The sequence below is a fragment of the Nuphar pumila genome, chromosome 10 (genome assembly GCF_984573655.1).
Source record: "Nuphar pumila chromosome 10, dmNupPumi1.hap1.1, whole genome shotgun sequence".
Classification (NCBI taxonomy): Eukaryota; Viridiplantae; Streptophyta; class Magnoliopsida; order Nymphaeales; family Nymphaeaceae; genus Nuphar; species Nuphar pumila.
The window spans coordinates 93,185,695-93,448,240 of record NC_143258.1 but is presented as its reverse complement, the minus strand read 5'-3'; the positions used below and the strand labels follow the sequence as shown (position 1 = coordinate 93,448,240).

At 37.9% G+C, this 262,546-nt stretch overlaps 4 protein-coding genes across 7 annotated transcripts; 2 read left to right on the top strand and 2 right to left on the bottom strand.

The window, feature by feature from the left end:
- The first annotated feature begins 59,419 nt into the window (after positions 1-59,419).
- ATSYTF (C2 domain-containing protein) lies at positions 59,420-150,392 on the top strand. Of its 4 annotated transcripts, none has more exons than XM_090019333.1 (14): positions 59,420-59,999; positions 64,309-64,383; positions 103,030-103,137; positions 105,490-105,519; positions 105,663-105,752; positions 116,797-116,922; positions 121,512-121,655; positions 122,829-123,248; positions 123,346-123,480; positions 136,579-136,797; positions 136,926-137,201; positions 137,424-137,561; positions 138,201-138,506; positions 149,998-150,392. In XM_090019333.1, the coding sequence occupies exons 1-14, from the start codon at positions 59,748-59,750 to the stop codon at positions 150,205-150,207; spliced, it is 2,529 nt and encodes an 842-aa protein (XP_089875459.1). In that variant the 5' UTR covers positions 59,420-59,747; the 3' UTR covers positions 150,208-150,392. The 4 variants fall into 4 exon arrangements, with proteins under 4 accessions (XP_089875459.1, XP_089875458.1, XP_089875460.1 ...); XM_090019332.1 differs by having other exon boundaries at positions 138,201-138,530; XM_090019334.1 differs by lacking the exon at positions 103,030-103,137 and having other exon boundaries at positions 138,201-138,530.
- Positions 150,393-152,611: 2,219 nt separating this feature from the next.
- On the top strand, positions 152,612-190,364 carry LOC149827391 (caffeoylshikimate esterase-like). The gene is made up of 8 exons (XM_090018502.1): positions 152,612-152,833; positions 155,102-155,131; positions 156,023-156,155; positions 165,224-165,370; positions 166,156-166,286; positions 188,500-188,637; positions 188,877-188,975; positions 190,053-190,364. Exons 1-8 carry the CDS (start codon positions 152,612-152,614, stop codon positions 190,275-190,277), a joined length of 1,125 nt encoding a protein of 374 aa, XP_089874628.1. The 3' UTR covers positions 190,278-190,364.
- Positions 190,365-211,561: 21,197 nt separating this feature from the next.
- LOC149827390 (zinc finger protein STAMENLESS 1-like) lies at positions 211,562-213,528 on the bottom strand. Its single transcript, XM_090018501.1, has 4 exons — positions 213,476-213,528; positions 212,239-212,366; positions 211,805-211,936; positions 211,562-211,650 (listed from the first exon to the last, which is right to left on the bottom strand). The coding sequence occupies exons 1-4, from the start codon at positions 213,526-213,528 to the stop codon at positions 211,562-211,564; spliced, it is 402 nt and encodes a 133-aa protein (XP_089874627.1).
- Positions 213,529-247,040: 33,512 nt separating this feature from the next.
- LOC149827389 (uncharacterized) lies at positions 247,041-248,458 on the bottom strand. Its single transcript, XM_090020302.1, has 2 exons — positions 248,228-248,458; positions 247,041-247,405 (listed from the first exon to the last, which is right to left on the bottom strand). Exons 1-2 carry the CDS (start codon positions 248,447-248,449, stop codon positions 247,319-247,321), a joined length of 309 nt encoding a protein of 102 aa, XP_089876428.1. The 5' UTR covers positions 248,450-248,458; the 3' UTR covers positions 247,041-247,318.
- Between the last annotated feature and the right edge of the window lie 14,088 nt (positions 248,459-262,546).

Genomic DNA, 262,546 nt, shown 5'->3' with positions numbered 1-262,546 from the left:
ACTAACAACAACAACAACAGTCTTCTTGAACTACCACCTGCTCCCCCGTACACAGGTGACACTCAATTGGAAGCTGCAACTCTAAATAATACTTAACATAAACCAAACATTAACTATCTGCAAACTGAATCCCACCTAATCTATGCTTCCATATACAAATCCAAACGTCAGTTGCAGCCTCAATGGCATAGAAAACAAACTCATTATGGAAATCATCACCCGCGGGCATGAAGAAAGTGTGAACCATTAAACATGATTGTGGAATTAAGCATGCATATACATGTTTCACGACCAATTGTGAATCCACCGACAAACACACTTGGAAAAGAACCCTCCTGATAGATAGACAACAAGCTATCCCATAAATCTGGTAGTTTCTACTCGCAGAAACTAGAATTCAAGATAAGCATTGCTTGATCTAGAGATAGGAACTTTGAAACGATCACATAGACGATAAGCGTTTACACGCATAAACAACAAAAAAAAACTAAAAATTGAACAAATGTAAACAATTAAGAAACTTGATTTCTACGATCTAAAAGCGTCAAACCGATCAGACCATTAGATTCAAATTTTTCACATAGCAAAGAGGACGAGATCATCAACACAAAACGTCTACGAGAGAGAGAGAGAGGGGAGGTGGCCAATTCGGTGACGTCGGCTGAGGCAGTAGTGGCCGGAGGGTTAATCTCACCGGAGCGACGATGGAGTGAAAAAGATGAAGAAATTAACCCACAAATTTAATCAAAGTCGTTGGACCAACGACTTTGAGCAAATTTGCGGGTTAATTTCTTCACTGTTTCCCCACTTCTTTTTTGAATTATCCTCGAAACCAAGCGGGTGAATCCCTGACAATTCCCAACGGGATATCATCTTCGCGAAAGGATTTGGCGAGAGAAAGGTGCAGGAAACCCCCGATCCCCGTAGGAATCGTTCGGGTGTTCAGGTTTGCGTCGAATTATCGAAAAACATACCGGAAATATGGCCGGAGAGCTCCTTGCCTCCGGAGAAACGATATCTTCACCGGATTTCCCTCGGAGGATCGTGTAAACCCGCCGCTCCCAAACGTGTATTTTCCCCGTCCCAAGGGGTTTGGACAGAGTGCACTGAGAAAGTCTTGCAGTCGAGCCAAAGACCAGGCAAAGAAACTCTGACAATAACATTTAAAAAAAAATGCTTTCGGAAAAATATTTGTTTAACGTGATATTATTGCGATAAAATTTTGATATCTTTAAACAAAAGATATTTTGAAAATATCTCATTTTCGGGAATTGTATCGGAAATCTTGCAATAAAAACATGAAAATATCGTATTTTCTGGGGTGTTTGATTGCGCGCCGTGCGGGACATGCTTTCAATAAAACACTGGACACGGCAGATGCGTGTCTTGCACTTCCCAAGAACGTAACAAAAATTGCAACATCGATACAACCCTGAATCAATTAGGGTTTGATTAGGATTTTTGAATTAGGTTTGATTGATTAGGGCTTTTGGATTAAGGTTTAATTGATTGGGGTTTTTGAATTAGGGTTTGGTTTATTAGGGTTGTTGAATTAGGGTTTGATTTGATTAAGGTTTTTATATTTAAAAAATTTTAAGATTTTATTGATAAATTATTTATTATTTATTTTCTCATAATTTTGCAAAAAATCTAAGAAAAATAAAAAAGGTTGAAAATCTCATGAGAAATCATTTAATGTGTTTGACCGATGGGGGGCTCCGCTTGTTTGGCAACACGTTACCTTGTGTTGGGACATTGCAAGTTCGAATCCCAATGGTATATGGTTGTATAACCTGTAGGGGTCTGTCTAACAACAGCTTTTCTGTCAAAAAGAAATCATTTAATGTGTTTGGATGCACATTGCTTGAATTTTCATTTTATGTATAAATTACAAAATGTTAAGTGTTTTGGGGCATTTAGATCCACTAGAGACTATATTCAGAGCTAAAATACACAATTTTTTTATATATTTTTTATAATTGGATCCAATATAATATCCATTTTTTATATAAAAAAGATGAATTTTTATTTATTTTTTTCTCAAATTACCTGCATTGTAAACATTTTTTGGTATTTGAATCCAATTCAAGATCCATATCTAAGGCAAAACTTCAATTCAAACATGTCCAAACACTGAAATGGTGGGGCAGATCAGGTCATATGATCCAAAATAAAGCTACCAGACCCATTTTTCATGTGTTTGAGCTGTCCGTACAGTACAAATCAAAGACACAAGGAACACATGTCTTTGTCCAGTCAAAGCAAACACTGAACAAATACAGTTCTTTTTCTGGACAGAACATGTGTTCTGTCCAAGCTAGGACAAGCAATCAAACAGTCCCTAAGGGAACATTCTTGAATATCGTAAGTGCAAAGCTTCCAAAATGTCATTGAGAGAGTGTTTGACACGCAAGACACCTCCAGCCCATGGACAAAGCGGCTCGCCTGTATGTTTGGGCGGCATTCGTCTTGTGTGTCAAACATGCGCTAATGTACGGAAGCAGATCAGGTCATGCTGAACATGAGCGTTTTTGCTCATGCCGACATCGTGGCCATCCGATTTGCATTTTAAAAAGCTCAAAAGTCAACAAAACCACGTGGCATTCATCCAAAATGCAAACAGACGACACTATGTCGGCATGAGCAAAAACACTCATGTTCAGCATGACCTGATCTGCATCCCTAATGTACTGATTACGATGGAGGGATTATCGCTGCATATTGTTTTGTCATCAGCTTTTGTTCATAGTTAAATAGGTTAACCCTGCAAAGATGTGCATAGGTCAAGAAGAAATACTTGTTGCACCTAGGGTTGGGCATGGGGCCGGCCTGGCCTGGGCCTGCCTGGGCCGGCCCGGTTAAGGCTTGGCAAGGGAAAAGCGGGTTCTACCCGTATCTCGGCCTCAGCCTAGCTTGACAAAGTTATACTCAGGCTCGGGCTAGACTCCTTAGAATCTACCCTGTTAACGGGCCTTGTGTAAATTACACAAGGACCTGATCTGATTCGGGTATGATTATCTAATCAGGCAGGGCTCAGCCCAACTTGGATAAGGCCTAGGCTGTGTTTTGCAGCCTGAGTCCATAGCATTATGGGCTGGGTACCGAACAACCTGTTGGGCACTCGGCAAATCGCCATCCCTAGCTGCACTTGCTTGTGTATGGTCAAAGGATAATTCACATATACACACCTAACCTAAAAATTTTAACTTACATCTTAATTTTAAAATATTTAAGATAATGACTATTTTTTAAGAAATTACTTATTGTTGACTCAATTAGTTTTTATTCAAAAGTTACCTTATGATACAATATATAAAAGCAAAGGAAGGGGTAATAGGTGCCAAAATTTGGATTCTTTATAAAAAAAATTTAAATGACATTGTTGACATGTGATTTGAGAATGCCATTTTGGATTTTTTAGTTATTTATGTATTATTTCTCAATAAGCAAAGAGTTACGTACATGGCACTTTGTATTTTTTTTCAAAAGCTAACAGCTACCTTAACAGTAAAAAATGGATTAACACCCCCTCCCTCTTTCCAAAAATCTTGCTCTTTCTCATAGATGGAACGTATAAAATTCCTTTTAATGCATGAAGAATTGGAAAATTTTAACTATTTTTTAATTAAGTGTATGATTAAAAAGTTGAAAGCAATATTAAGAAATGTTTCAAGCAACTTACGTGAAAAACTGATGCGCTGGCAACATTGATGTGATCCTTTTCACAATGAATGAAACAAACTTCAGAAAAGCCATGCGCCATGCGAAACAAGTGAGCTCTCATTTTTTTCTACCACCTATCACTTTTTATATGTAATAGATAAAGGGAGAGAGGCCCGACCTTTCCGGGCATGTATGAGAGAGAAAGGAGTATAAGGGTATGTACCCTCGAGTTGTTGGCGTGCGGTGTCACCGGCTCACCATCGATCTCTTCCTTCCTACCCGCTGCCCCGACTTCTCATTCAGAGAGAGATCCAGTGAAAATGAAAGAGAAACAAAGGAGGTTGTTCACCTCCCTCCAAAGGCGTAGCTGAAGGGGGGCAGGACTGGGCTGTAGCCCGGTCCTGCCTCCTGAAACAGTTAAAAAAAAAAAAAATTAAAAGCCCATTCCATATGAAATAGATTTTTATCCATTTTTGTAGCCCAGTCCTAGCCCAGCCCTGACTGCAGCAAATAGTTTGATTCATCCATATGAAATAGATTTTTATTAATAATTGCAGCCATTTTTTATTTTATCTCAAAAAAAAAAAAATCGGGGGCACCCTCCCTCCCAAGAAAACAAGTTTGTTGGAATGGAAAGGAAGGAGGACAGGAAGGTTGAGGGAGGCTGTTCACCTCCCAAGAAGGGAGAAACTCCCTCTCCTGTCACATTACATTAGCTGGTATGTAGTAAGTTTTGGATGTAAAAGGCTGAAGTGAAAGGCACAAGTGTCACTAGGTTAGGCCAGCTCTTTGGATATTTTTTTTTTTGAAATTTGAGTGGGATGTAACTCATAGTCATAGGCTTTTGACTTATAATGTATTTATGTTTTTTCGAGCCCGGCCCAACTTTATTTGGGTGAGTTCTTCAAACTTGGGCTGGAGCCCAACCCGAGTCTGGTCGGCGTCGGATACCTGACCGGATATCCAACCCTACTCATTCCCATGTAAAGCCTTTCCTTTACATGGGAATGAAACAAAGGAGGCCTTAGTTTTTTGTTGATAAAAAACTATCATTCTCAACTATGGGTTTAGTTAATTTGTAGTTTTTAGATAGCGTATTGTTCCATTTTGAGAAAACATATCGGAAACCTTTTCGTTAGAAACAAAAACCTCTTCTTATTGAGTGTTTCTTTGATTTTTTATCAGCTATGATTAGAGAATTTATTTTGGGACCTCTTTTGGTGTGAGTGACGAAGTGCTGGATATAAGAAGGGGCAGGGTGGTTTTATACCTTTTGCTCGTGTGGTGGTTCTACCGCCTGACTGGTTTTGAGAGGAACCTGGCCATGTTTTAGGCCTTTTTGTGAGGTTGGTAGTTTCGTCATTTTTCATAGTGTGTTAAGATTTTTTATGTATTATTGGTTTGTTTTTCATTTCATTTTGATGAGATGGTCCGAAGAGATTGCATTTGAAGTCCTCATCGTTTTATCTTCTTCCTTTTTTTTAACTTGAAAGAAGGATAATGAAATTAAAAATAAGAGGAATTAGTAGAGAACAGAGTTGCATGATTATGAGATATCATCACACAGAAAATGGGATCCAACAAAAACACAGCCAACACTGACAATGAAGAGATTACATAAGGGAATAGAATGTGGCGATTTGCACTCAGTCTCATGTAACGATTTACGAGGCAATACCTATGTGACGATTTGCACAAAGTCTCATGTAACGATTTGTAGAGTCGCTGTGAAGGAAAATGGTTGGAATCCACAACCGTGAAAATGAGATATTTTATATATCATTCATCTTGCATATACAGCCCCTTTTATATACAATCGAGTGACAACATTGTAAAACAATAAAGTTACAATGAAAATATACACGCTTATGATAAGATACAGCTAAGCTTATCTTGAGAAAATGAGAAAACAGAATAAGACGTGATCCTCCATCAAATGAGGAAACAAATGTGAATGAGAAAACAAATCGTAACACCCTCCCTCAATCTGAAGCATGAAGATCACGAAGGCCTAGATTGGAAGTCAATCTCACAAATAGATCTTGTCGAAGAAGCTTGGTAAACAAATCAGCGAGCTGACTGGAAGTGTGGACATAAGCAGTACTAATGAGTCCTATACATAGTTTCTCGCAAATGATATGACAGTCAAAGTCGATATGTTTTGTACGTTCATGATACACTAGGTTTGCCGCAATATGAAGCGCAGCTTGATTGTCACAATAGACCTTTGCGGGTGAATCATGAGAAATCTCGAGAGATAGAAGCAGAAGACGAAGCCAAGTAATCTCATAAACCGTATTTGCCATAGTGTGATACTCTGCCTCCGTAGAGGATCTGGACTCAGTTGGTTGCTTATTGGTCTTCCATGACACTAGTGTAGATCCTAATAAAATACAGTAGCTAGTCACCAAATGTCTAGTTTCTGGACACGCAGCCCAATCAAAGTCTCAGTAAGCATGAATCTAAAGAGAAGAGGAGGAAGATAAGAATAATCCTTGATCCAAATGGCTCTTCAAGTATCTAATGACTCGAAGGGATGCATCCATGTGAGGTTGTCGAGGAGTATGCATGAACCGACTTAAGATGTGTACTGAGTATAGAATGTCTGGTCGAGTTATGGTCAAATAGATGAGACGCCCAACAAGCTGTCGATATGGAGTTAGATAATGCAACACTTTGCCCTCAGTACTTGTGAGATGTTGGCGTTGTTCCATAGGGACATTAACAAGTTTAGCTCCTAATAAACCAGTTTCATCAAGTAATTCCAAAGCATATTTCCTTTGGAAAAGAATAATACCTTCTTTTGAGCGAGCCACCTCGATGCCTAAAAAATATTTTAAAGTGCCCGGGTCCTTCATATGAAACTAATTGTGAAGTTATTGCTTAACGGTCTGAATGACACATGCCTTGTTCCCAGTAAGTATGAGGTCATCAACATACACAAATAATGCAAGGAAAGCATCACCTTGTTGAAAAGTAAATAGAGAATAGTTCGCCAAAGATTGACGAAAACCAAAAGTGAGGAGTGCAGCAAAGAATTTGGCAAACCAGTTTCAAGGTGCTTGTTTAAGCCTGTACAAGGACTTGTGAAGTTTGCATACTCGATGATGCTCCCTCTGTCGAGCAAATCCAGGTGGTAGAGCCATATAAACATTTTCTTCCAGATCGCAGCGAAGGAAGGCATTATGCACGTCCATTTGTTAAAGAATCCAGTTTTGTGTTGCTGCTATTAAGAGAAGACATCAAACAGTTGTCAATTTTGCCACAGGGGCAAAAGTTTCATGATAGTAGAGGCCCTCTTATTGGGAATATATACCCCTTAGCAACCAACTAAGCCTTATAGTGTTCAATGGTCCCGTCAGATTTGTACTTAATCTTGTAGATCCACTTGCTTTCAATGGGTTTGACCCCTGGTGGTAATTCAGTCATAGTTCAAGTATGGTTGGCTTCAAGAACCCGAATTTCAACAACCATAGCCTCTCTCCAGCAAGAATGCTTCATAGCTTGGGTGAATTTTGTGGGTTCAACTTCATGAGATATGGTAATGAGGAAGGCTTTATGGGACGAAGAGAATTTGGCAAACGAAACAAAATTTGACAAAGGGAATTGCGTACCTTCAATCGATTTTGATGAAGGTTGAGGCAAGGACTGAATCGATGCACAGTAAAAATTCTTCAATCGAGTAGAAGGTTGACGATCTCTAGTGGACCGTTGTAAGTGGGTTGATAAGGAGGTATCAGACATAGACAGAGAACTAGGGATTGTGTCAGAAGGGCGTTCACTTGATGGATGTGAATCAGACGCTGAAGGAAATTGCTCTAAGTGAGAGTTTAGAGATGTCATTGGGGCAGGATAAGAGGAGTCCTGCTGATCCAAAAAAGGTAAAGGCAACACTGATTCAGGTGGTATCGCTTTACTCGTATGAAATAAAAAAAATTGTTCATGAAAAACAACGGTGTGACTAAAAATATTTTAGTTTTTTTCAAATCAAAAACTATATATGCTTTTTGTCCATGAGCATAGCCAAGAAAAACACACTTTGAGGCACGCTGATCAAATTTTGTCTTGGTTTCACTACTATTAATAGCATAACACAAATATCCTCAGATTTGTGTGGCTAGGTTTTTCTGAAAAAGTTTCTCAAACAGAGGTTTGTCACCCAATTTGGAAGAGGTTGTGCGATTGATAAGATACGTGGCTGTTAAAATGCATTCACCCCAAAATTTTAAAGGAAGATTGCCTTGGAAACGTAAAGCCTTGGCTACTTCGAGAAGATGACGATGCTTTCTTTCAACAACATCATTCTGTTGAGGAGTTGCAACACATGAATGTTGATGAACCACTCCTTGAGAGGAGAAAAACTCTTGCATTTCATGTGAAAAAAATTCAGAACCATTATCAATTCTGACGATTTTGATTTTGTTTTTTGTTGAGTTTCAATTAAACAGAAATAAGATTTCAATAGACTCTGAGTTTCATACTTATATCTCATTAGATATACCCAGGTGCATCTAGAAAAGCCAACAACAATGCTTAGAAAATAGTGAGCACCATTTAAAGAAGCTTGAGAATAAGGTCCCCAAATATCACAATGAATAAATCAAATGGTTTTTTTGTAACACTTTCACTCAACGAAAAAGCAAGTCTTGATTGTTTTGCTCTAGGACAAATTTCACAATGACAAGTTATTCATCTGAATACTAGCATCATAGTCATTAAAAAATTTCATATGAGAAGAAGATGGATGTCCGAGGCACCAATGCCAGAGATGTGTTATGGTTTGGTGAGACGATAAAAATGATGGAATAGGTAGAGAACGATTAAAGTAATACAGTCTCTCTTTTTCCTCACCCGCTCTAATCGTCGGTCTCGATTGTAGGTCCTAAATAAGACAAGAGTTTAAAAAAAATGTTACTGAACAATTAAGCTGCCTAGTCAATTTACTAACTAAAAGTAAATTGAATCTAACAGAGGGAATGAGCAATACATACATCCTGGACGTTCATATTGGTGTTCAAAGTGGCTGAACCAATGTGAGACACCTGAATGAGATTACCATTTGGTAATTTGACTGGAGGGACTGAAGTATTTTGAAAGGAGTGCGATAAGAATTCTGGAGAAGCAACCATGTGATCACTTGCTACGGAATGAGGCTCTGATACCATGTGACAATTTGCACTCAGCCTCATGTAATGATTTATGAGGCAATACCTATGTGACGATTTGCATAAAGTCTCGTGTAACAATTTGTAGAGTCGCTGTAAAGGAAAATGGTTGGAATCCTCAATCGTGAAAATGAGATATTTTATATATCATTCATCTTGTATATACAACCCCATTTATATACAATCGAGTGACAGCATGGTAAAACAATAAAGTCAAAATGAGAAATATACATGCTTATGATAAGATACAACTAAGCTTATCTTGAGGAAATGAGGAAACATAATCAGACCTGATCCTTTGTCAAATGAGGAAACAAATTGTAACAAGGAAACAAATCATAACATAGAAGAATCGTGTTGAACAGAGTTTCAGGTCCATTTGAAGAGTAAAAAATCCCGTGAACCAACTAAATTTGATGGAATTTCATGACCTCCATTCAATTGGTCTTTTTCTTTTTAGCTTTTTTGTTAATGAAGTAGCCATGGTTGCCTGACGTCATCTCCCAAAACATAGCTAGGAAGGTCATCTTGGAAACTTTATTAAAAAGATCTTGTAACTCCATATTAGATTTTATTCATTGGCGTAATAGATGAATACATCAATTCAATAATCATAACTAATAGTTTATCAAGCTTGAACTGTCCTTATCACTCATATTGAGCATTCTTCTGTTGTGAACTGCTAATATTTTTTTATTGACTGCACTTCAATCAGCAACTCCCTGACAAGTATGACGGTTAATTCTTAAGCAACAAAAGCATTGTCAATGACCTAGATTGAACCAATCAATCAAATGTTGATTCATACATAATCTGTAAACATTGCTTGAAAATGGAATTGAATCAATGTTATCGGTTCTTTAAAAAAAATCAGTCATCAGAATTGATCAAGCAACATTATCCTAGAAACAATTAGCAGAAATGTGAAACTTTAAAAAAAAAAAAAGGTCATGCTCCCCAGAAAGATAAGGGCAAATTTCTTAAGTGCATATGGCACCAAAGCACCTTAAGCAATCGACTGAGGGCAGTTTTCTTTTGAGCAGTTGGAACAAGAGCATTCGTCAAAGACGGTGCAACCTTATTAAACTAGCAACTTGTACAAATACAGTAAAGCAAATTGCAGTATGTAGAGAGAACAAAATACTTGAATCAATAAACCACATGCCTCGTATTTTTTTGACTAATGAAAACCGATCCATTCATAAAAATGTTGCACAATCATCAAATGAGCGAGCATTGCTAGTGAAAACCCGTGAACAGTAAAAGAGCATATTATACCGAGCACATTGTTGATCATTCATGACCATAGTGGCTTACTCAGAAATATATATGCAAACTGAGAGAGCAGACCCCCCCCCTCCAAAAGAAGGCATGTTACGACCTTACTTCTTTGTTATTCTTTCCTTCATTTGCGCACATCAGGTTACGAGGTCTCTTCACACCCTTGGGGTAAGACTTCTCACAGATAAGAAAGGCATGTCTAACCAAGGTTGCCAGACTGGGAAGCGAAAGCGATATGGGAAGCGGAAGTGAAAAGCAATGCATTTTAAAATATATAGGAAGCGGGAAGCGAGGAATAAATGAAAAGAAATATAAGAATCGAATGAGAATCAAAATAAAAACTAAAATAAAAGTGACTAATATTAAATTTCATGATTTTTTAGTGTAAGAATTAAATTTTTGACAAAATCTAAAAATGATAACTATCAATTTAGCGAAAGCACATGAAGGTGAGTGAGAAGGGTCAGAGAAAACACATAAAAGCATGCAAATTTGAGTAAGAGAACATATAATAAGAATAAATGAAGCGTGTGGAAAGCATAGGAGAAGCGTGGGGGAATCGAGGTTCTCATCAAGTTTCGGAAGCGAGGAGTATCGCGCTTCCGAAGCGAGTTTCCGAGAAGCGAGCTTCCCACCTATCTAAGAAGCTTATGGTAACTCTGAGTCTAACCACCGCTGTCTTTCTCTTAAAGACAGCTACATAGCATGCTTTTCAAGTTCAGGAGCAAAGAAATCCCCAAAATGGTCACCCGAAAAGAGAAATTGCAGGCACACAGATGTGGTATAAGTTCAAATATTGTAGCAAACACTTGTCACTGCTGAATATCTTCACAACAGAAAACAAAAAAGAAAGTCAGAAAAATGGTAAAAACTATAAAGTATATTCCTTTAAGATTATCTTCTGATTTCTGATGGTTTGGCATTCAGTTCTAAGACAACCAAAGGTCATTGATCTGAGTCCGACTGGAACGGGCCCTTTTGAACAAGGATACTCCCAAGGACCAAAAAGTGCAATTACTATTTTGACTTGCTTGTATCGTACGACCAAAAGGTTCTTGTTCAAATAAAGTCAATTATCATCATCCTATGGCTGATATCACTTCAGACCACCAAAGATATTTCAAACTGTTTGAATCAAAAGCTTTGGTCAAAGCTTTACCATCCATTCAAAACTACTTTTAGTTTATTTTCCGGCTGTCCAGGGATTTTATTCAGCTTATGAATGGTGTTCCAAAGATGTGACGTAGACCAGGATCATGCTATGGGGTGTTTGGCTGCAACCATTCTCTCAAAAAGTCAGATAAATTTGGAAATAATAGTGGGAATCATAACATTTTTTTTCCAAGCCTGTTTCAATATTCAATATTCAATATTCAATACATTTACAAAGACTTTTTAGTATGATTGACCATTTACAAAGACTTTTTAGTATGATTGACCTCCATTTGCCTATGCTTAACCTTTAAGGGGTTGATTCCCGCAAAGGCTCTACACACCTGACTAGGTTCAAGTTAAAAGAGGTTGCAGGTTTGAGATATGGGGTGTTGATGCGCACTGATATCATTTGATGCATTTTAGTTGACCTAAGTTCAAGTTTTAGAGTTTAGGCGGTTGAAATAGTCAAAATCGGGTAAACAGTGTCTGAGCTTTCTGATTTTTCTCCCAAGTCTGACAGAAAGTTCAGACCCTGTTTACCCGATTTTGATTATTTGACCCAAACTCTAACCGAACTCAGCCCACCTAAGCTCTAAAACTTGAACCTAGGTCCACTGTCGGTGATGGCAAAATAAAACTATCTCTGGTGGGAAAGAGAGAGAGTATTTGTAAAAAATTTATACTACAGACATCAAAACAGGGGCACAATCAGCGTCGCACCTCTTAACCTATAACTGAACGTCAAAACCATAACAATGGTTTCTTCCAAAAATTTGAAAAAGGAAAAAACCTGAAGTGGTTGGTCTCAAGCACCTGTTTGATACAGATAGGCAAACTTGAGGAAGTCATGTAATTTCTCAAATGGTAATCATGTATTTTGTAAATTATGTGAAAAAAAAATGTGTATTTTGCAAATTATTTGTTAATTATTGTTTCTGACAAAGACGTATATGACATTGCACCATTTTGTGTTTTGGCTGTGACTGAAAAAATATGAGAAACGTAATTCACTACTCAAAATATGACAAATCTGGTCAATTGATTTTTTCTTGACAGTTTTATTTTTTTGTCTTCCGAAAAATTAGGTGCCTGGATCATACCACTTGTTTAACTTGTTGCCCAGAAATAATCAAGCACCGCATAAGTTATCACCTAAAAAATTAAAGCATCATGATTTGGACCAAACAAAATAACAAAACTGTCAAGAAAAAATAATAAATTAGTTATGTTTGTTGGTATTTGAGTTAAAAATTAGTACCATCTAGGTTATTGTTTGTTATTATTTTTTTTGGAAGGAAGTCCTTTAAGGTTAGTTGATTGCAATTAGGGATGGCAGTCGACCGGGGTGCAGATGGGGGGACAAGGTCTCCTCCACCCCCACCCCCTCTCAAAATTCAGCCTTCTATCCCCCCATGGGTTTTGATTTTAATCTTCATCCCCGGTTCAAACGGGGCGAGGCGGGGCCCCGTTTTCTTCACGGTCCACTGTCATCCCTAAAGGTATTTTAGTTAGTTTACTAATGGGGTGGGGGCACCGCCGGGAAAGCATGTCCATTTCAACTTCCACTGGTTTTGATTTTAACCTTCATTCCTCTTTCATGTCCTCTATCCCCTGTCCAAACGAAACGAGGCAGGGCAGGACCTAGTTTTCCCCTGTCCACTGCCATCCTAATTGCCATCGGACACTTGAAAAAACAAACGACTTTTTACCATCAATCGCAACTGAGTTGTCCTATTCCATACTTAAACGCAGTAAGTCGGATTTAGTCATCACTCAGCTTACTTGGAATCCTTGAATTCCACTTTGACAAAGCTAGACTACTTGGCTTATACAAACACTTGTTTTGTTCAAAATATAATATAGTTAGCTCCAAGCTCTCGAGAAACTAACTGAAGGCCGAAAATTTTCTTTGCAACGACAGCCCACATTTTTCAACTCTTTTGAAAGTCATGGCCGCAAGGAGGACTCATGAAACGTGAAGTAAAGAGCAAAAGTGAAAAACTTGTCCTCTTCTCGTTTGCTTTGCTGGGATTAATATTAATAATAAAAGAAGTCCCAATCAAGAACACGGTTTAATAAACTTCACGACTGTTTATTTGTTTATTTGGAGGAAAAAAATAGAAAATGAGACCCAACTAAACTATGGGGACCGAGATTTAACTCGCTCTGGTCCTGCATCAAGGGCAAGTACAAGTTGTAACAAAGCAGGCCCAAGTATTGTGCCCATTTTTTGTGTTGGACCTAAATTGTTAGGGTTAGGTCAGATCAAAGTCCAACCAAGGTGATTATGGGACCCATCTAAGTGAGCCGAAGTAGGCTGGCCCTTTGGATGTGTAGGCTTGGACGGAAGGATTTTCTGGTGAATTCCAGCCAGACCCAAGTTGGAATCCAGACTTGGATAGTCTCCCAGGTGGTTCGGAAGAGCGTCAATGTCAGAGCCAAAGTTGAGCCTAGCTGGTTACAGGAAGATGCATGGAGAGAGAGCGAGAGAGGCCTAAACCGTTGCTAGATTGCTCTCAAAGTTGTTTTAAGTGGATAAAGCTTAAAGAATGCTTTTAAGAAATTGTCTTTTTAATCAACCACAAAATGTTGCTACTGATTTCGTTGACTATCTATAGATTGAAAAGCAAACATCGGGTTCATGACAAAATATGTGCATTTCCACTAATTGGTCTTATAAGTACCTCATTAGTGGAGCTGCATCAGAGAGTTGTTTATAAATTATATCTTAATTGTTATTCAAATGGGAGATACAAGTAAGAGTTTAGAGATTAATACCACGAAAACATTATAGCACTAAAAATGATAATCCAAATTCCTTGCTTGCATTAACGACCACGAACTCCGTATTTTTCATTATTAAAAGTATATATCACTTTTTATTTTCTATTGATGCCCACAAAATTGATAGTTCACATCCACACCATCATCAATATTTTAGCCGTCAAAGTCGGCAACCAAGTAGACTAATAACAAAACAAATAGGAGAGAAAGCAAAGAGAGAGAGAGGCGAGGTGTGATAGCCTACAAGCCAAGCAAACGAAAGGAAAACCGCGTTAAACTAACGTTCGCCAGCCCCGCCGTCGTGGCAAGCGAGTTTCCCGCCTACATTAACATCACATCCAACTACTCACCGTCAAACCCTACAATTCCTACACCACATTCCCCCTCGTCAACGGTCATAAGTGTTGGCTGCCTGTATTTAGGCTGCCACCCAACCTCTCTTCCCCTTGCATACCATCCCCACAGACCCACAACACCGTAAACAACAGCAGTCAGTCTCTCTCTCTCTCTCTCTCTCTCTCTCAAGATGAGCCCACAATCTCATGATGACCACCATCACAGCAAGAGAGAGCTCCAAGGACCAAGGCCTTCTGCACTCAAGGTGAGCAGGGTATCCCATCAAGTCCACAAGGCATCCTCCTCATCCTCGGCATCCTTAACACAACAACACCATCCCATCATAATCTATACACATTCACCAAAGGTATTCCACACGCAGGCTCATGATTTCATGGCTTTGGTTCAGAAGCTCACTGGGATTTCGAGCTCTGACGATCATTCGGTACCTCTGCAATCTTCTCCATCAACACCACCATCACCACCTTTTCGATTGCCGTGCGGTGCACTTGAAGGAATGGACACAAAGAACTCTAGAAGCAGCCAGGAAAATAATACATCTTTGTCTGTCATAACAGAGGATAATTTTGTTGATATTCCTGTTAGTTCCTCCAAGGTATCTCATATATTCGATGCATGCAATCCTTTCTTCTGGGATATCCCTTTCTTTTCGCCGAGCGCTTCTGAATACTACTGCTCGCCACACCATTTATATAGATTCCCAGATTCAGTTTTCTCACCTACAAATCTTGGAAATTCTCTCTCTCCCAATGTTTTGGAAGTGCTCAAGGCATTTCCTGAATACTGATCAGGGAACCTGCAGCCCAACGGAAGTTAAATGGTTCTTTCTCCAGGATTTTAGCTGTGACAGTTTTTGTTAGAGATTATATATATATTGATATTCTTACTATAGATAACATAAATTTGTGAATCATATGAGTTGATTCATCTTTTTTTCCTCTTAAGTGTTGCCTCTATGCAGTTCAAATGTTTATTTTTGTCCTTATGAAAGCAAGGAATCCAAATGTATCTTATTTAAACACTTTGTCTTCATATTATACATGCATGCATTATTGGGCCTGATGATGGATTTAGAACTTTGCCGCAAAGTCAGATGATGAAGGGGAAAGAAATTGTGACATGAGACATGGTTCGTTTCTTTGAAATTTATCATATTCAAATTATTTTAGATGATCATGTGACCATGTGTATTGCGTGTTCATCCTTCTTGGATTGAAACTGTTGGAAATTCAACAATAAAGGAAATTTTATGGCAAGCAGCTTTCTTTAACAGTCCAGTTGTATATCTTAATCAAAATTTTGGGCATGTATGTGGTATTAAGGGTATTTATGAACAGAGTGAACAAACCATGTGATCTCTCTCTCTCTCTCTCTCTCTCTCTCTCTCTCTCTCTCTCTCTCTCTCTCTCTCTCTCTCTCTGTTGCTTGCTTGACTGTAGGACTGATAAATGAACTGAGCTATTTGTGGCTGGGCTCGGTTGGCTTATATGAAACTCGTACATGCTTATCAAGCAAACTCAATCAACAAGCCTAACTATGAGCACTGTTGGAAAAAATTGGCTTTCCCACAAGTGTGAATCGATGGAGGCAATACAACAATGACAGTGAAAGAAAGGTAAACCAACAGCGAAAATAAAAACAACACACAAAGATTTACATGATTTCCTCTCAAACTGAGGTACGTTCACGGCGACCAATAGGTCAACACCTTCCACTATTTTCAAACAGAGATTACAAAGTGGCTAAAAAGCATAAGCCTTACAAACACACACGGTGTAACGAAAATAACAAAGATGATATACCTCACTGAAGAACAAAGAACGAATGTTCTAAAGATCCAGCCTTACGAAGCTGTCCTGAAAGAAGTGTAGTAGCACTTCTTGCTTTGTTCTCTTCACACCCTTTCGGTGCCCTAAAAGTGTTTCTCACACTTTCTTTCTGCCTTTTTCAGCTCTCTCTTTCTCTCTCTCATCCATCCCTTAAGTAGAGGATGAGACCCGTATTTAATGCGGAAGACTAAAGGTCTTGCACAACTTACAATGCGCTTGAATCGCCTTATCACAAATCACTATCCAGTGAATACTGAAACAAATCGTTATCCAGCGAATACTACAAACTATTATCCAGTGAGTACTGAAATAAATCGCTATCGACAAATTATTGATCCTCAAAACTCTGAACAGTTGAATCGGCATTCAGCTGTGAGGACTTCTACAAATCGCTATCCAGCGAATACACCAAATCGTCCTCGAGAAGATCAATCATCATGCTTGGGAATTCTGTCGTGATAATGATTATGCATCAAACTACTGATGATGCCAAAAATGATCAGTTATCAGACGGTCCATTTCCAAGATAGATGGGTCCCATAAGGAGAAAAACCCAACAATTCTCCCCCTTCTCGACTTATGAGGAGGCTTCTACCATTCCTGCTAGTAATCGACACTTCTCAAGCTTGTCCTTGGGCAATGCCTTAGTCAACATATCTGATGTATTATCATAAGTGTAAACTTTCTCAAGTTGCAACAATTTATCATTCAAGACATCTCGAATTCAGTGGTATCGAACATCAATATGTTTTGATCTTGAATGAAATGAGAAATTCTTACTCAAGTGAATTTCACTATGGCTATCACAGTGAAGAACATACCTTTCTTGCTTCAAGCCCAACTCTTGCAAGAATTTCTTCAACCATAATAATTCCTTACTTGCTTCTGTAATGACGATGAACTCAACTTCTGTAGTGGAGAGAGCTACACATTTTTGTAATTTCGACTGCCATGCAACTGCTTCCCCTACAAAAGTAATCAAATACCCAGAAGTAGATTTTCTACTATCGACATCACCAACCATATCAGAATCTGTGAACCCATCGAGAATAGGTTCACCATTTTCAAAACACAGACTCATCTTCGAAGTACCCTGAAGATACCTTAGAATCTCTTTCACTGTTGCCTAGTGTTCTTTCCCTAGATTTGATAGAAATCGACTAACAACTCCAACAGCATAAGCAATATCCGGTCAAGTACAGACCATAACATACATTAAAGAACCTACTGCCGAAGTATAGGAAATTTTTTGCATCTTGATTTTATCTTCATTATTTGTAGGACATTAACTTGAGCTAAGTTTAGAATGCTCTGCAAGAGGATAATTAACAGGCTTTGCTTTATCCATGTTGAACCTCTCAAGAACCTTTTTGATATAATTCTTTTGAGATAATCAGATCAGCCCATGTATTATGTCATGAACGATTCTCATCCCAAGAATCTACTTTGCTGGACCTAAATCCTTCATGACAAAAGTATCACTCAGCTCCAACTTCAGCTTGCTTATCCTGCTGATGTCTTAGTCCACAATCATCATATCATCCACATAAAGCAAGAGAATAGTAAAATTTTTATCTGAAAATTTTTTCACAAACATACAATAGTCTGTGGAGGTTTTTGAATATCCATGCTCAGTCATAAAAGAATAAAACTTCTTATACCACTGCCTTGGTGCTTACTTCAATCCATACAAGCCCTTCTTTAGCTTACAGACAAGGTGTTCTTTGCCCTTGTCAATGAAGCCTTCAGGTTGCTTCATATAAATTTTTTCTTCCAAGTCACCATGTAGAAATGCAGTCTTCATATCAAGCTGCTCAACTTCTAAGTTCATGCTTACTGCTATACCGAGCACAGTTTGGATAAAGGACATCTTCACAACTGGTGAGAAGATCTCATCAAAGTCAACTCTCATTTTCTGACCAAAACCTTTCACAACAAGTCGTGCCTTGAATCTAGGTTGAGAGTTGTTCTCATCAGTCTTTTGCCTGAAGACCCACTTGTTCTTCAACACCTTCTTTCCTTTAGGTGGCTTTACCAGATCAAAGGTGTGATTCTCATGCAATGAATTCATTTTCTCTTTCATTGCCTTGAGCCACTCAGACTTGTTTTCATTCTTCAAAACTTCTTTAAAATTTTTTGACTCTCCTTGATTTGTAATCATCACATACTCATTTGATGAGTATTTTCTGGACGGTTGTTTCTCTCCAGTGAACCTCCTTACCAGAGTCTGAGGAAGCGGCTCTTGGGGTGTTGACTCCCCTTCAATTTCTGTCTCAGCACTTCCTTCCTCTGCATCATTATGAGGAGGTGGTATCTCCTCTACGAAATCATGAACAACCGGTGTATCAAGGGGATCTAAGTCAACAAGATCACCTTTATTGGACTCTGATGGCTTAGATTTACCAATGTCTTCAATGGTTTGATATTCCAAGAAGACAACATCTGACCACCTTCTTATCAACAGGGTCATACAGTCTGTAGCCAAATTCTTCATGGCCATAGCCAAGAAATATGCACTGCTTGGACGTTGAATCAAACTTGGACCTCTCTTCCTTTGGAACATGAACAAAATTTCTACACCCAAACACTCTTAAGTGATCATAGAAAGCTTCTTTTCCAGTCCAAACTTTCTCTGAAATATCTCCTTTCAAGAAAATAGGAGACAAGTTAATAAGATCAATTGTTGTCCTCATTGCCTCACCCCAGAAAGATCTTGGTAATTTAGAGTGTGACAATAAACATCTGACTCTCTCAAAAATGGTGTGATTCATTCTCTCAACAACCCTATTCTGTTGAGGCATCATCCTCACAGTCCTTTCATGCTTGATTCCATGATTGATGCAATACTGATCAAATGGCCCAATGTATTTGCCACCATTATCCGAGCGAACATATTTCAACTGTCTGCCAGTTTTTTTTCAGCCATGGCCTAAAAATGCTTGAATTCATCTAGAATTTAGTCTTTAGTTTTCAGTGTATAAGCCCAAACTTTTCTAGAATGATCATCAATGAAAGTCACAAAATACAATACACCACCAAGTGTCTTGACCTTTAAAGGTCTACATACATCAGAATATACAAGATCTAAAATATGAGATTTTTTAGATGCAATGCTTCTATAGAAAGAAACCCTATTCTGTTTACCATGGAAGCAATGAACACATAGTTCCAAAGATATATTTTTTGTCACTGCTAGGAGTTATTTCTTGACCAAGACTTGCAGCCCCTTCTCGCTCATATGCCTGAGCCTTTTATGTCATAACTATGTGGATGAGTCATTCTCTACAACATTCACAACTCTTGCAAATTTTTGCTTGCAAAGTGTAGAGGGAGCAGGTCTTCGTTCCTCTTGCTACTACCAAAGCACCTTTGGTTAGCTTTCACCTTTCGTCACTAAAGTTGTTGTTGTAGCCTTTATCATCCAACTTTCTGATAGAGATTAGATTTAGTAAGATGTCTGGTACATGCCTAACATCTTTGAGCAATAATTTGCAGCCAACGTTTGTTTCCAAGCAAATGTCGCCTATGCCAACAATCTTTGACGCATCTTCATTTCCTATTTGGACATTCTCAAAATCACCTTGGGAATAGGAAGTGAAGAAATCAACCTGCGAGGTAACATGAAATGAAGCTCCAAAATCAATTACTCAATCAATCTCTTGACCGATCAAATTGATGCCAGTACCATCACAGATAACCATGAGCTCTCCATCTATGACTGCGGCTGTGGCACTTTGCTTTTCTTTTGAGCTTTTCTCTTTGTTCTGCTCCTTGAACTTGAGCTTCCTACACTCCCGTTTTATGTGCTCTTTCTTGTGGCAATAATAACACTCGACATTTTCTTTAAACTCGAGTATGAGTGACCACTAGATTTATCACGACAGTGCAGAGTCTTGCTCTTACTCCTTCTTCTCCCCCAATTTTTAATCATAAGTACCTCAGAGAGGGAAGGACCTGATGATTTTCTTCTAATTTATTCATTCAGCAGACTGTTGGTAACTTGGCTCATCGTTACCATTCCATCAAGTGCGGAGTTACTAACTGTGACCACCATGGTTTCTCAACTCTCAAGAAGGGAACTAAGGAGCAACAAGGCTTGCAACTCATCATCAAAAGTGATTTTCATTGTAGCCAACTGATTTATAAAGCTTTTGATCTCATTTAGATGCACTGTAATAGAGCTGTCCTCTTTATATTTGAGATTCACAAGCTTTCGAAATAGAAAGGCCTTATTCACTGCCGTCTTTCTATTATAAAGACTTTCCAGTTTGGTCCAAAGACCATGCGCAGAAGTTTATGTGGATACATGATAAAAAACACTATCATCGATTTATTGCTGAATGAAACCGACAACTTTCCTGTATAGCTTTTTCCACTCATCATCTTTCATCTCTTCTGATTTGTCGTTATCACCATCTATATGTCCATCCAAATCTTTATAAACTAAGAGGTCTTCCATTTTTGTTTTCCAGGTCATCCAGTTTGTGCCATTCAAACAAATCATACGACCGACGTTGTTCTTCATGACTTCACAGACAAATATAACGAACTGAGACTAGAGAAATCAAGACTCTGATACCAGATGTTGAGAAAAATTGGCTTTCCCGCAAGTGTGAATCGATGGAGGCAATACAACGATGACAGTGGAAGAAAGGTAAACCAACAGCGAAAATAAAAACAACACACAAAGATTTATGTGGTTCCCTCTCAAACTAAGGTACGTCCATAATGACCAATAGGTCAGCACCTTCCACTATTTTCAAACAGAGATTACAAAGTGGCCAAAAGGCATAAGCCTTACAAACACACACGGTGTAACGAAAATAACAAAGAAGATATACCTCACTGAAGAACAAAGAATGAATGTTCTGAAGATCCAGCCTCATGAAGTTGTCCAGAAAGAAGTGTAGCAACACTTCTTGCTTTGTTCTCTTCACACCCTTTCGGTGTCCTAAAAGTGTTTCTCACACTTTCTTTCTACCTTTTTCAGCTCTCTCTTTCTCTCTATCATCCATCCCTTAAATAGAGGATGAGATCCGCATTTAATGCAGAAGACTAAACGTCTTCCATAACTTATAATGCGCCTGAATCGCCTTATCACAAATCACTATCCAGCGAATACTGAAGCAAATCGCTATTCAGCGAATACTGCAAATCGCTATCCAGCGAGTACTGAAACAAATCGCTATCGACAAATCGTTGATCCTCAAAACTCTGAAAAGTTGAATCGTCATTCAACTGTGAGGACTTCTACAAATCGCTATCCAGTGAATAGACCAAATTGTCCTTGAAAAGATCAAACATCGTGCTTGAGAATTCTGCCACGATAATAAATATGCATCGAACTACTGATGATGCCAAAAATGATCAGTTATCAGATGATCCATTTCCAAGATAGATTGGTCCCATAAGGAGAGAAACCCAACAAGCACATCATGTAGTAAGAGCGATCCTCACACAAACAATGTGTATTGAGCCAATCTAGGCTTGTTTTGATGGACTTAATCAGTATTTAAGTATCATATATGTTAAAGAGATGTGGTAGCTCAACTAATTCCATGAGTATGTTGTAACCAACAGGACAAGGGGTTCTATTCGGTTTGTTCATTTAGGCTCATACAAGTTCAAGTCCATGGTCATGACATTCATATGTGAAACATACCGCACTTTCATGCGAAATAATAAATACAATTAACATCCCATGTATTTTGCAAAGTTCAATAAAGATACCTCAATCTTTTTATTCATAAATGATAAAATTTGCAACTTATGCAAAGATATACTCATGTACACATTTTTACATAACATAAACCAAACTTACCATAAAAAAATTTTTACGAGTTTCAAACACAAACAACTTAAAAATGAATACGATTAAATCTTGGGGATCCAAAATGAAATCCTCAGCTATGTGAAATGAGCACAACCATGCACTGAACTCTTTTCAAGTTTTTATGAGTATCTTTACTCTAATATAATGTAAGCAACGACATATGCATCAATATATGACCAAGCATACCATATGCTCATAAGTCATGATCGAACTTGTAAGTATAATGGAGTAAGATAATTCAATAGCATGAGAATTTGATGACCACTTACATAAAAATGGGTGTGTTGTTACCAAGTGGGTGCATGTGAGCATGGTGCCTGTAATATATCAAATTCCTTTCTAGATTAGGATTATGATAGTGTTCTCAAGGAACTGATAGTCGTTCGTATTTTTATAATTTTAATTTGAAAATTGGATAACGAGGCTCAGGTTGAATTTGGATACTGGATCCGGATCCGAAATTGAGTCAGATATAGAAAAGTGGATTTGATTCCAATAAATCCGAGAAGTAAACTGGAATTTTGATTTAAAACTGACTCAATTATTCCGAAAATGGTGGCCAGGGGCAAAAGGGAAATATTTATGAACTTTTGAAAAAATTGGGGTGTTCACAGTGCCCAAGCATGCATGTCATTCTTGTGTATCAAGAGTGAAAGAATGGTCATTATTCATAAAATCAAGCATATAATCATTATATATATAATATATATTTTGGACTGCAACTAGGTTGTAACAGACCTTTGGTAGGCTTGCAGCATGTTGCAGTCAACCTATGGTGCACCAGCAAGGTGCACTTTGCTGGTCACAATGGTTCATGGCAGACATTAGGTTAGATATTTATGTTTTTATTGACTATTTATCATAAAAAAATCACCTATTTTTATTTAAAGTGCTCATAAATTTATGTTTTTTATTGGCCATTTGAATCAGCTTTTCTTTTCAATTCACATTGTATTTGTGCCCACCCTGAGTTAAATTCTTGGCTCCGCCACTACCCAATAGGAAGCAATAATAAAGTGCATAATCAAAATGCCAATTCTGTCAGGAGTACTCTACTTATAATAATAATAATAATAATAATAATAATAATAATAATAATAATAATAAAGTAAGCTTGGGTTTCAAGTTTGACAAATTTTGGCTTGGAATAGCTTATCTACTAACAAGAATATCTAATACGTTCCTTTTTCTTTTCTGGATTCACACCTTGGTCCTTCTGGTTTTGCAAATGCATTTTCTTTTATTGTTACCGCAATTCTGATAAAAAATTTGATCTTCTTTCCCATTGATGATTGAAGGAACAAAAAAGAATGCAAGACATAGATTTATGTGGTTCGGCTTAGCCTACTCCACGGAAGAAGAGAGGGAGAGATTAATTTATTTTACAATAGAGATCATGTACATAAAGATACAACAAAGATCTTTTTTTAGTAACTACTATTTTCTAAATTGCTCTAAGTAGTAATTACTAAAAAACGTGATTCATCAAATCACCCACAAACAACAACAAATTCCCAAAATCTCTCTTCTCCACTAACACTCCTCCTCAAGTTGGTGTGAAAGTATCGATAGAGCCCAACTTGGACAATATCTCTTGAAACTTGGCAGAAGGCAATCCTTTAGCGAAGATATCTACTAATTGTTGATCACTATGAACAAAAGGGGTACAAATAACATTAGCTTGAATATTCTCTCGAACGAAGTGACAGTCCACCTCAATATGTTTAGTTCTCTCGTGATAAACTGGATTTGAAGCAATGTGAATTGCAGCTTGATTATCACAAAACATTCTTTTTGGTTGAGATGAACCAAAACCCAAATCCTGCAATAAGGCTCGCAGCCAAATAACTTCACTAGTGGTTGATGCCATTGCTCGATACTCAGCTTCTGCACTTGATCGAGCAATAATATTTTGTTTTTTACTTTTCCATGTTACCAAGTTACCTCGAACAAATGTACAATATCCTGTGGTAGACCTTCGATCAACTGGACATTCGGCCCAATCAGCATCAGTATAGGCAGTAATGAAATTGTGTCCATTCTTACACATCCAAATACCTCTTCCTGGTGATTCCTTCAAATATTGCAGAATTCAGTTGACTGCATTCATGTGATTCACTCTTAGAGCATGCATAAATCTACTGATCAAACTAACAGAATAAGATATATCTGGTCGAGTAATGGTCAAATAGATTAGTCTGCCAACTAATCTTTAGAACTGACCAACATCATTCAATAATTCACCATCATTACTAAGCTTAGCTCCGCTATCAGTAGAAGTGTCTGAAGGTTTTACTCCTAATTTTCCAATTTCATGTAATAGATTTAACACATATTTTTGTTGATTAAGAAATATGCCCTTTTTTTAGTAGGCAATTTCTAATCCAAGAAAATATTTTAAAGTTCCCAAGTCTTTGATAGCAAACTGCTTATGTAGAAGAGTCTTGAGCTTTAATATCTCACCTTGATCATTACCAGTGATCACAATGTCATCAACATAAACCAGAACAATATTAGTGCCATAAATACCTTGCTTAACAAATAGATAAGGGTCTGAAGCACTCCTTTTTAGCCCATTAATTATGAGAACATAACTAAGTTTAGCATACCAGGCTCGTGGTAATTGCTTGAGTCCATAAATTGCCTTTTTTAGTTTGCACACTAAGCCGGGTTTGGCTTCTTATGGGTGACCGGGTGGTACACTCATATAGACTTCTTCTTCTAGATCACCATGCAGAAATGCATTTTACATCTGAAATAATTTTCAGTCCTGATTTACTGCTAGAGATATAAGGACTCGGAAAGTATTCATCTTCGCGACAGGAGCAAATGTCTCTTTATAGTCTTCTCCACAAGTTTGAGTAAAACCTCTAGCAACAAGTCTTGCCTTATGTCGTTCCACAGTTTCATCACTTTTATATTTTATTTTGTATACCCAACGACACCCAACTATTTTTTTTTCCTGGAGGCAATCGAACAATGTCCCGTGTTTTATTCTCATCAAGAGCCTGCAATTCATCTTTCATAGCATTTTTCCAAATAGTGTTGGAATTAGCTTCTCGAAAAGTCTTTGGTTCTTGATCACTAGATACTGCACTCAGAAAAGCATGATAAGATTGAGCAACATTGTCATAGGTCAGATATGATTGTATAGGGTAAGAGACAGTATGATACATGACAAAATCTTTCAGTCTTTCCGGAGGACAAGTTTCTCTACTTGATTTTCATTGAACTGGAAGTGCTTCAGTTTGATCAACTGTAGGAGTCACTTCCTCCTCTGGAGATATAACATTCACTTCATTCTCTAGAGGTATAACATCTATATGTGGGGTAATGGCATCAGACGTTATTGTTGGAAGTGGTACCAAATCTGACAAGTACTCCCCCTGGAACTGATTCTCACAATCGTTCTGTGATGAGAAATATGGTTCAGTTTCAGCAAACCGTACGTCACGAGAAATGATAATTTTTTTGAATGTCACATCATAACAAATGTACCCCTTCTTTGTAGAAGATACCTAAAAAAATACACACCAATTTGATCTAGCATCCAACTTATCACGATGGATTGCTTGTTGGTGCACGTAACACACACAACCAAACACCCGCAAATGAGACATGGCAGACGTCTGATTCTTCAAAATTTCCAGAGGAGCTTTAAAATTGATTACCCGACTATGAAGTCGACTAATCAAATATATTGCCGTTAAAACTCCATGAGACCAATAACGTTTTGGGACATTCATTTGAAACATAAGAGCTCTTGTGACTTCAAGGATGTGCCAATTTTTTCTCTATGCCATCACATTTTGTTGCGGTGTTTCAACACAACTAGTTTGGTGAATAATCCCTTGGCTCTAAAGAAATTCAACAAATGAGCCGTTGGTGTATTCCAAACCATTGTTAGTCCTGAAAGTCTTAACTTTGGCATTGAATTGAGTACATATCATAGTATGAAAGTCTTTGAAAGCAAATAACACCTCAATTTTTTATTTTAACAAGTATAACCATGTAGCATGAGACCGATCATCAATAAATAACACAAAGTATGTATATCCATCATATGAATCAATTGGAGCAGGCCTCCATAAAGCAAAATGAATGAGTTCAAAAGGTTCAACAGACATAGACATTGAATTAATGAATGGTAAGCATGTTTGTTCAGCAAATTGACAAACATCACATACACTAGACTCAATTGATGCAGAAGGAAAAAGACTCAAAAAAACACGGTTGGATGGATATCCAAGCCGTTTGTGTAAGATGTGACTGTCCACACAACTGCTAGTATGACACACCTTATTAGTGGGTTTGAGCAAATACAGTCCATGGGAATAAATTCCTTCACCAATCGTCTGCTTCGACTTTCGATCCTGAAAGATGACAGAATTAGGAGAGAAAATAACATCACAGTTTAAGGAATTAGTAATTTTTCCAATAGAAAGAAGTTGAGTTGGAAAGGATGGAATAACCAAAGCATTAGAGGTAACACTACAACAACAACAACAACAACTACGCCTTCATCCCAAAACAATTGGGGTCAGCGATATGAACCAAAAAAGAAATTCATTTTGGGTCTTCCACATGAATCCTTTTCCTCCAATCATTTCTATCCAACGCCATGTCCTCGGTGAGGTTCAAAGCATTCATATCCAAAGCATTAGAGGTAACACTATTTGAAAAAAAATTTATTTTGCCACTTCCTAACACAGGAATAGTAACTCCATTGGCAACTGAAACATTAGGTTTATCAGACCTAGAGGTAAATTCATACACAGAGAATGGACTATTGGCCATGTGATCAGTGGCTCCCGAATCAATAATCCAAAAATTATCTTTAGAAGACAGAGTAGGGCAAGTTTGTAAATTACCTGAAGCACGGGTAGAGGCAGAAGAGCTTTGTTCAGAAGACATGGACTTACTAATTTGTTGAAGGAGGTGACTCAATTGACTCATTGAGATGGATGTATCGACTATTGCAGCATGATCTTTCTTGTTCTTGTCAAAATTTAATTTGAGGTGAGGATGTAATTCCCAGTATTGATTCTTGGTATGTCCATTTTTACCACAATGATCACAATGATAAGTCTCCTTTTTTCCTTTAATTCGATAAGTATTCCTTCCTTTTTCAGTACCAAAAAAAAAAATTTAATCATCTTTCTCTGCCAAACGAGCATTTGATTCAACTTTCTCAATTTTTTGCTCAATCTTCATAGTCTTCTTTCGAGTTTCTTCTCGTTGAATAATGGCACAAATACTAGAAAAAGAAGAAAGGATAGCATCCATAAGAATATTACTCCTGATGTTTTCATATTCAAGTTTCAGGCTACTAAGTAATGAAAAGATTTTATCTTCCTCCACCCTTTGCAAGAGTATCTTGGTATTAATAGTATGTGGACGATACATGTTTAATTCATCCCACATTCTTTTCATATTTCCAAGATGTTCACTGAATATTTTTTCACCTTGTTGTGCCACTGCAATCTCAAGCTTGTGTTCAAATATGCGGGCAGCATTATTCTAATTACCGTACAACTCTGCTATAGAATCCCACAATTCCTTTGCAGATTCAGAGAAGGTAAAAATTCCAGAAATTTGAGGTTCCATAGAATTAAGAATCCATGATCGAACAAGTTGATCACTAGAGATCCAATCTTCATACTCATTTTCAGTGGATATAGGACAAGTTTTTGTTCCATAAATAAAACCCAATTTTTTCTTACCGCCAAGAGATAAGATCACTGCTCTTGACCAAGGAACATAATTAATACCATTTAGGAGAAGAGAGGAAAGCTTCTAACCAGGGTTACTATCTGATTCACCCATTGAGAAAGAAAGCAAACACAAAAAACAGGATCTGCGGTATTTGAAAAACAAATTTTTTTTTTGCAGAGCCTTGCAAAACGTCAACACCTTGTCTTCTTTATCAAACAAAAATTTTTATGTTGTTGTTCAAGAAGTACTTGAGATAAATGAAGTAAATAACTTATTTTGAAGATAGCAACTCTGATGATGATCAGACAGATAATGAGAGCAACAATCCAGCACAAGTTCAAGTCGCAGCAGTAGCCGCAAAGGAAGCTAGCAGCGTCCAAGAGTCTTAGTTATAAAAAAAAGACAGAAATCTGCAGCTCTTCTGGAGTACGGAAATCAGAGATCCCAGCGTGCTATGAGATTCAGCCGGTAAGACGATAACTTTTCTATTCTTCCAAGGTTCGAGGATAAGCCTCTGTCACAAGAACACAACAAAAAAAGATCATGAAGCAACAGGAATCCGATCCTGAGTCACTCAGCACCACACGATCAGGGAAACAGAAAGCTCACGCTCATCAGATGATCAAGCCACAAGGATCAGCATCCTTGCTCTGATACCATGAAGGAACAAAAAAGAATGCACGGCACAGATTTATGTGGTTTGGCTTAGCCTACTCCACGGGAGAAGAGAGGGAGAAATTGATTTATTTTACAATGGAGATCACGTACATAAAGATACAACAAAAATCTTTTTTTAATAACTACCATTTTCTAAATTACTCTAAGTAGTAATTACTAAAAAACGTGATTCATCAAATCACCCACAAACAACAACAAATTCCCAAAATATCTCTTCTCCACCAACAATAATCCTTTATCTGACATTTTCAGTAGTTATTTTCTGCTTTTGTGGACCACAACAAGAGACTAGGATCACACATTGGATTGTCTCTTTTCGATATAAAAATATGGGTTTTTGAGTCCTGAAATTTTGGTATATTGTGGGCCATTGATTTTGAAGCCCTTCAAAAACTAACTAATATATTGTGAAAATATGAATGGATACCAGTTTTCTACTAAAAAATTATATAGATCACAACTCCAAGGATAAATTTATAAAAAATTGAAGGAATTGCTAAAAAAATTAGTGTTTCCTATTGCATGTACAAATGACAGTTTCATGATGCTTAAACAATCCCATTTTTCTGTTAAATCTGCTTTCCTGATCCTGTTTAACTGGGACTTTGCTTTTCAAAACTCATTGCATCAAGTACGTCTTGGATAATACTTGGCCAATCAAAAACTTGGAAAACAACTTTTTATTAGAAATTTGGTTCAGAGAACTCGGTTTTTCAATTTTTTGTTCCATTTGATGTCCCTTACCTCTCTATAGGAGAATTCAAAGACGCACTTGCAAGTTAGGTCCACGTGACCAACGGGGAATCCGCTTGTCTGGCAGGAGCAGTTAGTGCACGTCACCTTGTGTTGGGACGTTGCAAGTTCGAACCCCAAATGGTATGGTTGCATAACTGGTAGGGGTCTGCCTAACCCCAGCTTTCTCTGTCCCCAAAAAAAAGTTAGGTCCACGTGTTAAAAATCTTATACTTAGATAAAGTACTTTTCATGTTATATTCACATCTAAAACTGTATATCTTAACAAATTTGGAAATTGAAGGACCATTGACTCTAATTTGAGTCAAGAGGACATTGTCCCTTTGTCCTCTACTTGGATCCTCTGATCCACTAGCTAAGCGTTCTTTGATCCATATTGCACCCTATTGCTAGCGGTGTCAACGGGTCAGGTTTGGTTTGGACCCAGGTGGAATCTGACTTGGACCAGATTTTCAGGTATGGTATCGGGTTTGGATCCGGGTCTAAATGGGTCTATTATAAGAAAAAAACATACCCAGTCCCGATAAGAACTACATGAACCAAACCTGAACCATACCCCATAAAACCATATTTTTTTATCATTTTTACATTGAAAATGTGCGGGTCTTAATCGGAACTGAGGTTTGGTCCTGGTCAGGTATAAAATTTCATAAACTATACCCGAGTCCATGTATTAATCGGACCTTCAGGTCCGGACCCGGGTCTTAATCGGGTCTTCTTATTTATCACCATACCTGGACCCTATAGGGTTTGGTTCGGGTTGGTTCCCGGTAAACCAGGTCCGTTGATACCCCTACCTATAGCTAAATTTGGAAAGTATCTTCTACTCATATGATTTTAAAAGGGCGTTTATTTGATTTTATGGGTCATAGCCTATTACTTTTCTATATATGTGATTGCTCAATTTGTCTAACGGCCTTGGCCTGCACCGAAACAACAGCCAACCTGGAAATTTATACTCCACGCAAGAAATTCAAGAAGGGCATTCACTTCACATTAACATCAATTAATTGAAAATGAATACATGATTGAAAATGTTTTACTATAAAAAAGACATAAAAAAAACGGCAACAAAAATGCTGTGAAAATAACAGTAAATGGTATGGTATATGCAAGTTTAATTCGTTTTTTTTTAACTTTACAAAATAAGATAAAACGGTAATACATGTCAGATATTTCAATGAAAACCAAGTTTGGGTGCATGAATTACAAGTTTCAAATTCAAGATTTGAAGGGTAGTTTAAGTGGTTAGAGTTTGTCCACCTTGGCAAAGCCCCCAGTCGGCGTGGAGGCCTGAGTCAACAACCCTGGTCTGGGCTTCCTTCACCGGAGGGCCTCGGTCCCAAATGACCAAGTATATATGTGCGACCCACTTTTAATTCATAGGATGCCTATTATAACGCTCGTCTTTGTCTGAAAATGTGGAAATCTCTCTCTCTCTCTCTCTCTCTCTCTCTCTCTCTCTCATCTTTTTTCTGAGTACGTATTGGCCAACTAGCCACTATCTGTTAGCTCTTCTCATTGCCTGAGTTGCCGAGTACCCGTCCATGCACCTCTAAGAGCAGGGGAGGAAGGAGGAAGGTCCAAAACATCCTCTAAGAGTTCCCTTTACCCGATTCTTACACATCCTTCCTCACTGTAAGTAATTGTTTGAATCACTTGACTCTTTTCTTTTAAAATTTTCTTCTTTTTTTCTTTTAAATTTCCTTCTTCTTGACCGAAAACTTCCTTTAAACTTCTTAAGTTGTCGAGTTTTTTACTTTTGCTTTGCTTTGTTGGAATTCCATGGTTTTGCTGTTGATTTTAATGGTAAGGCCATTCGATTGAGCCCCAAAGAATGAAAAAATGCAAGAATGAACGTGTACTGTCAGATCTTATTGGTAGCTGCCTACCCCTTTTGGGACGCGTGCATTTGTTGTTCGCCCAAGTAGGGATTTGGCAGTGAACTAGGTATTTTTGGCATTTTGTTTTTTGAAAATCCTATCATAGGTGTGTTCAGCATGGGGATTGTTTTTAGATTCTTGAATATTTATAAAAAATTTAACCTGTTGTTTTTTTGCCTTAAAAAATCCTACTTATGCATCAAAATCGGTTGATTGAAGAATTGGTTTTTAATAATTTAAGCATGTAGATCACATTGGTGAAGTCAGATTTAAGTGAAAAGAATAGAAAACCCATGAAAATCTCAGTTCACACAGTAGTTATCATATGCTAGTGGGTATATATATATATATATATATATATATATATATATATATATATATATATATATATATATATATATATATATATATATATATATATATATATATATATGTTTTTTTTTAAGCAAGCTGGGGTTAGGCTGACCCTACCAGTTACGCAACATACCATTGGGTTTTGAACTTGTAACATCCCAACACACATCTGCGGATTCGAATTAAGTAAAAACTACCTCTAACAATATTGAAAACTAAGACGGTCTATTCCTTATCCACTCCATAAGATACATTCTTCAAAAGAATAAGATACTAAAGCCCATCTTACTCTTCCATTGAAGATCTGTGCTTCCCCTCTGTGGATAAGATACTAAAGCCATCTTCCTTCTCCGTCGTGGACTACGAGAGTCTGCTCCTGATTCACTTTGCTTCCCTCTCTGGCTAGCAGTCCTACTATTCCCAACAAGGCTGCCTCTGATTAACCCTGACCTTTCCCACAAGCTTAATTCCCCCAATTACTCCCTCTCCTTTCTGAAGAGTTCCGTTCCACTAGCATACAGCTCAAGCTAGTAAACAGTTTTCCGTGTATACCCTATCATGATATCAGATCTATGGTTGATTGTTCATTGTGAATCAATCCTACAAGTTTATATGCATGTAACAGTGTGGTCACACCAACCGGGGGCTCCGCTTGTGTGGTAAGTGCAGCTAGTGCACGTCACCTTGTGTTGAGACGTTGCAGGTTCAAAATCCAATGGTATAGTTGTATAACTGGTAGGGGTCTGCCTAACCCCAGCTTGCCTTTCAAAAAACTGTGGTCTCAAGTTTTTATAGAGTTTGTTCTACCTAAGTATATTAGTTGGACAACCTGTATGTTATAAAAAAAGGATTCCATCCGTATGCCAAACCTGGCCATGCAGCTGATGCATCTGGATGGTTAGGATTAGTCCACATCCATGTGTGAATGTGGACCAATCCTAACGGTTGGTTGGACGGCTATGATTAAATGTAGGATGTAACACATTCTATGTCAAATGATAGGATCCACACTCATATTTGATTGCTCCATGGTTGTTATGTTGCACATCTTTGTTGCACCTTCATAAAATACCAAAATAATTTATAATGTGTCAAAGCCCAATACATCACTAAACATGTATTCTAGTTCACTAACTCACCGCATATTCACTTGTTTTGTTACTTGATGTCAATTTGAGTTACTGTTTTTGGTTCTGTATTTTGCTAGCGAGAGGATGATTTTAGTGAAAGGAATTAATGATGCTCTCTCTCTCTCTCTCTCTCTCTCTCTCTCTCTCTCTCTCTCTCTCTCTCTCTCTCTCTCTCTCTCTCTCTCTCTCTCTCTCTTTTCATTGTGTTGCGCAGATCCAATGGCGCCGCCTCCAACTACTCCATGTGCGGCCTGCAAGTTCCTGAGGAGGAAATGCACTGAGCAATGCACCTTCGCCCCCTACTTCCCATCCCTCTTCCCTGAGAGGTTCACCAACATCCACAAGGTGTTCGGTGCTAGCAATGTGGCCAGGCTGCTAAGTGAGCTCCACCCTAGCCAACACCAGGATGCCGTTGATTCCCTTGTCTACGAGGCCGAAGCCCGCCTCCGAGATCCGATCTATGCATGTGTCCCCTATATCTCTCAACTGCAGACTGAGCTTACGCATCTGCAGACCTCCCTCTTCACCGCCCGCACCGAGCTCACCCACTACATGAGAATGGCCAGCATCCCCACCCCACTTTCGCAGTCCTTCCTCCCTGCGCGGACATCCAGCCTGCACGATGACCACCATTATCAGTGGCAGCTGCAGCCGCCATCAGCCGGCATCCAAATTGGGAACCGAGTGGCACCGAGAGTGCCGCAGCAAGTTACGATGAGCCAAGGAGGTGGTGCAACTGATGCTGGACATGATGAAGCTGCAATGAAGTTAAGTTATTCGGGGTTGCCGGAGACAGAGACGGATCTGATGGAGGTCATGGAGGCGTTTCAGGAAGAACAGCAGCAAGAGAAACAGAGGCAGAGTTCGGGGAAGGTGCTGGAAACCGGCAGTGCTGTTGATGCTGTTACTGTTGGTGGTGCTGCTACTGCTGCAGCAATTGCTGCTGGTAGTGAAAGCTCCGAGCCATCTTATCCAAGACATTTGGATCAGCACTAGTTGATCCTCTCCATTGGTGCAAGGAGAAACGAGTCGGTCTCTCTCTCAAGAAACAAAGAAATTGATTTGATTACTCGTCGATCTTCTCCATTAGTGTAAGGAGAAACGACTGTGTGTGTGGGCGCGCGTGCGTGTGAAGAAACAAAGAAATTGATTTGATTTTTTCGTTGCTGATGTGAGTTTGAAAGGTTATGATTAGGGGTGTAATGGTTCGGATTCAGAGCAGAAGTGGGCCCGTACCAAATCTGAGTATTTGGATATTGGCCAATTGGAGTCAGATTTGAACTCAGATACGGATGGAGAAAAGTTCATACTAATCTAATCTTTTACATGTAACCAATTCAGATATCAATCCGATTCAGTAGCAAAACTAAAACTGAATCCAAATCCAATTTTATTAGGATTCAATTTAGCTTACCTGCTTACTGAATCCGACTAATTGGAGCCAGATTTATCAGATAAAATCTGATCCATTGACATCCCCACTTATGGGATTGTTTTTATCTAAAATGTGACCAGACTTACAAAATCCTCATTTCCTTCTTCACTAAATCCAAATTATCCGACTTTGTGTATTATGGAAAGTAGTTGCTTCGTTTTATATCCCAATTCCTTGCGTTCAACACACTTGGAAGTCTGTATCAACTTTAATTTGTGCTGCAATTTTCTCAAAATTGCAAGATTAGGATTTTAATTTTCACTTTTTTATTCTTTAGAAACTCAAATTGCAAGTACTCAACCAGGATACATGCGGATTTGGGTCCAGCTAAGGAAGTTTAAACCAGAATCACTGTTGTGTAAAGGGTGGGATAGATATAGTCTAACTAAACCATTTTAATTTTTTTTTTGTGATACAACAAAGGTCATGCTAGTTAAAATCAAAACAGGTAAAATTAAACTCACCAATTATACTGCAAATACTTAGCAAGTAGGGGTGTTGCTGAGGCTTGGTCTATATTAGAGGTTGAACTCTTATAAAGTGTTTCTCCTCTTTTAAGAGGAGAGGCAATTAGCTCTAGGAAACAAGATGAGCAATTTGCCGTTCAGCTCGTGAGAAGCTATTCTCAGTTCAAAAATTGAGCTTGGCAAGCCAAGCTATGAGCTAGCTCGTTTAGGTAAATGAACTGAGCATGAACATGGCAAGTTCGTCTTGGCTCGTATACACTACAAGAAAAATTGTAATTAGCGACAGAAATTGGCGACAGATTAGCTAGAGAAAACTATCTGTCACTAACATTTGATTTATTTGGGTCTTAACAACGGAAAAAATTTCGTCACGAATTAGCGACGACAAAATTCTGTCGCAACTTCATGACGGCTCAACATCAGAAATTTTTTGTCGCATATTTGTGATGGCGTTTGCGATGAAATTTTGTTGTCGCTAATTAGTCACTAAATTTTTCGTAAATCCCTAATGCGAGCCCCTTTTTCCTTTTTGTTTCGTCAATCGCCTAACCTTCGCTCGTCTGCCTCCCATCGCCCGGCATCCTGCCGTCGCCCACCCGCCGCCAGGCGACCTCCTGTCGCCCGCCTGACTGGAGGCCTCCTGTCGCCTGCTCGACCGACACCCGACGACTTCCGTTGGTCCACCCGCCTGTCTGCCTCCCATCGTCCGCCCGCCACCCATCGTCCTGACGTTGCTCACCCACCGCTAGGCGACCTTCCGTCGCCTGCCCGACCGCCGACTTCCCGTCGCCCACCCGACCGCCGCCCGTCGACCTCTCTTGCCCCTTCTCATTCTCTCTCTCGTTGCTCCTTCTCTGGATTTTCCAGTGAGCCCCGAACGCAGGTAAACATTCCCCTTTCCCGTATGGTGTAGTTGTCCCCTTCCACCTACGGTTGCTGGAGGGCCAACAGAGGCCTGACAACCTCTGTCAGCCCCTCCCCACCCCTGTGTAGTCAGCGGGGGGCTGGCATAGGCCCCGGTCACCTCTTTTTCTCTGGCATGACAGAGGCTTTGCCCCTGTCCTTTTGAATGACGACAGAGGGGCCCTTGTCGTCTTGACTTTGCCGACAGGGGCCCCTTTGTTTTCTTGACTTTACCGATAGGGCTCCCCCTTTGTCCACTGTCGGAGAATGATCGGCAGGGGGAGAATCCCCCTGCCTTTTTGTTTTCCCTGGTAGGGGGTGGTTCGCCCCCCTCTCCTCGATAATTTTGGTAGGGAGGTGAAGCCCCCCTACCCCTTGTCTGTTTTGCCCGGTAGGGGGCGAATCCTACTGCCATTTTGCCAGCCAAGGAACGGATCCCCCTGCCGGTAAATTTAGCCTCTACAGGGGGCGAGACCCCCCTGCCTCATAATTGATATAGGAGGGGGCGAGACCTCCCTGCCTTGACCTTACTGCCGGTAGGGGCAGCGCCCCTATCTATCTCGCTTTCACCAGAGGGTTGTGTCTCCCTATCCGAGCTCGTTTCTAACAGAGGGCGTCACCCTCCTTGTTATCGAGAAATAAACTTCATTTTAACACAGTGTCTCTTGCAGATTTCTCAATGAATCCCACTTGTGCCTCGCCACCCGTGGTAAGTTAGTGACAAAAGCAATGCAAATCGGGTAAATACCCGTGGTGAGTAAGTGATTCATATGCATCACAGGTTATTTAATTTCTTTGATGCAACACTTTTATGTTCACACACTCACTTAGTTGTGAATATCTAAGACTGCTTTGATGGAGTTCGGAGATCATGTTAAGCATGATTTTAATGTATGAGAATAGAAGTGTTCTTATTTTTGGAGTTTGGATTCTATGCTAATCATGGTAGTAATTAGCGGGATATTAGAGTGTATTTGTTGCAGGTATATGTTTGACATTGTTTTGATATGAATGATTTGAATGTATTGCAATGTTTGATGTGATTGTATCTATGTTTGCATGAAGTTACTTTCAATTTGATTATGACTTCCATGTGAAATTGTATCATGAAAACATGATTCAAATGAATATATCGTGTTATGAATAGTTTGCTTATGAAAATATTAAGTTATCAATGCATGCATCATAGTTCTTATGATGGTATGACATTTTATATATATATATATATATATGTGTGTGTGTGTGTGTGTGATATCAAATCATTACATCTATCATAAATGCAAGATAAATTTAATATTTTCTTCATCATAGCATTCTGATGATTCTCTTTTAATTGGTCAGGATACTATTGGTAACATCATACGACAAAATGACTGCAAACCGTGAATTGATGTACCGTAGAATAGTTGACAATGAGGTATCGCTTGAATATATGGATGGTGTTGAAAGTTTTATTGAATTTGCAATGGCAAGTGTCAGTACAGTGGATCCGACAGGTCGGATTAGGGGTCTCTGCAAGATTTGCAAGAACAATCGATTTGCAGAACCTTATGGCGTTAGACATCACCTATACAGAAAGGGTTTTGTGAGTGATTATCAGAATTAGATGTTTCATGGTGAAGAATTTAGAAACAATTTTGACGCACGGGTGGATATGGTGCACGATAATCCTTATATAGATTTAATATTTGATGTCATAGAGCCAGAACTGGGTTCTGCTATGGGTCCTAATGATGTAACAACTGGGGTAGAGGAAGAAGCACAAAATGATACAGCTAGCAGATTTTATGATTTACTTAGAGATGCTGATGAGCCACTTTGGAATGGTTGCGAGAGTCACACTATCTTGTTTGCATTTCTTTAACTACTGAATTTGAAGTCTGAGTTTAATTTGAGTCAATCATGTTTTGAACATATGTGCTCTATTGTGAAGAGTATGTTGCCCAAAGATAAGAAATTGCCATAAATTTTTTATCGTGCGAAGGTTATGGTCAACGCTCTAGGTATGGGGTATCAAAAGATAGATGCTTGTCCAAATCACTGCATGTTGTATTAAAAGATTAGGAAAATAGCACATCATGTCTGTCATGTGGGCATCATTGATTCAAGCCAAAGACAAGAGGCAATGGTAGCACGATGTCAAAAGAAGTGTCATACAAGTCGCTCTGTTACTTGCCTCTCACCCCTAGATTGCAACGATTGTATATGTCTTCGAGGACAGCTAAACACATGAGATGACATGCAAATAAAGTTTGACGTGATGAAGACAAGTTCACGCATCCTGTTGACGCAAAAGCTTAGAAACACTTTGATCGTACTCATCAGAACTTCGCAATGGAAGTAAGAAATGTTAGGCTCGGTCTATGTACAGATGGATTTAATCCATTTTGGGGTAGATTAACTTCATACTCGTGTTGGCCAGTATTTGTAACTCCATACAACATTCCTCCAAGCTTGTGTATGAAGCATCAAATTTTTTTCTTGTCTCTAATGATCCCTGGTTCGACCTCTCTGGGTCAAAATCTTGATGCATATTTAAGGCCATTGATTGATGAACTGAAAGTACTATGGGATGACGATGTTCTCACGTATGATGCCCACAAAAAATAAAATTTTAATATGAAGGTTGTTGTTCTATGGACAATCAGTGACTTTCCTGCATATGGTATGTTATCCGGTTGAAGCACACATGAGAGGTTGGCCCCTCCGTACTGCATGGAAGATACAAAATCATTTAGATTGACGCATGGAAGAAAGTCGTGTTGGTTTAAGTGTCAGCATCGATTTCTACCCAGCGACCATCTATTCTGACGACAAAGGAATGCGTTTCGAGCAGGCACAAAACTGAAATGGAAGGTTCACCCATAAGATTGTCTGGCATAGAGATTTTAAGAAGATTGTGATACTTTTCATATGGACTGACAGATGCCCGTAGTCCGACGCCCTTCCTTAAATTTGGGAAGGATCACATGGACAAAGAAATCTATATTTTGGGAACTACCATATTGGTCGACCTTATTGATACAACATAATTTGGATGTGATGCATATGAAGAAAATGTGTTTGATAATGTGTTCATTACAGTAATGAATGTAAAAGAAAAAATGAAGGATAATCTGAAGGCCCATATGGATTTAAAAATAATATATAAATGACAAGAATTGGAACTCAAAGAGTACATTGGCAAAGTAATAAAACCAAAGGCAAGGTACATGCTTGGACTAGATCAAATAAAGTAGGTTTATCAATGGTTGAGACAGTTGAGATTTCCAGATGGATACGTCTCTAACATTGCTCGGGTTGTGAAGATAGACGAGAGGCAATTATATGGGTTGAAGAGCCATGATTGTCATGTCTTTATGCAACGATTGATGCCCCTAGCATTCCATGATATGTTAGACAAACCTATATGAGGGTATTATCTGAGTTGAGTAGATTTTTTAGAACATTATGCGCATCGAAAGTCATAGTGTCTGAGGTAAAGAATCTCGAGGATTCTATCGTCACTACTATTTGTCAGCTAGAGAAGATATTTATGCCAACATTTTTTGATATTATGGAATATTTGATCATACATTTACCACATGAACTAAAGGTTGGTAGTCCTGTTCAATATCAGTAGATGTACCCATTTGAAAGGTATATGTTTTCTTTTAGTTTTTGCTTCAATGCTATTGAGAAATGTATTGTAATTCGAGATGTATATTTTTGACAGATACATGTTTGACCTCAAAAAAAAGGTTCAAAATAAAGCAAAAGTAGAGGGCTTTATTTGTAAGGCATACACTTTAGAAGGGATTTGAAATTTCTCATCTATGTACTTTGAACCTCACATTCCAACATGTTACACATGCCCACCTCGTAACGATGATGAAGAAGAATTTACTGTAGCTGACAACCTGTCGATATTTCAACCACTTGGGCATGCCTTTGGCAATTGTCGGTCAAGACTCTTGGAAGATCGAGAGCAAGATGCAGTACAATTCTATATCCTTTTTAATTGCTCAGTGATTGACCCATACATCAAGTAAGTATATATAGACGCAGCACAAATCTATATCCTTTTATGTTCTATACGTGCATATATGGTTCAGTAATATAAGTATTTGATAAGTGCAGACGATTTGATCTGGAGTTGCAAAGAGAACTTTCATATCTTACTGATGCAGAAGTACAAAAAGAACGTGAAACTAAGTTTGTGGCATGGTTGAAAGAGTTGGTAAGGACGATGACATAAATTATCTCCGTGTAAACAACAATAACTTACTTAATTGATCGTGATCACAATCATTATTTATATTTGTAGGTCCGCCATGGTGATGTTAAAGATCAAGGAATATGTGATTTACAAAATGGTCTGACCAAAGTTATGCAATGTTACAACGGGTACATCGTAAATGGTTATTGATTCCATACAAAAGCTACGGTATAAACAAATCAATGATGAATAGTGGCATGTGTGTCAAGGGTAGCAACTATGGTAAAAATGAACATAATTACTACGGTGTTATAGAAGAAATAATGGAGTTGACTTAGGCATAAATAATAGGGTAACTTTATTCAAGTGTCATTGGTTTGATCCAACTACAACAAGAGTCAACAAAGCCTCTGACATTGTGGAAGTGAATCATAAATCAAGGTTTGGAACATATAAACCATTCATATTAGCCTCGCAAGCTCAACAAGTTTACTGTAGTTCATATTTGAGTACAAAGAAGTCAGATAGAAATAAATGATTGGCAGTTTGTAAGGTGAAGTCCAAACTATACCCCCAATATGATCAGTTATAAGAAGACAAATTAACTGAAGATAGTGATTACTACCATTCAGATGATATGTATGACTTTTCTTATGGTCACGAGGTCGCGCATGGTACACATGTCATATCTCCATTGGTCAATGGAACATTCATGAAAGAATGTGATCCAAATGATATACCAAGTGGATGGGCGAACAAAGAAGATGAAGAAGAGGAGGAGGAAGAAGAAGAATATGAAAGTCAAACAAGTGATGAGGAAGAATTCTCGAGCTAGTGAAATAAATCTTGTAATACAAACATCTATTTGATGTGAATGATTTAAATTATTTGAATGTATTGCAGTGATTCGAATGATTTGAAGGTATTGCAATGTTTGAATATATTACATGACATTTTTTATTCTTTGATTATGTATCTTCAATACGTATAGAGTTATGATTTGAATGTATTGTAATGTGTTTGAATGATTTGAATGTATTGCAATATTTGATGTGAATGATTTGAATTATTTGAATGTATTGAAATGTATTGCAATGATTTGAAGGTATTGCAATATTTAAATGTATTGGATGACACTTTTTATTTGTTAGAATGTATCTTCGATACGTTTAGAGTTATGATTTGAATATATTGTAGCGTGTTTGAATGATTTGAATGTATTGCAATATTTGATATAAATTATTTGAATGTATTAAAATGTATTGCAATGATTTGAATGATTTGAAGGTATTGCAATGTTTGAATGTATTGCATGATATTTTTTATTCTTTGATTATGTATCTTTGATACGTATAGAGTTATGATTTCAATGTAATGTAATGTGTTTGAATGATTTGAATATATTACAATATTTGATGTGAATGATTTGAATTATTTGAATGTATTGCAATGATTTGAATGATTTGAAGGTATTGCAATGTTTGAATGTATTGCATGACATTTTTTATTTGTTACAATGTATTTTCGATACGTATAGAGTTATGATTTGAATGTATTGTAACATGTTTGAATAATTTGAATGTATTGCAATATTTGATGTGAATGATTTGAATTATTTGAATGTATTGAAATATATTACAATGATTTAAAGGTATTGAAATGCTTGAATGTATTGGATGACATTTTTTATTTGTTAGAATGTATCTTCGATACGTATAGAGTTATTATTTGAATGTATTGTAATGTGTTTGAATGATTTGAATGTATTGTAATATTTGATGTGAATGATTTGAATTATTTGAATGTATTGAAATGTATTGCAATGATTTGAATGATTTGAAGCTATTTCAATGTTTGAATGTATTGCATGATGTTTTTTATTCTTTGATTATGTATCTTTGACACGTATAGAGTTATGATTTGAATGTATTATAACGTGTTTGAATGTATTACAATATTTGATGTGAATGATTTGAATTATTTGAATGTATTGAAATGTATTGTAATGACTTGAATGATTTGAAGGTATTGCAATGTTTGAATGTATTTCATGACATTTTTTATTTGTTAGAATATGGTTCATGAAGGTTACAGTGGTTGATCACCCAGTGATAACCAGTCTCAACCTTCATCTTCATGGGCTGCTTCGATAGGTATATCATTTAATAAATTATATACTTGATTAGTTTAAATGCGCGTTGTGTGAATTTCTAACTCATTTTTCTACAGATGATGTTTCATCTGCACATGACCCACCTATAACAGTTGTTTATACAAGTCACGAGACAACGCTGGATGCGGGGTCTTCTCAGTCTAACACAAGAAGACTCATTCAAATAGTATATATCGATAATAAACCGTAAGTATTTCATTTTCACTTATCCTATACTTATCTTATAAATATTATATATTGATAGTTAATGTGTACCAATTCATATGCAGTGCGAGGTTCGAGTCACAAGAAGTAATAGGAGAGATTAGAAATTCACTAGTTCAACATCTATCAGGACCGATCGCTCAATGGAAAGAGTACCCGAAGGAAGTGTTGGACAGATTGTGGTCCTCATTTATGGTATACAATCATTTCTCATAGTTAATGTGTTTCATATTTAAATTTTTTTTATAGTCATGTTTACTAACTTTCTGAAAATATTTGTAAGCTTCGAATCACTTCGTGACTACGATGGAGGAGCAGGATGCGAGGAAGGTGTGGCATAAGGTGGCTGCCAATCAATTTGTAGACATGTTGCACAATATGAAGACTGCAACAAGAAAAGCATCTGACAGGATAGATGATCCACTGCAGTAGAAGGGTCATGGACCTCCTACTATCAGGTCAGATGTTTGGGATGCAATGTGCGACAAGTGGACAGGGTATGAATTTCGAAATTGCTCAGCGAAGGTTACACAAAACCAAGCGAGAATACCTGATGCCCATCTACACACAGATGGATCTAGAACTTTTGAGAGCCACCTGAAGAAAATGGTAACTCATCAATCTATATATTATTAATTTTATAAGTATTGTTGCAAACATGTTAAATAAATTTTTTATTATTTAACTTCGCAAAAAGCAGAAAAAGGAGGCATTGTATCATACAAGGATGTGTTTGTTGAAACACATAAATGTAAGATCACGGGAGAGTTTGTATTAGAGAAGATGAGAACGACAATGATATGTATTTATTGTATTAATAAACATTGTAACATACAAGTTATCATAAACATTGTAATTCTTAATTATTAAATCATATTGTAATCATTACTTTGTAGGAGTCATATAAGCAACAGATGGTAGAGCGATATGGCGATGACTCCACTCAGCATCCACCTTTTGATCATGCAGCATGGGTGACTGCAACAGGTGAACCCCAAAAAGGGTCGTGTGTTCGGGTTTGAGAGTAATATGAATACCTCATTAGTCGTTGCTTCCTCCAGTCACGGCTCACAGAGTTCTCCCGTCAGCATCAGCTCCAAGCATCTGACTGACCCGCCTAATTCTTAAGATGGTGTACGCCAGCTCGTTAAGGACACAATGCATGATTATTTACATGAAGCAATTTTCGACGTTGTCCGTAATGAGTAGTGTAGTTTTTTTCGGGACAAGGAAACTTCGTCTGCAGGTGCCTCTCAGGTATGAAAGTTTCATGTGATGTATTGCATGTCGTTAGATTTCATGTTACTTTGATTGCCTTAATTTAGATGCATTGCATATAATTTATTTCATTATATTTTATTTATCAATACTAACCTTTTTTTTCTCTTATAGGTTGTCGGAGATAATCAGCGTAGAGAAGCTGAAGGGGCAGATCGAGACAATGAAGAAGATGACGCACAAAATCTTGGCGATGATTAGATTCGTGTGTTGAATTTATTGTACCTTCTTTTTTTTTCAAAAATGTAAATGTTCACTTGTAAATAATTAGAACTTGACCAAAATTATAGTGGATCGATAAATTATTTTAGTTGTTTTTTATATGTTTTTTATATGTTTTTTATATGTTTTTTTTATGTGTACTTTATTTTTTATACATAAAAAATATAAATTGTATCACGAGAATTTTTTCTCGATATTTATGTTTTAAACAATTTTTAAATTTTTTTTTTCTTGTTTGTGATTGATATTTTTCGTCGCTATTTACTACCGGCATTCAATTTAGCGACAGATTAGGGACGAATATTAATTTGTCGTAAATGTGAATCGACCAATGTTTTTGCAATGAATTTTAATTCGTCGCTAAGTCCGTCGCTACAATAGCGACGTAATTAGCGATGAATTTTAATCCATCGCAAAACCAAAATCTACGTATATGCGACGAATCATGACATTCGCTAATTCATCGCAAATTAGTGATGGAATATGCGACAGATAGTTTCCGTCACTAATTAGCGACTATAATTTTATGATGGAAGTTATCCATCGCTAAGCCAACGCTAATCCGTCGCTAAACAGTTTAGCTATAGATTGGCGATGAATTAGCGACGGATTCAGGTCATCCCTAATCCACAGATTTCTTGTAGTGATAGACTTATTTTACATATTATATATTTATATATTATATATTTTATACATATGTTATATATATTATATATGTATTATATGTGTTTTATATATTTATTATATGTATTATATATATATATATTATCAAACTTAAAAACACTTAAAAATAAATTTTTACAGAAAATGAGCCAACTCGTAACGAGCTTGAGTTGAGGTTTAACTTAACGAGCCGAGCCGGCAGTACACTAGATCCACCATCTTTAATAGGGGCTCCCCCTTTTTATATGTTCGGATGAAGACCATTTATGTAAGTGTTCTGCCCCGAACATAGGGCTTGCATTGATTGTTACCGTTTTATCATGCTATTTTGACTGGAAAACATATTATGTTGAGAGTTTGTTAGTCAATTAGAAGAATTGTCCAACTCTTAACCAGGTGGACCTACAAGGAACATAACTTCTTGAATCTAAGAGGGATAAAAGCCCTGTAGCATTAAAATTGTCCAGGAAATTCCATTTAACTCTACTACAAGCCTTCGAGAGGTCTATCTTCAAGCAAAGAGTCAGATCTCTAAGCTTATCTATAATGTCATAAGCCAATAATACACTTTCTCTTATATCTTTCCACTTTAAAAAGGTGTCTTGGTTAAAAGATGTGATTCTAGTTAAAATATTTCTCATACGATTTAGCATAATTTTTATAATAATTTTATAAAATAATCATGCAAAAACTATATATGCCTATAATTTGAAATAACCTCACCACCTTTATTCTTTGGAATCAAGACAACGTTTATTGTGTTGAAATTATGAGTAATCCTACTTTCTGTGAAAAAGCCACCACCATAGTGACAAAAGTTTAAAACGACAAAATCTAGGGAGTAAAAAAGTCAGGTGATTTGGAAAATTTTTATAAATCTCGCATTTTTCGGTAAAATCTCATCAATAAAAATAAATAAATAAATAAATTTATAAGAAAATATAAATAAAACACATTTAAAATAAAAAACTCAGGGGGTTTCACGATAAATATCTGCTAAAACCATAAATATCATGATATTTGTCAAGGTTTGAAATTCTCGCAAGAAATTGCCGTTTTAAACTTTCAGGCAATTTCTCATGATATTATCATGAGGTTTTTATAAATCTTGTGATATTTGTCACAGAGGCCACCGACAACAACATTCCAAAATTCTTAATAAAAAAAACCTAGGAACCTGCCGAGACTAAGAGCCTTCCCCCAACAGGGAGGATCAGGTGCAATGTGATTGCCTGATTGGGCTCCACAACTGACAGGCCATATCCTCAAGATGGACGGTGAGCAGATACAGCGGCACAGTAAAAGTGTGCAGTCACATTGCACCACTTTTGTCGTGTGTGGTTAGACCAAGTCAAGCACATCTCCTAATTTCATAAAATTAAGTTCAAATTTGAATAATTTTGAGCAGTGTTGTGAAAAGCGTTGAGGCGTAGCGAGGCGCTCCACCAAAATCTGAGGCGAGGCATAAGCCTCGAGGCGTAAAGCGTAAGCCTCAAAGTTTTTTTTTTAAAAAAACTTAAAAAAACTATAAAAATAACTAAAATTATAAAAAAATCTTTATTGATGAAGCAACAACCAACAGGAAATAAAAAATCTCAAAAAATAGTGAGTTCATAAAAAATAATAGTGAGTGAGTTCATCAAAAATAAAACTTTAAGCCTTAGGATTTTTCTTCATAAGCTTGAAAATACAGCACGCATATCTCCAATATTTTCAAACTATCACAATGTTTTAGCAGTATTTTCATGAAACATTATTAAAGTATTTTGTCATCATTTTTTCAAAACAATGAAAATTTGAAGCATGCAATGATATTATCATGAAACATTGTGATATTTCCCCTTCCTAGATTTCTAATTTAACATCTTTTTCTCAATTTCATATTATTTCTATCTATTATCTTTTTTCTATTTTCCATAGTTTGGCATAAAAGACAGCCTATTTCTATTCTGTTTCCTGACTTTTCCATTTTTTCTCTCTATCCACAATTGCTAAGCTTTTCTCATGGAAAGATAGTGATATCATGACTAGCTCAAAAATTATATCTTAGTTAGTAGGTTATGTATCCCCTTAACTTGAATGTTAAAGTTTAGCATAAACATGCTACAAGATCAACAATAGCACCTCAACCAAGGTGACTGCAGTCAATCATGTCAAAAGGCTCATAAGAAGAAGAAGAGTTGTGGCACTCCACAATCATCATCATGACTGATTGGTGACTATGCCCTTAAGTAGCAGAGGCTCTAAAATGAACAAAGTCCTTCACACTGTTAAAAGCTGATAATCCAAAAGCCATTGAAGGAAGGCAAAATGTCAGCCAGCCCTTTCTTTTTAATTTTCCTTTTTTTTATGACATGCAGGCTGGGGTTAGCATCTCAGGTCTTGAACATGAGACTCTTTGTTGTGACAGTGCTACTTTACAATCCAGCTATCTTATTCTTTTAGGCCTGTCAACATGTCACCTAGCCCATGATCATCTATGTCACATAGGTGTGGGTGCGTGGTTGCGACACTTTAAAAAAATTGGGGTGCGTGGTTGCGGGAGGGTATAAATTTGTGAGATGCAGCACCTTTACTAAGGGGCTTATGGTTTTCCACATTAACTGAAAACAAAAAGAATAAATTAGAATAGTTGAATGCATTTTCTGTGTATGAACTACAGCAAAAAGAGGCGTGTACGCCTCAGTCCGAGGCGCACCTCGCCTCAAGGCGTGCGCCTCAAGGCCTATGAGGCGCACGCCTCATGGGTGTTGCGCTTTATACCTGCGCCTCAAGGCACAAAGGCCCCCTCGCCTTGAGGCGAGGCGCGCTTTTTGCGCCTTGAGGCGCGTTTTTAATAACACTGATTTTGAGTGTTTTGGACAGATAGCTCTCCCTCTATTCCAAGTTTTGCGTACTCATATCGACATGCACCTTTTTCCACAAGGCAAAGCAAGAGGCTGTCTGGTGGCAGCAGGGCTTGGAGTATTCACAGGCGGTACTGCTGAACATGTACGAGCTCTATATAATGGAAAAATAAAATTCAATGAGGATTTGGTTCATCACTACATGCATGAAATTTTATGCAGTCGTGGCATAGTTTCTTTGTATAATAAATGAATAAAAAAACTCAAATTTGAATGATAAATATTACAAGTCACAAAGGTCACAATTAAATCCAATATGCTTTAAGCCATGGATGTTACCCGACGAGAGGTGGAGCTAGGAATTTAAACTAAGGTAGCCACGGATGTTACCCGACCAAAGGTGGAGCCAGGAATTTAAACTAGGGTGAGTACAAATGTACAATAAAAAGAAAAAGAAGTAATTACTAATAAACCATACTAATAATATGTTTAAAAAAATCAAATAGTTATTCTAAAACATTCTTTTTACAATTGACATCGTCAAATTTTCATATTTTGAAAACGATTCATAATTGATTCATTGCTAATTGATAAAAAAAATTTAGCAATTGATAAAAATTATGGATTGATCTCTCATCTATGCCAATTGATAAAAAAACAAAATCCCTAATATTCTAACAAAAATAAAGCATTCATTATTTATGGATTCATGTTTATGCTAATTGAAAAAGAAAAACACACAAACCCTTAAAACCATAATTAAAAGCGTTCAAGCCAATTAAAAAAAATAAATCATAACCCTAGTTCTTACAAACATTATAAATTATGCCTTTTTTGAAAATTAATAAAAACAAAACCCCTAAGTTATAAAGCTCTTTTTTCCCAAACTCCATTTACCATCCTACAAACCTCTAAAAATCATAAAAATTTCCAAGCAAGAAAAGAAAAGAAAGAGTACACAAGTACAATAACAAAAAAAAAAAGATTTATTACATACAATCAGACTGAATGAATTCATCACTTGTTTCATGCCCAACAACCTCAAATGTAGCTACCAGCGTCGATAAAAAGTCGTAGATGGCACTGGTCAGAACACTACAAATCTTACTTGCTAATCAAAGAACCAGCAGAACAGTAATGAAGAGGCACACAATCTTCAGAACTGGTTCTAGCAGTTTGCTTCTGTATTAATAGAAATAACCAAAGTTATATATGCTTTCATTCCTTCCATCTTCGTTTCTGTATTAATAGAAAAAACTTGGTCAAACTACCTTTGGTAGTTGTTTGAAAACTGGTAGCTGGGATGGGTATTTATGCATTTGGGATGGGAAGTGAGGTCCTCTCACCTTTGTATTTATACTAAAGAATGAAATCCATAGCTACCACCTCCAAGATGGGGGTAGCTGTCAAATTTGGCAGTTCCCACTTTCTCAAATGACACTTCCTATCTCAGCTACTAATTTCCAAACAGGAATAAGTGTAGAAAAGTGAAAGGGAATAAGTGGAGACTACGAATGCATTGGGCTAGCAAAGTTGGATCAACGAGAGAGAGAGAGAGAGAGAGAGAGAGAGAGAGAGAGAGAGAGAGAGAGTAGGGGGGGCGGTACCAAGAAGAGGTCAGGTCGAGTGGTGCCCACTCTGACCCCTATCATTGGGTGGGCAGTCGGGTGAGGGTGGGCACGTTAAGGTCAGGGCCCACCCTGGCCTCAATGTGGCTCCGTCACTGTACCCAACCCAACCTGGTGCTTATATTGGACCCACTACCTGAGTTTGTGTATGTTCCTATATGCGGTGGAATTTCGTCGGAAAATAATCCATTGACCTTCTCATTCAAATGCACCATCCAATGCTATTTGTACATTTCTATGCATCCATGATCAACCAAAACCAGGCAAAACCATGCATTGGTAACATAACCCCATTCATATTCTATATGGCACGGAGGTATTATTCACAGCAATGCCAGCATTATCCAAACCCAATCTTCAATGAGTGCACCTTTTCACGTAACCGTACGTCCAATACACACATGCATACATGTTGGAATGTGGGCTTGCAACACTAAACCTAGAGTCCAATTCCAAACCATATTGGGACCACCCTTGAGAGCTCATCCAATAGCTGAGCTTGCAAGTCATCATAAAACAAAGCTTGTTCAGACCCAGGCTTTGCACTCAATGACGCTTCTGTCAAAACTTCAACAAAGTTCGAGTACCAGTGTTTCTTGGCTCTTAGTGCAAAGGAGTGGACACAATTGTGCAAGTTCCCCCAAACTTAATCGGGCTTTCTTGATTTTCCCTTTTTGATTTTCCTGGGTAATTAACTTTCTTAGTTTTTGTACTTCACATGGTTGATGCTATCACATCCGTGCAGATACCATACAATCTAACAGATCGAACGTTGCACACATTTATCCAGCAACTTTTAACGAGCAATCTTGATCAGTGTGGTTAGGTGATTGGGCTTGAGTAACACAAACAATCAGTGTGTGTGCAGCAATTTTACACAAACACATAGTCATTGCGTGTGACGGAGAAAATTACTATATAGAAAATCGTTACACCTACAATATTTTTTTTTTTTTTTTTTGGGGGGGGGGGGGGGGGGGATGTGGCTTTGTCTTGACACATAAGGCATGAGACCACTTAGAGTTCACCTCGTGTGTTACTAAAGAAAACCTCAAATAGAGTCCTTTTCTTATGTTACCAAGGAAACCTCATTGAGGGTGGTTTCTCTTTGTTTTAGAAACAGTGTGAAACCTCTATATAAAGAGGTATAGAGGGTGGTTCTAAGTGAGTGAACTTCAAGAGAGTTTTTTTAGGGTTCTTATTCACAAGTGTGAAGGACTTGCAATAAGGGAGGAGAAAGAAGGTGGTGCAGATTTCGGTTTCGACTGTAGGGTCGAGGTAATCCGTATTGGCTGCATATTAGTATATTTCTTCTTGTTTTTTAGAGCCTTATAATATCGCATACTTATCGGTTTCAATAAAGATATTTTTCGTACTCTTTACGTAGATGTAGACATAGACAGTTTTGCCAAACCATGTAAATGTCTTGTGTGCTTGATTACTTTTTTGTTCTTTCATTGTATCATGTGTTTGCATGCTTACCGTGCTCTCAAAGTGGCATTTGAGCAAGGCTTAATCTTAGGGCTTATTCATGATGACAATGAAAGGATCAAATGTGAAGTACATGATTGAAAAGTTTAATGAGAAGATAAACTTTGTGTTATAGCAATGCAGAGTAAAAGATCTTTTGACCCAACAAAGAGCTGGTTAAAGCCCCCTATGAGAAAAATAAGAAACCCAAGGATATGTCTAATGATGATTGGGATAGCATATTTAAAAGTGCGGTTAGCGTTATTTGGTTTAATCTTTTAAATGATGTCCTTTATAATGTCATGAATATAGACTTTGCCCCAGACCTATGGTTGAAATTAGAGAGTTTATACATGATAAAATAATTGAATAATAAGCTTTATTTGAAAAGGTAAATATATGTTCTTCAGATGGTGGAAGGCTAGAATTTGTAGGATCACTTGAATGTCTTTAACAGAATCTTGACTCAGTTGCTGAGTCTTGAAGTAAAGATTGAGCTTTGTTACTTTTGGCCTCTCTTCCTCCATCCTATGTTCACTTGACAACCACTCACTTATTCAGAATGGAGACTTTTGAGTTGGATGAGGTTACTATGGCTCTTTTATTGAATGAGATATGAAAAATCCCAATACCGACTGACCTCAAGGAGAGGAGCTTTTGAAAAGAAATAATTTGGGTCAAAAAAAAGGTAGATCAAAGTCATAGGATCCTGAAAATAAGAACCCGTCAAAGTCAAGAGAAAATAGCACTCTTGCTATTACCAAGAAAGACCACAGGAAGCGCAAAGAGGACATCGGGAAGAAAGAGAAAAATGGCAAGAGCCTAAAATAGACAAGTGTGGCAACCGACTTAAATGAAGGTGATTTTTAAATCTTCTTTCAGTTTTTGTAGGTATGAATCAATTCTCATATCACTGGATTTTAGATTCTGAATGCTCATACCATATGCATATGCATAAAGATTAGATTGATACCTATCAAGATTATGATAATAGTTTTGTACATTCTTATGAGTAATGATGTTGTGTGTAAGATCACAAGAATAAGAACAATAAAAAACAAGATGTTTGATGGGGTGATAAGAACCTTAACTGATATAGGATATGTGCTGAACTTAAGAAAAAGTTAATCTTTTTGGGTGCTTTAGATGTAAGTGATTGCAGGTTTGCAGAATTCTTAAGGTAACTAAAGGAGCTTCGATAGTCATGAATGTCAGTTGACAAGAAACTTATACAGGTTGATATGGAACACAGTTTCAGGTGGAGCAACTGTAACCATCAATGAAAAGGCCAATGCAAATCAGACCACTCTTTAGCATATGCATCTAGGGCATATGAGTGAGAGGTATGTTGAAACTTCATAAAAGAAACTTGTTGAATAGTGTTAAGTCATACAAACTAGATTATTGCAAATATTGTGTATTGAGAAAGCAATGCAGGGTAGCTTTCAAAACTGCAATGCATATGAGCCATGACATTGTAGACTATGTGCACACATATGTATGGGGCATGCACTGATTAAATCTAACGATGGGGATGTATATTTCATTACCTTTGTAGATGGCTAATCAAGAAAAGTTTTAGTCTACTTCATAAAGAATAAAGAAGAGTCATTCTTGAAATTCAAGCAATAAAAGGCACAGGTAGAGACATAGACATAAATAAAAGATAAAATACTTGAGGTCAAATAATGGAGGAAGCTATAAATCTAATGAGTTTATAGAGTTTTGTAGAAACAAGAGAATCACTTGTCACTTTACCACACTAGAGACACCTTAATGGAATGGTTTGACAGAAAGGATGAACAAGACTCTTATGGAAAAGGGCTTGCAGTATGAGATTGAATGCAGGATTGAAAAAAGCTTTTGGGTTGAGGCAGTTAATATGACTTGCTTTATTATCAATAAGTCATCATTTAAAGAAATTGATTACAAGACTTCAAAGGAGATATGGACTGGTAAGCCAAATGATTATTTTATTTTAAAAGTCTTTTGATGTTTTGCTTATGTTCATGTGCATAGTGAACAACGTTCCAAGTTAGATGCTAAATTTAAACCATACATCTTTCTCAGATATGAGAAGGGGGGTAAAGGCAATGCAAGGATGCAAGTCAATAGCAGTGTTTTTTCTCATTGCTATTGCTCTATTTCTCGCAGTTAACAATGATATTTCTTGTTGATAAGTCATTGTAAAGAAATGGCTTTTATTGACCAATAATGGTAGCATTTATAGGTCGTTGTTAAAGGTGACCCAACACCAGCCAGATTACTCGCTAGAACTAGGAACACTAATAACGATGAGGTAGCTTATAATAGCGAGGTTATTTTAACAACGAGATACACTATAGCGTCGAGATATATGGCTCGCCGTTATAGGCTACTTCTAGGTTAAAACATTCATGTCTCATCGTTATAGCCTATAATGATGAACATTAACTCACCATTGTAGGCTACAAAAGGGATAATTAACTCACTGCTATAGACTAGCTATAATGGTGAGACAAGTTTATAATCTACAATGGCGAGATGGGAATGTCATCGTTATATGCTATAAACATGCAAATTGAAAACTAAAAATTAGTTTTAAAAATTATTTTTACGTTAAAAAACTTGCAACTGAAACATGCATTCAACAAAAACTTCAAATACACTTCAAACATACATCCTCAAACATTCAATTTCAAACATACATCCTTAAATTGGGACTGAATAATATTCAACTTCAAACATACATCCTCAAACATTCAACACACTTTAAACTATTGACATATACTTCAAATATATATTCAACAAAAACTTGAAATACACTTTAAATATATAGTTCAAAAAATAAACATACACTTTAAAACTACAACCCTCTACATCCTCTTCAAGCCTGCAACAAACACACTTCAAATATAAACCCTTTACACTTTCTACATCCTCTCTAAGCCTGAAACAAACATATACACTTCTAATATTCACATAAATCAAAAATTAATTATAGCAATTGTAGAAAAAAATTTAGAAATCAAAACATATACACTTCTCATATAAGCAAAGAGTTTAAAAATTTTAGATCTAAAATGAGGGGTTATGTTTGTATGCATCCATGAAGGCTTGCATTTCTTCTCTGAGCTTTCTAGTTGTTTCTTTCTCTCGCTCCATTTTCTGTCTAGTTGCATATCTCTCTCGCTCTATTTCCTCTCTTATTTGTTGGAGCTTCGTCTGTGTTGCTTTCAGTTGATAAAATAGCTATGAAATTAAGGTCTGACTAAAGTAGGATGGTTTAGATGAAGAAAAAAAATTATACATCCCCCTCACATATCCATACTGCTCCCCGAAAACCATGGCAAAGACGTCTCGTTACGTCATCGATGGGCCTCCTTGTAAAGAAGATACATCATTTTCAATATTCATAGATTGTAGCTTCATATGCACGTCGTTAATAATTGGTTATCAGTAACTAATGATAATAAACAAAATAAAATAAATGAATATAGCATTATAAAGTGGGAGTTACTTATAAAGGTGTCTTCTGCTTCGCTAAATATTATTGTTGTGCGATTTGAATGAGTGTGTTTCTCTTTGTAAAACACACTTATTGTCGGTTCCAGCCCATCTATTTCAGTTTACAAATAACAAATTCAGAATTTATTAGATCAAACATATTTAGCACTATACTATATAAAAAAAAACTTAGAGAATAAAAAACTTACCCTCGTATGATACCTCTGAAAGTACAAAGAAGATCCACTGATATGTTGAACCATTTATTTTACTCTATTCATCAATTTTTTCTCTAACACCCGTTGTTAACTAAAGAAAGATCAATTAGTAGACAAAAATCTAAATGTGTAAACATTTATTTACTTATAAATACATATCCAATATTTATCATCCAATAGTCTTTGGTGAAAAACTTGCAAATCTCTTTTCATATTTCATAGTTGACTCCTTCAAGAAGATATTTTTCTACTAAGTCATGGTTTTGAAACTTCTAATAATGCTTGTGGAAACCTTCTTGCACTCTTCAGTATGATAGTTGAACCTGCTTCTCTACACACCACTAATGTTCAAGTATATTTTGGTCTAAAACTAACTCTTCCTACTCCAAATGATCAAAATATAGTTAGTAACACTCTTTTTATGGATTAATCTGTTTATCAAAATATAGTTAGGCAATATACTTATATAAATTATTTCATGCAACACTATCTTTTCGTTGTCTATGACCTTCTTTCATGAGTTGTGAGTGAGTATGGTATACTCTCTGATGAAGCACAAATGCTTCCTAGAGAATACGGAGGAGTCCTCACTCATGACTCTTTGAGTCTCAGGTTTGATAGTTATAGAAGCCTTTCGTTGCTTGATTTATTTATGTGGGCTACATATTTGTTCTTTCCATGTTTGCGCTAAGAAGATTCTGTAATTACTAATTTGTAGTAAAAAATAAATATTAATAGGAATGACAGTAATAAAATACTAAAAAAATACTGAATTAATATTTACTTGAGATCGCAAGGGACGGCTCTGGAGATGCAATGCCCTATGGTGTATATGGGGTCACATCTTCCTCCCTTGAAGTATCACTCACCTGTGATCTGAAGTTTATCTCGTCTAGGTGTTCACCTTGGTTGGCAGGTGGTGAACTGATCTACGGGGAGGAAGAATGTCCACGTCCTCATCGTGTTTGATATATCAACATATGATATTTTATACAAACAATATTAGATCAAACTACACTGTACATAATTAAATCATATAATCATATTTATTATCATACAAGAACAACATTAAATTTGGTATATATTACAAAGAACCAATTCACAAATTACAAATATATTGAATAACAATTGCAAGATTATAGAGTTGAGATAACACACAATTATGAAATATAAACAAGGGTCATATGCATTTTTAAACTCGTTTTCAAGAGAGAAAAAGAACACAAAGGCATAAAACAAAACAATAACACATGCACTTACATTACACTTCCTTTGTGACCCTAGATATTTGTCAGTTCTTCAATAGGTAGATGTTCAATTGTACTTATATCAATTTTTGAGTTTAGCCATGAGTCCTTCAATTAATTAGGACTTTCTAACAACAAAGGGCTTTTCTTTTAAGCTTGTGATGGAGATATGTTGCGAAATCTGATTGATGAATTAGTATGTTCTCATTGCTTACACGTCGGGTCTTGTACCACCTCATATTTAATATTCATGTCATTTATAAATAAATAAATATAAAACATGTGACCATTAAATATTGGCATTACAGTATGAATTAGAATGATCCCGATCTCATTGTTATTGATCTATAACAATGAGATTTTGTGCCTGTTAAATATTGCTATTAAAGTATTTTAATGGCATATAATCTCATTGTTATACATATGTCTTTAACAACGATATAACTCTCGTCGTTATAGAGTAAAACCCTATAACATTGTGATTCAGATATCGTCGTTATTGATCTATAACAACAAGATCTTCTGCCCATTAAATATAGTAGTTAAAATGTTTTAACAATAATATTTAACAACCAAATAATATTGCCATTATAAACATATCTTTAACAGTGACATCCAGATGTCATCGTTATAGATATGTCTTTAACGGCGAGATGTGTGCAAGGGCAATGCATTCAAGTCTCGATCCAGCTCACCGTTATTGATAAAATAATAACTATGAAATTCATGGTCATAGTAGAGTAATAATGATACAATATTTACATCATTATTAATACCTATCAATTAGCGAGGACAAAACGCTTATTGCTATTGCTTAATCAATAGCGATGGATTTTGTTATTGCCATTAAAGAGTCGTTGCTATTGACCTTCATCTTTGTAGTGAGGGGTACAAGTTATAAGATCCTAATTTTCATAAGGTCATCATAAGTAGGGACATTGTGTTTGATGATGAGCATATGCTGAAAGCAAGTAAGAAGGATTACATGCAAAAGAAAGCAAAAAAAGATTGTGAAAAGAAACTAGTAGTTGAGGTGGCGGTGGATGAGACTGATCCACTAACAAGGGAAGATGTGATTTCTTCTCAAGAAACTCCTAACACTGTTCAAGAGCAAGAACAACCTTATAGCTTTGTACGAGACAAGGAAAGAAAGACTCATAAAGCTTCAGTAAAATATGGTTTTGAAGATATGATATTCTTTATTCTAACTGTTGGTGTAGGTAATCCATCAAGCTATAAAGATGATATCAACTCAAATAATAGCAATAAGTGGATGCTAACTATAACAAAAGAGATATAGTCACTCTATAAGAATACAACTTGAGACTTGGTGACTATAAGGTATAAGTGGTGTCTAGGAAGAAAGATGTTGCATCAAAAAAAGATGGTGATAAGTTCAGGCATTGTCTAAACTTGGTTAATGTTTTATGTTAGAAGCATGGGCTCAAAAAAAGGGGCATTAAATGTGAGAGATTTTTTTTAACATGTGCGATGGCAAGCCAAACCCAAGATGGAGATTGTTGAGGTGATGTGGCTTTGTCATGCAACATAAGACATAACCACTTAGAGTCTCTCTCCTATATTATTAAGAAAACCTCAAATAGAGTCTTTCTTCTGTGTGTCTTTCTCATATGTTACCATGAAAACCTCATTGAGGGTTTCTCTCTTTGTTTTGGAAACTCAGCATGAAACTTTTATATAAAAGAGGTATAGAGGGTGGTTTCATGTGGGTGAACTTCAAGAGAGTTTTTTTAGGATTCCGACCACTTGTTCATATTGCAATAAGGAAAAAGAAGGTGGCGCAAATTTCAGTTTTGACTTGTAAGGTCGAGATAATTCGTATTGACTTTATATTAATGTATTTCTTCTTATTCTCGAGAGTCATACAACATCACATACTTGTCAGTTTCAATAAAGATTTCTTTCATACACTTCTCGTAAATGTATTGTCGAACCATGTAAATTTAGTGTCTTGTGTACTTCATTACTTTCTTGCTCTTTCATTATTTTGTAAAGTACTGGGATATGATAATTGGGTCTTCTCTGCTTCAAAGTGAGTTTGATTGGCTTCAAATACAAGATTTGAGGCAGCTCAGATACACATATGAGAGATCTGTGTATTTGTAGGTAATCTTAGATTTCTTTTTGATAAGCAAGTTGGGGTTAGGCAGACCACCCACCAGTTATACAACCGTACCACTGGATTTTGAACTTGCACCGTCACAACACAAGATAATGTGCACTAACTGCTCCTACCAAATGAGCAAAGCCCTCGGTTGGCAGCTCAAATACAGGGATGCTGTATCCCATGTATTTGTTGTAGCCCATGGATTTCAATTTGTATAACTTCTTAATTGAACTATCATTTTTTATTTAAGCCCCCTTATGCTTTTTAAACACTTCATGCTTTAAATACTAATAACTCATTTATTAAATGATTGCTTCTTGCTTTATTATGCGATATGCCAAATCACACTTTATTCATGTTCAAACATAATCACCATCTATCATGGCCTTCAACGCCAACTTGCTGTTGATGACATCATAAGCATATTACATGTTACGGTAAACCCTACTGTAAAAATAAACAGTGGAGCGGGAGTTACCAGCGGTGGTGATGCCAAAACACAAATGAAACGTGATTTTGCATATTACATGACCCACTTTGTACTCATTACTCCCTAACATTCTACTGGAGTTAGAGTATGCCTCTCAACTCCCTACATTTAGGGAATGTTTGATCGTGCATCCCACGCATTGTGCGGGACGCTGCGACCGCTCCTCTTCCATTTTTGGGCGTAATTTTCATTTGACCCCCTGTTACGAAAAGAACAAAGACGGGGCAAACACGTTGTATCAGACAACTTGGCTCCTTGTAATGGGATCTTTTTTGGAAGGCTCCAATTCTACTTGAGCATTAAAAAAATAAAAATAAACGGGCGTCAGGGTACCCCCCGATGCCCTTTCATTTTCTCCCCCTCTTGTCTATGCTCTTGCCCCTCTCATCCCCGACTCTCCCTCTCTCTCTCTCTCTCTCTCTCTCTCTCTCCTATTCAGCCATCAGACAATGAGAGCCCGACGGTGAAACCCTCCTTCTTACTCTTCTTCTTTGGCTCTGGCCTCTCTTGCGAGTCTGGCATTGTCTGCCTCCCTCTCTCTCTCCTATGCAATCGCCGATAGAGTTGCTATTCTTGCACGTTTTCAGCCTGGCAGAGTTGCTCTTCTTGCACGTCTCCACCCCGATGTTGTCTGCCTCTCTCTCTCCTCAGTATGTCACCCTCGAACTCTTCGGTCTCCGGCACCGCGTGCTCCTCCAACAAGAGTGTCTTTAAAGGAGGCCTAGGCGAAGCAGAGGAACATGAAGAATCCAATGGTTCCAGTGAGATGGGTATCATCGAAAATGGTGTAGCTGCACTAGGACTGGGTAAGGAAGGCAGGGGGGAAGTGGAGGAGGAAGGATGCCCCCTTTCTTCTTTCTTTGGTTCTTTGATTTTTTTGGGGTTTTTTCTTCTTTGATTTTTATTGATTAGTTTTCAAAAATTAGGTTAATTTAATTTAGTTTTCAAAAATTAGGTTTTCAAAATTAGTTTTATTGATTAATTTTTATAAATTAGTTTTCTAAAATTAGGTTAATTTAATTTAGTTTTCAGAAACTAGTTTTTTCATAAATTGTCTTTAGAATTTATTTTAGGTTATTTTCCTTTGATTCCCATTGATTAGTTTTCAGAAATAGGTTAATTTAATTTAGTTTTCAGAAATTAGGTTTTCAAAAATTGTTTTCAATTTTTTTTTTTAGGTTTTGGTTTTTGGTTTGTTCAACCTTAAAATCCATAATAAACATGTTAAAACGGTTGGACGGATCGTGATCTGACCCATTATCCATGACTGTCCAAGCTGTCCGAACATCGTCATTAAACAACGAACATTTGAAACACATCTGAAACAGTTTAAACAAACATCGGACTTCGAATAGTTGTTACGGAACAAACAAAGCCAGTGTTATGTCCATTTTGTTTTTCTGTTCCATTATTTCAATGGACAAGTCATCAAACATGCCCTTATGAGGCGTTTGTTACACTCATACCCAAAGGAAGCTTCTTTTCTTTGAAAATACCATTTTAAAGAGTAAGTGCTCTCCTGTAGAAAAGCTGATTTTTTTTTTCATTTATTATGTGGGTCTCCCCACATGTTTCCGTGAACATGTTTGTTTCATCTTTTTTAACAAAGAGGCTCTATTTCCTAAAAAAAGAGCCTCTTTCATAGGAAAGGGCCGGGCCTGAAACAAACGCCCCCTTATTAAACGGTAGCAATATGATCCGGTAATTCGTGTGTTGACTTGGGTGAGTGATGTCAAACTTCAGCACCAAAAGCGTGTGCTGGTCTTGCACCTTACCCAAAACCAACAGCAGAATCTCAAATCTGCAAAAGCCTTCCCTTTTCTGCTCTGCTCTGTCCTCGTTTCTTGTTCTTCATTTTTCTGTTGATTCCCATACCACTACAGTCCCCTCTTCCTTCCTTTCCTTCTGCGCGTACCAATGCCCACCAACCATCATGCAGATTTACAGCAACACTGAATTGGGTTCACCATCTTGAGAGTTCTTTTATTCCTCAGTGAGAGAGAGATAGAGATAGAGAGATCACAAGATCATACAGATTCACAGAAAACATTGAATTGGGTTAGCCCTGTTGAAAATTTTTGGTTAATTCAGAGAGAGAGAGAGAGAGAGAGATGTCTCGTATGCCTCACGGAAACGGGTTTGCTATTGAAAGGAGGAGCTCGGTTTTCAGCAGAACTGCTCAATGTGCAAGGGGACTTCACCACCGGCTGCGCCTTCGAGAGTCTCTGAGGTTCTTCGAGCACGTCAAGCCCTCCCTGCCGTTTCTCGTGACTCTACTTCTTCTCGTGTGGGCGATCGAACGATGGATTCTTCCGTCTTCCAGTTTGGTGCCCGTGATCTTCGCGGTGTGGGCGACGCTTCAGGTGTACCAATTTTCTCAATTTGGATTCCTGCAATTCTTTTTTTTTTCTGTAGGATTTTTTATTGTTTTTACTTTTCTATGCGTTTGGAATGCAACCCTTTTGCTCTATCGATGAAATGAATGTGCATTCTTGATGAACATTGACAGAAAAAGATTCATGACTTCCGGTTGTGAGTCTAGAAATTGAAATGATGGCTACTTTGTATCTTGACCCGTTTAATGTGATCTTTCTAAGTATATATAAACCCATCATTTGTGAACTCATCGATCCTTTTTCTATTTTCTTTATCTTTTTTGGGTTGAGTAGAGGTGGTTTTTGTACAATGACATGGACGCATGGAGAAATGAATGTGCATTCTTAATGAACATATACAGAAACAGATTCATGACTTTCGGATGTGGCTCTAGAAATTCAAATGATGCCCAATTTGTATCTTGACATGTTCACTGTGATCTTTCTAAGTATATATATATATATATATAAACCTATCATTCGTGAAATCGTAGATCATTTTTCTGTTTTCTTTATATTTTTTGGGTTGAGTGGAGGTGGCTTTTGTACAAGGACATGGAAGCATGAAGAAATGTAGAACTCAAACTTGAGGTGGGTAACTCGGACAAGATGGTTCAAAGGTTAAAGCTGGCATGGTTTGGACCTGCGCATTCCTTTTTAAATTTTTTGCCAGTTTTGAGTTCGAGGCTGTCAGTCAAATTCATGTAAGGATTTGGATTCCTCTTCCACCTCCTCTCATAGTGGCATCATGGCAAAAAACAAGAAGAGAACCATGGAAGGAATTTATCCAAGAGGTTATCTTGTTATTCAAAGAATGAAACCACTTGAAAAGTGAAAACTTCTTGCAGGTGGGATAAATGGTACTTGGGGCACAAAATTTGGCTAACGTGAAGCATATTATACAGGCCTAATGCGGGGAAGGTTTTTTCAGCTTTTGGTTTTGCTATGACAGAACCTATTGAATTGAATCTGTACGTTGAAGTATAACCACCTCATTTTTCCGATTTCCTTTTGATAGTCAAGGTGGGGGACGACCCCTAGTTGGATTTCTATAGAGGCCATCAGGAAGATTGCAAAACAACAGTCTGCTATCCCATACTGTTGTGAAATTAATGGAATCAGTGAATTGATAAAGGACGACATGGAATCAATGAATTGGTAAAGAATGGTAGAGTACACTTGAGTGTCTGAGTTCTGAATATTAGGTCTGGACAATGGGCGGGCAGGGCCATCCCGACCCATTTAGTGGACGGGCTTGACAGGGCCGTTGACAGGGATGGGCATGGTCAAGCCCAACCCATTGACCAACCTTATCGGGCCTAGGCCTGGTTTGGGTCGGGCCCGGATCTAATAAAAAACCCATGACCTGTCCGTTAGGCTTATGGGCCTAATTCAGACCGGGTCGGGCCAGGTTGCAAGCCATCATATATTCATAGCATTTTTTATTTGTTTCCTTGAATTCATAGGCTCTTTTAGCAAAAATTTAAAAAATGCAAAAGAATAGATGGGATCCAAGATGGATCCATTTTTGGAATCACATGACTTGATTTGAATATATATATAATAATAATAATAATAATAATAATAAAGCCCATGGGCTGGCCCTACCCGATCCCTAATTTTATCGTGTCAGGTTTAAGCCTGGTTCGGTTGGGTCTTCTTCCAAAAACTAGTCCCAAGCCTGACCTGTTCGGGCATGGGCCGCCCGACCCGCTGTTTAGGCCTACTGAATATCAGCCTGCTGTATGTTAATTTGTTGTTTCGGTATCTTGTTTAACTCCTAAAATGACAAATAACACTTAGCAATTCAGAAGAGCGAAACCATTAGATTGGAATCATTTGATTGATATGAGATGCCTTCATGGCATCTTTTATTGGATAGACTAAAGATATGAGAAGTTCCTGTGACATCCTTGTTATATTTGAATATTGGAAATATATAAGCCAAAACTCTTATTCTTTTTGAGGCGTGGATAATAGAAATTGGATATGGAAATAGCAATTTAATTTAGTGATATGATGCCCAACTGCTGGATATTAATTGATTACAACAACAACAACAACAACAACTACGCCTTCATCCCAAAACAATTGGGGTCAGCGATATGAACCAAAAAAGAAATTCATTTTGGGTCTTCCACATGAATCCTTTTCCTCCAATCATTTCTATCCAACGCCATGTCCTCGGTGAGGTTCAAAGCATTCATATCCTTTCCTATCATCTCCATCCAAGTCTTCCTAGGCCTACCCCGACCTCTTTTAACTAATATATTTTCCCATTTCTCCAACCTTCTAACTGGAGCATCATTAGGCCTTCGCCGAATATGTCCAAACCACCGTAAACGATTCTCTCGCATCTTATTTTCAATGGGTGCAACACCTACCTTCTTACGTATCTCTTCGTTCCGAATCTTATCTTTTATTGTATTTCCACACATCCATCTAAGCATCCGCATCTCAGCTACACTCATTTTTTGAATATGATGTCTCTTGGCAGCCCAACATTCCGTACCATATAGTAAAGCGGGTCTAATAGTCGTCCTATAAAACTTTCCCTTCAACCGCAATGGCATTCTACGATCGCACAACACTCCAGTAGCACTTTTCCATTTCATCCACCCAACCTTTATCCTATGATTTACATCTCCATCAATTTCTCCATACATTTGAATGATGGATCCCAAATATTTGAAATAATCATTCACCGGTATATCTTGCTCACCAAGCTTCACTACACTCCCATCACTACTTCGTTGCTTACTAAACCGACATTCCATATATTCAGTCTTACTCTTACTCAACTTAAAACCTCTAGCTTCCAATGTCTGTCTCCATAATTCTAACTTAGCATTAACCCCAGCTCTAGACTCATCAATCAAAACAATATCATCAGCAAACAACAAACAACATGGATATTAATTGATTAGCCACCTTAAATCCCGAATGCAGTTCTGATTGATTCCAAATGCTTCAGAAATTTTAGCCATTGTCATCCTTCGTGACCATTCTCTGGAATATGGCATGTTTCTTTCAATATGGTAAAGCATTAGAACATCTCTATTGTTATTGAGCCACATACGTTAAACCTACCAAAGCCAAGATGTGAATTAAAGCCAAATTTGATTCCTAAGGCTGCTTTTGACACCCAGGACAATTCATCCAGGACAACTCATCCTGGATGAATTTGTCCCCCCAAAATGCGACGCAAGCCATGCTGCTTCCCATTTTGGTAGGGTCAATTTTGTCAGGTGTTTGATGGTAGCCATGGGCCCCATGCAAAGGACCCCTAAGGTGATGCTTTTATTATAGGGGCATTGGCTTTGTGAAGCTGGGGAACTTAAGCAGATGCAACGCTTAGGAGCAATGACTACTGCAAAAAGAAAGACATTGGTGCAAATATAAAAGAAGATAAGGAAAAAAAACAACTGATAAATGAAATGAAAAGCTGATTTAGGCTCAGAAGCATAAAAAAGTGTTCAGTTGATGAAACTGTCAAGACAAATATATCGTAGTTAATGTTCAGGCTATTCATAATATGCACACACATTCAAGGAAGCAAGCTTTACGCTTTTTCTTGTTGTTATCTTTAAAAATGCAAAATAGGTTGAAACCATATTGATGAATTATGTAAAATTTGCAAACGAGTTAAGGGTGTTTGTTTTCATTCTGTTAAACATGAGATCTGTAAGGCCATGGAGGTCCTGATTGGTCAGATGGAGAATATATTTCAAATGTTGGCAGTCTGATTTCAGATGAATAGACAGCTCATGGGCATAATCCATCTGCTCTGATGCACTCCTTGAAGCATAAGAATAGAGTAATAAATTTCCAAAATTGAAGCTTTCTTCACATTCTAAATGGGGACAGAGTATTGAAATATAAATGATTCTTCAAGAATTCGGTAGTTGAACAATCAATATTAATATCGGGAAAAGAATGTCAAGACATAAAGATGGTCAAGAATGAAGCAAATTGTGCGACATGCAGAAAGGAACATAAAAGGGGCATAAAATACTGTCAATCAATTTTAGACCATTTTATCAGCTGGAGGATCCTATAAAGGCAATTAATCCATGAATAAGCGTTAATTTACTTTACTAACTCTTTTCTTGATTCTGTTTTTAAACTTCTCATTCTCGAAGATGGGCATTTTGCAATTACCTGTGAATTATGGAAGTTTTAGATCTGCTATATATATATATATTTTATTGAGTGAAGTTTTAGACCTGATATCATTTGCAAATCATATAATAAAGTTATAAACACATGAGTGATATACCTACATTCTAATCTGCAGTATGGGAACTTTCAACAGCAGATACTTGCTGGAGAACTTAGGAAAAAGTGGATGCACCTTTTGTTAAGCACATCGGTATGTCCTTGACATTTATTTCTTAGTTTCTGGTTTTCCTTTTCCCCATAATTTACTCCTTTTTTTCTTTTGAAAATTTGCCATATTTGATAAACCGAGAAGTGCCACAGTGAATCTTATAGTTATTATCACTATGAGTGCATGTTAAAAAGGCATCCTAGCTATATCTTCACAAGCCTTTAGAAAACCTGTCTTTTGAGGCTCAAAGATCTGAGAAAAGAAAAACAATGACATAACTTGTTTGGATTATTTTTGCTATTTTACTTACTTTTTCCTATAACCTTACAATACCTACTTGTATGTGTAGGTTGTTCTTTATGAATGCTATTTATGATAGGTGTTAACATTCTCACCAAACTTCCTTTCCCCTAATAAAATTTGACATTTTAAGGGAATGCTTGGTATTGTTGGTCTTGACATGCACCTCCATATGTATCTTCGCAGTACATGCAAATTTTTTTTGGAGCAACACATGCAATTGTTGTTATTGATTTTAAAAGTTCCCCTATTTATTAAAATATGGTCAAGTGAACACAATTACATTTTCATAGTCTCCAAAATGCCCATAGTATATCAAGATAAAGTGCTATTATAGAATCTTGACATTCATTAGTGGTGCCAATAGTTGGTGACCTCGTCAATCCTTGCACATTAACCATCCATCCATCCACACTTCCCTACACATACATACATACATACATACATACATACATACATACATACATACATACATACATACATACATACATACATACATACATACATACATACATACATACATACTCACACACATACTCACATACATACATACATATATACATACATACATACATACATACATACATACATACATACATACATACATACATACATACATACATATGTGTGTATCTACTTTTTGTAATGAAAATACAAAAAGAGTACAAGTGGGTGCCTCTTATGGGCATACAAGAACACAAGAACATATGCAATCAAGACCACTTATGGGTTAAGACAAGAGCACAACCACACAAGCCACTTAGGGGCTAAAACACAAGTAAAAAATATAGGAATATTATTAAGAGAATGCTTGTGAACAAGCTTAACATACAAGAGGGGTTACACCCCCTATTTATACAAAAAAAAGCAAAGAAGAGTCATTGGGAGCACTTCCCAACAATTAAAAATATAGCTATTGGGAGCACTTCCCAACAACTCTATTCCAAGGGCATTATAAGGACTATAATGCCCTTGAGGAAAAGAATAAAATACATTAAAAAGGAAAACCCTAAAGTGCCCTCTAGGAACAACACTAATTACATAATATGTAATAACCAAAATACCACTAATGAGTTTCACTTATTACATAAAGAATATATATACATATTAATGTATATATATATACATACTCAAACAATAAGTATATATATATATATATATATATATATATATATATATATATATATATATATATATATATATATATATATCCGTCAAACTTACGATGTAATCACTGAAAGTTTGTCAAGCAAAAAATGAAACCGGGGAGAAGGAAGAGCTTTTCTTAAAGAAGTTGACCAATTGAAATTCCCATGCTACATGAGGCAGGATGATGATCTTCTTCAGATACTCTTCACAAACATAGTGACAGTCCATTTCAATATGTTTGGTGCACTCATGAAACGTGTGATTGCCGACTATGTAGATGACGCTTTTATTATCACAACACAAACTTGAGGGTGAGAGCATATGCACCCCAATGTCTTCCAATAATCTTCTCAACCACACGATTTCAGATGTTGTGGTGGTCATGGCACGATACTCACCTTCAGTGGACGACGACGATACCTTGTGCTGCTTCTTGCATTTCCAAGACACCAATGAGTCACCTATAAACACACAGAAACCTATAGTTGTGCGTCTATTATTAGGATCTCCTACACAATCAGAGTCAGTATAAGCAATTAATTTGAGTGGGGAGGAGGAAGACAAAACAATCTCCTTAGAAACATCAATTTATAAATATCTAATGATACATATAACGACACTCATGTGCACAGTGGTAGGGAAATGCTGGAATTGAATGGCAGTATGGATTGCATTTGAGATATCAGGTCTGGTAATGATCAAGTATTTGAGGGCCCCAATCATTTGGCTGTAAGGAGTAGGATCATCCAGTCAGTATAAGCAATTAATTTGAGTGGGGTGGAGGAAGACAAAACAATCTCCTTAGAAACATAATTTTATAAATATCTAATGATACACATAACGACACTCATGTGCACAGTGGTAGGGAAATGCTGGAATTAAATGGCAGTATGGATTGGCTATTAATCTATGCCATACTCTTGAGAGGAACCCTTGGCTATTAATCTAGCCTTATATCTCTCTAAAGTTCCATCACTTTTGGTTTTAATTTTAAACACCATCTACAACCTATCGTCTTCTTTCCATGACGTAGATCTTTTATATCTCAAGTTTTGGACTTCTCTAACGCTAGTATTTCATCATTCATAGCATTCATCCATTCAGGATAATTCTTGGCCTATTTCTATGAGTAGGGTTTAAAGTAAGAGAAAATTTTGGCTAGGCAAACTCTATATTCAGGAGTAAAGTTTTAGTAGGATACAAACCTATCTAGAGGCCTATGTATTCTTTCTGATTTCCGAAAAGTGTTTTGTTCGAGATTTTATATTGTTCTAAGGCAGTGGAATGTCTATTATCAATTCTTCTTCTGTATTGGATAACTAAAGGTACATCATTAATATCATGGAACTCACCACACTAGATGTCATATTGAGGTTCATCATTAACATCATTGTTGTTTATGTTAAATTATGTAATCAACCATGTAATCTAATATATATATATATATATATATATAATACATATACATATATTATATATATGTATATGTATCTACTTATTATATATATAAAATATACATATTTTCCTATTGATTAGCCATAGGGGTAGTTTAGTCTTTTTACAACATATTCTTTTTTTAATATATTTTGTAATTATTTTTCTTTTTCTTTTCATTTTCTTTTATTCTTTTTTTTGGTAAAAGGTAGTGTGTACCTTGGAGGGGCCCACCATCTAGTCGTTGGGCCCCTTCCAACGATCACATTTGTGACCATTGGAGGGGCTCCAACGACTAGAAATGGAGCCCCTCCAAGGCCTCCACTTTCTCTATTTAAAGGAGCTCTCCCCTTGTGTATTTTTATGGCTTTGGGTCAAAGCCTAAGCATTCAATAAAGCCTTTTATTCTTTTAGTGCATTTGTGAGATTGATTTGTGCTTTTATACACAAGTGTTGTAAGTGTTCTTATTGTGCACATATTTGTTATCAAGAATATTAAGGTCTTGATCTTAGTATCTTGTTGAAGATACTTTCACATTGTAACGACCCCAACTCATACACCTTGAAAATGCGGATTTTTTTTAAGAGTTGCGGAAAACTTCCCAAAGACCCGGGGTCCTTACAGTTCCAATTTCAGTTGGATAACCACACACCACAGACGAACTTACATTTATCATCCATAATCAACCAACTAAACTCTTTTATTGATGAATTCATAATAGTTTCATACTCAAGTCAAACGTGAAGTAACAACTGCAGAAAATAAAAAGAACTAAAAGAAACAAAAGTAAAGCTACTCTTTCCGTAAGTGAAGCAGTATGCAACAAATGTGACTCTCGTATCCCCTCAGAAGCGAGTCGACTTCACTGATCACCTATGTCTACGGCGAAAAACTAATAAAGTAGGGTGTCAGAATCCGACGAATTCTGCGTACAGGTACTTCTAATAAAACAAGTGAGCTAAAGAATACAAATAAGACCTCACGCAATATTTTAGAGAAATGCAATGATGACAAGTACATAATTCGATTTAAGCATTCATACAATATGGAACAATTTCAAGGATCATTTAAGCAATAGTAGAGATCACAATTTAGATAGGCGAGACATTAGAGATTAAACATCATGCATCCACCAACATGTAACAATTAAGAGAACAGGTAAAACATGCATCTTCTAATGCATAGCAGGATTATGCATGATTTATGTGCAATGCATGAATACTTTATTATTTTTCATTAGAGTTTTACCTTTCCATATGCATGCCCTATTAAATGCATATAATTTAAGTTTCTCTTTTTTTAAATAAATTATTATTGCTCGCGGATACACCAAACGGTTAAAATCTCCGAGGTTAAGTTAGGTTCCTAAGGTAGCTTAACACACAATTTGTATTTTATTACTGGGTTCTGAACTTAGCCCTCGACCGATATCAGGAAACAACACCATCCATCGGAACATTGGAAAACAACATCTAATGTCGGGGACACCATGAAAAACAACATTCACTAACGCCACTTTCTTGGTATACCAAAACAACAACAACCGTGTCAAACATACCACTCCCAGGCAAAGTGGTGGACTCTCCCTAAAACCGTGGCTAGGAGAAGAACTTCAATATCGGGTTCAGGGGCAACAATGCACACAAAGTTTTTGTATTCTCACGGTTTTCCCAAAACCGCAATATCCAAGATTCCCACATTAGAGAAGGGACATCAAGGAAACATAAATTACAATGTTCTTTACTTTCTTGTTATTAATTCATCTCTTTTACGTTTGCAAATCGGCATGCAAAATTAATAACAATAGCTTGCAAATCAGCATGCCAAGCTCTTCACAGGACCACAGCCCATGGCAACAGAGAACTGTGCATCTCTTTTACATTTGCAAATTAACATGCAAGGTTAATAACATAGACTCACAAATCAACATGCAACCATAAGCTTGCAAATCAGCATGCGCAACTTTTCATGGTCTACCACCCGTGGCACCAATAGAACAGTGCAATTAAAACCATAATATAAATATGATTTTTTTTGTGTGATGCATTTAAACAATTAATAAAGGAGCAAACCACAACTCAAGGCCCACCCGGCCCACGATGATTCGTTTCAATCATCGATGACCATATGCAAAAACCATAACAGTGTGCAATATGCGCAATGATATTAACACGATTCCAAATGCACAGTCATTCATACAAATTTAATAATGTGCATGATCCACCATGCTCATATGCATGTGTTCACCATCTTAGGTGCAAGTACTTCCATAAAGCAGAAGATTGGAAAAGTACAACAATGTATAAGCATCAATTACAAGTAGGCTTATTCAATGTAATGTCATATTCAGCTAGTGCTACTCTTAATATGCTACAACATATTGAACAACATAGTGCAATCTCCACTATGCATGAGTTAACCAATGAATATGCACAAGACCTAATCAAGCATTTTCTTCAGATAATAAAAAAAACTATCGCTAAACAAAAGAGACTCAAGCATTGCAATATGTTCTATTTAGATTTATTCGAACTCTATGAAGAATTCCTGCTACTTGTTTTCGTTCGGAAGTGCTAAGACTTACAATTGTTATTCATAGTACGTGTGTCTTACGTTCCGTTGCAAGGAGTAAGGTGCAAAGGTGAAAATCAGGTATAATAACATGATGATGTCCCAAGGAAAACACCAACTCATTTTCAGTATAGTACACAGGGTCCATGCGACAGCCTAACAACTCACATTTGACATTGATAACGTGCATATGAACACCCCTTCCCTACAATTTCAAGTTATATAAACGCACCATAAGAACCACCACCAATCCTATATAGAATCACAACATTAATTGTTCATATTTATTTGTACTAGTGAAACATGGCACATGCAGCTTACTTGCTTTTACAAAAGCTGAAACTGAGAGTTACGATTACAAATCATTCCTATGGTACTAAACTAATATATTGTTTTTTTTTCCTTTCACATTCATATGATTGATCTTTAATATCAAAATTGCCGATTTTCAAGCTGAGCACATAGTTGGGTTGATAATATAAATACGCAACACATACTGTGGTATTTTTACATTGCACAAAATGCACAGTTTCATGTGTCAAGATGCAGAAAATCCACAGATTAGAGTTTTGACATGGACCTTAACAAACAAAAATGTAATTTCTATAATGGATCTTCACAAAAATTTAATTTCTATTAACAAACTTATTACCTATGATCATTCAGCCATTGCATTTAACAATTCACAAAGTATGCAGCTTAATTGAATTCACACCCTGTATATCCTGTACATGTTTATACACTGTCATGTGAAAACCCAAAATCTCTCTTTTTTTTTCTTTTTTTTTTACACCTACTCGGTCGACTTTTGCTATAGGTCAGCCCCGAACTCGACGTGGACTCGGCTTGGACTAGTCAAGGGTTCAGTCCATACCTATCAAGACACCCAAACCCAAGCAATCCAATGATCCAATCCTTGTCCCTCATAAACAACTTAAATGCAGAATTTAATAGGATTGCCACAATCTTGTTAGCATGATCAATTTAGGCTATCAATTTCTACAACAACAACAACAACGCCTTCATCCCAAACAATTGGGGTCAGCGATATGAACCAAAAGGAAAATCATTTTGGGTCCTCCACATGAATCCTTCTCCTCCACTTATTTCTATCCAATGTCATGTCCTCGGTGAGGTTCAAAGCATTCATATCCTTTCTTATCATCTCCATCCAAGTCTTTTTAGGCCTACCCCGACCTCTTTTAGCTAATATATTTCCCCATTTCTCCATCCTTCTAACCGGAGCATCATTAGGCCTTCGCCGAATATGCCCAAACCATCGTAAACGATTCTCACTCATCTTATTTTCATTGGATGCAACGCCTACCTTCTTACGTATTTCCTCGTTCCGAATCTTATCTTTTAGTGTCTTTCCACACATCCATCGAAGCATACGCATCTCAGTTACACTCATTTTTTGAAAATGATGTCTCTTGGCAGCTCAACATTCCGTACCATATAGTAAAGTGGGTCTAATTGTCGTCTTATAAAACTTCCCCTTCAACCGTAATGGCATTCTACGATCGCACAACACTCCAGTTCAGGCTATCAATTTTTGATCGAAAAAAACCCCCAGCTCAAGCTACTCCAAATTCCTAATTGCAACCATTCAAGGTATTAAATATCCCACACCCATACAGTCCATGCTAACAGTTTTATTCTAAAGTCATACCCAATTTAGATTATAAAAACCCATACACGGCTTACATGGTCAGATCATTACCCAATTTGGACAGAGTATTGGGTTTAAGGAAAAGACCCCTAGATCTATGAAATCAGATTAATAAAAATTCTGGACAGGCTATTAAATTCTAAGCAAGACAAAGATATATTCCTCTTTTGGCATACAAAGAAACATGGACAAAATTCTCTTTTTTGAAAAGGTGGATAAAAAGAATGACCCCATAGAAAAGGATCCTTAAATCCTCTTTCATAAATTTTTGGGGCAGACATCTGGATCTACCCTTTTTCATGGATTTTTTTTTATCTAAATCGTGCATGAAAACACCACCCACAGCCAATACCTCACTCAAATCAAGATAGGAAACCCGTACCTCGGACTGGCATTTTTTTTTTCGGTGATCGGAGACTGGTGTCGCGATTTGGATGCAGTTACGCTCCCTTCGCCACTGCAAGAGGAGGCCGACGTCATCAGCACTGCCGCACACAGAGAAGAGGTCAAAGGGGAGGAGGCGGTGGCGTACGAGAGAGAGAGAGAGAGAGAGAGAGAGAGAGAGAGAGAGAGAGAGAGAGAGAGAGACGGTGTCGCCACTGCCGAGCTCAGGCTGAGAGGGACAGGGAGATAGAGAGGAGGAACAGGGAGGCCCCTTTTATAGAAGGGGGGTCTCCCGAAAAGGAAGGAGCTCCCCTTCCATCATCCGACGACTGCGCTCCAGCGACCCTCCCCCTTTGCAGTTTTCGCCTTGCGGGGGTTAAGGTTCACTCCGAACCCTACCCCTGTCGTTTTTATCGGGCAACCCGTATCGGGTTGCCTTATATGTTTGTTTCTTTGTTTTTTTTCGTTACTTACCTGCTACGGGGGACGTGGCTCGGGTCCGAGACCGAGACCCAGGATCTAGATACATTCTGGATCCGCGACACCCCATTGCGGTGTGGATCCGTGTCTTACCAACAATGTGGATCCACAAGTTGGATCCAAATGGATCCAATTGTGGCTCCCTGCACTAAATTTTTATATTTATTATGTCTTATATATATACACAATATTAATTATATATATATGCCCCCTTATGGGTCCTGGATCCGAAATACGGATCCTACGCCCATTTGCACATTTTGCATTATTTTATAAAGGAAAATACACGATTTTTTTTTTGGTTATTACACACATGGTATCAGAGCCATGCTGAAGAAGGAGGATAGTGCATTTCTTTATTTTTTTGAGTGCCTCAAAAAATGTGCCTTCAAGCTATTGGAGTTTGAAGTGGATCATCTTCTTTGGGCAATATTTTAGAAACCTCTTTTGTCAAGAAAGACTTGAAAATCTTTTGGGGTATGTATTATTTTTCAACTTCTATCCTCTCTAATGAGCGAAAAGGACTCCCACTTCTCCCTTGGGTTCAAACTTAATGGTTCAAATTATCATGTTTGGGCCGGTAATATGAAAGCCCATATTAAAGGAAATAGGCTTTGGAGTTATGTTCAAGGTTCGATACCGGAACCCGAACAAAAAATTACAATCGTTGAAAAGAGGGATATTACGATCCTTGAAGGAGAAGAAAGACAAAGGGCTCTTGAAGAGTATTCAAGAAAGCATGACGAATGGGAGATGAAAAACTTCAAGATCTTGTCTTGGATTTTTTCATCCGTTGAAACCAAGATAAACGCCAACATCATTAAGTTCAAAAAAGCTTCCGAAGCTTGGTTATATCTCTAGAAAATGTATACTTTAAGAGATTTGTCACACAAGTACTATCTCCAAAAAAGGGCATTGACCCTCCAACAAAATGAAATGACTATTCGGGAATACTTTGCCGAATTATCTTCTATTTGGAACGAGCTAGCTATGCTTGAACCAAAATGGATTGGAGAAGCGATCAAATTAAGATACAAACAACTAGAGGAAGATCAGTTCTTCAATTTTCTAAATGGACTTAGACCCGAATTTGAACAAATTCGGTCCTCCCTTCTCTACGCCTTCACATCTCCCTCAATTGAAGATGTAATCACTAAGTTAAGTGGTGCGGAAACCCGTATGGGGATTAGTAAGCGTAATCCTAACATTCTTGCTACCTCTTCTACTCAAGAAGATTGTGAAGGGGTAAATGCTGTGTCAAGACCGGGGAATAATGTGAAGGCCTATAAACCTCCTCACTTTAAGAATCAAGGTCAAGGAGAAAATGATCGATATGACAAAAGAGACTATAGCAAATTAAATTGTCATTTTTGTAAAGAACCGGTGCATATCAAATCCATTTGCCCTAAATGGAAAAAATTAATTGCGATGGCTATGACATCCCAACCGATGGAACGACCATCAACATCAAATGAGTCTCTTTCTCTTCAACAAATAATGAAAGCTTTACAACCTCTTCTCAAGGGAGGCATTTTCGGAGCCGCTATGTCAACTTCTTCTCCTCCCGATAAGACATCTTGGTTTTTAAATTCCGGTGCATCTTTCCACATGACCCAAAGTGTTTGTTCTCTTTTCGATTTTTCTAAAAATACTCTTCCATCTTTTGTCTCAACGGCAGATGGAACACCTCTTGAAATTAAAGGAATAGACAATTTTGAAAAACAAGATTTCTTTGTTCTAAAAATTCGTCTTATACCAAAATTAAATTTAAACTTACTTTCAGTCTATCAACTCTCGGACCATGGTTGCGATATAAAATTCTTGTCTAATAAATGTTGGATACAGGATCGCCGGTCCGGGAGGTTGATTGGGGAAGGCTCTAGGAGAGGAGACCTCTACTACGTTGATTTTCTCCAAGTTCCCAAGAATCAATTTTGTAATGTTGTTCAAAACAAAGATATTCATGTATGGCATAAGAGATTGGGACATCCCAACATTGTTAAAATCTCTTACTTGCCTTTTATTAAACATCTTTGTAAAGGAGATTTTTTATGTAATGAATGTATTCTTGGGAAGATGAAGTCTACCTTTTACTCAAAGATTCATATTTACGACAAAATCCTTTGAAATTGTTTATTCCGATGTATGGGGTCCGACTCCTGTGGTATCTAAAGGAGGATTCTCATATTATGTGATTTTTTTGGACGATTACACTAGGTTTTGTTGGATGTACTTTCTTAAACATAAACATGAAGTTTTTTCAACATTTAAAACTTTTCATATGATGGTTTTAAATCAATTCAATAGAAGTTTAAAAAATTTTCGGTCTGACTCTGGAGATGAATACCTTTCAAACGAATTCAAGAGTTATCTTGAAAGTTTTAGTATTCTTCATCAAAAATCTTGTCTAAAAACTCCTCAACAAAATGGGTTAGCTGAACGAAAGCATAGGCATATCATTGAAACAACTAGAACCTTGCTCATTTCGCAAAATATTCTTAAGAAACTCTGGGCTGAGGCAGCTCTTACTTCAGTCTATCTCATAAATAGACTTCCATCAAAAAATATAAACAAGATTTTCCCTTTTGAAAATTTATACGAAAAAGAACCTGATTATAGCAGGTTAAGGGTTTTTGGATGTAAATGTTTTGTCCTTACTGATAAAAATGACAAACTTTCTCCACAGGCCATTCCTTGTGCCTTTTTTGGTTATTCTGAAACACAAAAGGGTTTTCGTTGTTATGATGTTACGAATGACATTGTATGTTTTCAGAAATGTGAGTTTTTTAGAAAATCTTAGTGGCTTCGATGAGAATGTAGATTATTCCTTTCTATTTGATCTACTAGCTAAAGACGATGATACTAGTAATGATGAGTAAAATCAAAATGACTCAAGTGATATTGAAATCGAGGAAATCATTCATCTGATCTCCCCATCTCATCAACATATTGATGAAGAACCATCTAGAGATCCCATCACCTATATTCATAGAGATAGAAATTGTTAAATTGTAATTTATATGACAATGTATTTTCTATATATATTTTTTATATATAAAAGAAGATATATATATATATATATATATATATATATATATATATATTTCATATATATGTACATGTTGAAAAAGGTGAATAGTGTTTCGGGTCTGGATCTTGTACCAGACCCGAATTCACTCATGTATTAGCCCAGACCCGAGTTCATTCATGTATAAGCCTGTTTTTTATTTGTATCCGGGTTCGGATATTACACCAGACCCGACCCGACCCACTGTGTACACTTAAGTGTATTAATACAGACATTAGGTCACGATTTCTGTATGAAGAAATCGTGACAGCCGCAATCAATCTTTTGGTTTCTCTCTCTCTCTCTCTCTCTCTCTCTTTCTCAATACAGGTACAAATTTAAAACTTTCATGGTATCAGAGCGTAGATCCTCTAAAGGCTGAAAAGGAATTTCAGCAGAGTCGACGATCTGAAAATCCAAGGTTCTTCGTTCCTCTCTTACTCCCCTTCTTTGTCTACCTTTTCTTTTCCCCCTTTTTCTGAAGTCCCCTGCGTTCTCACATCTCGCATGGGACTACTTTTGTCAATCTGTGATTCACGTGAAAACCATTCACGAGAACCCAGATCGTGAAAAAGGGGGGCTACAGGATTCCAAGTGTATAAATTCACGTGAAAGGGATTCCAGGTGAACCGATTCACGTGAACCCATTCACGAGAACCACTATTATCCATTGTTCGATCATCTTTTGCTTGTTGCCCTATCTTTCAAAATCTATATCTATATATTCGAATGCTACAGTTTGCAGTTTTCCCATGATTTCATATTCGAATGCTACAGTTTTCAGTTTTCCCATGATTTCTCCTTGCTTCCTTGTGCAATCTATCCTTTGATTACTCGTTTCTACATTTGTCAAAAAGGGAGAGGTATATTTAACATGTGAAGGTGTTTTTCACACGTCGTTGAATATCAATTTTCATAAGTTGAGCATCAGTTCCTGCATCCTCCGATTCTGACAATTTACGACCCTCTGTTCCAAAAAAAAAAAAGAGAAAAAAGGGGGGATTAAATTTTTTGGGATTAAATTTTTTCGTGGATATCCTGTTGATTCTTATTCTTAATGGATTCTTATCACACTCAATCAAACCTTTCTTCAAGTTTTCTCAACCAACTTGTTTCTAAAAAGTTAAACACTTCAAATTCCTTGATTTGGAAGAGACAAATTATTCCTTTCATAAGGAGTCAAGGCCTCTTAGGTCACCTGGATGGAACCACTTCAGTCCCACCAAAATTTGTCCCGAGAGAAGAAAAAGATGATAAAGGGGCGAGTTCAATCGTGTATGTCAAAAAAATGTTGAATTTCTCAATTGGGAAAGGAAAGATCAATCAGTTGTTGCATACATCACATCAACTTTGTCTAAAGAGATTCTCGTTGCTATTCCTGACAACTTGACAACACTACAACTCTGGGAACGACTGGTTCAAACGTATTCGCAGGTTTCTCAAGCAAGGGTTGTTTTTCTGAAAAGGGAATTTCAGTTGCTAAGAAAAGATTCTATGACCATCATGGAATATTTGAACAAGATAAAGATCATCACAGACCAGCTTGCAGTTATAGGGTGTGCCGTTAGTGATAATGACATGGTGCAACAAACTCTGAGTGGATTGGGATCTGACTACAATATGATAGTTACTTCACTATTGTGCCTTCCTGTTCTTCCTACCTTCGTTGAGCTATGAGCCAAATTGATCCAGTATGAAATGTCTCTGAAGGGATTCTCTGAACAAATTCATAATCATCCAAATACTCAAGAAGTTTTGACCACAGGAGTGACTTATGGTAGAGGACGGGGACGAGGAGGACAAGGGCGTAGTTTGCTTCCCACTCCAAACATGTTAACTCATGCGCAGGGACCAAGACCCATTCCTACTTGCTTCCTTTGTAACAAGAAGGGGCATATCAAAGCGAATTGTTGGCATAATCCAGAGAATAAAGGAAAGGGTCCACAGACAGAAACCAAAAGAAAGTTCTCAAATACCAGAGACAGTGGAGAGATTAAAGAATTGTTGATATTTGCCTTGTCAGAGTTAAAATTGAAGCAGAGTGATGAAGGCACCTGGTTTGTCGATTCAGGGGCAGCAACTCATATAACCGGCGATGCAGGTAAAATTTCTAACCCTATTCCTTCGGAAAAAGTAAGATTGTCATTGGAGACGAATCCCACCATCCTGTTTCTCATGTTGGAAAGACTATCATTACCATGTCACATTCCACTCTTAATCTTTCTGACGTTCTTCATGCTCCTGACATTAAGAAAAATATTGTCTCCGATGATAATAATGCTTCAGTTGAATTCACTCCCTTCTCTGTGCAGGTCAAGGACCTACACACGAGGGAAACATTCGCTGAAGGAAAGAGACGAGGCAACATGTATGTCTTTGAAGAAGCTCCATGCCATGATGTTCGCCCTTCTCACCTGATTTCGAAGCCTTCATCAGAGTTGTGTTCATCCTCTTTTGCCAGTGTTTTTAGTATCTCTGAATGTAATAAGCCATTCTTATGGAATAGTTGGTTAGGACATTGTGAGAGTCATTTTATTGAGAAACTTGTTTCTAATAATCTCATTCCAAAAGAAAGTCTTAATGAGGATGAGAGCAGTCATAAATGTTCCAATTGTCTTTTATGCAAGAGTCATGTATTGCCTTTCCATTCCATTAATAAGAGAACTTCAAAACCTTTTGAGATTATTTGTTCTGATATGTGGGGACCCGCCCCAATTGTCTCTGGGTCTGGAAGCAGATATTATCTAATCTTTGTTGATAGTTATTCTCGATACACTTGGATATATTTCATAAAAAATAAGTCAGAAGTCTTCTCTTTGTTTCAAAATTTCCTTTCCTTGGTCAAAAACCAATTTTCTGAGTTCATTCAATTTTTCCAATGTGACGGAGGTGGAGAATTTTCATCCCGTGATTTTATTTATTTTCTTCGAAATAACGGAATAGGAAGAAGGGTGTCCTACCCTCACACTTCTCAACAAAATGGGATTGCTGAACAAAAACATAGACATATCGTTGAAAGTGCCATGAGTATGCTTCATGACAACAATCTTCCCATCAACCTATGGACAGAAGCTTTTCATTCTGCCGTACATGTGATAAATAGATTGTCGATGGTCGTTCTGGAAAATAAGTCTCCTTATCACTGTCTCTTTGGAGCTCATCCTAGTTATCATGATCTGCGTGTTTTTGGATGTGTTTGCTATGTGCATATTGATCGGTCCCTGAGAAACAAGCTTCAAGACAAGGCCCAAAAGTGTAGGTTTGTGGGATACATAGATGACTACAAAGGATATAGGTGTTATGATCCCACCAATAAACGTATCAGAATCTCAAGAAATGTTGTCTTTGATGAACAAAATTTTGATGACAAAGCTGATGCAACGAATATACCAACTGAAGTTTACTATCCTTGGTTGAGTTCAGAACTTTTTGCTGGCTCCAGTGAAGCATGTTCATCAGATTGCGTGCAACAAGAAGAAGAGATGTCTGAAAACACTGAGACGTCAGGGCCACAAAATTCAGAAAAAGTACCGGGCAGATACAAAGGCATTGTCTATTCTAGACAGAAACTGACAACATCAAGCCATTCAAATCATGTCTCAGTCAGCAATCCGACTCCTCACACTCTTGAGGTCAGAAAATCGAGCCGCATACGACATCCCATTGACAGGTGGGTTAGCTATAACAACTTCTCCTTGGATCTTCAACTTTTTTTAACTGCTCTCAATAAGGAAGATGAACCCACTATGTACTACCAGACAACCACTTCTACCAAGTCGATAGAAGCCATGAATTATGAAATGTAAGCTTTGCATGAATGTGGAACTTGGGAAGTTGTTCCCAGACCGCCTGACAAAAATGTTGTCGGATGTAAATGAGTCTACAAGATAAAGTACAAGCCAGATGGAACCATTGAACGATACAAGGCAAGGCTCGTGGCGAAAGGATTCACTCAAGAACCAGGGCAAGACTATGATGAGACTTTTTGTCCGGTTGTAAGAATGAGAACAATTCAGATTATTATCTCTCTGGCTGTTGAACATTGATGAAAGTTGAGTCAGCTTGATGTAAAAAATGCTTTCTTGCACGGGGACTTGAAGGAGAAAGTGTACATAGAGCAACCCCCTAGATATCAAGAACAAAATTGTAAAACTCATGTGTGTAGGTTAAAGAGAGCTATCTATGGTCTGAAGCAAGCATCTCGCTCTTGGTTTGATAGCTTCTCACTAGAGATTCAGAAACATGGATTTTCACGTTCCATGCTGGACCACTCATTGTTTATTTTCAGAAGTCAGACTATGACCACTCTGTTATTAATTTATGTCGATGATATTGTTATCACAGGAAACTCTGCGGCCCACATCCAAGAAGTAAAAGACTTACTAGGTCAGAGGTTCAAAATGAAAGATCTTGGACCTCTGCGCTATTTTCTTGGTGTAGAAGTTGATAATCACGCTCATGGCTTGACACTCACTCAGCACAAGTACATCGTAGATGTTCTCAGCAAGGCAGGCATGAAAGACTGCAAACCTCTGGGAACTCCGAGTGTGCTTCATAAAAAACTTAGCGTTCATGATGGAGATCTGTGTGATGACCCCACCAAGTATCGAAGCATAATAGGAATGTTACAGTACCTCACATTTACTAGACCTGATATTGTTTATTCAGTCAATCAAGTGTCTCAATTTATGCATGCGCCACGTACTGGACATATGGAAGCTGTCAATAGGATCCTTAGATATCCTTAGATATCTGAAAGGGACTATTGGGGATGGATTGACACTCACCACAGCCATATGGCAAAGATGAGCATAGACTCATTGTATATTGTGATGCAGACTGGACAGGAGATCCTGATGAACGAAGATCTACATCAGGATATTGTGCCTTCATTGGAAGAAATTTAGTCTCTTGGAACAGTAGAAAATAAAAGGCTATCGCTAGATCAAGTACTGAGGCTGAGTATAGATCTATGGCTGCTGCTACTGCCGAAGTCACATGGATCAAACATCTACTGACTGAAGTAGGAGAAAAGATCTCCCACACTATCTTGCTATGTGACAACCAAAGTACTATAAACATGTCATTCAATCCAGTACATCACAGTCGTGCTAAGCACATTGAGATTGACCAACACTTTGTGTAAAGACCTTAAAAAAAAAAAAATCCGTGTCGGACATGTGTCAGACACATGCCCTGCACGTGTCGGACACGTGTCACGGTCGGTCCGCCGTTTCGGACCCGGATCCGAGTTGGACCCGAGCTCGAACTCGGACTCGGCTTTTCGATCGTTCGAGAAGCCTGTGACTTTAAAAGTCACAGGCATCTCGGGCGAGGGGCAAAACCCCTCGCCCCTTCTCTCTCTTCTGCACCGCCCCCATCACGCTCCCGCCGGCGATCGGAGACGTCGGCGAGCGATTCCGATCGGTGATCCTCCCTGCGGCCACCTCTCTGTCCGGTTGGCTTCCCTGCGACGAAAGCTCCCGCGATCCCCCGCCGACGACCACGTTCTCCCCCCTCTTTTTGCTGTGAGGGTGGTAACCTCCGACGACCTTCTCGACGCCGACGACTCGCCGTCAGCCACGACCGCTGTCCTAGGTGTTGCAGCCGTCGGCGATCGTCGCCTCCCCCCCCCCCCCCCCCTTGCTGTCTCCTCTTCGCCTCTCACCCTTCGAGCGAGGGTTCTTTGCCATCGGCCTCCCCTCTTAGTCCGGCGACTTTCGAGCATCGCCACCACCCTCCGTCCGAGTGGCCTCAGTCGACAGTGGCCTCGTCCTTCCGGCCCTGACGATGTGAGCTCTTTTCCACCCAGCATCGGAGTACCCCCGTGCGAGCAACCCCTCCGACGGTCCCGTGGCTTCGGTCCTCAGAGGTAAAACCCCTTCTCCCGTTCTCTTCTTTCTTTCCTAGCTCCGGCAGGGAGCTTCGCTCCCTGTGTTGGCTTAGCTCTTCGGTAGGGGGGCTCCGCTCCCCTGCCTCTAGCAGGTTTTTTCGGCAGGGCTCGATCGAGCCCTGTGACCCTCCTCTTCTTCCTTTTGAGGAGCTGTTCGACAGGGGGCTGAGCCCCTGTCGGCAGGGGGTTAACCCCCCCTGCCTTCCTCTTTGTATGGGTCGACAGGGGGACTTTGCCCCTGTCATCGTGCTTGCCGGCAGGTGGCTCGGCCCCCCCTGCCATTTCGCCTTGCCGGCAGGGGGCTCTGCCCCCTGCCTGCCTTTGTTTCATTTACGGTAGGGGACAAGCTCCCTACCTTCTTTCTTTTCTCGGCAGGGGGCGAGCCCCCCTGTCGTTGCTCTTGTGTTCGGCAGGGGGCTTCGCACCCTGCCTTATGTTGTTGATTCCGGCAGGGGGCTGAACCCCCCTGCTCACTTGTTGTTTTTCGGTAGGGGGCGGGGTCCCCCTGCCTTTGTGTTGCTTCTCGGCAGGGGGCTTCGTCCCCCTGCCTTTTGTTTGCCGGCAGGGGGCTAGGCCCCTGTGCCTTCTGTTGTTTCTCCTGCAGGGGGTGGAGCCCCCTGCACCCTCTGTTGTTCCCGGCGGGGGGAGAGGCCCCCTGCCTCCTGCGTTGTGCCAGCAGGGGGCGAAGCCCCCCCTGCTTTTTTTGTTTTCGAGCAGGGGCTTGCCCCCTGCATCTCCGTGTTCTCTGGCAAGGGGCTCTGCACCCTTGCCTTGTTCTTGCTGCCGGCAGGGGGCTGCGCCCCTGTCTCGTGTTCTGACAGGGGGTGCTTCCCCCCCTGCCTTGTTGTGGCAGGTGTGGCAGGGAGCTTCTGCTCCCTCCCCTGCTTTTCCTTGTGCTAGCAGACAGGGAGCTCCTGCTCCCTGCCTCTGCTGTTGTTGCCAAGCAGGGCTGAGGCCCCTGCCTCTGGCACCCTTGTCTGTAGGATGCAGAGCTCCTGCCTCTGCTTCCTGCAGGCAAGAGGCCTGGTTGCCTTGTTGCTTCTTGTTTACCTTCGGCATATGCTAACGCTCTTAGATCTCCAGGTTGAACGGTGGATCCAGCTCGCCCTCTGTTGCTCGAGCTCTTCTTTGCCTACGCTGCATGCGTACGAGGACCCGCAACCCCTTAAGGTAGGGGATTCTTGCGTGAAAGGACAATGAACTGATAAATGCTAAAATAAGAAAGATAACTAAAAGAGGACGATATATGTATACGTATAATATATATACGTATGTCTTTACCTTCAAGGACGCGGTTTCGCGCTCCTTGTCCTCTTTACTTTCCTGCACTTTCCTTTTTGTCGCCGCCGCGCTATATGTGCCTAGGCTTTCCATTCCTGTCTTTACATTCCATGTCTTTTAACTCAAGGACGCGGTTTCGCGATCCTTGTCCTCTTTACTTTTCCGCACTTTACTTTCATGCTGCCCCGCGCTTTGCGCCTTGGCATTTACTTGCTTATGTCTGCCTTGTTCTTCAGGATGTAGATCCTGGTCCTTCTTTACGTTCTTGCACTTTACTTCCTGCATTTATTTGTTGCCCCGCGCTTTATGCGCCACGGCCTTGCTGCTGCTTTACTTCTCGTGCTTTACCTTCCTGAACTGTCGTGCTTGCTTTTACCCTTATCTCTTGTATGTGTTCGTCTTTTCCTTGTTGCCGCACTTCGTGCATATGCCTTGCTCATCCATGTATTCTATTGTTGTCGTATGCTTCTTTAGTGGTTTACGCTTATTGATCTATCAAGGTGCAACCCCTTGCCTCGTGAGTCGTCCTTTTCACTTGCGTAGTCAGTATAGGATCTCCTATCTCACGAGTCGCTTGCGTAGTTGCCTGCTTGTGCGTTACGATGATCGAGGTATGATCTCATACCTCGTGTGGAGCTTTAGCGTTCTACCCTCGCGGTGCGGCTTCGCCCCCCGAGTCTTGTCCCTCGTCGTACCTTTGTATTAGTATGTGCATGAGTTTGCCTCTTGTCAGCTTGTACTCCCTGAGTGCAGCTTCGAATGTATAGTGTATATCGTCTCACTTGACTTACAAGCCAGGACACACACTTATGCACTTCAGTTCTCAAAAGACATCGTCTTAGGTGCGATCCTATTTTCAGGAATGTATAGCTTATAAAGTGATAGCGGCCAGATCTCCCAAATCGATGCATTCGGGATAGGTGTGTTACAACCTTAGTTCACCTATTTGATATGACTCAGATAGCCTGGTTTAGAAGCCTGTGCACGAGTAGGGACGGGAATCCTGGCGAGGTACTTGCGCTATCACTAGATCGGCGTTACCTCACCTCTGATACGAGACCTAGTTTCTAGGCTTTCTGGTTCAACCATGATTGTAGTGCCTTCCTTCGTGAAGGTATTATTGGATCTCTTACGAGGGATCCATATTCCTCCTCTAGTAGTTGTACCCTTAGTCACGTACGATATTTTAGACTACGAGAGCAGAACGAGAGGTCTATAGTAACCTCTAAGCGTGTATTGACACATTAAGCTAATTCTGTTATATTGATTTCGCCTAATAGGCAGATTGCTCGCGATTGTCTAAAGGACCCGAGCACGATCAGTTGGAACTGGAATGAGTTCACTGTGGGCTTCTATAAAGCAGAAGCATTGGGGATTTCCTGCGAAAGATCCATACCTCTCTTATCGTGGTTGTACTTTTGAACAGGTACGTTGCGTACTACGATGAGTAGGATGAGAGGTTTATGTCTGCCTCGAACATGCAATGGCATGTGTTTGAGATCACAAGAGTGATGTTTCTACCCCACTATGGATTTGACCCCTTTCATCATTTGAATAGGTACGTTGCGTACTGCGGTGAGTAAGATGAGAAATGTGTGGTTGCCTCGAACGCGCAATGGCGCGTATAACTCACTTAAATAATAATCATGCGCCTTCACAGGCAAGATGCTCGAATGGGTCGAAAGACCAGAGCATGAGAATGGGACGACGGTTAAGAAACCCTCCGTCGTGCTCATTCGGAACAGTTCATCAAGATAGAGGATAGATGGTACAAAACTCCGAGGGACAGTCATATATGGCAATCTCGGGCAAAGATCCGACCTTCTCTAGTCATCGGAGGTTAGGGGAAATCCTTCGGGCCACTTCTGCAGAAGTACGGATGCGCATCCATTGGGCCTTTTGTTTACCTTTGGAGATTTACTCTCTTGGTCACAGACCGTCCCCTTAGGAAGCAGACTCAGTCAGTCATTCGGGGTATAATAAAATACATAGCATAATGGACCCCCGAATCGATCTCGGCTGTTTCTACGTTTTGCCTTGTGCGTACCCACAACGGCCTGCTCAGTAATGAGACAAGATATAACTTATGCACATGATCTTGAGATATGCATATTGTGACGTGCATTGTTTGCTTGCTTGTTAGCTCGGTAGTTAGGTATGCTACTCGTTGAGCTAGGTACGCCTGTCGAGGCGTTACCCTTGTTGGTTAAACTGCTTACGCAGTTCTGTGCTTGGTGATAACTAGCTTCTCATACTTGTTGATTGCTTATCCTGTGTAGCTTACAAATTGTTTGTGATGCAATAGCTTGTGCCTCACGATTAATGTAGCTGCTGGCCGATAGGCTGAACCATATAATGGTACTTGTATTTATTACGAATGTGGTTATGAATACCTGTCTTTTGCAATTGCTTTTGCTTGGCTGGTGGATAGAGTTAGTTACTCTTCACCTATTATATTTGTGAGATTGCTATAGTGGTCTGTTCAAGCACTCTGATCCTTTCTGCTCTTTTACGTAGCTGTCTGCTTTACTAGAGCTTTGCTTACTACACAGCACATTTGGTTAGATCTGCTAGTCTTGCTTGTTTCTGCTTGGGCTAGCGTTTATCTTACTTATTTGCAGCTTCTGTTCTTTCTTGTCCTTTGCACCCCTACTAGTCTGTTATGTGACTGACCCATTTTCATGGGCAGGTGGTGAACAGGTTGAGACAGCTTGCGATGGCATGATGACGCGATGCACTCAAGGCAATGCCCTTTCCCGACGTTGCGCTCCTTGGGATACTTTTGATGGATGTGGTATAAGGTTTCTTTGAAAGCATCTCTTTTGATTATAACTCTGCATTTCTAAAACTGTATTACCAAAATGTAGTTCTTCTTTCATTTCAATAAAATATATATTTGAACTGCAAATCGGTTTGTAAGGGGGAATCTGCTTTTGGTTGTAATGTGCTCAAGGTCTAGGGACTTGTTGTTTTGAACCTGATCTTCCGCTGAACTTCTGTTTTAAACTCTGATAAATGATTGATTTCAAAGCTTTCAACCTTTTTTATAAAAGGTTTCAAGTCAATGATTTTGGGGCGTTACAACTTTTGGTATCAGAGCAACTGGGAAAGTGGTAATCCTTGATCATCTGCCATCTACATCGCACTGTGAGTATCTACTTCTCTTAGATTGTTTTGTAGTTATTTTAATTAAAGAATGTGTTTTTGCTAAGATGTCGTTCAATAAACTGATCAAATCTATAAACGCATTAACCGGAGCAGTTGAGCAGCTCCAAGCGATGGTCCAGAACCTGGATCATAAGGTTGATAGGTTGGTTTGCACGAGCACCAATCTAGAGCGAGGTGTCAGCCCTCATGTTTTGTCTGATCCGATGTGCCTTCGGAACCCCGTTGATTGTCACTTTTGCGGAAAGGTGGGGTATTCTGCTGCAGAATTAAACCTATCATTCCTGTCTTTACATTCCATGTCTTTCAATCTTTTTTATAAAAGGTTTCAAGTCAATGATTTTGGGGCGTTACACTTTGTGAGATAGAAAGTTGAAGAAAAAGAGATTGAGCCTGAGTTCGTCAATACTGAAAGACAAGTTGCGGACCTATTTACGAAAGGGTTAACAAAGGATCATTTTTGGACGCTTAAAGGCAAGTTGTGCATGGTCCATAACCATCAAGGGCGTAGCTAGGGGGGGGGGGGGGGGGAGGACTGGGCTGTAGCCCAGTCCTGCCTCCCGAAACAGTTAATTTTTTTTGTTTTTTTTTTTAAAGCCCAGTCCTGATTCCATATGAAATAGATTTTTATCCATTTTTGTAGCCCAATCAAGTCCTAGCTCTGCAACAAATAGTTTGATTTGTCCATATGAAATAGATTTTTATTAATAATTGTAGCCATTTTTTATTTTATCTCAAAAAAATTTTTTTTGGGGGCACTGCCCTCGAACCCCCGACTATCGCACAAATAAATTTTTTTTCGCTACACCCCTGTTTGCCCCCCCCCCCTCACATGAATCCTAGCTACGCCCCTGATAACCATGATCAACTTGAGGGGGGGTGAAAAAGGTAAATAGTGTTTCGGGTCTGGATCCTGTACCAGACCCGAATTCACTCATGTATTAGCCCATACCCGAGTTCATTCATGTATAAGCCTGTTTTTTATTTGTATCCGGGTTCAGATATTACACCAGACCCGACCCACTGTGTACACTTAAGTGTATTAATACAGGCATTAGGTCATGATTTCTGTATAAAGAAATCGTGACAGCCGCAATCGATCTTTTGGTCTCTCTCTCTCTCTCTTCTCTTTCTCAATACAAGTACAGATGAAAAACTTTCACATGTATCTATCTACTTAAAAAAAATATATATTTCTTTCTTGTATTGGTTGTAGGGGTATTTTAGTCATTTTTATATTTTACGCATATTCATGTTTTTGAATATGATTGTAATTCCTTTTTATTTTTTCTTATTTTTGTAATTTTTTCCATTTCTTATTTTTGCTTTTTTTATATAATGTTTTTGTATTGTACAACAATCAGCACTGACTGTGTACACAATTTTAAAAAGATAGACGTTGGGCTTAAGAGCCGTTGGGAATAGCCCAACGTCTCTTAAGTATGCTTATAAATAAGGGCTATGTGAGCCCATTGTATGAATGTATTACAGTAAAGAGTTGTCTCCTTAAGCTTATAAACACTGTGCATTTATTGCACTTCTTTTGTGGTGTAAAACTTATAAACACTGTGCATTTATTTTGTGTATTGAGTATTTGAAGTATCAAGTTATTTGCAAACTTGATTGTTTGCAAGGATTCTTCACATGGTATCAGAGCAAGGTTGGAGAAAAAAAAAGATCATGTGGATTCTCACTTTTTCGGGTGCCTCGAAAAGCGTGCCCTCAATTTTTCTGGTGATTGAAGTGGATTCGCTAGTTCATCCAATATTTTAGAAGACTCTTTTATCAAGAAAGGTCTAAAAATCCTTTGTGGTACGTATTCTTTTTAATCATCTATCCTCTCTAATGGGTGAAAAAGACTCATTTTTCTTTCGGCTTCAAACTCAATGGGTCCAACTATCACGTCTGGGCCGGAAACATGGAGGCTCATATTAAAGGAAAATGGCTTTGGGGTTATGTTTAAGGCTCGATTCCCGAACCGGAGCCAAAGATAACCTTGATGGAGAAATGAGAAATAAAAATCCTTGAAGGCGAAGAAAGAGACAAGGCTCTTGAAGACTACACCAAAAAGCATAAAGAATGGGAGATAAGAATTTTTAAAATTCTCTCATGGTTTTTTTCATCCGTAGAAACAAGAATTAACGCCAATATTATCAAGTTTAAGAAGGCTTCTCAAGCGTGGGAGTACCTTGAGAAGATGTACACCTCTAGGGACTTGTCTCATAAATATTATCTCCAAAAGAGAGCTCTAACTCTTTATCAAGGAGAGATGACTATAAGGGAATATTTTGCCGAACTCTTTTCTATTTGGGATGAGCTTGCTATGCTCGAACCCAAGTGGAGTGGAGAAACCATAGAGCTTCGTCATAAACAATTGGAAGAAGATAGATTTTTTAATTTTTTGAATGGGCTTAGGCCTGAATTCGAACAAATCCGATCTTCTCTTTTATCCGCCTTCACTTCCCCCTCTCTTGAAGATGTAATTACTAAACTAAGTGGGGAAGAGACTCGTATGGGTATAAGCAAGAACAATCCAAGTATTCTAGCTACACCTTCCTATAATGAAGAAAATGAAGAAGTTAATGCCGTCTCAAGACCGGGGAACAACTTAAGGACCTACAAGCCTCCTCACTTCAAGAATCAAAACTCAAGTGGTCAATGAGGGAAGAAGGATTATAGCAAGCTTTTATGCCATTTTTGTAAGGAACCGGGGCATATCAAGCCTATTTGCCTAAAGTGAAAAAAATTACTTGTCATGGCTACTACATCCTAACCTCACAAGGAAGAGTGTTTGTCATATTCAAATGGAGCTCTTTCATTGCAACAAATTGTGGGTGCACTTCAACCTCTTCTAAAAAGGGCTATTTCTGGAGCTGCCATGTCAACCTCTTCTCCTCCCGGTAAGACCTCTTGGCTTTTAGATTCAGGTGCTTCTTTTCACATGACCCCAAGTTTTAGTTCTTTTTCCGATTACTCAAAAAATCCCTCTTCATCTTTTGTTTCAACCGCGGATGAAACATCTCTTGAAATAAAAGGAATAAGAAATTTTGAAAAACAAGGGTTCTTTATTCCAAAAATTAGATTTATACCCAAATTAAACCTAAATTTCTTTTTTGTTTCTCAACTCTCAGATCATGGGTGTGATATAAAGTTCTCATCTAACAAATGTTGGATACAGGATCGCTAGTCCGGGAGATTGATTGGGGAAGGCTCTAGGAAGGGCGATCTATACTATGTCGATTCCCTTCAAATTCCAAAGAACCCGTTTTGTAATGTTGTCCAACAAAAGGATATTAATGTATGACACAAGAGACTTCGACATCCAAATATTGCAAAAATTTCTCATTTACCTTTTGTTAAAAGTCTATGTAAAAGTGATTTCACTTGTAATGACTGTATTCTTGGGAAAATGAAAAAATTGTCTTTTTGTCAATGATCTATGTTTACAACAAGACCTTTTGAAATTATCCATTCGGATGTATGGGGACCGACACCCGTCCTATCAAAAGGAGGTTTTGTATATTATGTCATTTTTGTTGACGACTACACGAGATATTGTTGGATTTATTTTCTTAAACACAAATATGAAGTTTTTTCGATTTTTAAAACCTATCATATGATGATTAAAAATCAATTTAATGAAAATCTAAAAATTTTTAGAACTGACTTTGGTGGAGAATACCTTTCAAGTGAATTAAAAATTTTTCTTGAAAGTCATGCTATTCTTCACCAAAGATCTTGTCCGAAAACCCCTCAACAAAATGGATTAGCCAAAAGGAATCATAGACATATAATAGAGACAACTCGAACATTACTTGTTTCTCAAGACATGTCAAAAGGTTTTTGGGCTGAAGCGACTTTAGCATCTGTCTATCTGATAAATCGGCTACCTTATAAAAACTTGAGCAATATCTCGCCTTTTAAAAAATTGTATACCAAAGAACCCGACTATAGTTGGTTGAGAATTTTGGTTGCAAATGTTTCATTCTTACTGATAAGAACGACAAGCTTTCACCAAAAGCCATTGCCTGCGCTTTTCTTGGATATTCTGAAACTCCAAAAAAGTTTCGTTGTTATGATATTAAGAATGACAAGCTATATGTTTCCAGAAATGTGAGTTTTTTGGAAAATGTTAATGGTTTTGAAAGGAGTGAACCCTTTGAAGAAAACATGGATTACTCCTTTTTATTTGAAATGTTAGCACATGATGATGATAGTGATGACGATTTCATTCATAATGACGTCAATGATAAAAGAAGATGGCTCTTCCCATCCACCTATCTCCCAACATAGAAATGAAGGAGCATTGAGAGATCCTATAACATATACCCATAGAGATAAAAACAGTTTTAGGAGTGCAATTGAAAAATTCAGTGAACCTACTGGGTCCAATTCAACAAATAATGAAAACCTACGAAGAACTGAGAGAAGTACAAAGATGCCTTTTAGGTTTATTTCATATGATTCGTTTACTCCTAAACACAGAGTCTGCCTTAGCGCCATTCATTCTTATATAGAACCAAAAAACTTTGAAGAAGCCAAAAAAAATGATGAATGGCTGAAAGCAATGAAATGTGAGCTTTCAGCTCTCAACAGGGCAAATACTTGGGAGTTCCAAGATCTTCCTAAGGGTAAGAAAGTAATAGGGTGTAGATGGGTATTTAAGGTAAAAACTAAGAGCGATGGATCTCTTGGGAGATATAAGACTCGATTAGTTGCAAAGGGATATAGTCAAGAATACGAGATTGACTATAAAGAAACTTTTGCCCCTGTGGCTCGAATGGTCACTGTTCGATGTCTCATTACCGTTGCCTCAATCAACAAATGGAACATCTATCAAATGGATGTTAAAAACGCCTTCCTAAATGGTGATCTGAATGAAGAGGTATATATGGATGCTTCACCAGGAATAGAGACTCCCAAAGGAAAAATGCTTCGTCTTTGAAAAACACTTTATGGTTTAAAACAAGCCCCCAAGGCTTGGTATGATAGATTTAACTCCGTAATGTTAGAAAATGATTTTTCTTCCTGTTTCACTGACACTGTCTTATTTGTTAGAAAAACCAATGCAGGGATTGTCATTCTACTATTATATGTGGATGATATGCTTATAACCGGAAGTGATTCTAAAGGGGTTAAAAGCATAAAATCAATTTTGAAAGATAGGTTTGAAATGTCTGATTTGGGATTTCTAACTTATTTTTTGGGTATTGAAGTAACATACTCTCATAGAGGGTATTTTTTATCTCAAACTAAGCTTGCCTTTGAGATTATTGACTGGTCAGGTATTACAGATGATAAGGTTTGTGAAACTTTTGCTATAGTAGGAGTCAAAATGAAGATTGATGATGGTATTCCTCTTTCCGATCCCACCCCCTACAGACAGCTTGTTGGATCTTTGATGTATCTGAGTATTACTAGACCAGATGTCTCTCATGCAATTCATACTGTAAGTCAGTTCCAACATGCACCAACATCAGTTCACATGAGTGTCATCTTGCGGATTATGAGATACATAAAAGGCATACTAAACAAGGGAGTATTCTTATCCTCTTTTTCTGAATTAAAATTAATTGCTTATACTGACTCTGACTGGGGAGGTGACCCAAAAAGTGTCTCTATCCTCAACAGAAGCTGAATATCGTGCCATGACAACTACTACCATAGAAATTGTATGGATTCATCAGCTATTAGAAGACATGAGGATCTCAATAGAAGGGCCCACCAAGTTATGCTGTGATAACAAGAGTGCAATATACATTGCCAAAAATCATATTTTTCATGAGCGGACTAAACACATTGAGATGGACTGTCACTATATTCGGGAAGCGTATCTGAAAGGAGTTATAGATCTTCCATATGTAACTTCAGAATATCAGTTGACAGATTTCTTCACCAAAGCTTTGTGTGCTCCGTGGTTCAATTTCCTCCTTGGCAAACTTTCAGTCATCTTGCCCTAAGTTTGAGGGGGGGGGTGTTAAATTGTAATTTATAAGACAATGTATTTTCTATATATATTTTCTATATATAAAAGAAGATACATATACATATATATATTTCATATATATGTACATGTATCCATCTACTTGTATATATAAAATATATATTTCTTTCTTGTATTGGTTGTAGGGGTATTTTAGTCATTTCTATATTTTGCGCATATTCATGTTTTTGAATATGATTATAATTCCTCCTTTTTATTTTTTCTTATTTTTGTAATTTTTTCCATTTCTTATTTTTGTTTTTTATGTAATGTTTTTGTACACAGTCAGTGGTTGACTGTGTACAGTGTACAACAGTCAACACTGACTCTGTACACAGTTTTAAAAAGATAGTCGTTGGGCTGATTCTCAACGTATCTAATAAGAGCCGTTGGGAATAGCCCAACGTCTCTTAAGTATGCTTATAAATAAGGGCTTTGTGAGCCCATTGTATGAATGTATTACAGTAAGGAGTTGTCTCCTTCAACTTATAAACACTGTGCATTTATTACACTTCTTTTGTGGTGTAAAGCTTATAAACACTGTGCATTCATTTTGTGTATTGAGTATTTGAAGTATCAAGTTATTTGAAAACTTGATTGTTTGCAAGGATTCTTCACAGAAACATCTTTGAAGTGCTCTTGAAAGATATGATGATGCTAGTAGGATTGTTCCTCAAAGTGAGAACCTTCGTAAAATCGAAAGAAGTAGAAAAGCTCCCTCTAGGTTTATCTCATATGACTCTTTTTCACCGAAACATAGAGCCTATCTTAGTGCCATTCATTCTTACATAGAACCTAGAAACTTTGAAGAAGCACGTAAGTGCCCTGAATGGATAGTAGCAATGAAAAATGAACTCAGAGCTTTGAGAAGAGCCAAAACGTGGGAATTTCAAGACCTTCCTAAAGGTAAGAAAACAATAGGGTGTAGATGGGTATTTAAGGTTAAGACTAAGAGTGATGGATCTCTTGAGAGATATAAAGCTCGATTGGTTGCAAAGGGATATAGTCAAGAATATGGGATTGACTATGAAGAAACCTTTGCTCCTGTACTTCGAATGGTCACTATCCGATGTCTTATAACTGTTGCATGCATCAATCAACAAGTGAAACATCTAACAAATTGATGTTGAAAATGCCTTTCTAAATGAAGATCTAAACGAAGAAGTTTAGATGGATGCTCCATCAAGAATGGAGACTCCCAAAGGGAAAGCGCTTCATTTTCGAAAATGACTTTATGGTTTAAAACAAGCTCCCAAGCCTTGGTATGATAGGTTTAATTCTGTAATGATAGAAAATGACTTTTCTTCCTGTTTTACTAACACTGCTTTGTTTGTTAGAAAATCCAATGCAGGGATTGTGATCTTACTGTTGTATGTGGATGATATGCTTATCACTAGTAGTGATTCTAACGGGGTTAAGAGTATAAAATCAATTTTGAAAGATAAATTTGAAATGTCTGATTTGGGTTTTCTAACTTATTTTTTGGGTATTGAAGGAGCATACTCTCATAGAGGGTATTTCTTATCTCAAACTAAGCTTACTTCTGAGATCATTGACAGGTCAGGTATTATAGATGAAAAGGTTTGTGAAACTCCTACTATAATAGGAGCTAAAACGAAGATTGATGATGGTGTTCTTCTTTCGGATCTTACTCCCTGCAGACAACTTGTAGGATCATTGATGTATCTAAGTATTACTAGACCATATATCTCTCATGCAGTCCATACTGCAAGCCAGTTTCAGCATGCACCAACATCAGTCCACATGAGTACTATCTTGCGAGTCGTAAGATACATAAAGGGTATTCTAAATAAAGGAGTTTTTCTTTCATCTTCTGATTTAAAATTAATTGCTTATACTGACTCTGATTGGGGAGGTGACCCAAATAACCGTCACTCTACTGGTTTTTGTGTGTTCTTAGGAGACTCACTGATTTCATGAAGATGTAAGAAGCAACAAAAAGTTTCTCTATCCTCGACTAAAACCGAATATCGTTCCATGACGACCACTACCATAAAAATTGTATGGATCCATCAATTGCTAGAAGACATGGGGATCACAATAGAAGGACTCACCAATCTGTGCTATAACAACAAAAGTGCAATTTATATTGCGAAAAATTATACTTTTCATGAGTAGACTAAACACATAGAGATGGACTACCACTATGTTCGTGAGGCGTATCTCAAAGGAGTCATTGACCTTTCATATGCCACGTCAGAATATCAGTTGGCAGATTTCTTCACTAAAGCTTTGTGTGCTCTGCGCTTCAACTTCCTCCTTAGCAAACTCTCAGTCATCCTGCTCTAAGTTTGAGGGGGGGAGGTGGTGTTAAATTATGTAATCAATCATGTAATCTAATATATATATATTTTATATATATAAGGTAATACATATACATATATTATATATATTTATATGTATCTACTTATTATATATATAAAATATATATATTTTCCTATTGATTAGCCATAAGGGTAGTTTAGTCTTTTTATGGCTTTGGGTCAAAGCCCAAGCATTCAATAAAGCCTTTTATTCTTTAGTGCATTTGTGAGATTGATTTGTGCTTTTGTGCACAAGTGTTCTAAGTGTTCTTATTGTGCATGTGTGCACGTATTTGTTATTAAGAATATTAAGGTCTTGATTTTAGTATCTTGTTGAAGATACTTTCACAGTTTAACACTTCATCATTACATTTAGGAGATGATTCCAAAAAGAGTAATCATTTTTTTCTTTAATAGGCACATTTAAATCAAAGAAACTTTTTTTTCTATAAAGATAGCATTCCTTGATATATAAAGTTTATCATGCTTAAAATCATACCATCTAAATCCTTTTTTAGTTTCCCCGTAACCAAGAAAGACACAAGGAATGACTCTTGGAGAAAGTTTGTCATTTTTATTGGTAAGAATAAAACATTTACATCCAAAAGTTCTTAGTCTGAAATAGTCGGGGGTAATTTTATAAAGTTTCTCATAAGGAGAAATATTTTGAAGTTTGGACGAAGGAAGTCTATTTATAAGGTATACCGATGTAAGTGCAACTTCAACCCAAATTTTTTTGAACATGTTTGGAAATAAACAATGTTCTAGTGGTTTCTATTATATGTCTGTGTTTCCTTTCGATTAAACCATTTTGTTGAGGCATGTTTGCACAAGATCGTTGACGAAAGATGCCATGATTTTTTAAATAATTTTTAAAGTCATTTGACATGCATTCTTCCCCTGAATTAGAACGAAATATAAAAATATTGGTTTTAAGCAAATTTCTAACAAGGTTATGAAAAGTTTTGAAAGTTTCAAAAACTTCATATTTGTGCCTAAGAAAATAAATCCACGTGAATCATGAATAATTATCTACAAAAATTACATAATAAGTAAATCCTCCTTTAGAGGCAATAGGAGCAGGACCCCAAACATCCGAATGTATTAATTCAAGTGGTTTGAAAGCAAAAAAAGTTCTCTCTTAATAAGGAATTGCTTTCATTTTCTAAAGAATACAATCCGTATATTGTATTTTTTCATTACAATTTTTTTTCAAATGTGATATATTGGATAATTTAGAGATGCTAGGATGACCTAGTTTGTGATGCCACAAAAACATATCTAATTTTTGTATATTTAAACAAAAAGTATCTTTGGGAATTATCAAATTGGTTCATGTAGTAGAGGTCTCCTTTACTATGACCTTCCTCAATCTGCTTGTTGGACTAAAGATCTTGTATAAAACATCGGTCAGAAGTGAAGGAGATACTACAACCATGGTCAATAATTTGAGAAACTAAAAGAAGATTTAAATTAAGTTTTGGCACAATTCTGACTTTTGGAATAGAAAATTTTGAAGAATTTATAAAATTTTCATTTCCTTTAATTTCAAGGTAGGATCCATTCGCAATAAAAACATTAGATCTACTTGAATTAATATTATAGTCAGAAAGTATAGTTTCATTAAGGGTCATATGAAATGAAGCACAATAATTTAAGTGCCAAGAGGTCTTACCGAGAGGTGAGGAAGAGGAGATTGCGATACTGGTTAAGGAGGATGATCCTTTGAGGAGCGGTTGTAGAGCCTTTGTGAGTTGAGACAAAGACATGTTTTTGTAACCGGAGTTGTTGGTGGCGTTGTCTTCTTGAGGAGCTTCTAAGGTAGCTACATTTTTCTCATCTTTTTTTAATTCCGGGCAAAAAGGTTTGATGTGCCCCGGTTCTCCACAGTTATGACAAAAGTTTTTTCTTTTTCTATTATCATTTTTTCAATCATATCTCCCATCATTGTTCCTTGGCTTCCAATTTTTTTTATTGAAATGATGAAGCTTATAAGGACAAGTGTTGGCACCTGGTCTAGAAACCACCAATACATTATCCTTGGACTCCTTAGATTCGGTCATGGATTTTGGCCTTGTTTCTTCCATTCAAACTTGGGATAAAATCTCATTTAAAGGTGGAAGATCCTCTTGATTTTTATTTCGGTGGATGATAGATACTCGATCATGTTCAAACTCGGGCCTAAGCTCTCTCATAAATTTAAAAAATTTCTCACCAAGAATTTATTTTTTTCTATGGCGAGCATCAATGGTATTCCAAACTGGATCCATTTTGGCCATTTGATCCCAAAATCTTTTAAGAGTACCATACTACTCTCTAACACTTTTTTCACCTTTCTTGCAATTGTGAATCTTATCTAGCAAGTCCCATTTATGGGCACCATCATATTGGGTGTAGGTTTGTTTGATATAAACCCATGCTTCTTTGGCCCTATCAAATTCCAATATATTTTCATAAGGTTCTTCACATATACTCCCCATAAATAGGGATAGAACCCTGACATGACCAACATCCCATGCTTTAATAGTTTTTTTGTATTCTAAGAGAGCTTTTTATCTCTCTCTGTCTTTAAGAGTTTTCTCTTTGATTTCACCATCTTCCCCACAAATAGCTGTTGGGAGCACTTCCCAATAGCTAGAAATATAGTTATTTCCAACAACTCTATTGCTAGTCAAGTCTTAACTAAGACATGACTAGTTATGTCATTCTAGTTCAAATTGAACTAGATGACAACAAACAAAAAAAAAACAGAAAAATAAAAATACAGAAAAGAAAAGAAAAAGTATTATTTATATATATATAATAATATTATATATATGTTTACAAATTTACATTTTAACACTCTCCCTTAAACTTACAGTACAATGAGCGAAAGTTTGTCTAAGAGAAAGTGAAATCGGAGAGCAGCGAGAGACTTTGTAAAGAAGTCTGCTAACTGATATTCTGAAGTAACATATGGCAGATCAATTGTCCAATATAGATATTCCCCTCTGACGTAGTGACAATCCATTTCAATCTATTTGGTGCGTTCGTGGAATGTTCTGTTACTTGCATTGTAGATCACACTTTTGTTGTCACAATACATCCGTGAGACTTTTGTTGCTTCAGTTCCCATGTCAGCAAACAGTCGTCAGAGCCAAACTACTTTTATGGTCGTGGTTGCCATGGCTCTGTATTCAGCTTCGGTGGATGATAAAGATACCTTCTGCTGCTTTTTGCACCTCCACGAGATTAATGATTCACCTAAAAAGACACAAAAACCAGTGGTTGAGTGTCTGTTATTGGGATCACCTCCCAAATCGGCATCAGTATATGCAAGTAAATCAAGAGAGGAGGAAGAAGACAAGAAAAGTCCTCGTGAAAGGGAGGACTGGATGTATCTGATAATACGTATGACCGCTCCCATATGAACAGAAGTAGGAGCATGTTGAAACTGACTTGCTGTGTGAACAACATGTGCTATATCTGGTCTGGTAATGGATAGATAGGAAAGTGCCCCGACAAGCTGTCTATAAGGAGTATGATCAAGAAGAAGTTCTTCATCACCCATTTTCATTTTAACATTAACAACTTCTAGAGTGTCTACTTTCTTACCATCAATAATACCATACCTGAAAACAATGTCAAAAGCAAATTTAGTCTGAGATAATAAATATCCTTTAGGAAAATAAGCAATTTCAATGCCTAAAAAATATCTCAATAAGCCTAAATCAGTCATTTCAAAATGAGATTTAAGAAGTGTTTTGATCCTTTTAACTCTCTGTTTATCGCTTCCAGTGATGATCATATCATCCACATAAAGAAGAAGGACAATGTTTCCTGCATCAGAATTCTTAACAAACAAAGCAGTGTCAGTTAAACAGAATTGAAAATCAATATCAATCATAACACGACTAAACCTATCATACCAAGCTTTTGGTGCTTGTTTAAGTCCATAAAGAGCTTTTTCTAAGCGAAGGGCTTTACCCTTAGGAATACTTAGACCAGGAGGGGGTTCCATGTATACTTATTCAACTAGATTTCCATTTAGCAAAGCATTTTTGACATTCATTTGAAAAATGAACCATTTCTTGATAGAGGCTAAGGCAATTAAGGTTCTGACAATTGTCATACGAGTCACAAGAGCAAAGGTTTTTTCATAATCAATGTCATATTCTTGGGCATAACCTTTGGCTACTAATCGGGCTTTATATCTTTCAAGAGTATCATCACTCTTGGTTTTAATTTTATAAATCCATCGACATCCTATAGTTTTCTTCCCTAGAGGAAAATCTTGAATAGTCCATGTAGAAGCTTTTTTTAGTGCATCTAATTCAGCTTTCATGGCTTCTATCCATTTGACAACATTTTTTGCTTGGAGATATGTAGATGGTTCTTCATGTGAGTGAATTAATGTAATGACTACCCTATATGTAGGAGAGAAGGACTCGTATGACACAAACTTTCCTGAAGGCCTCGAGACTCTGGATGACCGTCTAGTTGGAATGTCAGAATATTTTTCAAGTGCACATGGAGGATTAGACCCTTGTCGCATGAAATATTGGATACTAGTGTCTCTATAAACTTCTTCATTGTCAATATTATGATCAAGATCAATAATTCCTTGATCCTTATCAAAGTTATAATCAAGATCATATTCATCAGATTTTGAGAAAGGAAACATTTCTAGACACATATAATCTATTATTTTTGAGGTCAAAACACCTATAACCTTTCTGATTTTCAACATATCCTAGAAAAGCACATGGAATTGCACGAGGAAAAAGTTTATCATTTTTGTCAGTAAATATGAAACATTTGCACCCAAATATTCTCAGTCTAGAGTAGTTTGGAGAAATGTTCATAAGTTTTTCAATGGGAGTGATATTTTGTAAAAAAGAGGATGGCATCATATTAATCAGATAGGTAGCAGTTAAGGCAACTTCTGCCCAAAAGTCTTTTGGGACATGATTTGCTATTAATAAAGTCCTAGTGGTTTTCATAATATGGCGATGTTTACGTTCTGCCCGCCCATTTTGTTGAGGTGTATAAGGACAAGATCTTTGATGTGTGATGCCATGTGACCTAAGATAATTTTTAAAATCTGTGGATAAAAACTCTCCCCCTGAATCTATGCGAAAAATGATAATATCATTTTGAAACTTGTTTTTAACCATTTTATGAAATGTTTGAAAGTATCAAAATACTTCAGACTTATCTTTAAGAAAGTAAATCCATGTATGTCGAAAGAAATCATCAACAAAAATAACATAGTAAGCAAATCCTCCTTTAGAAATTACTGGTGCAGGACCCCAAACATCCGAGTGTACTAATTCAAGTGGTCTTGAAGAAAAAAATGTTCTGTTCTGAAATGATAATCTTTTCATTTTGCCAAGAATACAATCTTTACAGTCAAATGATTCAGAGTTACAAAATTTTCCTAGATTTGGAAAAAGTTGGATTTTGGCTATATGTGGATGACCAAGTCTCTTACGCCACAGTTCAACTCATTTTTCTGAATATTATAGCAAAAAGCATTCTTCGACATTTTCAAAAAATTCATGTAATAGAGTCCTCCTTCTCTATGCCCTTCCCCAATCAGCTTGCCTGACTGACGATCCTGTATCCAACAACCATGAGAAAAAAGGAAATATTATACCAATAGTCAGAAATTTGAGATACAGATAAAAGATTTAAATTCAATTTGGGAACATATCTAATTTTTGAAATAAAAAATTTCTTTGTTTTATAGATTTTTTCAAAATTTCCTATTTCTTCTATTTCAAGAGAAGTCTCATCGACTGTAAAGACCTTTGACACACTTGTTTTGTTTTTAACACATTTGGATAGACTTTGATTATTTTGAGTCATATGAAAAGATGTACCAACGTTAAGGAGCCAAGAAATTTTACCTGGATCGAAAAAATATGAGGTTGTTGCGTTGGTTAAAGCTTCAGATGAAGAAGATGCACTTTTGATGAGAGGCTGAAAAATCTCCATTAGTTGGGCCATGGAAACTGGTGCATCTTGATCTTTGGGCTCCGATCCAGCAATTGCAACTCTTTTATCTCTCAGCTCCTTAAGTTTGGGACATTGTGGCCTGTAGTGTCCCGGCTCATGACAATGATGTCAAATAACTTTCTTCTTGTCATAGTCACCATTTTGACGATTGAAGTGAGGAGGTCTATAAGATCGAACATGATTCCCTGGTCTAGACACAACTAGAACAAAATCTTCAGTTTTAAAAGAACCTTTCCGGAGACGATTTTCTTCCACTGTTAATTCTTCAATAGTTTTAACAATAGAAGAATTTTTTTCCTGGTGAAGGAGGGCCGATTTAGTGGTTTTAAATTCCGCCCTCAAACCAGTTATAAACTGGTAAAAATGTTCAACATCGAGTTGTTTCTGACGAAGCTCGATGTCTTCGGCACAATGCCACTTAGGTTCTAAGAGAGAAAGTTCTTCCCAAAGTTCGGACAAACCATTGTAATATTCATGAATAGTTTTGTCTCCTTGGGTCATCATTCAAACTTTTTCTTGGAGATTGCACACGTGTGCAATGTCTTTAAGGGAATACATATTATTAAGATATTCCCATGCCTTATCGGCATGATCAAACTTGGCAAGACTTGAGCTTTTTTTAATGTCAACGCTATTAATAAGCCATGACATTATCTTCACATGAGATATTCTCCACTCTTTCCATTTTTTCTCGTAAGAGGCTAGAGTCTTGATTTTCTCTTCTTCTGATAAAGGAACCTCTTTATCTCCCTCCTTTTTAGTAAGTGATAGCTTAGGTTCTGAATCGGAACCATCCACAATCTCCCATAAGCCTTTTCCCCATATATGGTGCTTCATAATTGAAGTCCATGTTACATAGTTTGTATCGCTCAATTTCATAGGCATGATGGTTACTTTATCATTGTCATCCATCGATTACAAGGAGAGAGAAAAAATAAGGATAGAAGAGAAACAAGAAGAAAAGTGAGAAAAAGAAAGAGATACAATGCAACAAGACGTGGAATCTTTCCCAACGAAGTGATAAAACACTTCTTCAAGTGGCGAACACTTATGCAAGCGGCCACGGAAACCGAGGCAGCAAGATGTAGAATCTTTCCCAACGAAGTAATAAAACACTTCTTCTTCAAGTGACGAACACTTTTGCAAGTGGGCACGGAAACCGAGGCAGTTTTTCTTCAAGGACTAATACTTTCCTGGCTCTGATACCATGAAATGAGATGATGATCTTTCAAACACGAGCTGAGATTCGAAATGATGTCTTAACAAGACATTTAAGCATAACCCTTAAGAAGGGTATAAAGGGAACAAAAGGAAAAAAATATTCTTTTATTGAACAAAGAGAATGCAATGCTTAAGAAGCATTTTACAATATAATACAAGAGGGGCTGAACCCCTATATATACACAGTATGAGCGACTCAATAGAGTCGTTAGACTCATTCCAACGGCTCTAAATAGAGCTGTTGGACCGGAGTCCAACAACTCTATTGCTAGTCAAGTCTTAATTAAGACTTGACTAGTTATGTCATTCTAGTTCAAATTGAACTAGATGACAAAAAACAAAAAAAAACAGAAAAATAAAAATACAGGAAAAAAAAGGAAAAATATTATTTATATATATATAATAATATTATTATATATTTATGTTTACAAATTTACATTTTAACAGGGAGCACTCCTAACAGCTCTATTCCAAGGGCATTATAAGGATTATAATGCCCTTGAGGAAAAGAATAAAATACACCACTAATTACATAATATGTAATGACCAAAATACCCCTAATGGGTTTCACTTATTACATAAAGAAATATATATATATATATATATATATATATATATATATATATATATATATATATATATATATATATATATATATATATATATATATATATATATATATATATATATGATGGCATATATATATATACTTTAACACATTTGTATCTATTTTAGAATTCCTCTTTTAAAGCAAGTGGTTCTGTTGGAAAAAAATCTTAGGAAACCCTCTAGTTAAAAATAATAAATTTGGAAAATGGAAAATTAATTATAAATGACCCTTTTAGGAAAATGTAGTGATGATTTTGAGACACATTTAGTTTGGCATTTTCAAAATTTATCACCATATTTTAAGTACTTTTTATTTTCCAAAGAATCTTTTATAAAGAGCATCTCTCTCTCTCTCTCTCTATATATATATATATATCTTTCTGATGCTGGCATGAAGTACCCTCCCTCCCCGTCTCTCTTTATCTATCCACTCCCGACATTTCTAGCTTGAGTGGCTGAAGGTGATTTGTGTGGTGAACACAAGTAGGATGCTACCAGCCCAACCACTTTTCTGCCACATAACAATTGGCGAGAAGGGAAAACTCTCTCTCTCTCTCTCTTTTATTCGTGGAGCCATTGGAAAGTATAGGTCCATTGACACTAGAAAAAGGTAGAAAACTTTTGTGAAAAAGGGAAATAGTTTTTCTATCCTTTCTTCCTTTTTGTTGGCTATGGTCCACTTTCTGGCTATTGCATGGTCAAAAACCCAAGTTCTTGCTTTGTCATTTAGAGGCCGTTTGTTACACCGCCCTGCAGGAACCCACTTTCCTTCCAAAGTGGTGCACCCGTTTTCATACAAACACAGGGCACCCATAATTTATTACGTGGGACACACACTCCTTTCCTGTTGGGATTTCAGGCCCTGTAGGAAAGTGCCCTCTTTCAATCAAAAGAGGGCCCATTCGTATGGAAGGGGGCTGAATCAAATTCCCCCTTAAGTTTTCCAGGTTTAGGGGTGATGCAAAAGTAATATTGCTGGTATTGTTCACTAATCCACAGTTGTCTTTGCACTAAAAACTGTTTCAAAGAGAGATGGATTTCACTGGACATAAAGAATGGCTGTTAAAAGTTTGGTGATGATAAGATAATCTCATTTGTTATATGTAGAGATGCACACAAAAGTGATAGATCTTATGTTTAGAGTTACCTTGCAGCCTACTACACCATTGGAGCCATGTCAGTGGTTGAATAAACTTCTTATTCAAGTTTGGCCAAATTTTGTTGCTCCCAAGCTGTCAAAGCATTTTTCTTCTGTATTGGAGGTGAGCTTCCTAAAGCTATAGTTGTTGAGATCTATTTTCAATTGTGCTTTTCTGAACTTCCCATCATAACTGCTTTGTATTGGCATGTACTTGTGATTGTACCCTTTAAGTGCCACTACTTTTCAATGTCTCACAAATTAGTTTTGAACTTCTGCATAGATATTGCTTTGTGTGCTTATCTGCATAGCATGTTTTGTTGAATAAACATGTAATAATAAGTAATTTTGTGGTACATTCTACAAATTAATTGTTTTCTGTTCAAGCTTGCTAGATTTATTTTTTTTGTGTTTGCAGAATCCTTTTGAAAATTGAAAATGTTTGCCTTGTTCATTTGTTTAACTTTATGGGGATCATTTTTAAATATAATTAGCTTTAACAAGATGCTATGGGATGACTAATGTGTGAAATACCTACTATTGATCTTAACGAGAACATATGGTACTGCTATGCATGTTTTGTTATATTTCACATTTCTTGTAAAATACAATCTCACATTGTTACATGTACACCTTTTGGACAATTTGGGCAAATTGGGTTTTGCAACAAGGGTGATGTGAGGCTTTATACAGATCACTTTAGATCAAATCTGAAATCCTTTTTGATGTCAAATAATTGATGCTTACATTTGCTATATATATATATATATATATATATATATATATATATATATATATATATATATATATATATATATATAGCAAATGTAAGGCCAATCTAAAGATCTAGGATTTTTTCAAAAAGAAAGCATCAATTATTTGACATCAAAAAGGATTTCAGATTTGATCTAAAGTGATCTGACCAAGGTCAAATGGAAGTTGTTCCGTAGCTTCTCGATGACTTCTCTTGCATTGCCAGGAATGAGTGGTTTCTTTGCAGAATTAGTGGTATTTTTGGGAATAATTACTAGCCCAAAATACCTTATAATATCAAAATATTATGTACTTTTGTAATGGTAATTGGAATTATGTTGACTCCTAGTTATTCATTATCTATGTCATGCCAAATGTTCAGTGGATACAGGTTATTCAACTAGGTCAATGTAGAAGAAAGGAGAAAAACAAGAAAAGATGAAAATAAAAGAAAATAAGATATAAAGGAATATGAAAGAAATAAGAAAAGAGAATGATAGAGGAAGAAAAATAGGATAAAGGAAGAAATACAGACATTACAATAGTTTTGACTTGATTAGGGTCTTATCTCTCGCCCTAGCTTTGATATCATATTAAATCTATGCCTTGGGATGTGTGTGCTGCTAAGAAAGTTGAGAAAAAAGCAACAGAAAGGAGAAGGATGATGAAATTAAGGGGTCATCCTCTATTGCCATGAGGAGATGTCTGATGTTGTATTTATATAGGAAAGATGGGTAAATTTACAAAGATGACCAGATTCGCATGTTACAAATAACAAACCATTCCTTTAATTGAAAGACTAAAATACCCTTCTATTTGATGTCACCTTATTCTCAACATATGTACTTTTGGAGGTAGTTCTTTTTTGCTTTCTGTATTCCATCGGATTTTGTCCATGAAGTCAGGATGTTGTTATTAACACCTGATCATTATCTTAAAGTGCCCATGCTGCTCATTCTAGCCCTTGACAAAAACTAAAGGTGACCTTGGGTGACAGTTTTACTTCACCTAATCAACAATTCAGACAAATCCAAATTTGGAAGATGCAATGTAGAAAATATCTTGTGCAGAGTTGGTGCAATAGATAGTCCTCTAGGATATTTCATTGCTTGTACAAGGATGTGCTGTGTCGGATATCAACCTTGCACTTGTTATTTGAACCAAGCCAGATGGCATGTTTGATCCAATCATATAAAAGCTTAACAAATAAGATCATTACCTTTTGAAACTTGGCTCTCCATTATGGAAAACAATCTTTTGTTAAATTCAGTAGAATTTGCTATCTAGAGACCAAAAGTGTTAGGGATCAAATGGGAGAAGAGGTGGAATAAGAAGAGAAAATGAGAAAAAGTGGAATTAAGGTGAGAAACAGAAACAGAAACAGAAACAGAAACAGGAAGAAAACAAAAATTGGAAGAGCCTCCAATTCCTTACGAAAGTTGCATGAATGATCAAAATACTGTTACAAATCAATTATGCTGTTGCATATCTGATTTATATTCGGTTGGCATGTCTATTAGCTGCAGTATGTCATCATTGCATTCTTTTCACATATCCAACAGGCTTTAGAATATTGAAATTATTTAAAATATTTATAGAATTCTAGATGAAATTTTTATAACTCCTTGATGAAAATTTATATAAGTTTTATGAAATCTATTCCCTTTTCTCTGAGGTTATAAAATATGCAAGTTTCTCTAATCCAAAGATTGTGCTATTGCAGAAACACTTAAGACGAAAGCCAATGCTTATTGTGAGTCATTCATTTCAGCCTAATTCTACAACTCAAATCCTTCATTTTCCTTTTCTCTGTTCAAACAAGTCATCTAACTATTTTTGTTCTTGTTATTTTTAATGGTTGATTTTATTCTTTTCCTTTTTCAATCTTATTTCCAGCGAAGAATCAAACTCCAGGAATTTTCTCTTGGTTCATGCCCGCCCAAAATAGGACTGCATCGAACACACTGGTCAACTGCAGGAGAGCAGGTGATTTCTGGCTTTTGAGCATTGTCTGTATTCAATTCCTCAGTTAATTGGGTTTTCCATGTTTTCTGCTAGATATTTTTGTTGTATTGTCTGGTTCATTTCATGTACATATTGGATGGAATACATTTGTTCATTAATTACAAAACTGTATTTTATACTAATCTTTAAGGGTATTGTTGTCATATCTGTATATATCACTTATAGTTAGGGCAAACAAGCCCTAATTGATGCTTGAACAACAAGAACCGAGTAGTTTCTTGTTCCCATCTTGTTTGGGATGGTATCATTGCCGAAATGCTGATAAAGTCAAATCTATGTCATCGATAGAAGACAACTGAACCTTTACTGGGATTTGAGGGAGATTGATCTCTAACAGAGGGACTGCAGCATCATTCCCTGTCAAAGCTGTCTGCTGCCATTGACATCATTCTCCATGTGCATCCCCTGAAGTTTAGTGGAACTCATCAGGTTTGGGTTGCAAGTACCCATTTCAGGGATTTTTTTTTTAAATTGTTGCTAGTTTTTTTTGGAAGTATACAAGTGAATTATAGATTTTTTATCTATTTGCGATTGACCAATCTGAGGGTTTTTTTTGGATAATAGCATAGAACCACAGATAAAACTCTGTTGAACAGTTTTCTTTTGGTGTATTTTGAACCTAAAAGATAATCTGGAGAGTTGAAACTGCTTGTATCACACTAATCAATCTACTCAAGTCTCCTCGTGGAATGCCAGATTGTGCAGGTCTTGAATTCTCATGACCTGTAACTGTAAGCTGTTTAGTGATAAAAAAAAAGCTGTCTCCTTGATAGGAAGAGTACCAAGAGGCTTTATCTTAGTAGCTTCTACTATGAGCTCTGCCAATGTCTATGCGAGATAGGTAATGTTGCCCTATGAAGTATTGTACTCATGTTATCAAACTCTAATCCTAGAGCTTTGAGAAACTCAGTGGTATGTGCCTCATCCCATACCTTGTTCTTTGCCTCCATATAGGTTTTACATTCCTTACACTCGGTGCATTTTCAAGTGGATTCCGTTAATGCAAGAGCATCCCATGATTATTGCTTCTTATATAAATGCTTTCAGTGGTCTTATTCTTTTTTCTGGGAGCTCTAAGATCCTGCATCAATTGGTATTTCCTTGCCAATTTCCTTGGTACACTGGTTTAAAGAAGCGTCAAGCATCTTTAACTTGAAAATTTGCAAGATCAATCATAATACCTTGCTCTACTGAACCAAGTGACCATGATTTGCCTTTGCATTATTCATCTTCTACTCTTTCATCTGGTTACCTTTTGTAAGAAGATGGGTTCTTGAATCTTCACCAAACGAAGCTTCAAATAGCTTCAACCAAAATACCGAAATGGATCATACACAAGAACCACAAGGGTTCATACAACATCTTCTACTCTTTCATCTGGTTACCTTTTGTAAGAAGATGAGTTCTTGAATCTTCACCAAACGAAGCTTCAAATAGCTTCAACCAAAATACCGAAATGGATCATACACAAGAACCACAAGGGTTCATACAACAATACCCGAAAAAGGGTATACACAAGAGTGAAGAAAAAATATATTTATTGAATGGGCAACACACCCTTACAAAAGCTTAAAATACAAGGGGGTAACACCCCGCATTTATAATGCATGGAATAGGAAGAACGAGGGAGTCGTTGGGTTCCCAACGACTCTAAATAGAGCCTTTGGGAGTCCAACGACTCTCTCCTTTATGCTTTTTGACTTTAGTAAAAAAAAACATAAAGTCTACAAAGGTCCAAAAAATGAACTAAAAACTAAAGAAAAACCTAACTACACTAAGAAACTAACTTAATCCTAACTAAACTATAAAAGTATACTAAAAACTATAAGATTACATATTATGTTACATTATTTAACACTCTCCTTCAAACTTACGATTGAACAACCGAAAGTTTGTCCAAGAGAAAGTGAAACCAAGGAGCAACAAGAGGTTTGGTAAAGAAATCTGCCAATTAATATTTCGAGAAGACATATGAGAGATCAATGGTGTTGTGTAGAAATTCCTCTCGTACGTAGTGGCAATCCATCTCGATATGCTTGATCCGTTTATGAAATGTCCGGTTAATGACAATGTAAATAGGGCTTTTGTTGTCGCAACACAACTATGATGCTTTTGTACTCTGAACACCCATGTCATGAAGCAATCGCCTTAGTCAAACTACTTCCATGGTGGTTGTAGCCATTGCTCTGTACTCAGCTTCAGTTGATGAAAGAGAGACTTTTTGTTGTTTCTTGCACCTCCAAGAGACCAATGATTCTCCTAAAAATACAAAAAAACCAGTAGTTGAGTGTCGATCATTGGGATCACCTCCCCAATCTACATCAGTATAAATAGTTAAATCTAGAGAGGAAGAATCAGATAAAAAAAGTCCTCAAAAAAATAAAGGTTTTGATATATCTAATAATGCGTAAAACAACTCCCATATGGACAGTGGTAGGAGCATGCTGAAATTGGCTTGTTGTGTGAACGACATGCGCAATGTCAGGTCTTGTAATGGAAAGATAAGATAGTGCCTCAACAAGTTGTCTGTAAGGTGTTGGATTTTCAAGTGATTCTCCATCATCAATCTTCATTTTGACATTTACAACTTCGGGAGTGTCAACCTGTCGTTCATCTGAGATACCAGACCTGTCAACAATATCTAGAGCAAATTTAGATTGAGTTAGTAAATAGCCTTTAGGAGAATAAACAACTTCTATTCCAAGAAAGAATTTTAGAAAACCCAAATCACTCATTTCGAAGTGTGTTTTGAGAAACTTTTTAATATTGTCAACTCCCTATTTATCACTTCCAGTGATAATCATGTCATCTACAGAGAGGAGAAGGATGATAATATCTGCATCAGAATTCTTAACAAACAAAACTGTGTCAGTAAGACAAGATTGAAAGCCAAAATCAATCATAACTTGACTAAACTTATCATACCAAGCCTTTGGAGCTTGCTTAAGTCCATACAAAGCCTTATTTAGACGAAGAGTTTTTCCTTCAGGAATGATGATGGTAGGGGGTGGGTCCATGTATACTTCTTCGGCTAAGCTTCCATTTAGAAATGCATTTTTGACATCCATTTGGTATATATGTCATTTCTTTACAGAGGCAAGGGCTATTAGGATCCTTACTGTAGTCATTCTAGCCACTGGGGCAAAAGTCTCTTCATAGTCTTCTTCCATATTCTTGGGAATAGCTTTTGACAACTAATTGAGATTTAAACCACTTAAGAGTGCCATCAATCTTGGTTTTAATTTTGTATATCCATCGGCATCCTATAGGCTTTTTGCCTGGTGGAATATCTTGAATGGTCCAGGTATTTGTTTTTTCTAAGGCTTTTAGTTCTACTGTCATAGCTTTGGCCCATTCAGGCACACCTTTTGCTTCATTATATTTGGAGGGCTCTTTGTAGGAGTGAATCAAGACAATGCAGGCTTGATATTTTGGTGTAAATGACTCATATGACATAATTTTTTCTGAAACTTTTGACACTCTAGATGACTTTCTAGTTGATATATGTTCCTGTTCTTTAGTATATTTTTCTAAAGCACGTGGTTTCTCTAAATTTTTGCCTGGAATATTGAATACAACTTTGATCATTATTAACTGGTTCTGTACTTATCAGATCATTTTGATTGTCGTGACTTTCATCAATATCACCTTCATTAATCTTTAGGACTAAGTCCAACAAAAAAGAGTACTCATCTATTCCCGTAGGTTTTTCACTAAAAAAAACTTTCTTTTTCTAGAAAAGACACATTTTTTGATACATATAATTTTTCAGATTTGAGGTCAAAACATTTATAACCTTTTTGATGACTTGCATATCGTAAAAAGGCACAAGGAATTGCACGAGAAAAGAATTTATCATTTTTATCTAAAAAAACAGATCATTTACACCAAAAAATCCTCAACCTAGAGTAATCTGAATTTTGTTTAAAAAGTTTTTCCACAGGAGAGATGTTGTTTAGCGAAGAGGATGGCATTCTGTTAATGAGATAAATTGCTGTTAAAGTGGCTTCACCCAAAAAAGTTTTTGGTACTTCATGTGTAATAAGTAAAGTTCTTGTTGTTTATATAATATGTCTATGCTTTCTTTCAGCTAAACCATTTTGTTGAGCAATATAAGGACATAATCTTTGATGTATAATACCGTGTATGTTTAAATAATCTTTAAATTCTTTTGATAAAAACTCTCCTCCCGAATCAGTGCGAAAAATTGAGATATCATTTTTAAATTAGTTTTTGACCATATTATGAAATATTTGAAAATGTGAGAAAACTTCGGATTTATGTTTAAGAAAATAAATCCAAGTATGTCTTGTACAATCATCTACGAAGATTACATAATATATAAAATCTTCTTTTGATATAACAGGTGCGGGTCCCTATACATCCGAATGTATTAACTCAAATTGTAAAACCCACGTTTTTCGAACAAAAAAAAATATAAATATTTTTTTTTGAAAGAAATCAGAGCCGGGTCGAACCCGGATCCGACCCAGACCCGCTAAGGTTATCGGGGGCGAGGGTTTCATTAAACCTTTCTTCCCTCCCGTGCGTCGCACTCTGTCGCGCCACTGCATACCCCCTTCCTCCCTCTGCCAAAAGGGGAAACCCCCTTTGGAGTTTCCCAATTCGAGCCCTCCCGTGCTTTTAAAAGCACGTAAGGGTGAGGGGGAAACCCTCACCCCTGCGCCTCCTTCCTCCTCCCCTCCCTCTCGGCTCTGCCCTCTCTGTGTGCGACGCCGGTCGACGACAGCGCCGCCTCCCTCACGTCCCGCTCGTCGTCGCTGTCACTACCACCGACCTCGCAGGTACGTCTCCACCTCTCCTCCTTTTTCCTTGCGGTCGTTGACGACCAAAGATGCAGGCGACCGCGCCGACGACATCCTCGTCACTGTCTACCTCCTTGTCTCTCCCTGCTAACCCGTTACCCTCCTTGCATCATCTCTCCCTCTGTGCTCTCTTTGTATTGCCAGGAGGCCGACGACCATCTGCAGTGTCTCCCTTTTTCCCTCTCTCTGTGTTCGTTGGGAGGTCGGCAAGAGGCTGGAGGCCTCTGCTGTGCCTTCCCCCTTTCCCCTTTTTCTATTTGGGGCTTGCCGAGGGTCGGTAGGTGGCCGACGACACCCTTGCCGCCCTTGCCACCTTTCTTGTGACCGTCAGGGGGGCGGCAGATGGTTGATGGCCCTCCCCTGCCAACCTTTTCCCCTCTGTCTCGGCCAACAGGCAGGTGCGATACCCCTGCCTGATTTCTTTTTTTTTCGGTGAAGCCAATGGGGGGGACCATAGTTTTTGATTGATCCTCGTGGCATGCGGTGCGCTACAGCTGCAGCATCCCGTGCGTCGCTGCGACACATGGTTCGCGCGACTGCGGTACTTGTGGTTGCAGTTGCGTGCACTTGATGCACACAGCTGCGGCACAATGCACAATAGTGGCTGCGGTGACACATGTTGCTCTCTGTGATGGCAAATGGGGGCTCCGTTAGTCCGGCAGGAGTAATGGGTGCTCGCCACCCTGTTCTGGGGCGTTGCAAGTTCAAAACCCAATGGTGGGGTTGGATAGCAGGTCCGGGCTCGCCTGGTGACCGAACCCGCACACGTAGCCTCCCTGTTCTCCTCTCTTCCTTTCTTTTAGTCTTTTCCCTGCTGTGATTTTCTCCCTATGTTCTTTTCTGTTCTTGAATTGGGTTCATGCTGAATATAGTTTGAATGACTTGATCAATGCTTATAAAATTGATTTTTTTAAGCACAGTTAAGATGATGGATAGGTTTGCAAAATTGTTTTCAAGTGCATTGACGCAGCAAATTGCATATGGCTATATACAAATTCTCATATGAAAAGTGTTCATGTTATCCCCTGGTTTACATGTGTTAAATATTTAGTTTTTTTTTTCTATGCATGTGAATGTATGGACATGTGCATGTATTGAAAACATGGATCATGAAAGTTTATTGTTATTGCACTCGCATGCTTATATACTTGTATGCATGTTTTCCTAGAGGTGAATCAAGGAAAGAATGATATTTCTCTTGTGCTTAGAATCAACATGTTATGCTTGATTAAGACATTAGTGCAAGGTTGCTTGCATATGCATGTGTATACATGGAATTAATGTATTTTGGCACGTACCGCATGGCGTGCGTGTTCACATATTTTAATTGGAACTGGTTCATGAATAAAAGTATGCATATGACTTGAGTATGCATCCGAATTGAACAAAGACATGCTTAATAATATTTTGTGGCTTACACATGATATATGTTTGCATTTCTGAATATGCATATAAATTTTCAGAAGGTGTGGTATGCATGCATTTTTTGTTCTCGAGACATGTCAAGATTTGGAATTATTTATATGCTTTGACTTGATGTGACGTTCTTAAACATCATACTATATGAAGTTTGTTTCAAATGCTTGTGTATACATGCATTGATGTGTGTTTCGCATGTACATAAATGCATGAGTTGTTCACTTGTCCCAATTGAGATGATTCATGAGTGAATGCATGTATGTGGAATGATTTCGTAAAGACATGCACATGAATGGCGAACACATGCATATGAATGTGACATATCATGCACATGGTTAAATTGACATATATAAATATGCATTTGGAAGCGTGTTGACCTCGTTGTATATATTGCAGGTTATGGTTTTTGCGTATGATGCATCAATAGCCTAAATGAATCATCACAGGCCTGGAGAGCCTTGAGCTTTGGTTGCTCTTTTTTTAATTGTTTAAATGCATCACAAAAATCACATTTATATTATGCTTTTAATTGCGTTATTCTATGTGTTTTCACGGGCGGGAGTTCTGTAATGGTTCTCGCACGAGTAGATGCAAGCTTTTGCCTTTACTTTTGCATACTGAATTGCAAACCTCAAATAATGGCTTTTAATAAGAGATAATTATTAAGAACAGTGTAATTTACGTTTTGGGATTTCCCATCGAAAGAACGAGGATCTTAGAAGTCCGGTCTTGGGGAGACTGTGAGGATACAAAAACTCTATGGGCTTTATTTTATCTTCTGAACTCGATATTGAGGTTCCTTCTCTTGGCCACGGTTTTAGGGACAGTCCGCCACTTGACCTGGGGGTGGTGTGTTTTGACATAATTGTTGTTTTGGTACTAAGAAAGTGACACTTGTGGGCGTAGGGTGTCCCCGACATTAGATGTGGAGGTCTAATGTTCTGATGGATGGTGTTGTTTCTTGATATCGGTCCAGGGCTAAGTTTGAAACCCAGTTATAAAATACAAATTGTGTGATAAGCTATCCTGGGATTTTACCCGTTTGGTGTATCTGCGGGTAACGATAATTAAAAAAAATAACTTAAATTGTATGCATTTAATAGGGCATGCATATGAAAAAGAGAAACTTTAATGAAAGATAATGAAATGTTCACGCATTGTATATAAATCATGCATATTCCTGCTATGCATTAGAATATGCATATTGTACTGTTCCTTTAATTATTACATGATGGTGAATGCATGATGTTTAATTTCTAATACATGCTAAATGTCTTGCTTACTTAAATTGTGATCCCTGATATTGCTTAATGTTCTCTCATGCTTAGAAATTATTCTCTGTTGCATGAAGGCTTAATTAAAATTATGAAGTTGTCATAATTGCTTTCCTCTAAATGATTGCATGAAATCTTATTTGTATTCGTTATGTTCACTTGTTTCATTAGAAGTACTTGTGCTCAGGATTTCGGTTCTGACACCCTACTTCTATGTTTTTTCGTAGCCGCAGATGATCAGTGAAGTTGACTAATTTCTGAGAGTATACGAGGGTCATACTTACTTTTTGTTTCTTTTAGTTCTTTTTATTTTTTGCAGTTGTTACTTCACTCTTGACTTGAGTATGAGACTCTTATTGATTCATTAATAAAGAGATTGGTTTGTTTGGTTATGAATGATAAATGTAAGTTCGTTTGTGGTGTGTGGTTATCCAGCTGAACATAAAACTGTAAGGACCCCAAATCTCTGGGAAGATTTCCACACTTGTTTTAAATTTTTTTTTTCGCATTTTCAAGGGGTATGAGTTGGGGTCGTTACACAAATGGTCGTGAAGAGACAAAATTTCTTTCTTGAAAAGGTAATCTTTTCATTTTTCCAAGAATACATTTTTCACATGTAAAGGTTTCAAAATTACAAAAAATTTCCATCTTTGGAAAAAACTGGAGCTTGGATACACTAGGATGTCTAAGTCTCTTGTGCCATAGATCTAAGTCAACCTTTTGAACATTACAACACAATGTCTTCTTGGGTATTTTTAAAAAATTCATATAGTACAGGCCTCCTTCTCTATGACCTTCTCCAATCAGCTTCCCTGACTGGTGATCCTGCATTCAACATACACAAGAGGAGAAGGAAACATTACATCCATGGTCAGACAATTGTGAAACAGATAAAAGATTTAGGTTGAGCTTAGGTATATATCTAATTTGTGGAATGCAAAATCTTTTTGAGTTTGGAAAACCTTTTTCAAAATTTTCTACTCCCTTGATTTCAAGGGATGTTCCATCAGCAGTAAAAACATTTGATCCATTTGAGTTATAGCATTCAGATAACATATCAATGTTTGGTATCATATGAAATGAAACACCTTAATCAAGGAGCCAAAGAGATTTACCAAGATCAGAGAAGCCCACGGAGGATACGTCGACTCCAGTGGATGAAGATGCTTCTTTGAGCAAAGGTTGTAGTGCTTCCACCAGTTGAGTCAAGGACATGCTTTCGATGGATGGTTCACTTGATTCTTGAGAAGATCCAACAGAGGCAACCTTCTTTTCATACGGTTTATTCAATTTCGGACAAAAAGTTTTTACATGTCCTGGTTCTCGACAATAGTAACAAATCACTTTCCTTTTCTCAAATTCATTTCCATTTCTCTCATCATTTGTCCTCCCATAATTTAGAGGTTTGTATGTACGAATATGATATCCCGATCTAGACACGGCTAGAACCGAGTTGTCATCACTCTTGATGATTCTATTCTTGAGCCTGTTCTCCACCACGGATATTGAGTACGGGTGCTCCTCCAAACTTTTGCAAGAACACAACTTTAAAGAATGTCACTTTTCTTCTCAACCTTTGAATGGCATGCCTCCCGATGCACCGATAAGAGTTGCTTGATCACAACCACGCTCTGATATCATGTAAGAAGATGAATTCTTGAATCTTCACCAAACGAAGCTTCAAATCGCTTCAACCAAAATACCGAAATGGATCATACACAAGAACCACAAGGGTTCATACAACAATACCCGAAAAAAGGTATACACAAGAGTGAAGAAAAAATATATTTATTGAATGGGCAACACACCCTTACAAAAGCTTAAAATACAAGGGGATAACATCCCATATTTATAATGCATGGAATAGGAGGAATGAGGGAGTCAGTTGGGCTTCCAACGGCTCTAAATAGAGCCGTTGGGAGTCCAACGACTCTCTCCTTTATGCTTTTTGACTTTAGTCAAAAAAGCATAAAGTCTACAAAGGTCCAAAAAATGAACTAAAAACTAAAGAAAACCCGAACTACACTGAGAAACTAACCTAATCCTAACTAAACTATAAAAGTATACTAAAAATTATAAGATTACATACTATGTTACATTATTTAACACCTTCAAGTAGCTTCCAGAGCCATGACCCTGTACCATGGTCCTCATAAACTCAGCCCAAAAACTGCAATTGGTTTCTTCAAGTTTAACCAGAATTAGTTTAATCAAGTCTGTTTTATCCATTTCCTAACTGATTTTCAATGCACACCATTCTAAAATTCAATTGTCAAAGTATGTATTGACTCAAAGTTTATACCAAATGGTCAAACTCTGAGAACACCACATCAACACACATGAAAATTAGGTATAATGTAATCAGTCCCCTGCTTCTGGCAGCAAAATAGGACCAAACAAAGCTGTTGCCAGCTAGTACTAGGAATAATGATATTAAACCTCACAAATATAACTCATCTAACCACCAAACTTGATTTCTTAGCTTCCCTTCACAAAAATGACTAATGAACTTATCAAAAGTATCTCCACGTTTTCAAAGCATCATTTCTTCCTAGTAAGTGTTAAACAAAAGAATCCCAAAGAACATTCTTCTATTTTTCAACAAATAATGCGAATCAAATTTATCATAACATGTCATGCTATATTGCCTATACGTTAAGATTTTTTTTTTAAAGTTCCATTACTATTATTTTTCCTAAAAATTTTACGCAAGAATTCCTTTTCATTTGAAGGAGAGGAACCTTATGAAAATTCTGCCACAATATTGGCCTGTCAAGAAGCTCTTGAAGAATCCATTTTTTCATAGGTTCATAATTAAATTTCTCATATGTTAATATATTTTGATGAAGATTTTAGGATTAATGATTTCAATTTTTTCATTCTGTTGGGGGGGGGGGTTAGGTACAATGGTATCAAAGTGAATTTTATTAATGGAAGTGTAATTTCAAAGCTATGCATTAAATTTCCTAATGAGGCTAGTTATTTGAGTTTGTAAAAGAGGTTTAACCTTGAAATGGGATTCTTTGGTTGCATTTTTTGCCGTGAAACTAGACCGTTGGATTGTCTAGGCATTTGAACACTTGTTAGAGCTCCAAACCAGTGCTTGTTCATATTACTTTATACAGGTTTAAGTCAAGGTGGTGAAGGACTGGCTTAGTGTCTTAAGAAATCTATACATGTTTATTTTCAGGGAGAGACTATTTCTTTTATAAATTTTCTGACCTTTACCTACACCATATTAAACTAAATGAATTGAGACAATATCTTGTGACATTTTATAAGTGGTTCCATATTTCTGCAGCCTTTTAGATGACTTTCTAAATTTATTTCTGATATCCTCTGTGTATCAGTTTTATGTAATCCATAGGAGGTTTTTGGTCTTATGACATGTTATATCGTTAGTTGTTTGGCTGTCCCTATTTTTTTTATTTTAGAGATTGTACTTTTGTTAGCTGACAGGAAATTGTGGATTCTTGTAATTTTCAGCAAATCTTGCATATGGATTTTGATTGGAATACAAATGACATTAGTATAATTCTGGACGCAAAATTGGCAATGCCATTGCTAGGAACAGCACAGATTCTAATCAACAGGATTCATATCAAGGGTGATGTATGTGAAATGGCATTCTGCCAAATTATACTTTTCCAACGAGTTTTCTAGTTGATCTAAGATTACAAGTTTTTCTTTGTTCTATTAGCATGCTATTTTCAAATATGAATGTGATGATGGAGCTGTAATTTGTTTAAGATTTATGTTCGTGCTGGTAGTAGAGTCCATGTCTAATTTGCTGTTTCATGATTTACTCTGATGCTTTTTATAATATCATTGCATGTTTTTCTTTTGAATTATTGTGGCCCAGACTTTTCAGCTAAGCTCTGAAATCAGATATTTAGGATTTCTGGTTTTGCTTTTGATAAAAGGTTTTGGATCTGTAATTTCTTCCCTCAATGATGCACATCTCTTAAAAAATCATAACACCCATTGTCTGTTGCTGAATAAAGTCTTCTGATTAGAAAAAGCTGCCAGTTTTTTATAGTAGCATTCAAAGATTCATACTAATTTACTTGGTAACAGAAGGGAGACACTGCCTAGAGCTGGCACGGTTCTCATTAGCATTCAAGAAAAATGGTATTAAAGCAAGAAAAGCAGTCCAGTTCTATTGCGCTTGGATTGACTTGTCTACGGTATCCATCAACCAAATAATAAATTCTTGTTTTATAACACATTTGGCAGGTTGAGTATGGTAAATTTGATACAGAATACTTAAAAGCTTCATGGTAAGCTAGTTGAATTGAACCACAATATTGAAGCTATGAAGAAATTCAAATGTATATGCGTGTATGTATGCATAAAATTGTGTAAATATTACTTTTCTGAATAAGAGGAGAAAATTCAGTGGAACAGATTAAAGTAATGGAGACCTTACATAATGAAGATGATGATAGATGTGTAACGTAGCTGACTTAACTAATGATTGCAATGGGGTTGTTCAATGTTGGGTGAATAATATGGGAGCTGAATGAGTGCTTCTAGACATTGACATAGTTTCTATCATGCATTTATCCTTTATGACATTTGCAAAAGTATTCTTTTCTCTTCTTAGTTATGTTTATGTCATATCTGTGGTGGCATCAAGTTGCATTGGTATAGCTGCATGGATAAATGAACTCACTTTGTTTCATATGTAGCCAGGTGGAGGCTTCACATTTGCTTGAAGGCTTTCATGATTAAATACATTCTTCATGCATTTATGATAAAGCTACCGACAGTGAATGGAAGCAACTGCTGCGAAAATATAATTATAACCATCTAAGCTACTTGTGTGAGTATCTTATGTTTTAAACCACAATCTTAACCAGACAATCTTGATAACAACCAAAATAACCACTTTCTTATATCAACTGAAACCATGATAATTTGTTCCTTGCCTTCTTATATGATTCTAGCTCAAAGAATTGTGTAGTAGAGCATTATGAAAAAGTAAAAAGAACTGTATTGAAAAATTGTGTGGATGGAATAGTGTTTGTAAATGAACAATGTTGCTGAATTAGATCTTACAAATTTCAATCCTAATCATGATAAGTAGGGACAATTTAAGATTCATTTCAGTGAAGATAAGTGTGGACAACAAATCTTAGTTGGTCAGATTTCCCACATTTAAATGGGCACTTACGAGACATGACAAGGACACACTTGGTAGAACATGAGAGTTTTGTTAAACTAGGTCAGAGGGACACTGCTGTACATCACACATACACATACACATACACACACACACATGTAAATATATGTCTGTGTGTGTATGTGTGTTAATCTAACTTTAAATCCTTTGTATTAATGTTAGCAAGATTCAACTGATTCAAATGACTAAACACCCTCAAAAGCAGTGGCATTTTTTAAAATATATAGTTACTTTTAGAGGTAAGAGATGCCTCTTATTTTGGATGGAAAAGGAAAATTAAAGACGTTTTTGTAATTTTATTTTGAAAAGTGAGTCATTTTTTGACCCATAAAAAATAACTACATATTCCAAAAATTGCCACCTTTTGAGGGTGTTCTATCATCTGACTGCTAATGTTACTACAAAGGGTATAAAGTTATATTAACTCTCTCTCTCTCTCTCTCTTTATATATATATATATATACACACACACTCACAAACTTAAGTGCAATTTCTTGAACAATGATTCTAAACTCTTATGATTATTAAAAATTATGTGACTAATAACAAATTAAAACGAAGTAAACAAAAAGTAATTAATCAAGAACATAAAGGGCACATTTGGAAGAGAGAAAGATGTAGGAAAAGTGATGCAAAATGGAAAATCCGTACGGATTTTCTGACCCTTCCAAACAAGAGACTTTTTCGCTGAGAGAGTTTTTCTAAAAAGTACACTTTTTGATAGGAAACATTCCTCCATGGGGAGGGGGGAGGGGTGGAGGAATGTTTCCTACCAAGAGAAAATTTATTTTTACACTCCCCACCACCCATCTCACCACATCTCACCACCACCCACCATCTCACCATCACCGCCACCATCCACCTCACCACCATCACCACCACCCTCCTCCTCTCTCTCATTTTTTTACATTTTCTCACTCTGTTTTTCTCATGTTACACAAACAAGCGAAAAACTTTCTTTTGGAGAACTCATATCCAAAACTCTCATAGGCAAAACTTTCATTTCCTATGAGAGTTTTTCTCTCTTCCAAACGTGCCCAAAGAGATATAGATGAAATTAGGGAGACATTGTTGACTGTCTCACACAAGTTTCATTATGTCCATGAAGCGTTGTGGTAAGTCTGATATTGTGTTCAGTGTCATGAGCTGTTGACACAGGACATGCATGTCCAATGAAGTATCCATGTAACATAGTCGTTAAGCCACTAAGGGGCTTTTGATTGTACTTGACTTTTTTCTCTGGGGAAGTTTCTCATGTTGCACCTTGGCAGCTACTCAGATGCAACAAATTTCTCTAGAAAAATGGAATTTTATGACAGATTTCCTAGAAAAAGTTTCCCCATGTTTGTTTGGTTAAGGGAAAAGCACACACCCAAGTTTCCCCTTTTCAAAAAGTTTCCCATTTCATCAAATGAATCCTGGATACCATTTGATTGTTTAGGACAAAATTCTCCTAGGATTTTTTTGCTTATAAGCTTCTTGTTGGATATGGATAGCTTGCAGAATCTAAATGAGCAGCAATATATGCACGATAGGTCATGGATGTAAACTCAAAATTTTGATATTTTGTTTTAGAAGTTTGATCAAAATCTATTTCGTTTGGATCCATTTATGTATTTTTTGCATAAAAACAATTAATGTTGTTAGAATCAAATTGAATCAGCCTGAAACATCCAATTCAAATCAAATCAGTTCTTCACCATTTTTCTAGAAAATTTGCTGAATCAGTTCCCTTTCGATTTTTTGTTTTTGTATCATAATTATAATATTTATCGGCTATTTGATTGTTTAGGCATTAAATGCATATTTTTAGAATTTGATTAGACCTTATAAGTCACCAATTACTTCATTTCTATATTTTCCTATTTTTATTTTTATGACTTTTTTAACCATTTCTTTAAAAAAAAATAAAAAATTAAAAAGGCTGTTTCAGAACAAATGAATTCAATTCTGAATCAGCCTATTCTCTGAGTTGTTTTGAAAATTGATTAATTTCAAAAACCAATTCTGACAACATTGAAAACAATGAAACAAGTCAAACTTAACTGGTAAAAAGCAAAAAAAAATCTTTATCAAAACATCATTAGTCTCACTCACAATAACATACTTCTAACCTATTTCTAGCATAATTGAAACTCTAGCAGGCTTAAGCACCAACCATGACATTTTTAAATACTAAGTTACTAACAAGGCATTATTATATTGTATGATTTAAGGCTTGGCATCTACAAGCTGCATGAGCTTTTCATTGATGTCAAATAGTTGCATAATTCTGTTGTGTTGTGAAGTGAGAAAAATATATGTTGTACCAGGCGTATTATTGACAGCTATTGTTGAAAGAATTTACCAAAACCAGAGTTTGAAGAAGCAACACACATACACATTCGCATGTGCATCATCTGGAAAAATGACTTGTGCGAACTGCTGAGCCAAAAATCCAGGTATCTCTATAGTTTGAATCACAAACAATTAACATCTAACAACTAGCAAAGTATCTTATTCATCCAAAAGATGAAGTATATTTAGAAAGGACAAAAGTAGTTCAAGTTGATGAAATTAGAGTCCTCTCATTGTTAGATGGGTTCCTTTCTTTCATCCCAACTAGGTATCACATGATTAACAGAAGGTTTAATGAGCAAGAGACTGAGAGGTCACTGATAGGGAAAGAGGCAGGAGCAGGTCCGGAGAGGCTGGCTATCTATCTGATACATGATCCATCCTCCTCCTTTGTTCCAGCCTAGAGCAGGCATTTAAAGCTAGACACACATATCCCTACATAATTAGAATGAAATATCATTTGTATTAAATCCTTGCGTACCTTCGTCACTGCTTTTTAAGCATTTCAAAAGTTCCTGTCTATTTTGTTAAGTATCTACAGGTTGTAATAGAAAATGGCACTGTGTTTGACTTATGCAAACATATTCTCTTTTGTTTTTTTTTTCCTGTTATGGTCACCAGTATCTTTGCATCTGCATCTATTTTGTCCTTGTTTCTAAGGGATTACATTGTTATACAGCTTTGCTTTTCTCCAATACTAGATGGACAAGCTATTCTTTATTCATTTGAAACTACTCCAGAATTGAGCATTGGTGTTGCATTTGGAAGTGGACAAAATCATGCACTACTTGAGGCTGAGTTGCCTGGTGTTTCTACTTGGCTGGTATGTCTTTCTGCTGTATGTTCTTCTAAATAAGAAATTACCATTGAAATCAAGTAATGCATTTATTAATTGATTCATTAATCAAAAAAGGACTATAGTTACATTATTTGTCATTCAAAAGACTTCAGCCTAGACCCAAAAAAAGAGGTTGTCTCGAAGCTAAAGAGGTTGCATGACAATATTTGTTGAGCAGTTTAGAAACAAGCTCAGAACCCGTATCTAGTTGTACCTTTACTAAATTTTTTAAACTGCAACTCCCAAATCACAAAATATCCCTCGTGGTCTTTTGTTGTCAAGCTGGCATTTGCTTCCTGTGAAACTAAGATTGCTAGGAATAAATTTAACAATTTTGATAAAATGTATCTTTATTAATTTTTATCTGCAGAAAGGAACTGCTAATTCCTAATTGTTTGCTGGCACATAGTTTTGCCTTCTTCAATCGAGATATTCTGATGGCTATTTTTTTCTGTCATTATGGAATTGTGTACTTTAGCATTTCCTGCAACTTTTGAGCTGCATACTGGGTCATGGATCTCGTGTATTAGTCCTTTATTTCTAGCAATTTGTCACATAAGCAGACACACAGCATGCATTGATAAGTTAAAATTTCAATGAACAACTATCGAAGTAAATTTTAGCTTAGATAATGTGCATATACTGACATACATGCACATACCTAAATAATATGGTTTTAAATGCTTATGTTCCTCCCTAAACTCACATGCACTAAACCAAAATACCATCCCTATTCTTTTCAGGCTAAGCTCATGTCTATACCATGAGAATTTTTTGTGGCATGAAAATCCACACTCCTTTCATGCCTCCCTAAGATTCAGCCTGTAGTATCTTTGTCTCCAGCTCTTTGGGTGAAGCAACTAACTCCCATACACATTACATGATTCTTGCATGTCAAGTTTTCTCATGTTGTAGAAGGAATATTAAGAAAATGCCATTTGTTCATCATAATGTTCTCATACATAGTTTGATGAGAAGTGTAGATTGTTGTGAAAAGATAAATCACAACTTAAAGGTAACAAGTATAACAAAATTTTTAGTAAAAGACCTACTTAACTAAAATACTTAGTAATAACATTTTATTTTCATGGAAACAACTTTAATTGTTATTGTTGAAGCTTCATGGTATTGTTTAAACTTCTTTTATTTAATGGACAGGTTAAACTTCTTACAGATTCCTTGGTTAAGACAATGGTTGAACCACTTCGCAGATGTTACCCCTTGCCATTGGTAAATCATAAGAGAACTGTTGTTGGTGGCATAGTTTCTGTTACCATTGTTTCTGTTAGCAATCTTCTCAGAGCTAACTTAAAAGGACAGAAAGCATTTCCATGTCATGGCCCACCAGAACACCATAGATCTACAGAGAGTAGTGATGATGCTGATTTGCATGCATTTGTTGAAGTGGAGCTTGGAGATTTATCACGAAGGACAGATGTAAAACAAGGCTCAAATCCAAACTGGAATGCTACCTTTGACATGGTGTTGCCTGAACATACAGGCACTCTCCACTTGCATCTTTATGAGTGGAGTTCAAGCAATGTGAAGCTTGATCATCTTACTAGTTGTGAGATAAAGGTTTTTATTTTCATCTTTTTGGTTAAGCTTCAGTTTTTCTTTATCTTTTATTCTGTAAATGTATGCATTTCCATATAATGCCTTGTGATTTATGCAGATGACTTATGTTGCAGATGATTCTATAATATTTTGGTCTATAAGACCTGAATCTAGAACACTAGCCAAACATGCTGAATGTTGTGGAAAAGAGGTTGAAATGGTTGTTCCTTTTGAGGGAACCAACTTAGTGGAGGTTTGCATTTCTTGTTTACATACCTTCATTTCTTTTAAATACTGTATAAATGGCTCAGTTCTTATATGAAATATTTCTGCCATAGGATGTCAATAAGTAAGCTGGATTGATACATTCCTTGAGAATTGTGGTTCTTGTTTCAGCTGCTGTGAGTTTAACTTTTGAAATAACTTGGAAAAATGTCCTCTTTCAATCTTCAGGAAATGACGAGTAAAGTTTGCCCTAATGATGTGTTTTTGTTTTATTGATGTAAAGGAGTCTTTATATCATTGTAAACTATTGTAATTGATTTCATTATATAATGATCTAGTCACAATATCAATATTGTTATATGTTCAATCTGTTTTGATTTTTCTATTGGAGTCATCTTTATAAGGGCTCTTTTTTGTAATTGTGCCCTCACTTATTAATGTCATTTCCTTAAATACTACCCAATGTATTTAAAGGATGAATGAGAATGACCCATAGAGGAATATTGCAGCCCCAAACCAATCGTTTGTTAAGTTGTATGTATATATATGCTTTGTATATATTCATATATATATATATATATATATATATATATATATATATATATATACATATGTACATATATGTGTTTATAATTATGTAATAGGTAAATACTTATTAGGGGTATTTTGGTCATTTCAGTTCTTGTAATAAGCTGCGCCCATTATGGGTACATTAGTACTTTTAATTTACTTTTTTTTTATCCTTTTCTGTTTTTATAGGGACTATTTGGTCAAATGACCAAATGGAGCTGTTGTGTTCTTTTTGGGAGCTTTTAGAACAATCCAACAACTATATTTATAGTTGTTGGGACAGTCCAACAGCTCTATTTGAGACTACCTTTTGTGTATAAATAGGGGTGGACCTCCATCTTGTTCTTTAATGCTTTTCTTAAGCATTCATGCTCAATAATATATATATTTTTCGTTCTTGTGTTCCTCTTTTAAATTATTTGTTGTCTTGAATGCATTTAGTGCTTGTGTAGTGCCTTTGTGCTTTTGTATTGTCCCTTAGTTGAACTTGTGTTGTGCATGTGCACTTTGTGTTTATGATCTTGTAAGCCCTTAGAGGCCCTTGTTTTGTGTTTTCGCATATTTCATTACATGGTATCAGAGCCAAAAAATCTTTCTTAGCATTTTTCCTTTTGGGATTCTTTGGTTCAAGTTCGTGCTTCGTGACCGTTGTGTGGCTTGCATTCAAGGAAAATCTTGACCCGATATGTATCTTAAATCTTTAGTGTTATTTGAGTTGTCTATCTCATGCATTATGCATAAGAAAGTACTCATTTTTCTTATCTTTGAAAAGTTATTTGTTATTTTTGCTAAAAACTAAAATCTTTAAATGTTTTTCAAAATTATTGTTGGATTTATTTTTATTAAATGTTTTATAAGGTTTATAAAATTTGTTTGATCTTATGAAATGATATATGTATGCTTTTATAAGATCTAGTTTGAATCTTAGATTTTTTAACTTGTTTTATATGTATGTATATGATATAGTATTCTTAAGCATGTATTGTTATTTAGATGCTTTATTTGAACACTTCATGGTTATAAATGCCAAATCATGTTTCGTATTTATTGTTATATTAAAATTTGTTTGTTTTTGAAAAATTGTTAAATGCTTGAAAATAATTTAAAATATTAATTTAAAAATGGTTTGGTGTGTCATTCACAAGTATGTTTTATGAGATTTGCTTTGATGTATTATTATGTGAAACATAAAATATTTTATGAAATATTAAAAAAAAGTTATGATTAAGATCTTACTGATCATGGATACTTTGTTATTTTTGAAATTTGAATAAATATTTTTTATATTGATATATGATCCTTATGCATAAGGTATTGAGCATGAATTCTTTTTATGGGAGCTATTCACTTTTATGAATGTTTTTAAAATTATTAAAAATAGTTATGTTATTGTTGGTCCTTTTGTGGCCCTTGTGATCATCTCTGTGGATAATTATGTCACGTATCATATGTTACTTTTCATATATCTTGCATTTAAGTAATCTATTACTTTCATGTATGCTTAAATGTGTTTTTATATATATCTTCCGTGATTCTTCATAGCTTTTGTATAGGATATGTGGCTTTAAGTTATTAAGATTATTGCATGTACATGAATTTTGATCTCTTTATAAGTATCCATAATTAGTAGTACTTGTATATGCTCTTGGTTTCCTATATGGTTTTTTGAGAATCTCTATATATGTTTTTGTTAAAATGCAAAATATAATAATATAATATTTATTTTTATTTAATTTTATTCTTTCTTTATCTTTATTTTTATCTAGTTCATTTCGAACTAGAAATAGGAATCTAGTCAAGATCCCATTTGAACTTGACTAGATATATAGTCGTTGGACCTAGTCCAATGGCTATAATTAGATTCGTTAGACTAGATCCAACGACTTTAAAGAAGAGCTCTTCTTCCTTTTCTTGTATAAATAGGGGTGATCCCCTCCATTTCAACTTAATGCTTCTTAAGCATTTCTCATAAGAAATAAAGTTTATTATTTTTATTGTGTTATTTCATTTATACCCTTTTGTGGGTTGTGCTTATAGTGTCTCCAATAGACACCCATTGTGAGCTTTTGTGCGTTTGTGGAAGATCATCATTTCATTACAGTTTTGACCCTCTTTAATGTTGTATGTCTTTGTTGTTTCATAGCAGACTTGCTTGTATTGACCATGCATATGATTGCATCAATTGACATCTTGTTGTGTATATGATTGCACTATATTCATTCTAAGATTTCATCTACCTTTATTGTATTTGATTTGAAAATTTATTTTTTCAAATTGGTTACTATTATTTGAAAATTGATTTTCATGAGTATGTATTGCCTTCTTATGACATTTGTTTTGTCCATCACATATTTCATTTCATTTTGGCCTTTTTGTTATTGAATCAGGGTTAGCCGTTGAGGTGAGTTATGTGTGCACCTCATGTCATCTTATCAGTCTAGATTTTCAAGGTTTATGAGTGAAGTGTTGTCACTTGTCTTGGGTTTGATTGATAGTTAATTGGCCTCTGGATCCATGTTGGATTTGTTGAACCAGAGGTGTTTGTTAGGGTGAGTTGTGTGCACCTCATTTTTTGTCAGTTTAGATTGTTGGCTTATTAGTTCGGGTCTAACTGATGGTTGTCTGATCTCTGGTTCTATGAGTGTGTTGTATCACTCATTTGTTTATTTGGCCACTATTATTATGTTGGATGCTTATAATCTTGTTTATTTGTGATGGGTATCTATTTTTGAAACCATGGTGTTTCGAAAGATTATAAAATTGATATCCCTATTCTTCTTAGTGACATTAGTTTGTTTTCATTACAAGCTCTCTTACCTCGTGTGTTCTTTCTTAGTATGTTTCCTATTTAAGTATCATTTTATGTATAGACAAAAGATGTTATTTTGTGGTGAGTTATGTGCACCCATTGGTTATTCACATTTTTTGTGTGTTTGTATTATGTTCTTTGTTCTAGTAGCTGATATACTTGAATATTAAGGTTTTTTTCTTATTTAACTATCATTTTATGTAGACAAGAGATGCTATTTTATGGTGAGTTATGTGTACCCATTGGTTATTCATACTTTTTGTGTGTTTGTATTATCCTCTTGTTCTAGTAGCTGAAATACTTGAATATTGATGTTTGTTTCTTATTCAAGTGTTATTTTATGTAGACAAGAGATGTTATTTTGTGATGAGTTATGTGCACCCATTAGTTAATTACACTTTTTGTGTGTTTGTATTATCCTCTTGTTCTAGTAGCTGATACACTTGAATGTTGAGGTTTGTCTCTTATTTAAGTGTCCTTTTATGTAGACAAAAGATGTTTTGCTAATGTGGTGAGTCGTGCACCCATTGGTTATTCACACTTTGTGTTTGTTAAGCCCATAAGTGGCATTGTGATTGTACTCTTGATCTAGTAGCTAATACACTTGAATTTTGACGTTTGGACGTCTAGTGATGTGATTGCTTATGGCGGTCGAACTATTGTTGAGATTTGCAAAATATCATTTCTTGATATTTGTGGGATTTTTAAAATCTATTCATGAAATTTCTAAACTTTTACTACTTGTTTTTTCCTTTTATGAAAAAATGTTTATTGATAAAATTTCATGCATTTTATTGATAACATACATATATATATATATATATGAAAAAATGTTTATTGATAAAATTTCATGCATTTTATTGATAACATATATATATATATATATGTTTTAAAGATTGTTATTTGGTTCCTTGTACTTAAATCCATTCTAGGTTGTGTGAAAGAATTCAGATGGGTTGTGATTTATGAGGTTGCTCTCATTCATTATTATGTACATTAAAATATTGCATATATATATATATATGTTTCGTATTGATTATCTTGTTCACATTGTTGTGTGCATAAATTTAATTAACTCCTCTTTTTTTTAGGGTCCTTTTTTTTGAAGTGTTATCATAACATATCAACTTTTTCATACTTTTCAAATAATGAAATTCAGTTAAAGTGTGCATTTTTGTAAAACGAATATCTTATTGTTGATAGATGTGTTTATATGGTTTTGGATCTCAAACCGGTCAAATTTGGGTTTAGATCAACCCCATTTGGATTAGGGGCATAATCATCATTTTTAAAAAAGATTATGAGCTTTTGGGGCAAGGGACATGATCCACTTAAGGATAACACAATAAGCCAACTAGGGCTTGCAACATAATATAAAAAATATATATTTTATTGATAAAATGCTTAGTAAGAAGATGGACTTCGAGTCTTAATTTTGCATTTATGACTTATGGGGTCTCCACCTTCTTTTCATCTGAAACTCCTGACCTAGTAGATATGTCTGCAACTAATTTCATTTGAGAGAGAATATATCTTCTGAGAGAGTAGGTAACCTCAATTCTTGAAAAGTATCTCAAAAACCCCATGTCAGCCGTATCAAAAGTTTTCTTTAAAATTGATTTAATTTCAATAACACCTTCTTTGTCATTTCCTGTGATGATCATATCATCAACATATAGAAGAAGAATCATAATTGTAGTGCCTGTTTTCTTGACAAAGAGAGCAATGTCAGTATAATAAGAGATAAATCCTAAATTAATCAAAACATTAATAAATTTATCATATCAAGCCTTAGGAGTTTATTTAAGACCATACAAGGCCTTTTTAAGTTTTAAAAGTTTTATATTTAAATTAACCCATGGGGGGGGGGGGGGTTCCGTGTAAACTTCCTATGTAAAAAGATGAGTTCTTTAATCATCACCGAACGAAGCTTCAAATAGCTTCAACCAAAATACCAAATATCAATACTCACAAGAACTACAAGCGTTCATACAACAATACCCGAAAAAGGGTATGCAAAAGAGAAGGAAAAATATATGTATTGAGAGGGCAAAACACCCTTGAAATCCTTACATTAGGAAGGGGCTTTGCCCCATATTTATAGACATTGAAATGAGAAGGAAGAGGGAGCCGTTGGGAGTCCAACGACTCTCTTGCTTTTCGACTAGTCAATGTTTGACTTAGTCAAGAAGCCTAAAAAGTCCAAAAAGAAAAAAAGTAAAAACCTATTTTAACTTGACTTTCTAACTAGACTAATTCTAACTCGACTTTACATATAATTTAACACTCCCCCTCAAACTTACGGTTGGATAACCGAAAGTTTGTCCAATAGAAAGTGAAATTGAGGAGCAACGAGAGGTTTAGTAAAGAAATCTGCCACATAGGGAAGATCAATGGTGCCGTGTAGAAATTTCTCTCGCACATAGTGATAATCCATCTTGATATGCTTGGTTCGTTCGTGGAATGTTCAGTTGCTAGCAATATAAATAGAACTTTTGTTGTCGCAGCACAACCGCGATGCTCCTGTACTTGTAACACCCATGTCTTGAAGCAAGCGCCTTAGCCAGACTACTTCCATGGTAGTTGTAGCCATGGCTCTGTAGTCAGCTTTAGTTGACAAAAGAAAGACCTTTTGTTGCTTCTTGCACCTCCAAGAGACCAATGATTCCCCTAAAAACACATAAAAACTAGAAGTAGTATTTAGGATCACCTCCCCAATTTGCATCAATATAAGTATTTAGATCTAAGAAAGAAGAAGCAAACAAGAAAAGTCCTCAAAAAATAGAAGTTTTAATATATCTAATAATACGTAAAACAACTCTAATATGGACAATGGTAGGAGCATGTTGAAATTGGCTTGCTGTGTGAACGACATGTGTAATGTCAGGTCTTGTAATGGAGAGATAAGACAGTGCCTCGACAAGTTGTCTGTAAGGTGTTGAATTTTCAAGTAGTTCTCCATCATCAATTTTCATTTTGACATTTACAACTTCGGGAGTGTTAACCTGTCTTCCATCTCAGATACCAGACCTGTCAACAATATCTAAGAGAAAATTTAGATTGAGTTAGTAAATAACATCTAGGAGAATAAACAACTTCTATTCCAAGGAAGAATTTTAGAAAACCCAAGTCACTCATTTCAAAATGTGTTTTGAGAAACTTTTTAATATTGTCAACTCCTTGTTTATCACTTTCAGTGATGATCATATCGTCGACATAGAGTAGAAGAATAATGATATCTGTATGAGAATTCTTAATAAACAAAGTTGTGTCAATAAGACAGGATTGAAAACCAAAATAAAGCATAACTTGACTAAACTTGTCATACCAAGCTTTTGGGGCTTGCTTAAGTCTATACAAAGCCTTATTTAAACGAAAAGTTTTTCCTTTAGGAATATTGATGCTAGGTGGTGGGTCCATGTATACTTCTTCAGGTAAACTTCCATTTAGAAATGCATTTTTGACATCCATTTGGTATATATGTCATTTCTTTACAGAGGCAAGGGCTATTAGGATCCTTACTGTGGTCATTCTAGCGACTGGGGCAAAAGTATCTTTATAGTCTATTCTATATTTTTGGGAATAGCCTTAAACAACTAATCGGGCTTTAAACCTCTCAAGAGTGCTACCACTTTTGGTTTTAATTTTATACACCCATCGACAACCTATAGGCTTTTTGCCTATTGGAATATCTTGAATGGTCTAGGTATTTGCCTTTTCTAAGGCTTTTAATTTTGCTGTCATAGCTTTAATCCATTCAGGTTGTTCTTTTGTTGTAGCATAGTTAAAAGATTCTGTGTAGGAGTGTATCAAGGCAATGTAGGCTTGATATTTTGGTGAAAATGACTCATATGTCACAAATTTTTCAGGAACTTTTTGTAATGAAAAGGGGGAGTGGCGGAAGCACCAACAAAGCAAATCACTCTTTAAAAGTGATTCCAAGAGCCAAGAACACAAACACTAAAAGTGTATACAAAAACCCACAAAAGGGAAAAATGACCAAAAGTCATAAGTTGGATATTATTGAAGAAGGAAAAAAGAGGGTGAACAACCCATGCAATACAAGAGGAAAACCTCCTCTATTTATAGAGGAGGGAGCAATGAAGAAGGGACCACAAGGGGCTCCCATGTAGTCGTTGGGAGCCCCAACGGTCATAAATATGACCGTTGGGGCCCCAACGACTACATGTGTGGGGCCCTTGTGGTCTTACAAAAAGGTAAAAATAAAAAAGAAAAAAAGAAAAGGAAAAAAGAAAAAAGGAAGAAAAGAAAAATAGAAAAAGAAAAAAGGGGTTACATGGGGATTTACCAAAATACCCCTATCGGGTATTTTGAGAATAAAAAAAGGAAAAACTATATATATATACTTATATATCTACGTATGTATATATATATATAAGTATATGTATATATATATATATATATATATATATATTTATATATACATAATTTAACACGCCCCCTCAAACTTTACGGGGAGAAGACCGAAAGTTTGCCAAGAAGAAACATAAATTGTGGAGTTGGGAGCACTTTTGTGAAGAAGTCAGCCAGTTGATATTCTGAAGTGACGTATGGTAATATGATAGTTTCTCTGAGGTATTCATCTCGAACGTAGTGGCAATCCATCTCGATATGCTTGGTCCGTTCGTGAAACGTATGGTTGCTTGCAATGTAGATCGCACTTTTGTTATCACAGCAAAGCTTGGTGGGTGAGGAAATGAGGACACCCATGTCACCAAGGAGCCCTCTGAGCCACACGATTTCTATTGTTGTCATTGCCATAGCCCGATATTCAGCTTCAGTGGATGATAGTGAGACCTTTTGCTGCTTCTTGCATCTCCACGAGATGAGAGATTCACCTAAAAAAATGCAAAGACTAGTAGTTGAGATACGATCATTGGGATTTCCTCCCCAGTCAGCATCAGTAAAAGCAGTTAATTCAAGAGATGAGGAAGAGGATAAAAAGAGTCCCTTGGAGATGGTATTTTTGATGTATCGCACAATTCTCATTACAGCCGCCATATGAACTGTAGTAGGTGCATGCTGAAACTGGCTTGCAGCATGAACCACATGAGCTATGTCTGGACGGGTGATGGATAAGTAGGTGAGAGTTCCAATTAATTGACGATAGGGAGTTGGGTAAACATTCAACTAAAAGTGTGAAAAACTTTTCTATCCTTTGGCTTCAAGATGTGAATCCTCTTCAAATAAGAATAGATTCAAAGCAATTGAGTGATATGAATGGCTAGACACCTTACAAGTAAAATTATGTACTTGGCCACATAGACACATTATCACTACCATGGACATAGTATTGTGATCCTTAAATATTTTTTTTTTCAAATTTGTTCTTTAGATTGTAATCAAATAATAATGAAGAGTACAAGGAATACAAGAGCGCTATAATCCAATAAAACACGCCACTAAGGGCAATACAATGTCACTAAGGAAAAGCAACACATAAAAAATATATATTTTATTGATAAATAATGCTCACAACCAGTGTTATCAAAAACGCGCCTTGAGGCACAAAGGGCCGCTCCTCAAGGGCGCAAAAGGCTCACCTCGCCCTGAGGCGCGACCCTTTGTGCCTCAAGGTGCAAGCCTGAGGCGCAAAAAAAAATTGTTTTTTTTAACAAGACTTCTGAGACATAATCAAAAAGATTTTTGTAGGTTAATCTCATATATTTTCCAGTTATTTTAGTTATGTAATAAGTTTCTTAGTATATTACTATATTTTAACTTTTGTTGGTTAATCGCGTATATTTTTCAGTTATTTCAGTCATGTAATTAGTTTCTTAATATATTTTAACTTTTTTTGGTTAATTTTATATATTTTTCAGTTATGTAATCAGTTTTTTAGTTACTTTTATATGTTAATCTCATATTTTTTAGAATAATCTCATATATTTTAACTTTTGTAGGTTAATCTCATATATTTTTCAGTTATTCCAGTTATGTAATCAGTTTCTTAGTATATTTTAACTTTTGTTGGTTAATCTCATATATTTTCCAGTTATGTAATCAGTTTTTAGTTACTTTTATATGTTAATCTCATATTTTTTGAAATAATCTCATATATTTTAACTTTTGTAGGTTAATCTCATATATTTTCCAGTTATTTAAGTTATGTAATCAGTTTCTTAGTATATTTTAACTTTTGTTGGTTAATCTCATATATTTTCCAGTTATATAAACGGTTTCTTAGTATATTTTTTCTTTTATTGGTTAATCTCATATATTTTCCAGTTATGTAATCATTTTTTAGTTACTTTTATATGTTAATCTCATATTTTTTAGAATAATCTCATATATTTTAACTTTTGTAGGTTAATCTCATATATTTTCCAGTTATTTCAGTTATGTAATAAGTTTCTTAGTATATTTTAACTTTTTTTGGTTAATCTCATATATTTTTCAATTATATAATCAGTTTTTAGTTACTTTTATATGTTAATCTCATATTTTTTAGTACTTATTTGAGATTTTCTATTTTTTATTGGTTGTTATTTCATCAATAAAGCATTTCTTTATTTATTTGTATTTTTAGATATTTTTATAATTTTTTAAAAGTTTTCAAATTTTTTTGAGGCTTACGCTTTACGCTTCGAGGCTTATGCCTCGCCTCGGTTTTTGGTGGAGCGCCTCGCTACGCCTCAACGCTTTTCACAACACTGCTCACAACCCATACATATACACAAAGAGTATAGCCCCCCAAAATTTCTAACTTGAAAATTTAGAATAATATATATTTTTTCTTTGTAAATGATTAATGATCCTTTAAATCAAATCGATAACACAAAAAAAATATTTGGTTGATCTAAGTTAGCCAATCTTGGGAAAGTTACAGGCAAACACACAACTGTAACTGTTTGGATACCAAACTTATTGGACTTGGGTCTAAACCCCCACACACCAAGTCTAACAGAGAATTCTGAATCCAAATATATTCATTTCAAACCAAACTTAAACCATAATTGAATTGAAAATTGTTAAACATCAAAAGTTAACATTCCCCAAAAATTGAAATAGTTCAGACATCAAAATAAGACCAAGAACGAAAAAGAAAGACAGAATATGGTTCTTGGACTTCGCTACACCATCACCCCATTGCCTACAACATCTACCCATCGCCTAAAAAAATGTTAAGATACAAGGGGTTAGACTTATCAATTCTGGTAGGTTAACAATAGTAGGTTAACAGTAACCCCACAATACTTGCATACATACATAACAACAACTCTATCATAGCATATACATGTTTATGCAAACGTAACATTCACTTATGAGACACAATCATAGACAAGATGTACAATTCCAATTCAATAAGAATGACACCAATCATTCAGAAGGATATTAATAACATGCAATATTCTCAAGATATGCAAATAACAAATCCGAAGTGTTTGCATTATTAGGGCATGTTTTTAGTTTAGCAGAAAGGAAACTAATCTTTGTATAAGGTCTTTGTTTCACTTTATTACTCGTTCCATCGGGTGCTTGCGGAACTACTCATGACAGAAGAGATAAACATCGGGTGTTTATTATGTTGTCTTTTATTGTTCCCGAGTGTCTAACTGAATCAAAAACCAAATGTGGGCGGTCAATGACCAGAAAGAATCCTCGCATAGGTATCATATATACCAGGATTTATCCTATATTAAGTGCAGTAGTCATGGGAATCTATCACCTAGGAAAAAATTTGGTAGTTTCAGATCTTCTACCTCCCGAGGACTAGAGACTAAGCGAGCCGCAATTCAACAATACTCTCACTTAACATTTTAACAACAGGGTCACTCGGAGTTGTACCGCCTACCTTCTCCAAGGTAGACCATAGATCTAAATGGGTTACTAGGACCTTTTTATTATAGGGTTTATATTTCACCAAGTGTAGCTAATTCCAATAGGCCACACACTCGCTACCCATTCCGGGTAGATGCATTATTCATTATTTTGATGTGTTCCTAACCCATTTAGTGTGCTCTGGTGCCTTTAATCATTGAACATCTCACTCGTGAAGGTGGATCAATTATTTTATGTGTGCATGTATCATTCAGAATGATACATTATTCATACCTCTTGGGTTCTCATCAACCTGAGCAACATGTACAATTAAATCACGTCACATTCATATAACATTAAGGCACTCTACAAGCTCTAATATGAGCAATCAAATAGTGCAAGCTTGGAATGCACAAGTCTAATGATGAGCAAGTTAGGTCATGTTTGCTTCATAGGACCTCATCTCCTTCTATAAGTGAGGCTCTTGCTCAAATTTGCGAAGAGGAAACAAGACTTGGAATGCACAAGTCTAATGATGAGGTCCTTGCCATGGCAAGACCCAAAAATTTTGTAAAAACATATAAACCACATCACTTTATGAGGAAATTCAATGGAGAAGTGTTAAAATGTATATATATATATAATAATAATATTATATATATATATATATAAATATATTTTTCATTTCTTTCTTTTCTATAACTTTTTTTCCTTTATTTTTATTTTTTGTCTTTATGTCATCTAGTTCAATTTGAACTAGAATGACAGTTGCTAGTCAAGTCCTGTCCAGACTTGACTAGCAATAGAGTTGTTGGACACAGTCCAACGGCTCTATTTAGAGCTGTTGGACTGTGTCCAACAGCTCTATTAAGTCCTCCTCTTTCAGCTGTGTATATAAAGGGGTGCAACCCCTCTTGTATTGAATTCCAATGCTTCTTAAGCAATTGGTTTTTCATATCAATAAAGAATACCTTTTTATTTTTATTTTGTTTCCAGTTATACCCTTTTTAAGGGGTATGCTTTAGTGTCATTCTTGTCACTTTCCCTTATGAATCTAAGCTTGTGTTTCAAAGATCCCTATTTCATTTCATGGTATCAGAGCCGCGGAAGTACTAGATCTTGAGGAAAAGTTGCCTCGGTTTTCGTGCCCAGTTGCAAAAGTGTTCGCCACTTGAAGAGAAGTGTTTTATCACTTCGTTGGGGGAAGATTTCACATCTTGTTGTATTGTATTTTCTTCTTTCTTTTTCATTTCTCTTCTTATTTCTCTTTTATCCCTATTCCTTTTCTCCTTGTAATCAATGGATGACAATGATAAAGTCACCATCATGTCTATGAAACTAAGCGATACGAACTGTGTAACATGGGGTTCAATCATGAAGCACCATATATGGGGAAAAGGCCTATGGGGGATTGTGGATGGTTTCGATTCGGAACCTAAGCTATCTCTAACTAAAAATGAGGGAGATAAAGAGGTCCTTCTATCGGAAGAAGAGAAAATCAAGGCTCTTGCCTCATACGTGAAGAAATAGAAAGAATGAAGAATATCTCATGCAAAGATAATGTCATGACTTATCACTAGCGTTACATTAAAAAATGCTAAGTCTTGCCAAATTTGGTCATGCCGATAAGGCATGAGAATACCTTAAGAATATGTATTCCCTCAAAGATATTGCACACGTGTGTAACCTCCAAGAAAAAGTTTGAATGATGACACAAGGAGACAAAACTAAATTTGCCTTAAGAGCATCATGGCATTCTCTTTGATTAAAAAAAAGGATTATTAACGATATGATTTATCTTTGGCTCTTCACTGACAAATTCTGTGGAATGTTGTTAGTTTATCATCTCCACATTAGTTCTGCTCTTGTGATTTTTTCCCTGCTGGTTATGATTCAGTTTGTGTTGTTCTCTGGTACACAGTAGTTGTTTACACAAAAGCAAAATTGTGACACTTGATATTTCAGGTAACTGTAAAACTTATGCTGAGAGAGTGGCAGTTTGCTGATGATTCCCGTAATTTAGACACTTTCACGCCAATCAATTCTGGAAATACCATAGATGGCTTAAGGGTCCTGTCAGTAACAGGTATGAAACTGAAGGTCACTGTACTAGAGGGACGGAATCTTGCAGCAAAGGGCACATTAGGAATGAGTAATCCATATGTCAAACTACAGTATGGCAAGGTTGCTTTGATTTTAACATTAATGAAGATCTTCATTTCAAGATAATGCAGCAACTTGTGCTTTGCATTTATTATTACATTTTGAAGTTGATGGCTAATTATATCTTTTACTATGTTGATGCATATCAGGCTCATTTCAAAACAAAGACAGTTTCTCATGACATAAATCCCATATGGAATCAGTCGTTTGTGTTTAATGAGATTGGGGGTGGTGAATATCTTAAGGTAAAATGCTATAGTTCTGATGTATTTGGAGATGATAGCATTGGAAGCGCACAAATAAACTTGGAAGGTCTCATTGGAAAGTCAACAAGGGATATTTGGATCCCTCTTGAAAAAGTTAACACAGGGGAATTGAGACTGCAGATTGAAACAGTAAAAATCAGAGACTCTGGAGATTCACAGGTTGACTAGACCTTGCATAGTATATTTTTGTGCAAACAATTGAGTTCTAAATAAACACAATGCCTATAATATTTTGATTCTGTTGTCTGAGTTCTAGTTTTTCATGAATAATATTCAAATTCCTGTCTTCCACGGGTTTTCTAATGAAAGTGACCCATGTAATGCAATTTTTGCTTTGTAGTGCAATTAAAATCTATACTGATGCATTTATTTCATTTATAGAGTAGAATCTGTGCATCAGAGGCTGGTTCGATTGAGCTTGTTCTCATTGAAGCAAAAGACCTTGTTGCTGCTGATTTAAGTGGGACCAGTGATCCATATGTCAAAATCCATTGTGGGAACATAGAAAGGAAATCTAAGGTTTGTATAGTGCATTTCATCTGCAATAAATAATTGTAGTCAATCGTAATGGTATAAATGACCAATTCCAGTGTAGGATGCTTAATGTATTTAAGCTACATTTCACTGGATATGGAAAAATCCATACCTTGATACTTCACTTGGAAAGTTTGTCTTGTTTCATTCTTTTATTTTAAAATGTAGCATTTGCTTATTTTGATCTTTAGATTTGTCATGAATCATGATTGAATGCTGTGGGACCTTATGTAGATTTTTATGTGTAAACTGTTAAGCTTATAAGTTTCTTCATACATGAAAAAAAAAGTCTACAATGGGATAAAATAAATAAAAGTTTTAATTTATTCACATTTTGATACAAATTTATAACTGTATGCGGAAATGCATCTTCTGATTTGGGGAGGTCAATAGGTGCTTCTGAATTTTGTGCAACTGGCAACATGAAGATTTAACTGTTGAGGTTAACATGGCACACCTTATTACTATTGTTTAGGTCAAATAGCATCATGCGTAGTGTATCACCTATTGCAATTTTATACAACTGTATATTACTAAATAAATACTGATAGCATCCATTAATTGCATCTCATCCAAACATCTTTGTATGTGTTTCCTCTGCCTGATACTATTTGTGAAATACAGGTTGTTCACAAAACACTTAATCCTCGATGGAACCAAAAGTTTGAGTTACCTGATACTAAAAGTCACCTAGAGCTGCATGTAAAAGGCCATAATGCCGTCCTTCCTTCATCAAACTTAGGGAAGTGCATCATTGAACATAATAGTTTACTTCCAAACATAACAGTTGACAAATGGATTCCTCTTCAAGGAGATGAAACTGGAGAAATACATGTGCAAATTACTAGAAAAGTGCATGACCAACAAATGAAAACTCCCACTGGACATGATGTTCCAGTATTCAATCAGGCAATCCAAATGTCTCTGAAGGTAAACTTTTATTTGAAATTCAAGGTAGAAATATTACATATGCCTAATTGCATTTTTTTTCTGCTTCTCAATTTTTTGTTATGTATGTTGTTCTTCAATAGCTATTCCGAAATGTGAGTGTATCTCTTAATCTTTGCTTCTAATGCTACCTATGATTCTACATGTCTAATGTTTCCAGAAATTCTTACTACAAATGAAATTTATTTTAGCAAAGGAAACTGCATTTTTATTACTTTAAATCTGATAAATGAAAATATGCCCAAGTCCATTTTTGTTCCCATATTTCATTTTACTCGAGTGATACAAAATTGTGAGGTTTGTCTCTGTGCCTTTTTTTGAAACCAATACTTACTATTCTCCCACTGGCACTTCTTTTTGTCCTTTATTTATTTTTTGCTAGTACCAGTGCATGAATAATTTCATGCACTTGGATAGAACCACTGACATCTGTACCATACTATCAAGATGTCACAGGCCACAATATTTTAATGTGACCCCCCCCCCCCCCCCAAAAAAAAAAAAAACATGTATCCTGTTAAGAGCCCTAACAATATCAAGTGCTATGACTAGGTACATTATCCCTGCTTGCCTTTTAAGATTTCGGTTGCAAGAGAAAGGTTCTCCTTAGTCACCTCATTTGTTGAACACTGACTGGTTTAGCTAAAAGTTCAACCTTTCTGCTGCTCAATTGCTGGATGTTGTGCATTTCATTTACTTGGAGCAGCCGTATGGAGTGTAAGAAAATGTGGGAGTTGACTCCTTAAAATTGTCATTTAAATTGGGAATTAGCTTATAGAACATGCCAATATAAAACAGTCAACAAAAAATTGAACTGTAAAAGATCCTGTAACTTTGGAAGTTTTGCACCAATGACTTATTGTTAAATAGCCATACACTATCGATATAGGTTTGAACAGAACATTCACACAAAACAAAAGCAATTTAACATGGTTCGGCTTTGAAGCCTACATCCATGGTCGATAGAACTCTCTTACTCTCTCTCTAGTTTTTCACACTTAGAGAGAAGAGTTCTTTTCTATTAAAATAGCAAGAGGAGGTTTTGGATATATTTGATCCTTTCACAACCAACACTTATTAGGATTCTTATGAGTTGGTTTAACGTGGATAAGGGTGAAGTTGTTAGCTTCACCTTTACATTTGATCTTATCACAACTTATGGGTCTGTCATCGTTACATTTGGATTGAGATCTCTCATCTTGACATTTGGATTGACCTTCATGATTGGATCCACTGCCTTCACTAGTGGACTCGGGTCCTATTCCTTCAACAAGCCCCTCAAGCTAATCTCCCAGAGATTGAGCTTGTTTCTTAAATACTTGAATTGTGGTCCCGCTGATCATGCATATTTTACGCATATTTTTTATATATTCTTATGCATGATCTTGTGCATATTTAATGTTTAAATGCCCATGTTTAGTTGTTTTGCGTGTGTTTTCTGGTAGGAAAACTTTGGTTCAAATTTCACGAGAAACGAAGCTAAAACGAGCAATCTGGAGTAGTTTAGAGGTATTCAGATCAAATCCCGAGGTATCAGTCAAAATCCAAAATTTGAGATCTGATCCATTCTTTAAAGGGCCTAAGATATCTAAATACCCCTAGTGGGGCGTCAACCACCTTTTAGAATTAGTGTAAGTTCTAACATTGTTTTAGAAAATAGTTGTTGAGTTAAGGTGTTTTGAAAATTTTGAAAAACAAGCATTTCTTTAATAATTTTGCAAAACTACCTATCTAACCCTAGAATAGTTTATTTAAGCTATGATGGGACGTGTGAGAGGCGTCTTTGCCTCGAAATTGCTGCCCCCTCCTTCTTCCTCTTTCCCCTTTCTTACCCAAGGTGCTGCCATATCATACTCGATTTTCACGCCATCGGAGCTTCCTCTCCAGCCTAGATGGTGGTCGATTCCTTCTTTCTCCCTAGACGGTATCCTCTTTTCTTCCGCACACTTCTCTCATATTCGTTGCTCGACAAAGAAGGCGATGTGCATTTGAGGGAATGGTAAACTTTGTGGATTTCAACTCGGAAGGAAGGCAGCCACTTGCGTGAATAGGTATAGACCACTCTCTTCTCCCCCAAGCTTCTTGGTGATGTTGAAAGATACATTCTTTCCTACCCTCTCTTTAGTTCAGGTGCATATAGATTAGGGATTTTTACATTTATTTCAGCATTAAAGTCAAATTTTATTTTTGTTAAAACCTGTTTTTGAAAATCGGCAGCTAGGGCAACCATTCGACCCAACCCAATTTGCCGACCAGGTTTGATCAGCCGCAAACGGTCGGCCAAACCTGGTTTGCGTTATTTTTTTGGTTAGTTTTAGTGGTCGGCTGTTAGTTTTTGTAATGAAATGGTAGGCTCCACGAATGCACTTGAATCTACTCAAAAGGAAGTATCTAAAAGATACTTTAGACAAGACCCATAAAAGGGTATAAATAGAAAAGCATAAAAATAAATAACACTTTATTTAAGAGAGCAGAATGCTTACAAAACATTTAGAGGAATGAATTACACAAGGGGATGCACCCCTATTTATACAAGAGTATTAAGGAGAGCTCATAAGGAGCTCTCCCTTTCTAGCTATTGGAACTAGTCCAACGGCTAGAATTCTAGCCGTTGGACTAGTTCCAACAGCTAGAAAGTTGGTCAAGTTCCAACCGGAACTTGACCAAACTAGATGTATCTAGTTCTAATAGAACTAGATACCAAAAACAAAAAGAAAAATTACAAAAAATAAAAAAGTATAAATACAAAAATATATAATAATATTATTATTATTATATATGTGTTTTTTACATTTTAACACTTCCTCTCAAACTTTATGATACAATGAGCGAAAGTTTGTCTAAGAGGAAGTGAAATCTGGGAGTCGCAAGAGGCTTGGTGAAGAAGTCTGCTAATTGGCATTCTGACGTAACATATGACAGATCAATGGTTCCATGCAAGTACTCCTCTCTGACATAGTGACAATCCATCTCAATGTGTTTGGTGTGCTCATGGAAAGTCCGGTTGCTTGCGATGTAGATTGCACTCTTGTTGTCCCAACACATTCGTGAGGCCTATGTTGCTTCAGCTCCCATATCAGCGAGCAGTCGCCTGAGCAAAACAATTTCCATTGTGGTGGTTGTCATGGCTCTATATTCAACTTCAGTGGAGGAAAGAGAAACCTTTTGTTGCTTCTTGCACCTCTATGATATTAGAGATTCACCTAAAAATACACAGAAACCAGTGGTTGAGTGACTATTATTAGGATCACCTCCCCAGTCAACATCATTATAAGCAATTAAATCTAATGGTAACGATGTAGACAAGAAGAGTCCTCGTGAGAGAGAACTCTTTAAATATCTAATAATACGTAAAACCGCTCCCATGTGAATAAAAGTGGGAGCATGTTGAAACTGGCTAGCTGTGTGTACAACATGTGCTATGTCTGATTGAGTGATGAAGAGATGGAAAGTGCTCCAACAAGTTGTCTGAAAGGAGTGGGATCATCAAGACACTCTCCATCATCAATTTTCATTTTAACATTGACCACTTCTGGAGTGTCTACCTTATCATCTGTAACGCCAAACCTGAAAACAATATCAAAAGCAAATTTAGATTGAGATATCAAATACCCATGAGGGGAATAAGCAATTTCTATTCCTAAAAAATATCTCAATAATCCTAAATCCGACATTTCAAAATGAGTTTTAAGAAGAGTTTTGATATTGGTAACTCATTGTTTGTCGCCTCTAGTGATGATCATATCATCCACATAAAGAAGAAGGATGATGATATATGCATCAGATTGCTTAATAAACAAGACAATGTCAGTCAAACAAGAATGAAATCCAATATCAGTCATAACATAACTAAATCTGTCATACCAGGCTTTTGGTGCCTATTTGAGGCCATAAAGGGCCTTCTCAAGATGAAGTGTTTTATCTTTAGGAATACTAATACCAGACGGAGCTTTCATGTAGACTTTTTCAACAAGACTCTCATTTATGAAAACATTTTTGACATTGATTTGAAATATAGACCATTTTTTTATAGAAGCCACAGCAATTAAAGTTCTAACAGTGGTCATACGGGCCACATGGGCAAAGGTTTCTTCGTAGTCAATGCCATACTCTTGAGCATAACCTTTGGCTACGAGTCGTGCCTTATATCTTTCTAGGGTCCCATCACTTTTGGTTTTGACTTTATAGACTCATCTACAACCCATAGGTTTCTTTCCGAGAGGAAGGTCTTGAATGAACCAAGTGTTGGCTTTCTCTAATGCATTCAATTATGTTTTCATAGCTTCAACCCATTCTTTATGGTTTTTGGCTTCAGAATAGGAAGAAGGTTCAACATAGGATTGGATTAATGCAAGGGTTGCCCTATACGAGGGTGAAAAAGATTCGTAAGAGAATTTTTTTGGGAGGTCGAAAAATTTTAGAATTCCTACGAGGAGGAACTTCAAAAAACCTTTCTAATGCACATGGTGGGTGTTGCTCTCCAACTCTTCTCCTTGAATATTGCAGACCAACATCCCTACTGGTTTGGTCTTCGCTATCATTTTAAAAAATAATAGGACTTTGATCATTGTTGGGTGTGCCTCGCGTTGCGTGTCGGATGCGCGCACCAAGGTATCACTCTCTTGCTCTCACTCCACGCCTTCCTGTACAACACAAACACACAAGCAGTACAAGAGGAAAACTAACTCCTACGCTAAAAAGAACGTAAATGCAGAAATGAACTAAATTCTAGAATATGATACAACTAAATAACAAAAACTACGTGAAATACAATTAAGCTATGTAAGCAAGAAACAAAATGCACTAAATGAATACAAATACGAAATTGAAAACGAAATGACAAGATGCGAAATGCAAATTCAAAACATGAAATAACAAGATTCGAAGAATGCACAAAATTGAAATGCACTATGAGCCTAAAGAAAACAACTAAAAGTACGTAAACTATATGAAATAAAATTGTAAAGTAAAAATTAAAACTAAAGACAACACAAGACTTACGCGTAAATAAGATGCATAATGCAGAAAGAGTTACGCAAAGGCAAAGTATCACGAAGGAAAACAAGACAATGGAAATGAAAATTCAAATGCATCCAAATCAGAACATACGTATACAGGAATTTAAATGAAGCAAGGCAAAAGAATGTAAGCACAGAAAATCAGTGAAATGATGCAGAAATTCAATTGCACATGGATGATATGCAGAGATTAGTTCACATATGCAGCAGTATGGATGCAAATATGACTGCAAAGGTGAAAAACTAAGGCGCAGAAAATGAGACCGATTAAGATATTATGATGCAAATGATGCGGTTATGAACAGCATCTGCTCTGCAGCAGATCAAGTTCAGATGAGATGAATGTTGAATGACTATTGATGCGAATGCAACGGAATGAGATGCAGAGAATGATGTTGTGCTGTGCAGTAAACTGCAATAGATGAAACATTGTGTTAATGTGCATGAATGCTCGGCTGGATGCTAGAGTTATAGATAATCAGAAGATGCAAAATGATCAGATTATGCAGAGTTTGCAGAGTTCCACAGCAAACTCAATAGAGTTTCACAGCAGATTGGATCTGCTACTGCTGATGGAATCACAACAGATATGAGCAGAGCAGCAGATCAGATGCGGATGAGAATGCTCATGAGCAATGCAGATGAAGGCTGAATGATGAATGCCGATGAAGATGAACTAAATATATGTAAACAATGCCAATGAGATGAAATGTGGAGAAGAAATCTGCAGCAGAGACGCTGAAGCAGATTCGACTTCCTACTTGCACAGCATTTCAATCTGAGAACTCCCTGATCAACCAGATCTGAGATCTGGTAAATCCAGAAGTGCTGCTGTGCTAATTCCGGGATGCTGATGACGGTGGAATGCGATGCACAGGTAAGCCGAATCTGGAAATTTCGCAGAAGTGCAGAAATGTTGCTGATTGTGCTGCAATGGTGATGACGATGCAGTGAACAATGAAGATGTATGCAAATGCAAATGCAAATGCAAATGCAAGGGGTTTGCGGAATCAACTAGGTACAAAGGCAATACTAAATGCAGAGGCAGGAATGAGACGATGAAGTAGAAACTACAATACCAACAGTAAAATGTGTGTGATCTATAAATCGAAATGCGATGCTAAAAAATTCTTAAAACAAAATCGATAGAACTGGAACTCAACACAGAAATGCACCACACTACTGTAGAATTAAGAACGGACTAAACGCAGACATGAATAGAGACTCATGCTAATATTTTTTTTTATTTTTGATTTCACTTAGCCGATTCAACTATTCTAACAAGAAATAAAGAAAAGAGGAACGAAGGAGAAGAAGAATGGTAGGAAAGAAAGAGAAGAAGGGAATTAGAGGAAGAACACACTTACCATGGGTTTTGGAAGGGTTGAGAGGAGAGATGGTGGCCTCCACCATATGCGCCGCTGCCGGACTGCACTCCACCAGAACAGGAAGAAAAGGGGGGAGAGAGAGAGAGAGAGAGAGAGAGAGAGAGAGAGAGAGAGAGAGAGAGAGAGAGAGAGAGAGAGAGAGAGAGAGAGGAGCGTTGCATGGGCGGAGACTCCGGATGGGAGAGAAGGAGGAGGAGAGAAGAAGAAGGGTTGAGAGGAGAAGTGGCCTTCTCCTTGCGCCGCTGCCGGACTGAACTTCTACACCAAAAAGAAAGGAAGGAGAAGGTGAAGAAGAGAGAAAGAGAAGGAGAAGAAGAAGAAGAGGGGAAGAAGAGAAGTAAGAGAGGAAGAGAGGAGGCGTTGGCTACAAGGGGGAAAGACAACCCCTCTAAACCCATACGTGGGTTATTTAAAGAGAGGGGATTTTCAAAAACACTCCACTTATTTTCTAAAATTCCTAAAAAAGACTTAAAACGAAAATATTTTCTAAAAACCTACGCTAACTACTAAAACTTTCTAAAAACTCTAACGCCAATTATTTTTTTCTAATCTAACTACTTAAAATCTAAATCCTAAAGAGAATATCTCTAACTAATTCCTAAACGACCTAAATCGCCAATTTTAACTCGCAATTTATGCTTTTTCTGATTTTTACCTTTTTCGCATTTTTTCTTGATGCTAATGATAAATGTGGGAATTTAATGTGATTATTCATCGGATCATGCATGAATTAATATGATAAAATGCTAAAATAAATGAATGATCAATGGCATAATGTAATTTTATGTTGTTATGTAATGGGTATTTTCGTACCCTAATAGTTGTATCAGCACATACTTAATGGAAAGTCAATACCGCATACCCTTATTGGGTTTTCTGCAACCATCGATGCTTCTCTCCCTCTCTACTCCTCTTCTTGTGATTGAATGGTGGAATACCATTTTCTAACATTACCATGGTCACCACTTGTAGATATGGCCGCTCCAAAAAAAAGATGGAGCTTGAGTTTTAAGCACAGTTTGTAGCGCCTCCATTAGTTGAGCTAATGAAAGCAAGCCAATGCACTTGGAGTCGTCTATTTCACTCCTTTTAACTGAAGCAACTCTTTCTTTATGATCATCCTTCTTTCTTTTAGGACAAAAGGCTTAATATGTCCCGGTTAGTAACAATGATAACAAATTATCTTTCCACCTTTTTTATATTCATGATCACCCCTCTTTTCATTCCTCTCATAGTTGTTGGGGTTCATTTCATTCTCATTTTTAACAAAATGAGGAGGTTTGTAGATTCTAGTATGATTTCTAGGCTTTGACATGGCAAGCACGGATTATTCATCTTTTAAAACGGAAGACTTCTTTAATCTATTATCTTTCATAGTCAATTCTTTAAGAGTTTTCACTATGGAAGGAATACCTCTTCTACGAAGGAGAGCCGACTTGGTTCCCTCAAATTCGGGACTAAGCTCGTTAATAAATTGGTAGAAATGCTCCATTTTAATTTGGTTTTCACGGAGTTCTACGTCTTGTGGGCAATGCCACTTTGGCTCAAGAAGAGCCAACTCATCCTAAAGAAGAGAGAGTGCATTGTAGTATTCTCTAATGCTCATCTCTCCTTGAGTCATGCTTCTCACCTTGTTTTAAACATTGCATATGTTTGCAATATCTTTAAGACTATACATGTCTTTAAGATATTTTCATGAATCACTAGCGAAATCAAATTTTGCCAAGCTAGAACATTTGTGGATGTCCACACTATTGATGAGCCATCCAATTATTTTGGAATGACCCATCCTTCAATCTTTTCATTTCTTTTCATAGTCGGAAACGACTTTACCCATTTTCTCTCCTTGAAGTGCAACCTCCTTTCCATTCTCAATTTTCGTAAGAATGAGCTTAGGCTCTTTTTCGGTACCGTCCACCAAACCCCATAGTCCTTTTCCCATATTTTGTATTTTACTATAGATACCCACTGTGAAAGTATCTTCAATAAGATACTAATATCAAGACCTTAATATTCTTGATATTAAACCCACCACGAAAGCACAATAAGAACACTTTAGAACACTTGTGTACAAAAAGCACAACCCACAAATACCTCACAAATGCACAAAGGCATAAAAACAATGGAATCGATTTATTGAGAACTTGGGCTTTGACACAAAGCCATAAGAGAATACAAGGGGAGAGCCCCTATTTATAACCATTCAAAAAGGAGCCTTGGAGGGGCTCCACTCATAGACGTTGGAGCCCCTCCAACGGTCACAAATGTGACCGTTGGAGGGGCCCAACGTCTATTTGAGTGGGCCCCCCAAGGTTCCTTTAAGTACAAAAAAATAAAAAGAAAAATAAAGAAAAAGAAAAACTAAAAAGAAATTACAAACACATTCAAAAAGTGAATGTGCGTAAAATGAAGGAAAAGACGAAACTACCCCTACGACTAAATAAGAAGAAATATATATATTTTATATATATATAATAAGTAGATACATATACATATATATTAATATATGTATTACCTTATATATATAAAAAATATATATATATATATATATATTACATTAGGTGATAAGGTACATAATTTAACAACCCACATCACATAGTATCGTTTAGGCGGACGAGAATGAAGACTATTATTTTCCTCTCATCCTCCATTTCTTTACAATTTGAAGAGAAAGGATAGAGAAAGAGAGTGTGGAGAAGAAGAGAAAGAGAAAGAAAAAGAAAAAGTAATACAAAACTTTCGTAAGAGGTGGCACACTTTTCGATGCAACAATCCACAATTTGTTGTATCCGCTAAGCTCACGATCCTCCTCTTGATATTGTCACAAACTTTTCTCTAAAAATTGCTTTTGGACCACCAAAGCTCTGATACCATGTAATGAAATGGATTGAATCCAATAAACATGCAAGAACACACTTTTGCAATCAAGTAGAATACTTGATTAAATCATCAAACCACCCATACAAGAGTCTAACAAATTTGTTAGTGCATAGAGTCACTCAAAAATGAGTTGGAAATACAAGGCCACAAAGGGCTTATTTATAATACAAATGGACCGCTAGGGAGCAGCCCCAATATGGCTGTTAGGCTGCTCCCAACGGTCATAAATATGACTGTTGGGAGCAGCTCTAACAGTTATATTGAAGCTGACCCAAAAACACAAAAACCGAAAAACAAAAAATACAAAATAAAATAAAAGTAAAAGATAAAAATAAAAGTAAAAGATTGCCAGCCCCTAATGGACTGACGCCTATTACAATAAAAGACCAAAATACCCTTGCTGGGTATTTTGGTTTACAACAAATGTGTATATATATATATATATATATATATATATATATATATATATATATATATCTTAACATGTCTCACTAGAAGTAGATTGCAAGAGCTTTCCATGCCAAGATGCAAGAATGAAGTATGGGCACAATTTTTGAGGTGACCATCATGATGACGCAATACACGAGCTATTCTTCTAAAGACCAAGCTCTGATACCATGTGAAGTCTTCAAAGAGACTATGTGCACAAAGGCACTATATTCTTAATATGAAATGTGTGCACAAAGGCACAAGATGAACACTCACAAACGGATACAAATGCGCAAAGGCATAAAAAATAATGAGAACTTTTATTAAATAAGAGTGAGAGCTTTACAAAAAGCTTGAATGTTACAAAGGGGGTGAGACCCCTATTTATACAAATGAGAACCCTTGGAGGGGCTCCATATATAGACGTTGGAGCCCCTCCAACGGTCATATTATTGACCGTTGGAGGGGCCCAACGACTATATAATGTGGGCCCCTCTTTAACTAAAAGACAAAAAAGAAAAGGAGAAAAAAATAAAAAGAATAAAAAGAAAATACAAAAAGAAAAAGAACACATTAAAAAAGAATATGCATGAAACAAGGAAAAAACTGTTTTGCCCTTTAGAGGGTATTACAAAAATATATATATATATATATATATATATATATTTATATAGATACATATACATATATATAGTTTATATATGTATCTTTCTCTCTCTCTCTCTCTCTCTCTCTCTCTCTCTATATATATATATATATATATATATATATATAGAATGTCATCCAAGATCACTGCCATTGAATTATCTTGGGATATGATAATCTTAATCAATTTTATGTCCTTGTTCCATGCATGAAAAATCTGGAAGAGTAAAAAATGTCATCTCCTGATAGGAACCTTTGGAATTTGTCTCCACCTATTTCACTTGGATCCATTCTTCAGAGCAATGCCTGGTCCTCTGTGTAGTTTTTCTAATTGTCATTCTGCTTGCCAAAGTAGTCCTCTTTCCATCCTATCCCTTGTCAGGTCGACTTAAATCGAGAAGTGACATGTTAACCATGAAATTCAAACAGAAGGAAGGATTACCAAGCTAGCAAAACCTTTTGATAAGCAGCTCATGTTATGAAAAATGTACCATTGAACTCAAACTGAATAAGACAATGTTGACCACCCTTGAGATCAGAGATACTTCTAAAGATATTCCAATTACCTGATAGCAGCAAAACACTTTTATCTAAACCTTCACAAGATTGACCCAAAACTCTCTCCTTTAATGTATGATCAAAGTCTGAGCACCAGAGATTGGGATCTTAGTCTTAATGAAAGTGAAAAAAAAAAGATGCGCTTCATAAGACTTTATCCTGTGGCAATCCCAGTCAAACATCAACATCTTTAGACACCTAATAAGGTCTCTTAATAGAGAGAAATCTCCAAGATAGATATGGAAAAAGTATACATGGTGCAAAAACTATATGCCCAGAGCAGCGCAGGTTCTCCATGGGTGCTAATAAACCTGCCTGCCCAGGACACAAATTCTGGTCACCTCTTTTCCTAAGGGGTCACCTAAGGAAATTTGTGATTTTATGTGATAGGAAGGTCCATGATCATTTTCAATTTAAAATTACATTGTTGGAGCTGTGTTCATGTTACAAAATGGTAATTTTTCCGTTCTCTTATTCTCTATTTGCTAATACATCCTAGTCATTTTGGTATTCCTTGCTGCTACATAGCTGTTGCTTACTTACGGAAATGCACAGATGCAAGAAGTTGTGAAAAAGTTTCATAGGTTGATAGACGATGATGATCTTGATGGGATATCAATGGCGTTGACTGAGATGGAAATATTGGAAGAGGAGCAGGGAAGTTATATGTTGCAGCTAGAAAGAGAGAAGAAGCTGCTTCTCTCTAAGATTGGTGAGCTAGCGAAGGAAATCAATCATGCTGTGTTGGCGACTCCAACCTTATGAATGTAACATTCGGAAGGCTTGTTATTTTGTAGTCATGATGATTCAAAAGTGCTCGCGCATATGCGTGCATGTGTGTGTTTTGTGTGTATGTGTGTGTGTGCATTCATGTGTATGTGTAGCCACTAATGGGCATGTGTCCAAGAGAGTGTTAATTACCATTAATGGATGCCATGCTCCTTTGATCATTTTGGTTGTCTTCCTGTCAAATAGCTGCATCTGTTTCGGTCAACCATTTTGCTGGATGTGAAGCTTTTTTGCCTTCTTTCTTTGTTCCTCGTTTTTCCATCTTTGGTGCCAACACTAATTTATATTCTTGAGAAGAGATGGAATATTTTCTCAGGTCGAATGGGAGATTCTTGACTTGTGAATTGTGATAGGATATCTGCTTAAAGGTGATATCGTGTTCCTGAGTATACTCAAAATCGGCAGCATCTTGGGATTTAATACAAAGGCAACATTTTGGTGAAAAATTGTCACACGGCAGCAGACATTGTTAAAGATGGTTTTCAAACAGAGTTCGTATTTTGAAATTAGAGATCAAATTTCTCCTATCTTGTGCACATACAAAAGAGTTTTTTTGTCAAATATATCCCTACTTTCTGGGCCAAATTTAAAAGATCCTTCTCTTCACCCCATTCTCTCCCCCCTTCTTTTGTAATTTTTCTTTCTGGCAGGAGAGAAATCTCTCCTTATCACTACCCATTTCAAAATCACCTATATGGTTAACTTTTTGTGTATAAAGTTGATGGAAACCAAAGGGTGGACAAGAACTAAGTTGTTCTGCTACTCAAATTCGGCTTGATGAAGACTTTATTTGAGTTCATTTGTTGACAAAGTGAATCAGCTCAGTTACGTTTTCCCAACGAACCGAACTTTTTTTTTTTGGCAGTCAGGTGTTAGGCAGAACCCAACCAGAATACATTCATTCTATTACATGTCATTTACCGCCGGAAACCAATAGGGAGGTTTATCTTTCCATATACAATTTGGTTTCATTATCCCAGCTTTAGGGGGCTGACTTATGGTAGGTATAATTTTATGGAAAGTAGAAGATATGAGGCAAGCAGCTTAGGAAGGGAAGAAGCCATCCTAACCTGAATGAGAGAGAGAAGGTGGTCGCTGCTAACCACTTTTCTAGATAATTGTTGTGTTAACCAGGCATTTGATGGGTTTTTCTCATGTATTACTTAAATCTGACCATACAGATGTGTTTGGCATGGTCAATTTACTAAAAAAGACACTTGATTTTATTTTTTTATTAAAAACATGATTTTTAAGCCTTGAATATTGAAAAAAATCTTAGACCATTAATTTGTTAAACATTATAAAAACCTATCTGTGTATTGGAATCAGATAATCCAGGAGTTGATTCTTATAAAATCAATCTTTAAGAATGCATCTGTATAGTCAGATTTAAAAAAAACATGAAAACCCCTTCAAAAGCTCGGTTAACACGACAATTAGCTAGAAAAGTGGTTAGCAGCTACCACCTTCTCTCTATATACATGCATACATACGTAAGAGGTATCATTGGATCCCCTTTAATTGATGAAAGTTGGACGTGCGGTGCCACAGGCCTTTTTTTTTGCGATTTTCAGACTTTTAGCAGCGGTTTTGAATCGCTGAGTCACATTTTGCGCTGTTGGTCGCACGCACGGCACAAAACAATGCGATTTTGAGTCAGATTTTTTGGTGTATAGTCATACACCCTTCTCTTTCTATATATATGTGTGTGTGCGTGTGTTCTACTCAAATCTCATTTTTGTTAGATCTGAAGTTAGGTCCCAGAAAAAAAGTGTGGTTTCAGGTGTTTTTTGCCAAATCTGAACCTGTGGAAGCCTTCACAATTGTTAATGTACTAATGAACATGTTTTGGACCAAGTTTTAGCACAATAGGAATAATTGATTTTTCACCTCCTCTAGAAAACACGTGCATGAAGAATACTTAATTTAGTAAATGTTATATACTGGGTAAACTATGATAAATGCATTTATAAGGTTTAGATTGAGCAAAAATCACGGAGTCACATTTTTCATTGGAATGGTAGCAATAAATAAATATAAATAAAAATAAATTATATATCTGCACACGCACCACCCTCGTTGGTAAGAAACCCTAGTGAAACATTGTAATATCTGATTAAAAATTTATTATATTCAAATGGACTTTATCGTTTCTTTGAAAAACCGATTCATAGTAAACCGATTTTAAGAACATTGGTTTACGTACGTACTTTTATATTTTTTTATTAACCACTGGGTACGAAAGTATACATAGAGTTCGGACCAACCCAAAGTCCCAACTTTTTCTCTGAGAGAGAGAGAGAGAGAGAGAGAGATCATGGCTACTCTGCACTTTAGGCCGGAACTTTCATGGGAAGGATCCAGTTCTCTCTCGAGAGAGATGGGGATGAGGAGGAGGTGGAAAATGGCCGCGACGAGAGGCCCGGCCTTCGTCGCCGCCGCTGCGAACGAAGGGAAGGCTAAGCATGCGAAGGGGATCGAAGGCGTGAGCGAGGAACTGAAGGACATCGCCCGACAGAACATCGACTTCGGGACGATGCGCCGGCGAGTCCGCTCGGCCTTCATCGAGACGCAGCAGCAGCTCCACCATCCGCTCTTCAAGGTTCCACTTCCACTCCTCCTTTCCTTTTCATCTCCTTTTCCCTCTTCCCTTTCTTTACTACCTTTCCCGGAAGATCTAAAAATTTCTCCGGAGAGTTTGACTACCGGAGACGTTCGTCCCGTGCTTCTGGTGGGGCCCATGCGGTGTATCCCCCATCTTTCGGTGGGACCCAACTCTACTTGGAGTGACGCACCATTCGGTCGTGGGTCCCACCGGTGGAAAGGCCAAAAACGTGGACAGATTCCTCCTGCCTGCCAGACTGCAAAGGTAGGGGAACCGTCAACAGGTCAAGAGAGAGAACTTCCGAGATCTCTTGAATAGGATGTTCATCTTGATTCCTGAGGGTGTGTTGGACGGTGCATCCAAGATTAGATAAACACATGCTCTGTAACAACTCTACTATGTTCAGCGTGCGTTTGATTTCCAGGGTTTGATTTTTACGTTGTGCGATAGCTTGAACCCGTATAACGGGTAGAATAACTTTGTTTTGGATCATACCACTCTGATTTGCTCAACCATATGAGTTTTTAACATGATTATTATGGATTTTAGTTTTTGATATGGATCTCAGTTTGGATCTAAAAACTAAAAATGTTTAAAATTTGGGTGATTTGAGAAAAAATAAGAATTGATATGTTTTTATATATAAATGCTTTAATAGGTATCAACAAATTGTGGATTTTGAAAAAAAAATGTTTAAATTTTGGGTAATTTAAGAATTTTTTTTACATATAAATGCAAAAAACATAAATAAATCATAAAACCCTAAAATATAAAAAAATAAATCATAAATAAACCAAAAAAACCCTAAACTACAAGAAAAATAAACTATAAAATTTAAAAATCATAAATAAAATATAAAATTAAATATAAAAACCCTAATCAAAGAAGATCAAAGAAAAACAACCCTAATGAAATACAAGAAAAACTCTAATCAAATTAAATACAAGAAGCCCTAATTAATTAAAGAAATTTGATTCAAAACCTTAATCAAAGAAAAAAATCCTAATAAAATTAACAGAAACTCTAATTAAAAATATTTGATTCAAAACCCTAATCAAATCAAAGAAAAATTATAATTAAACTAAATATAAAAATTTTAATTAAAAAAAATTTGATTCGAAGCCTAATCAAAGGAGAGAGAGAGTAACGAAGAAGCGAAAGAAAGAAGAAAAAGGAAGATATAGAGGAACAGAAAAAAGGGGAGAGAGAGAGAGAGAGCAGGCCTTCCGCCTCACTGCTGGCCACTGCACAAGAGGAGAGAGGGAGAAAGATAGAGGTGGGGAGAACGAGAGGGTTGGCGTCCACTTTTTTTCAAGTGGCATTCCTCCCATCCTGTTCTCATCGTAACAGGGGGCAAGGTTCCACCATGGCGGACTTATGTTCAGCGCATCCAACGTTTGATGGGTACGGCGTCCCGTATGACAGGCGGGACTCACCATCAAACACACCCTGTTAGTTCATCGCTCAGTTGTAGGTCCTCAGTTATTGCCACCGCGTGCTTCGAAGGCCCCAACAAACAACAATTGGATAAAAAATATTGCTGGTGGAAAATGAACAGACGTACGCTCATGCCGAAAGATTATTAAATTTTTCTCGATTGTAGATAACTTATTTATTTTTTATAACAAGGAACCCTCGCCAAAAACCTTGGGTGGAGCTCCACGACCGCCCCGGCTACGTACAAAACCTCTTTTTCTCTCATCAATTTGATAAATCACATGACTCCACTCGGCTGACACGAATTACCAACCGTATCTCAAATTTAAAACCAAATCCTCAACTCCCATCTCAGCAACCATCTCCAGGACAGAGTCTAAGATGCAAATGATTGCATGACATCTCGATGCTGAGAAACAACGACCATGTGACTCGTAAGTGTGAGAAAATTTAAAAGTGGAGATCAAAACGTGGTTAAACTGGTGTATAATTAGATATATGGTATCCTAATTCTCGAGTTATGCATTTTTTACACTTAAGCACCCTTGGAAACCTGTGAAATGCTTTTTTAGGTGATAAAGTTGTTCATAACGTTGCAAATATGTGGCTCATTTTTTTAAGGCGACATGGCCAAACAATATATGTGATTTTCGAGTGTAAAGGTTTCCTCCCAAAATAAGTGAGTTAAAGTTGGAAAGTTTTCTCCAACCTTCACCTCAAGAAAACCAATCACAGCTATTTTCTCAAGGCCAATGGTCTATTTTCTAATAAGTACGATATCCGACCAGGAATTAATTATTAATTCTTTATTTTCTTTTTGTGTTGCAGTTGGCACCGTCTGGCATACAAATGGAAGAGGTAACTAAGCCTGTATCTGTATCATCTCTCTGCTATTGTGAGTCGCTTTTCTCAGGGCCAATGGTCTATTTTCTAACAAGTACAATGCCGTACTATCTAATGGCTCATTGATATTTGCTTCAATGTTTTGTTAATCCGATCTTCTTGTGTCTGATACCCATAGTTTTTTGGCTATGTTTGGGAGCTGTTGTTGGGAGAGGTGAAATCGGTGAATTTGGCAACATCAAGTTTTTTAAATCCACCCATTAATAACACCATCTACCCTCCTAACATTACTTCCATCTTCAACTACTCCCAAAATGGTGACTCCAATCAATGGAGACGCTTAAGATTTGGTGAATCCCCTGTCACCACTCTCAACTACGACTCCCAGACAGAGCTAGTGACATTACAACTGATGTGTACAAAATGTTTTTATATAAATTTAAAGTTGCACCAAAATTTCCGCCATGAAAAGATCCAGTCTCTGAACCCTAGGGTGCTTAATAGCAAACAATTCATGCTAAACACGTTACTTCATATCAACGGGGTCAGGCATATTCCCGACTGCACCGAGCAGTGGCAGAGCCACATAAATGTTGTGCATCCCCGAAACCCAAACTTCTCTCTCTCTCTCTCTCTCTCTCTCTCTCTCTCTCTCTCTCTCTCTCTCTCTCTCTTTATATATATGCGTGCATGCTCACACACATTTGCGCCCACCCTAATTTGGATTTCTGACTCGGACTCTGGCACCAAGGATTTGTTGTACTTGGGGTTGAAGAGAGGCTTAGCCCGCCCTGATACTCACCACACATGGGATTCCTTGAAATTCCCAGGATGCACAGATGACATGCCCATTGAGCCACACGGATTTCATAGGAAAACGACTATTGTTTATGTTGTTTGGTGCAGAGGTATGAAGTAAACTCGAGAGGGTTGGAAATATTCTACAAGAGTTGGATGCCCCCAACATGGGAGGTTGGTATCAAGGGATGTGTCTTCTTCTGCCACGGCTATGGAGACACCTGCACCTTCTTCTTTGAAGGTACCACATCTCTCTCTCTCTCTCTCTCTCTCTCTCTCTCTCGTCCTGTTGTTCACAGGATTGTACTCCATGACCGGTAGACTGCAGTCCAATCTGTCCCAAGGATAAAAGTAAAAGCCCATCCGCTGGTGAATAGGGATGGCATAGACCGGGGGAAAGCGGAGCCTCGCCCCGTTTGGACCGGGGATGAAGGGCATTAAATGGGGATGAAGGTTAAAATCCATCCCCGTGCGGGGATGGAGGTGGGGATGGACTTATGCTTTCCCCCGCCCCCGTCTCGATCCTCGCCTTGCCCCGCCCCATCCCCAATCCTTCTAAGGGATGGCACTAAACCGAGGAAAAATGTGTTAGAGAAGCCATAACAAATCCCCAATTCAAGGCTTCCAAACAGCCTAAGTATCAGGCTCAATGCCTCATTATAATAAAGTCCATGTTCCTAAGTACAGCCTTTAGCCACTATCAGTGCGTTCTAAACCATGCACATTGCAGACATGTTGAGGCCCATCCCCCTATACTTTTGCACTTCAAGTTTTTTTTTTCAATCTTAGATAGGTTTGATGAATGCTTGCAAATCGACTGAAATCATCATTGCTAGCAATTTGTTAATGGCAGCCCTGCATAAGTTCTACATTGTTAGAAGTTAGAGAGGGTGGTGTATGTTCGCCCCCGATGACCCGATGATTCACTGAATCCCACGCCTGTGTTTGGGGCTTTGAATGAGCACCACGTATACAAGCACATGGGGCTCATATTCCCGTGTATGTTGACATAACTTTGCATCGAACTCTGGTGTTGTTGCAGAGACTTAAGTACCCTTTCTTGTTATTCTTCTCATAAAGTGACGGTTTGAGAAAATTATAAAAATGCCCTTCATTCAAAAAAGAAAAAACAAACAGTTCAAAAAAAGGACAAACATGTCCTTCATCCAGAAATTCGATGATGATGTTGACTCTTCAAAGTCTTCTTCTTCTTTCTTCGTAAAACACTGTAAAACCCTCTCTCTCTCTAAATAAGAAATCAAGGGAGGCAAAGAGTTCTTCCTGGAGAAGGCCATGAACATCAATCCTCTCACTCTCTCTCCCTTCTCTCTCTACTTCTGTGCACATCCAACAGACGATTCTACATTGCTTCATCGCCATCTTCTTCTTCTTCCTTCTTCGTAAAACACTGTAAAACCCTCTCTTTCTCTCTCTAGAGAAGAAATCAAGGGAGGTAAAGAGTTCCTCTTGGAGAAGGCCATGAAAACCAACCCTCTCGCTCTCTCTCCCTTCCCTCTCTACTTATGTGCCTGATTTAGAGTTTTTCCCCTTACAGGAGGGGGGTCCGAGGGCTCCCCCCGGCGCGGATCCTGGCGGGGGGCTCGGGGGGCAGCGCCCTCCGGACCAAATTTTTTTTGGGCGTTCCAACAATGATTTGTAGTATTATCGGGCTTTCCTACAGCAATTTGTAGTATTTTCGGGTCTCCAACGAAACGCTATAGTGATTTGCAGAAGACACTACAAATCGTTATAGCGATTTGCGGAATACACTACAAATCGCAAATCGCTATAGCGATTTGTAGTGTCTTTCGTAAATCGCTATAGCGATTTGTAGATTCTTACGCAAATCGCTATAGCGATTTGTAGATTCTTCCGCAAATCGCTATAGTGATTTGTAGTGTCTTCCGCAAATCGCTATAGCGATTTGTAGTGTTATTCAGTAAGCAAATCGCTGTAAATCGCTACCCGAATTAGGACCAACTTGTCAGGGCCATATCTCCCTAACCGGAGGTCATATTCCAAATCCGTAAAAAGTGGTGTCTTCGTTATTGAGTCTAGTTTATTTTTGTAAATTTTCAGTGATTTCTATTGTCATTTCATTTCCCATTTTAACTTCAACAATATATTACAACCACAATCATCAAAAGAAAGATTGTCCAAGCTAAGAGTCTTGAGAGAGTAGAGGAGGGCCTCACAACCCACCAAACAACAAAAAATACAACGACTCAACTTCAAGTGCAGTAAGGACCTAGAGTCAAATAAATTTAGAGGCAGCTCATCAGTAAGGACCCACAACAGTCAATGTGCAGGTCAGTCGGTGCTTGATGGAGCAATGTAGGATCTTCTGATGGATGTGCACAAAAGCAGAAATAGAAGGGAGAGAGAGAGTGAGAGGGTTGATGAGCCCCCGGACCCCCCTCCTGTAAGGGCAAAAGACCATGAACACGCTGGTAGAAGCCCTCAGACCCCCCTTCGGTAAGGGTAAAAGCTCTGAATCAGACTCCACAACTCTTCAAGTTGAATGATGCTACCCACACTGGGAGGAACTCTCAGACCCCCCTTTCTGTAAGGGTAAAAACTCTAAATCAGACTCCACAAACTCTTCAAGTTGAATGATGCTACCCACGCTGGGAGGAGCCCCCAGACCCCTCTCCTATAAGGGTAAAAACTCTGAATCAGGATTTACAACTCATTTAGTTGAATGATGCTACCCACGCTGGGATGAGCCCCCAAACCCTCCTCCTGTAAGGGTAAAAACTCTGAATCAGGCTCTACAACAGTCAATGTGCAGGTCAGTCGGTGCTTGATGGAGCAATGTATGATCTTCTAATGGATGTGCACAGAAGCAGAAATAGAAGAGAGAGAGAGAGTTGATGTTCATGGCCTCCTCAAAGGGAGATTTTTTTCTCGGATAATCCTGCAGTGCAGAGACTGAGTCTTAAATAATCATCTTCGGGACACTTAAGTCTTTACAACCACTCCTTTTCAAGAACCATCATTTTTTTTTGCACCAATGGAGGAGAGGGTACTTAAGTCTTTGCAAGCGCATCAAACTCCAACACTAATTAATGCTGACAAACATGGGGATACGAGACGCACATGCTTACATACGTGGTGCTCTTTGGGACACCGAACATGAGATGTAGCTAACTGCCTTGTTCGGGGGGAACATATAACCTGCTTTGTAGAAGTTAATGGAATCCCCATGACTTTGAAAAAAAGGTGGCTGTGCACGCCTTAGGTTGCACGCCTGGAGTACACTAATGTATGTTAGGCACTGTTTTTCAATGAACATGCCGAACACATCTGTACGGTCGAACCATTGAAAAACACTTCGTCCATATTTACGATCACCTTGACTGTATGGCATGCTTCATCATCACCATGACTGTATGGCATGCATTATTGGATCATGCTCTAATTTGTCTGACTTGGGGAGACGGTTGGGGGGCAGAGGTGTGGGTCCTTCAAAATGGAATTACGGTGGTTGAGAGAGAGAGAGAGAGAGAGAGAGAGAGAGAGAGGGGGTGCACGATATCTTCAAGGGATGTTGGGAAGCCTCATATGATTCGATCAGATGTGCAGCTCTAAAGATTGCAAAGAAACTGACCGGCACTAGAAAGCTATTAGTTGACTGGAACCACAGCAGATGTAAAGCAAAGCTTCAGCTCATGAAGAAGCTGCTGGTGGTTTTGGATCAGATAAGATCCAACTTAGATGTGACCCGTATTGACGTGGACCTATTACCCATTATGGATCTCTCATCGGATCTTCCTATGTGTTATTGGTCTTTCACTGTTTTTGGGGTTCAAGGGTCTAGTTCACCTCTCGACATTCTGGCATGGGCTGATAGAGGGTGTCGATTGATTGAAGAGAACGCCGACCACCCACCTCTATCAAAACTTCATGCACGTATCGTTCATGGTCGCTTCCTGTAATTGATCCATTTAAGCCAACATTGGGTTATGGGCCCACACCACATGTTTCCGCTGCTCGTGGTGTGGTTGTGGGTGTGTTGGCGATCAGGCCGTACTCGTCACATTTTTTTCTCCCTCGCTAGACTCCCGTTCGGTTTTGGTAGTTGACAGCAAGGGGGAGGGTTCGATCGACGAACTACTGCTTGCAGACTTAGGGCTGACGCTGTGAAGGATCTGTCGAGGTTGCCAGTGGTCGCCGCTAGCGAGAAGGGGCACCTGGAGCCGGATCGCTGCTGGCGAGTAGGGTCGCCAGATATGGGTTCTCAGCCGGGTAACCAGAGCCCCCCCCACCACCATAAGCTGATCGCTGTATACGCCTGGAGGTCAACCATTGTCGACGGCTGCCATGGAGGTCGCCGGTGGCAGCAGAGGGGGGTTGCTGGTGACTGTGGCTGTAAACAACCACAATCGACCACAGCAGGTAGTCAGGCCGGTTGCCATCGCCGTTGGTGGCGGCTGTAGGCAGCCGAGGCAAGAGAACACCCCTCCCCCGTTTCGTTATATATATATATATATATATATATATATATATATATATATATATATATATATATATATATATATATATATATATATATATATATATATATATATATATAGTTTCGGCTCTCTCCACTGTAGTCGTTGTCTGGCGATTGGGTCAGATGGCTCCAGGCCGTCAGAGTTAGGTCGCCCGGCGGTGGTAGATATTGGCAATGGATGCAGCAGCAGCAAGGTGGTGGAACCCTAACCTATAAAAAAAACGCTTTCAGGGAGGGGAGGGGCCAGGTTTTACTGTAGCTTGCTACAGTGGAACCTAACCCCGGGCGGGGACCTGACCCGAACTCAGAATCATTTTCGATTTCTGGGTGGATTAGTTTTACGCCTGACTCGGTCGGACACGATGCTTGACTTGGACCTGTTTCAGGGTTTTTTAGGTGGACCAGGTATGAGTCCGACCCGATCAGACCCGAACTAGTTTCGGGTGGACCGGATCTGACCCTGATCCGATGGACCTGGTTCAGGACCCGGATGTGTTTCGGGTGGGCCATGTCTGTGCTTGATCCGATAGGACTCGGGACCCAGTTTCCAGTTGAACCGGTCCAGGGCCCTGGACCGAGTCAAGTTTCTTTGGTCGGATCAGGTCCAGAACCAGACCTTGTAACCCATAATAGAACAGAACCGGTTCAGGAACCAATTTGGTCCTTTAAGGGGTTTCTGAGACCAGTTATGGGGTCTTTGGAACCGAATCGTGCATTCTGGGACCAGTTCTGAGATTTTCAGAACCGGTCAGGGCATTTTGGGACTGGTTCGGGGCATTTTAGGACCGTTTCAATGGTTTTTGGGACCGATTTAAGGGTTTTCTACAATGATTCAGGGCTTTTAGAGACCAATTCAGGGTCTTTAAGGGTCTGCTGAGGCCATTTTGAGGTCCAATCCCGGATATTACTTCTAAATATATGTATTTCTCATAACTCATACTTTTTGGTGACTTTAGCATGATATAAGGTGTGCTTCATATTGTTTGAGTTGTCCATGATTATTTAAGCATGAGATTATGAATGTATGCACTATTTTTTGTGTTGTGACATGCTTTACATATACTTACGGTAAAAGATCTCGATCAACTTACTCTTGGAATGACCAAAGTGATTAGAGTTGTGTTGATTGAGAGTTTTTTTGATAGTTTTGAAAGCGATATTCGGTATTACGATTGTATGTGATTTTATGAAACAATAATTCTACCCAAAGGTAGGTCATTGTGTTCCAAATTTACATAGGGTGTAGTAGTAGGTGTGTACACCAACTCATGAAGCATGATTGTACCCAAAGGTCCATTGTCAAATTGCCTTTGGTTACATGATCTACTAGTTTCACCGATTGAAGTCAACTCTTTAAGAATTGAGAAGGCGAAACAATTTTGAGTGTTTTTGTTTTTACCAAAGTGGAATGATAATGACTCTATTATGCTTGCCTTAGAAAATGTGAATAATAAAGGGTCTCACATTTACCTTTTCAATATGAATCTTGTATGAGCAATTATTTAGTAATGCATGTCTTTCGTTCTTGCAATACCAAGTTCCTTGATTATTGACAGTTTTAGCAATATCCTCATTTTAGACGAATCTAATTTTTTTGATTGAAAAAAAATAGTGTTGTTTATGTTGGGATATATGCACCTAGATTTAACTTTAAGAATTGACAAACCTTCTGTTCTGATAGAGCATAGTACAACCGATTAGAAGGCTACCTTTCAGAAGTGAGAGAGCTAAAATAGGTGTAGCATGTTTCTTTTGCAATCTCGAGTGACAAAGAATATTCGAGGCGCAATCTCTTATTGCAAGATAGTGAAGAAATTTATGAGAGCCATTGAGGTTTAATTTGTCAGTTCTAATAAGGCTAGGCCAATACCCTAATATCCAAATTACTATTTATGAAATATTTTGGAGATAACAACATCCGACAACACGTTTTAGAAATGAAGAACATTGCATCTCAACTTAATGACATGAAGCTATCCATTTCTAATTTCTTCTTAATCCATCTTATTTTGACCTTGTTGCCTATAAAATAAATGTTCTTCAAAATCTCCTACAACATACATTATGATGAGTGGTCCTTTAATGACTTTTTGATCAAGTATGTTGAAGAGGAAGAAAGATTAAAGGATGAGAAGGTGCAATGTGCACATATGACTTTTCATTAGGTAAAATATATGCTTGGGGCAAAAAAGGGTTCTTTCAAGAAGAAAAACAAGAAGAAAACCTCTTGAGAGAGTTCTAACTTTCAAGCGAATGACAAATCCTAATCTAGAGGTTCTTCTATAAAGTACTTCTTCTATAAGAAGAAGGGACATAAGAAGGTGGATTGCCTGAAGCATAAGAAATGACTCGAGAAGAAATGTAACAAGTTATTCGTTTCTTATGAGTGTAATTTAATCTATGATCCATTGCATAGTTGGTGGATTAATTTTGGGATCACGATGCACATTGTCAACTCTTTGTAAGCATTTCTAAACAAAAGAGAACCAACTGAGCATAAAAAAACATTTTCTCAAGAAACGAAATGCATTTGCATGTCAAGAACGTTGGGACCTATAGAGTTGTTTTGGAGTCTGAATTTATTTTGAACTTGGTTGATACATTTTATGATTCATCCTATAGTTAGAACCTTATTTCTATTTTAAAACTTGATAAGTTTTGTTTTGCATTTAATTTTGAAAACTTTATGCTTATTATTATTAAAAAATTTATTCTTGTTGGTTCTGCATATGTAAGTGATGATTTGTATTGTTTGAGAACCAAACTCCATATCCAAAAATCTCACTTCGTTGAGAATATGGTGATTGACTATAAACGTGATTTAAAGGATGATCAATTGTATTTGCTTTGACATCAAAGGTTAGGACACATCTTGAAAGAGAGTCCAAAGACTTGTGAATGAAGGGACTTAAATCCCTTGACTTTACGGATAAAGAACCATGTGTTGACTGCATAAAGGCTAAGCAGTCTAACACATATAAGAAAGTTGCCAAATGCAATAATGAAAAATTAGAGATTGTGTATATGAATATTTGCAGGCCGTTTTCTCCGCGTTACACGGATGAAAAATATTTTGTCACCTTTATAGAAAATTACTCACGGTATATATGTTTCTACTTGTTATTTGAGAAATTTGAAGTTTTTCGGGATTTTAAGGACTTTAAGAAAGAAGTAGAGAAACAAACCAATGAAGTTATAAAAGCAGTCAGGTTTAATAAATGTGGTAAATACTATGGTTGTTTCACTAAGATGAGACAAAAGGAAGGGCCATTAGCGCACTTTTTAAAGGAGAAATACATTGTTCCTCAATACACCATATCTAGTAGTGCTTACCAAAATGGTATAGCTGAAAGGAGAAACTGTACGCTTAAGAAAATAGTTCGAGCGATGTTAAATCACTCAAACCTTTCCTTGACCTTGTGAGGTGAACCTCTTAGGGCAATAATACACATATTAAATAGAGTTCCTATGTAAGTTGTCGAAAAGACTCCTTATGAGTTATAGACTGATAGAAAATCGTTCTTGTCATATATGCACATATGGAGATGTCTAATTGAAGCTAAATTGTATCCCACATATAAAAGCCTTTGATCTTAAGATGACTAGTGGATTTTTTATTGGTTATCCAGAAAGATCAAAGGGCCTTAGGCTTTATTATCCATCTCATACACCACAAATAGTGAAAATAGATAAAACGAGATTTCCTGAAAATAGTTCTATTGGGATAGATGCATCTCAAAGTCTTGCATTTGAGAAATTATAAGATTTAGTTTCCATACATGCGAAAGAAAGACTTGGTTTTCCCGATCATTGTTCCTTTGGATGATGATAAAAAAAATTCGGTCAATGAGTATCAATCTTAAGTAGAACAAATTATTGATGAGGATATACAATAACAACATGATGTAGAGGTTCAATTTGAACCATCTGAAGCACCTGTACGAAGGTTCACGAGGACCAAGAGATCTGCTATCCACCCTGATTATGTGGTATATTTACAAGAGCCTAACGATTTCATAAATATTGATGATGATCTCTTAACCTTTGCAGAAGTCATTGATAGTAACAAATCGACACATTGGATCAATGCCATGAAATAAGAGCTTTATTTTATAGCAAAGAACCAAGTTTTTTAGAACACATGTTTTTATTGATGTCAGGTGCTAAGACGCCGAGAGTGAATGGTTTTCCTGTCGAATTTTTAAAGGCATCGTGAGATCTTGTCAAGTATGACGACTTGCTTCAGATGATGGATGAATTCCACAGGAAGATCTCAGGGTGTATAGCTCGATCCTAAATCATCCTTATATCGAAGGAATGTGGTGTCGGCAACATCAATATATTCAGGCCTATATCCTTGATTGGCACCATAATCAAGGTTATTACCAAGTCATTGGCCACAAGGTTGAAAGGGGTCATTGGAAGGATTGTCTCACCAAACCAAACTGCCTTCATCCCCATTAGAAGGATACATGATTTTTGTGTCTTGACCCATGAAACAATGCATTCCATTAAGAGCTCTGATAAGTGTGCTTTCATTCTAAAATTTGATTTACAAAAAAACTTTTGACTTGCTTGATTGGAAATACTTGCTGAAGTGCATTGATATGGTGGGTCTTGGCCCTAAGTAGTGAGCATGGGTGGAGGAGATTTTGGAGTTGACTTCCATTGCAGCCATGATCAATGGCAAATTTCTTATTTCATATTTTTGTTGCACAGTTTTTTTTGTTTTTTGCCTCTGCTCAAAAATTAAATTTTGTTTTAACATTTTTTAACTGGTGATACTATAAAAAGGAAGAATTACATTGCAGGAATCGCCAAAAGAATTGCAGCAGCTGGTTATGGAGTTTTTGCAATGGACTATCCAGGGTTTGGTCTTTCACAAGGATTGCATGGGTACATTCCAAGCTTTGATAAATTAGTAGATGATGTGATTGAACAATATTCCAAAATTAGAGGTGATTTCTTGTCCTCTTTTTCATTCCCTTCTATTTTTGTCTTCTATAGTTTTGATTTTGCTTTGTTCTAGTTAACGAAGCATAGTTTTAGCATGCCTACAAGGGCACCGCTCATCTGGTAGGGGTTACTTGCGAATATCACCAAGTTGACTGGATGTCCCAAGTTCAAAACCCACGGGTGGTGTCCTTGCCGCAAGGTCAGAGCTGGGTGTGTTCCCTGGTTGTCAAGGGGGATCTCAAGGGTTTTACCAATGGGAGGCCAGCCAATGCATGATCAGTGATGGGGGGTTTTCCCTTGGATTATCCAAAAAAAAAAGCATAGTTTCAGTATGTTATTAATGATTTGCTCTCCATCAAGGTTCAATTTATAATATGCATCATTTTCTCATTTAAACAGTCCGCCAATCAAACAGAGAGTTTTTTAGAACCATATGTTAATATTTTTCAGAAATGGTTATTTTTACATTATCTTTATCCTAAAATTTCTCTTACCATGGAAAACAATTGCTACATAACATAATTTATTTATTAGCATGGATTTATATTTTTTCCAGTTAGAAAGAGAGCTAACAATGGCAAAAAGTTATTTGCCATTGGCTTCTTGTTCACCTCATGTCATCCTTGGCTTTAGTATAAGATTGTACTCTGCAAATAGTAAAGTGAATTTTCTTATCATCAAGGAAAAACATTTGACATACTCAATGGCCTTTTAATCCTTGCAATATTTATTACCTCCAAGCAGCCATTCAATGTATTAAAATATAATATATTTTATTAATTTGCAGCAAGGCCTCTAATAAGAAAGTTGCCCCATTTCATCTTTGGACAATCTATGGGAGGAGCTGTTGCTCTCAAAGTTCACCTTAAGCAGCCAAATGGATGGGATGGTATTATCTTAGTTGCTCCTATGTGCAAAGTAAGGTTTCTATCCCATCAGCATATTCATTATCTCATCACATTGTTCACATGTCATTAAATTCAAATGCCAGTTCAATACATAATTCTAGCTTGGGTGTCAGAGGGTTTTGGCCCCATCATGTACTAAGTCACCTTGCTAGGTCCTTACATTTCTGAGGGCATTATTTTTTGTATATCTTGAGTTAATTCAACATTACTTAATTTACCTGGTCTATAAGCATGATATCTTGTGTTTTGATATAGAGTCAACATGAAGCTGCAAAATTATATTATGAACTAATAGCTTTAAGCATATTTAGTTTCTATGCTTTGGGAACCCAAAATTAAATCATAATTCTATTGTGGTACTATTCCTATTTATCACTTGAAATCACTATTTTGATCTTAACATGCAAGTGTTTGAATCTCCAATTGTTAATGAATTCTGCAGAAAAACGTCACATTCATGCTTTTGATAATTGTCTCCCCAAGCCGTCTGGCATATTCCTTGTGTCAAGGATGTGCAAAATGCTTCAAGGCTGAGAAAGTGCTGCATGTATATGACTGTGTAACCAGTCTTGTTTATATTGAATTCCTTAAGCAATGCTTCAAAATGGGCCTTACAAATTATGATTCATGCCTGACGTCTTACATCACACTCCTTGATGTTTAATCCTCAATACATGTTTTAATCATGGTTTTTAAAGGCATAGGGAATAGTGAAACATTTTTCAAAAATATGAATGAGGCATATGCTGGCCGCCTGAAGGCAGAGTGAGGCATAATCCTCAATACATTTCAAGGCATAAAGTTAAAAAAAATAAAAAATTCTATAGCTACTAAATCAAGTATTTCATTAACTATAAAGTATATATAAATAACATTTATTACAAAAAATCACAAAAAAATATCAATATTGCAAGTGTTGTGGGTGTCTTGAATTTTGGACGTTCTCCGATCCATGACCTGACCTGAAATATTTTGGTGACTATACAATGTGGATTTCAATGGGGTTTGTGATGGTAGCGGAGGGATCAAGCCGTTAGGCCCAAGACCAGAGCACACCACAAACCCCTATGGGGGTGCCGGAGCGGAGCCCCTGTGGTGTGGACCTATCCCGTTGTGTAATTTTTCTTTTCGTACCTGCTAGGGTTTTTCTTTCCTCCTTTTAAGAGTAGGGCATGAGAGTTTCAGGTGCATTGGGGATTAGGATTTTGAGAGCTCTGTATCTCGCCTCTACATTTCCTCGCATTTGCTAGTAGATTTCTTTCTCTTCCTTCGCCTATGGATGTAAGCTTGATTGTGCATATCGTATCGTAACCTGTATCGGTCGAGCAAAAAACAAGATACGTATCCAAGGTTGCCACACTAAGAAACAGAAGCAGGAAATGATACGGGAAGCAGAAGCGAGAAGCGATGTATTTTGAGATGTATAGGAAGCGCAAAGCGAGGAATAAAACAAATATATATATATATATATATATATATATATATATATATATATATATATATATATATATATAAGAATTGAATGGGAATCTAAATGAAACACAAATAAAAACCAAAATAAGTTACTAGTATTAAATTTCATGATTTTTTAGTATAAGAATTAAATTTTTAACAAAATCTAAAAATGCTGACTACCAATTTAGAGAAAGCACATGGAAGTGAGTGAGATGAGTGAGAAAACACAAAAAATATGAAAAGTTGAGTAAGAGAACATATAAGAATAATAGATGAAGCATGTGGAAAGCATAAAAGTATGGAGGAATCGAGGTTCTCATCATGTTTTGAAAGTGAGGCGTATCGTGCTTTCGAAGTGAGTTTCCGGGAAGAGAGCTCCCTTGTATGTAGTGTATCGTATCATAAAAAATCATAAATTTTGAAAAAAAAATTAATAAAAAATCATAAAAAATGAGCAAAATTTTTAAAGAAATCATAACACATGAAACAATGATGAATTGCACAAAATTCAACCAAAAAATCACATATAAAGCATTTATGTCTCTATGAGCTACATAAGACATTATCAAATATCAACTATCTCACAAGGACAATGCAAAATATTAATATCTTTCAATTAAGATCATGCCACAAGACTCATACTTCATATTACATAAACAAAAATATTATGGCAATAGTTGCACTCGATTTTCAATTTGTTTTCATACATCACTTCAGTGCCTTATTGCTATGATGGATCATCTGATGCCATCTTTGTTGAAGGAGTGTGGAGCTTGATTTCTACCTTAATATAAATCTCTCATTTTTGCGGATTCAAAGTTTTTGGAGGGTTGCTTTATAATTTTACTCATAATAAATATTTTTGAACTTAACCTACTTTCTTGATTGAAAAAAATGGTGGAAATGCACTTTTACTTTAACAAATCGCAAAAGCCCTCTCTCGTACACACATATGAGCCTATAAATCGCTCTCATGAGTCCTAGGGTGCATGGATACCTCTCTAATGGATTATACACAAATGAGAGAGTCGGCCCTCAAGAGGTCTTTAAAACCCAAAATTGAAAAAAAGGAAAGAGGTCACTTAATTTCATGGGGATGATGATGACTTTATCATTGTCATCCATCGTTTACAAGAGGTGAAAAAAAAAGGAAAGATAGAAGAAAAAAATGAAAAAAGAAAGAAAAAAAATGTGTGAGAAGGGAAAGAGATACAATACAATGATGTTGAAGCCCTTCAAATGATACGTTTTGTAGCCGATAATGAAGTGATGAAACACTTCTCTCCAAGTGACGAAACACTTTTGCAAGAACAAGGTGATAACACACCTTTTGCACAAGGGGCACAGAAACTGAGGCAAAATTTCTCCAAGATCTAATAATCCCGTGGCTCTGATACCATGTAAGAAAGTGGTGGTGTTCCACCAAAGCACTTGAACCAACCAAACAAGTGTCTAGAAAGACACTTCACACAAGACCCGTAAAAGGGTAAAAATGGAAAACACAAAAATAAAAAAGGATTTTTATTAAAATATGAAATGCTTAAAAAGCATTTTCTACAAGTGAAATACAACGAGGGATGCAACCCTATAATAGAGAGGAGAGGAGAGCTCATAAGGAGCTCTCCCTCTAACCGTTGGACTAGCTCCAACAGCTAGAGTTTGGTCAAGTTCCAATTGGAACTTGACCAAAACCCTAACTATCTAGTTCCATTTGAACTAGATAATTAAAATACAAAAAAATTAAATAAGAAAAATAAGAAAAAAATACAAAATACAAAAACTATTTTACATTTTAACACTCCCCCTCAAACTATAGTACAATGAGCGAAAGTTTGTTTAAGAGATAGTGAAATCGGGGTGCTGCAGGAGGCTTGGTGAAGAAGTTTGCTAACTGGTATTCTGATGTAACATATGGCAGATCAATGGTTTAATTCAAGTACTCCTCTCTGACATAGTGACAATCTATTTTAATGTGTTTGGTGCGTTCGTGGATCGTCCGGTTGCTGCAAATATAGATTGCACTCTTGTTGTCACAACACATTCGTGAAGCATGTGTTGCTGCAACTCCCATATCCACAAGCAGACGACGGAGCCATACGACCTCCATTGTAGTGGTTGCCATGGCTCGATATTCGGCCCCAGTAGAGGATAGAGAAACCTTCTGCTGCTTCTTGCACCTCCACGATATAAGAGATTTACCTAAAAACACACAGAAACCAGTGGTTGAGTGCCTATTATTAGAATCACCTCCCCAGTCAGCATCTTAAAGAATTTATCCACCGACGTTCGGTTGATGCTAAGGAGGGAGAAGATGCCTGTGAGAAAGAGGGAGGCTGCAGCAACAAGTGGTACGATCCTCAACAACAAGGATCGTGCCCTATATGTTATATTTATATTGAAATTAGATTGGGTTTGGATATTACTTTATGTTACATCAGATCTAGACCCAATACAAACAATACAATGACTTTGGGATGAATACATGGATTTTGGGTCCAGACCCAAACCCATAATGGGTACAATGATCCAGTCAGTCTTAATATCCTCCCTTAAGTTGTGCATGGTCATGCACCATGGACAACTTGCTCTTCAAGAACCAAAATTGTATGTTGGTAAGCCCTTTAGTGAACAAATCTGCCACTTGATCAGCCGTCCGAATACAAGCAGGTTCAACTTCCCTGTCTTCTACTTTTTGCCGAATAAAATGTTGATCAATCTCTATATGCTTTGTACGACTATGATGAATGGGATTAAAGGAAATCTGGATGGCACTCTGATTATCACACAAAAGAGTAGTGGGTAGAATGGTTTCTCCTAATTCTACCAAAAGATGTCTCAGCCATGTAACCTTTGTTGTAGTTGCTGCCATAGACCAATACTCAGCCTCAGTATTGGATCGTACAATTGCACGTTGTTTCTTGCTACTCCATGCTATTAAGTTTCCATCAATAAAAACACAATAGCTAGACACTGACTTTCTGTCATCTGGATCTCCAGCCCAATCAACATCTGCATACACAATTAGTCTATGTTGCTCTCCTTTAGTCTTAGATTGATGATAAACTAAGCCATCCCCAAGTGTTCCCTTTAAATACCGAAGAATTCTCTTGACAACATTCATATGTTCTGTGCGTGGATCATGCATGAATTGTGTGAAAATCTCTACAAAAAGAGATTGTGTGTAACACCACAATACAAGAAATACAAAGAGTGCACAAAGGCACAAAGGAGAACACTCACAAGTTCACGGATACACATGCACAAAAGCATGAAACAAAATGAACTTCAATTCATAAGTTCCCAAGAGGGGCTTTACAAAAGCATTGATGTTGCATATGCTCTCACAAAAAAAGATATGTTTACAAGGGCCACTAAGGCCTATTTCTAATGCAAAAAGAAGCCACAGGGTGCAGCTCAATATGACTGTTGGAGCTGCACCCAACGGTCACATTTGTGACTGTTGGGGCAGCTCCAACAGCTATATGGAGCTGTCCCTTTCACAACAGTCAAAAAGAAAAAGTGTAAAAAGAAAAAGGTGTAAAAGGCAAAAGTAAATAAAAAAAGAAAAAGTAAAAATGTGCCCATTAGGGTGGCTGACACCTATTGAGTAAAAAGACTGTAATACCCCTGATGGGTATTTCAGTTTACAGTTAAAAGAGACATAATATTTTAACAAATTGTGAGACTTGATTTATTAAAGCATACCCATGAGGCTGCGATATTGTCTGGGATATCCATATGCCTCCCCATCTAGAGCACTGAGCTTATGATTCAATACACTAGGAGTGGACAAAGGTTTACAATCCTTCATACCTGCCTTATCCAATAAATCCAAGGTATATTTGTGTTGAGTTAATGAAAGATATCTATCCTGTCGGTCTACTTGAACCCCCAAGAAATAATGCAGAACCCCCAAATCTTTCATCTTAAACTTTCGACTCAAGAGAGCCTTTTTAGCTTCTATATGTTCATCAAAATTTCCAATGATAATAATTTCATTTACATATATGAGAAGTAAAATATTGACCTCACGATCTCAAAAGATGAATAAGGAATGATCAAGGTAAGATCGAATGAATCCATGTCGTTGAACTTCGACAGAGAAGCTATCAAACCAAGAATGAGAGGCATGCTTTAGTCCATAGATGACTATTCATAATTTACCAACATGAGTGTTGGGGTTGTGTTCTGCATAACCAGGAGACTGCTCCATATACACTTCTTCTTTCAGACTGCCATGCAAAAATGCATTTTTAACATCAAGCTGACTGAGAGTCCAACCATACTGAACCGACAAAGATAAAATTAATTGAATTGTTCTCATCTTGACTACAGGGCTAAAGGTCTCATCATAGTCTTGCCCGTATTCCTGAGTAAAGCCTTTGGCTACAAGTCTCGCCTTGTAGCGTTCAATGGATCCATCAGGTTTATACTTGATCTTATAGATCCATTTAGAACCCACGACATTTTTGTCTGAGGGTCTAGGGACAATCTCCTAAGTTCCACATTCATGCAAGGCTTCCATCTCCTCATTCATGGCCTCAATCCACTTGATTGACATGTATGCATCCGAGAAACTGACGAGTTCATCTTGCTTTTCAATCTGAGAAACAAATAATTGCAGATCTGTAGAGAAGTTGTTATAATTGTCCCATCTCTCAATAGGATGGCGAATTCTTCCAGTTCGTCTGGGTTGCACATCAATTGGCTAATCATTATTCTTGTTTCGTCGTACATAGACGATTCCTTGAAATTTTGCGACATCTGAAGTAGACATGCTAGGAACCTACGCATTTCTCAATTCTTCCATCTGAGGTTCAACGTCGGTCTCACTCGGTTCAACAGGTGACGTGTGACACGGGTGGACATCACGCGTCTCTATCTGGTTAAGCAACTCAGTGACAAGCCATGGCTGATACCACTCAGCGCCCTCGTTGTGTCCATCTACACTTCTTGAGTCCTCAACAATGGTTTCATCAAACACAACATTTCGTGAGACTCTGATGCGATGAGTGATGGGGTCATAGCATCGATACCCTTTGTATTGGTCAGCATATCCCACAAACTTGCACATACATGCTTTGTCCTGAAACTTATTTCGTTGAGAGCTATCAATATAGACTTAACACATACAATCAAACACTCGCAATTCATTATAATCGGGTTGAATCCCGAAAAGAGCAAAATAAGGAGATTGGTTCTCTAGCAATGTCATGGGTAGACGATTTATGATATACACAGCTGAGTGGAAGGCCTCCGTCCACAAACTCACGGGAACATAAGTGTCATGCAACATACTCAAGGCACTTTCCACAATGTGCCGATGTTTTCTTTCCGCCACACCATTTTGTTGTGGTGTATGTGGGCAAGATATACGACGACTTATTCCATTATCTTAAAGAAATTTAGTAAATTCCTTTGATAAATACTCACCTCCTTCATTACATTGGAAATGCTGAATTTTAGACGAGAATTGATTACAGACTAAAGCGAAGAATGAACAAAAGAGTTTGAATACTTCAGATTTATGTTTCATAAAATAAATCCAAGTATATCTGGAATAGCTATCAATAAAGGTTACGTAATAGCGACTATCAGATAAAGAAGATTGTGGGACAGAACCCCAAACATCAGAATACACAATTTTAAAAGACAATGAAGCTCTTTGATTTATTGAATTAAAAGGAAGAACATTACTCTTACATAGTTGACAACTGGAACAAAGTGGAGTATCAGACTCAACACTCAGACTAGACTCTGGAACAAGTCCACTCCACACAAGTTTCTTAATGAAGAAACCATTACAATGACCCAAACGACGATGCCAAATCTCTGGCTTATTACACTGAGATAAACTAAAACAATCTTTGGACGACACTAGCTGGACTGGCTGAATGACAGATGAATTTGATGAAGCACCACGAACAGAAGAAGAAGAAAGATCCTTGAGGATATACATGTTTCTTTGTCGTTCTCCTTCAACGAGCGTCTTCTTCGTGAAAAGATCCTTGACACATACAGAAGGAGTGAATTCAACGGAAGAATTAGTATCATCAACAAGTTTAGAGACAGAGACAATATTCTTGACAATACTTGGAGAATGATAGACTTTGGACAAATTTAGAGAAGAATTAGGGAGTGAAAGGTTAACATTTCTAGTATGAGATATAGAGTGAAGAATACCATCTTCAGTTTTAATATGAATTTTTTCACGATAAGGAACATATTTTAAAATCTTACCGACATCACCTGTCACATGTGCTGCAGCCCCAGAATCAATGTACCAGGTTCCTTGCTCATTCTGCTTGAAGCTTAAACTTGAAAGAGCAGATATCAGAAGATTCTTCACATTATCCTTTTCATCATCCTTCGAGTCTTCTCCTATTCTTCCTATGTGAGAGGATCCTGCACCATTAAATTTTCCCTTGTTCTGTGGATTGTACCAACAATTAGCTTTGATGTGCCCTCTTTTGTTGCATTGAAAACATGTCGGTATGTTTTTGGAGCTCTGATTCCCTGGGAAAGAATTATGTGACATGTTGGGCGTGGACAACAATCCTCGTCCTCCTTGACTATTCCTTCCCTGTTCACGTCCACCTCGAAAGCCTCCACGTCCTCGTCCTGACATCATCCTTGTAACCAATACATCATGGTGGCTGGAGTGCATCTCTTCTCCTCGAATGGTAACTTCATACTGTAATAACTTCACGCGAAGATCTTCAAAACTTGGTAAAGAAAGAAGACATAGGAGGGATATGACCAACATGTGTTAATCAGATCCAAGACAATTTAGTGCCTGTTGAACTTTTTCTTTGTCAGGAATTTCACAACCCACCATGGTGATGGTCTTGACTTTGTTCATGTACTCTGTGACTGACAGGTTTTCCTTCTTTAAGAGCTGAAATTCTTTCTTTAAATGTAGGGTTCTGACCTCTGAAATCTGTGAATAGGTTTGTGCCAACCTCTACCATAACTCCATAGCGGAGCATTCGTCGAGAATGCCCACTAATACCTCTTGAGAAAGAGTAGAGGTAATATATGCCACAACCGCCTGATCCTTTCTCCTCCATGCTGTGAATTCTGGATTACGAACCAATTTGTTGGAAACCTCCCCTTTATCATCTCTCTCCTCTTGCAAAACAAACTCTGGTGGTGTGGGGACAGATCCATCAAGATATCCAGAGAGATCCAAACTCCTAATAAAAGGCAATATTTACCTCTTCCAAGTTAAGTAATTCGAGTTGGTGAGTTTTTCGGAAATAAGTTGACCAAGGAAGCTAGATGGAAGAGAAGGAGAATCCATGAAAAGAATAAGAATAAATGGAATTGAAGAGAAGAACGAGAAATATATCAACAAGACAGTCCAACAAGTTAGAGAAACAATCAGAGTTCACGACCTTTTTGTTTTTTATCCGAGTCACTGTTTCTCTAATACCTTTAGTGGACTGCACGATTTGTACTGGTTAGAGTCTCATCAGATTTCTCGCAGACTCCAAAGATGTAAAGGCAGGTCTGACGAAAATTGGGTATACAGGTTTGAAACCCAATAAGTTCTGTAAGATGAGAGTTCTGACGTGAATAGTCAGATCTGATGTTAATGCGAGACAGATGGTGCAAGACACGAACATATCTGATGCACTAATCAGATCTGGAATCAACGATGAAGGTGGGTAAAATATTTTTTTTTTGCAATAGGAAGAGAAGAGAAACAGATCTGGAACGAATTTTGACGTCAACGATAGGAAGAGAAACAGATCTGGAACGAAATCAGATCTGAAATCCAAAGATTGAATTGAAATAAAAAATCGATAAGAAGAGAAGCATATCTGGAACAAAAATCAGATCTGAAATCCAAGGATTGAATCGAAATAAAGATCAGTTTTGAAATTGAAGATGGAGGAAACAGAGAGGAAAGATAGAGAAAATAGAAGACAAATTTTTTTTGTTGTTTTACTAACCTAGAACAGAAGACAAATCCCTCGAGACACTTTCTGGAATCGGATTCACGCCTTTGAACTGAAGTCAGATGCGATCCCACTCTGATACCATGAAAGAATTTATCCATCGACGTTCGGTTGATGCTAAGGAAGGAGAAGATGCATGTGAGAAAGAGGGAGGCTACAACAACAAGTGGTACGATCCTCAACAACAAGGATCATGCCCTATATGTTATATTTATATTGAAATTAGATTAGGTCTGGATATTACATTATGTTACATCAGATCCAGACCAAATACAAACAATATAATGACTTTGGGATAAATACATGGATTTCGGGTCCAGACCCAAACCCGTAATGGGTACAATGATCCAGTCAGTCTTAATAGCATCAATATAAGCAATTAAATCTAATGATGATGAAACAGACAAGAAGAGTCCTCGTGAAAGAGAACTCTTTAAATATTTAATAATTACATAAAATTGCTTCCATGTGAACAGAGGTGGGAGTATATGCTGAAACTGGCTGGTTGTATGTACGACATGCGCAATGTCCAGCCTAGTGATGGAAAGATAGGAGAGTGCTTCAACAAGCTGTCTGAAGGGGGTAGGATCATCGAGACACTCTCCATCATCAATTTTTATTTTAACATTGACTACTTCAGGAGTATCCACCGTCTTTTCATATGTAATGCCAGACTTGGAAATAATATCAGAAGCAAATTTAGATTGAGATATCAGATATCCTCGAGGAGAATAAGCAACTTCTATTCCTAAAAAATATCTCAAAAATCCTAAATTAGACATTTCAAAATGAGTTTTAAGAAGAGTTTTGATATTTGCCACTCATTGTTTGTCGTCACTAATGATGATCATATCGTCTACATAGAGGAGAAGAATGATGATACTTGCATCAGATCTCTTAACAAACAAAGCAATGTTAGTTAAACAAGAATGAAATCCAATATCTGTCATAACATGACTAAACCTGTCATACCAGGCTTTTAGTGCTTGTTTGAGACCATAGAAAGCCTTCTCAAGATAAAGAGTTTTACCTGTGGGAATACAAATACCAGGTGGAGGATCCATGTATACTTCTTCAGCAAGCCTCCCATTTATGAAAGCATTTTTGACATCCATTTGAAAAATATGCCACCTTTTAACAGAGGCCAAGGCAATCAGGGTTATAATAGTAGTCATACGGGCTACAGGAGTGAAAGTTTCTTCGTAGTCAATGCCATACTCTTGAGCATAACCTTTGGCTATGAGTCGTGCTTTATATCTTTCTAGGGTCCCATCACTTTTGGTTTTGACTTTATAAACCCATCTACAACCTATAGGTTTCTTTCCAAGAGGAAGGTCTTGAATGAACCAAGTTCTGGCCTTTTCTAAAACATTCAATTCTACTTTCATAGCTTCAACCCATTCTTTATGATTTTTGGCTTCAGAGTAGGAGGAAGGTTCAACGTAGGATTGGATTAATGCTAAGGCAACCCTATATGATGGTTAAAAGGTGTCATAAGAAAAAAAAATTGTCGGGAGGTCTAGAAATTCTAGAAGTCCGTCGAGGAGGAACTTCAGAGAACCTTTCTAATGCACATGGAGGACACTTCTCGAACTCTTCGTCTTGTATACTGCAATCCAACATCCCTACTGGTTTGGTCTCTGCTATCAATGTCAAGAACAATGGGGCATTGATCATTGTCAAAGTTGCATTCAAAATTCTCTTCACCAAATTTTGAGGTTAAATGAATTAGAAAGGAATATTCAATAATATCCTTAGGTTTTTCACTCTCAAAAGCATTCTCTTTTTCTATAAAAGACACATTTCTTGATACATATAATTTGCCATTATGAATATCATAGTACTTGTAACATTTTTTATTCTCAGCATATCCAAAAAAGGCACATGGGATTGCTCGAGGGGAGAATTTATCATTTTTGTCTGTAAATACAAAACATTTGCAACCAAAAACTCTCAACCTAGAGTAGTCTGGTGTTAAATCATAAAGTTTCTCAATTGAAGAAATATTTTTCAAAGAAGAGGATGACATTCTATTGATGAGATAGGTGACAGTTAGGACTGCTTCAGCCCAAAACCCTTTTGGAACTTGACTTGCAATTAGCAAAGTCCTAGTGGTTTTCATAATGTGGCGGTGCTTGCGTTCAACAAGACTATTTTGTTGAGGTGTGTGTGGACATAATCGTTGATGAGTAATGCCATGTAGATTAAGATAATTTTTAAATTCTCCGGACATAAATTCTCCCCCTGAATCGGTGCGAAAAATGCCGATATTACTTGAAAATTTATTAATAATCATTTTATGAAATATTTGAAAATGAACAAAAACCTCGGATTTATGCTTAAGAAAATAAATCGTGTCTAGAAAAATCATCAACAAAGATGACATAATACGCATAACCGCCTTTAGAAATAACTGGTGCGGGTCCCCAAACAACCGAATGCACTAACTCAAAAGGTTTTGTAAAGACAAAGGTTATACTAGAAAAAGGTAATCTTTTCATTTTACCAATAATGCATTCTGTACAAGCAAAATTTTCAGATTTACAAAATTTTCTCAAACTTGGGAAAAAATGGATTTTAGACATATGAGGATAGTCAAGTCTTTTGTGCCATAATTCTATCTCCAATTTCTGAACATTTAGACAAAAAACATTCTTTGGTAATTCTAAAAAGTCCATGTAATATAGTCGTCCTTCTCTATGGCTTTCCCCAATCAGCTTCCCTGACTGGCGATCTTTTACCCAGCAACCATCAGAAGAGAAGGATATATTATATCTATAATCAGAAATTTGTGAAACAGATAGAAGATTCAAATTTAATTTTGGGATATATCTAACATTGGGAATACAAAAACGTTGATAATTTTCAAAAAAACCTATTCATTTTATTTCAAGAGATGTTTTATCTGTTGTGAAAACTTTTGATATACTTAAGTTGTTTTTAAGACATTCGGATAAGCATTTGTCATTTGAGGTCATATGAAATTAAGCACTAGAATCTAAAAGCCAAGAAAAATTACCTGAACCGGAAACAGATGCAATTGCCGCTTCAGTTGAGGCATCAATTGAAGATGATACCCCTTTAAGAAGAGGTTGGAGGATCTCCATCAGTTGAGCCATGGAAACAGGCGCATATTGATCTTTTGGCTCGACTTCAACGATGGCAACCCTTTTTTCATCCCTCCTTTTTAGTTTAGGGCATTGGGGCTTGTAGTGCCCTGGATCATGACAGTGGTGGCAAATAACTTTCCTCTTGTCGAACTCACCATTTTGTCTTCCAAAGTGAGGTGGCATGTAAGTACGAGTATGATTCCCAGGCCTAGATACTGCTAGGACGAAATCATCATCAGCTTTAAGGGTGCTTTTCCGGAGACGATTTTTTTCCATTGTTAATTCTTCAATAGTTTCCATAATAGTGGGAACTTTTCCACGGTGAAGAGGGCCGATTTGGTGGACTCAAATTCTTGCCTTAACCCAGTTATAAACTGGTAGAAATGTTCAACATCGAGCTACTTTTGGCAAAGCTCAATATCCTCGGCACAGTGCCATTTTGGTTCCAAAAGAGAGTTATTCCCAGAGTTTGGATAGCCCATTGTAATATTCTCGAATTGATTTGTTGCCTTGGATCATCATCCAAACCTTCTCTTGAAGATTGCATACATGTGCAATATCTTTAAGGGAATACATATTTTTAAGGTACTCTCATGCCTTATCGGCATGATCAAACTTAGCAAGACTAGAACATTTTTTAATGTCAACACTATTGATAAGCCATGACATTATTTTCGCACGTCCCATTCTCAACTCTTTCTATTTTTTTTCATGAGGCTAATGCCTTGATTTTCTCTTTCTCTGATAATGAGACCTCCTTATCTCCCTCTTTCTTGGTAAGGGATAGTTTAGGTTCTGAATCGGAACCATCCACGATTCCCGATAAGCCTTTACCCCATATGTGGTGCTTCATGATTGAAGCTCACATTACATAATTTGTGTCACTTAATTTCATGGGGATGATGGTGACTTTATCATTGTCATCCATCGTTTACAAGAGGTAAAAAAAAGGAAAGATAGAAGAAAAGAAACAAAAAAAATGAAGAAAAAAATTGTGTGAGAAGGGAAAGAGATACAATACAATGATGTTGAAGCCCTTCAAATGATACGTTTTGTAGCCGATAATGAAGTGATGAAACACTTCTCTCCAAGTGACGAAACACTTTTGCAAGAACAAGGTGATAACACACCTTTTGCATGGGCACAAAAACCGAGGCAGATTTTCTCCAAGATCTAATAATCCCGCAGCTCAGATACCATGTAAAAAAGTGGTGGTGTTCCACCAAAGCACTTGAACCAACCAAACAAGTGTCTAGAAAGACACTTCACACAAGACCCGTGAAAGGGTAAAAATGGAAAACACAAAAATAAAAAGGGATTTTTATTAAAATGTGAAATGCTTAAAAAGCATTTTCTACAAGTGAAATACAACGGGGGATGCACCTCTATTTATAATAGAGAGGAGAGGAGAGCTCATAAGGAGCTCTCCCTCTAGCCGTTGGAGCTAATCCAATGGCTAGATTTCTAGCCGTTGGACTAGCTCCAACGGCTAGAGTTTGGTCAAGTTCCAACCGAAACTTGACCAAAACCCTAACTATCTAGTTCCATTTGAACTAGATAGTTAAAATACAAAAAAAAAACAAAAATAAGAAAAAATAAAAAATACAAAAGATATTTTACATTTTAACAGGGGAGAGGTGGGTATGATGAACTAGAGAAATATTGGGGTCTTCATCGATCTCTGTGAGCATTAATGGCCAATGTAGATCTTTCTTCAAGCCGAAGAAGGGGTTGAGGCAGGGGGACCCACTATCCCCTCTACTGTTCATTCTTGCCATGGAGGTGCTCAATTATCTACTTCTACCTGCCAGCGAATGCAAGATGTACAAAGGAGTGTTTTACCAGGTATGGAAAATCATTCACATGTTCTTTTTGCAGACGATGTTTTAATTTTTTGGCGAAGCCAGTGAGGAAAATATGAAATCCTTAGGGATCATCCTAAAAAAAAATCTGCTTGCGAATTAGTTCAGGGAAAAGCAGTTTTGTGTTTAACAATGATAATGGGTATCTTGAGGCCATAGCTAGAAGAGTTTTCCAATGTGAAAAGTAGAAATTGCAATTAAATATTTGGGGATTCCATTGCACAATGGGGTGACAAAAGCTTACCTATGGGCATGAGTGGAAGATAGGATATGAAGCAAGATTGAATCGTAGAAGGCTAAGGTGCTCTCATAAGCAGATAGGAAGATTTTGTTTAGGAATGCCCTAGCCACAATAACACAACACTTCATGGGCCTATTCTCCATTCCAAATCCGGTTATGAGGAGGATAAATTGGGCATTAAGGAATCTCCTATGGGGGGGTCGGAGTGACAGGTCGACTAGAGCACCCATCGTTTGGGAGGTAGTCACTTGGCCGCTCTCGCAGGGAGGACATGGGATCAAGGACTTGAGGCATTTTAATAATGCTTTACTGGCTAAATGGTGGTGACTCATAGACACTAACGAAGGGTCGATAGTAGCGGTTTTGAGTTGCAAATATGACCTCCGTGGCTGCCCTTGGAATTTGGTGAAAAACGCTAGGTGGAAGGCAGGGTCAGGTTGTTTGAAAGGGCTGATAAAGATTTTTGACATTTTCATATCGTGTGTGAGGGTGGTAGTGGGTAACTGGAGCAACACGTCTTTTTGGGATCACGTATGGGCTGCGAGGCACCTCTACGACAAATATATCCAAAATTGTTTAGTATAAGCAGGGGGGACGAGTGGCACGGTGAGGGATAGTTGGTCGGTGATGCACCAATGGTATGTTAACGTAGGGTGTGGCCATAGCGATGTCACCAACAGGCAATTGCAATGCTTGATGAACTTGCTCAGCTCTCGGACAAAGAAGATAGGCTTTGGTGGGAACATGAAAGGGATGGTGTGTTCATGGTAGCGTCATGCTACCGCATGCAGGGTGAACGGTCAGTCACATGGCTCCCAGAACACAGCTTATGGGGAGTTGATATGCCTCCACGGTCCTCGCTGTTCGGGTGGCTGGTACTTAATGTCAGGGCAAGGACTGACAACAATCTGTAGCGGATGGGCATTCAACTAGCGAGCAGGTGTCGGCTGTGTGGAATAGCCATTGAAACCACAGAACATCTGTTTGCTGAATGCAAATGGTTCGTGGAGTTGCACAGCATTTTCTGTAATCAGGTTCTGCTGAGCAACTGTGGTAGCCCACGTAATGTATTCTTGTCCCACTGGTGATGCCGAGCGGGGGTAGGGGGATTCAGAGTGGAGGTGTTGGATGCTGATCACATGGAGACAGATCTGGCAGCATTGGAATGAAATCATATTCGAAAAGAACACTCTGAACTTAAAGCTTGTTCAGATCAGGATCAAGAGAAAGTTCGGTGAGACGATCAGGCTTAAATTAGGAGGCCATGATTGTAAAATTGTCTACGAAGAGACAATACGCATACAAGCACAAATACTTTATAAAAGAAGTGCACGAAGGCACTCTCACAACACTTGAACAAAATACGCAAAAAGCGTATAAATAATAAACATGCAATAATGCATGTATTGCATAAATAAAAGCAAGTGCTTGAGACTCTCAAGCTTGGGAAATACAAGGGGGGAACACCCCTATTTATACAAATGTTAGAAGGTGCAAAGGGGGGGGCTCCCAAAGGAGTCGTTGGGGGCCCCCAACGACTCTATTGGGGGACCCCCAATGCACATAAAAGAAATCAAAAAATAAAAAGAAAAAAGAAATTACAAAAGTAAAAAATAAAAAGAAAATTACAGCATATTCTAAAAGTGAATATGCGCAAAACAGGAAATGACAGAAATGCCCTTTCGGGTAAAAATATATAAATATATATATATATATATTTATATATATATATATATGTACATATAATATATTATATGTAAATATATCTCTATGTATATAAATATATATATTTATATTTACAATGATTTTAGGAGCTACATTTTAACACCCCCCCTCAAACTTACGGTGTGATAACCGCAAGTTTGTCAAGAAGGAAACGAAATCTGGGTGAACATAGAGCTTTTGTGAAGAAGTCGGCAAGTTGATACTCAGATGTCACATATGGCAAATCAATGACCTTCTTCAAGTATTCCTCTCGGACATAATGACAATCCATCTCTATATGCTTTGTTCGCTCGTGAAATGTGTGGTTCTTGGCAATGTAGATGGCACTTTTATTGTCACAGCATAGCTTTGTTGGTTCTTTGACAACTACTCCCATATCTTCCAAAAGACGTCGAATCCATACTATTTCCATGGTGGTAGATGCCATGGCTCTGTATTCGGCTTCAGTGGATGATAATGAGACCTCCTGTTGCTTTTTACATCGCCACGAGATCAAGGATTCTCCTAAAAAAATACAAAAACCAGTGGTGGAGTGACGGTTACTAGGGTCACCTCCCCAATCTGAGTCAGTATAAGCAAGCAATTTTAATTCAGAAGAAGAGGATAGGAATACTCCCTTATTCACCGTTCCCTTCAAGTATCTGATGATGCGAAGTACAGCACCCATATGGACGGTTGTAGGAGCATGTTGAAACTGACTGACGATGTGTATAGCATGTGACAAATCGGGTCGAGTAATGCTAAGATACATTAAAGAACCTACCAACTGTCTGTAGGGAGTAGGATCAGTTAGAGGAACACCATCGTCAATCTTCATTTTGGCTCCCACAACTTCAGGAGTTTCACATACTTTGTCATCAGAAATCCCTGATCTGTCAATAATCTCACAAGCAAGTTTAGACTGAGATAGAAAATAACCACGTTGCGAATAGGCAACCTCAATTCCAAGAAAATATGTCAGAAAACCTAAGTCTGACATCTCAAATTTTGAAGTCAAGACGGACTTAATACCCTTGACTCCTTGAATATCATCACCTGTAATTAACATGTCATCAACATATAATAACAATATTACAATCCCTGCTTTAGATTTTCTATTAAATAGAGCAGTATCAGTATAACATGAGGAGAAACCATTTTCCAGCATTACACTGGTAAACCTGTCATACCAGGCTTTGGGGGCCTGCTTCAAACCATAAAGAGCCTTTCGAAGACGAAGTACTTTATCTTTAGGAATCTTCATGCCAGGTGGGGCTTCCATATACACCTCTTCGTTAAGGTCGCCATTTAGAAAAGCATTTTTCACATCCATTTGAAAAATATTCCAATTTTTAATAGATGCAATAGTAATGAGACATCTAACTGTAACCATTCGGGCTACAGGAGCAAAAGTTTCTTCATAATCAATTTCATACTCTTACCCATACCCTTTAGCAACTAAGCGAGCTTTATACCTTTCTAGAGATCCGTCGCTCTTAGTTTTAACTTTAAACACCCATCGACAACCTATAGTTTTCTTTCCTATGGGTAGAGTTTGGAAATCCCAAGTTTCAGCCATTTTTAGAGCACTAAGTTTTTTTTGCATGGCTTCTTGCCATTCTATACATTTTTTAGCTTCTTCAAAATTTCTTGGCTCAAAATAAGAGTGAATGGCACTAAGACAAGCCCTATACCGAGGTGAAAAAGAATCAAAAGAGACAAAACGAGTTGGCGGTCTCCTATTCCTCTCAGATCTTCGGTGATCGAGAGTAGGAGCAAGCTCACTATATTGGTCAATGGCACTTCTAAAGGTGTCTTGGTTTCTACGGGAGTAGATTATCGGTTCACTTGAAATTCTGTTTTCTTGATCATTGAGAGGGTTATGTTCTTCAACATCACCATCATTTTCCTCATCGTGATCATCATCACTAGATATATCATCATTACTAGCCAATAAATAAAAAAGGAATGAGTAATCAAAATTTTCTTGTTGAGAAACATTTTTCTCAAATCCACTCTCATTTTCTAAAAACGTTACATTTCTAGAAACATATAACTTGTCATCTCGAAGGTCATAGCAACGAAACCCTTTTTGAGTTTCGGAATAACCAAGAAAGGCGCAGGGGATAGCTTTGGGAGAGAGCTTGTCATTTTTATCTGTTAGTATAAAACATTTACACCCAAAAACACGTAACCTATTATAATCAGGTTCAAGCTTATATAAGATCTCAAAAGGGGATATTTTTCCTAATATCCTAGATGGTAAGCGATTTATCAGATAAACAGAAGCGAGAGCTGCTTCAGCCCAAAAATTTTTAGGAATGTTTTGAGAAATAAGCGGGGTCCTAGTGGTCTCAATGATGTGCCTATGCTTTCTTTCGGCCAACCCATTCTGTTGAGGGGTTTTAGGACAAGACCTTTGGTGAATAATACCGTGATCCTCAAGATATGTTTTAAATTGGTTGGAGAGATATTCTCCTCCAGAATCACTTCTAAAAATCTTTATATTACTATTGAATTGATTCTTGATCATTGAGTGAAAGGTTTTAAAACATGTAAAAACTTCATGTTTGTACTTAAGGAAATAGATCCATGAATACCTGGAGAAATCATCCACAAAAATAACATAGTAAGAAAAGCCTCCTTTTGAAACAACAGGTGCGGGTCCCCAAACATCGGAATGGACAATTTCGAAGGTTTTAGATGAGAACATAGTTCTTTGCTCAAACGGTAAACTTTGCATTTTTCCGAGAATACAATCATTACAAGAAAGTGAACTTTTACATAGATCTTTTGCAAAATGTAAATAAGATAACTTGGTAACATTAGGATGACCAAGTCTTTTGTGCCATATGTTTATATCTTTGTTCTGGGCAACATTACAAAATGATTTTGGAACTTGAAGAAATTCCATATAGTATAAGTCTCCTTTTCTAAAGCCTTCCCCAATCAATTTCCCGGACCGGCGATCCTGTATTAAGCATTTGTCACATGAAAATTTAATATCGCATCCAAGGTCCGAGAGTTGAGAAACAGAGAGAAGATTTAAATTAAGTTTAGGTATAAATCTAATTTTTGGAATGAAAAAACCTTGAGTTTCAAAATTACCTATTCCTTTAATTTCAAGAGAGGTTCCATCCGCAGTGGAAACAAAGGATGGAGAAACGTTTTTTGAAAAATCGGAAAGTGAAAACATGTTTGGGGACATATGAAAAGATGCACCTGAGTCCAAAAGCCAAGAGACTTTACCTGGAATAGAAGAGGTAGACACGGCGGCACCGGATGTAGCTCCCTTGAGAAGAGGTTGAAGGGCTTCCACTATTTGATTTAATGAGAGTGACCCACTTGATGATGCCTCTTCCTTTTGTGGAACACCCGTGGTGGCCATAGCGAGAAGCCTCTTCCATTTAGGACAAACGGGCTTGATATGCCCCGGTTCCTTACAAAAGTGACAAATAGTCTTGCTATAGTCCCTCTTTCCTCTTTGTCCACCATCTCCTCCTTGATTTTGGAATTTGAAATGAGGAGGATGATAGGTCTTTACATTATTTCTGGGTCTTGATACGGCATTGACTTCATTGTTTTCTTCATGATTACAAGGAACCATAAGAACACTTGATCCTTGTTTACACAAACTCATACGAGTCTCCTCACCACTTAGTTTGGTGAGAACATCTTCAAGAGAGGGAGGAGTAAATGATGAGAGGAGTGATGACCTTATTTGCTCAAATTCCGGTCTCAACCCATTCAAAAAGTTGAAGAAACGATCTTCTTCAAGTTGCTTGTGGCGGAGTTCAATTGCCTCTCCACTCCATTTTGGTTCAAGCATAGAAAGCTCATCCCAAATAGAGGAAAGATCGGCAAAATATTCCCTAATAGACATTTCACCTTGAGTAAGGGAGAGGGCCTTCTTTTGAAGGTAATACTTATGGGAAAGATCTCTTGATGTATACATTTTCTCGAGATAATGCCAAGCTTCCGATGCTTTTTTGAATTTGATAATGTTGGCATTAATCTTTGTTTCGACGGATGCGAAGAACCAAGAAAGAATCTTGAAGTTCTTCATTTCCCATTCGTCGTGCTTCTTGGAGTATTCTTCAAGAGCTTTGGTCCTTTCCTCTCCCTCAAGAATCTTGATTTCACCACCGTCCATTATGGTTATCTTGGGTTCCGGTTCCGGAATTGTTCCTTGCACATAACCCCACAATCCTTTTCCTTTTATGTGGGCCTCCATATTCCCGGCCCAAATATGATAGTTGGACCCATTCAACTTGAAGCCAAGGGCAAAGTGAGACTCTTTCTCACCCATTAATGCGTAAAGAGAAGGAAAAAAAAGCGTACCAATACAATGTTTCAACTTCTCGTTTGCACAAGATCCTTCTAAAATATTGGAGAAGCAAGATCCACCACTTCAATCTCTAAAGATCTGAAGGCACGGTTTTTGAGGCACTCGAACAAGGGAGGATCCCACGATCTTCAATCACCAACCGAGCTTTGATACCATGTAAAATTGTCTACGAAGAGACAATACGCATACAAGCACAAATACTTTATAAAAGAAGTGCACGAAGGCACTCTCACAACACTTGAACAAAATACTCAAAAAGCGTATAAATAATAAACATGCAATAATGCATGTATTGCATAAATAAAAGCAAGTGCTTGAGACTCTCAGGCTTGGGAAATACAAGGGGGGAACACCCCTATTTATACAAATGTTAGAAGGTGCAAAGGGGGGGCTCCCAAAGGAGTCGTTGGGAGCCCCCAACGACTCTATTGGGGGACCCCCAATGCACATAAAAGAAATCAAAAAATAAAAAGAAAAAAGAAATTACAAAAGTAAAAAATAAAAAGAAAATTACAGCATATTCTAAAAGTGAATATGCGCAAAACAGGAAATGACAGAAATGCCCTTTCGGGTAAAAATATATAATATATATATTTATATATAGAGAGATATATGTACATATAATATATTATATGTAAATATATCTCTATGTATATAAATATATATATTTATATTTACAATGATTTTAGGAGCTACATTTTAACAATGATAACAGTGTTTCTGCAGCGATTCTGTATGCATTAGGGGCTCGGTTTATGCGACTAGAATGACAAATCGTCATTCGTTGTTCGCTGTAGACTGCCAATATGAAATGTCAGATCAATTTCTGTACTTAGATAATGTATAAATAGATCAATATATTTGCCTTTTCTCTAAAAAAAGGTTGAGGATCTGATCCTTTTTATAGCTACAATTGGTAAGTAGTTTTCTTATCTATTGACTGTTGACAGAGGTATGACTTCTGGTTAGAGGTTTAAGCCTCTTTAAGAGGCATAGGCCTCAATTCCCTTAAAGGGGCCTAAGCCTTTAGAGAGAAAATTCTGGATGGGCATTAAAGGCATATGACATCCTCCCAAAATGCCCCCTAAAACCTTAATTTTGATAACTGATTTATGTGTATCTTTATCACCCATTTCTCATCCTCTAAAACATCATTACACAGGGTTGGGTATGAGACACAAATTTCTTTTTCTTTTTCCTTTCTTTTGGCTAAGCCATTGTAAAGTCTGGTTCTCGTCAGCCTATATTTTACTTTTTGTTAGTTACTACTATTTCCTATTGTAGAAAAAAAAAGTAAAATTGTTTGAGGCTTGTCTGAAATGACAAAGATGTTTATTTCCGTTTACATGATAAAACACCATTAGCTCTACATTGCATCTTTTAAAACCTTTAAAGTTAAATATTGAATATTTAAGAAGTTTTCATCATCTTGTTTTATTTGCTAGTAATATCACTATCATCAATGGGGCTTTTTTGAGTGGTTCTATGTAGACTATGTGATAATTTTTTTCCTATATCTAATCATGTCCTTTGCATAAGATTGCAGAAGATGTTACACCATCTAATACAATGATAAAGGTTGCAGCACTATTATCTATTGTTCTACCTAAAGTTAAGTTCTTTCCACAACAAGATCTCAGCGAGTTGATGTTTCGGGATCCTGACAAGAAAAAAATGGTTAGTTTTTTGTCCTATTTGACTTCTTTTTGAACATTCACATATTAAAACATAGACAATTACATACATCAAATAGATGTCTAAGAGTAGGCTAGACTTGCTAGATGTGGCAATATTCTTTGGTTTTTGAGCTTTCATGAGAATTTCTTCATTAATGTTTGTTATATTAGGAACTCCACACGCCCATAGCTTTATCTACCACTAATTTATTAATTAATTTTATTATTTGTGTAGTACAGGCTCAATATAACGTGATCTCATATAGTGAACGAACGAGAGTCAGGACTGCAATTGAGCTATTGAAGACCACTAAAGAGATTGAATCCTGCTTAAAAGAGGTGAATTACCCTTATTCCACTATAGTATAGATTATCTTGATCTATATGTACCGGTCCCACTATAGCACAAAGTATCTTGATATATTGATGAAAATTTTTATAGGTTATACAGATAATTTTTCTATAACTTCTAAGCTTATATTGTTTCTAATATTTATGCCAAGATTTTTGAAATTTTAATTCCATTTTCTTGATAGACTTTTATCTTATGTTGTGTGTTTCAAAATCTCTCTCGTGTTAAAATTTTATTATACATTTAGTTGTCAAAAGATCTAGTGCATGCTTAAGGGTGACTTTTAAACTGTTGAGCCATCATTTTGTGTAAATGTATGGAGATCTACTGGATTTCTTAGAACCTTAATCTATAGACTTATCTTAATGAATAGTGGCATTGTATATTTTATCACATTAATTCTATGTGATTAACCCTGGTGCAAAATTATAACCAAGTCAACACATTAAACTAAGCCAACCTTATCCTATTTTTATACTTCATTCACTCGTTAGATATTGCAAACTTTTAGTGTTCACAAGATAGTCATCCTTCCTTTTTCCTTTTCTTTTCTAGAGGCTTAGTTACATGATTTGGCTTTGGTTAGCAATGAATAACAATAGCTGGTCATGGTAGTAAAAAGTCAATGTTAAAGACAAATTATACAAATATAACCACGATCTACAACTTGAGAGAGCATGTTAAGGAATTATACTTGTTGTAGCCTTTCAAGGAATGGTAGATTGTAGTTTGTGCACATTTGCATAAGTACTAAAGATTTCAAGTTGTGGTGTAAATTATAATTTAATGTGAAACCGCCTTTGCTTGGACAAGTAGCACACTTTTGCTGCATGATTGTCAAAAGACTTTCATGGAATTAGACACTACTTTTGGGTGCTTTTATATAAGTAACTTTTAAAAAGCTATGGCCTAAACTTTATAGAGGTTCTAGTTTGTATGAAATAATAAGATTAAAATTCAAGATTCTAATTTAATACTTGTAGACTTTACCATTTTCTAATATTTTGATTCTATGAATGTTACCTTGATTATGTTGAATTTTGTTGATTCAAATTTTACATCAGGTATCATCTCCTTTACTGGTTCTTCATGGCTCTGGAGACAAGGTGACTGATCCTCAAGTGAGTAAATTTCTATACGACAAAGCAAGTAGCAGCGATAAAACTCTAAAGTTGTATGAAGGAGGCTACCACTGCATCTTGGAAGGAGAATCTGATGATCGGATTCTCCAAGTGTTAAATGATATAATCTCTTGGCTTGACTTGCATTCTGATGTAAAAAATGCATAATTCTCACTTTATGGTGCTATGCATATTGGTCATATTTTGTCTTCTCCAGCTGATTCATTCAAGGTTAAACCCCAAATATTGGATGCATAATTTTAAACTTAGCTGTTGTTATTTGTACATATGTATGTTTCCATTAGTGGGTTTAGGAGTTATGATTATAGTAACAATCAAATCATTATGGTAAAGTGCAGCTTAATAAGAATTAAACCTAACCATGGGATGAAAATCCAAACAATAACAAAGAAACATGATACATAAAAAAGCAAAAAATAAAAAGGCCACAAAGAAGAAAAATTTTCTCAACAGGATTAAACCTACAATCTGATCACTTTTACTCAAATCCAAGATCCAAGGCATGCCCATGAAGTCACCAAGTCTATAGTATAGGCACTAGGATCCAAATGCTCCTGATCTCTACTTTGTTCGTTGGGGGACGGAATCAACCACAATACAATGGGGGAGGAGAACGCATAAGTCTCCTATTTTGTGTCATGGCATAGGTCATTCTAGGGGGCCTTTCTTGGATGCTCAACAAAGCCGAAACCATCTCATGTGAACAATATAGGAAATAGAATTTTTTCTATATGCACCTTATCTTTTAAAAAGCTTTTCAAAGTTGTTAAATTATATTCTCATCCAACCCCACATGATTTTAGTGAATGATATTTTTTTCTTTTTGAAAGTCAAACTGGGGTTAGGCAGACCCCTACCAGTTATACAACGATACCATTGGGATTCTAACTTGCAACGTCCCAACACAAGGTGACACCATACAAGCGAAGCCTCGGTTGATTTTAGTGATTGATAATTAGATAAAGGAAACATATCAATTTTGAGACCCAAGGGGTTTGGCGTAGTGGAATGGGGCCTAGACCATTTGATGGGCAGTCTAGGTTCAAATCCCATGGGCATCACCGCCTTGCGTAAGCCGAAGCTTGGAGACTCCCTGGAAAAAAAAGGATAAGCCCTCGGAGTTTTACGCAGACATGGACAGAGACCATAAGTACGGCAGGCTGAGCCAGCGCAGCCAAGTCTCTACGCCTGGGGCAGTTTATCCAAGTAAAAGAACATATCAATTTTGATAAGATTATTTTGGGAAAAACACAAACCAAACTGGGTTATTTTTAGTTATGAACACGATGGGAAGAAATATTGAAATATACATTTTAATAAATCATGATCATTGTCCAACTTTCCATATTGGTAAGCTCTGAAATCTAGTAGTGCAAGCCAGATTTTTGTAAAGGAAAATTGTTTTGAGATTGATTCGAACCTTGTGACAAAGTCAACTTTAATTTTTTATTGTCCACCATAAAATGAACCCATTTAAACCATGCAAGTCATACATTGACTAATCTTTGTGTTTAACTAGTTCAAGTCCCAACTATGCTTAGTTTGACTTTTTTTCGTCATCCAACACGTGATTTAAACATATGAAGGCTTGTTTTAAAGGTCTTGGCACATTCTACACAATGACAATGACTAAAATATAATTGAATTTTGCAATTAATAAAATTTTGAGAGGAAGATTTTTCAGTATCAACCTAAAAACCAATTTCTTACAAATTGGCTAAGTCAACATGATCAACCCTTGACGCAAAGGCTCAAAGGTTGTAGGAAGGGGTTTGTAAAGTAAAAAAGATAATAAAAATCATGCTGAGGATTTTAAGGCTTTTAGGGTTAAGGATTTATTCAATGCGAAAATACATTATTCAGGGAACCATAGATGCTGTCAAAGTAAAAGATCGTCAACAAAGGCATTTTAATGAAACACAAGCAAAAAGAATGTGGTCTAGAAAAGGAAAGACTTATGTAAATACATGCTATGCATATGATGGTTGCCTAAGGAACTATTGATTTGGTCATGATTCCAAAAGACAAAGGTACAACAACAATTATTCAATTTAGACCAATGGCCCTATGTTTTTTCCTTGTACCACATTAGCAAAGTTATGGGGAACCTGGTGCATAAGATTCTATCAATAATCATATCTTACAACAAAGGAGCATTCTTGAGTAGTTTAGATGTTATCGAGAGAATATTGCTCATGCTTGAAGCAATTAACTTTCTGGACTACCATGTGATCCTGAATTTATGCATGAGGAATGATTTGTCCAAAGCCTGTGGTAGTATTGGAACTTTCTTTGGGGTTTTTGGCACTTATATGATTCCACCAATTGTGGGTGGATTGAGCTGGATTGAGTCATGAATTGTGTCTTCACAACCTCATTCTTCATGTCGATTGATGAAAGTAGAGGCAACTCCTTTCCCAGCTCAAGAGGAATCCGTTAAGAGACCCACTCTCACTGTATCTATTTGGAAAATCTGCTTCTGAAGTATGGAAAACTCATTTCCTATTAGTATGATGCTCGCTTCCCCCTCATTTCCTGAATCACATCTGTATCACTTTCACTTGCTTTCCTCTCCTTAGCTTCTTTTATAATAAGCTTGCATGTTTTGATTTTATATCATTTTATGCTTGTTTTCATCTCATTTCTTATGTGCTTCCACTGAAACTTCATATTGCTTTCTCTGTGTTTCTTTTTCATTTTTCACACTAGCATAATCACTCGACAATTGTATCCCGCTTCCCAATTTATACTACTTTTTAACATTTGGTTCCCTGCTTCCACTTCACGCATGGCTTATTAAATCTCATAAATAGCCATATCTTTATACCATCTAATGAGAATCCTATGGCCTTTAATTTGGAGAAAGTTTTTTACTGCTAAGGCTGACAATAGATTCAGTTGCCATTTGGATTTGATTTATGAGAACAAAATTTAGGTGAGATTGTAGGCAACCTCTAGATAGAGTCTACCTTATTGCTTGCTCCCACCATCTACCAGTAGTACGCATATAAAATTTTAAACTAATGATCACCAAAATCACATGTATATAACTTATATATTGCCAATTAAAGGAAAAAAAAACTGTTGGAGTTCTTTGATGACCCAAGGCTTGTTTGAATGCTGTTACCTTACCTCAGTGTTGCCATGCCCTATTTGGCATCAGATTCTAGGTCTTAGCCTTTTTGCCCGTTCACATATTACTGTGGATTTGATGAATATATTGAAGACGACATGTTATGTGATGTCAACTAGATTGAGCTAAAAGATGCTGCCACACTTGGCCAGGTAGAACAGGGGATCCTCTGTAACCATTTCAACAAGGGTACCCCGCTGTTCACAGGTCGGACGTGTGGGCGCAAATCTAGATGGCTACCACTCATGCCTTCTTAGTCACCAGAGTGGGAGACAGAACGTCTTCTCTGGGACAAGAGGATATTTGACTTGGTTACCATCATAGTTTTTTTTTTTATATTTACACAGAGAAACTGCTACCAGGAACAGAGACCTAGTCACTATCCTAACAGCGTAAAACTCTGTGGGCTTACCCTTTGCCCCCAGAAAAGTTAGGGAACCACCATAGTTATCCCTTCTTAAAATTCTGTTTCCTTGTTGGTTTTATGATATCTGGTAGGGCTACTTGTTAAAGGTAACTAAGCTGAAGGACATCCTGAGCTCGAAATAAACGGGTGTGTTTTCTTGGCAGAGTACTATTATAACTTTCTCAATACTGATGGTCTAGTACTATGGACTCAATCGCAGTCTACGGTCTTGGCTCATCATTTTCATGTCTTTCCTTCATATATATCGCCTCTTAGATTTCAAAGCAGGTTATATGTTCTCCCCCCCCCCCCGATGATTCACTGAATCCCACGTCTGTGTTCGGGGCTTTGAATGAGCACCACGTATACAAGCACATGGGGCTCGTATTCCCGTGTATGTTGACATAACTTTGCATCGGACTCTGGTGTTGTTGCAAAGACTTAAGTACCCTTTATTGCTATTCTTCTCATAAAGTGATGGTTTGAGAAAATGACAAAAATGCCTTTCATTTAAAAAAGAAAAAACAAATAGTTCAAAAAAAGGACAAACATGTCCTCCATCCAGAAAGTCGAGGATGATGTTGACTCTTCAAAGTCTTCTTCTTTTTCTGTTCAAAAAAAGGACAAACATGTTTTCTTCTTCTTTCTCCGTAACACTGTAAAACCCTTTCTCTCTCTAGAGAAGAAATCAAGGGAAACAAAGAGTTCTTCCTGGAGAAGGCCATGAACATCAACCCTCTCACTCACTCTCCCTTCTCTCTCTACTTCTGTGCACATCCAACAGACGATCCTACATTGCTGCATCGTCATCTTCTTCTTCTTCCTTCTTCGTAAAACACTGTAAAACCCTCTCTCTCTGTAGAGAAGAAATCAAGAGAGGTAAAGGGTTCCTTCTGGAGAAGGCCATGAACACCAACCCTCTCACTCTCTCTCTCCCTTCTCTCTCTACTTGTGTGCCTGATTTAGAGTTTTTGCCCTTACAGGAGGGGGGTCCGGGGGCTCCCCCCAGCGCGGATCCCGCTGCGCGGTCAGCGGGCGGGGGTCCAGGGGGGGCCGCCCCTGGCGAGGGGCAGCGCCCTCCGGACCAAATTTTTTTTGGGCCTTCCAACAATGATTTGTAGTATTATCGGGCTTTCCTACAGCAATTTGTAGCATTTGTAGTATTATCGGGCTTTCCTAATTTGCGGAAGACACTACAAATCGCTATAGCGATTTGCGGAAGACACTACAAATCGCTATAGCGATTTGCGGAAGACACTACAAATCGCGGATTTGGAATATGACCTCCGGTTAGGGAGATATGACCCTGACAAGTTGGTCCTAATTTGCGGAAGACACTACAAATCGCTATAGCGATTTGCGGAAGACACTACAAATCGCTATAGCGATTTGTGAATCGCTATAGCGATTTGCGGAAGACACTACAAATCGCTATAGCGTTCTGCGATTTACGGAAGACACTACAAATGCTACAAATTGCTGTAGGAAAGCCTGATAATACTACAAATCATTGTTGGAAGGCCCAAAAAAAATTTGGTCCGGAGGGCACTGCCCCCCGAGCCCCCCGCCAGGGGCGGCCCCCCCTGGACCCCCGCCCGCTGACCGCGCAGCGGGATCCGCGCCGGGGGGGAGCCCCCGGACCCCTCTCCTGTAAGGGCAAAAACTCTAAATCAGGCACACAAGTAGAGAGAGAAGGGAGAGAGAGTGAGAGGGTTGGTGTTCATGGCCTTCTTCAGGAGAAACCCTTTACCTCTCTTGATTTCTTCTCTACAGAGAGAGAGAGGGTTTTACAGTGTTTTACGAAGAAGGAAGAAGAAGAAGATGACGATGCAGCAATGTAGGATCGTCTGTTGGATGTGCACAGAAGTAGAGAGAGAAGGGAGAGAGAGTGAGAGGGTTGATGTTCATGGCCTTCTCCAGGAAGAACTCTTTGTTTCCCTTGATTTCTTCTCTAGAGAGAGAAAGGGTTTTACAGTGTTTTACGGAGAAAGAAGAAGAAAACATGTTTGTCCTTTTTTTGAACAGAAAAAGAAGAAGACTTTGAAGAGTCAACATCATCCTCGACTTTCTGGATGGAGGACATGTTTGTCCTTTTTTTGAACTATTTGTTTTTTCTTTTTTGAATGAAAGGCATTTTTGTCATTTTCTCAAACCATCACTTTATGAGAAGAATAGCAATAAAGGGTACTTAAGTCTTTGCAACAACACCAGAGTCTGATGCAAAGTTATGTCAACATACACGGGAATACGAGCCCCATGTGCTTGTATACGTGGTGCTCATTCAAAGCCCCGAACACAGACATGGGATTCAGTGAATCATCGGGGGCGAACATACACAACCCTCACCTTAGATTTTGTGTAGTCCCCTAGAAGCTAAATGGCGAACCATAGAGTCCACCATGTCATAGAGATGTACATGTTATGCTTTTAGCTCAAAAAAAAACTTGGTACAATAGCCATTTTTTACGAGAGCGTATCAGGTTAGCGCGATCTCGACTGAAAAAATAGTTAAACATATGGTATTTCGGATGCATTCATCTTATGGATGAATGGTATCAGAGCGAGCTCCGACGTTAATCCGCATTACCGTCAGAGCTAGCTCTGATACCGTTCATCCATGCGATGAAAGGCATATTAAATACCATATGTTGAAATATTTTTTCAGGCGTCCATTTTGCACTAGGTCATCAACGGCTCTGAAAAAAAAATGGGACCCATTTAGAAGACACAAAGTCCATCCATGGTATCTGGGACGCCGCTTATCACATGGATGAACGGCATCAGATCCAGTAATCCCTAACATCATACCCACCTTGGGATCTCATTGTTGCAACTTGCTTGATCAAATCTGACCTCATAGACGTGATTTACATGGTTTAATGAAAATCAGTATTTGAATAACCAGAAGCTGGCTTGTGTGCAGGGCTTTCTTATGATTAAAAAATCAACAGCTATAAAAACATTGAAATTTTATGATTTAAAAAATTATGTCTTTTCAGGAAAAACACAGTCCAAGGCAATTCCTATCAAATCGACCATGTTAAATCCATCCATGGGGTCAGATCTAATCAAAACAGTTTCATCATTTTATGGCTGTTCACTGTAATTGAAGACTGTTTTTGGGTAGTTCTTGATCGTTGAAAATGTATGGCCAATTTAACCATTCATGTAGCTGTTGTGCATTCGGTGTTGACGGTTAACTAGGGTTTATATATACCCTGGTCACGTGCCATTGTCTGATCATCGCACTCACTAGTTTTTTTTTTTCTCAATCTTTTATTTTTTTTCAATCTAATCTCTATTCCTGCATTTTACCTTAAACCTATATACTCTGTCATGAGCAATGAGCAAAGATAGCGGTGTTTTTTTTGTGTGTGAGGGGAGGGGGGGTTGGGGCCGAACACCTGTAAGGTGTTCAGCTCCGATCATTGTAACTGCTCTCGTTACATGATAGTGTGACCTAACCGTCCAGCTATCTCATTTAAGAGAGAGAGAGAGAGAGAGAGAGAGAGAGAGAGAGAGAGAGAGAGAGAGAGAGAGAGCATGTTAAACAAGGCCTGTAATAGGTTATGGGCCTTATAGCCAGAACAGGTGAGGCTGAATAGTAGTTGACTGACCATCTACAACTTCTGTACCTGACCAGAAGTTCCACAAACTTCGTAACGCAAACATCCACATGCAACTTGCCACTACTAACCAGGCCTGTAATTCCAGTTACCTCTAGATTTCCAAGACTTCACCTGCTATACCTTTAAACTTTCTTTGATCACTAACAGACATGTACTTGGGCCAAGACCAATTGGTTCAACTTGTCTGAACTCGAACGAGTTCAGAGCAAAAATTGGTTGACAAGTCCAAGTCCCTACTGGTTGCAGGTACGGAATGAGGCTCTTCATTAAACATCCATAGGGATTCAGCTTTTTGCAAGTTGGCCAATAGGCAACCTGACCTACCGCCCAACTACGATCCATTATAAGGATCTAACAGGTCCGACCCAGTTAGGATCTCAACATTACTGAATCCAACCTAATCCAATCTTGGTCATCAAATTTGGATTTAGATCCGACGTATGATGGAAAATGGCAATACCAACTCCAGATCAAACTACCTAATTAGATATTTTTTGGGGAAACCAATATCCCTTGTGGGCAAAAGGAGGACGGATCAGGTGCAATCACATCGCACAAGGTGCATGCACCGCTGCATCCGACCACCACATATCAGCTGTTGGGCCCCACGACTCACAGGCTATGTGGGATGCATGTGTGGCGGTCAGGTGCAGAGTGGCACATGCACTTTATGCAATGTGATTGCACCTGATCAGATTTCTGACCAAAGGGGCAGTGCTCATGGAATTTTACACCGCAAACACTGAAACAGGCCTATCGATGGTCTATATCTTCATACCCATCCTAGATCTTTTTCTTTTTCTTTTTCTTTTTCTTTTCCTTTTATAGGCTTACCCCTCTTAAATCTTATGATGCAAGTTGTTTTGATCAAATCTGACCCTAAAGATGGATTCAGCATGCGTGATTTAAGAAGAATCGACCCTTCAATCATATTTTTTCAACGAAAAAGTATGATTTTTTAATTCACAAAATTTTGTGTTTTGTCAACTGTTGATTTTTGAATCACTAAAAAAAATCCCGCACACAAGTCGGATGGATTTAGGTGATTTAAATGTTGATTTTCAATAAATGAATAGATCACATTGGTGGAGTCTAATTTGATCAAAACAACTTAACAACAATAGGATGAGTGGAACTGATTTGGAACTCTTTAACGGATGGTTGAAACCAAAGCAGTGGTTATAAAAAAGAAAAAAAAAGGAAAACTATTTAGATATGTTATATATGTAATGAGGTCGGATATCTAACAAAAATCTAATCCGTTGATATCCTTACGTCCAACCCATTTTAATTAGGTGCAAGTCATGTCCAGATCAGTAGGAGCCAAGTCTGGTTCACTAGTCTTGTTGGAAGGTTAGGTGGGCTAACCAACACAAGGCAGGGAAGGCTAGGGGGGGAGGGGGGGGCATATATTTGCCGAGTGGGTTCTGTAGCAAAATTGACCAGTCTGCACGGGCCGTTATCGAAGCGCCGTGCTGTCCCTGTACAGCCAGGCATGGAAGTGCTTTAAACGTTGAAGTACTTTTAACAAAAGGCCGTTGCAAATCCCGGAACAGGGCGCGGTTTCTTAACTTTTATCATATAAAAGTTGCTTAGTGGCGGCAGACTTTCTTCTGATTATTATTTAATTGCTGAAACACATGCCTTACAATAAGCTGACATCGCCGTATTTCGGATAAAAGAAAACACCCTCTGATTCTATCTGCTCTAACCTCTCATTCGTTACTCATCCGGCTGCACCATATCTCTCTCTCTCTCTCTCTCTCTCTCTCTCTCTCTATATATATATATATATATAGAGAGAGAGAGAGAGAGACATCGGTGTAATTAAAGGTTGATAATACTCAACAGAAATGACTTTTTTTTTGTAAATCACATAATGTCATTTATGTGGTTTGTTTAGTAGAAAAGGGGTGGATCATATGTTTGAGATGTATAAGCCACCAAAGGCAGAAAAGTTCAACAGTTCATAATGTGCTAAAGTTTTATAACTCAAGAAGTGATCTTTTAGACACTAAAAGCGTCTATGCAGTTAAATTGAGACGATATACCTTGCCCCTATGATTTCCAAACCAATGGTATATATATATATATAAGAATAGTGGAGACTTTTTCATAAGGTCCCCATTAGGACCCTCCTAAAACCATAGTTTCAGGTGTTTTATGTCTGATCTAAACCATTAGATGTGTTTATCATTGTTTATTTATTAAGAGACAAACTTTGTTTCAAATTGATTTGATACAAAAATATGTATTTTATCATCAAATTTTAATACAATATTTAATTTATTTACTTAAAATACACATAAGTATAAAGATGCTTAATCAAATACATGTTCTCTGTTGAGTAAACAATGATAAACACTTAAAAATATGATTTTTAGAGGGTACTAAGGGGTTAGATGATATCTCTACATAGAGAGAGAAAGACAGAAAGCGAGATCTTTAACTTGTCACTTTATATTTACGATAGGCTAACGAGCTTCAAGTTTAGTTTTTGCTGCAATGCATACAAGAAATATTGCATTTCTCTTCCAAGCTCTAAATCTTGTGGAGCTTCAATATTCAAGTAAGATTCCCTGGATTAGAGTCCAAATAAATCCATTATTAAGACAAGAGATAACAGTTTTTTAAAAGACAATAAAGGTAGATTTGACTTAGCATGGTTGAGACACCTTACTATCTAATCTAATCTAATCTGCTGCACAAAAAGAAGGATTTGACAACATAAGCACACGAATGATAGTAGTAGAGGCGCAATATCCTAGAGTATCACTCTACTAGAAGTACACTTGGCTAGTATTGAATAAACAACTCTTGAAACTATCACCCGATTAAAAGGAAAAAAAAGAAAAACAAAAGAAATGATAAGACGTTCTGATGCACGTTTGCAAATCTTTTTGGCAACCAATAAATGGCAGAATGAGACCTTCTAAAACCTGTTGAAAGATCCACACGCAGAAAAACAAGACATACCGTACTTCTTCTTTCTTAATATAAAAATTTGGGACATCGAACGTGACGGTAGCAGAAAGTCAGCCCTCGTTATAGGTGCTGAGATACATCTTGATGTATTAATCTCATGGTGGATAAATATATTACTTTTTTATTGACAAAATATACAAATGCATTTTACAAAGTAATAGAGTTGGTGATTACAAATGAGAAGGAATTTCCAAATGATTTCCTCTCTTAGGAAACAGTGAGAAATACTCTTCCACAAAATTAGTAATTTCCACAGTTTTATCTCTAAATAATTCGAGAGTGGATCATGTCAAACGCTGGGTGAGATTATCAATCTCACGAGGGTGGGGTTTGTGGTTGTAAACTTTGGGTACAGGGACGGACCCAGGAATTTTTATTGGGGAGGAGGAGGAGGGCCCAAAAGATGTTTCATTTTTTTGGGGAGAGTCAGAAGATATTTATTGAGGGGCAGAATATATTTCATTTTTTCTTAGTGAATCCATAAGTAACTTATTTAGCGATGGATAGCGTCTGTCGCTAATACGCATTTTTTTTGTAGTGAAATATGTTAAATAATTTATATAGAATACATCTGTAAGTTCAAATTGACTAGACACCAACTCTTGTGCTTTCTTAAGCGCTTAGGACCTCTATACTACTCATCATCTGCGACTAACGACGTTTCTAGATGTTTTCTATCATTTAAGGCATTTGATAAGAGGAAGGGGAGCAACTTTTTTTACTTGAGCATTTGCCACCAGTTGAGGTAGCTCAGTGTGACAAATATCGCGAGATTTATGAAAATATCGTGAGAAATTGCCTAAAAGTTTAAAATGGCAATTTCTTGTGAGATTTTCAAAATATCGTGAGATTTATGAAAAAACATAAATATCATGATTTAAATGTGATATTTATGTTTTAAACGGCTATTTATTGCAAAAAAAATCTTATATTTTTATTTTTAAATAATTTTTATTAATATTTTCTTATAAAAATATTTTTTATATTTTTTAATTAATTTTTTATTACTGAGATTTTGCCAAAAATTTAAAACGCAAGATTTATGGAATTTTTTCAATTTCTTGCAAGTTTTTGAAAAACAAGAAATTGTTGATAAAAACTTTTGTCACTATGAGGTAGCTCCATGGCATATATATATATATATATATATATATATATATATATATATATATATAGAGAGAGAGAGAGAGAGAGAGTAGAATATGTTAACTGAGCAGAGTCAAGCTAAGCATTTTTGACATTTTTTTTGTAAATCTAACCCTGCAGAATCAACTATTGGATCATGTATTTTCAATGAAAAAATATAATTTTTTGAAGCTTAAATATTTACAACGGTAAATCTAGTATCAGATATTAAATAAAACACAAAGAAACATACACAAAACATCTAAAAAAACAACCAAACACACAATTGCAAGGCTATTAAATACTCATATCACTACAAGAAAATTGTGGATTAGCGATGACCTCTATCCATCACTAATCCGTCGCTAAACTGTTTAGCGACGGATTAGCGATGGATAGAGGCCATCGCAAATTTTTGCTCGCTAATTGGCGAAAAACTTATCTGCCGTTAATTCCATCGCAAATTTGCGACAGATTAGCGACGAACATTATCCGTCGCTAATCTGTCGCTAAATTTAAAAAAAAAATAAAAAAAAAATTGATCCCTGTCGGGCGGTATTCCGGCAGCAATAAGCCAGACTTATACCGCACCCGACAGGCATTGCACAGAACGATTGCTCTGCCTCGTCGCCGGACTTGTATCATCCTCCGTGAACCGGTGCTCTCCGGCATCGCCATCCTCCGTGAACCGGCATCGCCGTCCTCCAGCAATCGCTCAGCCTCGTCGCCATTCTCTGTGAAACGGTGTCCTCCGAAGTCGTCGCCGTCCTCCGTCGTCGTCGTCCTTCAGCGTCGTCGTCGTCGTCCTCTGGCGTCGCCGTCCTCCATGAAACTGCGTCCTCCGAAGTCATCGCCGTCCTCCGGCGTCGCCGTCCTCCGGCGTCGCCGTCCTCCTTGAAACTGCGTCCTCTGAAGTCGTCGCCGTCCTCCATCGTCGTCGTCGTCGACCTCCATCGTCGTCGTCCTCCGACGTCGCCGTCCTCCATGAAACTGCGTCCTCCATGAAACTGCGTCCTCCATGAAACTGCCTCATCATCGTCATGCTCTTCAGTGCGCTCTTCGACGGGGAGAGAGCAGTTTAAATCGTGCGCGGTCGATTTAAATTTTGAACAGGGAGAGAGGAAAAATTTTGCGCTTGGTTTAAATCGAAAATTAGCGAGGGAATTTTTTCGTCGCTAATCCGTCGCTAATTAGCGATGGATTAGCGATGAAACAACTTTCATCGCTAATCCGTTGCTAATTAGCGACAGATTCATGAAGAAAGTTTTCTCTAGCTAATCTGTCGCTAATTTGCGACAAAAAAAATCCATCGCAAATTTCCGTCGCTAATTAACAATTTTCTTGTAGTATATATCTACGAAAAAAGAAAAGTTTGGAATAAAATAAAACTATATATATATATATATATATATATATATATATATATATATATATATATATATATATATATTGTTGGTAAGAAACTTACCTTTAGACCTAATGGGGGAAGTTGATGAGAAGAATATTGCAACCTTGTCAAAATAGAGCAAAAATATTTCACGAGAATCACAACATGGGAAGAGAGAAAATGGTTAGGAGTTTTAGAGGAAAAAGAGTTAGGGTTCTGATGGCGATGCCTATAAGAGACAAGGGGGATGAGATCGAAACCGAACACGATACTCACACAAATGCAAACACGCGACAAGGAAAAAATCAAAGCAAATGATTATGGGTGAATTTTGGGAGGCCGGTTGAGGCACCCAAAATGATCCAAGACAAAGCTCAAACATGCATAAATAATATTAAAATAATACTGAGATGCAAGGGAAAATTCAACCCTATTTAGCACATTCAAACTCTTTAAGGCGTTTCACGAAAAACTTGGTGAGCACCTAAAAAACAGAGTTCTGACAAGGATTTCCTTGATTTTTTCAACAAGAAAAATTTATGAAACATATATATTTTCAATTCCCAATAGAAATACAAACATGAACAATATAGAAAATCAGATTTAAATCATCAAAATATTCAGTTCATTGGCATATGCAAAATCAGTCTAATACAACACAAAATAAATCTCCAAATCAAAACTGAATATAGTTCTTTCCTAAATAATTTTTTTTAAAAAACTGAAATCCACACACAAAGTAAATGGATTGATTCAATTCGAACAGAATTATGCAAACAGTCCAATCTGATCACATTTACGAACAACAAACAAAAAAAAATCAGAAAAAGGTGTCAACCAAGAGAAGGATTTGCTTAGCTCCGACCGTAATCTGTGGCCAAGAACCGATTCCTCAGCTCCAACTCAGCTCGCGGCTGGACCGTAGGTTGTGCAATCGGCCGACTTTCGGGTGGTGGCTCTCAACAACTTTCACACCGGCACCAGAGAGAGAGAGAGAGAGAGAGGTGTGGGCGTCTCCTTCTAGCTTCTTCTCCAATGGTGTTTCACGAAGGAATGCTCAACAACAAATCTCAGCAAGACCAAAAACTCTCTCACGGTGGTGGTGGTAGTGGGTGGGTGGGGGAGAGGGTCTTCTTAAGAACCAAAAGAGAGGAGGGAGAGAGACGTTGAGGTCTCTCTCTTGTCGCCCAAGGTCCCAATAGCGGGTTCCTTGGGCCCAGTGAGTGGGAGTTGCATAGGTGCGCCCCCCCCCCCCCCCCCCCCCCCCCCCACACACACACACACACACACACACACACACCAAAGCTGGATCCAGCCCACAGGTTTAGATTTGTCTCAGGTTGGGTCCATTTTATACCTAAAAGCAAAAAAAAAAAAAAATAGAATTAAGAACAACTATACAACTACCCAAAATAACTGGCAACACCCTCCGATGGCCTAAACAAATCCTAATGACCATCAAAACTATCATAATTAAAATAAAAATTATACATACATAAAATAAACCTAATCTACTTAAAAATTGAGTTTTGGACTCCTCACGCTTGGCGTGAGCTAGGTTTGGGTGACTGAACTCGAGTTCTCCCAGATGTGCTACATCAATTCCCCTGGGGTCAAAAGGCTTCATCTTTAGAGCCTGCACCTTGCTTGATAAATCCCATTTGTACCTAAAAATAAATTTGACATACAATATATTAACAGTATCATGTCAGGAAGGGAGATTTAATCGGTAAACATTCTCATTAATAAGTGCAAGGGAAACAAAATGACAATTGTTTGACATTTCTTGAAAATAGACTAACAACCTTTTAAAAAAATTAAAATCATCAACTGATAACAAAGAAGCTTATCAACTAATATATCAAATAAAGGAAATAACTTTCTACTAGTAACATAATTCAAGACCTAATTCAGAACAAGGAATTGCAATGAAAGAAATAATTAACACAACCTAAAAGTTAACAATTCAAAAGACTTGCTAATTCTTGGGATCAACTAGATAGTGGAATTAGCAAGGGATATTACTACATTAATGAAACGAGAAATAAATCGACAACTAAAAGAAACAAAATTATAAAAACTAAGTACAAATATAAAAAATATGGAAAAGTAGGTGAATCTTGAGGGGATTCTACTTTCATTGGAACTAAATAAATACTCTTATTTGAAACTACATAACCTAGGAATAAAATGCCATTAACTAGGAACAAATATTTATTTGGTGCAGCAACAACTTGTCAATGTAACAGTTGATAAGAAACCAAACAGAGATAGGATGCAGAATGCTTCAAATAAAGGTTTAACGAAGGTAGGTCCCATGTCACCACGTCTGCTCAAGGCTGACCTATGCAATCCCACTAAGGCCTCTACCATATCCTAGTTAGACTTTTGTAGTTAACCATTGCAGAACTCAATAGACTAACACCTAAACACGTTTAAGACAATGCACAATCCAAAGTATCACAAACTATCTGCGAAAAGGTCTTTTGACGTCGCTTGTGAAGTTGGAGGTTTGTAGACTGGGACCTATTGGAGTTACTACTTATGTTGTTTTAACTTCCTCTTGTTAAAGATTAATAAATAAGGCATATCGATTGAATTGGATTGAAAAAGATTATTAAAAAGATAGTGGAAATTTTAAGATTGCTCCCTTTTCTTTAATTTGAGAGAGAATTAAATTTTACTATGGAAGAAGAGTGACCTAAGTTCACATAAACTTTGGGTGGTTCAACATAGTGGTGTCAATGGGTCGGGTTTGACCTAGACTCAACCCGTACCAAACCCTATAGGGTCAGGGTTTGGTGATAAAAACAAGAGGTCAGATTAGTAACCAGGTCGGACTCAAAGGATCCTATTTGTATATGGAGCTGGGTATGGTTTGTGAAATTTTATACCAGACTCGGGTCAGTTCCGATTAAGACCCGTGATTTTTCAGTATAAAAAAATTATTATTTTACCAGGTAAGGACTGGGACTAGTTCATGTAATCTTTGCAGGACCCGGGTATGGTTTTTCTTATAGTGGACCTGATAGGATGCAAGTCCAGACCTGGTGCCAGTACCTCAAAGTCAGATCAGGGTTTGGACTCACCTGGGTCCAAATCAAATTCGGCCCGTTGACAACCATAGTTCAAGACTTTAGCTATGGAACTAAGATTTAATAGCCAAGGACATGTCCTGAAAATTTAATCTAGAAGATGAGCCTAGAATACAATTATTTTGAAAGCAAAATTGTGGACAACTTGCCTACAAATTAGTCCCTAAGGGTATCGTAACACTACAACTCCGGGTCGCTTTAGTACTTCATCTTTTTTATTGAAAGAAGCTTTAGTACCTGATCTGATTACCCACTGGGTTCACGACCCATATACATCAATCACAATCCAAACCCACTCTCTAGTGCTAGGTCTGTATATAACAATATTAACTTTTCCCTCTTTTTTTTACCTATTCAACTAGGATGTCTTATCCTCTAGTCATTTTTCCTTCCTGATGATATGAAATTAACTTTTTTCATGGCATGAAAAAAGTTATTGATATTCCATTCATTTGCAGGATAAACGAAATTCTAAAGCAAAACTAAGAAGAATATAATGATTCAGTGGTTGTTAGAGAATTTGATTTCTATAATCCATGCTCCATTTGTTGAATTACTTTTTTACACAACACAATTTTATGATTATACTCATTTCTTTTCTTATTGTATCGACCAATTTTGCATTATTAACATCTTTGGAGTTTTTTTTCCACATACCATAGTTTTGAGATTATATTTATTTGTTTTCTTATTGTGCCTACCCTATGTTCCATGATGCTATTTTATTAAAAAAAATGCATAGACTTATGAGAGTTTGAGAATCCCTATTTATTATGCACAACAACTACCTTTTGTTTTTTTGAATTATAGGAATTATATAGTTACCTACTTTTGACATTGAGTAGAATCCATTGTATTGCATCATTTGTGGTGAGCTTCACACATCCTCAACAAAACTGCATTTCATTGTAGCGTATCACTTCCGAAGAATTACATTAATAAAATTACTCTTAAGACTCATATTCATAAAACATGTCTAATTTTGTCGTAGCCTTTAGTCACTAAAGCCACCCTCATTTATCTAATTTTAGTATTGGCATTAGTTTGATAAAACCCCACCAATGGTAGTCTTTAAAAAAACCAATGGTAGAGTTAATGCAACCGTAACAATATAAATGGTAAATCCACATGCAATGATAGGATAGAACAAGAGATATTAAGATTATGAATTTTGTAAAAACCCTAATTAACTCATAGTATTCTAAAAAATTGTGATCAATCAATTGTAACAAACGTTAATATTTATTTATTTGTTGTTTTACATTTATATGTATATTTATATGGACAAGTATACCCATCTGAAAATTAATTTTCAAAAGCATGACAATTAAACGTACATATTAAAATACAAATGGCAATAGTGGGTTTGAGTTTTCAACCTTTTACTTTATTTGGCATGTTAATAGTTTTTCTTTTTATTGTACTATACTCTTCACTAGTCCCTTTTAGTTTCAAGTATTTGCGTTTGATCAAATCCACATCCACTAGATGTTTAGAGGGGAATATGCATTATTATGAGATACATTATGCGTAAATATGTTTTTTAAAAAACTAAAAATCAAAGCTCGTAATTCACCAAATTTTAGAAAAAAACCATTTTTTTTATCAAAATAGTTAGATTCAGAGCATTCCTCTTATTAACCATATTACGGAAAGCATATTGCAAAGACACACGCACGTCAACCTGATGGTCAAGCAATCGTTGAACAACAGGTGGTCTTTTTCATATTTCTCGTTATATAGTATGCACACTAGCGTTGCTCGTCCACTTGTTTAAAGGTTGAAAGTTTATCATCTATCTAGTTGAATTGTCCTTAATTGGAAAAAATCTTAGCTCCATGTTGACTAAATAGAAACAAATGTTCTTGCATTTTTTTTTTTGAAAAAAACTCATAATGTAATGTCATAAGCTACTAAAGCGTTATACTTTACCTATTAATATAAGCGATCAAATGGTTGTAAAGCAAATACATTATCTGCAATCTATGTTAAGGACAAGCATTAAGCAAAGTGCACTTTATGATATTAGACTCTCTCTCTCTCTCTCTCTCTCTCTCTCTCTCTCTATATATATATATATATATATATATATATATATATATATATATATATATATATAGTAACACAGTGGGGAGCGTTGATGGTAATCTAACACAAGATCAAATAGTACATACACAAGATAGCGAGGCCCTCTTTTCGCCCTGTAACCGATGCATGGATTTGGCAGGACCCTTACTGATTTATTGTACCAAAGTATGGCCAATTGGTCCAGTGGCATTTGTGTGCCTTGTCCTTACATGTCTACTTTGTCATGGGTTGTCCTTGTGCATCTACTCATCTGATTTTCCTCTAATCACTAGTTCATGGCAATGAAAATTTCTTATAATAAGTAGGGAAAACAGAGATAAAGTGTCATTCCTTATAAGGAATGCAAGTATTGAATGCTATTTGCATTGTTCTTACTAAGCACTAATATGACATTTCAAAAGCAGCAAATAGGCATAGACCCCATACCAAGTCAAAACTGAGAAAAGTAAAGGATTGACAACCTCATGATCTCAGCATGTTCTTTGCTTATATTAATCGGAGCACATTTTTATGTCCATAAGTTTTGGATTGTTCATTGAAGTGTATTAAAATTGTTTTGCTTATAATCTTTCTTCAGGATGCAATCCCACAACTAAATAACCTATCTCACTCATATATAGACAGTGCAAAGTTGTGTGTGTGCATGATTGCTATTTTCATAGGTTCCAAATTCTTTTTTTGCACATCTGATCCTCCCGATGTGATCACTACTGGCCTCTGGATCATGTTTTTCGGATGTGTATATTAGATTTTTTGGGGTTAAAAAATCAATAGATTATGATAATCTGAATATTCAACCCTCAAATATTCATATTTTTAAGTAAAAAATTCCTTCTATTTTGATCATAATGAACACATCCATGGGGTCAAATTTGGTCTATACGACCTGCCCTATGTGTTTCAGTTAAGGGATTGGAACCTACAAGGTTAGCTTATATATATATATATATAGTGATTGGTACTTGCTCACACATTAGGTGCTAAATGAGCGTGCTAAATGGGTTTTTTCAGTTTTTTTATTTTATTTATATGTACTTGATTTTATAGGGATCAGCTGAAGTGTTCGATTCATGGGTGGGTTTTTATAAGGCTCAAAAAATCAACGGTCCAAAACCTTTGTAAATTTTTGAGGCTCCAAATATCATTTTTTTCATGGAAAACACATGATCCATGTGTGGATTTCTCGCAAATCGACCATGCCCATTACATTTATGGGGTCGGAACTGCAAAAAAACACTGGAAGAGCAGAAAAATCCATTTAGCACATATCATTTAGCACCTGACGTGTGAGAAACTACCAATCTCTCTCTCTCTCTCTCTCTCTCTCTCTCTCTCTATCTATCTATCTATATATATATATAGATAGAGAGAGAGAGAGAGAGATAGATAGATAGATAGATAGATATGTGTGTGTGTGGCAAAATGAGATACAAACACTTTTTTCTTCATTTTTTTATTAAAATAACCTTACATACAAACACCTCTTTTTTCTTCATTTTGTTGCCTTTTATGAAAATAACCTTTACATATACGATATATATGGTTCTTGGATCGGCTTACAACGCATAGGCAAGATTTTATAAGGATTCAAATATCAATGGCGGTATGATATTCTATTGTCCCATAAAATCATGATTTTTCATTGAAAAAGCAAGATTCAAGAGTCGATCCCTACCATTGTGGCCATGTTGAATACATTCATCAATTATATGTTCACATGTCCATGCATAGAGAACAATATATATAGATGAATGTATGCAAGCGTGCACTTTCCCAAGGTGGAATACCTAAAGATAAGCATATGGATAAGCTCCACTGCAATCATCCAAGTAAGCTTAATGCTTTCACATACTTATATGATTGTTTGTTTTTTTTTAACTCACTTTCCATCATGAACAGTCAAATCAGTTTGCAGCTACGGAATTTCTCTTTTGAGTCATCTAGTTGATGCAAAGAGCAGGCTAAATATAGCCTTACTTGCATAGGTTAGAAACACAGGAAATTAAGGAACAGAGATCCCTTTCGAAAGCATCTCAATATTTGCCTAAATCAGGTGCAATGCAAATATCGGAATACTTGCCGAAGTTGGTTCCTGGTCTAACAAATCAACTTGGAAGTAAATGAACCAACACAAACCAGATGACTTCAATCTGAATGTTTGTACAATCACAAACATTTCTCTTGCCTCCTCTGATGTCATTAAGCCTCATTGTGAAAGTGGGTCATACCAATCCACAAAAGAGAGAGAGAGAGAGAGAGAGAGAGAGAGAGAGTTTAGTGGCTAATGTTCTGTGTGAATGATAATGGCACATTTTTTTTCATAAACATGTAGACACATACATGACCTAGGGCTCATTTTTTCTTTTCTCAACCTTTAGGCAGGCAGGGCCAAGATACAAACTGCTAACTGCAAAAGGGAAGACAAACCATATGGTTGTGAACCAACTTGGTGTCCATCCCCATCTTGTTCTCCTTTGCTTGATTGCCCGTAGTCCAAGTGAAAGCCAAAACCCAACCAAACTCACCCAAAGGGCCTGCCTCTGTGTGAACTCAAAAGCTGTCTTCCCTACTGCTGCTTTGTCTGCAGTTTGTACCCGTAAAAGTGATCCCTTTCACCCTTTGAGAGCTACTATTTTTACTGCACACATAACCAACAACAGCAATGACACCAAGAGCATTAACACCAACCCTAATAGCAACCCCTACAACACTGATAATAATCACCTACAAGTGATGAAAAATCTCTTAGAAATCGCTTTGAAACCGATTGATCGATGAAGGGCCCACTTGATGTTCATCTTGGTAACTCCAACTCCCTCCTTGCTCTTGGTAGTAACCCATGGCTTCTCCAGTTGCACAACCTGAAGGGAGAGCATGAACCCCAACCCCTCCATTGCTTGAATTCCTTTGCTGCTGTTGCTGCTGTCGTTGTTGCCTATGTGGGCTGCCGGCGACGACGTGGCCAACGATGTAGTCATTCATTTGTGGAGGAAGACGGTATGAAGAATGGAATGGTGGGAGGTGTGGTGAGAGAGAAGGGGAGGATGATGGCAAAGATGATGATATTGATGAGTAGGAAGAAGAAGATAATGATGATGAGGATGATGGTGGTAGTGGAGGGTATACATATGGTGGGAGTGATTGTGATAAAATTGGAGGTGGCCTGGTGAATGAAGTCACATAGGCTAGAGATGGGTCATGATGGAAACCCACAGAGAATGCGTGTGCACCTATGTTCGGTTCTTTCAACCTGTTCCATTGCAATTCTTTTCAGTATTTATATCACAGATTTTTTTTTCTAACGAACTATCAGAAACAAGTGTAAATGGTCAACAAAAAACTACTAATTGATTTTTTTTTGTTGAAAGAAATACTAGTGATTTACAGGAACTGTGAAGATTGGAATCATAAAAAGAAAATGAAAGTATCATGCCCTCTCTCTCTCTCTCTTATTTTCTTGATTTCATTGGGTTTAATTGAAATGGTTGTGTTGTGATATATAGTTGGAAATCGAAAACTTGGAACTTCTGTCCATCTAACGCCTAATTTTCTTGCTATTAAATGGTTCTCTTTTCCTTTTGTGTTAGATGACATACCCTAAATTGAGAGCAGCTACGCTGTCATTACCATACACCAGCTGACGAGCACGATTAAGGGTCTCCGTTTCCCTCTCTGAGAAAAAACAGGCACAAAAGGAAATAAGAAAAGCAAGAAGGCTCATTAAAGATTTAGGTTAAAAAGAAGAGAAAAAAAAAGGAAAAGGCTAACGAATATCCAAAACATGCAATAGAAACAGCAAATAATAATAATAAAAATAATAGGTTGCCTTGGCGATGGCGGTTCATGTGGCCGCCGAGAGCTTGAGATTTGCAGAACTTCAGGGAACAAAACCTGCACTCGTACACCTTCCCACACGCTTCTTTTCCCTCATCAGCCCCACATTTCCTCTTTCTGCACTCTGCCACATATTTCATTTACACATATACAATATCAACATATATATATATATATATATATATATATATATATATATATATATATATATATATATATATATATATATATATATATATATATATATATATATATATATATAAACCTAAAAGATTTTTAAATTAAAATGGAAAACCCTTCTTTCTCTCTCTCGTGCTTTTCGGTTCCCACCCCCAAACTCTCTCTCTCTCTCTAGAGAGAGAGAGAGTTTGGGGAGAGAAAGAGAAAGAGTTTGGGGGTGGGCAGTAGGAGGGATGTAATACTTACTGGCAGCATCAAGCGGTGGGATTGATGCATCCTCCATGAACAGCTTGCTGTCTCTCCATCTCTCACAGTGACCGGCCATATACTCATCCGGAAAATTGTTTAGGTCAAGTGGGTTCTTCTCCGAACTCCTGAAAAAAGCACAAGCAGGTTGAGATTCAGGCTCCCAACCAAAAACCCAACAAAAATAATTCTACCGAGAACAAACGTAATAGTAAGAAGAATAACAAAAAGAAAAAGAAGAAGAAAGATTTTAAAAAGAAAAACAGAGAGAGAAAGAAAAATAAAAGGGCAACAACAACAATGAAAGGGAAAGTGCAAAAAGAAGGACTATGAGGAGGAAGATGGTTCAGGTGTCTAACATTTTAGAGAGAGAGAGTTTGAGTCTTTTGTGTTTGTGCTTTCGTTGGTGATAATGAAAGGGAGGATGTAGGAAATGAGGAAGACTGCAGTTTACTGTCGATATAAGGGGAGTGAGGGTGAAGTAGCGAGGGTCGAAACTTCCCTATCAACTCTGCATGCTCGTCGGACATCTCGGTCGTCGTGACGTTGAGACACGCCACCACCCACCCACACCCCCCTCTCTCTTTCATTTTATCTCACCAAGGGGTCCCTCCTCCTTATCATGTGATGATAGAAGTGTGAAGGGCTTAAGGGGTTATTCTTGTTTGGTTGAGAGAGGACGAGGCGAAACCTCCTGTTCCCTATTACCCCTACTCACCTCCCCCTACCACTACAAACACTGTACCACGACTGCTGCTCTCGCTGCTACTACGAGTCTCTCTCTCTTATTCATTATTATCTTTGTTAGCTCCATGTCTCATGTCTCATGAGTCATCATCAAATGTAAATAGGACAAAAAGAAATTTACATAAAAGCAATTTGGGATAAAAAAACCAAATTCTTAATCAAGTTGGCGCCTTTCCCCCGAAAAGTAACAGGACCTAGACCTAAGATGAAATCCTTAATAAAGTCTCTTGTTGAAACTCTCACATTTATCTTCTCTTTTACCGTATAGGGTTGAACATGAAATCATTCCGATTATGTTTTAGAGTTGCTGTTGAAAACGCTAACATGATCACGCGGGATCACATCGTGATCCAATAAGGGCTCTACCCACAGCATTGGAATCGTGATCTGTTGGATCACGGTAAGAGCCCCACAACAACCGAATCGTGATCTAGAAGAATCATGATAAGAGCTCCTCTCAACCGACCTTTTCTACCTCTTCACATACTACCTGCTATATTCACGCCTTATCACACTGGGCATTATCCTCTGCTCACGCAGCATTATCCTTATTAAGGATAATGTTATTATCGTCCATGACTGTTTATAAATACTCAGCTGTAACCGGTGAATTTGTGTGATAAAAATAATATAACCCTCTGCATTTTCTCCCGTGGATATAGGCTTAAAGCTGAACCACGTTCACTGCTGCATCTTATCTCTTCTTCTTCTATTTTCTTATTTTATCATGGTATCAAAGCAAGCTCAAACGAACTCGTAACCCTAATTGCATGCATCTCTAACCCTTGTCGATGGCAAAAAGAGAGAACGAGTTAAGTTCTCCTGTGCACGTCACGTCAAAGATGATAATCCAAGAGCAGAACCCAACACTGAAGATCAACACCATGCCATTCACTCAAGATCAACACCATGCCATTAAACAGATCCAACTACCTTACATGGTTGAAGGTTGCCACGCTCTTCCTCACTGAAAAGTCCAAATTGGGGTTCGTCAATGGTAAGATCGTCCCTCCAAAACCTGAGGACCCAGCCTACGATGAGTGAGAGTCAGGAAACCACCTCGTCATGTCTTGGTTGTTAAACTTTATGGACCTCAATATCGTTGAGGGTTTTCTATTTCTAGACACTGCCAAAGACATATGAGACTCCCTGAAAGATATTTATAGTGAGCAAAATAACCTCGGTAGACTTTACCAACTCCAGCAGGATATCACTCACCTGACCAAAGGTGATATACCATTCCATTCATACCTTAGCTCCCTGCATGCCATATGGGATGAAATGAATCTATATCGTCTAATCACTAACGATATAGACATCATCAAGAAGTGTGTCGAGGAGGACAAGGTGTTCAAGACCCTTGCTGGCCCTCAAACAAGACTACGACAACTTGAGAAATCAAATCCTCATGTCCAGGAAAATGCCTCGCTTCAATGAGGTTTGTTTCATTATCCAGCGTGAAGAGACACGCCAGAAAGTTATGGGATCTGAATCCAAACCCCATGTTGAAACGACTGAGAAAGTTGTGTTCTCAAGCAGTTCGAAGGAGAGCTCAGCCAAACCTCCCACCGAGTATGTGGGGAACGAACACCCACATGGTTGAGTGAGGTCTCGATGTAGTCACTGCAAGAAACTTGAGCACTTAAAAAAAAATGTTGGGTCCTTCATGGGCGCCCTAAACAACAAAAGTCGCAGACCAATAACAAGGGGTCAAAAGTAAGAATCACCATGGATGACCTCGCACAACTTCTATAACAAATCAATAAATCCAACCTAGCGACAAAACTTTAAGGTCAACAAAAAGAAGTTACAGGTAAGATGTTCGTGCTTAACTCTAAACTTATCAATTTCATGTGGGTAATCGACACTGACGCTACCGACCACATGACAAGCAAGGTCGATCTGTTGAAAAACCTATGATTGATCGGCCAACAAAGGCCCCATTGGCATTGCTAATGGAACTCAGATCTCCATCCCGAACATTGGTGATGCCTCTCTCCTTAACGGGTCAGGCCTCTCAGAAGCCCTATACATTCCCTATTTTCCTTTTAGCCTCATTTCCGTTAGCAAGATTATAGAAAGTCATAACTATGTTGCAATTTTTTGCTCTAAGCATGTAATTTTTCATGATTTGAACACGAGGAAGGTGATTGGTAGAGGATACACAGTGAATGAGCTCTATCTTCTTGTTATAGAAAGTCAAACCCACGTTGCTTGCAAGACGACTGACACAGACATGAAGTGGCAGTCCAGTCTCGGACACCTCTCTCACCAAATTTTAAAAAAGGATATTCTCTGACATCCCACTATTTCAAATATTGTGTGAAGCATGTCAATATTCTAAACAAACCAGAATCCCTTTTTCTTTGTCTGAAACAAAAAGCAATGGGAATTTTTCACTTATTCACTCTGATGTATGGGGGCCAACTCCTATTGAATCATATTCAGGTTTCAGATACTTTATAACTTTTATTGATGATCACTCACATGCAATGTGGGTATATTTTCTTAAACACAAGGACAAAGTCCTTGATACTTATAGGAAATTTAAGAACATGGTCAAAACCCAGTTCAATGAAAAGATCAAAATCTTTCATTCAGACAATGGGATAGAGTATATCAACACCAAGTTTGTTGAACATCTTACCAATCATGGCATAACCCACCAAACCAATTGCATCGGCACACCCCAACAAAACAGTGTTACCGAGCTAATATATCCAGGGCCTTCATGTTTCATATGAACATCCCCAAGCACTTCTGGGTAGACACTATATCCACTGCCTGCTATGTATCAAATCATCTACCGAGCCAAGCCATCAGTTACATGACCCCCATGGAAATTATTAAGGCAAAAAATCCATCCTTGTCACATCTACAAGTGTTTGAGTGTAAGTGCTTCGTTCACCTAAAAGAGTAGCATAGACACAAATTTGAAAGGAGGGTAACTAAGTGCATATTCCTGGGGTATTCCTCTTTAAAGAAGAAATACAAATGCTACGACCTCATAAGCAAGAGACTCTTCTTCTTCCAGGATGTCAAATTCTTTGAGTAAGAGACCTACTACCAAGATAAGGACATATCCTTTTTTTACCATGATTTCCAGGGGGATTGCACACCGCATGACACTGCCCTGGTCCTACCAGCCATAGATGTCAGAGACGTATCCCTCACCAGAATCACTAACAATGCATCATCTGAGCGTCCCAACACCGATGCCTCCACAAGTTTGGGTGCACAGATGCCCACCGAGAACCCTATCGAGCACGCTATCATACCACAAAAATCCGGTAGAGCTACCAGATGTCCCAATAGACTGAGAGACTTCTACACCTACCTCACCTCCGGATCTACCAATCACCCTATTGAAAGGCATGTATCCATTGATGGGTTCTCTAATGCATATATCTTATATCTATACAATGTATACTCTAATACGAAGCCATCGACCTTCAGAGAAGTCAATGCCCAAGAAGTGTGGAGAACAACCATGGATGAAGAACTTACATCTCTAAAAAAGAATGGGACATGGAATGTCGTTCCCCTTCCCCTGGGCAAGAGACTGGTGGGTTGCTGATGGGCATTCAAGATCAAGTATTGCAGTGAAAAAACTATTGAATAGTACAAGGTGAGACTAGTTGCAAAAGGGTACACCCAGGTGGAAGGGACTGACTACCATGAGACTTTTGCTCTAGTTATCAAAATGAATTCCATCAGGATCCTCTTGTCTGTCATCACAAATCAAAGATGGCATCTAACTTGATGTTAAGAATGCTTTCCTATACAGAGAACTTCAAGAAGAGATATATATGAAGCTACCACCATGACACCCCAATACGGGCAACAAAAACCTCGCCTGTTGATTAAAGAAAGCCCTGTACGACCTCAAGCAATCATCTTGTGCATGGTTCGTCAAACTCAGTGATGCCCTCACACAGTTTTGTTTTCAAAGAAGCCCATCTAAGTACTCCATGTTCAGCAAAAAGAGCACCACAAACATTATCGTTATCCTTATCTACGTAGATGATATCATCATAACAGGGAATGATCCCAAGTTAATCGATGCAGTAAAGAGCCATCTTCGTCAAAAGTTTGAAATCAAATACCTTGGAAAGCTTCGCTACTTTCTATGCATAGAAGTCGTGCAGTCAGATAAGAGAATATTTTTGTGTCAAAGAAAATATGCCATAGACCTACTCAAAGAAGTTGGCATGCTTAGAGCCAAACCCATTAACACGCCTATTGACCAAAACCACAAAGTCAGTAAGAATGAGAGAGAACCCATGCATGACATCAACAACTTCCAAAGACTCGTGAGATGCCTAATCTACCTCATCGTCACATGACCCGACATCACATATGTGGTCAATCTCATCATCCAATTCATGCATGACCTAAGGGTTCCTCACATGGACATCGCTCATAGGATCTTGAGATACACCAAGTCATCACCAGGCAGAGGAATCCTCATGTACAGGCACAGTCATATCAAAGTTACATGATATTGGAACGCCGATTGGATAGGAGATCCAAATGACAGAAGGACTACATCAGGGTACTGCATGTTCATGGGAGGAAATTTGGTTATATGGAGAAGCAAAAAACAAAACATTGTGGTTAGATCCAACACAGAAGCTGAGTATCGGGCAATGGCCTCTGCATCTTGTGAGCTTATATGGATTAAAGCTCTCCTACGTGATATGAGTTTTTTCAATTTCGAGCCTATGTAACTAAGATGTGACAATCAAGGGGTCATCCACATTGGGGCAAATCCAATTTTTTATGAGTGAACAAAACACATTGAAGTTGACTGCCATTTTGTGAGAGAGAAAATTCAAGAAGGGATCATATCCACCCCGCACGTTAGGAGCGCTAACCAGTTAGCCGGTATCCTCACTAAAGTTGTCAACGGTAACAAACTTCAAGACATTGGAGCCAAGTTGAGACTGGTCAACATTGAATCTTGACTTGAGAGAGAGTGTTGAAAATGCCAACATGATCACAATGTGATCACGCATGATCACATCATGATTCAATAAGGGCTCTAACCACAACAACCGGATCGTGATCTGTTGAATCATGATAAAAGCTCCACAACAATTGAATCATGAAATGGAAGGATGATAATAAGAGCACCTCTCGATCGACCTTTGCTACCTCTCTACATATGTCGCCAGCTACCTGCTATATTCGCGGCTTATCATATTGGACATTATCCCCTGTTCACACAACATTATCCTTATCAAGGATAATGTTGTTATCATCTATGACTATTTATAAATACTCTGTTGTAACCGGTGAATTTGTGTGATAGAAATAATATGACCCTTGCATTCTCTCTTGTGGATGTAGGCTTAAAGTTGAACCAATGTTAACTGATGTGTCTCCTCTCGTCTTCTTCTATTTTTTCTTATTTTATCAGTTGCCCACCTGGAGGTGAGGTTGGACCACACATCCCCATCTCAAAGGGCTAGCTTTATCAGTGTGTATCTTTTGTGCACCTAACAATGCTGCCCATTTTTCAGCACAAGGCAATCCTATGTCCCCTCAGGTTGGAGTCTGCACCATGCATGCATCAATTGAACAACGGCAAACCAATTTGATTAATTACTTCAAAACAAATAAGCTTTAGTGAGTTAAACATGACATTTTTTCTTGACAAAAGACAATATTGGAATATGAATACAATTTTAGTGTATTTTCTCTATGATTAAGACTTTGGGGAAGTGGTGAATACCAACAAGAGTCAAGAAGGAGATGATGACATAAATAAAGTACTTAGAAATTGGTTTTTGGTGGCTTGCTTTGTTGCTAAAAATCATGATTTCTAGGAGACATCTTCCCTCAAGAGTTATCATTTAAATTGAAATCTAACACATAATATTTGTCTGCACATCATTTATTACTCATGAAGTAAGCTATGTGCTTTCATTCTTTCTATAAAGAACATCAACTTATGCATCCAAACTCTCTCTCTCTCTCTCTCTCTCTCTTGCTGGGAATGACAAAGTTAGTGCCCATATTTCCCTTCTAATATGAAACAATATTCCAATTGCAATTTTGTTCCTTGACCAATGGTTGAAGCAATAAGTGTGAATACTAATCATGCAATCTACTCACCTAATTCTTTGTCATTACCTTTTTATAAAAGCAAAAAATAGGCAGAGATTTTCATTTGTTTTGGAGAAAAGTACATGTTCTTATTATATGTTTTTTTTCTTGAGAGAAAATAAATTTTATTTCAGTAGCATCGATAAGCAACAGAATGTAGGAGTGATAAGAAATCACCCGTGCTTATTATTTGTTAATTAGTAGAAGTGGTAAACTTTCAAAAAATGCCAATTTGCCACATAAGATGAGCAATGATTTCACATTTGTGAAGAAAGATCCAGATGCCAACCATGATCCCTCAAGATTCACCAGTGAGATTGACATTGACATAGTGCTTCAACATGTTCCTAGCTCTTATACTGCCCGATCAGGAGATAGATTTCAGGATCTGTATGTGAACAAAGGAGAATTGACAAGTCACAAAAATTGAAATACTTTGTTAATTAGGTAGAGATCAAAGAAATGTATCATTATTGACAAACTTCTACACCTTATTCTTATGATGGTATTTGTTCCCCTATGACCTACTTTGTATAGTTGTGTCTAGAGTCTGTTTTGCTTTGGTTTTTTGGTTGAAGTCTTGATGTAAAGTGCTGAGTCACTTGTAATTTTCTTTGAGCCACCCTTGCACTTTGGTTCAGGTTGATCAATACCCTGAAGGGTTAGCCCATAGATCTGAATTTTAATGTGCATACGAAAAAAATTATGAATGAATGCAAATGCGTTGAGCTTTTTTTTGTTCACCCTCGTTGTGATTACTTTCAAGTGATTAGAATTTCTCTCCCTCCCTCTTCTTTTGCTCTCTTGCACTCTAAGTTATCTAAGCTTATGCAAGCAAGTGACCAAAAGGCTTGTAGCGGTAAGGAAGGATCATTGTGTCATACTGGCCTATTGAAAAAATATGTTCGTGACAAGTGGTACCAAAGCCTGTTCTTGAGCTGAGGAAGGAACTTCAGAGTCGGTATCGAGAGACACATCGATAGGCCATAATTTATGATCAAGACATCGTGGCACCCCAATACAACTTGAGTAGGACCAAAGGTAAGGCAGTTGTCGAAGCTGAGGAGATGAATTCACCTCGAGGCCATGAGCAAATAGCCAAAATTGTCAATAGACTGGTGGTTGATGTGACTTCGCATGAGGAAGTGATTTCACATGTAGTTGAGTCGTTCAGAGGACTGGACGATGAGGTAACGAGTTTGTGAGAGCAGGTGAACTTGCTGATAAAACATGTTACCTCGCTGACTACGATAGTAACCACCCTGCAGATTGAAATAGGGGAGCTTCAGTTGAAGAACCATAATCTGCAATGAACAGTGGCCCTAAATGGTGAAAATGGTGATAGGCCATCAAAGATAGATGTACAAAGGCCAGAAAAGTTCAATGGTTCAAAGGATAGCAAGGCCATAGAAAACTTTATGTTCTAGGTGGAAGACTACTTTGGCATTCAGAATGTATTGGCCGAGGACATTAGAATGAAGGCAGCAACAACTCTACTTGATGAAGATGCTATAGCTTGGTGGAGAAGGAAATGTTGTGACATGGAAAGAGGGCAATGCATAATTGATACCTTTGAAGCCTTCACAACTAAGTTACGAAACTACTTTATGCCAAGAAATGTATAGCGTCAAGCTTATCAAATGGTGTCAGAATTGAAGCATATTGGCGCCTTGATAGGCTACATCAGAATATTTCAGAAGCTCATGCTAGACGTACCCAATATGCCAAATAAAGATAGACTCAACTGGTTTGTTATGAGACTACAATCATAGGCACAGTCTGAAGTGAAAAAGAGTAATCCCGAGACTTTAAAAGATGTGTACGTGACAGACGAGTGACTAGCAGATACTCAGCGCAAGTCTTTCACTCCATCAACCAAGGTTGGAAAGAAGCCTGACTATGGAGGCAAGAAAGTGGACCAATGCGACAGTAAGGGTGAGGCGTCGACCCAACACCATTTTGACAAGCGGCAGAATTATAAAAAGTACAACACTAACTTCAACAAAGGGCCAGTTGTGACTTGTTGGTTCTATGGCGATAGATATATCACAAGCCAATGTGCAAAGTGCCTCGTGAAGGATGACAGATAGGCCAATGCTGGACGAGATGCTGGAGGCAGGCATTATTTGTTTTTCTAAAGCATCCTTTGGTTCCCTTGTGTTCTTTTAGGTAAAATATGATGGTTTCAAAAGGCTATTTATGGATTATCGTGCATTGAACAAAGTTACAGTGAAGAACAAGTATTTGTTGCCACTGATAGCAGACTTATTCAATCAACTAGATAGTGCACGTATCTTTTCAAAGCTAGATTTGCGATCATGTTACTGGCAGGTGAGGATTGTTGATGGTGATGAGCCTAAGACAACTTGCGCCACTTACTATGGCACATACAAATTTTTAGTGATGCCATTCAGGTTGACTATTACGGCGACCACATTCACGATATTAATGAACAAGATCTTCTACCCTTACCTAGACAAGTTTGTTGTAGTCTATCTTAACGACATTGTGACCTACAACAGCAACATGAAGGAATATGTCAGACACTTACGAACAGTGTTTCAGGTGCTAAAAGAGAATGATCTCTATTTCAATCGAGAGAAGTGTCTTTTTGGGCAGGAAGAGATCAACTTCCTTGGTCACATCGTGGGGCATGGTTTGCTGCACATAGACGGGTAGAAGATAAGAGCCATCTAAGAATGGAATTTGCTAACCAAGTTGGCAAAATTGTGGTCATTTTTTGGCTTGGCAAACTGTTATCAGTGATTTATCGAAGGCTACTCTCTCATTGTTGCGTCCCTCATGGATTTGCTAAAGAAGAATCAGGTATGACTTTGGACAGGAGCCTGCCAAGATGCTTTCAATGGCTTGAAGAAGGCTCTGGTGAGGGAACCAATGTTGTAGTTGTTGGACCACACAAAACCCTTTGAAGTCTACATAAATGCTTTAGACTTTTCTATCAATGGAGTTATCATGCAGGAGGGACATCCAATTGCTTACGAGAGTCTAAAGTTGAAGGATGCGGAGTGGTGCCACACTATGCACGGGTGTGAGACGACGACCATCGTGCACTGCCTTAGGACCTAATAGCACTATCTTCTGGGTGCCCAATTCATCGTTAAGATGGACAATGTCATCACGAGCTATTTCTAAACACAGAAGAAGCTGACGCCCATGCAAGCTCGATGGCAAATGTTTCTAGCTGAGTTCAAGTTCCCTTTAGAGTATAAGGTGGGAAAGACCAATGTCGTTGCTAACGCTTTAAGTCGTAAGAAAGAACTGGTGGCTGTGCGGGTAGAGCCTTCTGAAGTTCACTTAGAGGGTGTGTTGCTGGACCGCAACCGCGAAGGAATGCAGCAAGACACAACAACCCAACACCTTGTCTCTATGGCACAAACGAGAAAGACTCAATCATTCTAGCTATGGGACAACCTCCTCATGATAAAAGGAGGACTCATCTTCATGCCACAGTGGGAAAACCTCTGCCATGAATTGCTTAAGGAATGTCATGATACATTATGGGTTGGTCATTCAGGTCAGAAGCGAACCTTAGCACTCCTTCAATGCGGCTACTATTGGTCGTAGATGAGAGACGGTGTGGAAGGCTATATGCGAACGTAACTCATCTACCAAAAAGACAAGGAGACCAACCAGAAGACTGTCAGCTTTCTTAAGCATCTACCTATTCTAGAATGTTCTTGGAAGAGCATTTTCATGGACTTCATTGTTAGTCTGCCAAAGGTAGATGGTTTTAGCTCCACCCTAGTAGTGGTGGATCGTTTCTCTAAATATGCCACCTTCATCCCAGCTTTCAAAGAGTAACTTGTAGAAAAAACTGTAGAGTTATTCATCAAGCATGTTATGAAGCACTGGAGTGTACCAAGAAGCATTGTGAGCAATCATAATGCTCACTTTACAGGCAAATTCTAGTATAAAGTGTTTCAGCTACTCTGCGCTGGTTTGCTATTTTTAATAAGTTTTCACCCACAGATCGATGGGCATACGAAGCGCATTAACAGACTGTTGGATCTATACTTCAGGCACTTTGTTAGTGCCAATAAGAAAGACTAGGTGAAGCGCTTAAATATGGCTCAATTCTGCTACAATCTTCAAAAGAGTGAGTCTTTAAGCCACAACCTGTTCGAGATAGCCACGAGTCAGTAGCCGCTAACCCTGCGCACTCTAGCCGCACAAGAGAATGGAAGGCCATCATTTGCCCATCTGTTTGTTCAAGATTGGCATGAGCAGACCTAGTTGGCAAAGACGTTTCTGCACAAAGCGGCTAAGATGATGAAAAATTGGGCAGACAAACATCGTCGGCTTGCAGGGTTTCGTGTTGATGAAGCTTTACTCATATCGCACATGCATCTTTCGTGGGCGGCACTGTGGACTGATCAGGAAGTACGAAAGACTATTCACCATCACTAAGAAAGTGGGTAACCTAGCGTACAAGCTGGACCTGCTCCCGGACTTCAAGGTTCACCCGATGTTTCATGTGTGCAACCTGAAACTGTTCTATAAGAACGAGAGAGATCCAGAATGTAGTGTGACACAATAGACTTTTATCCTACAGAGAGCCCCAACAGCACAACGGGACGAGAAGCATCTCAAAAAGATCATTCGTCACAAGGTCAACTACTTGGACGAAGCAAAGAAGTACTTGGTATAGTGGGAGGAGACAACAAATTCGACATGGGAGCCGCCATTTTGGATGAAGAACCATTATCCAGATAAAGTCAGGGCCTACCATGAAACAGATGGCACTGAGGGTGACACATGATTTGAAGGGGGGAGTCTGTTCTCCTGTGATCTACTTTGTACAGTTGTGTCTAGAATCTGTTTTGCTTTGGTTGAAGTCTTGATATAAAGTGTCGAGTCACTTGTAACTTTTTTCGGGCCACCCTTGCACTTTGGTCCAGGTTGATTAATATCCTGAAGGGTTAGCCCATAAATCTGAACTGTAATGTGCCTACGAGCAAAATTGTGAATGAATGCAAATGCGTTGAGCTTTCTTTCGTCTACCCTCGTTGTGATTACTTTCAAGTGATTGCAATTTCTCTTCCTCTCTCTTCTTTCGCTCTCTTGCACTCTGAGTTATCTAAGCTTTTGCAAGTAGCAAGCGAGCGATCGAAAAACTTGTGGCGGTAAGGAAGGACCGTCGCACCGCATGGCCTATTGAAGAAATAGGCCCCGTGATAGTATCATTATTTCAACGTTCAAACACATGGTAAAACACCAAACCCTGTGTCATCATATGCATAAAACTCCGGGGTGCGTAACATAGGCCAGAAGGAAGGCCAATCACTAAAGGTGGCAAGACATCAATCAGAAGACGAAATTCCATACCATAAATGGGTACTTTACATGTAGGCACCTAACGTATGCCAAATCTATGTTTAGCCACCTCAGGTTTCAAATTTTTAAGATAGAGAGTAACCTGTTAAAAAATGCCTAAATGGTCGCTTGAATTACTCTTTTTATTCACCTAACTCTAGCTAATTGCCAATTTTAACCTTTTGTTTCTTATGAAGTCACTTTTGTAGCTCTACTTGTGTATAGGGATGGCAGTGGACCGGAGGAAAGCGGGGCCCCGCCCCGCCTCGCCCCGTTTGGACCGGGGATGAAGGGTATGAAACGGGGATGGAGGCGGGGGTGGAGGATAAAATCCATCCCCGCCGCGGAGGCAGGGCGGGGGTGGACGTGCACTTTTCCCTGCCCCGCCCCGTCCCCGCCACGATCCCCGCCTAATCCCCGCCCCGACCACTTTTCCCCGCAATATCCCTGCCCCGCCCCGCCTCATCCCCGTTTGGACCGGGGATGAAGGGTATGAAACGGGGATGGAGGTGGGGGTGGAGGATAAAATCCATCCCCGCCACGGAGGCGGGGCGGGGGTGGAAACCTTGTCCCCCGCCCCGCCCCGCCCCGCCCCACTGCCATCCCTACTTGTGTAGCTATACTAAAGGGTAAATAAGCAGTTTCAGAGAGAAAAAGCAACTCAGGCTTAGCAATTTCTTACAAGGTTAGGTGTCTATCTTAATTATTTGAAACCCAAGTAGTTAAACATGAATTTTCCATATGCGGTGTCCCTATATGTAAAATACCCTTAAAATTTTGAATAGGCATCTAAGATTAACTGAAAATGGTCAACTTAGTGTTTATTTGCGACCTTCCTCAAATTTACCGAGTTTGGGTGGACCTAATACGACATGCTTTATGTTATTCTAATGGTGGACCTATTTTTCTATGTAGATCACATAAGCTACATTGAACTGACTATTTGGTGATCCATTAAGCTTACTCAAGTCTTTCAACATGAGCGTACTACCTTTTACACACTAGCTCAAATCTATGAGACATAGGTATTGATACTAGGATGTGACACAGCTCGAAATAGCTATTTTTCCAAAAGGACAGTGATCAAGGTGTGCATGGCTGGGAACGAGTTCCACTAAAATATAAAGAAATGTAGCAAGTATAAAATATTTACAGGGATATGCAATGCATACTGTATACTTTTTAGTACGTTTGTGTATGGCAGCACAAGTATCAGTGCCGATATGGGATGTGGGGCATTACTGAATGCCCATTATACATAGATTTAATTCCAGTCAAATTCTTGAATGGTTCATTTGTCATGTGCATGTGGACATACTGTTGAGACTAATTGGATCCATCAGCATCTTTGACATTGATCCCCATAATGCTTTTTTGGGCAGGCATTGTGTAGTTAAGGGTCTTAATGCTTCATAAAAAGAGGAAACATTGAAGGATTCGTCACTAGAAAGGGTCCACACCTGGCCATTCTCGCCTTGAGTGAGAGAGAAGTGTGGGAGAGTTGATTACTAAGAGCCAACTATTGTTGAAGAGCCAAATCCGAGAGATTCCTACGTAGCACTATGTCCCATGTACCCATTGAAGTCGACCAAATATCTTTAACCTTTGAGAATTGCCCTCTAGTCATGTCATAGAGGTAAGGGAAGGTATCATGAAGACAACCCCCACCCCACCACCTATCCTGCCAAAAAAGTGTGGTGCAACCATTCTTGACATCCACCTGAATGCTATGACAAAAATCAGCAATGACTGATGCCCACTCCCTTCCAAATTCCCCAACCTCTCTTTCATTTATGATTTTTGGACAAGCTTGAAGGTCATCCATGAAGATCATATTTCTCAATCAAGATGGTCACAATCTGCTCTCTTTTTTGCATGTGACCCATACTCATTTTGCAAGAAAAGTTGTATTTAAGCTACACAAGTTATAGACCTCCAAACCCCCTAAAGATAGGGGTTTGAAAATGAAGGACCAGCCCACCAAAGAGGTGTATGAGCCCTCGGATTTTCTGAACCATATAAACCTTTGGAAGATATATAGTAACGAGGCATTTTTAACCTTTTTTGGCAATATGAAAATTTTCAAGAATTGAATCACCATAGGATTAATCTTGAATCTTACAAGATTAATGTGACCCGCTCTAGATAATAAACGAGCTGCACATGACATGACTTTTGCCTTAACTCGGTCTTCCAACCTGTTCCAATTTGCAGCTCCCTTGAAACACCCAAGTGTAGCGGCAAACCCATGTACTTCATAAGAAGGGAGGCGACTTCATATTTGAATATGCTCGAAGTCAGTTGTTGCAGTCCTCCAAAGGGGTGATCATTGAACACCAATATCTGACTTTTCTCACTATTCATACGCAATCCTGATATTTCTGTGAAGCATCTAAGAATGGCCCATAAAGACCATAAGTTTTGGTATGATGCCTCCCTAAAAACCAACAAATCATCGGCAAAAAGCAAATGGGAAATGGTTACATTAGCGAAAATTTTGCATTCATGAAATTTATCTATTGCTTCTACTCAGGAGAGCGTAACTAAAAGGGCTTTCATAGCCATAACAAACCGCAAGGGTGAGAGTGGGACTCCTTACCGCAACCCCCTTTTTGGCTTGAAGAAATTGCCCTTACTCCCATTGATAGAGACCAAGATTGATGTTGCATTAAGGAGGCCTTTAATCCAAGAGAGCCATTTGTTGCCCAATCTCATACATTCCATACAAGTTAACAGAAAATGCCAATCAAGAGAGTCAAAAGTTTTTTCCAAGTCAATTTTGAGAATAAAATGAAGCTTTCTAGAATATTTCATGGAGTGGATAGCTTCATAAGCCGCAATGCATGACTCGTGTAGTCTGCTACCAGGGATGAATGCCCTTTGAGATTTCGGTATGAGCGGAACTGTTGCCTATTTGACCCTCGTCGCCAAGATTTTGGAGATGATTTGAGCACCGTACTGACCAATGAGAGGCCTAAATCTACCAATCACCTCAACCTGCGGGTCTTTAAGAATAAGAATGAGCAAAGACTTTTCCAAAGAGAGGCACTTTGGCATTGGAGTGAAATTCTGCCATAAGTGAAAAGAAGATCACTCTTAACCAAATCTCATGATTCTTTAAAAAATTCAGCTGAAAATCCATCAATAGCCGGCGCTTTACCATTAGACCAGGGCTAAACCACGGCCTTAAATATCTCTCCCAAGGTGAAAGGCCCAATGCTGCCCAAATTTTCCTCCTCGCTCAAGGAGGCGAAGCCATATCCGATAAGTCACATGTCATCTCAATGCAATAAGAGAAATGGTTTTTTAAATAAATAGAGGCATTAGGTAGTATATCCGAACCTTGGAGAGAGCGGCCGCAAACCACCATCGTGCTATGTTGATAATCCTCCTTCTTGTATGAGGCATACATACGAAAGAACCAAATATTTTGCTCCTCCGATTTAAGCCAATATGCTTTGGCCCTTTGTCTCCACCAAATGCATTTGCGTTTGTGCCACTCACAAATATTCCCCACGAGTTGAAGGTGTTTTTTCTTGATTTTCATGGCTCTCTCCCAATATTGTCTGCACTTTCCTCTTGTTGTTGAAGAACCCGTAGTTGGGACTCTCAACCATCAATTTTCTTGAACTTCGTGGAGCATCTTGATTTGTTCCATTTTATCATTTTGCCTCCCACCTTTCCCAGCAAGGTGCCTATTTTCACCATTTTTTAATAAGATCCTAGAAGCCCGGTTCTAGAAACCACCAAAGCTCCCATACAAACGAAGCTGGTTATATGCCCCCCCCGAAGACGGCCATTAGCCACAGTGCGTGTTTGGGGATCCCAATGAGCGTCACATATATAAGCTCATGGGGCTCGTATCCCTGTGTGTGTCTGCATCACTTAGCATCGTATATCCGGTGCTATTGCAAATACATAAGTACCCTTTTCTGCCATTCTTTCCATGAAATGACGGATCGAGAAGATGACAAAAATGTCCTCTATTAAAAAAAAAAAAGGAAACGACGGTCCGAGATCCTTCATCTAGAAAAATGAAACGTCGGTTCGAGAATGATGTTAACTCTTTATAGTCCAACTATGTTGTTACAACTCATTGGACTTTCACACTAGTGTACAACGTGACGTTATGCATTTAGTAAGTTTGTGTCTATAAGTGTATCGTATCTTTTACGGTGACCCAGATTTTACTATATTCTGCATTAACCACATGAGGGATTCCTAAAAGACGTTTTGGGTGTCGGCATTTGTGAGTGAAGCTTGCTCTGTGCAGACCATGCTCCTTTACAAAGTAATGGCGTCGATTGTGGTGTATTCATAATGAAGTATATTGAAACAATATACAATGGATGAGAACCTGATTTCGACGTTGTATGCTCTTTATTATCCTCTGTTATTGGGGACTCAATTTATATATTGGTGTTATATTACATTTTTGTTGCAGGATGATATATTAGGATTCTGCATCGAACTGTGCCAAAAATTGATTGAGTTTCTAAATATGAAAGAGAAAAAGAATCAGCCGGCAAGAGTACTTACAAGGCAACGAACGACGCACCCCCCCAGGATTAATATGATGTACAAAGATTTCTAACAGATTTTGTAGACTGTGTATGCCAAATTTTGTATACAAATTTTGTAAGATTGTATACAAATTATGTAAATCTTTCTGGGTTGAAATAAAATGTCAATTTTACTAAACCTGCGAATAAGTTGGACTATTATTTGTTACCTCTATAGATGACTACTCTCTTTACATGTATCTCTACTTACAATTTGAGAAATCTTAAGTCTTTCAGGCCATTAGTGTGGTTTCTAAAAGAAGAAGGCATTATGCCTCATTATACCATGTGTATGTTGGCTCCAACATAGACATCATATTGCAAATAGTATTTGTCCTATCGTGATTTGCTTTTTGCAAAGTTTGTCTATGTGAACAAATCGTTGTAATATTCTCTCGTGTAAATGTTCGCCCTTTGTAAATGAAAATCCTATAAGCGATTGGAGATGTGTACTGTTAAGAAATCGTTGTAATGCTCACCCTTCGTAAATGAAAATCGCAAAAGGGATTAACGATGTATGCGGTGAACAACGACTTATAATATTTACCCTTTATAAATGAAAATCCAATAAGCATCTAGAGATGTGTATTGTTCATAAATCATTGCAATGGTCACCCTTCGCAAATGAAAATCGTAAAAGGGATTACCGTTGTGTACAGTGAACAAAGGCCTATAATGTTCGCGCTCCGTAAATGAAAATCCTATAAGCGATTAGAGATGTATATTGTTCAAAAATTATTGTAATGCTCACCCTACGTAAATAAAAATTGCAAAAGGGATTACCATTGTGTACAGTGAGCAAAGGCTTGTAATGTTCGCCCGGCTCGTAAATGAAAATCCTATAAGCGATTAGAGATATGTATTGTCCAAAAATTATTGTAATGCTCACCCTTCGTAAATGAAAATCGCAAAAGGGATTAACAATGTATGCGGTGAACAAAGGCTTGTAATGTTCGCCCTTCGTAAATGAAAATCCAATAAGCGATTAGAGATGTGTATTGTTCATAAATCGTTGTAATGGTCACCCTTTGTAAATGAAAATCGCAAAAGGGATTACCATTGTCTACAGTGAACAAAGGCTTGTAATGTTTGCCCTTCATAAATGAAAATCCTATAAGCAATTAGAGATATGTACTGTTCAGAAATCGCTGTAATGCTCACCCTGCGTAAATGAAAATTGCAAAAGGGATTACCGTTGTGTACACTGAACAAAGACTTGTAATGTTCGTTATTCATAAATAAAAATTCTATAAGCGATTAGAGATGTGTATTGTTCAGAAATCGTTGTAATGCTCACCCTTCGTAAATAAAAATCGTAAAGTGATTACCGTTGTGTATATGGAATAAAGGCTTGTAATGTTTGCCCTTCGTAAATGAAAATCCTATAAGCGATTAGAGATATGTACTATTCAAAAATTATTGTAATGCTCACCCTCCGTAAATGAAAATCGTAAAGCGATTACCGTTGTGTACAACGAACAAAGCCTTATAATGTTCGCCCTTCCTAAATGAACATCCTATAAGTGATTAGAGATGTGTATTGTTCAGAAATCATTGTAATGCTCACCCTACGTAAATAAAAATCACAAAAGGGATTACAGTTGTGTATAGTGAACAAAGGCTTATAATGTTCACCTTTCATAAATGAAAATCCTATAAGTGATTAGAGATGTGTACTGTTCAAAAATCGTTGTAATGCTCACCCTCCGTAAATGAAAATTGTAAAGTGATTACTGTTGTGTACAACAAACAAAGCCTTGTAATGTTCGCCCTTCCTAAAACATTCCATAAGTGATTAGAGATGTGTACTGTTTGAAAATCGTTGTAATGTTCACCCTACGAAAATGAAAATCGCAAAAGGGATTGTCGTTGTGTACAGTGAACAAAGGCTTGTAATGTTTGCCTTTTGTAAATGAAAATCCTATAAGCGATTAGAGATGTGTACTGTTTATAAATCATTGTAATGCTCAACCTACCTAAATGAAAATCGCAAAAGGGATTAGCGATGTATGCGGTGAATAAAGGCTTGTAATGTTTGCCCTTCGTAAATAAAAATCCAATAAGCGATTAGAGAAGTGTATTGTTCATAAATCGTTGTAATGCTCACCCTTCGTAAATAAAAATTGCAAAAGAGAATATCGTTGTGTACAGTGAACAAATGCTTGTAATATTCGCCCTTCATAAATAAAAATCCAATAAGTGATTAGAGATGTGTAATGCTCACCCTCCGTAAATAAAAATCGCAAAAGGGATTAGCGATGTATGCGGTAAACAAAGGATTGTAATGTTCACCCTTCGTAAATGAAAATCTAATAAGCGATTAGAGATGTGGACTGTTCATAAATCATTGTAATGGTCACCCTCCATAAATAAAAATCGCAAAAGGGATTACTGTTGTGTACAATGAACAAAGGCTTGTAATGTTTGCCCTTCGTAAATGAAAATCCTATAAGTGATTAGAGATGTGTATTGTTTATAAATCGTTGTAATGCTCACACTACGCAAATGAAAATCGCAAAAGAGATTACCGTTGTGTATAGTGAACAAAGGCTTGTAATGTTCGCCCTTCATAAATGAAAATCCTATAAGCGATTAGAGATGTGTATTGTTCAGAAATTGTTATAATGCTCACCCTTCATGAATAAAAATCACAAAAGGAATTAGTGATGTATGATGTGTACAAAGGCTTGTAATGTTCACCCTTCGTAAAGGAACATCCTATAAAAGATTAAAGATATGTAATCATGCAAAAACTTTCATAAGCGGTTTATTGTTTAGGGTTTAGTGTTTAGGCTTTAGTGTTTAGGTTTTAGATTTTAGAAATTAGGGTTTGGAAAATAGGTTTTGGGTTTAGGGTTTAGGTAGCATGGTTTAGGGTTTAGGGTTTAGGGTTTAGGGTTTAGGGTTTAGGTAGTAGGGTTTAGGGTTTAGGTTGTAGGATTTAGGGTTTGGGGTTTAGGGTATAGGTAGTAGGGTTTAGGGTTCAATGTTTACAATTTATTGTTTAGGGTTTAGGGTTTATGGTGTAGGGTTTAGGGTGTAAGGTTTAGGGTTTAGGGTTTAGATAATATGGATTTAGGGTTTAGATAGTAGGGTTTAGATAGTAGGGTTTAGGGTTTAGGGTTTTGGGTTTAGGGTTTAGATAGTATGGATTTAGGGTTTAGGGTTTAGATAGTAGGGTTTAGGGTTTAGGGTTTAGGGTATAGGGTTTAGGATTTAGTGTCTAGGCTTTGGGGCTTAGGGTTTAGGATTAGGGTTTAGGGTTTAGTGTTTAGGGTATAGGGTTTTAGGTTTTAAGAATCTACCACGACAATGATATATCAATCGTTGTCTTTGCGAACGATAGCGATATATAATATCGTGATTTGACGAGCTTTGTGTTTTAGGTTTTTAGGTTTTTGGTTTAGGTATTTGGGTTTAGTGTTTAAGGCTAACGAGTTTTGTCTATGTGAACGATATATCCTATCACAATTTACAACTTCATGCCAATTTAAGTCATAGTTGCAAATCAATATCGCTGCAATGATTTGTTCTATCATGATTTATTATGACGAGCTTTGTCTAAGTTAACAATTTTCATATCATGATTTACACAATGACATATAAAAGACCAAAAAGAGGTTGAAAAACCAATCCACATGCGATGTGCTATCGCGATTTGACTAGTACGTCCTATCGCATTGATTAGTTTTGTAAAAGGTAGATAAAATGATATTTTTAAATTTAATTAATGCGCAATGCAATTTATTTGCTCGCGCTTTTTGCAAATTGGCATTATTTTTTGAAAACTGGCGGTCTGTGAAACAACGTTTTCTTTATATATGAATGACACATTGCATAAGTTCTGGATGGTGTGGCTTCGCTTTGCTTCATGAACAACGAACAGACAAATAGATGGTTCCTTTATAAACAACGTGTTCATTAATCGAACATATAACTTGCTTCATCGCAAATGAGGTATCGTTATCGATGAAGGAGAAGACGACAACTACACGACCAGTGATGGTGATTCAGGCGTATATTGGCTAAACATCGTGTCGATTTTCTTCAAAATTTATTTCTTTTATGGCGTTTATGCAATTTGTGTTGTGTACTGTATAACAGAATTTCAATATCATTTCTTGAATATTTTGTTAATGTTAGTGGAACATCCACAAAAGGTGGTGCCCGAAAACTCAGCAAAAAGCTCCAAGATAACATCAAACGGATGCAAAACAAATATGCATAAAGAAACATCATTAGTAATTTTGTACGTATGAAACCACTATTAGTAATATATTTACGTATGCCATGGTATGTATATTAACAAGTTCATATTTGTTGCAAACAGACTATATCTGACTTCGTCAAGTATATTCAAAGTACCGCAACAACCAATACTAGATGCATCATCAACCCTTATTTTATGGTATATCAGTTCTATTTTATGTTTATTTTGTTTTTTTATTTACTCTTGTTGCTTCATGTTTTAACATTACTATTATCACAATTTCGTTCAACAGAGTATTGTTCGTCGATTGCCATACTCTATTGGATTTCAAGATGGACTACCATACTGGTAACATTACTATTATCACTATTTCGTTCAACAGAGTATTGTTCGTCGATTGGCATACTCTATTGGATTTCAAGATGGACTACCATACTGGGGTAACGATGATCATTGCAAAGACTTTTGGTTAAGTGAAAAGGTAAGTGAACAAACCACTTGTGCAATGTTTCGGCATAACAGTCTTAACATGATTTGTCCTATCGATTTGCAGATATTGATTCCAACACTCTGGCAAACTGAAGTGCATTGGGTCTTATACATGATGGATTTAAAAGAAAAACAACTATGGTGCTACAATTCATTGGAGTTACACAGTGGTGTACGTCGTGACGTTTTGCATTTCGTAAGTTTTCATCTATAAGGATATTGTATCCTGTACGGAGGTCAAGAATTTACTTTCTTCTGCATGAACCACAGGTGGGATTCATCAAAGACGCTTTGGATGTCGACATTGATGAGTGGATCTTTCGCTCAGCACAAGATGCTCCTTTACAAAATAATGGCGTTGATTGTAGCGTATTTGTAATGAAGTATATTGAAGAAATATACAATAGATGAGAACCTGATTTCAACATTGTATGTTGTTTATTACCCTCTATTATTAGGGACTCAATGTATATATTGGTATCACATTACATTTTTGTTGCATTTTGATATGCCTGGATTCCGCACAAAACTATGCAGAAAATTGACGGAGTATCTAATTGCGGAATAGAAAAAAATTTAGCCGGCAAGAATACCTAGAAGGCAACAAACGACGCGACTCCCCCCCCAGAAGTAATATGATGTACATAGACCTCTAACAGATTTTATGTATTGTACAACCAAATTTTGTATAAAAAAATTTGTAAGACTCTGTATACAAATTATGTAAATATCTCTAGGTTGAAATAAATAAAATTTCAATTTCACTAAACACGACAAATAAGTTGGATTGTTATATAGTAAAAGCAAATCGTTGTTATGTTCAGCCTTCGTAATTGAAAATCGTAAAAGCGATTAGTGTTGTGTAAAGTAGAAACAAGTTGTTTTCTTCAACGTGACTTTCTATAAGTGTATAAATCTATTTTAATCAGCGTAGCACACAAATGTCACTAAACAAATAGTTGTAATGATCGGCCTTCGTAAATTAAAATTGAACAAGCGTTTATATAAGGCTTAAACGATTTGCACATTCATAAACGGCGATCACGATTTGCACAAGCAATGATAGTGCACTTTAACGTGACTTTCTATAAGTGTATAAATTTATTTTAATCAATGTAGCACACAAATGTCACTAAACAAATAGTTGTAATGATCGGCCTTCGTAAATTAAAATGAAACGAGCGTTTATATAAGGCTTAAAAGATTTGCACAAACATCCATAAACATCGATCATGATTTGCACAAGCATTGACAATTTTCTTTAACGTGACTTTCGATAAGTGTATAAATCTATTTTAATTAGTGTAGCACACAAATATCACTGAACAAATAGTTGTAATGATTGGCCTTCATAAATTAAAATCGAACAAGTGTTTATATAAGCCTTAAACGATTTGCACAAACATTCATAAACAACTATCACGAGTTGCACAAGCATTGATAGTGCTTGTACCACAATTTTTATTCATGCACAGAGTGATTTTTATCCAGTTGTGACCGACATAGACGTCATTGTGTAAATCGTTATACCATTATGTTTTACACAATAAAGTCCATCTTTAAGACAATGAGCTTTGTCTAGGTGAACCATAAGTACCATCGCGATTTACACAATGACGTATGAAGGCTACGTGCTATCGCAATTTGCTTTTACAGGCAATGTCTATGTATACAAAATTTCCTAATCACTTTTACGAGTGATTGGGGTTGAGGGTTTAAGGATTTTGGGTTTTACTTCAACGATACAAAATGAGTTAAATTCTTAAATACAAATCAATTTTGTTCGCAAATACAAACAAAGATATATCATTCTCAATGTAACTCCGTAACTATAAATTCACTTGATTTACAACCAAATTCATATAGAAAAAATATTAGTATTTAGTTACAATATCTATGAAAGGAGAATTCCATCGAACACATATCTATCTTTTAGAGACTCAAATTTTTATAGAAGAGATCACCAAAATATTTGTATCGTTCATCGTTGCGTCCTTCTATGCTGATGATACATCTTCTACAAGCAAACGAGCTTGTTAGTAATGGCAGCCCATTGCACCATTTTTCTCGAACTGAGGTCGATTCTTAGAGACTTTAGCATTGGTGCATTCTTGACAATAAGCTTCAAAGGTCAGGAACCGTTCTCTTGAAGGAGCCGAGGGGCTACATGATAGATCGCTCACCCTACGTATTTGTCATGAAGTATATCGAAGATTAAGCAGATATTTTTTCAACTGTGAAGTATAGTTTGCGAACAATGTAGGGTCCGACAGTAGGAATAGATCATATAGATAAACATCTGCATCACCCTTTTGTCTATCATGCACAGGTAGAAGGAACACAGAAGAACAAAGAAGAAAGAAAAATACAAGGAAGAAGAAGAAGAAAGAGAAAAAGAAGAAGTTGTGCTGTTGTAGAAAAGAAAGAGGAAGAGAGGTTAAATAGATTAGGGTTTAAGACATGGACAACGGGTCAGATCAGGTCGGGTAGGGTAGGGTCGAGTAGGGTTTCATATATAGATCTATATTAGGGTTTTACATTTTGTAGGGTTTTACGCACGTGTACAGGCATCGACACGATGTGTAGTCTTGGTAAAGTGTAAATCCAATTAACAGTTGCAAAATGTTATGAGTAAATCGCTATATTATATTTCGATATCGTTCACATAGACAAACAAAGACATATCTATTTTTTTTATATAATTAGATGTTCTGTTAATTACCTACTGGTGATGATATTTGTTTTGTTGATGATGATGGTCATGTGTTTTATCTAAGCCAAACCATTGTGGTTAGGTAAAAAAGGCTAGGTTTTTTGGTAATGATTGTGGTTATAAATGACATCGATTTGTAGTTTTAAAGTTATCGATTATAAAGTTATTGATTGTAAATGACATCGGTTGTAAACCATTCCCATTAATTACCTAGGGTTAGGAAATCGATTTGTATTTATGAAGTTACCGTGACAATGATATGTCTTTGTGAACAAAATCGATTTGTATTTATAAAGTTACATCGATTTGTATCGTTGAATTATTTACGATTTGTTCTTTACTAAGTTTGTACATCATATGGATTTGTTTGTGAATGAATTATTCTCGGACAATACCGGATGTTGTAGAGGCATTCCCATATAATATGGAAGATACAGTTTATATATAACAATTTGTATATGTGAAGGCTAGATGCGAAAACGATTTTCACTAATTATATAAACACTGAGTTCACATACAATTCCCGATTTTCACTAACTACGATTTATACATGTGAATGATACATATTACAAGGATTTATACATGTAAAAGATACATTATTAAACAAAGTTCTATTTTTAATACATGTGAAAGCTACAATTCTATTTTTCTGGCTTGCGATTCATGAAAATGGCTTCATCCAAAAACTCTTTTTTAATAAGACCATCCAGTGTATAAGCATATTTACCTCCTGTTTTGTTAAACTATTAATGAATCCGACAATGTGGAAATTGGATCATGCAAAGAGGCATGACAACTAACTTTATGGTAAGACTTAAACATAATTCTCACTCAATTCATGTGTTCCATAGCTTGCTTTCGAATTGATCTGAGTCTGTCATGAAACAGAACAATATAAAACACTACATTAAGTTTCACAAGAAATACAAACATCCTCCTAGCATTGATTACATACCAAAAGACTTGTAAAACTGAAGTTATCATTCCAAAAAAACTGGTCGGGAGGATTGAAGGGTACAACGTTGAAAATTACGTCCATAGGGTATTGCTGCATGTTGGAAATTAAGTCCGTAGGGTATTGCTACATGTTGGAAATTACACAAGTTAGATATTGCTTCACGTAATGCAATTTACATGGGAAGCAATATAATGTCTTATATACATGTTCATGCGAAGGGATTGGTTGCTTTTGCTTAGAGCTTGGTTGTTTTTTAGACCTTTTCTTGTGAACCAATTCTAGTTCACCCTTTGTCCTCTAACGACTGCGATCAGAGGTAGGTTTTCTTTTGATACCCTTCGCTAGGTGAACTTTTTCATCATAATCTACAACGTTCACTCCTGACTTGTTGAAGATGATGTTTATGCTTCGGCGCAACTTCTCAGGAGTGTCAAGGGAAACATGATTTTCACCTCCGTTGTTCGCTGTCATTTTCTTTGAATGGTCTTCATGAACTGCAACAGAGTGATGGTGAATTAACTGCACATTTTCAAGTAACTCTCTTGACGCTTTTCTCATACATACATAGGCTTTTTCACTTTTAGATGCCAAATATGCAACATGCATAAATGACCTACACAGTTATTGGTAACGAGAGGATATGTGGCACTTCTCATCAATACCAGATTGACTAACATTATCTGTATCCAGCAGTTCAATCTTTGCTTGTCTCCTTCATCTTCGCATTAAATATGACTCAGGTATTTCTCGTATTTTCTCTTCATTAAGTGACTTTAATGCATGATGGCATATAATGCCTTTGAATTCATACTTTTTGCATGTACATTCAATTGTGTCGTTGTCAATATTATACGTGACATGTGCTTCTTGCCTTTTCTTATACTCTTCGCCCTCCTATATAATATGGTATTTGTGCATATTCTCTATTTGCACGCATCCTTCTATGTTGCAATTCATGACCTGTATAACCTCCTTCTTAATCTATTCAAATATTGTTAGTGTATACAAATCTGCATGCCACATCAATATTTTCATGCCCAAAGTTACATGATGTGTATTTAAGCATTTCATATCTTGTTCAAGCTCATTTCGTTTAAGACCGTCTACAAATAATTCATATTGTTCCATAAAACAAAACATTGTTAAACATAAATACAGGGTTTTCTTCAGTGTGGCATGCATAGATTTTGCTCTATGTGTGCTTATAATACTTGCACAAAAGTATTGTCTTCCATATGCCAATGCCCACTTCTCTTTTTCTGCATATAAATTTTGTAACCACAGACAGTCTTCAAGGTCGTATATCTGAATCATTTCCTCCCAATCAGACATAAAGGTGATCTCATCTACGTTCTCAAGTACACACCTAGTAAACGTTTTGTCAAGCCCTGTCTTCTGATTAAACACGTGTCATATGTTCTTTGCTGCATTTTGAAAGATATGTCACAAACATAGGCGATAATGTGCATCTGGCCACACATGAGACACTGCAGTCGCAATTGCATGATCATCATATGTAAGTACAACATCAGATTGCTTCCTATTCATTGCTTGTGTAAATACTCTGAACAACCACTCAAAGCTTTCTTTGGTCTGATCGTATAAAAAAGCGCCGCCTAATATACAACTCTGTGAGTGATGGTTCACTCCGACAAACTGCGCAAATGGCCACTATTCAGTATTAATCTTCACTATCGTATAAAAAATAAGTACATCATTAAAGCATTCATAATATAGTCTTGACTTTGAATCTGCCTGAAACATATTCACAGCATATCCATCTTCATCCAGTTGTATTGTACTAAAGAAACAAGGGTCAATGCTTGATTTCTTCTGGAAGTAATCAACCAAAGAACATATTTCTCTATTCTTCATGTTATTTGCCATCTTCCTTCTCAAGTGGTTTCTTAGATCCATAGGTGTGAATGGCATATTCTCGCGACCATCATCTATGTGCGTGAACAAATTGTATGTCTTCCTTGATGCAATGTCGACGCTATCAGCTATTTCAACAATTGCAGCATGCGCTTCAGTTACTTTACGATGTGACCTTAACATAGGAGTCATAAATAAAGAAGATAAATCATGGTTATGATCACTGATTAAAGTATGAACTACATATTTTCCATTAAGAAGTCTTCTTAACACCATTCTCGTTGGACATCCACATCTTGATTCTGGCATGCTCCTTGTTAGATTTTCACTTGACTTCTTCCAACCTTCCTTAGAACAAACATATGTCTTTCTCACCATGACACTCTGTGCATTTTTTGACCAAGAATACCTTCTAACACTGAAGCCAAATTTTAAGGCATAATCATTGTAAAATTTATATGCAACATCCTCATTATTAAACTGCATTTCTTCTACGGGAACATCGTCAGGTGTACTATCATGTATATTCTCAGTGCATGCACCTTTATCAAGTGTATTGTCACAATCGTCTACCTCATTATCGAATTGCATTTCTTTCACTAGAACATTCAAGTTAAGAGTAAATTCAATGCCTGCACCCTTGTTATCATGTGCATCATTAGTGTACATGTTCACTTCTTCAGGTGCGTTATTAGTACAGATGTTCACTTCTCCATATCTTTCAAATGATTGAGATAGATCATCTTCATTACAACCAGATGATAAGCTCACTACTGTTATAAGCAAAATATCAATTTGCGTTAGCAAGCGCATATGTTTGCTACGATTTATTCAAGATCCATATAACAACGGATACCGATAAGGTTAAGCAAGTCAAAGAAACGATTGAATGAATCACTGTATAAAAGCAATGACGATTTGTTATTTGCTTATACTATGCATCGAGTTGTTATTTACCATGCCAATAAAAGAAATGAACTGTCGTATATGTGTGTTGACGATAGAGATTTAATTATATCTATGATGTTGTGAAGTGATTTTAATAGAAATCGCTAAATAAGCAGTGATTTGAATACGAAAATCACCATCACAAGCGAGTAACAATGTATTTATGCACACACACGTTTTAAAAGTCTTTTTACAAATATCTTACAAATCGATACTAGAAAATACATAATATCTTACAAATTGATATACATATCGCATAATATATTACAAATTGATACGGCAATTCAGCATAATAGCTTACAAATTGACACTACAAAACACATAATATCTTACAAATCGATATACATATCGCAAAATATATTACAAATCGATACAAAAATTCAGCATAATAGCTTGCAAATCGATATTAACAAATAAAACAATATCTCACAAATCGGTAGTATGTTACTACAACAACGATTTATGATACATTGCATATACTGAGTGAATGGAGGATACCGGATGGAGTAGAGACACTTTCTCGCATCTGTAAACAAGCATTCTTGTCAACAAGTCCTAGTGTCTTACAAATATCGTTAAGTTTCCAACCATCAAAAGGACAAGATCCACCTGTAATAAAAAAACAATGCTTTAATGGTACTCACGATGACATACGTTCTTCAACGATAGCATGATGACATGGAAAGATACTCACGATACCTTAATGGCACTTGTCAGAATGTTTGTGCATCATTGCTTTCTTCCATAATGCCTAACAACAACGAAAAAGAAGAGAAGACTATAAAAAGAGATGACCGATAAATGCCCTATGACGCCCACCAATGATCGAACCAGTCGATCGTGAACCCGAGAATGTTTTGTAACACAAGGTAGGAGAAGGCGGCAATGTGTTGTAACACAAGCTAAAAACCAAGGCGGGAACCTCGACTCAAGACGATAACAAAGGTTGCTACTCCGGTGGCAAAGTTTGAGTCGTCAAAGGGAGCTCCTGTTACAGCAGATGGTGCAAAAGTTTACTGCTTAGGGCAAAAATGGAATGTTTGGACTTTGAAGAGTTAACATCATCCTCGACTTTCTGGATGGAGGACATTTTTGTCATTTTCTTGAACCATCATTTGTTTGTTTTTTAATTGAGAACATTTTTGTCATTTTCTTGAACCATTATTTCATGGTGAGAATAGCAGAAAAGGGTACTTAAGTCTTTGCAATCGCATCGGACTCCGATGCTAAGTGATGCTGACACACACGGGAATACGAGCCCCATGTGCTTATATATGTGGCGCTCATTGGAACCCCCGAACATGCACTGTGGCTAACGGCCGTCTTCAGGGGAGAACACACACCACCCTCCCCTACAAAAGGCTTTATATGTATTGGGTTCACCGAACCCCCAAGATAACATAATCATTGCATGATTTGAAATTGAAATTGGTTTAACCATGGCACTCATATCATGCAGACGATGAAGCATCGACAAAGAGACAAGAAACCGGTCTAACTTCCTTAAGACAGGCGGTGATTGTTTGTTGGACCAAGTGAATTTGGAGCCTTGTAGTTACATGTCCGAGAGGTTGCAAGTGTTCCCTTGCGACTTACAGTGTACAGTTGCGCTTAGAGTCTGTTTTGCTTTTGTTGAGTCTGATGTAAGCTGCCCGGTTCAGGTGAATCAATACCCCGAAGGGGCAGCCCGTATACTTGAACTGTAATAGCCTGCGGGAAAAATTGTGAATGAATTAAATGTGTTGAGCTTTCTTTTGTTCACCTCGTTGTGATTGCTTCTTGTGATTGCAATTTCTCTCCCTCTATTCTCTCTTGCTCTCTTGCACTCTGATTACAAGCTTCCGCGACCGGCAAGCGAGCTGACGAGTAGGCTTACGACGGTAAGGAAGGACCGTCGCGCCGCGCTGGCCCATTGAAGAAAATAGGCCTGTGACAAGTGGTACCAGAGTCTGTTCTCGTGCTGGGGAAGGGACTCCGGAGTCGGTGTCGACAGACACGCCGACAGGCTGCGATTTGTGAGCAAGACATCGTGGCACCTTATCAACACTTGCGCAACACCAAAGGCAAGGCAGTTGCCGAAGCTGAGGAGATGGGTTCACCTCGGGGCCAAGAAGAGTTGGCTGCAACTGTTAACAAGCTGGTGGAAGATGTGACTTCGCATGATGAAGCGATTTCACGCGCATGTGAATCATTCAATGGATTGAATGATGTGGTGGCGAGCCTGCAAGAGCAGGTGAACTTACTAATGGGGCAGGTCACTTCGTTGACGACTACAGTGACCAATCTTGAGTTGAGGAACCGTACGTTGCAGTGGACGGTGACCCTAAATGGCGGAAATGGTGAGAGACCATCAAGGATTGATGTACTTAGACCCACAAAATTCAATGGTTCTCGCGACAGCAAGGCCATTGAGAACTTCTTGTTCCAAGTAAAGGACTACTTGGATATCCAGAATGTGACCCTCGAAGATCTGAGGATCAAGGCTGCAGCGGCCTTACTTGATGGTGATGCTATCGCTTGGTGGAGGCGGAAGCGCAATGACATGGAGAGGGGTCAATGTGTGATAGACACCTTTGATGACTTCAAAGTAGAGTTGCACAACTACTTCATGCCAAGAAATGCGCAGAGACAGGCTTATCGAATGGTTTGTGAGCTCAAACATACTGGTTCGTTGCAAGACTATGTCAGAATGTTCCAAAAGCTTATGTTGGAGATACCTAACATGCCAGAAGACGACATGCTCAACTGGTTCATTGTGGGACTTCAACCATGGGCACAGACTGAAGTGGAAAGGAGCAACCCCCGTATTTTGGAAGATGCATATGTGGCAGCTGAGCGCTTAGTTGACACTCAGCGCAAGCCTTTCACCCCATCAACCAAAGTTGGGAAGAAGCCTGACCACGAAGGCAAGAAGGATGAGCAGCGCAACGATAAAGGTGAGGCATCGACACGCCATCAATCCGAAAAGAAACAGAACTACACAAAGCATAACAACAGCAACAAGGGTGCGGTTGTGACATGTTGGTTCTGTGGTGATAGACATATCGCCCGGCAATGCCCAAAGCGCCTTGTAAAGGACGACGGGCAAGCCAATGCTGCACAGGAAGAATGCAGCGATACCGAATGCAGCGACACTGAGACCATGCAACCGAGGATGGGCGCCATGCGATCGATCAATGCAGCCAGAAGTTGTGCAGCTAAAAACATGCAGGTCAGTAAGGAACTCATGTACGCTGAAGTTATTATGAATGGAAAGTCTACTTCAGCAATGATAGACTCCGGGGCCACACACAACTTTGTCTCGCGGGAAGAGGCAGAGCGGTTGGGCTTGAAGCATGGGCCAAAGCAGAGGACCATTAAAACGGTAAACTCTGAGGCCAAGCCCATCCTTGGTGAAGCAAGGGATGTGGCTATTCAAGTGGGAAGTTGGGTTGGTAAAGCCAACTTCTCTGTGGTGCCCCTGGACGATTTCAAGATGATTTTGGGTATGGAGTTTCTGCGAAGCTAGAATGTTATGATGTTGCCAAAATTCAACACGCTGATGATCATGGAGTCAGACCTGTCCCACACCGTGCAGTGCCTTACGCAGAAAGGCAAGTCTTCAGTGTTGTCGACAATGCAACTAAAGAAGGGTGTCAAGCATGGGGAGCAGACATTCTTAGTGGCAGTGCGCGCAGAGGAAGGGAAGGTGGAAGCAGCAGTGCCACCGACCCTAGCCCCACTATTGGAGGAGTTTCGGGGGGTGATGCCCCCAGAATTGCCAAAGCGTCTTCCGCCAAGACGCGAGGTCGACCACAAGATTGAGTTGACCCCGGGAGCGAAGCCTCCTGCAATGGTTTCATACCGTATGGGGCCAGCTGAGCTGAAGGAACTGTGCAGGCAGTTAGACGAGATGTTGGATGCAGGCATTGTTCGTCCATCAAAAGTCCCATTTGGTGCCCCGGTCCTTTTCCAGATGAAACATGATGGCTCTAAACGGTTATGTGTGGATTATCGTGCCTTGAACAAGGTCACGATGAAGAACAAGTACCCATTGCCATTGATAGCAGACTTGTTCGATCAGCTAGGCAGTGCCCGTATCTTTTCCAAGCTAGATCTGCGATCGGGTTACTGGCAGGTGAGGATTGCCGAAGGTGATGAGCCGAAAACAACTTGCGTCACCCGCTATAGTGCTTACGAATTTCTAGTAATGTCATTCGGGCTGACAAATGCTCCAGCCACTTTTACGACTTTAATGAACCAGATCTTCTACCCTTACTTAGACAAGTTTGTGGTAGTCTACCTGGATGATATCGTGATCTACAGCAGCAACATGGAGGAACATGTCGAGCACTTGCGAACAGTGTTTCAGGTGCTGAAGGAGAATGACCTTTGTGTCAAACGAGAAAAGTGTCTCTTCGGGCAGGAGGAGATTAGCTTCCTTGGCCACGTTGTGGGGCGTGGTGTGCTGCGTATGGATGGGCAGAAAATAAGGGCCATCCAGGAATGGGTTCTGCCAAGCAAAGTGCCAGAATTGCGGTCATTCCTTGGCTTGGCAAACTATTATCGGCGTTTCATCGAAGGTTATTCCTTCATTTCTGCGCTCCTCACAGATTTGTTAAAGAAGAATCGGGTATAGCTCTGGACAGGAGCGTGCCAAGATGCCTTCGATGACTTGAAGAAAGCCTTAGTGAGGGAGCCAGTGCTGCGATTGCCTGATCATTCGAGACCCTTTGAAGTCCACACTGATGCCTCAGACTTTGCCATTGGCGGAGTTATTATGCAAGATGGTCATCCGATCGCATATGAGAGTCGCAAGCTGAAGGATGCAGAGAGGCGTTACACAGTGCACGAACGTGAGATGACCGCCATTGTGTATTGCCTCAGGACCTGGCGGCACTACCTTTTGGGTGCCGAATTTGTTGTCAAGACGGACAATGTGGCCACGAGCTATTTTCAGACACAAAAGAAGTTGACGCCTAAACAAGCTCGATGGCAGATGTTTTTGGCTGAGTTCGACTTTGCCTTGGAGTACAAGGTTAGAAAGACCAATGTTGTGGCGGATGCCCTGAGCCGTAGGGCTAAACTGGCAGCTGCGCGTGCAGAGAATTCTGAAGTGCATTTGGAGGGTGCATTGCTAAGCCGCATCCGTGAGGGTACGCAGCAGGATCCAACCGCACAACACCTTGTTTCTCTGGCGCAGGCAGGGAAGACTCGACGATTTTGGCTACAGGATGGCCTCCTCGTAACAAAAGGGGGACGCATCTTTGTACCACGGTGGGGAAGCCTTCACCGAGAGCTACTCAAGGAGTGCCATGATACACTATGGGCCGGCCATCCTGGTCAGGAGCGGACCTTAGCACTCTTTGAGCGCGGCTACTATTGGCCGCAGATGAGAGACGACGTTGAGGGGTATGTGCGGACATGCCTCATCTGCCAGCAAGATAAGGGGACAAACCAGAAGGTTGTCGGTCTCCTTGAGCCTCTACCAATTCCAGAACGTCCTTGGGATAGCATCTCCATGGACTTTATTGTTAGTCTGCCAAAGGTAGAGGGCCTCAATTCTATTTTGGTTGTGGTGGATCATTTCTCAAAGTATGCCACCTTCATCCCAGCTTCCAAGGAGTGCCCTGCGGAGAAGACTGCAGAGTTGTTCGTAAAGCATGTGGTGAAGCACTGGGGCATACCAAAGAGCATTATGAGTGATCGTGATGCTCGCTTCACGGGCAAGTTGTGACGTGAAGTATTTCGGCTACTTGGCTCTGAGTTGCTGTTTTCAACAAGCTTCCATCCGCAGACAGATGGGCAGACAGAGCGTATCAACGGGATACTGAAGCAGTACCTTAAGCACTTTGTTAGTGCCAATCAGAAAAATTGGGTGAAGCTCCTTGATGTGGCACAGTTTTGTTATAATCTGCAGAAGAGCGAGTCTTCAGGCCACAGTCCGTTCGAGATAGCCACGGGGCGGCAGCCACTGACCCCGCACACTCTTGCCACACAGGAAAAGGGAAGGCCATCATTCGCCTATCAGTTTGTTCGCGACTGGCACGAGCAAAATGAGTTAGCGAAGGCATTCTTACACAAAGCGGCAAAGAGAATGAAGAAGTGGGCGGACAAACACCGTCGGCCCGCAGGGTTCCAAGTTGGGGACCAAGTGTTGGTGAAGTTATATCCTGGTCGCACAGGCATCTTCCGTGGGCGGCACCGCGGACTACTCAGAAAGTATGAGGGACCCTTCACCATCACAAAGAAGGTGGGCAAGCTGGCATACAAGCTGGAGTTGCCCCCAGACTTCAAGGTGCACCCGGTGTTCCACGTGTGCAACCTCAAGCAGTTCCATCCAAATGATGGAGACCCGGAACACAGTGTGCCGCAACGCGCTCCCATCATGCAGAGGGCCCCGGCAGCACAACGGGCCGAGAAGCACCTCAGTCAGATCCTTCGCCACAAGGTCAACTACTTGGGACAAGCGAAGAAATACTTGGTGCAGTGGGAGGAAACAGCAGAACCAACGTGGGAGGCCGCATTTCGAATGAACAGCCGCTACCCGGCTGAAGTCAGGGCCTACCACAAAACAGATGGCGCCAACACTACAACAGAGCAGTAGATTAGCGACGACCACCTTTCGTCGCTAATCCGTCGCTAATCCGTCGCTAACCATGTTAGCGACGGATTAGCGACAACGCGGCGACAGTATGCTTACGTCGCGAATATTTCGACGCTAACTGGCGACGGAATAATTCCGTCGCCAAGTCCGTCGCTAATTGCGACGGAATAACGAGCGCTATATTCCGTCGCCAATCCGCCGGTACTAAACGGCGACCACGGCGTGGCGACAGATTTAATTCCGTCGCTAAGCCGTCGCTAGATTAATATGAATAGCGACGGAATCATCCGTCGCTAATCCGTCGCAAAAACGAAAAAAAATCAAAAAAAATTTATTTAAAAATTAATTACGGAGAACTGTACAATTTATATTTCCTGTACAATTTATATTTTCTGTAAATAAAAAACAAACCACACAAAAAATTTCATATAACAAGTATCTATAATAATTAATCGTTCCACCTTAAAACTAAGAAGTTTAATTATTTACAATTCAACAATTACAATTAGGAAAAATAAAAAAAATAGAACTTCTTCAACACAGTCCTCTAATCATCGCCAAGATTTTGTGCGTCTTCTTGTTCATTGTCTTTATCTGTCCCTTCAGCTCCACTACCCTGATTATCGCTAGCAGCCTACACAAGAAAAGAACAGTCAGTATTGATAAACAAAATATAATGAAATAAATTACACACTATATGTGATTCTATCATGTGCTCATGTGTGATCTAAGGCAATAAAAAAACTCTATATGTGATTCTATCATGCTCATATGTGTGCTAAGGCAGTCAAAAAATTGAATATGTGATTATAGCATGTTCATATGTGTTCTACGGCATATAAAAAAACTCTATATGTGATTCTACCATGCTCAGATGTGCTTTAAGGCAAGCAAAAAACTATATATGTGATTCGATCATGCTCGTATGTGTGCTAAGGCAGTAAAAAAATTGAATATGTGAATATAGCATGCTCATATGTGCTCTAAGGCAGGCAAAGCCAAAAATTTTATATGTGATTCTATCATAAATGATATATAACATGTTCATATGTGTTCTAAGGCAGTTAAAAAACTCTATATGTTATTATAGCATGTTCATATGTGTGCTAAGGCAGTCAAAAAACAGAATATGTGATTATAATATGCTCATATGTGTTCTTAGGCAGTAAAAAAACTGAATATGTGATTATAGCATGCTTATGTGTTCTAATGCAATCAAAAAAACTTTATATGTGATTCTATCATGCTCATATGTGCTCTAAGACAGACAAAAAGTTAAATATATATATATGTGATTCTATCATGCTCATATGTGTGCTAAGGCAGTAAAAAAATTGAATATGTGATTATAGCATGTTCATATGTGTTCTAAGGCATCTAGAAAAACTCTATATGTGATTCTACCATGCTCAGATGTGCTTTAAGATAGTCAAAAAAACTATATATGTGATTATACCTGAGAGGGACCTGGAATCGAAGATCCCCTATCCTGAACAGCGGCCTTGATCTCATTTCGGAGAAAGGGGGCGACGGTGTATTGGAAGTAGTTATTCAGTGATTCATTAATGATCTCGCGTACATCATCACCGGAAAGAATAGTCGGCTGCTTGGAGCTTATGTCGGCGCAAGAAGTTGGTGAGCCGTAACTGGAAGAACCAATAACTGGTGAAGTGTTCATATTACTCCCAAACCCGAACACGCGACCTTTTTTGGGTTCACCTGCTGCAGTCACCCATGCTGTAGGATCAAATGATGGATGCTGAGTAGCGTCTTCACCATATCGCTCTACCATTTGTTGCTCATATGCCTCCTACAAAATAATGTTTAAAGTATTCATTAATAATTAATGATAACATTATGATGACTTGCATATATATTGCAATGATTATTAATAGAATTAATACATACCGTTGTCGTTCTCGCCTTCTCTGATACGAAGACTCCCGTGGTCTTCCGTTTATGTGTTTCTACAAACACATCCTTATATGGTACACTGCCTCCTTTTTCTGCTTCCTGCGAAGTTAAATGACAAAAGATTTAGTACACAAATTTGCAACTATACTTATAAAATTAATATTATATATTGATGAGTTACCATTTTCTTTAGGTGGCTCCCAAATGTCTTAGATCCACCTGTGTGTAGATGGGCTTCGGGCATCTTCGATCGATTTTGTGAAGCCTTCGCAGAGCGATTTTTAAATGCATCTCCCGCCCACATATCGCACATTTCATCCCAGTAATCTCTCCTGATAGTAATAGGACCATGGCCCTTCCACAGTAATGGATCATCTACTACGCCAGATGCTTTTTTTGCTGCAGTCTTCATAGTGTGCAGCATGTCTGCAAATCGATTGGCAGCCACCTTCTGCAACACCTTCCTTGCATCATTTTCTTCCACCGTAGTTGCAAAGCGATTCGAAGCCTACAAATATTTTCAGAAAGTTAGTAGACATTGCTTAAATAAATTAAATATGAAACACATTAACTATGAGGAACAACTGTATACCATGAATGAGGACCACAATCTGTCTAATACCTCCTTTGGGTACTCTTTCCATTGAGCAACTGGTCCTGGTAGATGTTGAAGAAGTGAATTCCTAATCTCCCGTACTACTTCTTGTGGCTCAAACCTCGTGCTGCACATGAATTGTTACACAGTAAATATCAATATAAAATATTTAAAAGATATGCAATAATTGAAAACAAAATACTTACGGTCGATTATCGATATACACTATTCGAATGAGTCTTCTTGTGCCAGCCTGTGAAGACCCTGTTTCCTGTGTTGGCTGTTGACTTGTGCGATCAACTGGTGTAGGTGGGTCGTATACAGGCGCAACATCATCTGTAAAAAAATACACACCAAGTTCTCAGAATGTGCATTTGAACTAATCAAGCATCTAATTAGTTATATGATATACCTATCACAGGAGCCCGTGAAGATGAAGGTTGAGCCTGGCTACTACTGGATGAGCGACCACTATAACCTCCACAAACCATATTCTAACAAATAACATATGTCATACAATACATTCAAATAATTCACATCAAGTATTACAATGCATTCAAGTCATTCACATCAAGCATTGCAATGCATTCAAATAATTCAAATCATTGACATCAAGTATTGCACTAATTCAAATCATTCGTTAATTGCATAAATTATAATACATTCAGATAAATTACAATGCATTCGAATCATTCGTATCAAGTATTACAATACATTGAAATAAAATTCTTAATCATTCACACCAAGTATTGCAATACAACTCACATCAAGTATTACAATGCATTTAAATAGAGGTTTGAAGTATAAGATTTTTTTCACTAGCTTGAGAATTCTTCCTCGTCACTAGTTTGACTTTCTTCTTCTTCTTCTTCTTCTTCTTCTTCTTCTTCTTCATTGTTTGCCCATCCACTTGGTACATCATTTGGATCACATTCCTCTATGAATGTTTCATCAGCCAATGGAGATATGACATGCATATCATGCACAACATCGTGACCATAAGCGAAGTCACAGACATCATCTGATTGATAGTAATCACTGTCTTCAGCTAACTCATCTTCTTGTAACTGATCATACTCGGGGTATAGTTTGGATTTCACCTTGCAAACTGCCCACCATTCATTTCTATCTGACTTTTTTATACTCGGATATGAAGTATAATAAACTTGTTGAGCTTGCGAGGCTAATATGAATGGTTCATATGTTCCAAACCTGGATTTATGATTCACCTCCACAATGCCTGAAGCTTTGTCGAGTCTTGTTGCAGTTGGATCAAACCAATGACACTTGAATATCGTAACCCTGTTATTCATGCCTAAGTAAGTCAACTCCATTATTTCCTCTATAACACCGTAGTAATCATGTTCATTTTCACCGTAGCTGCTACCCTTGACACACACGCCACTATTTATCGTTGATTTGTTTATACCGTAGTCTTTTGTATGGAATCGATAACCATTTACGATATACCCGTTGTAGCATTGCACAACTTTGGTCGGACCATTTTCTAAATCACATATTCCTTGATCTTTAACATCACCATGGCGAACCTACGCACAGACATAAACAATTATTGTGATCACGATCAATTAAGTAACTTAGTGTTGTTTATAAGTACAAAATTTATGTTAGCTTCTTTACCAACTGTTTCAACCACTCCACAAACTTAGTTTCACGTTCTTTTTGTACTTCTGCATTAGTGAGATGTGAAACTTTGCTTTGCAACTCCAGATCAAATCGTCTGCAAACCACAAATACTTATATTATCGAGCCATGTATCCACATATAGAACATAAAAGGATTTATAATTGAGTTGCATATACATATACTTACTCGATGTATGGGTCGATCGCTGAACAATTAAAAAGAATATAGATGTGTGTTGCATCTTGCTCTCGATCTGTCAATAGCCTTGATCGGCAACTACCAAATGCATGCCCAAGTCGTTGAAATATCGACAGCTTGTCAGCTACAGTTACTTGTTCTCCATCATCGTTACGGGGCAGGCATGTGTAACGTGTTGAAATATGAGGTTCGAAGTACATAGATGAGAAATTTGAAATCTCTTCTAAAGTGTACGCCTCACAAATAGAGCCTTCTACTCTTGCTTTATTACGAACCTTTTTTTTAGGTCGAACATGCATCTGACAAGAATATACATTTCAAATTTTAAATATCTGTCATTAAAGAGACAAATATAAAAAAACATATACCTTTCAAATGGGTACATCCATCGATATTGCACAGGGCCACCAACCCTTAGTTCATATGGCAGATGTATGATCAAATGTTCCATAACATCGAAAAATGCTGGCGTAAATATCTTTTCTAACAGACAAACAGTGGTGATGACAGAGTCCTCGAGATTCTTTACATCTGATACAATGACCTCCGATGCGCACAATGTTCTGAAAAATCCGCTCAACTCAGACAATACCCCCCATATAGGTTTGTCTAACATATCATGGAATGCTAGGGGTATCAATCGTTGCATAAAGATATGACAATCATGGCTCTTCAACCCATATAACTGTCCATCGTCAATCTTCACAGCCCGAGCAATGTTAGAGACATATCCATCTGGAAATCTCAGTTGTCTCAACCATTGACATACATGTTTTATTTGATCAGGTCCGAGCACGTACTTCGCCTTTGGTTTCAGTACTTTGCCATTATACTCTTTGAGTTCCAATTCTGGTCTTTTACATATTAATTTTAAATCCATACGGGCCTTCGGATTATCCTTCGTTTTTCCTTTAATATTCATTATTGTATTGAACACATTATCAAACACATTTTTCTCTACATGCATCACATCCAAATTATGTCGTATCAATAGGGTCGGCCAATACGGTAGTTCCCAAAAAATAGATTTTTTCGTCCAATTGTGTTCCTTCCCAAATCCACAGAAGGGTGTAGGACTGTGGGCATCTGTTAATACATTTGGAAAGTATCGCAATCTTCTTAAAATCTCTATGCCAGACAATCTTGAGGATGGACCTTCCATTTCAGTTGTGCCTGCTGTAAATGCATTCTTTTGACGTCGAAACGGATGATCGCTGGGTAGAAATCGACGATGGCAATCAAACCAGCAAGGCTTCCTTCCATGCCTCAATCTAAAAGCTTTGGAATCCTCCATGCAGTACGGACAAGCCAACCTCCCATGTGTGCTCCAACCAGATAACATACCATATGCAGGGAAGTCACTGATTGTCCATAGAACAGCGGCCTTCATGTTGAAATTTTGTTTTTTGTGGGCATCATACGTGGTAACACCGTCATCCCACAGTACTTTTAATTCATCAATCAATGGCCTTAGATATACATCAAGATTTTGGCCAGGTGAGGTCGGACCAGGGATCAACAGAGACAAGAAAAGATTTGGACGTTTCATACACAAGCTTGGTGGAAGGTTGTATGGAGTTACAAATACTGGCCAGCATGAGTATGGAGTTGATCTACCCCCAAATGGATTAAATCCATCTGTACATAGACCGAGTCTAACATTTCGCACTTCCATTGCGAAGTTCTGATGAGTACGATCAAAGTGCTTCCAAGCTTCAGCGTCAACAGGATGCGTGATCTTGTTTTCATCGTGTCGAACTTTATTTGCATGCCATCTCATGTGTTTAGCTGTCTTTGAAGACATATACAATCGCTGCAATCTAGGAGTGATAGGAAAGTAGCGGAGCGACTTGTATGAAACTTCCTTTGATCTCGTGCTACCATTGCCTCTTGTCTTTGGCTTGAACCGAGGATGCCCACATGACGGGCATGATATGTCGTTTTCCTGCTCCTTGAAATACAACATGCAGTGATTTGGACAAGCATCAATCTTTTTGTAACCCATACCTAGAGCGTTGACCATAACTTTCGCACGATAGAAATTTTGTGGCAATTTCTCATCTTTAGGCAACATACTCTTCACAATCATGCACAAACGGTCAAAACATGATTGACTCAAATTATACTCGGACTTCAAATTCATTAGTTGAAGAACTGCAGACAAGATAGTGTGACTCTCACAACCGTTCCAAAGTGGCTCATCAGCATCTTTAAGTAAATCATAAAATCTACTAGCTGCATCGTTTGGTGATTCTTCATCTACGACAGTTCTTACATCACTAGAACTCATAGCAGAACCCAGTTCTGTTCCTGCAGCATCAAATATCAAATTCGTATATGGATTATCGTGCACCACATTCACCCGTGCATCAAAATCGTTTCTAAATTCTTCTCCATGAAACGCCCAGTTCTGATAATCACTCACAAAACCCTTCCTGTATAGGTGATGTCTAACGCCATGAGGTTCTACAAATCGATTATTCTTACAAATCTTGCAGGGACACCTAATCCGACCTATGGGATCTACCGTACTGACACTCGCCGTTGCAAATTCAATAAAACTATCGACACCATCCATATATTCATGCGATAACTCATTGTCCACTATCCTACGGTACATCCATTCACGGTTTGCAGTCATTCTGTCGTATGATGTTACGAATAGTATCCTAACGAATTAAGAAAAAAACAATCAGAATGCGACGATGAAGAAAATATCAAATTTATCATGCAATATACTATGTCAAACAATAACAAGAATTTTGATGCATGCATTGATAACTTAATATTTTCATGTGCAAACTATTAATGACATGATACAATCATTTGAAGCATGCTTTTATTATAAAATTTCACATGGAAGTCAAAATCAAATTGAAAGTAACTACATGCAAGCATGGATACAATTACATCAAACATTGCAATACATCATAATCATTCATATCAAATAAATGGCAAACATGTACCTGCAGCAAACACACTTCAATATCTCACTAACTACTACCATGCTTAGCATGGACTCCGTACTCCAAAAATAAGAACACTTCCATATTTCTACATTAAAATCATGCTCAGCATGATCTCCGAACTCCAACAAAGCAGTCCTAGATATCAACAACTAAGTGAGTGTGTGAACAATAAAGTGCTGCATTCAATAAATTAAATAACATGTGATACGTTTGCATCACTTACTCACCACGGGTATTTACCCGATTTGCATTGTTTTTGTCATTTACTTACCACAGGTGGCCGAGCACGAGTTGGTTCCGTTGAAAAATCTGCACAAAAACAAAACAAATTAAGTAACAAACTAACTAATCATGAAACAAGATGAAACACTAACTAAAAAAATCGGGTATTTCTCTCAAGGTACGGGCATTTTCTTATGTGAAACGTTTGAGAAATCGGGTAGAGGTAGGATTTCCATGCATGTTTTGATGGAAATCCATGGCGAATCAGTGGATCTACGAATCCACTATGTTATATTGATATTTTTCCTTGTTTTTCATTTTTTTTTTCAAAAAGAAATCCATGGCACGATCGATGTGGTATGGGTGTCGGCTGACAGACCAGCCGAAGTCAAGCCGTGAACCCTCGTTGTTGGCCCAGCCGAGTGATCGGCTGGGTATGATCCCTTTATTTCAAAAAAAAAAATCTTTTTATTCACGTTGGTGGCTGTTGGCTGGCTGGCAGCCAGCCGAGTAGCACTCGGCTGACTGCCAGCATGCTGGCAGGTGCGCCAGGCCCAGCACCCAGTCGGCTGGGTGCTAGGCGAGCCTATGACAGGGCCATAGCCGGCCCAGCCGACAAAAATTCTTTTCAAAACAGGGAAGGGGGTTAAACCCCCTGCCGGAAAGGCAGTTCCGGCATGGGGGGTTGACCCCCTGCCGTGCCTTTACGGCAGGGGGGTCGACCCCCCATGCGTTTCCGGCAGGGGGTCGACCCCCCATGCGTTTCCGGCAGGGGGTCGACCCCCCATGCCTTTCCGACAGGGGGTCGACCCCCCTTGCCGGAAACGCAGGGGGTCGACCCCCCCTGCCGGAAAGCACGGCAGGGGGTTAAACCCCCTCCGTTTCCGGCAGGGAAGGGGCGTACCCCCTGCGTTTAGAAGAAGAAGAAGAAGAAGAAGAAGAAGAAGAAGAAGAAGAAGAAGAAGAAGAAGAAGAAGAAGAAGAAGAAGAAGAAGAACCTGCGCTTCGCCGGACGGTGGCGGGAGGTTGACGGGGAGCGGCAGCTGGCGAGCGCCGGCTGGCGAGCGGTGGACGGGGAGCGGCGGCTGGCGAGCGGCGGTGGCCGGACGGTGGCGAGGGCTGACGGGCGGCGGGAGGGTGCAGTACAGCGAAACAGGGAAAAGAGAAAGAGGGATGGGATTAGGGATTTACGCGACATTTAGCGACGGCTTAGCGACGGAAAAATTCCGTCGCGAAGCCGTCGCGAAACCCAAATACCAAAAAAGCGACGGAATATATTTTGTCGCTACTCCGTCGCTAATTAGCGACGGAGTAGCGACGACAGAGTTCCGTCGCTAAAATGGTGTTCTTGTAATCAAAAGTAGCGACAAAAACATGCAGTCGCTAATCCGTCGCTAAGTAGCGACAGATTAGCGATAAAAGTCGTTTCCTCGCTAATCCGTCGCAAATTAGCGACAGATTCTATCTCTAGCTAATCTGTCGCTAAGTAGCGACGGGAAAAATCCGTCGCTAATTTCCGTCGCTAATTAACAATTTTCTTGTAGTGCAAGGACGGCGCATGATTTGAAGGGGGGAGCATGTTCCCTTGCGACTTACAGTGTACAGTTGCGCTTAGAGTCTGTTTTGCTTTTGTTGAGTCTGATGTAAGCTGCCCGGTTCAGGTGAATCAATACCCCGAAGGGGCAGCCCGTATACTTGAACTGTAATAGCCTGCGGGCAAAATTGTGAATGAATTAAATGTGTTGAGCTTTCTTTTGTTCACCCTCGTTGTGATTGCTTCTTGTGATTGCAATTTCTCTCCCTCTATTCTCTCTTGCTCTCTTGCTCTCTTGCACTCTGATTACAAGCTTCCGCGACCGGCAAGCGAACTGACGAGTAGGCTTGCGGTGGTAGGGAAGGACCGTCGCGCCGCGCTGGCCCATTGAAGGAAATAGGCCCGTGACAGCAAGAGTCAACAAGTGCAGCAAATTTACGCATGTTGTGGGTATACATTTGATTTGAATTAAAATCTTCCATCCTCAAAATAGAGTTGCCAATACGCCATTGATCCGCTACACCCGGGAGTATATCATCATGTACCTTTTAAGTTCTATCCAAAACCTTTTTTTGAGAGGAGACATGCAAGGACCATAAACCGATGTGAACACAATAGGGACAACCTCCCTAGGGTCCAAAAATAGAATAGAAATTAAGAATATCCCTTCATGAATTAACGAGCCATTGATTTTTTTTCCTTCCAAGCAATCAAAATACCCCCTGATCTACCTTTAGCCGGTAAGAATATAAAGCTGCAATTCTGCCAAATACCGTCCATGAATGGCCGATCCATGGATTGCATTTTTGTTTCTTGAATGCAATCCATAACCGGCTTCTTTAGGGCAATAGTTCTTGATAGAAAATATTGTTTGTCACGACAGCACAATGAATTATCTTCATTCCAAAAACAATGAATTATGCATATACCCTAAAGACATGAGATGTAGTTCAGGCCACACCTCCATTAATGGTGGATTTCCTTATTAGCCTCTGCATGTTCGACGCAATTGCAGTACGCGAAGGAGCAATATGCAGCTTAATGGCCTCTAAAATTTCTGAGAGACTGGACCATTTGTCATAAAAAAATGCCAACACCATTCACTGTTGTCGGGCTCTGATCAATTGGGAAGCACGATTTTAGACCTCTGAGTTGTTTCACTTGAGTGGGAGCATGCCGACCTGAGGAAAGAGGGGAAGACTGGGCATATGGCTGTTGGGGCGAGATGCCGTTCAATACAGTTGAAACCAGACCAGAGCAAGTGGGCCTGGTGAGCTGAGCACGTGGGTCCAGATCCACGATCTGAATGGGGCAATGGTTCAATGCAGAATAGTACATTTCCGGATCATTGACGCTCAGGTCTGGCTGTATTTGCAGATCTGGATCCGGATAAGAAGGGGCTATCGGGAGAAGGTGCTTTACTGGTTCCAGGTAGGTAAAGGTGGTCAGATCAGGTATAGTACTCGATGTAGTCAGATCCTGGACCATGGTCCTTTGAGGTTTTGGTTTAGAGGAGGGCGGCATCATGTCTGCAGAAATAACGTCTGAATGTACAGGGCCCTGAGTCTTTGGATCTGGCTCCATACAAATTAAATCACCCAAATAAATTCATATTTCGGAGATAGGTATGACATCCTCCTAAGGCTCATCCGATAAATTTGCTGGAAGCTCTAACGTACTTGAGAGGCCCATTTGGCATGGCCTCACCTAATTCAAATCTGATTGGCAAAGATGGGGTGAACCTAAACATGGTGGAAGACGTAGGGGTGGAGAATGGGCTAGGCTTAAGGTCCCTAGGCTGACATGTGCAGGGTTACCATGCATGTCTTCCAATTTAAAAGTGCCATTAACCACCCCCACATTTAAATGTTATTTTTATGGAATTTCCTGCTAATCCCATTGCTTGTTGTGGAGGTGTCACTTCTACATTCCCATTTACGTTCAATGTTCTAAAAATAGTGGAAGATTTGGAGCCTTAGGAGAGACCCAGCTGATGCTGGCTCCTCGAAAACACCCCAGGGGCAATGATTGTAAGATGAGATGATTCTGGTGACAGAAAAATGTCTGGTAGACTTCCCCATGGTGGAAATGATGCGAGATGGAGTTATAGAGGATGCCCTGTAGATCTGCAAAAGCTATGTTCTGGACGAATTTCGCACCTGAATCGTCCAAAGAAGATAATCCCTCTAGCGTCTTCCGCTTTCTTAGCCCGGGTGGATTCCATGATTGGTTCATTGCGGCCAGACGCATGTTTTTGTGTAGGCATTGAAGCCTTGTTGGAGCTCACCACTAGTTTCCCCTCCACTGCAACTTCAGCTGTTATCTGGGAAGCTGCAACCTCATTTCCTGGCAGTGGGCAGTGTCTCGACGAGTGGTCAAAAGAGTAGGCGGTGTAGGCCGGGCCCCTTCCCTTGGCATCTTGACTAGTCGGCCTGTATGGGGCACCGGTAGATTGCAGATAGGCTGGACATTTGGCTTATGCAGAGTCTCTGCTAATCATCGTTGCCAAAAGTTGAGATATTTGCAAGAGCGACATATCCAATCACCGTTCCAGCACTTCTCCACGAGAGCCCTTTCAGCCTTCTTTTCCAATCTTCGCATCCGCTTAGATTTAAACACTGTCTAGTCACCTTGAGCTTCGATGTCACTCGACATATCATTGTTGTTGGTTGCTGTAGAGAGATGAGGTGGCAAAGCTCCTGTTGAAAATCGCAACAAAGGCAGTGAGACATAGATAGGTCGTTGAATGTCGTTTATGACGGACACCACCACCCTGGTATGGCCGATTGTAGTTTGTTGATTGTCTGCGTGAGCCGAAGGATTGATTTGTTACAGTGGTTCAGCTTGTTAGACCGAATTGCTGAAATGTTTGTGTGGCGGGTTAATACCAAAAGATTTGAAGATTGGTTCCACATCCTTCCAAAGCAGGCCCCCAGATTGCACACATCTCACCAACGTGGGCATCCATTCCTGCCGAAAAAACAAGGGGTTCAAATTCAATAAGTGATCCTTTATGGGCGATAGAGAACACATGTTGATATCTCTGGTCTGGCGCCAGTTCATGCCCTCCCTCCGTAGCTCGATGTTATTCAAAGATTCGTTTTGAAACATCCACAGGTGCATCCACTTCTTGCCAGAGCGTTTTCACCAGATCTTACGAGCACCAGCTGCTTGGGCGATGGCATCCACACCCTCTGAGAACACAGAGATTCTGTGAACAGGCGCAGCCTCACACCTGATGACATCTGCAAAGCTTCTGCGTTTAGCGCCCGCAGGAGCATGAACATCCTGAACCTCAGCTGAGAGACTCACAGTGATAGTTCCCTAACCATTGATACTTGCCGGCGGAACCGGCATGGAGGGGCAATGGCCCCACCTCTAGCACCGTCACTTTCAACCATAGGAAAAGGTTTAGGGTTACCGTATTGATTAAGGTGGTGTGACGACCAACCAAGAACGTCTAGTCGCTGAACATACTAGTGATTTCAACATGCCTTGGTTCGCTTACATGGGAGCAGCAGGGCTCCTACTCCATTGGTACTGGCCAGCCCAAAAACAACATTTTCTGGCTTAGCTTGAATACACTCCATCTAGCTCTCAATCAACACCCCGTCTCCATTAGGGATGGCAGTGGACCGGGGGAAAGCGGGGCCCCGCCCCGCCTCGCCCCGTTTGGACCGGGGATGAAGGATATGAAACGGGGATGGAGGCGGGGGTGGAGGATAAAATCCATCCCCGCCGCGGAGGCGGGGCGGGGGTGGACGTGCACTTTTCCCCGCCCTGCCCCGTCCCCGCCACGATCCCCGCCTAATCCCCGCCGCGCCCCGCCTCATCCCCGTTTGGACCGGGGATGAAGGGTATGAAACTGGGATGGAGGCGGGGGTGGAGGATAAAATCCATCCCCGCCGCGGAGGCGGGGCGGGGGTGGAGGATAAAATTTTGAGGCGGGGCGGGGGTGGAAACCTTGTCCCCCGCCCCGCCCCACTGCCATCCCTAGTCTCCATGTGGCCAAAGTCGTTTAGCTCACAACACGAACCAAGTTCAAGCAAGCCTTGATCTTTACTCTTTTCAATTTTTTGTTCCTTCATCTGAGTGGCCAAGTCTTGAGTCTATAAATGCTGGGGTTGATGAATACGACAGAGGCATCTACGATCCTTTAAGAGAGAGATGCAATTCTATTAATGAGGACAACGTGGCCACATGAAAATGGTAAGTGTCAATCTCTTCTCAAAAATGAATCACAAGCGTCATCATTCTGTCATGATTATCCTGTTTACATGGGCATAAGATATTAGAAAACAATTTGCATAAAAGAAACCAGTCTGCCTACGCACTAAAAATCTTATCCATCACATTCAAACAAGAGACAAGCCCCAAAAATTCCATGCAGCTACAGCATAAAAGTGCTAATAGTTCCGGCCGACCAACTGCTATATTCCTGGGGAGATCTATAACATCTCTTCCTACATCCAAGGAGACAGTTTTCAGTCGTACTTAATCAAGAGTAGAACTCCCTGAATGTCCTAGGAGCAAGAATTTAAGCTGAAAGATACTGGTAACTGGAAATGAGCCTGGCAGCGCTGAATCTTCTCCCCATCATTGACCGCTAGGCAACAATCTTACACATTCACAACATATATACACCCTTGCAGATAAAAGGTATTGGCAATCTCAGTTTCAGGTTGTCATTGCTAGTAACCATCTAGAAGCCAAGGTCTATACGCTTGTCCAAATCTGGTCAGGAGTTAGTTAAAGTGATTGAGATGAGTCGTATCCTGACTAGAAATTAGGATCTACATGAAGGAACATCTATAATGGGTAATGTGTAGCTTCCGGACCTTTAATCCCCCATACTGTTTCTGTCACGAGCCTATTTTTTCAATAGGTCAGTGTGACGCAACGGTCCTTCCTTACCGCCGCAAGCCTTCCGACCCTGTTGCTCTGCAACCTACATTGTACAGTTGTGTCTATAGTATGTTTTGCTTTGGTTGAGTCTTAATGTAAAGTGTCGAGTCACTTGTAATTTTCTCCGAGCTACCCATATACTTTGGTTCAGATTGATAAATACCTTGAAGGGTCAGCCCATAGGTCTGAGTTGTAACGTACCCTTGGGCAAAAATGTGAATGAATGCAAATACAAAGAGTTTTCTTTTGTTCACCCTTGTTGTGATTGCTTTTGAGTGATTGTGATTTTTCTTCCTTTTTATTCTCTTGCTCTCTCAGTTATCAAAACTTCCGCAGCGGCAAGTAAGTGATCGGAAGGCTTGTGGCGTTAAGGAAAGACTGTCGCATTGTACTGACCTATTGAAGAAGTAGGTTTGTGACAAGTGGTACCAGAACAAGTTTTTGAGCTAAAAAAGGAATTTAGGAGTCAGTGTAGAGAGACGTGCCAACAAGCCATAATTTATGAGCAAGACATCATGGCGCACTGTTATAATTTATGGAGCACCAAAGGAAAGGCAGTTTCTGAGGCCGAGGAGATGGGTTCACCTCGGGGGCATGAGCAGATGGCTGTGACCGTCAATCAACTAGTGATTGATGTGACTTCGCACAAAAAAGTGATTTCACGCATAGTTGAGTCATTCGAAGGACTGGACAATGAGGTGATGAGCCTGTGAGAGCAGGTAAACTTGCTGATAGGATATGTTACTTTACTGACTATGACATAGACCACTCTGCAAACTGAAGTTAGGGAGCTTCAGTTGAAGAACCACACTCTATAGTGAACAGTTACCCTCAATGGCGAAAGTGGTGATAGGCCATCAAAGATAGATGTGTCGAAGCCAACTAAATTCAATGGTTTCACGGATAGCAAGGTCATAGAAAACTTTTTGTTCTAGGTTGAAGACTACTTAAACATTTATAATGTATTGGCCAAAGACCTCAGGGTGAAGGCATCAACAACTCTACTTAACGGAGATGCTATATCCTGGTGGAGATGGAAATGTAGCGACATGGAAAGAGATCACTACGTGATTGATAACTTTGAAGCCTTCAAAATTGAGCTATGAAACTACTTTATACCAAGGAATGTACACCGCCAAGCTTATCGGATGGTGGCAGAAGTCAAGCACACTGAAGCCTTGATAGACTACATCAAGACGTTCCAGAAACTCATGCTAGATGTACCCAATATTTCGGATGAAGACAAACTCATCTAGTTTATTATGGGATTACATCCTTGGCCACAGTCCGAAGTAGAAATGAGCAACCCCCAGACTTGAAAGATGCGTATGTGATGGTCGAGCGACTCGTAGATACACAACGCAAGCCTTTCACTCCATCAACTATGGCTGGAAAGAAGTCGGACCACGAAGGCAAAAATAAGGATTGACGAGACAATAATGGTGAGGCGTCAACCCAACATCATTCTGACAAGAGATAGAATTATAGAAAATACAACAATAACGGCAACAAAGGGTTGGTTGTGACTTGTTGGTTATGTGGCGATAGACATATCGTTAGGTAATGTCCAAAGTGCTTTGTGAGGGACGACGGGTAGGCCAATATAGTGCAGGCTGAGAGTAGAGAGGTCGTACAACAAAGGATGGGAGTCATGCAAACGATAAACGTAGTTAGAAGTTGTGCAGCTGAGAGCATGTCGGTTAGCAAAGAGCTCATGTATCTGGAAGTCATTGTGAATGGAAAGTCTACTAAGACAATGGTAGACTCTAGGGCCACGTATAACTTCATCTA

Bases quoted from the DNA above. Each gene is read 5' to 3' on its own strand.
- ATSYTF (XM_090019332.1), top strand. From the start codon at position 59,748: ATGTCTCGTATGCCTCACGGAAACGGGTTTGCTATTGAAAGGAGGAGC. The intron at 103,138-105,489 runs GTGAGCTTCCTA...GTGCTATTGCAG, and splicing joins ATTTTTCTTCTGTATTGGAG to AAACACTTAAGACGAAAGCC. The intron at 138,531-149,997 runs GTAGAAATATTA...GGAAATGCACAG, and splicing joins ACTTTTATTTGAAATTCAAG to ATGCAAGAAGTTGTGAAAAA.
- LOC149827391 (XM_090018502.1), top strand. From the start codon at position 152,612: ATGGGGATGAGGAGGAGGTGGAAAATGGCCGCGACGAGAGGCCCGGCC. The intron at 156,156-165,223 runs GTACCACATCTC...ATTACATTGCAG, and splicing joins CTGCACCTTCTTCTTTGAAG to GAATCGCCAAAAGAATTGCA. The intron at 166,287-188,499 runs GTAAGGTTTCTA...CCTTTGCATAAG, and splicing joins TAGTTGCTCCTATGTGCAAA to ATTGCAGAAGATGTTACACC.
- LOC149827390 (XM_090018501.1), bottom strand. From the start codon at position 213,528: ATGCTGCGTGAGCAGAGGATAATGCCCAGTGTGATAAGGCGTGAATAT. The intron at 212,367-213,475 runs GTAGTATGTGAA...TGCTTTTTTCAG, and splicing joins ATAAGGCGTGAATATAGCAG to GAGTTCGGAGAAGAACCCAC. The intron at 211,937-212,238 runs GTAAGTATTACA...AATATGTGGCAG, and splicing joins CCCACCGCTTGATGCTGCCA to AGTGCAGAAAGAGGAAATGT.
- LOC149827389 (XM_090020302.1), bottom strand. From the start codon at position 248,449: ATGAACACTTCACCAGTTATTGGTTCTTCCAGTTACGGCTCACCAACT. The intron at 247,406-248,227 runs GTATAATCACAT...TTTCTTGTGTAG, and splicing joins CGATTCCAGGTCCCTCTCAG to GCTGCTAGCGATAATCAGGG.